The 243,793-nt window shown below is 35.0% G+C and overlaps 5 protein-coding genes and 1 long non-coding RNA gene across 9 annotated transcripts; 4 read left to right on the forward strand and 2 right to left on the reverse strand.

The window, feature by feature from the left end:
* Positions 1-103,094: 103,094 nt before the first annotated feature.
* On the reverse strand, positions 103,095-116,435 carry LOC123681958. Its single transcript, XR_006747738.1, has 3 exons — positions 116,297-116,435; positions 103,333-103,458; positions 103,095-103,256 (listed from the first exon to the last, which is right to left on the reverse strand). It is a non-coding gene; the product is annotated as an uncharacterized LOC123681958 (long non-coding RNA).
* On the forward strand, positions 115,811-120,677 carry LOC123681928 (G protein pathway suppressor 2). 3 transcript variants are annotated; one of them, XM_045620300.1, is made up of 4 exons: positions 115,811-116,272; positions 116,326-116,597; positions 118,553-118,600; positions 119,760-120,677. In XM_045620300.1, the coding sequence occupies exons 1-4, from the start codon at positions 115,920-115,922 to the stop codon at positions 120,140-120,142; spliced, it is 1,056 nt and encodes a 351-aa protein (XP_045476256.1). In that variant the 5' UTR covers positions 115,811-115,919; the 3' UTR covers positions 120,143-120,677. The 3 variants fall into 3 exon arrangements, with proteins under 3 accessions (XP_045476256.1, XP_045476273.1, XP_045476264.1); XM_045620308.1 differs by having other exon boundaries at positions 115,812-116,272; positions 116,326-116,570; XM_045620317.1 differs by lacking the exon at positions 118,553-118,600 and having other exon boundaries at positions 116,326-116,570.
* LOC123681920 (V-type proton ATPase subunit S1-like) lies at positions 116,604-117,987 on the forward strand. The gene has a single exon (XM_045620289.1). It carries the CDS (start codon positions 116,728-116,730, stop codon positions 117,949-117,951), a length of 1,224 nt encoding a protein of 407 aa, XP_045476245.1. The 5' UTR covers positions 116,604-116,727; the 3' UTR covers positions 117,952-117,987.
* A 548-nt stretch (positions 120,678-121,225) lies between the features above and the next one.
* LOC123681943 lies at positions 121,226-221,817 on the reverse strand. 2 transcript variants are annotated; one of them, XM_045620330.1, is made up of 5 exons: positions 221,552-221,816; positions 216,138-216,172; positions 147,227-147,430; positions 140,965-141,064; positions 121,226-123,097 (listed from the first exon to the last, which is right to left on the reverse strand). In XM_045620330.1, exons 1-5 carry the CDS (start codon positions 221,607-221,609, stop codon positions 122,451-122,453), a joined length of 1,044 nt encoding a protein of 347 aa, XP_045476286.1. In that variant the 5' UTR covers positions 221,610-221,816; the 3' UTR covers positions 121,226-122,450. The 2 variants fall into 2 exon arrangements, with proteins under 2 accessions (XP_045476286.1, XP_045476294.1); XM_045620338.1 differs by lacking the exon at positions 147,227-147,430 and having other exon boundaries at positions 221,552-221,817.
* A 923-nt stretch (positions 221,818-222,740) lies between these two features.
* LOC123671384 (dentin sialophosphoprotein-like) lies at positions 222,741-230,059 on the forward strand. Its single transcript, XM_045605212.1, has 3 exons — positions 222,741-222,900; positions 223,160-223,436; positions 224,276-230,059. The coding sequence occupies exons 2-3, from the start codon at positions 223,172-223,174 to the stop codon at positions 229,891-229,893; spliced, it is 5,883 nt and encodes a 1,960-aa protein (XP_045461168.1). The 5' UTR covers positions 222,741-222,900; positions 223,160-223,171; the 3' UTR covers positions 229,894-230,059.
* A 1,087-nt stretch (positions 230,060-231,146) lies between these two features.
* On the forward strand, positions 231,147-242,244 carry LOC123681314 (spatacsin). The gene is made up of 10 exons (XM_045619653.1): positions 231,147-231,515; positions 231,578-231,754; positions 231,813-232,146; positions 232,227-234,082; positions 234,415-234,594; positions 234,766-235,912; positions 236,594-236,892; positions 237,272-238,003; positions 238,058-238,257; positions 241,635-242,244. The coding sequence occupies exons 1-10, from the start codon at positions 231,495-231,497 to the stop codon at positions 241,996-241,998; spliced, it is 5,310 nt and encodes a 1,769-aa protein (XP_045475609.1). The 5' UTR covers positions 231,147-231,494; the 3' UTR covers positions 241,999-242,244.
* Positions 242,245-243,793: the final 1,549 nt, after the last annotated feature.

The following is a 243,793-nucleotide window of genomic DNA, read 5'->3' on the forward strand; positions in this document are numbered from 1 at the left end:
CGGAAACGCTGGCCAAGCTAGGATTGACGGACAGGAAGGTTTTTTTGTGTATTTGTTGGAATGAGCTGCTCCCCTGTTTACTCGATGCTGAACTATCAACAATTGGACCGTCTGAAGGAAGCAATCGCTTAGAAGCGACCAGTTTTAGCCGATGGGAGAATAATCAAGAGTGTTTCAGACTTCTATCTAAACTATCATTTCATGAATCCTCAACCTACAAACCGTCAGGATTAAAAACTAGAGTCCAAGGATTGATGCTGAAGATATATATATTTTTTTTGAGAAAGAGCAATACCAAAAATTATTCAATTCAAGCAATAAACCATGTGTAGGTAAATCTCCCCTTGTAGGATTGCAAGTAGGGGTTCACGTCTTGGCTTTATATTCAAGCTACTTGGCTCTAGCTCAATCTCAAATAGCTTGAGCTTGACTTGAAATCAACTCAGGTTCAAGTCAAGTAGTAGTTTTTCAATGTTAAGTCAAGTACTTGATAAATAAGTAGGTGGCGGATTAGGTAACGCCTTTCAGATGTTGATGATATCGAGGAAATAAAATACTCAGGACTGACCAAAACTAGCACTGGTCGTCCAAAAGTAACTGCATGCTGTCATTAAGAGTGTGAAAATGGCTGCAGTTCAGATGGCACAGGCGTAGTTAAGTCATTATAGATAGCGGAAATGCTAGATCGCATGTCAAATAGATTCAACTAAAGGACTACTACAAGAGATTCTATTGGAAAAAATTCCTGGTAAACGCGGTCTCGGTCGAAGGACAAGGTCCTGTTTTTCTTCAACTACCACATTCCTTCTCAGATCAGCAGTCGATAACATCAAAATAGCAAGGATGATTACCAACATTCAGACTGGATAAACATTGAAAGAAGGAGATTAATCTCAGTATTAGCAGAGGAAATGTGAACGGAGCATTATAGGTTTCAAAGTATGACAAATGTGCACAGATAAAATGATCAGCAAAAATTCTACCACCCAGTATAGGTATAATGATTGGTTTGTGTATGTATTCACAGAATAAGTTCACCTATTTCTATTGAAGAGCTTCTTCATCCAGACAAAATCTTTTCGATCTTTTCGTTCCACCAAAACTTGCCGACTCATATATAATAATTGAATCTTAAAACAAAAAGAAAAGAACCGGAAAGAATTAATGAATTTTCCATTGACTTAATTCAAAACGAACCATTCTAAAAAAGAATCTGAAATTGAAAATCAGCATGAAATTTATAAATTGAACAACGATTCATCAAAGTGGTCAATGGTTTCTTCTACGTCAAACTCACATAGTGGACTTTCAATGGAATGCCATTTAAAGAGCATTGCAATGATTATGACAAGTCCTAAGTCGATTTGAAGTGAGTACACCAAATGTTCCTAGAAAGATTGAAACCTGCAACTTTCTCTGAAGCATCAACGACAAGACTTTTGTTGAAGACTTCACAAGAAATTCATTCCTAACGCCCAATTCCCTTGTCACTTTTTCCAAATTGAAGAAAAGTATTAAACTATAAAGGTTTACGAGACTTTAATATAGCAGTTCTTGTATCTAGGAGGTAGGTTATGATTTGAAATATGTTCGGGTAGGAATGATATTTATCGTAGGATTTTTTGAGTCGGAAGTATATGTGTGATAGCACTGGTCACCAATGTGAAGGTGTGGATCTAATGGTTCATTTGATAATTATCATAGAAACGTTAACCACTTCTTTACCCATTTCTGCTTAACACAACTACCCTTCCCATTTACTCAAAAGTCTTTATTTAGGCTTGCTTTCTTTCGTAGGTACACGAAAAACCCTGAATAGTGGGGTGATAATAAATGTAATATTAAAATAAAGCCAACTATTTCTTCCTTTAAACCTTTCTATACTCTTCATTGTGCCTAAATCCTTCTCATTTGAATTCTTCTCAAAAGTTCCACAAACGGGCAATTCAGAAATCGAAATTAATATTTCGGTCCCTGAAGCTGAGCATATCTAATATCTCTAAAACAGTTGACAGATAATTGAAATGGGACAAACACATTGACGTCCCACATAAGACGTCTTCTTTCAAAGTTCAGATACCTCAGAGGTTAACTCTGGATGAACAAATATGATGATTATATATACTATCCTCTGTCAATGTCATATAAAATATGGAAGACTGGCTTGGGGTGGAGCCTAACAATGTCCCATGAGAAGGCTTGGGGTAGTACAGAAATGGGTATTGCAAGTTATCTATAGAAAATACTTGTTATTTTCATCATACAACTTGTATGCTGTCATATGCTGCCATAAATATTCATAAATTTTTTGTTTAGCGAGTATTAACTGTAACCCGACCAAAAAATATTAAACTGCTACTGAATACAAAAAAAGAACACTAACTTCTGGGTTTCAGAAACAAAAAAAGAACAAATTGGACATAGACTTACCTCGACTCATGCATTTGTAACGAGTCCTCAAGGGACATAAAAATCTTCAAGATTGTTAGAAAAAACTAAAATATAAAATCAGAACCTAGGTAAAGGACAAAGGAAAACGATATGCATAAGAACTTATTAAAATATTGGTTACTCTGAAGGTATATTCGTAGATTGTTATCCCGTACAGGTGATTATGTTTATGCCTAATTAACTTTCATAATAATACTCCCATATAAGAAAGAGTTTGAAGACATTTCAACCCCGAGCTTAACAACTTGAAATATAATTTCCTAATGCTCACAGATATCTTCAACAGAGCGTTGTCCTTCTTCCAGTGATCATCAGACACTTTGTCGATAATTCTCAATAAAAACAGGTGAAGATTTTCTGGAAATAAGGAGCTACACATTCATACCTAACCTATTCTCCCAGTGCCGTCCACTATTCTTCAAACTAGACAAACCCTTGTTGGAAGGAATGCAGATTTCCCGAATCTCAAACATTCCGGCAAACGTTGAACATCCCATTTCAACTCAGTGCAATATTCAAAGTGAAGGGAATGAAAGGCCGTTGTTTCCTCTAAAACATTTCCTCGGACGACGAATTAAATCCACTGAAAGAGTCATGACTATGAAGAAATTTCAATCTCGAGCTTGTCAACTCAAGACTCATGCCGCTGGTGACAAAGGTCAGAACACAGGAGATTGGGACAGAAGGTTCATTCTGTATGTAAGACGGGTCGGTAAAGTGCCAACAACAGCTCTCTCCGTCTAGCACACCGAGATCGTGCTGCATTTATTATATGACCTGTCATTTTTCCGGAATTAAGATATAATGATATTGGAAAACAAACCGGAAGTTCGGGCTATTCTGGACAGGAGATTAAGGGGTGAGATCGATCGAGAAAAATATTAAACTACTGGCCTCATAGGATTGTAATGAATAATGAAGAAGGCGTTGTGTGTTTGGGTTCGGAATTTTTCATGAAGACGGACATGCATTATATTTTCGATGGGTTGTGGTGTCAGCAGGATGATTCAGTCAGTTTTGCTTTATTAAAGTCGGTTACGTTTGGAAGAGTAAGTACAGACAAGAATTCGATATGAAGATACTCAAAAAATATGGATGATATGTAGATATAAAATAAAAATTCGAATGGACCCATCAAGCAAAATAATGTACCTATAAGAGAACATCTCTAATAACTGAAAATTTATATCCCTACCACGTAGTTACTGTCAGTTTATATTTTGTTATGCAACGTTAAAATGTAGTTGATTGTTGCCTTATCTTCTGAAGGTCAACACTAATGAAAAGGTTATTTCCAAGATGATTGAAGCCAATTTCGAAAGCAAAGATGAATATTTATGGAGAAAAGGTATTATGAAGTTGAAAGAGCTTTTGAATATAAGTATCACTCTTGCCAGTATCTATGTTGATGAATAAAGTCGAATTTTCGAGAAAAAAATGTTTTTTAACTTATCAGGCCCTGGACTCCTTAATTGAGTGAAGTGTTTCTGTCTTGCCACAAGACTCCAACAACCAGGTTGAACTATTCAATAATACATACACTCGTATAAGAACTGAGACAATCAAACAAGGACTATAACTTCAAGCCAGTATGTGCTAATGGTCACATACCAGATCCTTTCTCAGATGGATTGAATTCTGCTCGAATAACACAAAGACAAATAATATGTAGAGTCTAGTAGTCTCTCGAATCTGTCCAAAAACATTCGGAATCATATGTGAATCCAACTAAGTTATTTTTTGTTGTCTGGAAGTGAGGATCATTCAACAAAACTGCTGTTGCTGATGATAGGTATATTATATCCAAAATCACTTGAATTAATCCATAAAAACCCTTGGCCACCTTTGAGGTGGATACCGCGATCCGTTAAATACCAGGGTTTATTTGAAAGTATTATCAGGCAATAAATTCACTGGCCCCAAAGGCATTTCTGGAAACTTGGACAACCCTTGTATAATCTAAATATTCTGGCTTCCTCCAAGTGACTTTGGATATACTAAAACTACTGTTGCTCTTACAGAATAGAAAAACAAGATAACAAAAATGATCCTGCTAGTCACTGTTTTCGCCAAACCTGTGGAAAACTGGCACACTCTTGTGAAAGTATGTAAAAGTACAATAACTGTGAGTGAACCTACCACTGGTCAATTGAGCCTGTTTCAAATTTTCTTGTCACTGCAGCTAGGAACTTCTCTAATTCTTTGATCACAGTCAAGATGAACAATTGTACTGCTGATACTCATATACGGTAAAAAACATGTTGCAAATATACATAAATAACAAATCAAGACAATATGAATATAAATTTGAAAACTGTACATCTTTCAAGTTAATTGGAATTGAAATTTTATAAAGTAATTTCATTATGATACACTATATACACTAGACAACACCATACAAATAAACATAAAAATTATATCAAGACAATATAGAAATAAAATAAAAAATTGTACACATTTTCAATTTCCGTTATTTGATTTTGGAATTTCACTCCACATCTTCATGCGATCCAATCGTTTCATCATTGATGTATTCTATAGCACGATCTGGAATTGTATAGCAAAAATAGTGGTGTCTAGGAAGGATCACATTACCATATTTCGGAAAAATTGAAGTTTGAAATACCGAAATATTGGGCAAAAATTGTCTCTACACGATTCAAATACGAAAGCCGGTCGAATTCAAAATTTTTTTGTTTGAACAGAAAAAATGAGAACGCCACTGGATTCTACTTAGAAATATCTATAAAGACCTGCCTAATGGGAACATTAGTGATTCATTACATTTTATGTCAACCTGCCATTAAAGGAAACATTAGTGATTCATTAAATTTATTGTCAACCCGTCATTATCATCCCATTGGAAAGAATTAGTATTGCAAGAATGAGTTTTGTTTTACTTGGTCCACCTAGTTAGTCTAAAAATCCATAAAAAATACTCATAACAAATAGAAATACTTACTTCAGGTAATATAATGTACGTTTTTTTTCTGAGGGGGGATTTTGAAAGAAATTGCTCGAAATAAACATAAAATTAACTTTTTTATCTAATATTCGAATAGAGATTCGATTGGATATTCAGAAGATTTGTGTAAATTTTTTTCAAATATATCGACCATGAAAAAATTTTTCATCATCGGAAAAGCCGGAAATTGAAAAAAAAAATTGAACAGAAATTGTTTGAACACCATTTGATATCAGAAAACACTGAAATTTTGCGAAACAAATCCTAGTCAAGACAGACCAGTGGCGGATCAAAAGGAGGTGGAAGGAATAATTACCCCCTAGCATCGTCGAAATATTCGTAGTTTGTAACCAAATGAGCTTTCAGCCAAGAGTAAATGCTTCAAGTTCATACAAAAAATAAGTTCGCCACTGGGTTCTACATAAAAATATCTATAATTACTTGTATGCAATTATCAGTGATTCATAAAATTCATGTCTACCTGTCATTATCTTCCCATTGTCAAAAATCAGTGTTGCCAGAAAGAGTTTTGCTTTTATGGGACAGCGCAATTAGTCATTTCTCATTTTTTTTTATTTGAAAGCAACGTAGGTTTCAATTTGAATGGAATATCTTGAGGTTAGATGTATAATAAATTCAGGAAAAAACGAATTCTGAAAACATATTTAGTTCAGCAATGAATCCTCATTCTCTCTCTGTGGCCATAGAGAAATAAAGTAGCCAAATACAAGTCTCAAAAAATAAGCATTCGACTGGTTTTTTGGAAGATAATCCTTCACGGCTTTATGGTTTTTTGAAGGAACTTAAATAGAGAAATATATTTTCAGATGCTGAAAGATGATGTATTTCGAAGGAAAATCTTTGATTGTGGCAAAGCCATATTTCGAAAATATCGAAGTTTGAAATACCGAAATATCGGGCAAAAATTGTCTCTGCACGATTCAAATACGAAAGCCGGTAGAATTCAAAAGTTTTTTTTTTTGAACAGAAAAAATGAGAACGCCTCTGGATTCTACTTACAAATATCTATAAATACCTGCCTAATGGAAACATTAGTGATTCATTAAATTTATTGTCAACCCGTCATTATCATCCCATTGGGAAGAATTAGTATTGCAAGAATGGGTTTTGTTTTAATTGGTCCACCTTGTTAGTCATATTTTGAAAAGATATAGGTTTGTATTATCCATTGAAAACTACTCGAGAGATTTTCACAAAAAAATTTATTCAGTGAATGGATTTTTTTTGAGATTATGAAGAAAAAATTTCTAGAGAATAACGAACTCACAAAACATAAAGTTCACTTATGAATTCTCATTTACTCTTATCATAATTCTTAATGATATTTTAATGTTAACTACACAATTTCGGAGAATTTTGAAGTTTTAATGTGCAACTGATTTTTTCGATATTTGAATAAGTTTCATATACAGAATTGTCGAAGATATGTCTCGAAAGAATAAATATCTCATGTAAAGAACAAAGATACAATTTCAATATTCAAATAAAGCTAGCACACGCTTTAATTCGAATGACTCTGCTAACATGCAGAGATTCGATTGAATATTTTGAGATTTTTTGTGTGAATTTTTGTTGAATATATCGACCATGAAAAAATTTTTCATCATCGGAAAAACCGGAAATATATTTTCTGAAATATGATGTATTTCGAAGAAAAATCTCCAATTGTGGCAAAGCCATATTTCGAAAAAATCGAAATTTGAAATACAGAAATTTTGGTCAAAAATTGTCTCTACAGTCTACACGATTCACATTTGAGCCGGTCGAATTCAACAATTTTTTTTTAAAAACAAAAAAATGAGAACGCCTCTGCATTCTACGTACAAATACTTATAAATACCTACTTAATGGGGACATAAGTGACTCATTAAATTTATTGTCAACCCTTCATCACAATCCCATTGGCGAATTAGTATTGCAAAAATGAGTTTTGTTTTTATTGGACCACCTAGTTAGGCATATGTTTCAATGAATATATCAATTGAAAACTACTCAAAAGATATCCACAAAAAAATTTATTCAGGGAATGGATTTTTTTGAGATTATGAGAAAAAAAATTCTAGAGAATAACGAATCCTCGAAACATAAAGTTCACTAATGAATTCTCATTTACTCTTTTTGATCATAGATAAAAAATCAGTGACCAGATACGGGTCTCGACAAAAAAAGCATTTCCCTGGTTTTTGGGTAGAAAATGCTTTAAAACGTAATAAGTAATTGATTGCATCTCAAATGAAGAAATAATTTTGCCAATGCTCAAAAATGTCATTTAACCAGCTGCACCAGCTGTTATTGAAGAAAAAGCGATAATTCTGGCAAACAAATAATCTCAGAGTATAAAATATAGTTTAACACTCTATACACAGAAATTTTTTTCATTAATCGATGAATTGAAGATCAAATATGTCGTTTCATCATAGAAGTGGCTACCATATTTTCATGATTCCTTAACTAATGCGACAAAAAATATGAAAAAACAATGTTTGTGGAGCCAAAGTTATTACAATAATGGAGACATAAAATTAAATCCGTCATAAATAAATGTTAGCTTGATGAACTGATTCTAAACCGCACAATAGGTTTTGCCTAATTTATATCGAGAAAGGAATGATATTTCCATGTTATCCATTTGAATTTTGTCTTTGAAGAGTGTTATGTATGTCTCATAAATTTCACGGTGATATCAATAACAAGGATAATGAAGTTCCTAAATTGAGGAATAAGATTCAAAAGACAATTTTAAAAATAAATAATTTTATTAAATATTTCCTATAAACACTATATACAATTGAAAACATCATGCTATATACAAAGATATTATCAAGAAAACATCGAAATAAAACTGAAAATTGTAAAAAAATTCTCTTAATTTATTTCCCAAATTGTGAAATAAGATTCGAAAGACAATTTAAAAAAAATATAATTTATTGGAAATTTCCTAAAGACACTATATACAATAAAAAACAACATGATATATACATAAATTATCAAAACAACATCAAAATAAATTTACAAATTGCACATATTTTCCTTTTTCGTAAAGTGAAATTGAATCTTTCATTCCACTCACATTTGGTCGAAAAAAAATTTCAGACATTCATCAATCGATTCTGTTGAACCATTATTGACGTTTTCTTCTGCTCGAACAGGCAATGTGTGACAGAAATTACGATGTCTGGGCAGAATATACTCATACTCATACTCATACTCATTTATTTCCCTCAAAACTTTACAGGGTAGGTCAATAAAATATAAGACAATGTATACCTACAAATGTCCTGAACATTAGTACACACATCAATAACATTTAGACACATATATCATAAATATAATAAATATAAATAATAATAAATAAATAAATATAATACATATATAAAATTGACTGGTGAATATAATGACTAGAACTGATGGTTCATGAATTCTTCTATGGAATAGAAGACATTTTCAATAAGCAAATTTTTCACAAGCCTCTTAAAGGTCGCTCCACGAAGTGATGTCATGTGATCGGGAAGTTTATTATACATCTTAACACCATTGAAGATGTACGTGTTTTGAGTTCTATTAATGCGGTGGCTGGGAATCACAATTTTATTTCTGGATCGCGTAAGGTGGTCATGTACATTTGAGTGTTTTGGGAGTTCTTTCTTTCCATGAACGTAGAGGAGACACTCGAGCATGTAGCAGCATGGGACGGTAAGTACTTTGTACTTTTTGAACAGCGATCTGCAACTTGTCATTTGATTAACTCCGGCTATCAATCTTATCGCTTTCTTCTGTTTCAGAAAGACCCTGAGTGCATCCGACGACGCACCCCAGAGGATAATACCATAGGTCATTCGTCCATGGAACTGAGCGTGATAGGTAAGGAGTGCTTCGTTTTCTGTGAGCATATTTTTTATTTGTCTTATGGCGAATAATGATGTGGAAAGCCTTTTACACAATTCAGTAACATGCTCAGTCCAAGTCAAATTTCCACTGATGCACATACCGAGCAAAGAAATACTCTCTTTATTATGGCGTTTGGTTGATATTACTAGCCTTTGTGTTTTCTCAGGATTCACCTTCAAACTATTTCCATTGAACCATTCAACGGCTTCCTGAACAGATTTTTCAGCTTTTTGCTGGAGTTTTCTATCATTTTGTGCTCTATTCAAAAAAGATGTATCATCCGCGAAAATGATCCTCTCATCCGCGGCAACGTTATATACCATATCGTCTATATATATTAAAAACAATATCGGACCCAATATAGATCCCTGGGGCACACCAGTAGCAACGCATCTCTTGGAAGATTTCTTTCCGCCAATATCTACTATCTGGTTTCTATTTAACAGATATGACCGAAAGAGTTCGTATGCTGGGCCTCTGATCCCGATATACTCCAGTTTGGATAGAAGTTTTACATGGTTGACGCAATCAAAAGCCTTCGTCAAGTCCATACATGTTAGTATTGCCTCCTCTGAATCGTCCAACGATTGCAAGACGAATTCAGTTATCTGCACCAGAGCAGATGTAGTAGACCTACTCCCCCTGAATCCATGCTGATGATCACTCAGCAACGAATTATTCTCCAAGAATGAGACCAATCTTGATTTTATGAGAGACTCAAATATCTTTGACATTGCTGGTAATACTGATATTGGTCTATAATTGTGGCACAGTTCTTGGTCTCCTTTTTTATAAATTGGCATGACTCTTGCCAACTTCATCTCATCTGGAAAATAACCCTCTTGAAAGCAGAAATTTATGAGTTCAGATAAAGGATCTGCTAGATAGTCTATCACCTCTTTCAGTATATTTACTGAGAAACCGTATATATCCCTTGATGTTTTCTTCTTCATTTCGGACACGGCTCTTTTGACCTCCTGTGGTGTAGTCGGAGTTAGAAAAAATGATTTGGGATTTCTGATTATTTTTCTCTTCAAAAAGTCATCGCTTGTTTCTGGGGCACAGTCTCGTGTACCCAATTTTTCTGCCATTGTTGAAAAATATATACTGAAATCTTCCTCTGACAGTAATTCGGCGTTGTTTGTTCTTGTTTTGCCTTTTATTTTAGAGTTTATAATTTTCTCGTTTGGAGGTAACTTCATACTGGTTGAATTTTTTAGTTGACAAACCATTTTTCAATTTATAAACCGTTATTTCAAGCATTTGCTTGAACAAGGATGCCCTTGTTAAGCATATATTCAATTCCTGATCTCTTTTCATTTGATCTTCTTCTTGCGGGCATAAGTTGACATCCAAAATATCCAAACTGTTTTCGAGTAGCACATCCAATTCCTGATCTTCTTTCATTTGATCTCCATCTTTAGGGTATGAGTTGACATCCAAAATATCCAAAGTGTTTTCCAGTAGCACATCCAATTCCTCATCTTCTCTCATTTGATTTTCATCTGGAGGGCATGAGTTGACATCCAAAGTGTTTTCCAGTAGCACATTTTCTTTCAGTTGCACATTTTTTTCGAGTTGCACATTATTTTCCATTTGCACTTCTTCCATTTGCACTTTTTCCATATTTCCTGTGAAACTTTCTTCTTTTTCCTGTACAGTTGTAGTTTTATCTTCTTTCCAAATGATATTTGCCATTGCGTTCAATTCTTCATCCATAAGAAGATTTGTCACATGGCTAACAATTTTCTTTATATGCATTGATCTTCTCAAATTCTTGGAGATCAATGTATAATTCTTCAATTTCGCCAATCCAATGTTCAAAATCGCCTTTTTGTCCATTGTATTATTTCCACACATTTTTCAAATTTCAAAAAGATTTCGAAACTGTTTCCTTCGCAAAATACACAACTTACTTATTCAATATAACTGAAGTCAATGTTGAAATACAATTGTTTATATACCTTTTGCTAAAGGGTGTTCAAAGAGAGTCCATTAGGTACCTAATTGTCAATTCTCATTGGTGTTGATGAGAGAAAGTTCTCTCTGAAAAATGATTTGGCTTCAAATAATTATTAATGATATTTTAATGTTAACTACACAATTTCGGAGAATTTTGAAGTTTTAATGTGCAACTGATTTTTTCGATATTTGAATAAGTTTCATATACAGAATTGTCGAAGATATGTCTCGAAAGAATAAATATCTCATGTAAAGAACAAAGATACAATTTAAATATTCAAATAAAGCTAGCACACGCTTTAATTCGAATGACTCTGCTAACATGCAGGGATTCGATTGAATATTTTGAGATTTTTTGTGTGAATTTTTGTTGAATATATCGACCATGAAAAAATTTTTCATCATCGGAAAAACCGGAAATATATTTTCTGAAAGATGATGTATTTCGAAGAAAAATCTTCAATTGTGGCAAAGCCATATTTCGAAAAAATCGAAATTTGAAATACAGAAATTTTGGTCAAAAATTGTCTATACAGTCTACACGATTCACATTTGCGCCGGTCGAATTCAACAATTTTTTTTTAAAAACAAAAAAATGAGTACGCCTCTGCATTCTACGTACAAATACTTATAAATACCTACTTAATGGGAACATAAGTGACTCATTAAATTTATTGTCAACCCTTCATCACAATCCCATTGGCGAATCAGTATTGCAAAAATGAGTTTTGTTTTTATTGGACCACCTAGGTAGGCATATGTTTCAATGAATAAATCAATTGAAAACTACTCAAGGGATATCCACGAAAAAATTTATTCAGGGAATGGATTTTTTTGAGATTATGACAAAAAAAAATTCTAGAGAATAACGAATCTTCGAAACATAAAGTTCACTAATAAATTCTCATTTACTCTTTTTGATCATAGATAAAAAATCAGTGACCAGATGCGGGTCTCGACAAAAAAAGCATTTCCCTGGATTTTGGGTAGAAAATGCTTTAAAACGTAATAAGTAATTGATTGCATCTCAAATGAAGAAATAATTTTGCCAATGCTCAAAAATGTCATTTAACCAGCTGCACCAGTTGCTTTTGAAGAAAAATCGATAATTCTGGCAAACAAATAATCTCAGAGTATAAAATATAGTTTAACACTCTATACACGGAAATTTTTTTCATTAATCGATGAATTGAAGATCAAATATGTCTTTTTATCATAGAAGAGGCTACCATATTTTCATGATTCCTTAACTAATGCGACAAAAAATATGAAAAAACAATGTTTGTGAAGCCAAAGTTATTGCAATAATGGAGGCATAAAATTAAATCCGTCATAAATAAATGTTAGCTTGATGAACTGCTTCTAAACCGCACAATAGGGTTTGCCTAATTTATATCGAGAAAGGAATGATATTTCCATGTTATCTATTTGAATTTTCTCTTTGAAGAGTGTTATGTATGTCTCATAAATTTCACGGTGATATCAATAACAAGAATAATGAAGTTCCCAAATTGAGGAATAAGATTCAAAAGACAATTTTAAAAATAAAATATTTTATTAAATATTTCCTATAAACACTATATACAATTGAAAACATCATGCTATATACAAAGATATTATCAAGAAAACATCGAAATAAAACTGAAAATTGTCAAAAAATTCTCTTAATTTATTTCCCAAATTGTGAAATAAGATTCGAAAGACAGTTTAAAAAAAATATAATTTATTGGAAATTTCCTAAAGACACTATATACAATAAAAAACAACATGCTATATACATAAAAATTTTCAAAACAACATCATAATAAATTTACAAATTGCACATATTTTCCATTTTCGTAAAGTGAAATTGAATCTTTCATTCCACTCACATTTGGTCGAAAAAAAATTTCAGACATTCATCAATCGATTCTGTTGAACCATTATTGACGTTTTCGTTTGCTCGAACAGGCAATGTGTGGCAGAAATTACGATGTCTGGGCAGAATATAATTTTCTCGTTTGGAGGTAACTTCATACTGGTTGAATTTTTTAGTTGACAAACCATTTTTCAATTTATAAACCGTTATTTCAAGCATTTGCTTGAACAAGGATGCCCTTGTTAAGCATATATTCAATTCCTGATCTCTTTTCATTTGATCTTCTTCTTGCGGGCATAAGTTGACATCCAAAATATCCAAACTGTTTTCGAGTAGCACATCCAATTCCTGATCTTCTTTCATTTGATCTCCATCTTTAGGGTATGAGTTGACATCCAAAATATCCAAAGTGTTTTCCAGTAGCACATCCAATTCCTCATCTTCTCTCATTTGATTTTCATCTGGAGGGCATGAGTTGACATCCAAAGTGTTTTCCAGTAGCACATTTTCTTTCAGTTGCACATTTTCTTCGAGTTGCACATTATTTTCCATTTGCACTTCTTCTTCCATTTGCACTTTTTCCATATTTCCTGTGAAACTTTCTTCTTTTTCCTGTACAGTTGTAGTTTTATCTTCTTTCCAAATGATATTTGCCATTGCGTTCAATTCTTCATCCATAAGAAGATTTGTCACATGGCTAACAATTTTCTTTATATGCATTGATCTTCTCAAATTCTTGGAGATCAATGTATAATTCTTCAATATCGCCAATCCAATGTTCAAAATCGCCTTTTTGTCCATTGTATTATTTCCACACATTTTTCAAATTTCAAAAAGATTTCGAAACTGTTTCCTTCGCAAAATACACAACTTACTTATTCAATATAACTGAAGTCAATGTTGAAATACAATTGTTTATATACCTTTTGCTGAAGGGTGTTCAAAGAGGGTCTATTAGGTACCTAATTGTCAATTCTCATTGGTGGTGATAAGAGAAAGTTCTCTCTGAAAAATGATTTGGCTTCAAATAATTCTTAATGATATTTTAATGTTAACTACACAATTTCGGAGAATTTTGAAGTTTTAATGTGCAACTGATTTTTTCGATATTTGAATAAGTTTCATATACAGAATTGTCGAAGATATGTCTCGAAGGAATATATATCTCATGTAAACAACAGAGATACAATTTCAATATTTATTAGATGCTTTAATTTGAATGACTGCTAACATGCATTGGTCAACCCTAAATTTTCAATGAGTTGAAATTCAAGTCAGTCTAAAAATCCATAAAAAATACTCATAAAAAAGCGAAATACTTACTTCAGGTAATATAATGTACGTTTTTTTGTCTTCGGGGGGATTTTGAAAGAAATTGCTCGAAATAAATATAAAACTAACATTTTTATCTGATATTCGAATAGAGATTCGATTGGATATTCAGAAAATTTGTGTAAATTTTTCTCAAATATATCGACCATGAAAAGATTTTCATCATCGGATAAGCCGGAAATTGAAATGAAAAAAAATTGAACGGAAATTGTTTCTACACCATTTGATGTCGGAAACCACTGAAATTTTGCGAAACAAATCCTTGTCAAAACAGACCAGTGGCGGATCAAAAGGAGGTTGAAGGAATAATTACCCCCTAGCATCGTCCAAATATTCGTAGTTTGTAGCCAAATCAGCTTTCAGCCAAGAGTAAATGCTTCAAGTTCATACAAAAAATTTGTTCGCCACTGGGTTCTATATAAAAATATCTATAATTACTTGTATGCAATTATCAGTGATTCATAAAATTCATGTCTACCTGTCATTATCTTTCCATTGTCAAAAATCAGTGTTGCCAGAAAGAGTTTTGCTTTTATGGGACAGCGCAATTAGTCATTTCCCATTTTTTTTTATTTGAAAGCAACGTAGGTTTCAATTTGAATGGAATTTTTTGAGGTTATATAATAAATTCAGAAAAAAAAACGAATTCTGAAAACATATTCAGTTCAGCAATGAATCCTCATTCTCTCTCTTTGTCCATAGAGAAATAAAGTAGCCAAATACAAGTCTCGAAAAAATAAGCATTCGACTGGTTTTTGGAAGATAGTCCTTCACGGCTTTATGGTTTTTTGAAGGAACTTAAATAAAGAAATATATTTTCAGATGCTGAAAGATGATGTATTTCGAAGGAAAATCTTTGATTGTGGCAAAGTCATATTTCGGAAAATCGAAGTTTGAAATACCGAAATATTGGGCAAAAATTGTCTCTACACGATTCAAATACGAAAGCCGGTCGAATTCAAAAGTTTTTTTTTTTTGAACAGAAAAAATCAGAACGCCACTGGATTCTACATACAAATATCTATAAATACCTGCCTAATGGGAACATTAGTGATTCATTAAATTTATTGTCAACCCGTCATTATTATCCCATTGGGAAGAATTAGTATTGCAAGAATGAGTTTTGTTTTAATTGGTCCCCCTTGTTAGTCATATTTTGAAAAGTTATAGGTTTGTATTATACATTGAAAACTACTCAAGAGATTTTCACAGAAAATTTTATTCAGTGAATTGATTTTTTTTGAGATCATGAAAAAAAAATTCTAGAGAATAACGAATTCACAAAACATAAAGTTCACTTATGAATTCTCATTTACTCTTATCATAATTCTTGATGATATTTTAATGTGAACTACACAATTTCGGAGAATTTTGAAGTTTTAATGTGCAACTGATTTTTCCGATATTTTAATAAGTTTCATATACAGAATTGTCGATGATTAGTCTCGAAAGAATAAATATCTCATGTAAAGAACAAAGATACAATTTCAATATTCAAATAAAGCTAGCACACGCTTTAATTCGAATGACTCTGCTAACATGCAGAGATTCGATTGAGTATTTTGAGATTTTCTGTGTGAATTTTTGTTAAATATATCGATCATGAAAAAATTTTTCATCATCGGAAAAACCGGAAATATATTTTCTGAAAGATGATGTATTTCGAAGAAAAATCTCTAATTGTGGCAGAGCCATATTTCGTAAAAATCGAAATTTGAAATACAGAAATTTTGATCAAAAATTGTCTCTAGAGTCTACACGATTCACATTTGAGCCGGTCGAATTCAACATTTTTTTTTTAGAAACAAAAAAAATGAGAACGCCACTGCATTCTACGTACAAATATCTATAAATACCTACTTAATGGGAACATAAGTGACTCATTAAATTTATTGTCAACCCTTCATTACAATCCCATTGGCGAATTAGTATTGCAAAAATGAGTTTTGTTTTTATTGGACCACCTAGTTAGGCATATGTTTCAATATATATATATATATCAATTGAAAACTACTCAAAAGATATTCACAAAAAAAATTATTCAGTCAATGGATTTTTTTGAGATTCTGAGAAAAAAATTCTAGAGAATAACGAATCTTCGAAACATAAAGTTCACTTATGAATTCTCATTCACTCTTTTTGATCATAGATAAATCAGTGACCAGATGCGGGTCTCGACAAAAAAGCATTTCCCTGGTTTTTGGGTAGAAAATGCTTTAAAACGTAATAAGTAATTGATTGCATCTCAAATGAAGAAATAATTTTGCCAATGCTCAAAAATGTCATTTAACCAGCTGCACCAGTTGCTTTTGAAGAAAAATCGATAATTCTGGCAAACAAATAATCTCAGAGTATAAAATATAGTTTAACACTCTATACACGGAAATTTTTTTCATTAATCGATGAATTGAAGATCAAATATGTCGTTTTATCATAGAAGAGGCTACCATATTTTCATGATTCCTTAACTAATGCGACAAAAAATATGAAAAAACAATGTTTGTGAAGCCAAAGTTATTGCAATAATGGAGACATAAAATTAAATCCGTCATAAATAAATGTTAGCTTGATGAACTGCTTCTAAACCGCACAATAGGGTTTGCCTAATTTATATCGAGAAAGGAATGATATTTTCATGTTATCTATTTGAATTTTGTCTTTGAAGAGTGTTATGTATGTCTCATAAATTTCACGGTGATATCAATAACAAGAATAATGAAGTTCCCAAATTGAGGAATAAGATTCAAAAGACAATTTTAAAAATAAAATATTTTATTAAATATTTCCTATAAACACTATATACAATTGAAAACATCATGCTATATACAAAGATATTATCAAGAAAACATCGAAATAAAACTGAAAATTGTCAAAAAATTCTCTTAATTTATTTCCCAAATTGTGAAATAAGATTCGAAAGACAGTTAAAAAAAAAATAATTTATTGGAAATTTCCTAAAGACACTATATACAATAAAAAACAACATGCTATATACATAAAAATTTTCAAAACAACAACAAAATAAATTTACAAATTGCACATATTTTCCATTTTCGTAAAGTGAAATTGAATCTTTCATTCCACTCACATTTGGTCGAAAAAAAATTTCAGACATTCATCAATCGATTCTGTTGAACCATTATTGACGTTTTCGTTTGCTCGAACAGGCAATGTGTGGCAGAAATTACGATGTCTGGGCAGAATATAATTTTCTCGTTTGGAGGTAACTTCATACTGGTTGAATTTTTTAGTTGACAAACCATTTTTCAATTTATAAACCGTTATTTCAAGCATTTGCTTGAACAAGGATGCCCTTGTTAAGCATATATTCAATTCCTGATCTCTTTTCATTTGATCTTCTTCTTGCGGGCATAAGTTGACATCCAAAATATCCAAACTGTTTTCGAGTAGCACATCCAATTCCTGATCTTCTTTCATTTGATCTCCATCTTTAGGGTATGAGTTGACATCCAAAATATCCAAAGTGTTTTCCAGTAGCACATCCAATTCCTCATCTTCTCTCATTTGATTTTCATCTGGAGGGTATGAGTTGACATCCAAAGTGTTTTCCAGTAGCACATTTTCTTCCAGTTGCACATTTTCTTCGAGTTGCACATTATTTTCCATTTGCACTTCTTCTTCCATTTGCACTTTTTCCATATTTCCTGTGAAACTTTCTTCTTTTTCCTGTACAGTTGTAGTTTTATCTTCTTTCCAAATGATATTTGCCATTGCGTTCAATTCTTCATCCATAAGAAGATTTGTCACATGGCTAACAATTTTCTTTATATGCATTGATCTTCTCAAATTCTTGGAGATCAATGTATAATTCTTCAATTTCGCCAATCCAATGTTCAAAATCGCCTTTTTGTCCATTGTATTATTTCCACACATTTTTCAAATTTCAAAAAGATTTCGAAACTGTTTCCTTCGCAAAATACACAACTTAATTATTCAATATAACTGAAGTCAATGTTGAAATACAATTGTTTATATACCTTTTGCTGAAGGGTGTTCAAAGAGGGTCTATTAGGTACCTAATTGTCAATTCTCATTGGTGGTGATAAGAGAAAGTTCTCTCTGAAAAATGATTTGGCTTCAAATAATTCTTAATGATATTTTAATGTTAACTACACAATTTCGGAGAATTTTGAAGTTTTAATGTGCAACTGATTTTTTCGATATTTGAATAAGTTTCATATACAGAATTGTCGAAGATATGTCTCGATGGAATATATATCTCATGTAAACAACAGAGATACAATTTCAATATTTATTAGATGCTTTAATTTGAATGACTGCTAACATGCAGTGGTCAACCCTAAATTTTCAATGAGTTGAAATTCAAGTCAGTCTAAAAATCCATAAAAAATACTCATAAAAAAGCGAAATACTTACTTCAGGTTATATAATGTACGTTTTTTTTGTCTTCGGGGGGATTTTGAAAGAAATTGCTCGAAATAAATATAAAACTAACATTTTTATCTGATATTCGAATAGAGATTCGATTGGATATTCAGAAAATTTGTGTAAATTTTTCTCAAATATATCGACCATGAAAAAATTTTTCATCATCGGAAAAGCCGGAAATTGAAATGAAAAAAAATTGAACGGAAATTGTTTCTACACCATTTGATGTCGGGAACCACTGAAATTTTGCGAAACAAATCCTTGTCAAAACAGACCAGTGGCGGATCAAAAGGAGGTGGAAGGAATAATTCCCCCCTAGCATCGTCCAAATATTCGTAGTTTGTAGCCAAATCAGCTTTCAGCCAAGAGTAAATGCTTCAAGTTCATACAAAAAATTTGTTCGCCACTGGGTTCTATATAAAAATATCTATAATTACTTGTATGCAATTATCAGTGATTCATAAAATTCATGTCTACCTGTCATTATCTTTCCATTGTCAAAAATCAGTGTTGCCAGAAAGAGTTTTGCTTTTATGGGACAGCGCAATTAGTCATTTCCCATTTTTTTTTATTTGAAAGCAACGTAGGTTTCAATTTGAATGGAATTTCTTGAGGTTATATAATAAATTCAGAAAAAAAACGAATTCTGAAAACATATTTAGTTCAGCAATGAATCCTCATTCTCTCTCTTTGTCCATAGAGAAATAAAGTAGCCAAATACAAGTCTCGAAAAAATAAGCATTCGACTGGTTTTTGGAAGATAGTCCTTCACGGCTTTATGGTTTTTTGAAGGAACTTAAATAAAGAAATATATTTTCAGATGCTGAAAGATGATGTATTTCGAAGGAAAATCTTTGATTGTGGCAAAGTCATATTTCGGAAAATCGAAGTTTGAAATACCGAAATATTGGGCAAAAATTGTCTCTACACGATTCAAATACGAAAGCCGGTCGAATTCAAAAGTTTTTTTTTTTTGAACAGAAAAAATCAGAACGCCACTGGATTCTACATACAAATATCTATAAATACCTGCCTAATGGGAACATTAGTGATTCATTAAATTTATTGTCAACCCGTCATTATTATCCCATTGGGAAGAATTAGTATTGCAAGAATGAGTTTTGTTTTAATTGGTCCCCCTTGTTAGTCATATTTTGAAAAGTTATAGGTTTGTATTATACATTGAAAACTACTCAAGAGATTTTCACAGAAAATTTTATTCAGTGAATTGATTTTTTTTGAGATCATGAAAAAAAAATTCTAGAGAATAACGAATTCACAAAACATAAAGTTCACTTATGAATTCTCATTTACTCTTATCATAATTCTTGATGATATTTTAATGTGAACTACACAATTTCGGAGAATTTTGAAGTTTTAATGTGCAACTGATTTTTCCGATATTTTAATAAGTTTCATATACAGAATTGTCGATGATTAGTCTCGAAAGAATAAATATCTCATGTAAAGAACAAAGATACAATTTCAATATTCAAATAAAGCTAGCACACGCTTTAATTCGAATGACTCTGCTAACATGCAGAGATTCGATTGAGTATTTTGAGATTTTCTGTGTGAATTTTTGTTAAATATATCGATCATGAAAAAACTTTTCATCATCGGAAAAACCGGAAATATATTTTCTGAAAGATGATGTATTTCGAAGAAAAATCTCTAATTGTGGCAGAGCCATATTTCGTAAAAATCGAAATTTGAAATACAGAAATTTTGATCAAAAATTGTCTCTAGAGTCTACACGATTCACATTTGAGCCGGTCGAATTCAACATTTTTTTTTAGAAACAAAAAAAATGAGAACGCCACTGCATTCTACGTACAAATATCTATAAATACCTACTTAATGGGAACATAAGTGACTCATTAAATTTATTGTCAACCCTTCATTACAATCCCATTGGCGAATTAGTATTGCAAAAATGAGTTTTGTTTTTATTGGACCTCCTAGTTAGGCATATGTTTCAATATATATATATATCATTTGAAAACTACTCAAAAGATATTCACAAAAAAAATTACTCAGTCAATGGATTTTTTTGAGATTCTGAGAAAAAAATTCTAGAGAATAACGAATCTTCGAAACATAAAGTTCACTTATGAATTCTCATTCACTCTTTTTGATCATAGATAAATCAGTGACCAGATGCGGGTCTCGACAAAAAAGCATTTCCCTGGTTTTTGGGTAGAAAATGCTTTAAAACGTAATAAGTAATTGATTGCATCTCAAATGAAGAAATAATTTTGCCAATGCTCAAAAATGTCATTTAACCAGCTGCACCAGTTGCTTTTGAAGAAAAATCGATAATTCTGGCAAACAAATAATCTCAGAGTATAAAATATAGTTTAACACTCTATACACGGAAATTTTTTTCATTAATCGATGAATTGAAGATCAAATATGTCGTTTTATCATAGAAGAGGCTACCATATTTTCATGATTCCTTAACTAATGCGACAAAAAATATGAAAAAACAATGTTTGTGAAGCCAAAGTTATTGCAATAATGGAGACATAAAATTAAATCCGTCATAAATAAATGTTAGCTTGATGAACTGCTTCTAAACCGCACAATAGGGTTTGCCTAATTTATATCGAGAAAGGAATGATATTTTCATGTTATCTATTTGAATTTTGTCTTTGAAGAGTGTTATGTATGTCTCATAAATTTCACGGTGATATCAATAACAAGAATAATGAAGTTCCCAAATTGAGGAATAAGATTCAAAAGACAATTTTAAAAATAAAATATTTTATTAAATATTTCCTATAAACACTATATACAATTGAAAACATCATGCTATATACAAAGATATTATCAAGAAAACAACGAAATAAAACTGAAAATTGTCAAAAAATTCTCTTAATTTATTTCCCAAATTGTGAAATAAGATTCGAAAGACAGTTAAAAAAAAAATAATTTATTGGAAATTTCCTAAAGACACTATATACAATAAAAAACAACATGCTATATACATAAAAATTTTCAAAACAACATCAAAATAAATTTACAAATTGCACATATTTTCCATTTTCGTAAAGTGAAATTGAATCTTTCATTCCACTCACATTTGGTCGAAAAAAAATTTCAGACATTCATCAATCGATTCTGTTGAACCATTATTGACGTTTTCGTTTGCTCGAACAGGCAATGTGTGGCAGAAATTACGATGTCTGGGCAGAATATAATTTTCTCGTTTGGAGGTAACTTCATACTGGTTGAATTTTTTAGTTGACAAACCATTTTTCAATTTATAAACCGTTATTTCAAGCATTTGCTTGAACAAGGATGCCCTTGTTAAGCATATATTCAATTCCTGATCTCTTTTCATTTGATCTTCTTCTTGCGGGCATAAGTTGACATCCAAAATATCCAAACTGTTTTCGAGTAGCACATCCAATTCCTGATCTTCTTTCATTTGATCTCCATCTTTAGGGTATGAGTTGACATCCAAAATATCCAAAGTGTTTTCCAGTAGCACATCCAATTCCTCATCTTCTCTCATTTGATTTTCATCTGGAGGGCATGAGTTGACATCCAAAGTGTTTTCCAGTAGCACATTTTCTTCCAGTTGCACATTTTCTTCGAGTTGCACATTATTTTCCATTTGCACTTCTTCTTCCATTTGCACTTTTTCCATATTTCCTGTGAAACTTTCTTCTTTTTCCTGTACAGTTGTAGTTTTATCTTCTTTCCAAATGATATTTGCCATTGCGTTCAATTCTTCATCCATAAGAAGATTTGTCACATGGCTAACAATTTTCTTTATATGCATTGATCTTCTCAAATTCTTGGAGATCAATGTATAATTCTTCAATTTCGCCAATCCAATGTTCAAAATCGCCTTTTTGTCCATTGTATTATTTCCACACATTTTTCAAATTTCAAAAAGATTTCGAAACTGTTTCCTTCGCAAAATACACAACTTACTTATTCAATATAACTGAAGTCAATGTTGAAATACAATTGTTTATATACCTTTTGCTGAAGGGTGTTCAAAGAGGGTCTATTAGGTACCTAATTGTCAATTCTCATTGGTGGTGATAAGAGAAAGTTCTCTCTGAAAAATGATTTGGCTTCAAATAATTCTTAATGATATTTTAATGTTAACTACACAATTTCGGGGAATTTTGAAGTTTTAATGTGCATCTGATTTTTTCGATATTTGAATAAGTTTCATATACAGAATTGTCGAAGATATGTCTCGATGGAATATATATCTCATGTAAACAACAGAGATACAATTTCAATATTTATTAGATGCTTTAATTTGAATGACTGCTAACATGCAGTGGTCAACCCTAAATTTTCAATGAGTTGAAATTCAAGTCAGTCTAAAAATCCATAAAAAATACTCATAAAAAAGCGAAATACTTACTTCAGGTAATATAATGTACGTTTTTTTTGTCTTCGAGGGGATTTTGAAAGAAATTGCTCGAAATAAATATAAAACTAACATTTTTATCTGATATTCGAATAGAGATTCGATTGGATATTCAGAAAATTTGTGTAAATTTTTCTCAAATATATCGACCATGAAAAAATTTTTCATCATCGGAAAAGCCGGAAATTGAAATGAAAAAAAATTGAACGGAAATTGTTTCTACACCATTTGATGTCGGAAACCACTGAAATTTTGCGAAACAAATCCTTGTCAAAACAGACCAGTGGCGGATCAAAAGGAGGTGGAAGGAATAATTACCCCCTAGCATCGTCCAAATATTCGTAGTTTGTAGCCAAATCAGCTTTCAGCCAAGAGTAAATGCTTCAAGTTCATACAAAAAATTTGTTCGCCACTGGGTTCTATATAAAAATATCTATAATTACTTGTATGCAATTATCAGTGATTCATAAAATTCATGTCTACCTGTCATTATCTTTCCATTGTCAAAAATCAGTGTTGCCAGAAAGAGTTTTGCTTTTATGGGACAGCGCAATTAGTCATTTCCCATTTTTTTTTTATTTGAAAGCAACGTAGGTTTCAATTTGAATGGAATTTCTTGAGGTTATATAATAAATTCAGAAAAAAAACGAATTCTGAAAACATATTTAGTTCAGCAATGAATCCTCATTCTCTCTCTTTGTTCATAGAGAAATAAAGTAGCCAAATACAAGTCTCGAAAAAATAAGCATTCGACTGGTTTTTGGAAGATAGTCCTTCACGGCTTTATGGTTTTTTGAAGGAACTTAAATAAAGAAATATATTTTCAGATGCTGAAAGATGATGTATTTCGAAGGAAAATCTTTGATTGTGGCAAAGTCATATTTCGGAAAATCGAAGTTTGAAATACCGAAATATTGGGCAAAAATTGTCTCTACACGATTCAAATACGAAAGCCGGTCGAATTCAAAAGTTTTTTTTTTTTTGAACAGAAAAAATCAGAACGCCACTGGATTCTACATACAAATATCTATAAATACCTGCCTAATGGGAACATTAGTGATTCATTAAATTTATTGTCAACCCGTCATTATTATCCCATTGGGAAGAATTAGTATTGCAAGAATGAGTTTTGTTTTAATTGGTCCCCCTTGTTAGTAATATTTTGAAAAGTTATAGGTTTGTATTATACATTGAAAACTACTCAAGAGATTTTCACCGAAAATTTTATTCAGTGATTTGATTTTTTTTGAGATCATGAAAAAAAAATTCTAGAGAATAACGAATTCACAAAACATAAAGTTCACTTATGAATTCTCATTTACTCTTATCATAATTCTTGATGATATTTTAATGTGAACTACACAATTTCGGAGAATTTTGAAGTTTTAATGTGCAACTGATTTTTCCGATATTTTAATAAGTTTCATATACAGAATTGTCGATGATTAGTCTCGAAAGAATAAATATCTCATGTAAAGAACAAAGATACAATTTCAATATTCAAATAAAGCTAGCACACGCTTTAATTCGAATGACTCTGCTAACATGCAGAGATTCGATTGAGTATTTTGAGATTTTCTGTGTGAATTTTTGTTAAATATATCGATCATGAAAAAATTTTTCATCATCGGAAAAACCGGAAATATATTTTCTGAAAGATGATGTATTTCGAAGAAAAATCTCTAATTGTGGCAGAGCCATATTTCGTAAAAATCGAAATTTGAAATACAGAAATTTTGATCAAAAATTGTCTCTAGAGTCTACACGATTCACATTTGAGCCGGTCGAATTCAACATTTTTTTTTTAGAAACAAAAAAAATGAGAACGCCACTGCATTCTACGTACAAATATCTATAAATACCTACTTAATGGGAACATAAGTGACTCATTAAATTTATTGTCAACCCTTCATTACAATCCCATTGGCGAATTAGTATTGCAAAAATGAGTTTTGTTTTTATTGGACCACCTAGTTAGGCATATGTTTCAATATATATATATATCAATTGAAAACTACTCAAAAGATATTCCCAAAAAAAATTATTCAGTCAATGGATTTTTTTGAGATTCTGAGAAAAAAATTCTAGAGAATAACGAATCTTCGAAACATAAAGTTCACTTATGAATTCTCATTCACTCTTTTTGATCATAGATAAATCAGTGACCAGATGCGGGTCTCGACAAAAAGAGCATTTCCCTGGTTTTTGGGTAGAAAATGAGTAGAAATGTTTGTGGAGCCAAAGTTATTACAATAATGGAGACATTAAATTAAATCCGTCATAAATAAATGTTAGCTCAATGAACTGCTTCTAAACCGCACAATAGGTTTTGCGTTGTGTTCTCAAACAGGTTTGGGACACACTGTAAATTAATTTAACTCTTTTTTTCTTATTTTAAAGAAGTACGAGGTAATTAAGTGACATAGGAATGATATTTTCCTATCACCTGTTATTTTTGAAATAAACTGAAAAATTGGATTTGAAATATAATTTCAATTTTTTCGGATTTTTGTAGTACTGGGTAATTTTATCGAGAAAGGAATGATATTTCCATGTTATCTATTTGAATTTTGTCTTTGAAGAGTGTAATGTATGTCTCATAAATTTCACGGTGATATCAATAATAAGGATAATGAAGTTCCTAAATTCCTAAATTGGGGAATAAGATTCAAAAGACAATTTTCAAAATGAAATATTTCCTATAAACACTATTACAATTGAAAACATCCTGCTATATACAAAGATATTATCAAGAAAACATCGAAATAAAACTGAAAATTGTGAAAATTTTCTCTTAATTTATTTTCCAAATTGTGGAATAAGATTCAAAAGACAATTTAAAAAAAATATAATTTATTAGAAATTTCCTAAAGACACTATATACAATAAAAAACAACATGCTACATAAATAAAAATTATCAAAACAACATCAAAATAAATTTACAAATTGCACATATTTTCCTTTTTCGTAAAGTGAAATTGAATCTTTCATTCCACTCACATTTGGTCGAAAAAAAATTTCAGACATTCATCAATCGATTCTGTTGAACCATTATTGAAGTTTTCGTTTGTCTGGGCAGAATATAATTTTCTCGTTTGGAGGTAACTTCATACTGGATGAATTTTTTAGTTGACAAACCATTTTTCAATTTATATACCTTTATTTCAAGCATTTGCTTGAACAAGGATGCCCTTGTTAAGCAAACATTCAATTCCTTATCTCCTCTCATTTGATCTTCATCTTGCGGGCATAAGTTGACATCCAAAATATCCAAAGTGTTTTCCAGTAACACATTCAATTCCTTATCTTCTCTCATTTGATCTTTATCTGGAGGGCATACTTTGACATCCAAAGTGTTTTTCAGTAGCACATTTTCTTCCAGTTGCACATTTTTCATATTTCCTGTGAAACTTTCTTCTTTTCCCTGTACAGTTGAAGTTTTATCTTCTTTCCAAATGATATTTGCCATTGCGTTCAATTCTTAATATTTAAGAAGATTTGTTACATGGCTAACAATTTTCTTTATATGCATCAATGTGTAATTCTTCAATTTTGCCAATCCAGTGTTCAAAATCGCCTTCACTTGATATTCGAGATCACGCTATTTTTGTAGTTTTTTCTAAATTATAATTATTTCTAAAATTATCCATTGTATTCTTTCCGCACATTTCTTGAATTTCAAAACTGTTTTCTTCGCAAAATACACAACTAACTGATTCAATATAACGGAAGTTTTTGTTGAAATACAATTTGTTGATATACCTTTTGCTGAAGGGTGTTCAAAGAAAGTCCATTAAGTACCTAAAAGTCAATTCTAATTGGTGGTGATAACAGAAAATTCTCTCTGAAAAAGATTTGGCATCAAATAATTCTTAATGTATTTTAATGGTAAACTACACAAATTCGGGGAATTTCGAAGTATTGATGTCCAACTGATTTTTCCGATATTTGAATAAGTTTCATATACAGAATTGTGGAAGATATGTCCCGAAGGAATAAATATCTTATGTAAAGAACAAAGATACAATTTCAATATTTAAATAAAGCTTGTAGATGCTGTAATTCGAATGACTCTACTCTCATGCAGTGTTCAACCCTATATTTAAATAATAATAATTGTACATATAATGAAAGAATGTTTACCCATCACAGAAATTCTTCTAATGAAATTAGCTCTTCCCTCATGGATACAACACCTAGGGCAGTTCTGATGAGGAAAATTGTGCCGCAATGTGGATTGGATCCCCTCATTGAAGGAGTTTAGATTCTAGAAACTAATTCTCAGTACATAATAGTGCGTCATGACGATGGATATGAAGCAAGCGTTTCTTTCAAACAATTGACTCACGAGTGTTCACAGGGTCACTGAACAGAAGATGGTCAAAATCACTCAGAGAAGGGAGTTCAAAACCGTCCTGCTTGTAGTCAATATTCACCTGAATATCTTGGAAATTATGTTTCCTGAAGTAAAATTTACGGAAAATCTATATCTATCTATATTTCTATCTATATGTTGATTTCTGAAAAGAAATATCTTCAATTCCGTTTTGGACAGAACAGCCACGTGGTGGTGTTCCCTTTTAAGGGGAGTCCATAACGTTCAGCGGTCTGTTCAAAAATAAATAAGCTCTGTTTTATGCCAGAAACTATATGATATTTTCACTGAGTATTATTCATTTTAAAGAGTTTGTCATTGCGGTCCTCAGTTACTATTTTTTTACCTTTCTTTGATGAATAAATATATGCATGATATAACTTCCTAAACAAACATTTTTTTTTTATGAATTTTAACATCAAATAGTATAAAAAAATTTTGTCAAAAGCTGAAAATCTGGTTTTCATAAAATCAAAAATACAGATATAAAAACGTATTTGAATTCTTGCATGTGATACAAAAGGTCGTTGAATCAAAAAAACGTTCGAGATTTATTCACTCATAATGAAAAGTGTTGGCATCTCAAAAACGCAGAGAGTAGAGGAAGAGTAATTAAACTTTGGCAGATCACGAGGATGTCACGTGGTATAAATCCCTCTTAATAGGCTAAGATATCACGAGGTAGAATCATAACCCAAAATATAAAGTTCGCAAGTTTCCAGAACAGCCAAACCGAACACAAAGAGCATAAGACACTTACAAAGTATTCACACTGAACGCGTCCTCATGATATTTGGTATGTATTGAATTCAGTGCAATAACATGGCAAACCCCGATGCTATCGCTTCCGAGTTTGTATCTTACCTCTTGGGACGAGTTCAGTGTGAATCATGGAGGAATTTAGTGGTCCTCTGATGTGAGGATGTTCATGTTTTCCGACTGTTTGTGTATGCATAGGAAAAGTTCCTAGTAGGTGGAATATAGAAGGATACTGGGAAATTATGGTTTTTCACGGTCATTTTATTTCGTGAGGTAAACGTACAGGAATATCTGTATGATCCTTTATTTTTATTGGTCAACGGATTTACAATGTCTCCTTACTTTTGCAGTCGCAATAAATAGTGTAATTCAGATTACAGCTATCTCAGATGAACGAACGTTCAAAATTCGTCTTATGAACAGATATGGAAGATGTATTTAGGTTGGAGTTTGTTTGTTATGATTGTTATTTTATTTGGACGAGAGATTGAAACTGTTGTATTTTTATTTATTCATTATTATTATTTTTGATATGGTTACAATCTCTTCTTCTTACAGGTCTGTAGGACTGCAATAATCGGGAATTGCAGATTCTTGATGATTCGATGTGAATCCTTTTGAGGTAGGTACCTACCAAATGATTCAAATGGGATCTTAACGATGACGATACGCAGATCAAGTACTTGCCGCACCCTGTATCATAGAGGGTGCGGCAGAGCCAACTGACGAGTTTCGAAGAGCTATTCAAAAAAAACGGTGAAAGTTAGAGAAAAATGATTTCATTTATTCGATGCATTGGAAAATACAGTATGTTTGCTCAAGTTTTGAGAACGATCAGTGCAATGTTCACGACTTTTTCCAATAAAACTGGTTGTCAATGGTGGCTTAAATATTGGCTTCCAATGCTTCATGTGTTGCTGATTTGTCGGCATGAACCAATGACTTAACATTGTCCCATGCAAATTATTCGAGAAGCGTTAAGCTATTCGAACGATGTTGCCAGTTAACAGGAACATTTCTGATGATAGTTAAGCGAGCCGTCTTGTTGAAACCAAATGCCATCGATGTTTAGCTGATTAACTTTTGTGGATAAAAAGTCAGTCAGCATGGCTCGATAGTGTTTGCCATTCACCATAAACGCAGCTTCTGTCTCATTTCGAAAGAAATAAGGATCGATGATGTCATCAGCATGCAAACCGCACCAAACAGTTAATATAAATAGATGTAATGGTGATTTGTTGAAGACTGGAGGATAATCTTTGCTCCATATACGACAACTTTGCTTATTGACAGAGACATTTAACCAGCAATAATAATAAATCAGCTTTATTTAAGAATTGAAGAAAATTACTATGACTAGCTGAACTATTCAAACTCAACCACATCAGAGTAGGAAAAAGGAAAAAAAAAGTATGTTGCACGAGATACCAAAAAAAGTCAATGTAACACAAACACAATCATGAGTAATGACCCTCCGAACATGGAACAGATATGTTGATTCTCTCAAATTACTGCATACAGTTCCGATCATTTAAAAGATACTGTTTGTATCTTACCATGAATCTATTAACGCTCATATTCCTGGGAACTTATGGAAGATAGTTAAGAAGTGATACTGTATCTACAGTAAATGAAAAACCTACAAAACATAGCAGTCCAATGACATGGAACAAGGAACCTGCTTCTCCCAAATTTGACTCTTCCGAGACAAAACCACACAGAAGATGTTGTGGTGAATCTGGAGACTGCAACAACTTCACAGTAAAAGCCGCAAGATGATGTTTTCTTCTACCATCCATGCTCAGTCAACCCGTTGAAACACCGCTTATATGATAGAATTTTCGCAATCCATATACCAAGCGGCAACAGTTGTTCTGAACCCTCTGGAGACGATCCTTTTCCAACCTCCACAAACAAGGTCCATATAAGAAATCATCAATTGGGTTTCATCACTTTACACAATTTATCAGTTTCAAATTAGCCGAATCAGCAAAAAACGATGTGAAATATGGTTGTTCAGCTTTAATTCTTACACAAGCTGAATTTCAGAGACCCATAAGCCAACATCCTCAAAATCTTCCTCGTAGTTAAAGGACAAAGGCCAACAAGTGGAAAACGGAAACGTATCGACATTTCGGCATCTTCTGCAACACGCTTACGCTACAACAGCAATATTCTCTCTGATACGCATATTTCTTTGACTTGTTGATGGCTTTGAATCGAAAAGTGTAAACTATCAATATCTGCACGAAATGCTTGCTGATTAGGCGGACTAAGTTGACCGTTAAAAGAGCTCTTTGAACTTCGCGAACAGATTTATTTTTTTCAATGTAAATTTCCACAATTTGAAAGTGTTATTCTGGAGTCAAACGATTCATGATGAATTGTCATACCTTACTCAACAGAAATGTCCACACAGTTTGACATTCTCAACTGTCAAAAACATAAACAACCATCTCAATCGAAACTTCTCATGGAGCAAAAAAAACACCCGATAGAATGAATTACTTGAATATCCAATGAATTCTAATATCCCCATTATTGCTCAACCCAAAACAAATTGGTTGCCGAATACCGAACACAAATACACCCAAATTCATAAAATGTATTCTTCTGCTTCCCATTTCTTGTCCGAGCAAATTTTCCATGAAAACACGATAAATAAATATCGCTCTCCCTCCGATTTCCCACAACCAACCGGAAGCTGATTCAGGGATTTCCATAAAAATGTTCTTCCGAACGTGGTCTTCATTTCTTGTTACGTTGGGAGACTGGAACAATTTATCAATTCTCCCAATTGAAATATAGGCCTGCAAGATCTTCACACAAAATACCGCTTACCATAAATCTGGAGAGATATGCCAGTATCCTACGTCCTCGTTATGAGCCATCCGTTGTGGGTGTCCCGGTATAAGGGATGACGCTCTTCATGATTTCTGTTGATTTTATCTGGCAATATCGTAAATTTATCGACAGTATCCTGTTATTCTTTTCGACTGTTCGATTTTTCGTTTCGGTCATTGTTGATTGATATTTTTGTGTGTTCAGCTTCCTTCCATTTGTTGCGTTATTTGTCAAATAGTAGTGTATTTTGTACAGAAACTATTATTCTTCTTCATCTTTCAGTTCTTGAAATATTAACTTTTTTGTACTTTCGAATATGGATGGGATATTAAGAACATATGGTCTAGTTGAGAGGTGACAAACTTGGCTAATTTTGTGGAATAAAGGGTAGATAAGCAATACTACACTATCGTTGACAAATATACCAATGTCTTAAGAGGGAACACTATCACGTGGCTGCTCAGTTCAAAACGGAATTAGTCATATTTCTTCTTACGAATCACCGATTTTTACGATTTACACATGATATCCTTGAACAATAATTTACATGGGAGTAGGTGAATATTTTCAATTCGCGAATAAAAAATAAAAAGGAAATTTCGGTAACTTTTTATTTTTCGCAAAAAAATGGATAATATATACTTTGTTAAAAAGCACTGATATATTTTTAAAATATTCCGTGATAAAAAAACTAGGTACCAAAAATCATTATAGAAGAGGTGGAACTATAATTTTGTGGAAGTCGTCGTACGTGGTGTCCTCTACATTGAATTCCACAATGTTTTAATACAGAAACATTGTTATCTGTATCATCTTAGTCCGTTAGGTCAGCAACATCTTACTGAGAACCAATATAACATATCAAGACCTCATTGCTCTGATATGGTACAATCCAAAAGCTCTTCCATAGACTGGAAATCAAAATTCAGATGGATTATTATGACTATAATAATAAAGTACACTAAAATTATATCCAAAATGATGTGTTAAGTTTATGAATTCCACAACTTCTTGAAAGAAGGCAACTGGATCCAACAAATTAACACATCTAAGAATAGGGTGATACTGTGAATGCAAGATACAAGAAATGAGAAAAGTCCAAGGACATTCTCGACAAGTGATTTTTCAAAACGTATACGTACATTCAGTGTTCAGAGCACTAAAAGTACGTATACGTTTTGAAAGATCACTTGTCGAGAATACGGTCCTAGGTGCTTTTCTTCGCTCGTTTATTCATTCCCGAACTGCACTTCTGGAGATCACATATACCCAAAAGTTCCTGACTTCAGCTCAGTTATTTCCAAATTTTTTCAAACCATTATTTCATCTCATTATTATTTATTATTATTTCACTGAATCGGGGTCGTTATGGCTCTGTTAACCTGCCAGGACTGCGGCCAAGTTGATCTTTTGTTCTTAACCCTACCTATTCATACAAACCCAGGGAGACAGTCGATGCTGTTAATGAAACTGACGACATTCTCAAGAGTATTGGCTATCACTTGGTGAGTATCCAGAACTGACTTTTCCATGTGAGTGGTTCTTAAGCCAGTCAGCTCTGCGCATTTGCACACTATGTTGTTGACTGTTTCTACCTTTTTTCCACAGGGTATTCAGATCTCATCTACTGACTTACCCATGTGATACAAAAGGTATGTGCACCCACAGTGTCCTGTCAGTAGTCCCACCATTACCGGAAACTCAGCTCGTGATAGCTTCAGGAGCTTTCTGGTATAGGTTGGAGAAAGCACCACAAATTTCTTTACCTGATCAAGAACCGAAGTATTCCCGCAGAGGGGTTTTCCTAATTCACACCCTATACTACATAGTAGTAATTTCTGCTTGATCAATCAAACGCTCTAATATTTGCTCTAATTTGCTCCAAGATTTACTCCAATATAGTTCAGTGATCATAATTTTTTTCTAAAATTGTTAATTTTTGCTTCAATATATTTTATTCAGCCTTATTTCGCACATTAGAATTCCTCAACAATTATGGAATACATTTGAACAATTAATCTGTCGCAAAGAAATAGAAAAATCTCGAAAAAATATGAAAATACCTCTTTCGTCAGAGAATCAAAGCACCTTCCAGAAGAATCATCTATCTAATCATCATGGCTCATATTTTGTATTTCATCCAAGACAAGGAGATAAACGCTACCTGAGCCAGCAACCGTGACTAACAAACTTTAGTGTTTTACTCATTCTTTTCGATATTCTGCTCGAAATTTCTAAGAGCTGATGCCGCTGTTGATACGTTATTTTGCCTAAAAGTTGGAATTTCTCTTCTTTATATACACACAGAATTTTCACTCTGTTGCATCTGAAATATTACTTTTTTGTTTTTATATGATTCTGGTTACGTTATTCACCCAAAACTTTGCATGGAGTTTGATATAGTTATTCTCTATATACACTCAACTAACATTCAAAATTTCAAGGGGAGTTAAAAATGTTGACCGATTCAAAAGGTTCTTTATCGAAAATGACAAACTAAAATTCCTTGTTCATAAAACGAAAAACGACGAGTATAAAAGATGTCCAAAATTAAAATAATTTCCGATGGACAAACAAAAAACCGAATATTCGTCCAATATTTGATCTTTCATTACGAACATCTATCTTTCTTCGACCACTTCCCGTTCACTGTACGAGACAGCAACTGAACATCATTCTCTCCGATTTTCACACAGGAAATGTAAATAAAACCAGGGGAATTATCCCTATTGGGAACGAAAGAGTTTTCCGGATTCGCTTGTCGATATTTGCTTCGCAATTTCCTTCTATCGCCTCGGCGAATGGCTACGCTTTGTTAAAGGGGAATTTTCGCGATCCAACGTTTGTAGTGATATTGGTTTTCGGTTCGGGGATGATTGGAAATGAGATATTGATAGAAAATGGGCGCAAATTTGTTCTTGTGATCGTGTTTTTTGGGTCGGGGACAATACGGAATACGTGTTTCACTATGATATTTTCATGCACTCGTTCTTTCATATCATTCATTTCGTCACAATTTCTCTAATTTGCAACTTTACAATAGCCCATAAAACTGATTTCCACCCAGGTTTTAACAAATTTAATAAAATTAAAATATCCGAAGATCGATCCTTTTCACTATAAAAAAAATAATATTGAAATAAAAACTTAACTTAAATCGGCTTTTAATGAATCACTGTGCTATTAGGATGGAACCTCTTCTGTAGATTATTTTTCAGCCTTCTTGGAACACCAGATCTTTGCAGGAATCTATAGTACTCCTATTCCCATTCAGTATAGTTGATGTAATAACGCCAGGTATTCTCTCAGTTTCAGGAACTAAAAGTGGTGTAACGTACGTACTATTCCAACTTTTATTTCTCAAGAAAGTATTTCTTGATATTTTTCAATCCTAACAGAGGTTTCTGTTGTTCCAATCCCACGGAAGGTGCGAGAATGCCGACATGATTCTCGCCGATAAATTAAAGTTAATTAAAGTTACGTATCTTTCCTGAAGTCTCGATAATTATTGAAAATCTTTCGGAAAATTCACTCTGTTTCTTTCTCTAGATACGCGCATCCGTATCTCGACCAATGGCATACGATGAATTGACAAATTACCGCGTCTTTGAAAATTCCAGTAGCGTAACATGAATTGAAGCGTGCAAAATCGTTGCAAATTATCAAATTTCGGTCTAGATGGCCGTGAAAATTAAAACTTCCTAACGAAGAGTGGTATAGTTTTTCCAATCTTACTCGAATGACTCTAAAAAATGGCTCGTCAGATTTTCAATTGATGACATGCCGCAACCGTCAGCATACGCTTTTTAAACCTTAGAGTTGAAAATTATATTCAGGAGATTGTATTAAATTCTGATGTCAATTATTTCAGATAATTCGCGACGTGAATAGCTTTTGTTGTCATATCATTAATGCTACTACGTTGTTGTATCGTGTTACAAGTATGTGTTGACTATTCTATATTCTCGGCCTATAATATCTATACTAACAAGGAATATTATCAACTATGATGATATCACAGATTTATAAACATAGATAGAGGGAGCGTACGCAATTTTTTCATGTCCCCAACATGGTTAGATTACGTTGTCGGATTGTGATATATTTTCAAATCCACAATTTTACTATATAATTATAATTGTATATTATATTGAATGTAATATATATTCATTTGAGTGATTTTCAATTAAATATGCAAATTTGAATATTTGGAATCCGATATTTTTCCTTTGTAGAGAAACTCGCGAATTGAGTGAAATATCGTTATCGTATCATTGATATGTTTTCATTTCCTCGCGCTTCATGTCAAATTTGATAGTTCATGTTGAGGACAAAATTTGTTTACCGAAAATGACATATGCTCTCTCTTTCTATGTTTATTACTCTGAGGATGATATGATGATTATAAGCGCACAAAAGAGTTCTGATGAACCTGTAAATATTTTTTCTCTAATTCTGTGGTTATTCCGTTCATTCTTCCACATCTTGTAGAACAAAATCGTGCGAGAATATATCAGAAACGCACAGTTTTCATGGTAATATTTTATTATTCTATGTTGGCACTCCGAACTTTCCGCCACGGCTTTATCTGTCAATTCATCAATTTGCCTTAAAGAAATCAGTTCTGCCAACCAACATTTTTCAATGCAAAAATCACTAAAATATATTTATGGAAATATTTCATTAATTTCAATGAAAATGCAATTAATTTGAGAAAATAATGTATAATACTCGTACAGAAGGCTCATTCTACCACTCGTTCATTCCAAAACTTGCCACTTCGTGGCTCGTTTTTGAATTTTGAACTCGTGGAAGAATATCAATGCCTTCTGCACTTGTATTATAAATAACTATTCTGAAATTGAGGCAAACAAGTAAAAACATTGATAAAATGTAGTAGGAATTTTATAGGTTAATCTCACCTTGTGCTTTTCATATTCCACCAAAAATTTTTTCTTCTGTGGTATGACAGTCCTATGCATAGACAAACTAAAAAAATAGATGAGCCACTCGTATATTCCGCGCCATCTGTCGGAGGAGGACACTAATACACGAAAAAATTATTTTCAATTTGATAGTTAGATGTCGTTGCATTCATGGAGATCACTCGTGAATAGTGGCTCCCATACACGTTACGGTCTATTGGGAGGAAAGTCTCCAGGTTTATATGCAGCTTGTGTGGGGAGATGTATGAAAATCGTAAGTATAATGTATAATCATTATTATCAAAAAACCTTTGAAATGTCAACTGACACAAGGAGTTGTTTGACACGTTCTTTTTGAAATATAATAAATTTCGATATGCCTGCAAGAGTGAAGACGTGCTGTGTTATTGGATGTGAAAATCGGGATGCAAGAAGGTAATTATAAAATATGAATTCAAAACCCAATTGAAAAATTTTTAACGTCAACACAAGATTTGCAGTACCTATAAAAAGAATATATTTATTTTATTTTCGTAGATATGCCATCACTACCGATGAGAAAATTCGAAAAGTGTGGCTTGAGCGCATCGGCAATAGGAAACTTTTGGAATTGGAGAAATATCAAATTAAGCATGTTAGAATATGCCAGTGCCATTTTCATAGTGATTGTTTGGAAAGCAATGGAAAGCTGAAAAAAGGTTCTTTGCCCTCAATTGATTTGCCAGGTAATTAACTGAAGGAGCTTTATACCGCGTAACGCAAAAGTCTATAAAATTCTGCTTTGGTTTTATTGAAGTTTGTAAAAGTAATAGATAATATATTCTAGGGTATACTGCAGATCACGAGGACATTTTCTTTAGAGAGCCGAAAAAAACAATATCTCATGATATAACTCTAAAGATCTTAGACACAAAAATTTCGATGCGGTTTGTAATTTGGCGTTCCAAAAATATTCAAAATGGAAGAAGAAGAAATGAATTGATTATTTTTGGTTCATAAATTTTATATTATATTCTAGAATCTAGATAGTTTATATTATTAATTATTTCCCTATTATAAGTTAATTAGTTCTGTTACCTATAAGAATTTAGGATTTTTCATGTAGGTATTGAATAAGTTTAGTAGGTATAAATACTCATACTTTGTATTATTGAATTCATTATTTTTAGTTTATGAGAATGTTTTCAATGCAATTATTAGTTTATTGATTAGATATTTATGAGATAAATCTGTATTTTCAATTGGTGATATTTCAGTTAATAAATTTTTATTCTATCCAGAATTTGATTATTGATCCTCATTTCTCGATTCCAAAAGAAAATCAGATGAAAGTTCGTTGCAGGTATTATTTTCATGAAAATAAATTTCCTCACTCATCGATAACTTGCACGAATCCATTTCTGATTTCCTTTTGGAATTTGAATTTCAAAAAACTTCTTGCCTCTTGTATATGGGTGTACCTACCTATTCAAAAGGTGCACTACAGAATTCTTTTTGAGGCAGTTTTACGATACAGATTCCTTTTTCAATTGAGCTTTTTTCACGAATTAGTAATGTTCTACAAAAACAGATGGCGTTGAAGCTTGTTCTACTAGTGTCTCATCTATACTCCGTTTAGTTAGTCTATGGTCCTATGCGAACTCATTTTTCTGAACTTGAGGTATCATTACCAACTTTGAAAGTAACTGGAGGAATAGATTTGATCGATGTGTCACAGATGTTTGCCATCATTGCCGAAATCATCAAAAACCCCTCTCATTTTCTCGAAGAGTGTAAAATCCTTCGTGGATGTTTGAATGAATTTTTTTTTACTCACAATCGGTGAGTATTCTATGGATTTCTAACCTTCAGAGCAGTTGGGAAGCGAATCATCATATACTTCATATATTTCGGTTCACTTGTTATTGCCACCATTGTTACCCATTTTATCTATGATCATAAAAATTTTGTCAGATCCAATCTATGGTTGAATCAACTAACTTTTTATGATGCCTAGCAACGAACTCACAAGTTGGTTGAAAATAATTTGAAATATTGACATGAAAATCAATGCAAGTAATAATTGTTATCAAAGCCTTATTATTGATGTGATGGATTATGAGTGAAATTGTATATGGGAAACCTCTGCAGCATACCTTATCCTTCGGCTGTAATAGATAACTTCCCCATTCAGCATCTATAAAGGCTCTCAATGATTCCCTAAACCAATTCTATTGATGATATGTGGAAGATGAGCACAACTCCCATCAATAAGCGCGATCAAATTGCCACGCGGCAGTCAGTGTACTATTTGGGGCAATGAAAGTGACCAAATCGACATATACTATTTCATATTGTTTATTTACCGAAATAAACTCCATTATTATTATTATTATTATATGACGATTAACAAAAGGACTTGTGGAACAAAACATCCTCTTCTGGCCCTGCTTCCTAATAAATTTCTAGTAACTTGGAAAACTCTGAAATATTAGAAATATTCTGACCTATTTAGGCAAGTTTGAATATTATGCTCCATTCAAATGGCTCAAAATTTTAAAATTACATCACGGAGAAAAAACTCAACAGTCATGTTTCCATCATAGAGTTACTATTGTAACAATCTACTTTATGAATAAATATCATTTGTATGTCTATGTATATATTGTGTACTTTAGGTTATTTTTTATTTTATATATTTTTAATATGACTTACCACATGATTATTGTACCAATTTTGTGATTGTGTCTAGACCTATAGTGTCGAATTCACAAGTTTTTATGGAAACAATACGAATTTTCTGGTTACCGAATAAAATAGACCAAACTGACCTCTACATACCGATCAGTTTTTTCTACTCAAGAATCGTTGTCTACACCTCCATTTGCCAAGGTTATTACGGAATTAATAGCTTAATAAATTACACTCGATTCTTTCTGTCCGCTTCTAATTCCCCTTTTATGAACATTGGGATTATTTCGTGCAAAACATAGTGTAGAAATAAGGAATTAAGAGGGGTTGAAGCCTATATTGGTTAATCCATTGTCCAGCACCACCTGCAGTTCGGAATTTACTGGTGGCAAGGGTCTCGTTGGAGTCCTTCTTTCTTGGAGATCCTTCGGTGAGGATATGGCATTAGCTGTAATGAAATACAGGATGAAGGTTGCTTTTGGGTAATCGAATTCGGTACTTCAAAATGCCAAATGTGCACTTATATTTCACGTCTCTTCTATAATAATAATGGTAATTGGAGATTTGCTCTATTATATACGATAAATTCATAGCAAGATGAAGGATGAATATCCTATTGAATAATCAAATTAGAAACATATATTCCTGTCAAATTTATGATATCCTTTGCAATATATATTTTTTCTGTCAATGTTATTAGGTGTACAACTTTGCTTCCGCCATTTTGCAATAGGTGGCTGATAGTGGAAATAAATAAATCGTATATGTCATACAATAAGCTAAGGTATTTTCAAACATAATACCATCAAAATATTAGTCGATTTGTGTATGCATCATAAAGTTATTCTCGATTAAACATGTCAGCTTACGAGCCAAATTCTCATCATTTGCTGAAGGAGTTAATTTTCTGCTTTAATATGAAGGAAATCTGCTGCTGAGGCTCTTCGAATGCTCTCAAATACCTATGGTAAGGCTGCTATCAGTGAAAGAACGTGCCGAGAGTGGTTTCAACGCTTCAAGAATGGTGATCGAAAGCCAGCATGGCGTTGGAAGAGAGAAGATTTTCGAAGGTGCAGAATTGGAGGCATTACTTGATCAAGACTCGTGTCAAATGCAACAAGAATTGGTAGGATCATTGAAAGTAACGCAACAAGCCATTTCAAAACTGCTGAGTGTCATGAGAATGATTCAAAACAAGGAAATTGTCGTATGAGTTGAAGCCGAGATATGTTGAACGACGTTTGTTTCGATAATTCAAAGCGCAAATCTTGGGGATATCCCGACCATGCTTCCACGTTGACGGACAAACCAAATATTAACGGTTCCAAAGTCTGCTCAGTGTCTGGTGGGACTAGCTCGGCGTAGTGTATAATGAGTTGTTAAAACCGACTGAAACAACCATAGACGATCGTTATCGAACGTAATATAATGCGTTTGAGCTGGAATTGAAAGACAAACGTCCGCAATACGAGAGACATGATAAAGTGATTTTACAGCATGATAATGCTCGATGTTGCGTAAATGGTCAAGGCATACTTGGAAAGGTTGAAATGGGAAGTCCTACTCCAGCCGCCGTATTCTCCAGACGTTGCTCACTCGGACTATCACTTGTTTCGACCAATAGCACACGGCCTGACTGACCAGTACTTCAGGTCATATGAAGAAGTAAAAACTTGAATCGATCCATGGATCACTTCAAGAGATGACCAGTTTTTTCAAAGTTGGATACGCTGCCCGAAAGATGAGAGAAAGTAGTAGACAGTGATGGACAATACTTTGAATCATTAATGGATAACCAGTTTTCTACAATAAAGCCTGGAATTTCGGATAAAGTTGTACGCCTATGTAAGTATTTTTGTAATCTATTTAAGGTTCTCTACAAGGTCTGTTTTCTTATCAGTCAAAAATTCAGCGTGGGGAAGCCACAGTGTTGGCGGAACAATTGTCGTAGACGATGAAATATTATTGAGTTCCGAAATTAAGAAAAAAAGTTTTAAAATGCAGAAAAAATCACTTTCACCAAGACAACGCATCTTGTCACAAATTCATAGTCAAATTGAAAGAATTATGCTTTTCAAATGTCTGACCACCCAGCTTATTCTCCAGATCTGCTCCACAGCGATTACTGGCTTTTTGGAGAACTCAAAAAATGCTTCTAGTAGAGAAAGAAGTTGGGCTGTTATGAAGAAGTGATTGCCGAGGTTGACGCCCTTTTCGAATGCAAAAACGAAACTCTGAACTTATTGAGTGAAATGTTAATAACTCCAGAAAGCTTCACACCTTTTGAGGTAGACACCCTGTAGATGTATATAGACAAATGAAATTTATTATAAACAAAAATTGATGAAAAACAGATTCGACTGAGAGTTGAAACAGGCCTAAAAAATCCTCTTCTCTCAGCCCTTCCTAAGAATCTCTAAACATCTTATTTCAAGTCTGTATTGTTCAAGATAATAGACCCAGATGAAAGAATGAATATATCAAGAAGGGTCAGCACCCCATTGTTTTCCAAGTGTCCCATCTCAAAAACTTCCTCCTCCCAAATGCGAGTACCCGATTCCTCATTTGGGAATAATTGCCTGACGGATATTCTAGAATAACAATTAAATCTACGATCCAGTCCTTAGACTATGGCGCTTTGATTCAAGGAAACTGATTGTGTTATCTCCGCTACGTTGGCCATTCCGTCGGCAATTCAATAACTTTCAAACTTCCCTTGTTAGCAGTTGGCAGCCTTGTTCGTACAGCCGTCTTCTCTTCTATTTACTCAGGCCTCATTCTGGAGGAGCCGGACCCAAAAATTTAATTGGTCTCAATGTGCTTACGTTCCCAACTTGCTACTTAACCAAACAGTTAATAGCAGGACCTGAACCAAGTATACATTTTTTCTATGTTTTCTTTGATGGGGGTGTTGTTTCAGGATCTTCTGTGATTACGGTCGTTATGGTCTTGAGAGGAATAAGACGCGGGTGGAATCTATAGATAGGACATGGATTTATCACGGTTTTCTTAATAGTGTTATAGAGGTACGCATTCGCCATTTTGCAACTGCAACAAATATTCCTGAATTGGAGGTACAAATAGAGATGGGAGATTCCTTAGTTCATTCGAAGAAAAAATAATGATATACAGGGTGTTTCTTGTAGTTCTACTTTTTGTGTAATCACTATACGAGTTTATCGAATTTTCATCATTTCTACAGATCAGAAAAATTAGCACCAAAAGTAAAATTTTATTCATTCATCACAGCTGAATTTGGATATTTCTTAGAATTTTGAGAGCATTGACAAAACTTCAAGAGATCAAAAAGTTCAATACTAGATAAAAATTTCTTGTAAATCTTCAAAATAAGCAATGGCCAATTGAAAATTCTGGAAGAAAAAGGCAGGCACTATCCCTGAAAAAATATCTCCCTGTAGATAAGCAATTAAAATTGGCATATTACGTGATTAACACTCTAAATTGGAATATCTATACTAAAACTCAGTCGGATATCTTGTGAAGTACAGACACTATGTTCCTATAGAGGGCGCTAAGTCATAAGTTCATTGTTTTGTTCATTTTTCTTCGAAATTTCAAATGTTATGATAGGATTTTCTTAACAGAAACAGAAGTTCCATCAAATTCGCATGAAAAACCTGAAGGTCGCAAAGCGATAGTTTCAGGCGTTCTGGAGTTATGGCTGAAAGAAGATATTCTTCAACTGATGCACTGCGAAAAACCAAATTGTTTAGGTACTGACAAAAACAGAAATCCCATCAAATTTGTATGAAAAAAACCAGAATGTCGCAAAGCGATAGCTTCAGGCATTTTGGAGTTATGGCCGAAAGAAGACACAATTTAATTTTTCAGTGCATCAGTTGAAGAATATATTTTTAGGCCATAACTCTAGAACGCCTGAAGCTATCGCTTTGCGACCTTTTGGGTTTTTCATACAAATTTGATGGGATCTCTGTTTCTGTCAGAACTTAAAGACACAATTTGGTTTTTTGCCGTGCATCAGTTGAAGAATATTTTCTTTCGGCCATAACTTCAGAACGCCTGAAACTATCGCTTTGTGACCTGCAGGTTTTTTCATGGAAATTTGATGGAATTTCTGTTTCTGTTAAGAAAATGCTATCATTACATTTGAAATTTCGAAGAAAAATCACCAAAACAATGAATTTATGACTTAGCGCCCTCTATCGGAAGCAGCAAAAACAAATTTATCGAGAGTATATTTTGTCCCCAATAAACAAGATATTATATCTTAGAAGAGATCTAATTTCCTCAAAAATGTTGAGCCAAACTGAAGTTACAGGCACTTCAATAAGTCAGATTTCTCCCTTTCCCCTACCCTTATTTGATGTCGTAAAATCGAAAGTGACAATTCAAAAAGATTGAGAATTTTACAAGGATTACAGATGATATTCTTTCTTCAACTTCATATGAAACATTTTCGAGTGAAATTAATTTTCTACTAGACGGTAGCTATTACGCCCCCTAGTTAGAGGTATGAACTTCAAAACAATTTCTAGTGTGTTTTCTTGTACACTTTAGTGGTAAAAATTCTTACCGCTAGTCTCTACAGTGAGTGGATCCTGAAATATAGCCGCTTACCTCGGTTATTTGCCCATCCTGTACATAAGGAGAAGTCGTGGTGGCCATTTGAATGATATCATTTTAGCTTACATGATGGTAAAATGTTATGCTGTGATATGAGAAAAGAATTGAAACAATCACATGTATCTCTAAAAGAAAGCATTCGCGGTCCCACTTTTTTCTTGAAATGATCCGTGGAATCGGTTATTTTCGTTTGTTATTCCAATTAAGGAACATTCCGTAAAGTCAATTCAAAACTCTTCACAATTAAATTGCAATTTGGGTAAGTGTATACCGATGACGAATACAAAAATCACAAATGGCAAAACAAGGGACGGCGTTGACAAAGAGGATTTATAAAGGATAACAGTAAAACTCGGACATAGACGTGCTCATTGTGCAATAAAAGTAATCATCTTGTTAGCGATAATAAACTCATAAACTGATGAAGGGTCCGATTTTCTCAATTACATGTTGATTTCAAAGAAAAGTAAAATGAATATTTCTTTCATTTTATGGAAAAATCGTCGTTCTTCGTCTTTGCGAGAATTCTGAAATTTTATGTATTGAAATTCATGGGGGGTAATTACCCTCAGTACTGCCCATTTATGCACCCTTGCCTTTTGAAAAAAAATAGAAAAATTCACCATAACAACCAAGGACATACCAAACACTCAAATATATTTTAACCACCCAAAATATGACATAACTTGAAAAAAATCATATTAAAATTGTATGTAAAATCAAAATATTAGCATATCCAAAAGTACAAATATAAATCCACATAAATATCAACCCGATAGAATAGCCATCTGCTCATCCTCAAGCTTGCTGAATATTAAGCCAAGAGACGTCTTTGAATTTTGTTTTACCTTTAAATTTTATCATCGCTATTGGAGAAGGCATTTCCTACATATTTATTATTAACCTTCTATTCAAAAAACCCTGCATCGATTTATTTATGCCCAAAATCAGCTATTCCTATCTCTTCACGTACACCGACTAACTTCCTATTCCGCAGGCAGTTAGCAATTCCAGACAACCTCCAGATGATCAGATTATCCATCACAGGGACTTTATTGACACTCACCCGCATCTTTCAGAAAGTCCGACTGGACGTACAGCAATAAATACGTTTTGTTTTCGTATTTTACGACCTTATATCGATGTCTGCGCCTCTTTTTGGAACCGATGCATTTTACGACAGGAACGTAATGGGCCTGATGGAAAGGTAGAACTGACCGGCATCGCAAACAGATCGCCTTTGGAATGGGGAAGTATAGGAAGGGATTTTCGATAGGGGTATAGCGGAGGTCGACTTATCTGAAAGACAATAACACAAGTTCCCTACAATTGTTGCACATAAGCATTGTTAAGTAAAGGGTGTTTTTTTTAGAGCTATAGAACTTTAAATTGAAATAAAACAACGATGGATTATTCAATTGACATGAATTTTATTTATCCGCAAGATAATCTTGTGGCATTACATTTTAAATATGATTTCTGGCATATAACCGCCACGGTTGGCTCGCTTGTAGTCCAATCTGGACGTCCAATTTTCGATGACTTTTCCAACATTTGTGGCCGTATATAGGGTATAACACGGCGAATGTTGTCTTCCAAATGGTCAAGGGTTTGTGGCTTATCCGCAGATACCAATGACTTTACATAGCCCCACAGAAAGTAGTCTAGCGGTGTTGAATCACAAGATCTTGGAGGCCAATTCACAGGTCCAAAACGTGAAATTAGGCGGTCACCAAACGTGTCTTTCAATAAATCGATTGTGGCACGAGCTGTGTGACATGTTGTGCCGTCTTGTTGGAACCACAGCTCCTGGACATCATGGTTGTTCAATTCAGGAATGAAAAAGTTAGTAATCATGGCTCTATACCGATCAACATTGACTGTAATGTTCTGGCCATCATCGTTTTTGAAGAAGTACGGACCAATGATTCCACCAGACCATAAAGCGCACCAAACAGTCAGTTTTTCTGGATGTAACGGTGTTTCGACATACACTTGAGGATTAGCTTCAGTCCAAATGCGGCAGTTTTGTTTGTTGACGTAACCATTCCACCAGAAGTACGCTTCATCGCTAATGGACGTAGTGCGCGATACGTATTCTGCACAGAACCATTATTTTCGAAATAAAATTGCACTATTTGCAAGCGTTGTTCAGGCGTGATTCTATTCATGATGAATTGCCAAACCAAACTGAGAATAAGTCACTTCACGGCTGTTGAATCGGTCGCCATCTTGAACAATAATACCAACTTAAAGTTATATACCTCGAAAAAAACACCCTATATAACGACAAGGAACCTTGATTAATTATATACCATCAGCAAATGTGATGGGATGATAAAGAAAATTAGCATCGAAAAAACATTCATTACGATACTAAGTAGAAAAGAGGTTTGGGAAAAGCAGTCCACTATCCCAGTTCTCAGAAAGAATACCATCAAATGGTATACAGATGGTTCCAAAACCACGACGGGGACTGGCGCTGGATATCACTAGGCCACAATCTAAGTGTCTTTCAGGCAAAGATACTTGCAATAGAAAGATGTGTAGAAATCAACATAGCAAGGAACTATCGGAAACTAACACAAAAAAATCGCTTGCCACAGAGGTAGACTTAAAGAAGAAGAGTTTTGTGAGATCGAAATTGGAAGATAAACATCTAGGGGGTTGTCCATTAATCACGTGAGGCTTGAAAGGGGGGGGAGGGGTTTGATAAAAATCACGAAAATAACACAAGGGGGAGGGGGGGGTTGTAGTAAGATATCTCGTGTATTTATTTTTTCGTCAAACGCGCGATTTTTAAACAAATATTCTCTGCGTTATGCGCGAAAATGCTGAAACCGAGTGGCTTGATGAAACCGATGTTGATTTTCAACAAAGCAACAACTGACCTGCAAGATGCTTATCCAGTTGTTAGTGTTGAAGAATGTCTTGCTAATCCGTGGTCCGAGGACAATATACATTAAATATATTCATGTACTAGTACAACACATGTTTTTTCCTATGATTACACTCTTCGTTTATTATTATTGTTATGGCAATCAAAAAAAACTTGCAACCTGGTGTAGACATTTTTATTATGGTCCTTAATTTCAGAATAAAATAAGATTATAGTTTATACCTGTATTTAAATTAAGATAATATTCAGAAAATTTTAAGATTCGTTGTAGGTACTAAAAATACACGTGATGTTGAGAAGGGGGAGGGGGTGTGGTCTTAAACCTCACTACGTATCACCAATGGGGGAGGAGGGGTTGAAAAATGCTAAAGAAGATCACGTGATTAACGGACAACTCCTAGAGAGATATTGTGGACGACGTAGACAGGAAACAATTGACATGGTTCGAACATACCAAATGAATGGATCAAACAAGATGGCCAAGAAAATTATTGTATTGGGCACTTTCAGAAAGACGGGAAAGAGGGGAAGACTGAGATGGAGATGACGTCCGAGAAACCATGGTAGCAGGAAACTTGGAGAAAGATATGTGTTTTGACTGAAGGATCAGCAGGAGATGTAAATAATTCGATGTATATATAATCATTTCCATATGAAAAAAGATTATTGATGTTAAGTTTTTGAAACAACGATAAGTATTATGGGCATCCCTCAAGGAACAACCACATTTGAGAGGCTAGCTTCTGTTGTTGACTCCGCTTGTATGTTGTTTTTCACCAAGTGTTGCTCATCTCAACACTTTTTCAATGTACTGATGAGAGCTGAAAGCCCGAAACACGTGTCTACGGTTAGCGTTTTTCCTTGAGGGATGTCCATGAATCTTATCTCTGTTTATAATTGTTTCTACAACTTGAATTTTTAAGGGGTTACAGCTCACCGTGACCTTAGAATATATTGATTAGAACTGCTCTAACTACTATCCCATTTATAGCTCGCCTTCAAGTTCCAGAAACCTGATGAATTCTAGTGTCTCGGGAGGCTTCAAGCAGGTTACATCCACTATCCTGCAATTTTTCTGTCCAATACACTTTGAAGACAAATTTATAAATTCCATTATTAATGAAAATTAACGACAATTGGCAATAATGATGATAGTGCCTTTATTTGCATGAGCGAAGGCTAGCTTAACTCTCAAATAATAAAATTATAGTGGAAAGTGCTGTATATTATGCTTCTAGCATAATATATTCAGACCAACAAAAATAAAGAGATTCAAACCAGCCATTTCCATTTAATTACCGATTCAAAAAAATATCGTCCCGGAATGTTCAATTAGTTCGAGATCAGCAGATCCGAGAGGGCCATTGTTTCGACGCATAAAACCGATTCATAAACACCGAAAATCAATTCGGAAACCGTCGCGAAAAAACATACCTGTTTGTTCCCGACTGGTCGTACGATCGATCCGAACGTGGGGCCGGCGAATCCACAAGTTGCGATCGTTTTTCAGCAGATCAATCGGGTCTTCCACCTCGACACATTATTATAAATCGCTTTGTTTTTCTCGTCAGCCAGGAGCCGATTCCACGCTCGAAATGAACTGCAATTTTTTACAGCGCGGGACGCAATAAAAACACAAAGGTAACGTCGGTGTGGTATTGGGATGCTGGAATCCAATTTCGGAGTTGGAAATATCGGAGCGATCTTAGGAATGTTGTTGTGGCTTTTCATACAACGCGCAATTGGTATGAGGGGAGTTGATGGTCTTTCAGTGGTTGTTGATGTGAGTCGTAATGTTGTTTTGGTGGTCGAGGAGATGGAGCAATTTTTGAATAGCTCTTGTCTGAACAGGTCGTCATATAATTTCGTATCGGTGTCTGTAATTTTTGAATTTTGAACAAGATATGGTCTCACTCTCTCATTACGGATCAATTTGTGTCTTTCCGACGGACCGTGATCTCGATAACTCTTGATCGGAAATTTTCAGGGTAGGTTTGGAACTCTAAGTCTGCGGTTAGACTCGTTAATCTGAGTAGGGGTTCCGTAAATATGAATGTTCGCAATTTTGTTTACTTGATCATTTTAAAACTGCAATCGATAATAATAGAATTTTCAATTCAAAGTCAAAATAAAAATTTCAAAATTGACAAGCACATTTATAAGAAAGAAAAAACTCGAAGTCTCAGTGGCGGCAGATCCGAACATGAATTGATTCTACATGTAGATTCAAAATGATAATTGTCGTTATCGATCTGAATTATACATCGAAATTTCTCAAAATAACATATTGTCAAATTCTTTGCCGAATTTTCCACTCTGTTCGAAACTTATCGTGTATCGTGTATCGTTTCCAGCTCAAAATTCAGAAAATACAGACATTTCGACAAAAACAGTTGTGTTGGAGAATGTTTGATCATAGTTGTTATGAAATAGTTTTGATTAGTTATGTCAATTTTGAGAGTTAATTAATTCCACTTCGGACAGGTTGTCATCTTAGTAGATTTCAGCAAATAAAAGTTTTCATTAAAGAGTTCATTTACGTTTCATATAAAGTGTGTTCGTAAAGTATGGAACAAATTCATTCTTAGCTAAACAGACCATTTTAAGAAATAATCCTGAAACATGTCGACTTTTATTTTAATTTACCGTATTTTAAAATATTAATTGAATATACAGGATGAATAACTTTCGAGTAATGACGTCACCGTCATTTTTTTCAAAATGGAACACCCCCATTTTGTCTCAATTTTCGGATTACTCTAGCTGAGCTGATTCCAAAAATGTATCACATGTTGATTCCAATTGGTACAGGTTGGACAAAACTACAATAGTTTTGTGTGTGCTCATAAAGTAATGCGTAACATTCTTTATTAGTTAAATTAACAATATTATCAAAAATACACATTTCACACAAAACTAGACGACTATGTTTTTTTTTAAATTGATGAGAAATAATTTCTTTCATATTCTGTCTGCTAGACCACAAGTACCAATAATGTTTGGAAACAGCTCATTTTTATTTATCTGAAAATGTAACAAACTGCAGGGTGTTACATTCAAACTAATTGCCGCTAGACAATAAGTATTTTTGATAATATTGAGCATATAATATAATAATATATATGAGCACACACAAAACTATTGTATTTTTTTCCACCCTGAACCAATTGGAATCAACATGTATACATTTTTGGAATCAGCTCAGCTAGAGTAATCGGAAAATTGAGACAAAATGGGGGTGCTCCATTTAAAAAAATGACGGTGACGTCATTACTCGAAAGTAATTCAACACGTATATTAGATTATTATTTTAAAATACGGTAAATAAAAATAAAAAATCGACGTGTTTCAGGATTATTTCTTAAAATGGTCTGTTTAGCTAAAAATGAATTTGTGCCATACTTTACGGACACAGTGTATGGTTTCGTATCAATTCACCGGTAGGTGCTTTGTGCGTGATGAGGTGAATGTGTTCAATCACTCCTCGAATATAATAAAAAACATTCCATACGGATTCATTTTTCAGCCTCATATTTCCCCTGTTCTCGTGTAGTACATCTCATTCTTTCGAATAGCCGCCAATTGCCCAATTAGCACCGAATCGACAGGAGTGCATGAGCCCAATTTGTCAGCTAACACAACACCGCAAAAACTGTTTTCTCCAGTTTCAGTTTGACGAGATCGGCCGACAGGATTAATAAACCTGAAACAGTAGTAGACGTCGAGAAACGATAAGCTGGCGCCTCCTTGTTAGTAAACAGGGTGATCAATAACGTCTACCTGCCGAAACATGAATCGACGAAAACACATAAAACATTGTTTTCTGGGAGAAGTCGGAAACGAGCAAAAAGTTTGCAGGATCACCTCGATATGGCCATAACTCAAAGTTGCGAGAGGGGGAGGTTCGGCGAAGGAGGGGTGGATGAGGCAGGATGAGGGAAATAAAGAAAATTGGGCGTCAATAGGATGCAGCGTTGATTTATTCGGCTCATTATGCGGGTGAATGAACTTCTTCGACTGTGTTTCCTGGTAGAATTAAGGGAGTTTTGGTGGAATTGTTGTCACTTAATTCTGGTGGTGGAGTTTGGTGACCCTTTTTGGTTTATTGTTTTCAATAATTATCCCTTGGAGTAGGTCTATAAAAAGTATTCCTTACCCCTCCTGAAAATTTTAGTGTTTTACAGTACAAAAAGTTTTCCAATTTCAAATAGTTGTAAGGACAGTAATGTTGTATTATTCTTTGACATTTTTTTGTGTTATTTGTGTTCACTATGTAATGCCATTTATTCATGACAAAAAAAAACGCTTATATCAGGTTTAGAAGTTGTTTAATTGTTTTATCTATTCCTATTGAATTATATATTCATTATTCAACTACTTTTGAGCCATTAATAGTATCCATCAACAAGTAGCGTGAGTTATAATAATTCACTACTATAACTCACTATAATAAATCCGAAAAGATGGATCTATGTTTTTTGCTTCTGTGCTTCTATTCGATTGGCCGAAATGGCACATTTGATTATTGAGTTATTGTGGGGAGAAATGTCACTTAAATAATTTTGCCATTTTCAAATTGAGTTGATACCTAATTTTTGTGAACGTTTTGTTGAAAATGATTAATTCAGATGGTGAAGATGAATTATCACATACAACTTCAGAGACAGCTCATGGTACCATACAATTTTCTTGCCCGAAATATCCCGAATAAATATGAAGGTGTTTACAAAAATTTTCAAGATTGGTGTAGCATTAAGTCATCGTTTACAAGGTTCTTTTGGCATATTATAGTCAACTTACCAGTAGAGATAAAGGATCGTCCTTATGGTTTTTCTACTCCATGATCAGAATTACACTCAACAGAAATAATGAAATTGATATAGAGAATTATTCAAAATTGAATGCGTTTCTTAAACGTCACTAAGAGAATCTTGCTTAAAAAGCAAAAACTGTTACTGATTGTTCAAACTCACACCTAATTTTACTGATAAACACAATGAGTAATTACAACTAAAATTGTTATAGCTAACTATTAAGAACTTCTTTCTCGTTACTTGTATCTTAGTACTCATTCTTATGGTCTTAGATGAAGTAGTATTCGACTTGCGGTAATGATCATAACTCACTTGATGATATACAAACATGCAAACTTCATCTGCGTGAGCTATGACCTACATTACCTTTCGTTGAATAATATACTATTATCAAACACATTACAGTTATGACTGTCATTTGTCATTTGTCACTTGTCATTTTGGACAAGTAAACTATCAAATAGTACACTAGTGTGTTACAATCCATAACTCACTAATCAGTTATAGATCATAAATCCCGTTCACATAGTAGTATTCTATTTATTTACTACTATTACAAGCAGAATTCCCATTGATATTAACATTAAAAGAAAACGTCAACGATTTATTCGTTGGTTCATTGAAACCAGATGCTTCCAGCTGCTGATATTCCTGGAAGACGCCGATACATTATACACTGATTCTTCCAGGTATCTTTATGAAGAATTCATAAACAGCATTTTTCAGTTGATTGACTCTCTATTAGTCGTATTGTGGACAAATTGTAGAGACTCGTCGATTCCGAATGCTTTTCGGAGCTATTTAAGCAAAATAAACAAAATGTTTGCTTCTATATGCGACGGTGGATGAAACAGAAATTCATCGAGGTACCCTTAAATCAGAGACAACGTCAGCTGAGTGGAAAACGGTCGGTGAAAGCGTCCAAAGTGACCAAAACAACAAACATCTGCTGGCAAAGTATATTGGGAGTTGTATAATATGTATATTGTTCATTGACATCGATTCTTAATTGAATTGAAACCATTAACCGTGAATATAACCTATATTATACATTAAAATATTGATTGATTGCAGAAATCAAAAAAAAAGTACAAACGAAAATGTGTTTCACCAAGAAAATACTCACAAATCGATGAATCTATGTTCAAATCCAACTAATTTCTCTTCCAACTGCTTGCTTCCTTCATCCTTCATCTTCCAGATCTGGCTCATAGTGATTACTGCCTGAAGAACTTAAATAGGAATTAAATTTGGATATAATGAAGTAGTGATTCTCGAGATAGAAGCCTATTTTGAAAGCAAATACCAATTTTTCTACAGAAACGGTATTGTATAATTAGGGAAGCGTTGGAGTATATTATATATCAATCTTGAAGTTGAATAATGAAGTAGAATATTCAAAAAAATATATATTTCTACTGGTTAAGCCAGGAGAGAAATGAAATGTTATCTCAAATTCATACACTGCGCAAAAAAATTAACGCACATTCTCAAAATCTGAATTTTAATGAAAGTTAACTCTACATTGACTTTATAAAGACACATTAAATGGAAGCAAAATTCAGGATTTCACCGAATCTTATATGAAAGAAGAGATATAAACAATTTTCAAATACTGGAATACTGATAAGTGATTTAATACTTGGTATTTCCACCTCTTGCGTTAATTACAGCACGGCAACGACAGTGATCTTAAAATGTTCTGATCTAATCCCTCCCAGATTTCTCTGAGTAAGATTAATAGTCATTAAGAGTAGCTGGATGATTTTCTGAACTTCTCAGCCTTCTATTGAGGTTGTCCCAAACCTGCTCAATCGGATTGAGATCTGGACTTCTTGCTGGCCATTCCATTCGAGAGATTTCAACCTCTTCAAGGTACTCCTGAACGATGCGCGCACGATGGGGTCTGGCATTATCGTCCATAAAAATGAAATTTTCACCAATATATGGGGCAAATGGCACTACATGCTCTTCAACAATGTTCCTTATATACCTATCAGCATTCATGGCTCCATTATCAACGACCACTAGGTCTGTGCCAGCAGTCAAAGATATTCCACCCCATACCATAATCGATCCTCCCCCTAAACCAGTAGTATTCAGGAAATTGCACTAAGCATATCTTTCATGTGGACGTCTGTATACAAGGGAACGTCGATCACAATGGTAGAGGCAGAATCTAGACTAATCTGTGAAGAGAACACTTTCCCAATCAGCCTCTTCCCAATGGATATGCTCTCTCGCAAAATCCAAACGCGCCCTTCGATGGGCTGGGGTAAGAGCTGGGCCTCTTGCCGCGACACGAGGCCTTAAATCATATTCTCTGAGGCGATTTCTTATTGTCTGAGTGCTAATTTGGCCCCATGAGTTTGCTCAAGCTGATTTTGAAGGAGGCGAGTGGTTGCAAACCGTTGTCTCAACGAAGAAACTCTGAAGTAACGTTCTTGAATGGCAGTTGTTACCCGTGGTCTACCATGTCCTGGTCTTCGGACATTCAAACCTGTCTCCCTGAATCACTGCATCATTCTGGACACACTTGTATGGGAAACTCCAAACCTTTCTGCAATTATTGTGTATGTCCACCCTTCTTCTCGCAAAACTACCTCTTGGGCACATTCCTCTTAGGTCAAATTGCGTGTTTCGCGTTGCATAGCGATCGAGTGTAGAAAATCAAACGGAAGAAAAACTATTGATCACTAGAATTAATCGAGAACAACTGATTTCAGATTGGAGCCAATACATTCTAAATCTGATAATCTCATCTTTTTTTATTCCTGCTGGGAAAAAACATCTGTATTGAAGAAAAACATTGAGAGTGGATAACATATGCATGCATAATTCTGATAAAAATAATTATCATTAAGAACACCTTCAGTTGTAGAATAAATTTGAGATTTCCATAATGTTAATTTTTTTGCGCAATGTATTTTCTGATGACTTGATAGTACTCATTCAACCAAACTTCTCGACAATAAGTATTCATCACCTCGGAAATCAACTACACCTCTTCCCCTAAAATACTCCCGGATCAAACAATCTCCCCCACCCCTAATGTTCGGTAAATGCGACTTGCGATTACAAACACCAGAACGACCTCATTGTTCCCTATCAACAACATATATCATTCGACGTTTAGTAACCGGTGCAAATTCTAGAATCCGGTCTTTGCGGCCCACATTCAAGGGACCATAAAATAAGTTCCGGGGCGTCACGCACCAATAGTCACAGAGCCGCAACTGGTTCCGGTGCTCCGTCACTCGCAATGATATAATGAGATGACGCGCACTTTATTAATTCGCAGGTCCGGCCCTGGATTCTCGGCCGGCAATCAAGTAATTGATCTCATAGAAATTTCCGGGACGCTAAAGCCCCTGGATCCTCGGCCAGTTGTGTTGATTCGGTTTCTGAGGCGTATGTACGCAAGGCTTCATCGGATGCAGAATTTTGGTATTGTTAAATTGCCGATATGTTGCAGCCAAAGTAATTAATCTGGTTATTATTTATACCGGCCAACCGTGTGTGCATGATATCTGCATAACAGTAATGAAACACGATTAATTTTAGTTTATATTGAATTGCGGGGGTACATAAAGTTGATTAACATTGAGTAGTTTCGGTATGGAGGCATATAGGAAGAATCATTTTGTTTAGAGCGTAAATAAACTGAAATGTTGAACTAATAATGTGGTTATTGAGGCGGAGGACATCTGACGACGTAATTTCGTAATTGAATGCAGGAATAGATTATGTGTTTTGATGTCCAGGGTCCTAGAAACTATGAACCATGAATATGACCGAAAGCACTCAAAATTCCAAATTATGATTCTGCATTTTACTTCATATCGGACTTTGGTTGAAGAATATTATCAAAACGATATATTGTACATTTTCGTTTGATAGTTTGAATTGCCAACTCAAATATAATTGGGCAGAAATGGCTAATATAATGATTCAAGCTTTCATTGAAAAGAGGTTATCTGCCTAAGTAATGTTTGATTCAGGTCTTTATTGAAACATTCAATTCAACAAAACTGTATAAATATTATATATCTTTCAATGCTTGAATGAGAATTCACCTTTACATGTAACATCGAAATAAATGAGTAAGAAAATTATAATTGAAACATAAAGTAAACATGTTAAACGGAAACCTCAAATTAGAGGATTATCGCACTCATATAATTCAAAAGTCAAATTACATATTCGGTGGATACGGAGATGGAATACATCAACCAAGAATACATAAAACTCAACTGCTTCTCACAATTCGTGAAACGTGTGAGAGCCAACGAGAATGGGAACAGGCACGTATGTAGTTTAGACAATAATTTAAATTGATCACATCTGTCATAACCGAATTCATAAAATATGTCAACCTAGAAACGAGTGAGCAATATCGAAGAGCTACCGTTTATTATTATTTATGCTAACTTGACAGTGCTGAAGAATCTCATATGGTACTACATTGTAAGTGGACATTTTTTTCTTGAAAATTTTAAGAATCTCTTATTTTTAGGTGAATTTTTCCGTCTCTCCAACTCAACTGGTACCTTCAGATCCTGAATTAATGCTCAAAAATTAATCGAATATGTTCTATATGAGACTTATGATACAGTGAGTGTAACCTTATTGTTTAAAATCAATATTGCCACAGTTTTCTCAACATATGAGTCCTAGTCAAATGATAGCGTTTCAATGAAAAAGGCCATTTGTTACAAATTGAAATCAATTATACAAAAAATAATTCCACTTCAATGTACTGTGGAATATTCGCTTTGAATCCATTTTTTTCAAATGATAAGTTATTCAACAATGTAATGCAAAAAGTATATATATATTTTTGTTCGATTTACATACATTTCCTTTTTTTTTCCGATCATATAAGAAAGCTAAGACATACAAAAAAATATTCTCAAGAACAATAAAGTTTCAACTATTTTATTGAATTCACTCAACAATATTTTATATTGTTGTGTAACTCATTCTCTTTATTGCATATATAAAAAGGACTTTTTTTGATGAAGTCAACTTCTGCATTGTATAAATTAGATCATAAGCTCAGGTAGCATCATTATGACCGACCCTTGTGTCGAATTGATTTTTATTTTCAAAACAAAATTGTTCCTATATAACACAACATTCAATTTGAATTGGGACTCTACAAGCGCATTACTAGAATAATTCGATTTTTTACATTGAAATCACTCAATTCTCATATAAATAGAAATTCCAAATAAATTCGAAATACTCTTCGAACTACCCAAATCTTTTCTTCAACTCGGCCCACTACGATAATTCATCACAACCCCTCGCGACATCATCTCTGTAGAAAAAACACACACAAAAAAACATCCATGCTTCGACACTGATTGATCGATTGGAATGTGAAGCAGACGTCAACGGGAAATATGTTTTCAAGTCGAAGTTTTCCTTCTAAATAAAAACCGAGTCATATTTTACATATGCCCATCCATCAGGCGACAACATTACTCTCAGGATATTCAGAAGATGACAGGCCGAATGAATGAATAACATGTTATTCGATTGGCCATGATTTCGATATATTTTCGTCGATGATGATACTTTGCAGGTGATCAATACACTATCAGGCTGGCTTATGAATGTAAAAATAGCTCGATAAGATAAAATGGTTGTCAGTTGCTCAAGAAGGGTAGAAACTCACGGGAATTTGAAATTTAGAGTATCGTTTTATAAAGCATTCTTTCCGAATAGAGGTCAGTTTTATCTCTTGCTATATACACCTTGATTAACGTGCTGATGTATCATATTGGTGAATCGAAGAATATCCATTGAAGCTTCGACTATCATTCCTTATGAGTGCTTCTTATGCTAGACAATTCTAAATATTTACACAGTATGTGTTCAGCAGTTTTTATAGCCATTTGAAGCGTCCCTGTATTTCAGTTGCCAATCTACAATGTGGTACAGAAGATACTGAAGATATTCATTTGCTGGAATAGTACCACCATCTGAATATGGTGAGTAGTTTCAGAATTTTCTGAATTTTTAATTAAATTTTGTCGAGACTTTCTCTAGCCAAATATCAAAGGGATCACGGTGTTTCATCCTGAGATCGCTAGTGAACTCATCAGTTGGGCTATCTAGCGATCTCTGGCCAATACACACGCTCTTACAACATCGTGGAGAGAGGTGACTCTGTACACATTCTTTATGAACCCACCGATGTCTCACTAGAGAGTGACGCGAAGCCAGCAATGCCACCTTTAGGGATCATAAAGATTCACTACAAAATTAATTGAATATTTCCATAATTATTGTTTCGTGATTTTATTATAACAAATGATTTGGCAGAACAGTTTTCTGTATTAAAAACTTGACAGATAATAAATAAAACCGCGACAGAAGAGTATCAACATAATATAATAACAAAAAATAATCATGACATCTGAAACTGTGATATTTCCTCACGATTTTGTTTCTTAAGATGAGGCAGAATGAACGGATTAGCCAAAGAATTAGAAGTAAAATAATTTATCCAATTTGAATTTAATACCATTACATTTCAAGTGTGCTATGTTGAAAATTAGAACGATTCATTCTTGATCAATTTTCGCTTGAACAAAATTTTATTCGGTAGATTTTCGTGGTGCATAAAATTCTTAGTTGAGGTTCCTTCTATCTTTGAGTTCAAGGCATCGAACTCATTACCCAACAGAAGATAAATCAGTTGGCTTCTTCAGATGGCATTATTGATTCGAAAAAAACGAATGAAATCATCAAGAATTTGAGACCAGATTTTATAATAACATTCATGTTTTCACTCTCAGTTTAAATCATTTTTGGTGATCATTGCAATTATTTTTTTCATGAATTTATTTATTGAAGTACAAATTTTCCTTTCATTCAATACTATGTACGACTGTAATTTGTTATTTGGCTTGTTAAGTGCATTGTTTCATGAATAAATAAATGAATAAGTAAAGAAATTAATGATCTCATGAGTGAACAAGTGAAAAAATTAATGAATAATTGAATAAAGTCATTATAACGGGTGTTTTTTTTTCGAGGTATATAACTTTAGGTTGGCATTACTGTTCAAGATGGCGACCGATTTAACAGATGTCAAGTGATTTATTCTCAGTTTGGTTTGGCAATTCATCATGAATAGACTCGCGCCTGAACAACGCTTGCAAATAGTGCAATTTTATTTCGAAAATAATGGTTCTGTGCGGAATACGTATCGCGCACTAGGTCCATTTTATTTTGTTTAGCGATGAAGTGCACTTCTGGTTGAATGGCTACGTCAACAAACAAAACTGCCGCATTTGGAATGAAGCTAATCCTCAAGTGTATGTCGAAACACCGTTACATCCAGAAAAACTGACTGTTTGGTGCGCTTTATGGGCTGGTGGAATCATTGGTCTGTACTTCTTCAAAAACGATGATGGCCAGAACGTTACAGTCAATGGTGATCGGTATAAAACCATGATTACTAACTTTTTCATTCCTGAATTGAACAACCATGATGTCTAGGAGCTGTGGTTCTAACAAGACGGCGCAACATGTCACAAAGCTCGTGCCACAATCGATTTATTGAAAGACACGTTTGGTGACCGCCTACTTTCACGTTTTGGACCTGTGAATTGGCCTCCAAGATCTTGTGATTTAACACCGCTAGACTACTTTCTGTGGGGCTATGTAAAGTCATTGGTCTATGCGGATAAGCCACAAACCCTTGACCATTTGGAAGACAACATTCGCCGAGTAATTGCCGATATACGGCCACAAATGTTAGAAAAAGTCATCGAAAATTGGACGTCCAGATTGGACAACATCCGAGCCAGCCGTGGCGGTCATATGCCAAAAATCATATTCGAAATGTAATGCCACAAGATTATCTTGCGGATAACTAAAATTCATGTCAATCGAATAATCCATCGTTGTTTTATTGCAATTTAAAGTTCTATAGCTCTAAAAAAACACCCTTCATAAGCTTGAAATTGGTATTTGGCCAGTTGGATGCATTGTTCAATGAATGAATGAATTAAAGAATAAAAAATGAATAAACAAATATGAAAAATAATGAATATATGAATGAATAAATTAATGAATAAAATAATGAATAAATGACTGAATATTCAATTGAAAGTAATAACTAAAAACTAGATCATAAAAATATTCCAAATACGAAACTCCCTCCCATCAGCCATTCCTTCACGGAACCCACAGCTCCCTTCATTCTATCCTTCCCGTATCCGAAACCAGCATCCCCCCCACTCCCCCCACTTTCCACCAGCATCGAAAATCTGCGTGTTTGTTTGAGCGCAAATAATAATCCAAGGCCCCCCCGACGGAAATTGAAATTTCATAGTGAATGAGATTCCGAAAAGAGCCATCAATTGCTCCTCAGATATAAAGCGGAGATTGATCTAAATAAGGAGTCCGACAATGAAATGAAAGGCGGCAAACAGACAGAGCTCGGGTCGGGGCAATGCGACAGGAGCGCGCATGCAAAGGAGCATTCGCCAAATTCACTTTGCGCGATCTCGACCGTCCAACTTCTGCTTTCTATGTAAATACGAATTTTCTTTTGTATTGTTTTAATCTGGCTTCGTTTTCTCCGACATTCCCGGTCTTTCTTGGAGGAACGCCGACCATGATTGTTCTCGGCGGCCCACCGCCACGGCAGTGGCGGTACGTCGGGTCGGCAACGAGGAATACTGGAGCTGTTTTTTAGCATTTCCTTTTTGGACACTCTCATTCCAAGTTGAAGTACTGAGTGAGCAGATTAGTGCTCAAACTCCATAAGATCTTCAGGTACTAATTAACAATAAAGAATAATGCAGTGGAGAATACGGTTTATTACTCAAAATCGGCAAAACAAAAATAATAGTAGTGTGGCGGCTTCTCATAAAAAGCTCCACATAGCAACAATCAACACAGCACCCGGTAGCCTAGAGGTTAAGAGTGTAGACTCCCTCATCGAGATGCGACAAGGTGCCGGGTTCGAGTCCCGGCGGCTCCCGATAATAATAAATTCCCCAAGCGTCTATGACACGGCACACACAATTATACCAAAGTCACACTGATGAGTCCGGTGTGTGTGCCAGGGACGAAACGCATAAGTAGGCATATGTGAAATCCTACATTGGTGACCCCGACGTGATGGCGGAAAGCTGCGGCGTTGGAGCGCAGAGGCGACTCACTGCCCCGCTCAACGTTACGGCTACTGGGGTATCCATCGGACACTAGAGCCGATGGCACGCCGAGCCTCGTGTTTCCGTCGTCACAGCACGCAAGCCCGACGTGATGGGAATGGCTGTCTTAGCGATGTGTCCCGGAAAGCAGAAGGTTGATGCGTAGCTCCCATATGTATGAAATTTCCAACGAAACTCTAGACGCCCATTCCCATGACGTGCAATACGTGCTCCTTAGTCTGCCGCGGTATAGCGGACCTGAATAGGCGGCATTCACCGTCCGCACGATGCCGCGAGGTGCAGCTCTGATTAGGCGGCAATCACCCGGCTGCACCGATGACCTCGTAACACGCATAAGTTTCGTTCCTCCGTCACTGGAGAGGGAGTCATGTGGCGGCTTCTCATAAAAAGCTCCACATAGCAACAATCAACACAGCACCCGGTAGCCTAGAGGTTAAGAGTGTAGACTCCCTCATCGAGATGCGACAAGGTGCCGGGTTCGAGTCCCGGCGGCTCCCGATAATAATAAATTCTCCAAGCGTCTGTGACACGGCACACACAATTATACCAAAGTCACACTGATGAGTCCGGTGTGTGTGCCAGGGACGAAACGCATAAGTAGGCATATGTGAAATCCTACAGTAGGTAGTATCTAAATCACAACAAAACTAGTCTGACATGATCGTGCATGGTCAAGAAATTGAGCGTGTGAAAAAGTATGAGTATCTGAGAATTGTTATCAACAAAAAGAACGATAGCTCTGAAGAAATCAGGAATAGAATGGAAAAAACTAGAGCCACATTTCCTAAAATGAAAAAAGTATTCTGTGGACGAGATCTAAGCCTTAATCTTAAAATTCGCCTCGTGAGATATTACGTGCTGTCAATTCTTTTCTACGTAATGGAAGCCTTGACATTGAAGAACATCAATACCAGAAGGATAGAGGCATTTGAGATTTGGATTAACCTTAGAATACTAAAAATGTCGTGTACAGAGAGAGTAACGAATGTGAAAATTTTGCGGAGGATGCATAAACAGAAATAATTAGTACTGACAATTAAAAAGAGCAAACTGCAATATCTGAGACATAGCATGAGAGAAGGTAGATACCAGTTGCTACAGCTTATTATCCAGGGGAAGATAATGAGCAAAAGATCCATAGGAAGAAGAAATAACTCATGGTTGAAGAACTCAAGAAAATGGTACAATTGCAACAACTGTCAATTGTTTAGATCTGCAGTATCGTAAATTGCTCATGATAGCAAAACTTCGAAGACGAACTGAAAAAGAAGAAGAAGGGGGTTTTGATCCAAGCCATCTAATGGTCTATTGTGCCCCCATCATAGCTATTCTCGCCATAGCGTGATCTATAGCTCGGCTTTCAGTTCCTGAGTTCTGATGAACTCCAGTACCTAGGATAGCTTCAAGGAGACTACTTTCTCACTTCTACTAGTTTTTGTCCAAAGCAGATTTTGCGTTGGCTAGTGATGGCGAGGCATTCCGTCACCACAGGATCTGCACTCGTCATTTTCTGCTAGATCTATCTTTATAAGGTGTTTCCTAAGGCGACAATACCCTGTGAGAAATCCAGTGAGTTCTATTTTTGCTAAGATCCAGATAATTCTTGCATCTCGAATTGTCAAAATTTTAAAGAAACTTTTTGGAAGATTCGCCAAAGTGTTTCTCTATCAGTTTTTTGTTCTCCTGAACCTCTGTCTCTTGGGTAAATTTACCTATACCAAACAAAGGTTCCGGACCAATGAAAGCAGTATTGCTCCTTTGTTCCTTTTCTGGCAAATATGTTGGCCTCTTAAACAGACAGAAGCAAATATACGGAATGATTTTTCTCCAATATATTATCCTAATGAAAGAACACTCCTACTCATCTCACAGCCAACCTAAAATGAGCGTTAACGAGCCGCCACTGTTCCCACAGTCCCGTGTCTACCGTTGCTCAGACTGAATTTTCTCCATTCCAGTGAATTTACAACTTTGCGCTCTCTTTAATGATATTGCGGATATTGTGTCGTGGAAAGAAGGAGGGCTTCTTTCCGAGATGGTATAAATGCTGTTTTGGGTTTGAATTTTCGGGATATTTCGGATGTTTGGCGTTAATGGAATGATGATAGCTGACGATATGCGGTCGCTCTTGTATTCATGAGAACCGTCAGGATGTACCGAGGGGTTGTTTGAAGAAGTGTTTCTTATTCGTGTAATTTAAGAGGGTAGGTGCTCGAGCATCATGCTTCAATGACCACGAGTATCTTCAACTCGTTATAGGGATTTTGTTTCGATTTGAGGAATCCGGTGCTTTTCTTTCATAATTCTTTTGAATATTATTGAAGGCTTATCCGAAAATATAGCTAAATATTTCAGAAAGAATTATAACTGTGCTATTTTTTATAGAACTTCAAGTAATTTAGGAAAAATAATAAAAAATAATAAACACAGGATCGAAAAAGATATGAGATCTGGAGTTTATAAGTTAACTTGTAGTGACTGCCCAATGATATATTTTGGACAAACTGGAAGAAACTTCAAGAAAAGGATTCACGAACACCAAATGAGTCACACTAGTGATAACATCTTCTCGTCATATGCAGATCATTTATCAGAAACCGGACATAATTTCAATTCCAATTACAACATACTCCATACCGAAAATAAAAGTCACCGTTTGAATCTACTAGAATCACTAGAGATTAACAGGTACAATTCGAGACATATTTTGCTAAATTCCCAAACAGATGTAAATAAGTCACTGCTTTTGAACATCTTCAAGTAAAAATTTAAAAATTTTTGGAAATTCCAAATGGCATCAAATAAAGCAATATAGTACCCTGAACCGAGAAGACCGTTGACCCATCAAAGAATCCATAAATTAACATTTTATTGCTCCATAGGCACTCTCATTTTTGTGTATATATAGCTGAAATTGTATTTCAAAATTCAACACTTTGCAATGTAACCCTGATGAAGCCGCTTGGACGGCGAAACAATTGTCGTGAATAATTGAAATCTGTGTAAGTGTAAGTGTTTACATTTATTTTTTACCAAATCTTTTGAATCAATACTGTAACAATCATTTTGTTTTAATTTTGAAACTCTCGCTTCCTAAGATCAGATAAAAGATGAGGCCATATAAGAAACAATTCTGATACAGGATTTGGTGCGATTTGGCAGAACGAGGGGAGAACACAAGAACAGATTGGGTGAAAGTAGATCGACAAAAGTCTGAAGACAAAAAACCCAGCTTGAAAAAACCTAGTGTCATATCATCTGAAAGATGTTATGAAAGCTGATCATCCGCTTCAAAGCTGAGACTGCACCCTTAAAGAAAGGCAATAAACAGTTCGAAATAAGACTATGACTTACAAATAAGGGAAAGAAGAGAAGAAGCTCGTTTCCCAACATTTTTTAATTTTCAGCATAGAATTTGACTTCTAGTCGAATTTGCCATCAGTAAATAGCAAATCCGTGGTCTAATCCGTGCTTTTACCTTCATTTCGATTGGCTGAATGGAATCGACTTCTTTTCTTTCAATTCGATTACCCTGTATTTACGCGATGGAGCGAGAAGGGAGGTATGTTGTATTTACATTTTTTCCTAAAGACTACATGTCAATTGAAAACTGACTCGTCTTGAAGATTCATAGAGTATAATGTAAGTATTTTTTTTTCCGAATGTTGAGCTTCAGACGCAGAAATATCCCTATCAAATATCTAAGATTATTCAATTTCGAGGGCTCTTAATCCGAGTATATCGAAATTGTAGCATCATTCATGAAAAAAAGTTAATCCTTTTGATGCCAAACTACACACACACAGAAAAGAGGACACGTAACTAGGGGCAATAATCCTTCAAGAGCTTTATCTTCCCAAAGTACCGAATCACCTGAACTCGAGTAAAATTCCGAGAACTCAACCAAAGGATGTTCCTAACCCCATTTTATCTGGTTTTACTATGTCGTAAAAACAAAAAAACCGCAAAGGGATGCTGCATTATTAGAGACCTTGTGAAAAAAAAATCATCCATCAAGTTCTTCTCATAATGTTCATTAAGATCAAGCTGAAAATGAAGAGTAGTTTCAGAATTATGCTTTAAATTGCGGAAAATAGAATTCTCTGTTGAAAAAAATTGGTATATAAATCATATAAAAACAATTCTGATCATGTAGTTACAAGGGGTCATATTTGTTTGAAACTTCCATCGACCTCCTCCTATACTTTTCGATGAAAAATAAAGAAAAATATCAGAATTTTTCTGCAAATTGCGAAAATACAATTCTATGATAAAATAGTAGTATATGAATCATATAAAAACGATAATATCGATAATATAAACTGCTATCACTGATCATGTACTTACAAGTGGTCACATTTGTTTGTACGTTTCAAATACAATAATTTAAAGTTCTCTTAAAAAAAGGTAATCTGGTTTAATGATTAGGAATAATACAGTCTTAGAAATATTTAGTACAGCATGATGGTAACCATATCGAACTTCATCCAGAATGTGATCATATATTTTTTATTCGAGAGAATATATTGAATATAATCATATCATATTGTATGCTTCATTTTTCAACTTTTTGCTGATCAATTCCAACCCTAAAATCCCCGTTCGAAAAAATCCCTTAATATTCAAGTCTGCGGTATTTCCCCTCAAAATCCCGGAACCGTGGTTGGGATCCACGGTGTCTTTTTTCTTGGTCGATGATAAGAGGATTGAATAAATTTTTTCGATGAATTAGAGCAAACTTCACAACGAGTTTGAACAGGCCAGCTTAGCAAGCGTAGTCACATTCTGTAAATATTGGAACGATATTCCTTTCTCCTTTATACAATATTAATGGACTATCGCCTTAATCTTTCAGCTCGGCGTGACTCGTGAAACTTTTTATCAATTTATGGATTCTCCCTTGGTGTCATTTAATCACGTGGATTGGGGAAAATATAAGATTTTGTCGGTTTGGATTTTTCGGTTTGAAAAGGCCAAGCGTATAAAAACCATAATTTAGAATGTATTGTGGTTGAAGAATTGCTGTCTGTTAATTTCGAATGTTAGTATTGATTTTTAAAGACTTTAATGCTCTTAATCAGAAAGGCTTATCAGAAGATGCTGGTCAACCCTGGTTCCCAAGAAAACATAACTGTTTTCCGCCTAGTCATGTAACTCATAAGTGGAAACGATCAATAACCTTAAAAAATTAAAAAACTTTAGCGATCAATAAACATTTGCCCTTTTAGGGTCAAAGCCACGAATAAACTATTCAAATAAGTTACTGGGTTAAGAAAATTAGGATAATATACTAAGTGACAAAGGACACCCAAAAGGAGCTGTTTAAATTTCAAATGTTTTTTGTTGAAACATAAATAATATAGCAGTAGTAAATAATTGATATTGGAAAAAAAAGTGTTTGCCCACCGCGATTATCTATGACCTCCCTAACAATTCTCGGCATTGATGCAATAAGATGGTCTATTTCTTCTTGAGGGGTACATAAACATTCTAATTTCAAATTCCCTTTTCAATTCCAATTCCAATTCCTTTCAATATCTATATGATTTCTTCTTCAACTCGTAATAACTTATTTCCAACTTCAAATTCTATCGATTTCAAATTCGAATTCTCAAAATTAATCTCCTTCCAATTTCTCCCAATTTCTGCTTGACGTTTCTCTTCAATTATCTCTCCCGCTTTCGTGGATTTTCATTTCATCTCTGTATTCTCCAATCGATGCTCTCATTTTCTATGTACTGTCTATCTATGCCACTGTCTATGATACTGTCATTCTATTGTAAATTTTCTTACTCAACTAAACTTTAATAACAAACATATCAACTATTTTTAAATCTGGATATTATGTATAAAACTAAAGGATATCTTTGGAACCAACTGAGAATTTTGAATTATCTCAATTATACCTGAATTTTTAATGACTCTAAAATTTTTGATTGATAAAACCATATCAGTACTTCATGTCTCAGAACCGCCAAAGTCCGTGGGGGCTGGAGTAAGTTTCCAAGCCTTTTACCCATGATGTCCCAAACATGCTTTATGGGCGAAAGATCGGGGGATCTGGGCGGCCATGGCAAAAGAGAAGAAGTTCAAACTGACTCTGGCAACATGAGGTCGATATCTTGCTGAAATATTGGATTCTTGAGCCGGTTAAGGTAAGGGAGAACATATGGCTCCACTATTTTTCGAAGGTAACGCAGTGCTGTCATGTTACCTCGAATAAAGACCTACAAGGTGACCTACTTGCATGTGCAGCACCCCATACCATAACGCCTACTGTCCGGTGTTTATGACGCTCAAAAGCAAACTGAGGTTCACGTTTTTCTTCCCGACGTCGTCTAATCCTTCTTCGGCCATCATGCACACCCAAGTAGAATTGAAATTCATCAGAAAAGATGACCTGATGTCATGCCACATTCCAATGTTGACGTTCTCTGCACCACTGTTATCGTTTCCGGCGATACTCAAACGTCAGAGGTAACACAAGATGGGGTCGAATTTGCTGCAGTCCAAAAGATCTTATTCGTCGGTAAACCGTTGCCTTGTTCTCTTAAGCACTCATTAGCAAAAGATCGAGTTGTTGCAAATCGCTGTGTTTATTTGTCAGTTAGTATATTATATTTGTAGCTTCTATCGCTATGTCTATACTTTGAACACCCCATAACTTGAGAGCTAGCGTTGATCGTCTTCTGATAAGCTTCTCTTATCAAGGACATCAAGTAATACTAAAATTTTAAATAAATTGGCAACTATTTTTCATATTTTCAGGTGCCTGGTCTTTCTGCAATTATTCCAAATTATCATTATTTATCATTTTAATTATAAAATAATAAATAATATTGTGGAAATCAACGTTGAAATTGGAGGGAATATTTCGAATATTTAATTAATTCGGACGTTAGTATTTGGTGGTTGATCATAATTGAAAACACAAATGTGTGGTATAAGTATTTATTTATCAGCGAAATTTATCCATTTTAGTAGTTATAACGTATTATCGCAGATTCAAATTTTTGTTGATATGTTCATTTTCTGTAATGTCAACATTTACTGGCCTCGAAATACTATTTAGTTGATGACAAATATTATTATATCATACAAAATGTGAAATAAATTCTCGAAACAACCGTTCGAAGAAAAAGCTAACATATCAAACATAAACAAATACGTTTAGGAATGTTTCTATATGTTATTCAACATTTTTTCCTATCTAAATTCATAATTTGGTCCATATACTCACCCTTAAGACTTTGAAAACTGAAGGTGTCAAACTGACTTGAATCCCAGAAATATCAAACTAAGAAAGTAATAGGTATATTACATTTTTCTTTTATTTTCAATGAAGCAATCATACAGATTAACATCTTTTATATTTAATTTGATATTGACTCTAATAAGCGTTAATTATTCACATGATATTGAATAGCATAATTTAAATTCTTCTTAGAGTCATTTTTGAAATGAGAAAGATAGAAAACTTCAAAGGAATTTTGTTAAGGGTTTTCCAACAAGAAGTTTCATTGTGATATTGGAAAAAAGTATATTTTAGAGTAATTCATGAATATAAAGATGAATTGTAAGGAGGAAGGTATTCCAATAACGATATCAGTCAAATGGCCACGATGGCTATGGTTGCATCGTTCGCACTTCCGCAGCTATAAGTCAATATCTTCAAGGTTTTGCTTCGATTGTGGACCATTGGTGGACCTTATTTTTTACCTAGCCCCAAAAAAGTATAAAGGTGTTAAATCACAAGTTCTCGGTGGCACACGGTTTCGATTTTTCACATCACTAACTCTTCCCAATGGCCAACAGCTCGAATTTTTCCACCAGTTTCACCATTGCCGGTGGAGAAGGTGCTTCACGACCCAAAAATGCTTCAGTTTTGCACACTGTGACTCAAAGATTTTGATATATTTCTAAATTTTTCTTCTCATTAAATCCTCATGAGTCTTCAAACAGGAAAAATATATTGTTAGGAATTCTACAGTTGATTTTTGTAATTACTTAAATTCAGATATCATTATATCCTTGTGATTTGGACTGAAATTTTTTGATAGATCATCCCCAACAAAATCTGTATTCCATTTATGTGTACCATTGTTCCCTGAAAATCTATTTCTTTCCCACGTTGAAGCCATCAATAAAAATTCATATTTCATTGGCTTTACATAGCAGATCATGATTATGCATGAGGATAACAGAATTCATCAGAATAACAATGAAAGCAACCTCAGCGGGAAATTCAGTTTTTCATTAATTTTCCCGGTGAAGATGGCTCCAAACAGAATGCAACACTTTCGCAGCAACATTCAAGCTTCATTTTCAACCTGCACTAACTGAAAATATTTCATTCAATAGAAAGAAATTGTTTTTGAAGAAGTGCGTATTGCACTATGAGATTTCAATCAACTGCTACAATACAGAGAAGTTCTTGTAGTGAATTTGTGTTTTGAACTGTATAAAAAAGATATTTCATATTCTGACCAAGTGGATTTTTCATCATTTATTTGAATTATGTAATTTTTGAAGCAAATAATATTGCAATTTGAAGTTTCATTTAGCAGCCATAATACTCAAATCACAATATCGTATAAATGAAATTCGTTCAAATATGAACTCCTCTTGGAGCAATTAAACTTAACATCTGATATAACTCGAATAACCCTAAAAAGTATAAAATTATTGATTTGGTATTCAAAGAAATGGAATATTTATAGTTTATTAAGCAAAATATAAAACCCCAAATGTACATAGGCGTACAACTTTGCTTCCGCCGTTTTTTTCCGAATTTATTGTAAAAAACTGGTTATACATTTATGATTCAAAGTATTGTACATCGCTGGCCACTAATTTTTCCCATTTTTCGGACGTGCGAATCCAGCGTTGAAAAAACTGGTCATCTAAAACTGGTCATCTTTTGAAGCGATTCACGAATCGATCCAACTTTTTACTTCGTAATAAGACCGGAAGTGCTGGCCAGTCAGGCCGTGTGCCATCGATCAAAACAAGTGGTTGTCCAAGGGAGCAACGTCAGGAGAATAGAGCGGATCGGGTAGGACTTCGCATTTCAACGTTTTCAAGTATGTCTTGACGATTTTCGCAACATGGGATCGAGCATTGTCATGCTGTAAAATCACTTTATCATGTCTCTCGTTGTAATTCGGCCGTTTGTCTTTGAATGCTCGACTCATACGCATTAATTACGTTCGATAACGTTTGCCTGTGATTGTTTCAGTCGATTTTAACAACTCATAACACACAACGCTGACCTGATCCTACCAAATACTGAGCATGACCTTGAAACCGTAAATATTCGGTTTGGCCGTCGACGTGGAAGCATGACCGGGATATCCCCATGATTTTCTGCGCTTGGGATTAACGTAATGAACCCGTTTTTCGTCTCCACCCACAATGCGATGCAGAAATCCTTTGCGTCTTCGCCTTGCAAGCAGCTGTTCATAAACAAATGCCGTTCAAGAACTCTCGGCTTCAACTCTTACGAAATCCAATTTCCTTGTTTCTGAATCATTCCCATGACTTTCAGGCGTTTTTAAATGGCTTGTTGCGTCACTCCTGATGATCCTGCCAATTCTTGTTGCATTGGACTCGAGTCTTGATCGAGTAATGGCTCCAATTCTGCATCTCCGAAAACCTTCTCTCTTTCACTACTATTCAGTTTTCGACGTCAAAATCACCGTTTTTGAAGCGTCGAAACCATTCTCGGCACGTTCTATCGCTAATAGCGGCCTCACCATAGTTATTTGATGAGCCTCAGTCCCAGATTTCTTCATATTAATGAAGAAAATTAAAACCTGACGCAAATGACGAGAATTTGGCTCGTATGCTAACATGTTTAATAGAGAATAACTTTATGATGCAGAACAAATAGACTAATATTTCGATGGCGTTATGTGCACAAATACCTTAGCTTATTGCATGACATCTACGATCTATTTATTTCGACTAACACTTACCGCTTACCGCTACAGCCATCTATTTCAAAACGGCTGATGTTGTGCACCGATCGTTCAGATATATTGACCGATTCCATCATTTTAATCATCAAAAATATCAAGCCAAAATCGGGAAGAAATTCTTGTGACATGTTTTTTAGTGTATCTAACACTTCAAGTGTCACTAGATACCTATATGATTCGTATAGATGAATTTCTCAATATCAAGTTAAAGCATCTTCTATGTTTACAATAAAGATTCAAGCCTGTCCATATTGCAGAAAATGTCATGCAGCTTATAGGGCCTTGTTATTACAAAATCGCAAATCAAACAAGCCCCGGAAACGGTAACTTTATATCAGACAGTTCGATATTACGGTAGATTTAGTGGGCTGTGGGCGTCACAAACACAACGATAAAGATCTCGGTTACCTTGTAGATAGAAAGCATAAGACGAAATCACCATACTTTGATAATAAAAACGCGGGCAGAGCAATAAAACCAAACTTTTCAAACTTCCAAACTGGGGTGGATACGTGTGTGTCTTTTTTCTTAGGTCTTCGAGATCGTCGACTTAATCCCAGATATGAAAAGCCGAGGCACAGGTTCGTACCGGGGATTTTTTATATGTCCTTTTACCTCATTCCGATTGGCAGTAGCTTTCAATTGCACGAAATCTATTCAGATTAGGAATCTGACATTTTTGAAAGCTTACGTATAATGAAGATTTTTCATCTGAGCTTTTGATCAATGTCAGATTTCAAATCTGACTGAATTTTGTGCGAAAGCCTAGCGGCAACATTCAAAATTTTCCTGATAGAATGTGACATAGTTTCTGTGAAGTGGTTCATCAGAAATGATCTTGGCTCATTCGTTTAGTTATTGGGTCTTTGGAGCAAAAGTCATTCAAAATCAATTTATTTAATGTATCACCGCGACATGCTCCGGCAACACAAAATATTTATTAGGAGGGAATACAACCACGTGACATTCTCGTGATTTGTCAATTTTTGCCCAGAGAAGGGGCAAAAATAATATGCAGTGATACCAGAACAATTGAATGATAGAATTCAGAAAATACTACACGAGTATTTTCACAAAATTAGAGTTTTGCTCCTTTTGTTTAAGTTTTTTGGAGGATTTTTTGACGAATATTTTCAAAATACAGCAGTGCTTTGTATGTATAACATATGATCAATTTTTTTGTGATAAACGAAAAGTTACCAATATTATTTATTTTATTCGCAAATTAAAAATGTTGAATACTACAATGTTGACTGATTTTCAGATAAAATTTCATCTCTTTTTCTTCACATTAATTTTAAAAATGTTTGTAAGCTTATTCGTATTTTTCTTTGGATTCATTCTCAACAAATTCAAAATGACATTTTCAGCAGCATTTATTAATGCCATAAGAAATATTGTTGATACATTAATCAATATAACACCGAAATAAGAAATGATTAACTTTTGTCCCAACGATAAATGAATCGATTGTCAAGAAAACGATTTCATAGGCAATGATATTGTAATCGAAAATTGTTATTCATTCGAAAAATCCTTAATTTATGATAATGTTGACTGCAATTTCAGGAAATTAGTAGGTGTAGTAAAACTACATCACCGAACTCCAAAGTTTACAATATACTTTTTCATCGTATCGCATTCACAACTAAATACACACTGTATTAATAAAAAAAATTCTTCACTTTTACATACGATAAATCTCTGATACTTATAATTAATAGCCCTTGTCGATTCTAGTCAACACAATATATTATTGCCTATTAAATTTGCGAATACAATATTGACAAATCAACACTGGATCTGTTTTCGAGATCGAATAAGCTTTAATATTTTAACTCAAAAAAACTCAAAAAAGCCAGATTTCATTTTACTATTCAACTCGAACAAACGAGCACTCCAGCTCGAATATTCATAGGTATCTTTGAGATATCCAGTCGACTTATTGAACAAATATGATGTCTAGGAGCTGTGGTTCTAACAAGATGGCGCAACATGTCACACAGCTCGTGCCACAATCGATTTATTGAAAGACACGTTTGGTGACCGCCTTATTTCACGTTTTGGACCTGTGAATTGACCTCCAAGATCTTGTGATTGACCACCGCTAGACTACTTTCTGTGGGGCTATGTAAAGTCATTGGTATATGCGGATAAGCCACAAACCCTTGACCATTTGGAAGACAACATTCGACGTGTTATTGCCGATATACGGCCACATATGTTGGAAAAAGTCATAGAAAATTGGACGTCCAGTTTGGACTACATCCGAGCCAGCCGTGGCGGTCTTATGCCAGAAATCATATTTAAAGTGTAATGCCACAAGATTATCTTGCGGATAAATAAAATTCATGTCAATCGAATAATTCATCGTTGTTTTATTGCAATTTAAAGTTCTATAGCTCTAAAATAAAACACCCTTTACTTATATCAAGCATTTTTGCTGCAACATCTGAACCTCTGTTTCGATGTTTCATTTAAATGCAAAAGTAAGTTGGAAGTTAATTAATTGGAAGTATAAGATTACGTTAAATTAGTTCTAATTCAAAAAATAATTGTTTTATAATTCGACTAAATGCTATCGTTACATATGAAGAAACTTTCTGCTAACCAAATGGACATCTTGCCTGTTGCAACTGAATACGCCCCCAGCTCCGTTTTCGTGTTTTATTAGTCTGGTTTAGTCTCATTAAATTTCTAAGCAATATAATTTTCGAAAAAATAAAAGTTTATCAAAAAAAGAAGCTTTTGCTTTCACGTACGATAAATTCACTCGAATATGAAAACATTCATCATATATTGCGGTTTCTTCACTTCTCACTATAAAGTCCTACTCTTAAAGGGTTTGGAGGTATGGAAGGAATCTTTAAATTGACTTCTGCACGTTTCAATATAGTGGAAAATTCATTTCAGTGAATTCTCTCAATATTCTCGGAAGTAATTTCCTTCAAATCAGTTTCACCCTGTATCTGCTGGCTCACTTTGTCAACAAACCCATAAAATTCGACCCGACTTGACCCCTCCCCAAGATGCAAAACTTTATCATCTAACTTTCGGCCTAATAGGATCATTTCTCAATCTTGGAGAAAGCAACTTGAATTATCGAAGTTAGATGCCTTTTCCCTATTTGAACTCCCGCTTTATTTCCCCGTAGATGAATTAATTTACTGTGATTTGTCGTTCCCGGTAATCTTCGGGGCACCTCGCCCTGTGTTCTGAGGTGAGCTGGAATAACAAGTTGAAGGGAAACAAAGGTATGTTGCTTTTAGGTTTATTAGATTCGATAATTAACTTTTGGATTCGTAGGACGAGAAAACGATTCTACGTCAACTGAAATTTTGACGAATATTTCCCTCCTGTCAAAAATTCTATGTATATGGAGAACAATTATCGAAAATTATAGCGATAATTACATTGTAGGAAGCGAAACAGCACTGCGATAATTGTTCTGTTCATAGATGCATAGTTTCTATGCATCTTACACAGTTCGAATCTATGGCAGTTCCATTCTACATCAGTTTCACAAGTGATGTAACAGTTTATTCGGGAAATATTCCCCCGAATTACACTCGTGCATCAAAATGACCGGATAATTTCGCATTCCAGCGTGTTTTCTTTGAAAAACTGCATTCGGTCATTTTCATTTTTGGAGAAAGAGCCCTCCACCTTCGGTGTCGGGCTCTTCCTCCAAAAATGAAAATGAACTCATGCAGTTTTTATGACAACACGCTGTCATGCAAAATTATTAGTAATTTTGATGCACTTGTGCAATTACTTACGAAAATTGTTACCGAATGCTGTTAGTGTATAGCATTGTTCCTCCTTGACTTCGAACACGTTTTTTAATAAGGCTTATAACTTTGCTGCCACCTGCCAACTAGTAATACATTTATGAATCAAAGTATTGTCCATCGCTGGTCACTACTTTCACCCATCTTTCGTGCAGCGTTCAAATCCCGCGTTGAAAAAACTGGTCATCTTTCGAAGTAATCCACGAATCGATTCAATTTTCTACTTCTTCATAAGAACGAAAGTGCTAGTCAGCCAGGCCGTGTGCCATTGATAAAAACAAACTTTAGTCCGAGGGAGCAACGTCAGGAGAATAGGGCGGATGGGTAGGTCTTTCCATTTCAACGTTTCCAAGTATATTTTGATCAATTTAGCAACATGAGGTCGATCATTGTCATACTGTAAAATTACTTCATCATGTCTCTTATTGTATTGTGGGCATTTGTCTCTCAATACTCGGCTAAAACGCATTAATTTCGTTCGATAACGATCGCCTGTGATTGTTTCAGTCGGTTTCAACAACTCATAATACACTACGCCAAGCTGGTCCCACCAAATACTGAGTATGACCTTGGAACCATGAATATTCGGTTTGGTCGTCGACTTGGAAGCATGGCCGGGATATTCCCATAATTTTCTGCGCTTGGGATTATCCTAATGAACCCAACTTCGTCTCCAGTTACAATGTGATGCAGAAATCCCTTCCGTCCTTGCCTTGCAAGCAGCTGTTCACAAGCAAACAAACGCCGTTCAACATCTCTCGGCTTCATTTCTTACAGCACCCAATTTCCTTGTTTCTGAAACATTCCCATGACTTGTTGCGTCACTTCTATTGATCCTGCCAATTCTTGTTGTGTTTGACACGAGTCTTGATCAAGTAATGGCTCCAATTCTGCATCTTCGAAAACTTTCTCTTTATCACCACCATGTTGGTCTTAGACGTTAAAATCGCCGTTCTGGATACGTTGAGACCACTCTCGGCATGTTCTTTCACTGATAGCAGCCCCATCATTTGAATTTGTGAGCATTCTCTGAGCCTCAGCCGCAGATCTCATCATACTGAAGCAGAAAATTAAAACCTACCGCAAATGACAAGAATTTGGATCTTAAGCTCAATCGAGGATAACTTTATGATGCAGACACAAATCGACTAATATTTCGATGACGTTATATTTACAACTACCTAAGTTTATTGTGGTGTAGGACATCTGTGATCTGGGAACTCGGGGATATGAAAAAACAAGTAAAATTTCGATATCTCACAATCTATCCGACAGCTGTCAATTGAGTTTTGAGTGCATACAAAGATTATCGATAAAGCGAGTAAACATAAAACACAATGTCGAGTTGGTATGACCTCTGAAAAAATTCAAATAAGCGTCGCTTTGACAGGTAGTGGGTGTTATGATCAACTGTCAAATAGTAATAACGGCTGAAACAGTTCAAATATATTTCAAAGAAAACTTGAGTATAGCCAACATGTTTCCGTCTTTGAAATTGTCTGGCGATAGTTTTCCACTGAGCAAAGAGTCTGTCAATCGAGATAACATTTTTTGATAGTTGTCAAAGCAACATATATGAATATCAGGTTTTTTACTCATGTCGTGAATTAAAGCAGAAATTTTTAAATATTGGTGTCTTTCATTTAGAAAAATATCTTGGTGGTTATCCACATCACATATATAAATTTCTTATGACTCAAATGGCATTATGGGTTTCAATTGCACGTACCTTTGACACTAGCTACCTGTCAAAGCCACGATGATCTGAAATTTTTAGTGCCAATTGCAATCTTCCAGCTTTTATACCATGACATATGTCTGTCGAGCTCTTACTCTACAAATAGTGAATGAAACATAAAACTTTAAAACCGATATTTCTGCGGATTCATACCTATCACCAAAACTTTCAAGGGCTACTGAAATATCCAATGAAATTTTCATCGCCCTTTTGCGTAGGTCGAGTATCCGCTGAGCTGCAAATTTTATTGAGGGAACACGATGTTATAATCACTTCTCATTAAGTGACTCAAATAAGATGTCAGTTGGATTGAAGCTTAACAGATTAACAACCGGGGTAGAGAAAGTGCTAGATTAGGGAGGACCTGAAAAGCATGTCACTGAGGTTAATGGAGATTACATTGTGAATTCTGTTTTTCAACAGGGAAATTTGAAATTTTCCGCTCTACTTGATCTTTTTCCTCCTTGATATTTTTTAAGTAATACCTACTCAAAGTCTGACGAAAATATTTTGGTGGTTTTTAATTTCTAAACATTAAATATCTCTTGTTCTGTGTATGTTTTTCCTTTTCAACGCTGGAAATAATGGTTTTTGTAATTTTAAAATCAGACAATCTACCGCAAGGAAACGTATTGCCTCCAATGTTAGTAGCGATAGACCGGTTTCGCTATTTTCTGAGCTCATCAGTAACACGTTCTTATCTCACAACCCAGTATGACAACTTAATGAAAATAAGGCCTATTAGATCAAATATCTCCAAAACAGTGCAAAAATCACTATCGCTACTCACATGCGTGTCAATACATTTTTCGGTGGCTTACTTTCAGTAAACGCCAAACTGACATTGAATGAAATTGACATTTTTTTAATTTTCAAGGAGAAGTAATCGGCTCATAGTTATATGAAATAGAAATGAAGGAAAAGAAAAATGGAATGAGTATATGCTATCAATGTAAAACTAAAACAATTTTATGATATATATTCAGTTATCATATCACAAGAGCATAGACAATATTCGATTATACACCGATTCACGAGAAGTAACCACTCGAGCTGCGCTCTCTGATGTTTCGCGAACTACGTCGAGTGAAGAGATTCGTATAATCGGAATATATTGTCTATGGTATATTTGTGCTACGATTATATAACGAATAATTTCAATAACTATAACCAAAGCACTATATTATACACGATTATACCACGTCGTCAAGTGATATATTCACTTGATTCTACGGATTGCATTGAGTTGTATAATCAGTTATAATATCACAAGAGCATAGACAATATTCGATTATACACCGATTCATAAGTCGTAGTTCGCGAAACATCACGAGAGCGCAGTTGGAGTGGTCTATCGTGAACTACGTCGAGTGAAGAGGTTCGTATAATCTAAATATATTGTCTATGCTCGAGTGGTATTCGTTACAATTATATAACGAATAATTTCAATAACTCTAATCAAAGCACTGCATGTTGATAATTCAATGACATTGCACCGAGCTTGACTTAAATTTTTTGGCGAACGTCCTAGAATGTTACTATGTAAATGATCACAATATGGCAGGAAGCGAAACACCAAAACGATTATACCACGTCGTCAAGTAGTATATTCACTTATCAATACGACGTAACTATGGGAAATTTACTGATTCTATTGGTTCATACAGGAGAATACTCAAGATAAGGTTGATAGACAAGGTACCAAATGCAGAAGTGCTCAAAAGAATGGGTAAAGATAGATAAATACTAAACGGGGTGAAAATTGGAAAGTTGCAGTACCTGGGTCATGTGCTGAGGGGGGAGAAATATACATTATTGCAGATAGTGATACAGGGAAAGATACAGGAAAGAAGGAACATCGGAATAAGGCGAATCTCCTGGTTAAACAACTTGAGACAATGGTGCAAGTGCAGTTCTGTTGAGTTGTTTAGGGCTGCAGTGTCAAAGATGAAAGTAGCCATTTTGATAGCCAACCTTCTGAGAGGAGATGGCATCTGAAGAAGAAGAAGAATTGGTTCATCAGTACCTTAGTTGTATAATGAAAGAAATACTTCATTGAGTCTTTGCACTCAATATCATATACAAATACAATATTGTGAATATACATTCGAACCACATATATCAATCACAAACTGATAAATCAATCCTCATCATTCATATACACAAACTAATTCGAAACATTCAATTCACACAATTCTAATGGAAGAGCTAGCATCTGATCCAAACTATAACAGTTACAGTAAAAATTCCATTTCGATTCGAATAACATGTATTATATCGAATGTCTGACCATTTAATGATTTTTTTTTTGCTGTTCAGCCATGCAGCCAATATTCAATGAATAACAATTCTTGATTTATAAATATTGTGATAATGATTAATGACCGGAACAAAAACATTTCGAAACGTATTTTCAGCACTGGTATCCACATATAGAATAACCCTATTCGAATTATATATTTGCAATGTTCTGTGAATCTATTTGGATAGAGAATTCGAATTTGGATGCTTCTAAAATTTCCATTATTCATTCCAGTAATGCATTCGAGTAACATTGTGCAAAGAATATAAAGAAAATATATAACGACTGCAGAATATACAGTACCTAATACGGCAAAGATACATAAATAAATCACTTAACTGTTAATAGCAAATACGATTTTCTGATCTTGTGTTTCGTACCGAACTACTAAGACAACTAGACCTAATAAAATAACGACAATTTCCGAACTTCCGTCTTTTTCTACAAGATTCAACACAAATTCAAATTAAATACCAAGTGGGCCACATTTTTCCATTCAAGTAAATCATCAAATAGAGCAGAAATAAAACATAAAATTATTCATAATCATTTCAACACCTATGCCATTTTCAATAATAACATAACCTGTGCGAACTCAAAGTTCATATGGTTCAAATGGAACTATCATGCCATTATTTCCAAGATCGATGATGCAATCTGATGAAGCACTCCAGAGCTCGCCAGATTCATTCATAAACACGAGTAGGCTCGATTCATACTCACAAAAATTTCTTCATCAGTTTACTTTGTAAATACGGAGAGTGAAACCTTTGTTCTAGAGACTTTCGCTGAATCTAACATTGAAGCATTCATCGTAGTGTGAGTGGAACGGTAAACAAACTTGGAAACCCGTTGGACGTGATTTTATTCGTAACAACCTTTTTCAGGTTAACTAAACTTATACCTATAACACTTCAATCAATAAAAGTCCTAGGCTTAACCGGTAAAAACACATTTTTTTCTCAAAACTCAGTTAGCCTCAAGGGAACTTCTACCAAATTGATTCTTTTTTCTCAATCCTACCTATTCATACAAACCTAGGCAGGCCGTCGATACTGCTGAAGAAACCACCAAATCCTTAGGAGCCTTGCCTGTTACTTCGTGAGTATCTTGGGGTGACTTTTCCATATGAGTCAAGGCCAGTCAACCCCGGACATTTGCTCACTTTGTGTTAGGCTGTTTCTGCCTCCTTTCCAGAGAGCCTGCAAATCTCATCTGTTGACATACCCATGCTGTACAAAAGGTATTTGAACCGACAGTGTCCTGCAGCAGTCCCACCATCACCCGAAGCTCAGCTCGTGGTAGCTTCAAGAAGTTTCTGGTATAGGTCAGTGAAGCACAACAAATCTCTTTGCTTTAGCAAAACCAGGAGTGTGCCTCCAGAGGGTTATTCTATTGTTCCACTCTCATTGTTGAACCGCTGCTGTATATTGGTCTTTTCTGAGTCTACAAAAAGGCTTAGGACCGACAGGCGTTAGCCTTGATGCCTTTTTCGTCAACATAGTTACCTTCAGGAGGGATACTCCTACGATCCTCTAAATTTTCAACTTTTCAAGCAGTTGGGAGTCCAATTCGTCCAATTTAACCATGGTTTTCATCGATTGGAGACTAGAAGCATTGTCTTTGTGCAAGACAAATTTTTCCTTCGCGTTTGAGACGTTTCTCCTCAATTTCTGCACTCAATCGATCCAATAACGTGTTGTTAATTCAATGTTGATGGTTTTACCTTTGCCAGACATCCTAAAATACGGATTCCATAACCTTGACAACTGATGTTTGGGATTTAGGTCTTTTTGGACGGTTTTTACCAACTGCTTTCTACACTTCTGGCGTTCTCTTTGACTAAGGAGTGTAGTGATTAATCCATGTTCCAACCACTGTCACATAGCAATGCAATTGTTTGATTGTTCTATCGAAATCAGTGCTCATTTGTAAATAGTAAGAGAAATTTAATCAGAATTCATAGAGGACGTTATTCAGTTTACTGACTCGTCGTATTATAGACTAATTTGAAATTGCTACCAAGTTTTGGTACTGGTACTGTTGGGTTGTTTATTGTGTATAAAAAATTCACTTTCAAATTTATTCACAAAACAAAGAATGGCGAGACAAGAAGTGATCAACTGAATAATATTATCCAATAATAATTCTCCTTAAATTTCTCTCAGTACCTTTTCACAAACGAGCACTGATTTCAATAAAATAATTCAAAATTTCTAAACGTTAACAAGCGTATATCCTTCCACTTTTAAATGGTAGAACCTTTACTCAGCGCAAATGACTTACAAATAATTCACAGTGTTGCTATTATGGCCGTTCTGAACTCTATCTTTCATATTGGAAAACCCTTCGTATTTTGTTCTTTGTATTAGTAATTCATTCTTCATTCTTTTATATAAGATCTTTTCTATGATTTGAATTGCAATGAGTAATAAATATTTTCAATTTTATTATTATGAAAGACGAAGTTCTCACAGGATTACGTGTATCAACTCGATTAGTTCTCACAGAAAACGATCTTCCTTCAAGTGTCGATAGAATCAATCAAACATCTCAAATCCTCCATAACGAACAAAGCAAAACCGGCCCACCTCTTCATCTCCAACGGAGAATAATCAGATCAAAAAGGGATAAATTGCATCAAGATTGACTGACGTTAATAGTAAACCGTTTTATGAACTCGTCGCATCGTTGACTGTCTAATGTCATCTGCTGAACGAGTTGCAATGACGATGTAAACGGATTAGGTTGTTTCTGCTCCCTCCTACTTCACTGGTCCTGCTCCAGCTTCCGAGGGAGACTTGGCAACCGAACCAGATAGGGGGTTTGTTCTACAAATATCTTTTAAGAGCTTACGTAGGTTTAAATTAGTGATGAATGGGAGTACAGAGTGTTTCGAAAGAGATTTCGTATTGTGGATCGGATTGAGAGATGGAGGTTTCCTCCACAATAAACTTTTACGGGGATGGCGTTTGTCCCCATCAAAATTTCTGGAGAAGGGAGATTAGTCGCTAAGACCTAGAATATTTATCTGTTGGGTGGGTTCGTCCCTGTAGATTTTGGATGAAGGGTTATTGATGATGGATTTCTGGATTATGTTTCGTTTTCAATTGCATCAATTTGAGTCTGATGAAAGAGTGGAAATAAGATAAACACGACAACTTAGTTTGAGTCATGTTGTTGTGTGTAAAAATGGGAATTATAAATTTAAACATATAATTTGGTCAAGAGAATGGTTTCCTAGCTCAGCAGAGAATGATAACTCTACTCCTAAGTACGGTGAAAATTTGAGGACATGAGGGCGCTAAGTATTGGTGTACAACTTTGCTTCTGACGTTTTGCAATAGATGGCTATAGCGGTAAGTGGTATTCGAAATAGATTGTAGATGCCATACAATAAGTTCGATTATTTATAGACATAACACCATCGAAATATTCGTCGATTTGCGTCTGCATCATAAAGTTATTCCCGATTGAAGATGTCGGCCAACTATCCAAATTCTCGTAATTTGCAGGAGATTTTAATTTTCTGCTTTAATATGAAGAAATCTTTGACTGGGGCTCATCGGATGCCCTCAAATACCTATGATGAAGTCGCTATTAGTGAAAGAACGTGCCGAGAGTGGTTCCAATGCTTCAAGAACGGATTTTGACGTCGAAGACCAGCATGGCGGTGGAAGAGAGAAGGTTGTAGAATTGGGGGCAATACCTGATCAAGAGTCAAGACTCGTGTCAAACGCAACAATAATCAGTAGGATCATTGGGAGTGGCGCAATAAGTCATTTCAAAATTCCTGAAAGTCATGAAAATGATTCAGAAACAAGGAAATTGGGTGCCGTACGAATTGAAGCAGGGAGGTGTTGAACGGCGTTTGTTTGCTTGTTAACAACTGCTTGCATGGCAAAGACGGAAAAGATTTCTGCATCGCATTGAGACTGAAGACGAAAAATGGGTTCATTACAATAATCCCACGTCGACGGACAAACCGAATATTCACGGTTCCAAGGTCTTGCTCAGTATTTGGTAGGACCAGCTCGGCATAGTGTATTATGATTCATTAACACCAACTGAAACAATCACAGGCGATCGTTATCGAACGAAATTAATGCGTTTGAACCAAGAAATGATAGACGAAAGGCCGAAATACAACGAGAGACATGATAAAGTGATTTTACAGCATGACAATGCTTCACCCCATGTTGCGAAAGTGTTAAAGTTGTATGCCTATGAATATATTCGAAATTTCTAAATCGTTTTCATTTTCATTTGGAAAAAGTATATAATGACACATAAAAAACTGAGTTATTAGACAAACCAATCCGAGGCGAAGTTTAGTCTTAGACTACTCTTACACTCAACCCCGTTCAGTTGTTTTCTCATAAGAATTTGACCATATAAAAAACAGTTCTGAAAGGAAACAGAAATAACTTCATTAGCTTTCAATTCCTATCCAACTAAAACTATGTCTCAATTTCTCGGGCACTCGGGAATTAAATAGAATGAACAGGTCAGTACACTTGCCAGAAAAGAAGCACAAACTACCTTTCACTAGCTCAGAATTTTCCTGTTGTATAGGTAAACAAGAAAGAGCTTCAAGAGAAGGAAAAACCGAAAGATGAACACTCTGGCGGAATCTTCCTGGGTTGGATCATACCAAAAAGGTTCTTTGAAAGTTGGATACTGCGAGGTCAAAAAGGTATGTGGATCTCAACAAGAATATGCTTTGACTCCTCACTAGGTTTCTTCCTGGACATTGTTGCCTTAGGAAGCACCTCATGTTTATGAGTCTAGCAGAAAACGACGCAGTTTCTGTAGATCATTTGATGACGAAATACCTCACCATCGCTAGCTAACCCAAAAAATGCTTTGAAGAATTGACTTGTAGAAGTGAAAAAGTAACCTCCTCTGATGATGCTAATGGGACACAGTTGCAAAGGCTACACAGAATAATACCGGTTCCCCTAACTCTTACAACCTTCTGAGAGGACTTAGAGAGTTGGGATAAAAAACATAAAAACATACACATTATTAAATTCCACCTTATTGGAAATTGATAGATCTTGTAATTGTAATGGATTACGGTTGACATTGTGAATGGGTCTAGGGAGTTGAAGCGTCTGTTCTGGGCTGCGAAGGACTCGGGTGACGTAGGCTTGCAGGCTCAATATAAACATGCCCGTAAACAATACAAATCTCTCATTAATGAAACAAAAAAAATGTATTATCAGCGACGTATTGACTATGAAGATGGCAGTCATAAATCTTCACGTCTATGGCGTATTGTAAACGATCGAAGAAATTGTAAATCTAAGTCGGAGTCAAGGAAAATCAATTTAGAGCTGAATGGTAGTAGTATAACGGAAAGCAAGCATATTGCAGATACTTTCGGTAAGCATTTTTCGACCGTGGCAGAGACATCCTTAAAAAAATTCTACAATGACGATAAGCTGCCTGATATCGTGATGACACATATTCCTTTGAACTCTTTTTACTTTGAGGATGTGAGTGAGTCTGAGATATTAAACATTATTGGTGGTCTTAAGAATTCTCAATCGGTCGGCATAGACGATATATCAACGAAGATTATTAAATCCATAGCGGACATCATTGCTCCCCATTTAGTTTACGTTGTGAATATGTCTGTTCGGTTAGGTCGGTTTCCGGACAGCTTGAAGATCGGCAAAGTTATTCCGGTTTTCAAGAAAGGCAGCCCTGTGGATGTCAATAATTACAGGCCCATCACACTTTCATGTATTATGGGAAAAATCATTGAAAAATGTGTTTACAATAGGATGATTAAATTCATTTTGAAACATAATGTAATAACTCCACATCAGTTTGGCTTCTTGCCTGAGCGATCCACTGAGTTAGCAACGGTTAAATTTTTGTCTTATATATATAAGGCTTTGGATGGAGGCAAATATGTGGGAGCACTTTTTTTTGATCAATCGTTGGCGTTTGATGTGGTGGGCATCGATCGGGCACTGGATAAATTGTGGGCCTCCGGCTTTAGAGGCAACTTTCATGAATGGCTTGCTTCTTTTCTTAAGGGGAGGAAAATGATCATTGAATATGAAAAAGCTAAATCCGAGATTTATAACGTAGACTATGGAGTTCCGCAAGGGTCAATTCTTGGGCCTTTAATTTTTATCCTTTTTATTAATGACGTGGTTGCCCATATTGCTGACTCTGAGTGCACGGTTTTGTATGCGGATGACTCGTCGATTGCTGTTAGCGCTTCAACTCAGGAGGAACTAGAACTTAAATTGAATAATATTGCAAACAGTTTCGTGTTATGGTGCAGATGTAATTCGTTGATAGTAAACATCAACAAGACAGTTTTCATGCAATTTTGTACAAAAAATAAATCGTTCAAGGCAATTAACCTCGACATAGACGGCAATGTTGTCAAGATGAGTACCGACACGAAGTTTCTGGGGATATATATCAACGGTAATCTGAGTTGGGAAGATAATATTGATCACATTTCTGCAAAATTGAATGCGAGTTTCTATGCAGTGATGCAATTGAAACAGATACTGGATAGTAAGCAGCTGCTTTCGGTGTATTATGCCTTGTTTTATACACATTTATCTTATAACATTACTTTGTGGGGTAACTCCACCTTTGCATCTCGCATTTTCATTGCTCAGAAACGAGTAATGCGTCTTATTTTCAATGTGGGATCGCGCGATTCATGCAGGCCGTATTTTATAAGGTACCGAGTTCTAACGCTACCCTGTATTTATATATATAGGTGTATAATGTTCTTTAAAAAAAACATAAATGAAGTGCCAAAAATATCTGATTCTCATTCATACCAAACGAGACATGGTGCATTATTTAGGACACCAAAACATAAAACAAAACTTTATGAAAATTGTCCTATGTTTGCTGGAATAAGACTCTTCAACTCTCTGCCTGTATCTATAAAAAATGAGTGCGGTCATAGAAGTTTCAAAAATAAATTAAAAAATCTTTTATGTGAGAAGGCATATTATACAGTGAGGGAATATTTGACTGATAATTTCTGTTGTTAGTATAGCTTGATAAATTGATATTGACGTTCTATTTATTATAATATTAAGTTTATTATTTTTATATGTGATATATTATATTTGTATATAATGTATTTTTGACTTGTCTTATATCATGTAAATGATCGATTGGACTAATAAATTTTATTATTTTATTTATTATTATTTATTTATTAATCTGCTAAAATATTGAGGATATATATTTAATGTCCCCCACCAGTGAGGCATAGCTACATGAATGAAAACACTCCATACTTTCCCAGTAGTACATAAAGAGGCCATACAGTATTTCCTCTTCGAAGCACCACGTGTGTGGGTGGGACCCCGTGAAAATTTGTTGTTTTTTTATTACACCGTCAACTGGGAAAGCCCAGTATTCGTATCTCTTTAGCCATGAAGCTTCCCGAGCTCGGCTCCTTATAATCAAGTTGAGTGCGTTCGTTCCATCACTTCGAATGTTTAACGGCCTCTATCTACGCATTTATATTCCTCCACTCTGTACGAAATTTGCCTCGGATACACCATCCTAACCTACCGAATTTTTGCTGACGTAGGTAAAGTAAAATTTATTGCACGTGTGGAAATATATCAAATGGGCTGAAAGTATTATTCGATTCTGGGTTATGCCCATAAGTTTGAATATTTGTGCCACTTAGGGGTATGTGGAGCTAACTTCAGTTCCTACATTCAGTTGGGAAAATAGAATACCGCTTCAGTTCGTTGATAATGCTACGGTCCGAATATACCGTCTAGTATTTTTATAAAATAAAAAGAAAAAGTAACCAAAGGAACGTTGCTTCACTATTTCAATAAATTCTTCATTTCAACGTGAAAATGATAACGCCTTAAGTCCAGAGCTTAGAGTAATAAACATAGATAGAGAGAGCATATGTCATTTTCGCTTCTGAGAATAGACAAATCCTCAAGTTCCCTAAAGCTTCTGAGGAGAAATCCCAGTGACCTATAAGAAGAGGCACATATCTCATCATAAGGGACTAAACTCAAATCACTGTCAAATAGAACTCCCAGGTCACGAAAACGGTTTCTAGCAGCAATCAGGTGGTCTTCAATATGATAGCTAAAGGTAAGCGGCTTCGTTTTTCCCGTTTTTTTTTTTTTTGTAAGTAACTTTGAAGCACCTTTCGAATTCAAAATGATACAGGGTGCGGCAGAGCCGATTGACGAGTTCTGACAGGTCATTGCTCAGAATGTGCTGAGGACAGGTAGGTGCGGAAGGGGTCTTTGTGATCTTTCGAGTCAGTAGTTTTTCATCAGCACCATGATTTGGACCAGAGTGCATCGAGGCTTTGCCGTTCGCACGTTTTACGAAAATAACCGTTCTGTGATCGCGACCCAGTAGGCATTTCGGCCCCATTTCGGTATTCCTGTCAACGTTTCAGTCCCCTCTGCAAACACATTCGAATCTTGGGCTCGTCAACTTGAGGAAACAGGAATTACACGACAAGAGCTGTGTCTCAATTCGGAGTGATAGGCTCTTTTTTTTCGAGAAGGAGAATGTTACCGTCACAGTAACTTCCAAGCATTATGTTTCAATGTTGGAAACCTTTCTGCAGCCTGAATTGGAAGAACTCGCTGAAAAACACGATCTGGGTGACATCTGGTTTCAGCAGGATGGCGCTACAACCCACACAGCTCGAACTTCATTAGTGATTTTGAGACCGATGTTCCTAGTGAGACTGGTCTCACTGAGAGGGGACTTCTTCCTTTGGGACCACCTTGAATATAAGGTCTTTAAACATCGTCCACACACCCTGCCAGAACTCAAGCAGCGAATAACCGAAGAAATCCGGGCCATAACGCTCGAGATATGCCGAAAAGCGGTCGTAAACTTCCAAAATCGACTACTATCAGTGTGTCGCTACTGACGGCCACCATCTTAGTGATATCGTTTTCAAAACTTGAGCAGAAAAACTATATTTCTTACTGCTTCGAATGAAAAAACCCGTTTTCCTTCAACTTTCACCATTTTTTTTTAACAGCCCTTTGAAACTCGTCAGTCGGCTTTGCCGCACCCTACCATTTCGCAAGCACCATCCGTGGACGAACCCCAGCCTCGATTGAAGACTCAAAACATCGGCACACGAAATGATGGTGCGATCGGTTCAGGAAACGGAAGCACAAAAATCCACAGTGTCAGTTGATCCCTTAAATTCAAATCAATCTCATATCGAACAAAATTCAGTATCGTAGGTATTAAAAACATTACCTACATTCAGGGTGAACAAGTATTCAAATAACGTTTCAGTCGACACTTCAAAAATTGTAAAAGCTCGATGATAAATCTCCACCCATAAAAACACAAACATATCGAATAGTCGCTGTTTAAATAAATTTAATATCCATTATAATATCACCGAGCGCAGTGTAATTCCCAAAAAATTGTTATCAAAAATAACGGTAGCATGTTTTTTATCCCCGCCATTTCCATTGAAACCGCGATCAATTCCGTGAATATAAATGAAGCCCCTCCATGTATGAAATTCGTGTAAAACCGTCATAATGTGCTTTTTATAAAACGAACTATGAATTCATTCCGGTTTGACGAATTCCATTTGTTGAACCGGTATTTATTGCGATATTGCTTCGCGTCGAAAAGCCTCCATATTATGCGTGTAACATACGTCCTTTTATCGTTCTGTTCGCGGCCATAACAGAATGGATTATTTTTCACGAAGCGATCAAAACTATATTCATAAATTCATAACGATTGGACTGGTTGGTGGCAATAACGTTAATGAACTATTTAGCTGGCTTGAATGGGATTCCGGAAATCTGATTTTCCAAATGAAGGCTGTAATATCCTGGGAATATCTCGCAATGAGAAATATCAAGTAGAAATGATAGTAATGAATTTATATTCTTTTGTGGAAGAGCAATAGAAAATATGGTTATTTCCAAACAATATATATGTAGGCTTGGTTAATCGATCGTCTAGAGGTATGATTCGATTACCTGCCTTCGTCTTCTTCTTCGTGACTTTGTCGGATTTGTAATAATTGAACTCTTTTGAATTATTTACATCTATTTACAAAGCCACATTTATACAGTACTCAGTATGGGGAAGATCTTAATTACAAGTTCCTCACTACGGTACTGAATTTCGTCTTTAATTAGAGTGTTAATAACTCGAAACGTCTTTGAATATCACGTCTTCGTCTTTAACTCTAGTTTCGGTCGTCTCGTCTTCAACTCGTTCGCGACTCGTCTTAATCTAGTCCGCGAACCGTCTTTACGTCGTACGTCTTAAGTTGACCGACCGAACTTAGTCTTAACTCGACTTAGACTTAACTTGAACTGTCCACCGGCTGGAATTTACTTTGTCTACTGACCGCAACTCCCCTGAATATCGACTTCCCTTCTTCTGGCTTGACCACACCCTTAGAACCACTCCGATATCGGGGGAAAGTACCAATTACCACCCCTAGTCCAATAAGAGTTTTGCCGTACCGCCCACAAAGCTCTTCGCGGATTCCTGGAAATCGTATATTCTTGAAGGACTAGAACCTGATACACAGATGTGATACATCTGGTACAACCGTCGTGTTTTCGATCTTTCCTAACCCCAGTAAATCTCCTAAGATTTACAATCGAGTAATCTTATTACATCAATGCCGAGACGTGTTGGGAAGTGTATAGATAATCGCTGTGGACAAATACATTATTAACAAATTTATTGAAAAAAAAATTGTGAACCCTTTGTTTTTTACTCCAAATTCCAATCATGTACTCCTTGATATACTGTCTATGTTTTACCAAAAAAAAAATTAAATTTGAAAAGCTCCTTCTAGGTGTTGCAATTTCTTTGTCAGTTAATATACAAAAGCGTATTCTAGAAGGATTTTGAGTAATGTTAATCCTCAAATAGTACCAAGTTTCGTTAATTAGTTTACACACAAGAAAGTTCCCCTCTATTTCGAATTGTTCTCAAGTAAGGGAACTTCTCCAACTAACAAAAAAAAATGCTCCTACAGGTATGTCGATATTGCGCCCCCAGATATTCTATTCAGGGTATTCTGTTAAAATCAGACGTCTTCTCCGTATTGAAAGATGACCTGAATGGCATTTCCCACGTTCATCAGTAATTGCCCGCTTCATTTGTTTGTCCCACTTCTCTCACGTATTCTCTATTCATCTCCCGCTTTGAGAACTCTGATCGCAAATTGACTGTTGATAAATTATGGAGCTTGGAATGGGATCTTGCAAATCCATTAGTTGTTCTCTTCCAAGGCCTCCCTCTTAATTTCGGCCGCTTTTCCACCTCTATGGCGTGAAGAAGAAAGGGTGTAGAATTTGGGAGCTCTTTCAACGCGTCATCGAAATTGGTGAAGGCTGAAATAATTAATATGGGTGTTTTCTTTCAGGTTCACACCATGGAAATGATGTGGATAGTTTTCAATGTTAGAAGAGGACGTGAAAACTCAAGTGATGAGTATTGGAGGACCAAAAATAGAATCTCAACTCTGTTATTACTAAAGAGTGTTTTTTTTTAGAGCTAAAGCACTTTAAATTGCAATCAAACAACGACGGATTATTCCATTGACATCAATTTTATTTATCCGCAAGATAATCTTGTGGCATTACATTTTAAATATGATTTCTGGCATATGACCGCCACGGCTGGCTCAGATGTAGTCCAATCTGGACGTCCAATTTTCGGTGACTTTTTCCAACATTTGTGGCCGTATATCGGCAATAACACGGCGAATGTTGTCTTCCAAATGGTCAAGGGCTTGTAGCTTATCCGCATAGACCAATGACTTTACATAGCCCTACAGGAAGTGGTATAGCGGTGTTAAATCACAAGATCTTGGAGGCCAATTCACAGGTCCAAAACGTGATATTAGGCGGTCACCAAACGTGTCTTTCAATAAATCGATTGTGGCACGAGATGTGTGACATATTGCGCCGTCTTGTTGGAACCACAGCTCTTGAACATCATAGCTGTTCAATTCAGGAATGAAAAAGTTAGTTATCATGGCTCTCTACCGATCACCATTGACTGTAACATTCTGGCCATCATCGTTTTTGAAGAAGTACGGAACCACCAACCCCCCCCCCCCCCGGATTCCACCAGCCCATAAAGCGCACCAAACTGTCAGTTTTATTAGATGTAACGGTGTTTCGACATACACTTGAGGATTAGCTTCACTCCAAATGTGGCAGTTTTGTTTGTTGACGCAGCCATTCAACTAGAAGTGCGCTTCATAGCTGAACAAAATTAGCTTACAAAAATCCATTATTTTCGGAATGAAATTGCACTATTTTCAAGCGTTGTTTAGGCTTGAGTCTATTCATGATGAATTGCCAAACCAAACTGAGAATAAATCATTTAACAACTGTTGAATCGGTCGCCATCTTGAACAGTAATGCCAACTTAAAGTTGTACACCTCGAAAAAAACACCCGTTACATCATTAGATAATATTTTCGCTATTCTGCTTGAATTTTATATGGTTTCAATGAAACCATCAACACAAAATTCTATCTAAAGCTTTCAATTGTTTATCCAAATATGTACCTACACACTCAAAATCTCAACGCGGTTAGATCTTTATTCACAGGAATATTTGGAGTTTTTTTTTCCAATATTTTTCTTTAATTTTGTTTGGTTCTGATAATACGCCAGCTAGGGAATCCAATCCCGCAAATGCTGTATCTCTCTCAAATTCTGCAAAATCAAAATTGCGGGATTTTCCATGCGAGATCTGCGGGATTCAATATTAAAATTGCATGTTAGACAATAAAAGCGCAAACGTCATTTGAAACGTCCCAGAGAGCAATAAAGCAATCATAAGTTGCAGACGAAGATGCAACACTAGTTACTGTTGAAACAACACTACGATTCATGATCAGCATTTTTACTGTACATTTTAAATTCTTTAAATGTTTTCATACAATACTCTGCCTTGAGACATCATTGTGGAGTTAAATTGCTTGCTTGATATCGCCCTTGATGTCAAAATAGCCTGATATATTGTGTATATTTTATTGTGTTATATATCATTCAAACTATTTATTTATATATGACAATATTCCCTAATCATTAATTTCCAGAGTAAATCCCGAAGGATGATCACGAAATACCAATTCACCCAAACACGCCACATCCTCAATCTTCAGCCAACGTGAAAAATTATCAATTCGCATATCCGAAGAAAAGCCATTCCACAAATGGAAATCCCTTGTATCGTTTTTTCTCTCTACTACATAATACATGTAAATTTTAATTGAATGCGAGAAAAGTTTCATTGATATTCTGGGAATAACGGTCGGAAAAAAGTGTTGCAATATTCAGGAGGGGCTTAGAAAGGGTTCTGCTTAGTATCGAACTTGATTTGCATTCCGTAGAAACACAAGGAACTTCCAAGAGAAAGGCTGAATTATTGAAGCGTTCACTGAGGAAGAAGTTGGAATTATTGGCCCTCTCGATTGGGCAGCTAATGGAGATGCAAAATCGGTTTGGAATATATTTTTGAGTTCCGCACAATGGGAAAAGTTGGGGAAATTGTTTTGGGAATTCGACCGAGTATTACCAGAATGAAGAGGCAAGATTACTTCGACTTTGGAAGAGTCATGTACGGGGTTGAGTGTACGCTAGTTGCATTAACTTTCAGATAATGAAAATTTCGGTTTCAATTTCTTTTTCCCAATTATATTATAGAGTTTGGATATTCCGAGGCAGTTGTGATATGGTTTGTAACACCATCTCTGTTAAAATTGAGAAATTATTGAGTTGGATTCAATTATACGCGGAGAACACGCTTAATGTTCGTTCATCTTGATATTGACCAGATGGCATTCGATTTCTTTTCAACTTTTATTTTCTGGAAGGTATATCCAATCCGATATTGGTAGTTGAGAATTATAGACGAAAAACTTTTTTTGAAGGATTTGAAGAAATTCGAAAACCTTTCTTGACATTGATATCAATTCTCGACATTAGAGTGAGACTATTTCTGAATTTAAAAGATTTGAAACCCTTCTCTAGAATAATTTTTTTTATTTTGATTCGGTTATATGAAATTTTGGATTTGAATACGACTGCCGGTCTGAACAACTCAATTCATATCTACGTAGTTCTGTTTTGATGAGTCAAATTTCATCCTCTATACATTCTAATAGAGCCTCCAATGAGAAGCATTTCCCTGAAACCTGTGGATTTCATATTAGTAGAATTCCTGTTCAATGACCTCCGAAAACTGTAAATAAACTGCTCATAACTTCTTTCGTGGATATTCTTATGCCCGCCACTCACGAGGCGTTTTCTCGAGACTTTGGAAGTCAGGCAACCAAAAGATTCCAGTCGGGCAGTCAAGTTCATTCTCTGATTTACAGTCGTGCGGCCGTGTCCCGAGCTGCCCGACTGTAAAATGATCCGAACGCTCGAACATGGGTGCCTCGTGAGTGAGCCTCGTGACCGCCTTTTGTGTTTTGTGAACAATACATTAGAAAATCTTTCACATCCCTATCACTTATTGGTTGGCGATAAGAAAACTCATATTTTCGATAAAAACCTATAGGCACCCTAGAATATCGATCTTGAACATTCTTATTATTTATTTAAGACCTCACTCCCAATCTGCTCACCGGCCAAAAGCTGCTTGTGTAACCTACTTCTACTACTACTAAAATTTGAATTCAATAACTTTGAATTCACTACAAATTTACGTTACAATATGAATTTGTAATTCCTGAAGATTGCTAATTGATTTTATGTTATCGTTTTCATTGTGTAGTCCTGAAAATAAATCTGACCTCAGTGAATCAGTCACTATAACTTTTTTCAGATAAAAATTTGAGGTGATTGGAGCTCTGAAACGAACACCAAATATATGGGTACAGAGTTTCCTAAAGAAGACTGAGACAATTCGATTTTTATTCAGAGGAAGACGACTCTTAAAGCTTAGGGTTTGACCAGGGTCAGGTAGACATGGCCACTAATGGACTATTGCTGAATGGTTGGCGAATTGAACAGGTTTTGAACACCGAAATTAATACAAAACAGATATATTTTAGGTTACTCGGAAATTTACTCTGTGACATAAAAAAATTCAACACCAAGAAGGTTCTGAAGTTTTTGACATAACTTGCTTTCTGCCAGGTTGAGTCAGAGCCTTCTTTTTGTTGGATTTATATGTCACAGAGTATACTTCTGAGTAACCTAAAATATATCTGCTTATCATTCATTTCGGTGTTTAAACCTTGTTTTGTGTTCAACTGTTTCTACCTCATTTCCGCAGAGCCTTCAAATCTCATCTGCTCACTTACCCATGCAGTACAAAAGGTATTTGCACCGTCACTGTCCTATCAGCATTCCCACCAATACCCGAAAGTCAGCTCGTAGTAGCTTCAAGAACTTCCTGGTATAGGTCAGTGAAAGTACCACAAATTTCTTTGGCTTAGCAAGGTCAGAAGTGTTCCTCCAGAGGGTTATTCTATTGCCCCACTCCCATTGTTGGATCGCTGCCTTATATTTCTTTTTTCCAAGCCCACAAAAAGGCTCAGGAGCAACAAGTGTTAACTTTTATGCTCTTTCCGCAAGTTCATCGGCTTTTAGCTTTTCTTCAATACCACAATGCCTTGGTAGCCATATCTATGTAATACTTGTGTTGCATATTTTACTAGTACCTCACTTCCGATACAGTCCTGAATTTTGTATTACATTATCTGAAATTGAATTCATAACTTGAAATACATTTTTCCTTTTCTGAAATTCAATATGCTGTTGCTGAAATTCAATTCAGTATTCTGAATCACAACTTTGTTTTTCTGAATTTCAAGTTCCTAATGGAATTCAATTTCGGTTTTCTGAATAAGGTATACTTTGCTATTCTGAAATGCATGTCCCTTTTCTGAAATTGAACTTTGATTTTCTGAACTACAATTGAAAAAGGTGTAGTTGGAAATTCCTGCCAAGTTTGATAAAAAGTCCAACGCCTTCTTCGTGTTACATAGTACATAATTGCAAAACTATCAAAATAAGTGTGTTCAACCCTTATTGCTGTTTACGATTCTTGAGCGGGTTGTTCCATAGCATGAGGGAATAATCGTACACTTACGAATTTGAAGCATTCATTGAAAAAATTAAAAAAATATTAATCTGAATAATTTCTTGTGCGCTATCCTTCATAAACTAATTCAGAACAATATTCATTCAAAACACTCCACCACAATGCTCCACAAAACATCCACAAACCCCTCAATTTCAAGGATGAATAGCCACCAAAGATAAAATTCCATCAATCTCATCCACCATACAAAACTTCCCAAAGTAGGATTTCAAGGATTTAATAAAAAAAAAATCCCCAAACACCGAATTTTAATGATAATCCGAGAACTTTGCCGGTATTAATCGCAATATTCATTTCGTCCCTTCGACTTTCCCCCCCCCCTCTCCTCGATAACCTATTCCCAAACTCCGGGAAATATATTAAAACTTGTTACTTCGCCGATTTGAAATTCATGGAATATAAATTCCGTTCTCTCAGGTATCAGCCAGATTGAAATTCATTTGAATTCCTGCCATGGCTCTATGTGTTAATTTGTGAAAATATTCCGCCAGCACTTTGATTAACTCTAATTGGATTTCAATGTAGGAATAAGTGGATTGCATATACGTCGTATTGTTCAGTTGTGAGGGCTGTGTAACTCCCTCCGAATATGAAGTGACTCGGAAATCAGATCGAGATACTGTGAAATTGACTTTAATTGGAAGATTGTTGAGGGCCCTCCTCAACCTGAGTTCCCAGGGATGGTTTCCTGATTTGCTGAGTGCTTCGTGAGGCAGTCTCGGAGGAGAAAGTGGTCATACGTTAAGGAAGGGGGTTCGGTTGTTATTCACAATGTTTATTTGGTCAATTTATAATAACAAGGGCGTATAAATAGAAGAGTAAGGGAGAGGGAGGCACATGTGGACATTTTTCATATTATTGGAATTTTATCTGTGGAAAATTGATTCCATTCAATTATTATTTTAACCTTTCATTAAGAAGATGAGTTATGCCATTTATACTGAAATTTAAATATTTTTTCTACATTCATGCAAAAAAAAAACTTCATTGAACTATATTTAGTGGAAAAAGAAGTTCTTGCACTAGTGCAATAAAGTTTTTATTGCACTCTTCTCTCATTCTACTTTAACGTGCTGATGGAAAGCGTCGACAGTAGCGAAGGAATACGTAGAGGAATCACATGCAAACCAACTCAGTGTTGCAAAACAAATATTTCAGCCTGAAGGAAATAACGATGTATAGTTACCAAATACTAGTACGTTTACAGCAGTAACAAATCAAGAAGTGGATTTAAAAAGTACTTCACTACGAAATATTAATATTGAAAATTGCACCAATTGTTCATTCACTTTCAACATTGAGGGTAAAAATAAAGTTTGAGTTAAATTGTTCGTAACGTATTAGTTCCTGTTTCAATGCGAATCGATATTAAAAATAAAGTATTCGAGTTGCGCTTCTCATTTTCCTACACCTAGTGCCGCACCTCAATAAATCATTTTTTGCTTTTTGCATAAACGTAGAAAAAATGTTGTATGCAACTCGTGCAAAAATTGTTTATGGCACTCAACGTGTTGTCCAACTCGGCCTAACGGCCTCGTCGGACAATTTCACGTCGAGTGCAATAAACATTCACTTTTTGCACTTGTTGCATAAATAACTATTATCTTCAAAATTTTTTCTAGCTACAAGAGAAAATAATAACTACTGCTATTTGTCCACATGTGCCTCTTCAGGGGGCACATGTGGACATAGCAACTTATATTACGGGGTAGAAGTGAAAAAGTGAAATAAACGGCTTCAAAGTCCTCTATGAATGTCTTTTCAATAAACGTTTCTTGAATCATGCAGCAATTCAGGAAGAATTATGATCCTATGTTACAATCATCTGCTTGAAAATGCTGGGTAAATATGAAATCACTGATTTCCTTACAAATTTCTACAGAAAACATACAAGTTTCACTAAAAAGAAAACTGCCGCGATTTTTGCTGCCAAAGTCAAGGACGAACTACTATAGGGGTAGAGATTAATTTACCCATATATGCGAGAACTAACAGCAGCGCCAAACGGGCGATAAAATTGAATTGTCCACATCTGCCTCGTGTCCACATGTACCTCCCTCTCCCCTACTGGGGGTAATCCCACCCCAGAGATTTCCAAAATATAAAATTTCAGAATTCTCCTAATAAAGAAAAAGAACGAAAATTTTTCCATAAAATGAACGAATAATCATTTCACTTTTCTTTAAACTCGACACGGCAGGGAAAAATTGGACCCTTTTACGGTTTATGAGTTTATCATTGCTTTTTATTGCTCTACAAGCACTTATATGTCCGAGGTTTATTATTTTCATTCATCTATCCGCTTTGTTGGCATCGCCCCTTGTTTTGTCATCAGTAATTTTTGCATTCGTCATCGAAATACACTTACCCGTTTTTTTTTAATTTTGTATCATTCTTGTCACAGAATTCAATACTGAGTAATCAAAGAATTGAACTTAGTTACACGCATCGAAAAATTTAATGGGTTTCATTCAAATAGCATTTTATTTGTGAAGATATCAATTTTGAATTGACCTTACAGGGTGTTCCTGAGTTGAAGGTACAAACGAAAAACGATTTTAAGAAAAAAGTCCTATAACATGGATGCATAAACGCTTTGTTTTTAAGATATAGGGTGTTAAAATTTGATTTTTTCAAGCTTTATTCTCAGAACGCCTTCCCTTCACAATATATTCAACTCAAATTTGCATTCGATATTCCAATCTTAAGTTTTCATCGTGTGATATGCTAATTTTGAATGCAAATCCTCAGGGTGATATTATTTCTGGAACAATGCCCGTTTCTTTCCTCCACTTTTATCTCTAGACCACTGGTAGTTTAGATAAATGTAAGAAGAAATGTTTTCCAATGTTACACTTTTTGATTTCCTGTTATTTTGTCGAATCTGAGAAATTTCGAGAAAAAACTGTTGAACAATATCTTGTAATCATCAGGAAACTATTATAAGCTATGATAAATATATTAATTTTAAGTTTTGTTACATACTTACCCAAAGAAGATTAATAAATATTCGATAAACTGATATAATTATTAAAAAAAAGTAGGACTACAAGAAACATCTTGCATCTCGAAAACAAAGTGTTTGCGGGCCCATGTTCATGGGACTTTTTTTCTTAAAAGTATCCAAGGAATCTCAAACTTTTCTTCGTACCTTCAATTTAGGAACACCCTGTCCCAATCATAAATGGAAAACACAAATTCCATTGAAATGTTCATTTATCTACAAACTGTGTGTAATAAAATATTACATTACAATAGTTTTAAGAAGCCCATTATACGACTAGAAGCAGTTATTCGTAATTCTAGGAATGCCTAATTGTCTCACATCTCGAGTTGTGTACTATACTTTCTTTACGATCGCAATCATTTCCATAATAATTTAGGCAAGTCCGAAAACTGATGGAAAATAACTACACAATTAAGATACGTCAAAAGGTTATCGTTATTAATTCGTTTCCATGTCAACTATTAAAAGTGTTATCTTATTGGTTATTCGCTGTGCAATTTTCTTCACAGATGCTACCGTATTGGTTGTTGAACGTGCTTTTTTTTACGTTAAAGAAAATCGCACAATCGCAATCGCCATAGTTGGCGTGTTGTACAAATTTCGTCTTTTTCTGTAGAATAAATTATAACCGTTCAATCAAATCTTTTTAGAATGTCGTAACAAAATACCAAAGAAGCAAGACATATTATGCGTTATTAACCTGATCACAACCCGCACCTGATTCAAAAAAGGTCTGAAAAATAACACACCCAACTCACTAAACGGTGAAAATATAGCCCCGAAATCAATGAAAAACGTCCTTAAGCCATAAATCCGTCATTCTAACAATTTCATCCGAGCGAAATAAAAAAATGAGATCCCCAATTGAGATAGTCAAAATCCGTAATATCGTAAATGAAAATCGGCCGATGCGTCTGCTCCTTATAACGCGTCGAAAAATAACGGATAGCCGATAATTCTGATTAATCGCCAGCCAGAGCGGCAATAAAATCGAACGAAATTCGGCAATATTGTTTAGCAGAAAGGGGCAATATTTTAATTTGGGCCGGCATCAGTAATGCCCAACGGTGGTCAGTGGCGTAGCAACGCTACCATGGCCCCTTTTGAATATATATATAATATGCATACTACCACATCTTCGTGGTCCTGGCGCACAGATGGCACTGCCAGTTCCATACTACTTTTTTCTCGTGAAACCAATCTTCAAAAGATGCGTGTCGAATTTTTGAACTGCGGCGGCGCAGTGGCAAAACACAACGTTGTAGCCATAAAATTCAATGATATTGTTTCAAAATTAATTTGTAGTTTTTATGTCTTACGAATATTTTATAATTTGAATGAAGAGATGCAGTCAGAAGCACCAAAATTATATGTCCTGAATAAAAATGTTTGTAGTTGTTTGAGAAATATTTATGATTATTTTTCAAGAGAATAATGCAGATCCAAATAACCATCAACCACTGGGGGAATATTTTTTTGGTAGAAGTATGCACTCAGGTAAATAAAATATTTCTCACATTCTTAAATCTAGCAGTGGTTGACTCTATAAATATTGCTTCCATTGAAGTTACATATTTCCAAAAGTAATTAAAGAATGTGAATTTCAAGAACTGGACACCGTGTGCCGATTATTCAGACATCTACTGGAACTTCAGCAAAATGTACAAGAGTCTTGGAAAGTCGTAAAAAATTACATCTGAAGAATAATTGGAGATATTTGAAACATTAACAAAATTTGCATTCAACATTTTATGCCTTCCACACTAGTCTACGAATGCAGAGCACATATTTTCATCGATAAATTCGATGAAAACCAAACAGCGCAATGCTCTCAATGCAGTGTCAACAAGGGGATTACTATATTGCAAAGATAACTTAAAAAAAGATGTTTATTTCGATACATTTTATATTTTTATTAATCCAATAATATCAATCATTAACAAATAATTAATTGATTTATTAATATTAATCATTAATAAAGTATAATTCTATGGTATCAACTCTTTCAAAACTCTTGAAAATTAAGTAAAAAAAAGAGGATCAGTCCAAGAATTGACCCCTGAGGGACATCAACACAATAATTCGTAGACACTCTCAAAATGAAAGGTAGAATTATCAAAATATTTGTTTGAGTGAAAACACAGATTAAACTTATCCCCTTCATTGAATACAAGCTTATGTCTTCCGATAATTTGGAAATCCCAGGCGGCTTTAAAGTTCATGAGTTCATTTCGCTTTTTTCAGTTTTCAAATTTTGTTACCTATATAAGTTGATCTACAAGATTTGTTTTGTATCAGTTGAAATGTTAAATTAACCTGAAGAAGTCACAGTGTTGGCGAAAACCCAAATTTTTCGTAAGTAATTGCCCAAGTGCATCAAAATTACCGATAATTTCGCATGACAGCGTGCTGTCATGAAAACTGCATGAGCCCTCCACCTTCGGTGTCGGGCTCTTTCTCCAAAAATGAAAATGACCAAATGCAGTTTTTCAAAGAAAACACGCTGGAATGCGAAATTATCCGATCATTTTGATGCACTAGTGTAATTCGGGGGAATATTTCCCGAATAAACTGTTACATCACTTGTCAAACTGATGTAGAATGGAATTGCCATAGATTCGAACTGTGTAAGATGCATAGAAACTACGCGTCTATGAACAGAACAATTATCGCAGTGCTGCTTCGCTTCCTACAATGCAATTATCGTAGGTAATTGCACAAGTGCATCAAAATTACCGATAATTTTGCATGACAGCGTGTTGTCATAAAAACTGCATGAGTTCATTTTCATTTTTGGAGAAAGAGCCCGACACCGAAGGTGGAGGGCTCTTTCTCCAAAAATGAAAATGACCGAATGCAGTTTTTCAAAGAAAACACGCTGGAATGCGAAATTATCCGATCATTTTGATGCACTAGTGTAATTCGGGGGAATATTTCCCGAATAAACTGTTTCATTACTTGTCAAACTGTTGTAGAATGGAATTGCCATAGATTCGAACTGTGTAAGATGCATAGAAACTATGCATCTATGAACAGTGCAATTATCGCAGTGCTGTTTCGCTTCCTACAATGCAATTATCGCTGAAATTTTCGATAATTGTTCTCCATATACATAGAATTTTCGACAGGAGGGAAATATTCGCTGTAATTTTCGATAATTGCATTCCATTTACATAGAATTTTTACAGGAGGGAAATATTCGCTGTAGTTTTCGATAATTGCATTCCATTTACATAGAATTTTTGACACGAGGGAAATATTTGTGAATATTATTTCGTTTCATTTTATTTGACATGGAATTCTCAACTATTAGAAAACTCTCAGCCAATTTCGACTCCTGCTCTTGGACTGTATGGTATAGCTACCTACATGCTACACCACTGGCAGTGTTTCATATGCCGTGCTATCTCTATGGGGATTGTTTTCAGCTGAGGGTTATTTATTGCGACAGTTCCGTTTTATTCGATCAGTTCGATATAATGCATCGTTTTTATTGCGTCTATCGGTTGGAGGAGGACTGGAAGTGTATAACATTTTTTTTTCGGATTTATCCGGCCTCCAAACAATGTCATTTCGGTTGATCTCCCATAATTCCTACGGTAGATAAGCGTCTTCCCCACAAGTCTCTAAACCGTTTAAGATAAAAACAGTTTCCTCATACGTTTGCGAGAAGAGAGAGAGAAGTTCATGTTTCTTTCGGTTCGCCAGGCCTTTTTATTATTTGCGTGGGCTTTTTATGGTTTATTTTCCCGTTGTCGGATGGATTTCCGATTATTTGGCGGGGATGAACGTCTTCACTCAGGAGGGTCGGAGGGGATACTGAGGGTTTTAAAGTTGGGATTGTGGATAGTCTGGGATGACAATATGAATGTTAGGTCAATTGAAATGTCCCCGGTCTGATGCACCTTCACACAATACGTGTCAAAATTTGATAGCAGTCCGACCATTAGTTTGTGAGATATTGCGTTGTGAGTGTAGCTATTTTTTTTATTTGAAAAAAAAAGGAAATCGTGTGCAGATAAAATACAGTTGAAGTAAAATCTTGGCTTGATGAAGAGTTTCCGGAGTCTGCACCAGGAAAATCAACCATCATTAATTGGTATGCTAAGTTTAAACGTCGTGAAATGAACAACGAAGATGGCGAACGCAGAGGACGCCTAAAAGAGGATGTCACCTACGAAAAAATCAAAGAAGTTCACAAAATGATTTTGAATGACCATAAAGTGAAGTTGATCGAGATAGCAGACATCATGAAGATATCATCTGAACGTGTACATCATACCATTCACATTATAAGAAAGCTGTGAGCAAAATGAGTGCCGCGCGAGCTCACAATTGATCAAAAGCAACAACAATTTAAGGCTTATGAGCAGTGTTTGAAGCTGTTTAAGTGCAATTAACCTGAATTTTGCCTTGATATGTGACAATGGATGAAACATGGCTCCATCATTTCACTCCGGAGTCTAATCGACAGTCAAATGAGTGGACTGCACGCAATAAACCGAATCCAAAGCTAGGAGAAACACAACAGTCAACTGGCAAGGTTATGGCATTAGTATTTTGGGATGCGCAAGGTATAATATTCATTGCTTACCACCAAAAAGGCCAGACCATCAACAGCGATTATTATATAGCGTTATTGGATCATTTAAAGGTTGAAATCGTTAAAAAACGGCCTCATTTGAAGAAAAAAGGTGCTGTTTCATCAAGACAATGCGCCGTGTCACAAATCAATGAAAACAATGGCAAAATTTCATGCATTGGGCTTCAGAATGCTTCTGCATCCACCGTATTCGCCATATCTGGCACCAGCGACTTTTTCCTCAGACTTCAAAAAAATGCTCGCTGGAAAGAAATTTAGCACCAATGAAGAAGTAATCGCCAAAACTGAGGCCTATTTTAAAGCGAAAGACAAATCGTACTTACAACATGGTATCGAAAAGTTGGAAGATCGCTATAATCGCCATATCGCCCTCGAAGGCAATGTTGAACAATAAAATCGAATTTTTCCAAAAAATGTGGACTACTATGGTACACAATTGGCTTGTTATAGGACTCATACACACATCATCACGAGTCTTGGTCCCCCTAGGTTTCTCAAGAAATAATATACAATCTATTTTCTGGAAAAAAAATGAATAATTTCTTATATTTCAACTGCAATATATTTGATACAAAAACCTTCGTTTCTCACTCTTTGTTTCATGCAGGATGTGACAAAATAGGAAAAATGAGGAAAAATCTAAATGTATCCATTTTTTATTTTTGAATAATTATATTTATTCCACAACTGAATCTGAATTCAATAGTTCGTATTACCACCTCTTCTTTCAATCTATTGACCAATACGCCTAGGCATTCCACGAATCAATTAACCAATGAAATTTTCGGGCAGATCATCCATTCTTCCTGAAGGTCTTAACTCAATTTCTGAAAAGTTAAATGTGGGTTCAAGTTCTCAAAAAAGAAATTTTTTCAATAGTTCTAGAATTCTCAATGAAAAAATAAAGTTTCGATCTTCATCTTCTTTTCAGATTATTCATGTGAAAATTCTATCAATGTTAGGATACCCAAAGATAAATATAGTAATAAGATCATTTCAACGATCAAGAAATTCGCCTAATAATAAACTCGAGGGAGCATCCGCCAAAGAATAAAGAACTCTGTAATAGATAAACAAAAAATTAATCACGATCAAAAAAGTCTAATGTATTATTGAGACATCTAAACTAAACGAGATTTATTTAAAATTGGTTGTATATTTTTTATTTCATAATTTTCTCATTTTCCAAGCTTGCTTAACCCATAGACAGAATCGATAACATTTAGTTAAACATGCATGAAACTCCTCGATATCTCCTTATTCTTAAACGGCGTCCAAGCTAGAAGTTGTTGCCATGAAAACTCCATCAACTTCGACATCTGACCCTCGCTATAAAAGAGAAATAATGACCGTATAAAATATATTTATGGAAAACTCAATTCTAGAAAGAATCTTCGAAACTTACTACAGTTTTTCATTATATATGTCAAATCTACAAATATACTTCATCCTAATGTTGGTTTTATGGGCATTTATTCACCTCTGGGAGGACTGTGCTAGGATATCGTCGTAATATAAGTTCGCCAACGATCTGGAAGAATGATAAGTGAGATATTTTATGGGTCGCGGGATACGATAAGTCCGTAACTAGAAATTCGATATTGTATGCTGGAAATTTCCTTTTATGTAAAGTAGACACGAGCTAGACGTCCTTAAACGAATTGCTAGCCAGATGTTCCACCATAGGGAAGAAGGATATATTATGAGGGTAATGGAACACGACTATGGGCCATTTTCAATTCATTTTCATTAGTGGCGGACTACAACGAAGCATCGAGCATAGAACATCGCTTATAGACTCAGCATCGCTTCCATTTTAGAAGCAATATTGGTATGTTTTACTTAGCGCGGTGTGAGTCCTAACGGATTCGTCCTAGAGTATTACTTGTACAATATTATAGAAATTAATCAAAATTCGAGAATAGCACTGACTTGATTCTAGGAGTTTCTATACTCTTGTTTATGGAAACTTCAAAATACTTGTTTATAGAAGCTTGTCCACACAAGCTTTTACAGAATTATTTATGGAAGCTTTTTAGACTTGTTTATGGAAGCTTTTACAGAATTGTTGATGAAAGCTTTTTATACTTGTTTATGGAAGCTTTTCACACTTGTTTACGAATGATTTTACACAATTATTGATGTAATCTTCTTCATAATTAGTTATGGAATTTCTTGGACACAGGCTTATAAAAGTTTTTACACAATTGTTGATGGAAGCTTTTACACAATTGTTCATGGAAGCTTTTGAAGTTTGTTTATAGAAGTTTTCACACAACTGTTCATGGAGGCTTTTTACACTTGTTTATGGAAGCTTTTACACAATTGTTTATGCAAGCTTTTTATACTTGTTCATGGAAGCTTTTCACACTTGTTTACGAATGATTTTACACAATTATTGATGGAATCTTTTACATAATTGTTCATGGAATTTCTTGGACACCTTCTTATAGAAGTTTTTACACAATTGTTGATAGAAGCTTTTACACAATTGGTCATGGCAGCTTTTGACGTTTGTTTATAGAAGTTTTCACACAACTGTTCATGGAGGCTTTTTACACTTGTTTATGGAAGCTTTTTATACTTTTTTAGCACTGACTTGATTCTAGAAGCTATTATTCTCTTGTTTATGGAAACTTCAGAATACTTGTTTATAGAAGCTTTTTCACACTGTTCGTGGAAGCTTTTACACAATTATTTATGGAAGCTTTTTACACTTTTTTATGGAGGCTTTTACACAATTGTCGATAAAAGCTTTCACACAATTGTTTATGGAAGCTTTTACACAATTGTTCATGGAAGCTTTTCACGTTTGTTCATAGAAGCTTTTACACAATTGTTTATGGAAGCTATTTACACTTGCTTAGCACTGACTTGATTCTATAAGCTATTATTCTCTTGTTTATGGAAACTTCAAAATACTTGTTTATAGAAGCTTTTTACAGTAGTTTATGGAAGCTTTTACACAATTGTCGATGAAAGCTTTCACACAATTGTTCATGGAAGCTTTTCACGTTTGTTTATAGAAGCTTTTACACGATTGTTTATGGAAGCTGTTCACACTTGTTCATGGATGCTTTTACACTAATTATTGATGGAATCTTTCACACAATTGTTCATGGAAGCTTTCACACAATTCTTAATGATAGCTTTTACATAAAATTGTTTATGGACGCTTTTACACAATTGTTGACGAAAGCTCTTGGACACCTGCTTATAAATCTTTCACACAATTGTTCATGGAAGTTTTTACACAATTAAGTAATTGATACAAATTATCCTTATTTTTGGAAAAACTGAAAGCTTCAATTGGTAATGTCCTCCACGATGCCCTACGATGAATTCATGCTTATATTCAAGAATATCCGGTCAGCCGTAAACACGATAACTCCCGTACGAAATTACTTAGAAAATTTAAAGTGTCATGGAAGGTTCAGATCTATGAGTATCGTTAATGTAACCATTCCAAGTTATGTTCTCTTTTTGATTTCAAAGCTGCAAATTCAATCAAGATGAAAATTTTCGAATATAAATAACAGTATTAGCTAATTTTTTAATGAGTTCAGATCGAAAAAGTTGAGGTTTTGGATAATTATATAAAATGACAATTTGAATTTTCAGCTAATTACATGATCAAAACATTGAAAAATAAATACTGAATATTTGCGTGATAACAGATGTCAAAATTTTGCATGAATATTCAGAAAAACAATTTTAAGCCTCCTGCAAAATTTTGTGTTGAAAGCTTCATCATAACTATAAAAAGATTAATATATTAAGTCGTATATTGAAAAGATAAACCTGTAATTCAGTAACAACAGATCCAACGGAGTTGAAATTTTACAAGTACCTAAATATAAAATGTAACTACACATTTTCCAGCTCTCTTGAAAATTTGGTATCGATGAATCATTGAAAATTCAAGCAAAATATCGGAAAAGGAGGAAAGTCAAGCGATTTCGGTACTCGTTCATTCATTATCCAATTGTACCGCTACAGTTCTATGGTAACCAAGAGCACAATACATCCATTAAACAAAAAAGTGCAAAAAGCTCCTGACGTCAGTGTTTTTTTTATTTTATCTTGACTATTTTGCTCGAATTTTCGATGATTCATTAACACGTCAGTATTTTACTAATTTTCTTCACAACAATCGACTCCCTCAGGAATTTTTCTTCTAGTTAGAGCAAAGCTAAGCGCATTTATGGCCCTCATTGATGCTCTTATCGTAAGTAATTGTACAAGTGCATCAAAATTACCGATAATTTTGCATGACAGCGTGTTTTCATGAATATTTCCCTCCTGTCAAAAATTCTCTGCATATGGAGAACAATTATCGAAAATTACAGCGATAATTGCATTGTAGGAAGCGAAACAGCACTGCGATAATTGTTCTGTTCATAGATGCATAGTTTCTATGCATCTTACACAGTTCGAATCTATGGCAATTCCATTCTACATCAGTTTGACAAGTAATGTTACAGTTTATTCGGAAAATATTCCCCCGAATTACACTCGTGCATCAAAATGACCGGATAATTTCGCATTCCAGCGTGTTTTCTTTGAAAAACTGCATTCGGTGATTTTCAATTTTTGGAGAAAGAGCCCGACACCGAAGGTGGAACAAAACAAACTCATGCAGTTTTTATGACAACACGCTGTCATGCAAAATTATCGGTAATTTTGATGCAATTACTTACAAAAACTTCATTTTCATTTTTGGAGAAAGAGCCCGACATCGAAGGTGGAGGGCTCTTTCTCCAAAAATGAAAATGACCGAATGCAGTTTTTCAAAGAAAACACGCTGGAATGCGAAATTATCCGGTAATTTTGATGCACGAGTGTAATTCGGGGGAATATTTCCCGAATAAACTGTAACATTACCTGTCAAACTGATTTAGAATGGAATTGCCATAGATTCGAACTGTGTAAGATGCATAGAAACTAAGCATCTATGAACAGAACAATTATCGCAGTGCAGTTTCGCTTCCTACAATGCAATTATCGCTGTAATTTTCGATAATTGTTCTCCAGATACATAGAATTTTTGACAGGAGGGAAATATTCGCTGTAATTTTCGATAATTGCATTCCATTTGCATAGAATTTTTGACAGGAGGGAAATATCCGCTAAAAACAGCCTTCAAGTGAAAAATTCAGATCCAAAAATCGACCCTTGACGAACACCATCATTTCGATAGTGTCCAACTGGGCAAAACATGAAAAATAATCACTCCTGAGATTGAACGTAGGTCCAGCATTCGAATTTCCTTAACACAGACCAAAATTACGACATTGTTTGCACTATAAATCATCTCGGGTTGCTCGTCTAAATATTTGATAGTGGAGCCGTTGAGTTAAGAACCCTAATGGGAAAAGCTGACCGAAATCTCTCCGCAGCATATTGGCTAATTCCCCACCCTATTTTAGAATTCTCCTCGGCGGTCGTCTCAACATAACGATGAAGAAAACAGCGTTTCTGGGAGGGCCTAGGTATTTATGACCGTCCTTGAAGGGTAAATTGCGATTTAATTTTTTTTTTCGCGAGGAACGTGGTGCGTGATAAATTGTTGAGATGAAATGGGGGTGTCTAGAGTTTTGGGGTTGTGTGGTTTTAAGGATAGCGCCTTGATTATTGTTTATGTGACATTTCATTCTGTATTCATGTTGTTGATTTCGTATTTCCAATTTTTGGTTTGATATAATAAATCTTCGAGGATGACTTTAAATTCTGACAATAAATTTAGATACACTGTTAAGATTCTGGAAAAAGTGGGAAGCCAAAATTTTGAAAATAAAGACGAAATTATTGAAATTCATACAAGAGACAGCTGCCTCCTTGGAGGCCACAAAACAGTATACCTTTATATCGTCCCCAAGGGTGTTATAGGCAATGAATGAAGGCGTGCTTAAATTTACTCACTTGGAAGTCATGAATTTGATGTCGCCATTAACACGAAATTTTGCACAAAGCTTATAATTTTTATTTTAAAAATACGCACCAAATTCCAACTGCGGATCTGTTGTAGATAAATAACTATATTATTCATCCGGTGAAAGCTTATTTATTATTATAAAATATCCTTGTACAATAACTACAATATGTTTCTCTGTATACTTCTCAATTAAGACTAACTGCTAATACGGTTGATTTTATACAAGTCATATGTTATGACGTCATACCACAACTGTCTTTTTTAATACTTAATACTTAAAATAATAATTTATTTGTGAAAAAAAAATCAGTGACTTCATTCTAAACTGCCATACGAAGGCTCCTACCAAAAATTGAAAGAATTTATCAAACGATTTCTGCAAAGCATGAAAATGAATCTGTCCTGAAGAACCTAATGAGAAATTTGGTGTATTATATATCTCTCTAACCCAACGATTTTGTGGTCACAGAAAAATTGATTCATTTATTTCAATATTTTTCTTGAATTATCGATGGTTCCCCAAATTTTCATCTCGATCGAAACTCTACAGTTTCGAAACTACTTTCGGTAGTAGCAGGAAAACAAAATTTGGAATGGCCCTAGTTACAAAACCTCGTGCCAGATTATCCCTCATTAAGAGGGATTACCTCCACGTGGTTTTTCAAAGTCAAACTTTGGTGTCCATTAATTTTCCCTCTAACTTTGTTCGGTGTACGAAGTTGTACATTCAGTTCATCTTTTTTTTCTTTTCGAAGCAAATATGTTGAGGGCAGCACTGTACGACGACTTTCACGAAATTATAATTTCACCTCTTGTGTAATAATTTTATTAGGTTTTTTTTCAGTGATATTTTAAAAATATATCAGTGCCTTATACAGAGTAAATATCATCAGTTTTTTTTTTTTAACTAAAAGTTTTTTTTCATTCGCAAAGTAAAAATATTCACTTTCTTCCATGTAGAATATTGTTTAAGGAAATGATGTGAAACTCCCATAAAAAAATCGGTGATTGTGGGAAAAAATATCTCTAATTTCATTATGAACTGAGCAACCACGTGGTGGTGTTACCTCTTAACAAACATACATTCTGAATTCTAGATTAGTATATTCCGTGAAATTTTCGATTTTGTATCTATTTTCTTTCGGGGGTTTCGTGTTTACGGTCGGGTGGATGAGCACACTTGAATATGACGACGAATTCTTCATCAACCGTATCTATTGAGAATATTATCAGCCCAAAATCCTGAGAATGCAGACATTGTGAGGAGAAGAAAGAGGGATCTGTTCAACATCAAACTGAGGTTCACGTCTTTCCCACTGACGTCGTCTAACCATTCTTCGGCCATCCTACATGACGCTCAACATCAAACTGAGGTTCACGTCTTTCCCCCTGACGTCGTCTGACTCTTCTTCGGCCATAATGTGCACCCAAGAAGAATCGAGATTCAACAGAAAAGAAGACCTGATGCCATTCCACATTCCAATGTTGACGTTTTCTGCACCACTGTAATCGTTGCCGACGATGCTCAACTGTCAGAGGTAACACCAGATGGGGTCGATAATGCTGCAGTCCAAATGACCTTATCCGGCAGTAAACCGTTCGGACAGTTACAGGATGGCCTTGTTCTCAGCCAAAGATCAAGTTGTCGCAAATCAGTCTCTAATAGTCATAAGTCTTAGGTCTTAGACGTCGATCTTGAACTTCATTTGTGCAACTTCGACGTGTGGTGCCTACTCTACTTCAATTTTGAGCTTTATCAAACCACGCTTGACAACATCTCATAACAATAGTTGGATTTCTGTTCGTACAATTAGCAATTTTTCGAAATAACCACCCCGTCTTCCATAAACCAATAATTTGACCTCTTTCAAATTCACTTAGCTGGCGATAAATTCTGCGTACACGTGCTCTAAGCATTTTAGCAATAACTAAACTTCGACTTTGAATCTCATCGAACAGCTGGTTTGTTATAAAATCAAAAATACTTGCAAAAAACGACTACAATATTTAAGTAACAAAAATTGTTTACATGACAAAACCTCCACAACTGTTTTCTTCAAATTCAATAATGTACTCCTTACTATACTATCTATGTTTTACCAAAAAAAAATATATAAAATTTAATCAGCTTTTTCTGGGTTTTGCAGTTTCTTTGTCAATTAGTACCTTTATTTTCATTTTGAAATTTTGACTATTTTTCTTTGTATCTCTGGCACGATTTTTATCGTGTAGTTTCGGTGTATACCTAAGTCTTTCATAAGAGAGTCTCTTCTTCTTCAACTTCTGTATTCCATTCCAATATTATTGAAACCAATAAACGAACAACAAAACCTAGGGATTAACTGAACAGCAAGAAATTATTTATCAATTCAAAAAGCTTCCTTTCCCTATAAATAACAAAGAATTGGTAGAAATGAACTCCACTTTACCCTCACTAAGCCTAGAGGCAGTGAGCAACCTAATATCCATGATATGGGAACGATTCCCATTGAAAATCTTGGTGCTTTCAACAGCATACATAATGGATTAAGCATTATCGTAAATTCACCTGCCATCTTTTCCTTTCGAGATCGATGCTTGATGTCAAAAGAAGGGATGACTTATAGTCATTTCCTACATATACATTCTCCATTCGTATAGATGTATTTCATAAATTTTTTAAACTCGAAGGTAAAATGACTCGAACCTTGTTCCAGAAATGGACTGGACTAGGGAACTTGAATTTTTATTTGGTGGAAAAACTTACGTGAAGTCAGGAGCTTTTGAGCTCTCGTCATGCACGCTTCATATTATCACCATGCAGTACACAAAACTGTATATTAGGTAAAGGGTTTACCAATAATTGTTTAATTTTTTGAACTAAACATCTTTAGACATTTGAGAAGTAAAAACTACACCATCATTCAAAATGAAACGAGATACGCTTCAATAACGCAAAAAAAGTGTAAAATCCACCACAAAAATGTATAGGTAGACTTTAGTGTGGACGAAAACCTAGGTTTGACGATTCCTTCTCGATCTTGGGACATTACACCGTATTTTTCATATAGACTTAGATCTGAAGGCTTTTAAGTTCTGTTAACATAGAATCTCAAACCAGTAGAACACCAGTAACGTATCTTCGCTACGTTAATAAGCAAAATTGTCGCATTTTGAGATCGAAAAATCCTTGAAAGTGACGTTTTTCATAATCAAATATAAGAATAATAATGAATGAATGATGAAAAGATTATTATTGAAATTGTTGGAATAAAAACATTCAATTATGAAATATAATTATTTAATCGGAACCATTACTGTAGTCGATAATAATTGAATGTTTTTGTATTCCATATTCATAAATTGAAGTGATGATGCGAATGGAAATGTGTAGAATTATAATATAAATATTTAAATACAGTTACTATACTATCGATTTGTATTCGAAGTAATGTAGAGAAACAAAGAAATTAACTTTGGACTTTAATATTCTGTATATTTTATTCATCAGATTGGATCGGTTGTTGTTTCTTCAATTTGAAAATTTCACTCACGATGCCTCTACCCTTATGGACGCCATTGGAAAAATGAATAATATTATTTATCGCATCATCTTTTATTATGTTCTTTTCATATTTCTACTTCATTCATAATTATTGCGAATATGATATCTATTAATATAAAAATGGAGAAATTCTTTAGTTTCTACTAACACATTAGTTATCATTTCATAATGCCATAGATACCAACTTATTAATATGAATTATTCTTTATTAATAATAATAACATGAACGTATTCTTCTCCCATCTTTCGTGCAGCGTACGAATTTCGCGTTGAAAAGACTTTTCAACGAAGCGATCCACGAATCGATCCAATTTTTAGCTTCTTCAGAAGACCAGAAGTGCTGGTCAGCCAGGCCATATGCTATTGATCGAAACAAGTGATAGTCCGAAGAAGTAACGTCTGGAGAATACGGTGGGTGGGGTAGGTCTTCCCATTTCAACGTTTTCAAGTATGTCTCAACGACTTTCGCAACATGGGGTCGAATATAATCACTTTATCATATCTCCCGTTGTATTGCGGCCGTTCGTCTTTCAATTCTCGGCTCAAACGCATCGATTGCGTTCGATAACGATCGCCTGTGATTGTTTCAGTCGGTTTTAACAACTCATAATTCACTACGCCGAGCTAGTCCCACCAAATACTGAGCATAACCTTGGAACCATGAATATTCGGTTTAACCGTCGACGTGGAAGCATGACGGGGATATCACCATGATTTTCTGCGCCTGGGATTATCGTAATGAACCCATTTTTCTCCTCCAGTCACAATGCGATGCAGAAATCCCTTCCGTCTTTGCCGTGCAAGCAACTGTTCAGAAGCAAACAAACGCCGTTCAACATCTTTCGGCTTTAACTCGTAGGGCACCCAATTTCCTTGTTTCTGAAAATTTTCCATGACTTTCAGGCGTTTTGAAATGGCTTGTTTCGTCACTTCCAATGATCCTGCCAATTTTTGTTGCGTTTGACACGAGTCTTGATCAAGTTATGCCTTCAATTCTGCATCTTCGAAAACCTTTTCTATTCCACCACCATACTGGTCTTCGACGTCAAAATCATTGTTCTTGAAGCGTTGAAACCACTCTCGGCACGTTCTTTAACTAATAACGGCCTCACCATAGGTATTTGAACGCATTCGATGATCCTCAGCCGCAGATTTATTCATATTAAAACAGAAAATTAAAAACTCTCGCAAATGACGAGAATTTGGCTCGTAAGCTGACATGTTTAATCGAGAATAGCTTTATGATGACACAAATCGGCTAATATTGCGATGGCATCAAGTTTTCAAATACCTGAACTTATTGTATGACAAAGGATCTATTTATTTCGACTACCACTACAGTGACTCTATGTATATACTACAGTGGCGACAACTTCGGCCATCCGCCATTAAATGTCGGCGGGAAATGATAGATTCAAACGTTAACAGTTGTTTCAAGATTCAGATGGTCGACTGCGCATGCGCGAAGGTTGGTCGACCGCTCATTTTTTTTATAAAATCTTCACCTTTTTGAGGAATTCGAACCCCTTAAACCAGTCACAATCACTAACAAGTCAAACAAGAATGCTTCAAAGCATGTGAAACAGGCCGGCACTCAAATGTAAATAGTGAAAATCAGAGATCTCTGGTGAAAGTTCGACATTAAATGACGGACAGAGCTCCAACCAATCAAAACGCTGACGAGCCTTGTCGCCACTGTAGTATAAACAGTCACTGTAACTACCACTTACCTCTACAGCCATCTATTGCGAAACGGCGGAAGCAAAATTGTTCACCTGATATAAAATCTATTGAGTATGTAACTTATATTATTAGTTAGGGTCGTTTGTTTTTGTAATTTTTGTTCCAGTATTCTTCAATTAGACTCAGCTATTGAATGGTGCGGAATTAAAATGAAATAAAAAAATATAAATAAGAACAACCCCACAAAAAAATGAATTCTTCATCATCGGCTCCGTAAATCACTTCCTTCCCCCTACCCCTCAAGGTATTCCGAAGCCCCGCTCCGAGTCCTACTCTCAAAAATCCACCAGCAGAGACTTTATAGATTTGTTTATTGTGAAAGTTTCATCAAAACGCCCCGAAAGAAGGAAATAAAGTGACGGGCACCCCCGCATTCCTCCCCACTTTATTCAGGTGGTGGAAGTTTCCGGAAGATCGGAACAATGAAAGAAACTGCACCCGGAGGCAATCGCGAGAAAAGTAGGTCTTCGTTGAGGGTGGAGATCGGGGGGGTAAACGTAAACGGGGTCGCAGCGCTTGGTGGCGGTGGTGGTGAATACCCGCAAGTTTTCCTTAAAGAGCGGAATTACTTATGCCTATTTGAATTGTAAATTGACTCCATTCCGCAAAGTTGTTCCCACTTGCTTTTTTTCAGGGGAATTGTTCGTCTCCCTGGGTTAATGATATTTAACACTGGCCGAAGCGACAGAATGACCTGTTGAATCGATGAAATAGTTTTATTTAAGTAGAGGATGTTTTTTTTAAAAGCTATAGAACTTTAAATGCAATAAAACAACGATGGATTATTCGATTGACATGAATTTTATTTATCCGCAAGATAATCTTGTGGCATTACATTTTGAATATGATTTCTGGCATATGACCGCCACGGCTAGCTCGGATGTAGTTCAATCTGGAGGTCCAATTTTCGATGACTTTTTCCAACATTTGTGGCCGTATATCGGCAATAACACGGTGAATGTGGTCTTCCAAATGGTCAAGGGTGTGTGGCTTATCCGCATAGACCAATGACTTCACATAGCCCCACAGAAAGTAGTCTAGCGTTAAATCACAAGATCTTGGAGGCGAATTCACAGGTCCAAAACGTGAAATTAGGCGGTCACCAAACGTGTCTTTCAATAAATCGATTGTGGCAAGATCTGTGTGACATGTTGCGCCGTCTTGTTGGAACCACAGCTCCTGGACATCATGGTTGTTCAATTTAGGAATGAAAAAGTTAGTAGTCATGGGTCTATACCGATCACCATTGACTGTAACGTTCTGGCCATCATCGTTTTTGAAGAAGTACGGACCAATGATTGCACCAGCCCATAAAGCGCACCAAACAGTCAGTTTTTCTGGATGTAACGGTGTTTCGACATACACTTGAAGATTAGCTTCACTCCAAATGCGGCAGTTTTGTTTGATGACGTAGCCATTCAACCAGAAGTGCGCTTCTTCGCTAAACAAAATAAAATGGACGTATTCCGCACAGAACTATTATTTTCGAAATAAAATTGCACTATTGGCAAGCGTTATTCAGGCGTGTGTCTATTCATGATGAATTGCCAAACCAAACTGAGAATAAATCACTTGACAGTTGTTAAAACAGTCGCCATCTTGAACAGTATTGCCAACTTAAAGTTATATACCTCGAAAAAACACCCTATACTAAACATTCCTCTCTTTCGGAATTGGGTAAAAATGTTGGAGGAGACTAGTTCAACACTAGACAAACCAAATTCCATCCGCCTTAGGTTATTTTGATTAGAATTCTTGGCCCCTACTTTTTTGAAGATGGAAGGGAGAGTGCACTCGCTGGGAATTCAGAGCTTTATGCGAGGATCAGATGAGTTTCTGTTGCCTGAACTGTGGTACTACTTTCCTGGCTATAACCAAAAAAAAAAAGGTTCCAGCAGAATGGAGCATCTTCACATTCCTTCATCAAAATGTCTCAGCCAAGAGTTCTTGAAATTTTACAAATTGATCCCCAGGAGATATGACATTCATCACACATCCTCGTCCAAAAAAAAAAAAAATTATATCGAAAAAAAATGCTAAATAGGTATTGCCGTATGTACAAAACTGAAGGTGGATTAGATCATTAGAAATATAGAAAATTCTAGAAAAATACTGATGAAGAACTACCCAATATTGCCTTGACTAGATCGACTAGATTAAATCGATCGGTTTGAAATTTTGCATATATATGTAGAATGACCATTTCAAAAGCCGTTCAAAATTTCGTATGAATAGCGTAATCAGGACCACAGAAATTTCAAGCCCTATATGAAATCATATGGAGAGATTTCCACTTCATTTTTTCAAAAATTCTCAATTTTTCACAAGAATGACATATTTAGAAATCGTAGTCGTTTTCAAATATTATCGCAAACGTATTCTCATATTTGTATAACCAGCGACATCTGTTGTTGAGCTTTTGTAACATTTCTGAAAACACTATAGATTTCTAAAGGAGGTATAGATTAGTGTTACAGTTTTCTTTATACGATACAAAGATCAAATGAGGAAGCAAATTTTTCGTTCGTTCATTATAACTATGAAATAAATTATTTTCGTTGCCTCGTATTTTTTTGCATTCTTTCATCAAAAATTTCATTTGATGAGAATGTGCAGAAAAAAATATTTGTACAATACTCTATACTCTCACAAACTGACAGCAATGTCAGATCTGACATTACAAAACAAGTCAATATCAATAATAACAAAAAAAATTTGCTACATAATTTGGTGAAAATATTACATTATTGGAGTTTTCAGGTGAACAATTATGCCTGCAGCTGTACCAGAAAATTCTAATACAGCTAACGAAGATGACCCTAACAAAGCAGAGCATTCTGAACAAATGTGGAAAATTTTGAAAGCCCATATTCTTAGAGAAAGGGCACGAAAAAAACAAGAAAGGGAAGCTGAAGTTGAAGAGGAAAGATTACGAAAAGAAAGAGAAGCGAGAGAACAGCAAAATGTAATGACTTTGGGTGAGACTAGAGAGCAATTATTACAGCTAGAAGCTAAATTACAACAATTGAGGGACGAGAAACATCAGCTTTTCTTGACGCTGAAAAGGGTATTGAATGCAGATGATAATAATCGAAAAAAGCAGATGGTAAAGGAAACAGCCAGGTAAAGATTAGTTTCGGCACTTACCTACAAAATACTTATGACTCTGATTTCAGTGATATTTTAACTCTACAATCGATACCGCAAGGCTTAGTTCATCAACAGCAAGTTTATATAACTCCGGCATCAGTTCCTAGGGCACCGATGCCTCAACAACAACCACAACAAGGATTCAAACCTTGCACAAAAAGACCTAGAAGTCCAAGTCCACCACCTTCTATACCTGTTTCATTATATCATCAAGGATACAGTAGTTATAAACCTTCTGTAGGATCAACGCCTTATCAATCATCACCTCAAAGTAAGTGGTGTTTGATGAATCCATTAGGTAACTTCTTTGGATCATTACTACTTCATAGAAATATACTTCTAAGTTCTGTGTCTTTTCAAATTTCTGTGATCATTAATATTCACAAATGTCAAAAGGATTATCAAATGTTTGAGGTACTTATACAACAATGTTTAAATATTACTTTCTGGTATTTTTTCTACACATGCAAAGCATAGAACAGGTACCAGTATTGATGTGGGAAACCAATCAAGAACTTAATTCAACTTTAGGAAAATACTCTCCACTTGAAAGCAAAGCGCATGATTTAAGGACAATAATATCTCGAATCTTCAAGAGGAAGATTCCTATTATTGTATACCTTGAAGAAACCTTGAGTTTAGAGGACCTGATTATTCGTAATGAATATGGAAGTACAATTTTTCCTGGTTTATCTAGTTTTATTAATTCTTTCAATTCCTACTTCATGCCATATGCAGAAAATCCAATTGAAACTATTGAAGAAATTGCTAGCCCTGTGAAGAAAATTGATTCAAGTTCTTTTCACGACTATAACAACTGGCATGAATTGGCGACATTGGTTATTAATCTGAAAATGATAAAAACAAATGAAAGCAGAGAGAATATGTTGAAAAAGCACGACTTCACCATCCTCCAAATGCATTCAAAGTTTGCAAATATGCATACTCATATATTCAGTATTTTTACTGCAAGATATCCATCATGGATTATTCCAGAGTACTCTGAACGGCATAATTTCAAAAAACTTTTACAGTCTGAATCAGAATCAGAATCAGAACCTCCTACAGGAACTCCAACAGAGACAAAAGTAGTACCGATCGTAGATGATAAGAATTTATTACTCGTTATCTCAGGGAATGGAGAGTATAGTTCAGATAATGGTGCAAAATTCAGTCCCGTTACATTGAGTAGATCAGATTTCAGCATAAAGGACAATGATATGACTTTATCACTTGATGGAGGTGGTGTCAAAGTAACATTTATAATTGTATTTGGTTCAGATGGCTTTTGGACGATTGAAAATATCACTCTAGATGAAAAACCGATTAGTTTTGATGAAATAGCGGTTCCAATGAATTTTTCCTATCATTGCTCCAACTTGGTTCTATCAAATGAGGCAACCAAACAGATCCTAAAGATTATTGGCTTCCAAATACAACCTTTCAAAGACGAACAGGAACAACAGCAGTTTGGCGATGCCTATGATTGTGTTGGATTTGTGTCCATACCAATTTGCAGTGGTATATTCATAGTTTCGATTCTTCTTCTCATTTTATTCTGTGGTATAGTTTCTATGATGGATATTGAAACGGCAGATAGATACGATGATCCTAATGGAAAAGTTTTCAAAGCTTACGTTGAGTATTCATAATGTAAATTAAGCATTATTTAATAAAGTTCTGTTTTTTAATTTGATGAACTAATTAAAATTTACAATGAACAATAATGAAGGAGGAAATGTCATTCCAGAATATCACGCTATTACAGGATCATCATTAGAAATCAGAATTGATAACATACTGCCCAAAATAAATGAGTAGTAACTATTGATTTAAAAAATTGGTTTATATCACCCAGTGGCGGCCCGTGATCTGCAGAACAGATAACTCGTAAAAAAAATCTGTTTTGGAATGCTAGGATTATTTGATGGTGACACAATGTCATGTTTGTGATTCCAGTTCAATACATTCATATTTATAAACAATGTTTGGTTATTTAAAAAATATTGTGGTGGACGTGTCAATAATAAATAATATTCAAATTCAACGAAAGAAATTTTTGGTGAATCAAATACTCACTTGATGTACACAACGAGCCGCTACTGGTTTCACTCAGTTTTCGAACATACATTTGTGTTCTTGAAATTGAAATGAAATTTTCGAGAACACTGAAATGGTAACATGGATTCATCAGTGTAAAGAATTTTTTTTCTTGTGAAAGTGATCAATATGTAATTATATGTTTGTTTACAGAAGATGACGGAAGACGTCATGAATTAGTACGTGCTGTACTATGGAACAGTGAGTGTTCAATAATTATTTTGCTTCCTTGCTGATATCATCTCGGAATCAAATCGGCTTCTGCTTAACACACTGTTTCATAGATTTATCTAATAGGTTTAGGCACATTCAAGACACCACTAATTTCACATTCATCAAAATATACACAAAAACATAACGGAAAACTAATAACTGGGACATCAAGAAAAAAAATTTGCAATCGGATATCCTATTCGTTATATCATTTTTCAATTCTAAACATGATTCAATATGAAGATTTTTCTTGATAATAATAGTGCATTTTTTCACGCCAAGAAGCGTGGTTATTGAAAGGTTGAGGTACGTCCATATTGCATGTCTTCTTGCTCTATCGCGGAAGATTAGAAGGAAAATTTTACGTGTCTGGCTTGCCAATCTGCTTTTATAGAAAAGAATTTTTATTCTTCTCCCTCTTTTCAGCTCACCCAGTTAAAATTTCATATTCTTCATTCTTTGTTTTCTCTGAACATACATTGGTAAGATGGATGTGGATAAGTTAATTTTAAAATCTCAAAACTTCCCTGTTGATTGAAGTTGCACCACGATTCTTGAAACGATCATAGTTCAAAAATATTCTTGAATTTCTCCCTTCAAGCGTAGTCATAAATTGATAAGACATACAATTGATCCTCTCGGGATAGCTCTATGATGCCAAATAAGATGAGGCGGGTTTTAGAGACTGTACTATAGATGTCCCTCTATATAACTGACCACACATAATTCTTACTGGTCTAATCTCAACCATATACAAGAAAGAAAGGAATGGTCGTCTGGAGAAAGCATAACACTTCTTCCCTAGGTGATGATTTCTGACAATTTACACATACTACAAGCCACTTAAAATAATTTTGTTCCAAAAAATACATCGTTGGAAGTACAAATTAATATAGGGTGGCTGAGCAAAAGCTAGGCTTGTAGCTATCAGTTTATCTGAAGTAGATCATTTTGTAATGAGGAAACTGACAATTCAAAGGTTCCAATTACATGAACGCATTCTTTATTTTTAAGAATTCATTCTAGCAAAAATTTCAAAGCTCCAAAAACAATTACATAGGTGATGGTTAGAATTTTGTTAACATTCATCCTCTAATCAACAGTAAGAAGCAATGTTTTTCATTCGGAATATTCTCTTTTATTTCAGAAACTCAACAACCTTGTTTCTATCCACCTTCGGACCTGTCAATTTTTTATACCCAACCTCAACAAGGACCCATGCCCAGTAGGGAACCTCAAAGGTGTTCCTATGAACCTAGTAGAGCTCAGACTTATCACCTAGAAGCCAAATTGACAGACCATTATGGGCTAAGACCCCCTAATTCCCATAGCCACATCATACATGGTGGTGCTTTGGCTATCAGTTCTCAAGCACCTCCAAAGACAGGAAGCATAGCTACAGGTTATCCTGTAAGAAGTCAGACACAGTATCAACAAGTTCCTACAGCTGCCCCTGCACTTTATACTGCACAAAATAGGCCTTTATATCAGTCTCCTGGAACACCTATGAGCTACAGTCAAAGAGAATAAGTGGATTGATCGTAATTCAATAAGATATTGAATTTTCGATTTTATGAATACATATGTAATAGAATTCAAGAATAAGAATCCGGAAATTTTGGAAATAGAAATACCTTTCTGAATGAATATCATTCAGATTTTCAGCATTTCTTTGTATATCAAATTCAGTATAAAAGACATTTTTGAAAAATTTGGAGAGGGATGGTACAAAAAACGAAAAATATAAATTTTCTGTTTTTGAAGGATCCCAATTTCAATCAATAAGATTTTAAACCAAATGAGACTAGAGAAATAAGGTAAAAAAAATTATAAATACCTATATAATTCTTAAGTTACTTTTCAACTAGTATCGAGAATTTCATCTTCAGAATTAATTGAATTGTTTAACCTTTGAGAAAAAATTGAAGAATACAAATCTTTCTAATATAAAATATACTCTGTAAATATCAATTAACAAAGAGCTGAGGGGGAAGGGTTTTACTTACATCTTGTTTATAATTTCAAAACTGTAAAAAAGATTCTTGAATATACAATATGAATGAAATAGATTTCTCAATTTCTTGGTTTATTTCTGGTAAAGAATCTTTTAAAATGTAACTTAAGATTCCACCACTGATCTCGGGATGAAACACAACAATCCCCAGAGAGAGAGAGAGAGCGCACCTTAAATTTGACTCGAGAAAGACTCGCAAAGTGGTGACCCCGATGTGAGGTGAAAGCTGCCACCACTTTGGAGCGCTGAGGTGACCCACTGCCTTGCTCAATGTTACGGCTTCTAAATTGTTGATCGGACAACACTGTGCAGGGCTTGAATCACCGCTCCTCACATGTTGCGATATCGCAGCGATAGTGCCGATGACACGCTGAGCTTTGCTTTTCCGCCTTCAAAACTTGCTTGCGCCCTCTCTCTCCCCGAGTATTTTTTGCACCTCCTCTGGAATTTTGTTTCACAATACACGAAGAACTTTCCATATCTCTATCCAGACTCAATTGTATGTCCCGAAAAAGAAGAAGAAAAAAAATTGGTATGACACTGGTAGTGCCTACTGCGCGCGTCTGTAAAAAACTTGGGATAGGTATTGAAACATAGAATTTTACTTTGTAGTGTATTTAATTACATATAAATTAAAATCAACATTCAATTTTTCAGCTGTACTATTCCATCTCAAAATTTCGTCTAATTTGAAGAAACTAAGGTGTCTGTTTATTCATGGAGTCATATTGTGCCCTTTATTCTGTTTCGGTAGGTATTTTATTACATGATGAATAATTCATATAGAAGGTTATAAGAATGAAAATAAGCTCAATTCATCCACCTCCTTGAAAAATATGGAGGCGATAATCCCATTTTATAGCCCACTTCGAAAATAAGAGAAAGAAATTGTGAATATTTTCGAATTCAAAATTCTCTGATGATAGTTAATGAACAGGAAATAGTGTTTATTGCGTTTTGCCATACTATTACCGTCTAAGAAATAGTCTAATGTCTATTCGTGGAAACGAAATTCGTGATGCCGAGTCAAAAAATCAATTTTATAACTGTATATTAATTATTGCAAATTTTGATTTTCTGTAAGCCATTTTAGTGACAACACTGTATTAGTTTTTTGATATATCTTATGTCATTTATATTCGATTGGTTATGTCATTTAATCATGGAAAGATACGCATTTCAACAAAGTTAAGAAATTGTAAAATTGTTTCGACAAAATCAGTATACTCAATTATGAATACAGAGATAATTCAAGAAGAATTCATGGAGACCTTATTCAGTTAATCGACTCACTATTCGTCATATTGTAGACAAATTTGAAAGCGAATAGATCAACTGAATAATGTTCTCTATGAATTATTTCTGAAATTTCTTTCAGTATTCACAAATCATCACTGATTTTGATGAAAAAATTCAATAATTTGTGAACGTTGTTGAGGCATGTTTCTATCCATGATAATTTAACCTAGTGAACACAAATGACATAAGAAATGTCAAAAATAATTTACAGTGTTGCCATTATAACCATTTCAAATTGTATAATTCCTATTGCAAAACCCTTTACCAGATTAAATCAAACATTAATTTGATATTCGAATGACAAGGTATTTAAATATTTATACCATAATCATAAACCTCAAAACCCTTCTAATCACGATTGACTAAACCAAATTTGGTTGTCGATGAGATTGCATTTTTCAACTCGGCAAATTTCCTAGAAACCAAGTGAACTTACTCTCCTATAATATACAATTCATAGATAAATATAGATATTTCAGTTTTACCAAGATAAGTACCTAAAATTACATAACATGTTGCAATCATTTACACTTCAGCGTTCTTATCTTCCTTCGAGGTGTCTATGATCCATCTTGATCTAATGGACTCCATATTTTTCAAGTTCTGGGAGTGTGTCCACGGCTTCAACTGTCTGAGCTCGTCCTCCAACTCTAGATCTTCATCCGAGTGAACTTCTGGTGATTTTGGGGCCACAACGGACACAGCAACGTACGCCTTGGGGTTTCTATTGATGAAAATCGGCTTTCCCGTGACCCTATGATATGAAAAATATTTCGGATATGCTTTCGTAGTGCTGGATTCTGAATCCGCTTGCTTGATGCGATCGGTTGGAGCGTTAGAAGATAATTCGTTATTTACAAATGTTACTTTGGACTCTTCGTTCTCGAAGGTTGGCCACTCTTTTGTTGAAGTGGTGGAGATGATGGTGTTCATGAAGAGGCCGGTGTTTATATCTGGTTGGCCGTTGTCACTGATCATCGCTACTTCTTTGTTGATCTCGTCTTGCTTATACTTCTTTTTCGATTTTTCTACCATTGGTGGTGGGGTGGTTGTTGTTTGTTCTTGGTGTGGAGGATTCTCTACCCCTTCGAGTATGGTTTGTATTTTTCTGGTGTTGTTTTGATAGTCTTCTATAAGTTTTTTGGAGGTGAGGATGTCTTGATCGATTTGACCTGGAATGAAAGAAACTGGAGTTAAAATTTGGCTTAATTTTTATATTTTTCGAATATGAGACTTGATTCATAGATTAAGTAATGAAATATAGCATTGAATTCAGAATGAAGCTACACTTTTTTGAGCAAGTCATTGCTGTTAATAGAGGTGCTGAAACTTATTAAAAAAGGATAAGAAAAAAGTCTTTGATATGTGTCTCTTAGCATAATATTGCCAAACTAATGAGAATATAAGTACCAGATAGCTCACAATTCAAACCCTATTTTTTTGTACAGTTTACAGTTGAACTAGAGCTTTTGTCTAGTAATCCTATCGACCACATATTGTGTTTCCACTGAGGGCTTGTCTTCGACAGCAATCATTGGAGCAGTGTACCTTGCGACTAGATTGGAGCGTTGAATGCCTTAAGGTAGTCTTCAATGATGAATCTCGACGATCCTGCTTAGGAATTCCCGATGGTCACATGATAGTCAGAAGGAAACGTAAAGCACGTCACAACTTGCAGCTTTCTGTTGAGTGGCATGTACACCAATGACACTGTAAGGGTTATGCCTCAGTTGGTCTTCATCCTAGGCAATATTAATGCCTTCCGATATATTGATGAAATGGTAGAACCCTAAATCCTTCTATTCCTTAAAGAACTGGAGGATCCGATTCTTCAAGACATTACATGGAACACTATGATGAAGCTATCGTCAATATACTACCATTGGTACCAAGGTGGGACTTTATAGGTAGAAGAGTGAAACAATTAGCCAATCCTCCACAAACACTAGAAGCTCTCCGGCATGTTTTACAGAATTCCTGGGATGCAATACCTCATGAGGAAATCGATCACTAGGTGGAATGCCAAGAAGGTTCCGGGAGTGTCAAAATGCCTTTATCCTTTATTTAAGTTCTTAGGCGTTTTGATCAAACTTCGAAACATTTCTGCCAAGTATGGTCTTCTTGATATGTCACATAGTATGTTCAAACTTGATGAAAATAAAAATAAGTACAATTTCCAATAGAGTAATAATATCATACGATATTAATTATTTCATCTGGTCAATGTATCAGCAATAGAAAACTGCCATCAACACAACCATTGTCAGACAGAAGGTCTCCACGCCATTACGAAGGATTCATAATCGAAAGTAACCCAAGGAGAATGCATGTCATCAAGGGAGGATAGCGATATACCGGTTTCACCCTTATTAGGGATCATCAGTACCGCATAACCCTACCCAACCAACCAATATCGTATGATATTATTACTCTATTGGAAATTGTACTTATTTTTATTTTCATCAATTATTTCCAAATATTAGCCGTTTTATTTGTTATGTTCAAACTTCTTCATGTGTCTTCAAATCGAATTTTGTCTTCCCAAAATGACTTTACAGATCAAGATACTTTAACATGTTTTGAATATACCTATTAGGGATTCCTCAAGCCAAGTAGTTTGACATTTCAACCAATTACTCGACTTGAAAATCAAGCTCGTAAAAAGTTAAATACTTGTGCTTGACTCGACTTGATTTTGGATATTTATTGTTCGACATGATATCAAGCTACTTGACATTACTTGAGTTTGATATGCACGCGTCGCGTTGCAAGGCATATATTTCTGCAATCTCGTGCACGCTTAGAGTGAATAAGGGGATTCCTCGAGCGCCGAGAGACTGAAGTATTCGCCAGTGTGACTTTATTATTAGTTTTCTCACATTTATATGAAATCTATTGATAGATTTTGGTAATTTCAGAAATATCTTTCCAAACTTGGCTTAAATGGCCAAGGATTTGTTATCAACGCCAGCATCTTCAGCTACTGTTGAAAGACAATTTTCCAGAGCTGCTCTTACAGTTAAAAAAACCCGCAATAGGTTAGGCGGCAAATATATAAAATGCCTCATGTGTCTTAGATCCTGGATGGAAAATAATGAAATCAAACCTGAAGGTTTCTCATTATTAAGAAACTTTATTTTTTATTTCGTTTTATAGTGATTCAATTTATGTTTCTATTTCAAAAAGTTGATATTTTCGGTTTTTTTGTACAATAAGTTCAATAAAAGAAGTGTTTTTTTTGCAAGTTTCAAGTACTTGATAAATGAATACTTGACTTGAGATTGAGAAACTTCTACTTGACTTGAGCTTGACTTGAAATCATATAAATCTCAAGCCAAGTAGCTTGAAAATCAAGCCAAGCCGTGAATCCCTAATACCTATTGCAAAAAAAGAACAATTCAAGAAAATTATACATATTCAGTATATTTTGTATTTCACTCAATTTCAAGAACTCCTCAAATATAGCTCATCATCTATAAACAAACCAATTATCATAACTGCTCTTCAGATCGAAAATCCTAGATGTTGAAACAATTTTTTGTTCACCCGATAAGGACCAAAGTTTTTTTCCATTCAGCAAAAGCGATAACTTTTCCTTCCGTATATTCCCTTTAAAAGTACTGAAGACCTCTCTACTAACTGTTATCTTTTCCGCTAGAGAAAACAATAATTCTTCAACTTTCCTGAATGGGCTCTTCAGATAATGATGCTAATAATTTCCTCAACAAACAACCTGAAAGAGGCTGATATTCCTGTCGGTCCATTATTTTATTCTCGAACTTCATCCATGCCTGTATCAAAGCCTTCGCCTTTGGAAAAGAGAAACATACTTAATCTCCCATTTTCTTTCGGCCCCGAATATGTTTTGATATCCTATACAATATCCTCTCTTACCATATGTAATGTCATCATGTATCCACTCTTAAGCTTGGGAGAAAAGGCTTTTTACGTAGAGATAGAATCCCTAGTTGAAAGCACCTTATGGTCAAAGAGGAGAATATAAATATGCTAATGCTTCACGCGACCTCTCAGGGCACCACCTTTGATCTTTGGAAGCAGTTGATTCGATTATTCCATAGGAGACAGTGGCGTTCGTTGAAATTTCGATATGCGAGCTTTTCCTGATATTGAGTTAGATATTCCTGACAGATGATTAAGAGCTGTAATGTAGCCAAAGACTTTACGGTGCAATTGAAGTATGAAATCACTAGCGCAGCTAAAGGGGGGTCCAAAAATTCAACAGTTCAAAGAAAGTTTGTCGACATTATGTCTCTAATGCATTTTTGTTTATTATTCATAAATCAGCATCATTTATTGCTCCGACGCGTCGCCAACTTTTGGCGACGAAACACCATTCAAAACGGGTGTTTTTTTTTCGAGGTATAAACTTTAAGTTGGCATTACTGTTCAAGGTGGCGACCGATTTAACAGCTGTCGAGTGATTTATTCTCAGTTTGGTTTGGCAATTCATCATGAATAGACTCACCCCTGAACATCACTTGCAAATAGTGCAATTTTATTTCGAAAATAATGGTTCTGTGCGGAATACGTATCGCGCACTACGTCCATTCTATTTTGTTTAGCGATGAAGCACACTTCTGGTTGAATGGCTACGTCAACAAACAAAACTGTCACATTTGGAGTGAAGTTAATCCTCAAGTGTATGTCGAAACACCACAAACCCTTGACCATTTAGAAGACAACATTCGCCGTGTTATTGCCGATATACGGCCACAAATGTTGAAAAAAGTTATCGAAAATTGGACGTCCAGATTGGACTATATCCGAGCCAGCCGTGGTGGTCATATGCCAGAAATCATATTTAAAATGTAATGTCACAAGATTATCTTGCGGATAAATAAAATTCATGTCAATCGAATAATCCATCGTTGTTTTATTGCAATTTAAAGTTCTATAGCTCTAAAAAAAACACCCTTTATACACTGAATTAAAACGTGGACGTAGTTCGCTCACCAACGAAGTTAAAGAAGGTCATCCAAAATCAGTCGTTGTGCCGGTAAATATTGAAGCTGTGCGAAAACTAATTGGAGAAGATCGTTATGTGACATATCAAGAAATTGAGAGATGTTTAAGCATTAGTATGACTAGCATACATAAGATTTGCATGAACATTTGTGTAGCTCTGTGCAAGTTGGACTCCACATTTGTTGAATGATGCTCAAAAAATTGCTAGTGTCGATTGATGGCGTAAAATGATTTCGAAATACAACTGTGGTGCATCCAAAGCAGTATACAACATTATCACTGGTGACGAGTTGTGTTTTTATTCATACAAGCCAGAAAGGAAAGACCAGTTGACAATTTGGGTGTTTCGATGTGAAGCAAAGCCCACTAAAGTTCTTGGTTCTCGAAGCATTAAGAAGCAAATGGTGGTGTCTTTCTTCATAAAACTGATCCTGTGGAAATTGTGGCTCTTGAGAATCAAAAGACTGTTAATTCAGAGTGGTATGATACCATTTGTTTGCGCAAAGTCTTCCATAAATTGAGAAAAACAAACCCAAACGACGAATGATTTTGCATCATGATAATGCAAGCTCACGCACATCAAATGCAGCGAATGAGTATTTAGACACACAAAAAATCAAATTAATGGGTCCTCCACCTTACAGCCCCTACTTGGCACCGAATGAATTCTTCTTCTTCCCAGAAATTAAAGATAAACTTCGTGGATAACGATTTTCATCGCTCGAAGATGCGGTTGAGGCCTTCAAAACACATATTTTGGAACTACCATCTTCTGACTGGAAAAAATATTTCGAATGATGGTTCAATCGCATGTAAAATAGTATGGATCTTAAAGGCGATTATTTTGAAAAGAAGTAAAAATATTTCCCATCAAAATCGCTTGTTTTTTTTGTATTCTCAATACATAAATAGTAACCCTCGCTGTTCGGGAACCGAGCTCTCAAAGAGGTCATTCCAATCCCATTCAGAAATCGAAAAAGAAAGTTCTATCGAGGATCTAAGAGGATCACACCATCGTAAATAGATGCATAAAACGCCACTCTATTTCAACAAGGGTATAGCTGTTATTTTGGCATAGTGTCTCTTTTGTCCGCTTGTCGAAGAATTGAATTATGAAGGACATCGAAAATGCATTAAACCAAATGGGGGTTTCTTTCAAATTCCACGGGCACACCGATATTTTCGATATTATCCAATCCGAGGTCCATATATTCATCAAGCGCTGAAATGTATTAAATTATCGGGACAACTGAAAGGACCCTCTGTCGTGAAATATTGAGGATAGGGGAATCCCCCAGTTGGATTGCCACGAATGGCGACATGCAAGGTGGCCGTAATAATATATGGACTGAAATATTGCCGAGAAAAAAATTGCCCTTTCGTAGGTTTTTCCTGCATTCTTTGCTAACGAAGAGATTAGGGTGACATATTACGGAATTTGTTCCCTAGATTTTCGTTTCAGTTGCTGAATAATCGTATGGAATTTCCTTTTATTATGTTGCCTAATCTTGGATTTGCTCGTTAAGCGGTCAAGGTTAGCCAGTGGCGCGGTTGTCACTTTAGAATATTTATTGTTGTGGGGCGGAGATTTTCACAACACTGTTGAATATTGATTCAGGCCAGTTGACATTTGTGATCTAAATGTGGCGATAAAAAAGCAGGAATTAGACATAATGTCTGTGTCTAGCCAAAATTGTAGTCAAATACTTGACATAAATGTACCTGCATTAGTGTAACAATGGTCTTTCGTGGTACTTGTGCATACAACTTTCTCATTCATTAGGTTCTCAGAAAAATGCAATAGAGAATATCTTTACCCTACTAGTGCAGAACCATGTTACCATTGAGCAGGCATACAACTTAGAGAATAAGAAAAGGAAGAAGAAATTCACGGTATGCAATATGATTTTATGTTTGTAACCCAGGTATAATACTGGGATAAGCAGAGTTGAGTGAAGTAAGTTATGAGGTGATGACCAGTTGAGTAAGTAGAGTGTTTAAGGATGTTTTCATGTGCTGTACCACAATAAGATTCTCGTCTGTTGTCCATCAGTATTTTAATAATCCCCATGAAAACGCGATACCCAATATGAACATAACAGAAATAAATGCGTATCTTGACTTATATTTTAAATAATGCTCCAATGCTACCACAATATACACGGTGTCATACATTGCAAAATAAATAGAGGTCTTTTCCGTTATTATTGAAGAAGTGCGAAAAAATTTGAAAATGTCCGATTGCAATTTTTAAAAGACAACACACTCTCATATCAAATTATCTGATAATTTTTTCACAAGTGTAGTTCATTGGAATATTTCATCTATAAAAAAACTAATTTTTGGAAAAAACAAGAATTTCGTGTGCTGATGAAATATTGCTTTTTGAAGGGAAAAAATACAGTTGAAGCAAAATCTTGGCTTGATGAAGAGTTTCCGGGGTCTGCACCAGGAAAATCAACCATCACTGATTGGTATGCTAAGTTTAAACGTGGTGAAATGAGCACCGAAGCCGGCGAACGCAGTGGACGCCCAAAAGAGGCTGTCACCGACGAAAAAAATCGAAAAAGTTCACAAAATAATTTTGAATGACCGTAAAGTGAAGTTGATCGAGATAACATAAATTGTAAAGATATCATCTGAACGTGTACATCATATTATTCACGAATATTTGTACATGAGAAAGCTGTGTGCAAAGTATGTGCAGCGCAAGCTCATAATCGATCAAAAGCAACAACGTGTTAATGATTCTGAGAAGTGGTTGAAGCTGTTTAAGTGCAATAAGCCTGAGTTTTTGCGTCGATATGACAATGGATGAAATATTTTTCATTCCATTCTCCATTCCATAATTTTTCTTCGGTGTCCAATCGACAGCCAGCTGAGTGGACTGCACACGATGAGCCGAATCCAAAGCGAGGAAAACACAACAGTCAGCTGGCAAGGTTATGGAATCGGTATTCTGGGATGCGCAAGGTATAATATTCATTGATTACCTCCAAAAGGGCCAGACCATCAACAGCGATCATTATATAGCGTTATAAGATAGTTTAAAGGATGAAATCGTTAAAAAACGGCCCAATTTGAAGATAAAAAGATGCTATTTCATCAAGACAATGCGCCGTGTCACAAATCAATGAAAACAATAGCAAAATTGCATGAATTGGGCTTCGAATTGCTTCTGCATCCACCGTATTCGCCAGATATGGCCCCAGGCGACTTTTTCCTGCTCTCAGACCTCGAAAGAATGCTCGCTGGAAAGAAATTTAGCGCCAGTGAAGAAGTACTCGCCGAAAATATGGCCTATTCAGAAGCGAAAGACAAATCGTACTACAAAAATGGTATCGAAAAGTTGGAAGATCGCTATAATCGCTGTATCGCCCTCGAAGGCAACTATGTCGAATAATTAAATCGAATTTTGCAAGAAAAATTTGTTTTACTATGGTAGACCGGGGACTTTTCCATAGGCCTGGAACATATGACAATATTAGCGAATGCAATGCTTCCATGCACCGCACGCCACTGACCTACCCACTACCCAATCGAATACCCCCCGCCCTATTATACCCCGCACAACCAGACACGAACCAGTCCCGATATTTCGCGAAAATGTCGGTCATAAATCCCTAGCAACATCGAATTACAGGTGAGCACACGCGGTCATACCTACCGTACAACATATCCGAACGGGACAAATATATCAGTTGCTTGGTATGCGGGTGTGATGAATCGTACACGTCAATTTGTAAACGCCATTACGCTGGGGGCCCCCAATAACTCCTGTTTAGCATACGTGCGTGAAATCGGGAATTTCTGGATGCCGAGAAAAAGCTACGTGGCCCGGAAATCGTGTATATTTAATAATCGTAGACGACGGATATGTTTGTTCGTTGCGGAGCGGTAAAATGATTTCGGTTAGGGGAAATTGGGGGATTTTTTTTGAGGGCTTTGGTACCTATCGGAAAAACATGTTTCTTCGTGTTGGGTGTTCTTCCTTCTAGATGTGAAACCGAGGGGTTTGTTATTGAGAAATAAGGGTGGGGAAATATTTGAACATTACAAAAATCTTCAACACATATTGTTGCAGTTGTTTGCCTCAGGGGGAAGAATATTATCATTCACAAAGGTTATTTCATTCTAGAACCATTTTTTCAATAAAATTATCCCGTGTTAAGGATAACACGGAATAAAACTCAAAAAGAATTGTATAACTAGGAAGTTATACAATTCTTTTTGAGTTTTATTTTATTATAAATGAATTTATTAGTTGTACAACTTTGCTTCCGCCGTTTTGCAATAGATGGCTGTAGCGGTATGTGATAGTCGAAATAAATAGATCGTAGACAAACTTAGATATTTGTAAACAAAAGCCTTGGAAATAATAAATAAAGTTATTCTCGATCAAACATTTCAGCTTACGATTCGCCAAATTCTCGTTATTTGCGGGAGGTTTTCATTTCCTGCTTTAATTGATGAAATCTGCAGCTAAGGCTCAACGAATGCTCTCAAATACCTATGGTGAGGACGTTATTAGTGAAAGAACGTTCCGAGAGTGGTTCCAACGCTTCAAGAACGGTGATTTTTACGTCGAAGACTAGCAGGGCGGTGGATGAAAGGAGGTTTTTGTAGATGCAGAATTAGAGGCATTAATTGATCAAGACTCGTGTCAAACGCAACAAGAATTGGCAGGATCATTGGGAGTGAAGCAACAAGCCATTTCAAAATGCCCGGAAGTCATGGGAATGCTTCAGAAACAAGGAAATTGGGTGCCAGACGAGTTTAAGCCGAGAGATGGTAAACTGCGTTTGTTTGCTTGTGAACAGCTGCTTACAAGGCAGAGATGGAAGGGATTTCTGAATCTCATTGTGACTGGAGACAAAAATGGGTTCATTACGATAATACCAAGCAAATAAAATCATGAAGATATCCCGGCCATGCTTCCACGTCGACGGCCAAACCGGATATTCAAGGTTCCAAGATCATGCTCAATATTTGGTGGGATTAGCTCGGCGTAGTGTATCAAGAGTTTTTAAAACTGACTGAAACAATCATAGGCGATTGTTATCGAAAGCAATTAATGCGTTTGAGTCGAGCATGAGAAGACAAAGTGTCGCAATGCAATGAGAGACATGACAAAGTTATTTTACAGCATGACAATGCTAGACCCCATGTTGCGAAATTGGTCAAGACATACTTGGAAACGTTGAAATGGGAAGTCCTACCCCACCCGCTATATTATCCAGAAGTTGGACTATCACTTATCTGACCGACCAGCACTTCCGGTCTCATGAAGAAGTAAAAAATTGGATCGATTCTCGGATCGCTTCAAAAGATGACTAGGTTTTTTTAACGCGAGATTCGTACGCTGCCCGAAAGATGGGAAAAAGTAGTTGTCAGCGATGAACAATACCTTGAACCATAAATGTATAACAAGTTTTTTACAATAACTCCCCGAATTTCGAAAAAAAGGCGAAAGCAAAGTTGTATGCCAATGGCACGTGAACTAGATGGACAGTCTGGCAGATTTTACACAAGTTTTTGAATATCATGCACCTATTAGTAGATATGGTTTCAAGAAGAGTGCACACGAATGTCTCGAAATTTTAATAAATGTAAAAAATATTGAAATGAGCACGAAAGAGTTCAAAATAACGAAACTAATTTTCTTGTGCCACCAACCTGGCTTATTGTCATCGTAACACTTAACTTTTCTCAAAAACTCTTCGATTGAAAAATGTTTGGATATTAATTTTTCTTTTCTTTTTTTGGTAGTTTGCAGTTTTTTGCACCTTAAATCCTAAGCCAAACGAGGTGATTTGAAAATCATGATCGATCATTCCAACATATAATTTAAAATACTCTTCTTAAATCATCTGTTGAGAGGTGTTTCACGAAGTTTACATACTGAATTCTTCATAACCTTCATCGTTTTTGCTTAATATTAAACTCTTTTAGGATTTCTGCAAGATTTTCTCGATCTAAGGAGTAGTTTCTATTCAGCAGGAATTCAGAAAACTGATTCCACATAAACCGTATTGTTTTGTTTGTGGTATTTAAGAGGTACCAAATTGGAATTTCATTCAGAATTTCTTTCAAGGAAATAATTGCGATTTTATCCCCTTATATATTATTAGAAGCTAATTTTTCCAATGAACGAACGACGAATACCTTCTACAATTGACCATATGACAAATATTCTCATTGAATTTTCGTCACAAAATCAAGCTGAAGAAATGTTCTCTTCAGCTAATAACAGTTTCAACGTAACTGGAGTTATTTAAGTTATTTCACAAGAATTATTTAGGAATTTTCCGGAACCCACATCACAAATCAAAACAAACACCTATCCAAACTGATAAAACTTAATTAAATTCCCCCCAGAATCTCCATTTGATTGAACCCGTAAAGATGTCAGGTATAATCCTAAAAGATCCCTGTTTCCCTTTTCAATTTGACACCTCTCCACTAAGAAACGTCACGAAAGAATTTCCACTCGGCCAAAGAAAAAAATTCGTCCAGAGCAGCTATAAAGATAACAATTCCCCCAAAACGAAAAGTGGAGGAAGTCATTAAATCGTGGACCCGTGTCACTCATTTGGACCAGATATAAAGTAGGGTTTCGTGACAGGCTTTCAAAAGTGAACGTTTCTTTGAACTGTCCCGACAGCGGTATGGGACAAAGCAGTCGGACGAAGTGATTCTCCGCTTCTTGTTATTCGCAGAAAATAACGCATTCGGACGATGTGGAGAATGTTATCGACATGGGAATACCGTTGTCTTTGAGGTCTGACGGAAACCTCAGGGAAATATTGAAAAATATACTAACTGACGAAGAAACTGCAACACCCAGAAGGAGCTGTTTAAATTTTAATTTTTTTGTTGGTAAAACATAGATAGTATAGCAAAGAGTAAATTATTCTATTATTGTTCTATTCTATTCTATTATATTCTATTCCATGTGAACAATTTTTTTTACTTAAATATTATTTTTTGCAAGTTTTTTAAATTTAAAACAAACAAGCTGTCCGAGGAGATCCAAAATCGATGTTTAGTTATTGTTGAAACGCTTAGAGCACATGTGCGTGGAATTTATCGCCAGCTAAGTGAATTTGAAAGATGTTGAATTATTGGTCATTTCGAGAAATCGCTAACCGTATGAACAGAAATCCAACTACTGTTATGAGATGTTGTCCAATGTGATTTGATAATGCTCAAAATCGAAGAAGAGTAGGCACCGGACGTCAAAGGGGCACAAATGAAGTTCAAGATCGACGTCTAAGACTTATGGCCATTAAAGACCGATTTGCGACAACTCGATATTTGGCTGATGAGTGGTTAGGAGAACACGGCCATACCGTCTTTTGGTCTTTTGGAAAGAAGCATTATCGACCCCATCTTGTGTTAGTCCTTACAGTTGAGCATAACCGGCAACGATTACAATGGTGCAGAGAACGTCAACATTGGAATGTGGAATGGCATCAGGTCGTCTTTTCTGATTAGCCTCGATTCTGCTTTGGTGCACATGATGGGGGAAGAAGGGTTAGACGACGTCGGGGAGAAAGACGTGAATCTCAGTTTGATGTTGAGCGTCATGTACACCGGACAGTAGGCTTTATGGTATGGGGTGCTATTGCACATGCAAGTAGGTTACCTTTAGTCTTTATTCGAGGTTCCATGACAGCGCTGCATTACCTTCAAGAAATAGTGAAGCAATATGTTCTCCCTTACCTTAGCCGGTTCGAGAATCCAATATTTCAGCAAAATAATGGCCGATCCATGTTGCCAGAGTTAGTTTAAACTTTTTCGAAGCAACCCATATGAAACTTTTGCCATGGCCACCCAGATCCCCCAGATCTTTCACCCATTGAGCATGTTTGGGACATCATGGGTAGAATGCTTGGAAATTTACCCTAGCCCCGACAGAGTTTGGCGGCTCTGAGTCATGAAGTACATGTAGCTTGGGATATACCTCAAGAAGAAATAGATCATCTAATTGCATCAATGCCGAGACGTGTTGAGGAGTGTATAGATAATCGTGGTGGACAAACACATTATTAACAAATTTATTGAAAATAAATTGTAAACCCTCCGTCTTTTTCTCCAAATTTCAAACATTTACTTCTTGCTATACTAAATATGTTTAACCAAAAAACCAAGCAGCTCCTTCTGGGTGTTGCAGTTTCTTTGTCGGTTAGTATATATACATGAGGCAAGAGGTCCAGAACTCACTCGAAGTTAACCAAGAAGTTTTATCGGAAAATTTATTTAAAAGTTAGGAAAGGATTCATTTTTGAGGCTTCGCTCGACGTAGTTGTGACAGATAATTGATTGGACGTCTGGAGTTTATCAGATTATTGGAAATTTCGGAAACTTTTTGGGTAACAAATTGGCGAATGCGATGCAGTCGGTGTAAAGATCTTGATGGTGTTCTATTATTAACTATCTCTTACGAAATTCCATTGAATTTTACTCTTTTCAGATGGAACCACCACATGAGCCAAAAGAATCTGCCTGAAATATTCAAAAAATGTGAATCCACCTTTTTTTCATGAGATCCCATTAACAGAAACTTCAAGTGCTTAACCAGGGTATGACATTTTCCTTGTCCTTAAAAAAGCTATCTAATGATGCAAGTTATATACTAGGTGTGCCATTTGAAATGAGGAAGTAGTAGTCTGTTTCCGGTATAAACGGAAGTTGTATAGATCTGAAAATATAATTTTTCACGTTCAGGTTTTATTCAGAATACCCTCAATGAAGAAACTGGTGAAGAATCCTGAGCTATTGGGATAAATTAGTTATGTGAAGAATCGAAACCATGTGCTCTGCTCAGGAAAATAAAGAAAGTCATAAGGCTTTTAAAGTTCAGGTTAACACAAGAACTCAATACGATCAATTACCAGCATCGTTGTATCTTCGCTGATGAATCAAAATGATCCAGATTTTCATCGAAAAATCATCTTCAGGGACGACCTTTTCTTTGCAAACCAAATAAGCATACATTTATTTCTCTCAGAATACACTCAGTTTTTTTATATCAAAATGAAACCTCTTACTGAAAAAGTCTATAATATATGTTAAAAAAGTTCAGCTTGGCGTGCAAAATTTCGTGTTGATAGTGATATCATAACCATAAAACACAAGCTTATATCGAGAATTTGGGAAAGGTTTCTTCAAAGGTGCAATTGGCGAATGAATCAATGAGTGCTCAAAAGCTCTCGACTACACATCAATGCTCCTTTCGTTTTTATGTTACGAAAATATTTGATTCATGCAAAAAGATACAAGAAAATAATGCGACTGGCAGTTATCATAAATATATAGTTCGTCCTTGATAACCTCCGACTTCATTCTCCAAATTCCAGTTGACCTTCCATCCGGAACAGCAAATGGTCCCGACACCGTTAAAATATGGGAAAATATATTAATTTCAACATCCACAACAGACTGCTCCTCCCGATGATATATAATTCATTTGTCTGGTTTTTGTACGACAGTTTCGAATATCCCGTACGATATTTCATATAATATTTATTGTACAATGCGGCAAACCGACGAGCGGCGTTCATTAAATTCTGGGACAAAACAAACAAAAACGGATTGAAATAGTTAGTCGCTAGTGTGTTCAAGTTTTATGGCGAGAGTGTGTGTTGGAATCGGAGAGGAACAAGGGCGTGAAGCAGAGAGATTCGCGCGCTTGTTCGTCTAGGCCTTGGCTTTAAAAATCTAGCCCGAAATTCGTCGAGAAAAGACAGCGTTCATCCATCCAAATATTGAGCTTTTGCATTTTTAGCCAAAGATCGTTTTAACTTTTACTTGCCCATATCCTGCGATGCTAGGTTGGTATATAGGCCCTGCCAATGCCTAGTTTTCCTTTACTACTTTTTATTCAATTCAAACGAGACTTGTAAAATGCTTTTCTATCCACTTCAAACCCGAACCGCGACCTGCGAGCTGAATCTACTTATATAATAAATAAAAACCAAAACTTTATTATAACACCTTTTTAACTTACTTCTGACCTAACTCTTTCTTCCTTAAACTCAGAAAAATTCCATTATTTTGTGTCTTCTACTACTTGAAATTTCATTAGCTCAAATAAGGATTTTTATTTTATTGACACCTTGACCGTATTCTCTGTTACTCAAATATTCAAAGAAATTGTTCAATTCCGGTTCCAAAATCCTCTCTACATGAGTCCCTAAGCGATACTACTTTTCATCCTTAATCTCGTCAAAAACGTAACTTCGTACTCACACCAAGTCCGAGAAATTGCCTAAAATATCCACTTCCTGTTTAATCATTCGTTAAATTTTTGTCATTCTCCATTTTCAATCTCCGAGTCTCCGCCTTCAAATTGGTTCAAGTCGGATTTTTCCGCTGTCTCAGCTGGGAAACAAACTGTGCAATTTGCATACTGACACTTGTAAACCTACGGGCTTTTCTGCTGTTTCATCTGGGAATCATATGCTACGTGCTTACTGACCAAATAGGCTTGAATTACCAGAATAACTAATAGTTTGTGTCATCTCGAGATTATAACTGCGAAAAATCGAAGATACACATCCGTTCAGATTACCGTGTCGCTTGGATCGTCTGAATACGATGTATCTCATTTTAACTTTGCATTAATTTGAATAATTTCTTATTTATCACATTACTCCCTCCTCCGAAAAAGTTGTGGCATCGATTGCCGCAACTTTTTCCTTACTTTTCAGCTTGAATATACTGGTTACTCAAATTGAAGCTGAAAAGCCTTATTCTGACCTGAAGATAAGGCCATTCCCTATAACCAATTGAATATCACCTCCGTAAAAATCTCATGCAGATAGGTTTGTTCAATTCTAACAAAAGTAACTGTCTGCGTCGAACATTAGCAACTCTTTCGACAGGAGCTGGAGCCACTATGACTATGCTGAAACGTCATTGTTGTTGGAAGAGTTCGTCTGATCCTGAAGAATATATAGAGGACACTATATCTTCAAAAACTGAGGTTTCAAAAATACTTGCAGGCATTCGAAGGTGACTCAACATTTGAAATTTTTTCATAAAATTAGTGCCATAACTCACGAGACGTACCTACGTTAGCTGAATTTTTGTACAACTGTAAACATTATTCACCGATTATGAGATATCGAAATATCACAAAAAGAAAAATGTCAATCTTCCAATGACTTCATTTTTCGACGACTTCCGGTAGAACGGAAGCAATACGCTATACCTACTCCGATCCCACTCATCTAAAGCTCCTATCAGAACGTTCGAGTCGACAAACAATCAGCCGTATTGCTCCCTCCCGATGCATGACATTCCCAAAGTCGACGCTAGCACAAATCTACGTTATAAAAGCACCTATTCAGACGTCCGTCGAGGCGCGTCGAAATCGACGACGACGACTCATTCAAACGGAGTGAAATATGTGCATTTGGGACTGATGACGTCTTCCAAAACCCTCCCGTAACCGTGCAGTGGATATCCGGCAGAGGTACCCTGGCAACATTTAAATAAAGATAAAGCCTCATTCAATTCCTCCCGGACGGCGGATCCGTTCGTGTGTGGGAGGAGCAGACAGCATAAATATTTGTTAGAGATCGACACATCGGGCCCTGGGGATTTGGAGATATTCGGGAAGGATGGCGAGAAGCTCTATTGAATATTCTGTTGGTTTTTGTCGTTGGGATGGAGTAGGATTCGTTTCCTACACGGTGGGGTTGACCTCTGTAGTTTTCTGGATAGAAGGTGATAAGAGGGGAATGTAAATCGAAGGGAACGATAGTTGGCCATGGATATTTTCCGAGGAACGGCCCTTCTAAGGCGCGGGACTTTTGAGTGACTTGTCAAATATAATTGTAATTCTGCAAGCTCTTGTCTTGACTCTTGTATACAGCATTTTTGAGCGGCCGAACAGATAACAGGCCAATTAAAAAGTCCCTGGTCTACCATAGTAAAGTAAACATTTTTTTGGAAAATTCGATTTTATTATTCAACATAGTTGCCTTCGAGGGCGATACAATAATTATAACTATCATCCAACTTTTCGATACCATTTTTGTAGTACGATTTGTTTTTCGCTGGACAATAGGCCTCAGTTTCGGCGATTATTTCTTCATTGGCGCTAAATTTCTTTCCAGCGGGTATTAATTTGAGGGCTGAGAACAGAAAATAATCACTGGGTGCCAAATCTGTTGGATACTGTATATGCAGAAGCAATTCATGAAATTTTTCCATTATTTTCATTGGTTTATGACACGACGCATTGTCTTGATGAAACAGCACCTTTTTTTTCTTCAAATGTGACCGTTTTTTAACGATTTCATCCTTTGAATGATCCAATAACGATATACATATAATAATTGCTGTTGATGGTCTGGCACTTTTGGAGGTAATCAATGAATATTATACCTTGCACATCCCAGAATACTGATGTCATAACCTTGCCAGCTGACTGTTGTGTTTTTCCTCGCTTTGGATTCAGTTCATCGCGTGCAGTCCACTCAGCTGACTGTCGATTGGAGTCCGGAGTGAAATGATGGAACCATGTTTCATCCATTGTCACAATATCGACGCAAAAATTCAGGTTGATTGCACTTGAACAGCTTCGAACACTGCTCAGATTAATGAATCTGAGCAGTGTTGCTTTTGATCGAGTATAAGCTCGTGCAGCACCCAGTTTGCACACAGCTTTCTCATGACAAATATTCTTCACAATGTCTGCTATCTTGATCAACTTCACTTTACGGTCCTTCAAAATCATTTCGTGTACTTTTTTATTTTTTCGTCGGTGACAGCTTCTTTTGGGTGTCCACTGCGTTCGCCGTCTTAGGTGCTCATTTCACCACGTTTAAACTTACCATACCAATCAATGATGGTTGATTTTCCTGGTGCAGACCTCGGAAACTCTTCATCAAGCCAAGATTTTGCTTCAACTGTATTTTTTTCTTCAAAAAGCAATATTTTATCAGCACACGAAATTGTTTTTCATCTTTTTTCAAATAACAAAAGTAGCTACACTCACAATGCAATATCTCACAATCTAATGGTCGGACTGCTATCAAATTTCGACACGTATCGTTTGAAGGTTGGTACTAACTGAAAATCATATGGATTTAATACTAGCACCACCATCAGTGCATCAGACCGGGGACTTTTAAATTGGCCTAATATGTACTCGAATTCAATTCTGTCCGATAACTCTTGAACGGAAATATTTAAAAACTCTGAATTTCCACAGTAAGTTCCGATCTCGAATCCATCAGTTGAGTTTTTTATGAGTGAAATTTGAATAGGGGTTCCGTTTGACCTCTCTGAAACGTCATTGTGATTGGAAAAGTACGTCTGCTGCTGCAAAAAATCCAGCTTCAAGAATACTCTTAGGCATACCTTCTGAGTCTGATTTTTCTCTACAGAAAGTTGATAACCAGACGACGAAACAAGAACTTTGCTCATAGGATCCTTCCAGAAATACCACTTTCTTAATCCTTTCAGGAAAAATGTCGATTGTGTTCATAATTCTCTATAATTTTGTTAACTAGGCTATATACTCAAAATAACATAAAAAATAATATGACATAAAATTTTTATGGTGCCTATTCTATATTTCTACATCAGATGAAAATCCATACTAAAAAGAGGAAAGTCCAATTTAGCCTAACTGAATATTAATATAGTAGGTAACAAACCTGCCTAAGTACCCACAATTGAAAGCACTAGCATATTCCAGACCTCTATGCGCATATTTAACAGGGGTGGCACAGTGAAAATATATAATTTTATGTTTGTTATACATGAAAAGTTTATATTATAGAAGATTAAAAACGTATCAGGTCACAAGCAGCCGAAAATTTGAATAACTAAGAACGTAACAACAACCTTTTTCATTTTTCTTTTGAATTGCTCTTACAATTTTCTAGGGAAGCTCACACAGAATTATTGATTTCTATTTTCATAATTTGTGGTCATTCTAACTATGTTTTAGCTCGAAATAAAGATCCATCGATTTTTCTCATCAATAAGGAAATCATGTACCCAAATCCAAAAATTAAAAACATCTACTCACGTAATAATTTATGTACCCTGCTCCATTGATCAGGATTAGCGGTTATCTTGACCAGTAGTTCCAGCAACAATTCACCTGCCCCTAGATCGTTTGTGGTTTCCTGAAAAAAAAAAAGATTTTGGATCTCAAAAAGAAAGAAAAATGGAGTAGAAAACAATTACTTGTTCAATACATTCCACGAATTAATGCAAGAAAACTATTCATTCGACCTGTAAATTTTCTTGGCGTAGTTGAGACTCAACGGAGTCCTCTAATTTATTTCCACTAGCTCATCGATTTTCAATTACAGTTTGAAATTCAGAGAATTATTCATTAGGTTTCTTGTTTAACAAATTCCTTGTCAATGTCTTCATTGGACGGTATCTAATAGCTCCCCTTTCAAAATAACCGATAATCGATGAGTTCAATTTATTCTTTTCTTATACCGACGGAAACAACTTTGGTCTGCTACTTCTTGAAAATTAATGGTAATTCTTCTATTTCGCTGATATCAGACATTTTGATAATATGATAATAGAAGTTCAGCTATATTCTATGAAGATTCAATACAGTACAATTGCAACGATTTTGCACGCTTCATTCATTTGTCAATTAATCGTATCATATCGTGTACTATCGGTCGGAACGCAGATGCGCGTTTCTGGAGAGAATCTTCTGAAAGATTTTCAATGATTATTGAGACTTCAGCAAGAATACGTACCTAAGATTTAGATTTCAGTCATTAATAATTTAATTTGAGACTCGGAATCTTATTTATCGGCGAGAATTGTGTCGGGATTCTCGGTAAGTGTTGACATGAATATTTGTATTCAACAAGTAATAATCTCACCAGAATGAATCAATTTAATTTGAAACAGTAGTTTTTTTTTAGGGTCATCCATCTTGTCGAAACGTATTTCAGGTTTGGTAGAATTCTTTTTGTGTCAAATAATGTCAGCAAAACTCCTTCTCAGGTTTATTTGATAATAAATGTAATGATTTCTTTGTAATTTCTTGGTTAGAAATCCGAGAAGGAGTTGTAAATTCAGTTAACATATTCTGATATCATTTTTGTTCATTTTCTCAAAGCACCTCCCGTGGGATTAGAACGAAGAAACCTCCCGTGGAATTAGAACAAAGAAAACCTTTCTTGGGATTGATAGATATCAAGAACTACTTCCTTGAGATACAGAATTTGGAATAGTACGTATGTTAGACCACTTTAGTTCCTGAATCTGAGAGAATACCTGCGCAATACCTGGCATTATCACATCAACTTCGTTGAATGGGGATTGGAGTACTATAGCTTCCTGATAAGAATTGGTGTTCAGAAGGCTGAAGATAATTTACAGAAGAGGTTCCATCCTAGTAGCAGAGTAACTCATTTAAAATCGTTTTAAGTTAAGTTTTTATTTTAATATTTGTTTGGAGTGAAAAGGATCGATCATTGTATATTTTAATTTTATTAAATTTGTAAAAACCTGGGTAGGAGTTTTGTTGCCAAATAAGCCAAACCACCCCTAGAAATTAGTCCTTAAAGTCTCATGGGCAATTGTAACGTTACACAATGGCGTAGCGTGGGGGTAATTACCCCCAAGATTTTCAAAATATAAAATGTCAGAAATCTCGCAAAGACGAAGAACGAAAATTTCTCCATGAAATGAACCAATAATAATAATCATTTTACTTTACAGAAATCGACACATCAGCCAAAAATTGGACCACTTCACGGTTTATGACTTTATTATCGTTTTCCAGATGTGTACTTCTATTGCACTACGAGTTCGTGTTTGTCAGAGGTTTATTATTTTCCTTTATCTATCCGCTTTCTCGCCCAATTTTGTCATCTATGATTTTTGCATTCGTCATCGCTATACACTTACTCGTTGTTTTTGGTTTTTTGTATCATTCTCGTCACAAAATTTCAATACTGCAGTATTTATCAAAGAACCGAACTGAGTAATTCGCATCGAAAAATTGTCTGAGCTGTGTTGAACAATTTATTGTGTTTCATTCAAATTTTAATTTAGTTGTGAAAACATACGTTTTGAATTGACTATATCTGCAGAGTGTTCCTAAATTGGAGGTACAAATGAAAATGATTATTTCAAGAAAAAAGTCCTATAACATGCATTCGCAAACGCTTTGTTTTTGGGATACAGGTGTTAACGTTCAAGTTTTTCTCTAATGGTACCTTTCCTTCACAAGATATTCAACTTGAATTGACATATTATATATTTCAATTTAACGTTTTCATCATGTGATATCCTAATTTTGAATGCAAATCTGCAGGGTGAATTTCTTCAAAAAGGGTACCCGCTTCTTTCATCCACAATTATTTTTTTGTGGACCACTGGTAGTTAAGAAAAATTAAAAAAAAAAACTCTGGTTCAGTACTACACTTTTTGGTTTGTTGTAGTTTTGTCGTATCTGCAATCGATTTCGAGAAGAGAAACCAAACAGCTCTCTATAGTAATTCTCAGGAAAATCCAAGTTATTATGAAGATCCAGTTATGAAACTGATAAATAAATTAATGATAAGTTTTGGTACTTATTCACCAACTCTGGAGCGAGGAATAATAAAGATTCGATAAACTGGTCAAGCATCACAAAGAAGTAATACTACAAGAAACAACCTGTATCTCGGAAACAAAGCGTTTGCGGTCTCATTTTTATGGGAAATATTATTTTAAAAATTATCCAAGAAATTTCTCATTTTCCTTTGTAACTCCAATTCAGGAAAACCCATTTTAAGATGAGAACAATCGAATTGGTAATAAAAAAAATTCTCACATTATAGATATGAGTAAACAATGTCATAAAAAATTTTGTATTCGATTACCCCCCAATCACGAAGATGAAGTTTGCAGCACGAGCCGCAGGCGAGTGCTGTAATTCATCAAGTGAGTTATGACCATTACCGCAAATTGAATACCATACTTTATCTACGACTATATCAATAAATACTAAGAAAAAAATACAGACTTAGAATATAGACAGAAGGAATAGGAAATAAACATATGTGCTCGATCCTGAGTACAAGAGAGATGGAAACTTAGTATCATCAATTACAATCGAACTAGCTTCGGCTAGCTCGAATCCAGTGCAGAGTACAGTACTTCATTGAAAAACCTTAATAGTTGCCTATAAAAATGCATTAAAACATACCAAAAAACATTCCCTGTAAACGATGACTGTAAACTATAAAAGAAAGATTCGTGCAGCAGTGAGATCATTAAGTCATCATCTTACTGCTACACCAATCTCTCTTATATAGTTTTTTCGGGCAAGTAATTCTGTATGGTAACATTAGCTGTTTGTCTTGTGGAAATGTATACCTATAAAATATTTCATCTTCACTATCTGAATTAATCGTTTTCAGCAAAACATTCATAATAATTAGATATCAACTTAATTTGAAAACGTCAAAATTATTAAAGTGACATTCCCTCGGACATTCCTCCCCTCAATAAGAATAATGGAATGTTCCCTTTCGGCCAATGGAATAGAAGCAGAGAAGTATAGAAACGCAGATATTATAGTGAGTTATTATAACTCACGCTGTTTGTTAATAGATACTATTAATTGCTCAAAAGCAGTTGAATAATGAATATATAATTCAATAGGAGTAGTTAAAATATATTATATCATCGCTATATCAATGAATATTTCAGAAAATTTTAAAAACGACTGGAACATCCATTTCCTGCTCTTAAAGCCATCAGCTCATCAAGACTTCCTGCAGAATATTCCTCCCAAACTTCCACAGTTATTTCATTCCATCGTCCTCGAACAAACCACCTAAAATATTGACCCCCAACATCAACATTCCATCCTGATGTTGTTTGTTCCAAACTTCTGAACAGTGCTTCCAATATCCCCCTCATTTTCCACATAAACCAACTATTCGGTTGGTATTAATGATATCACCAAGCCGCAGCAACCACTATTTCAAACACGTTCAATTGACCAATAAAACTAGCCCGTTGATGTTACCACAGTGATAACCACCAGTAATGGGTTTCTGCATTGATTAAACATTACAGGAAAATATACACCTATAGTTATTCCAGTAATGGCGTTATGTCAATGTTGATTTACGTCCAGACTGATAGGCGACCATGTGATCGGTTGATTGTGGTTGGAGTATTATTGGCACTGATGGACCGATGGAAAAATGACGTGGAGAGGGTTTTGGATGATAGGAGCCTGAAGGGCCACCGGAAACCGGCCTATTGTACCTACGAGTAATTTCACGCAGCTGTTCGATGAGTTTTTTTAGTCTGCTACCGGAATAATTACAGAACACGCACCAGACAACTTCAACAATATGCATCTTTTTCATGTATTTGTACATTCGGAGATATCAATATGAATGTTTAGTCAGTGACATCACAAGAGTTACAACTAGAAGTCGGAGTTACTCAAAGAATTTTCAGGCTAGTATCTTGATACCAACATGTAAAGCATGATGAATCAAAAATATTAAAAAAGGATTTCACATGGGCAGGAATTCGATAGAATTCTATTTCAAATTACAATGTACTACCGAGAAACCTCTGAGGTGCACTCAGTCGAGCATTTCTTAGTGGAAGAGAGTTCTCCATCAGATTTGGTTTCTTCCTCTAGAACTGTATCTAGTGGAGTACCGCAGAGATCCGTTTTGTGGGCATTGTTGTTTTTTCTATAGACGTCTGACATGCCTTTTTGCTGCTGCCTCTGAAATTTTCGAAAAAAGACTTATAATTTTCCCGAGACTGTATGCAACTCCTGGACGTAGGCTACGCTCTTGAAACCTCACTATGTCCTAGATCAGAACATGATGTTTGAAAAACGTTTTTATATGAGGGGTCTGTGACGAATAATTCAGAAGATATAACGATTTTTGGAGCGAAATTCAATTTTTCCGAAATTTCGAGTTCAAATTTCCTCAAAACCGTGAGCTCTATGAAAAATCGGTGAGCGGTGCCAGATCTCTGATTAGACGAATTTCGATCTCACCTGAAAAATGTTTTGTCGAAAAATTTTCGTAAAATTTTCCATTTCATTTTTCCTTAGAAAATTGAAAAAAAATGAAAGTTCCATCATGGGAATATTTAGTGATTGATTCGACTTCGTAGATTTCGAAAATACTTGCAGTTACGCGATCAGAACATTATATCAGAAATTATAGGTAAAAATCTGAAATTTTCGAGAAAAAAATTGATGATATTCCTGAAACTGTAACTTCTCCTGGACATACGCTTCGCCCTTGAAACCTCACTATGTTTTGGATCAGAACAAGATGTTTGAAAAACATTTTTATTTAAGGGGTCTGTGAATGATTCAGCAGATATAACGATTTTTGGAGGGAAATTCAATTTTTTCCCAAATTTCGAGTTCAAATTTCCTCAATACCGTGAGCTCTACTAAGAATCGGTGAGCGTTGCCAGATTTTTCGATCTCTGATTAGCCGAATATCGATCTCACCTGAAAAATTTTCGTAAAATTTTCCATATTTTTTCCCTTAGAAAATTGAAAAAAATAAAAAGTACTCCATGGGAATATTGTATCATTTAATTGGTGGATTCGACTATTTAGATCATAAAAATGCCTGCAGTTGGGCGATTAGTACATCACTTCATAAATTATAGGTAAAAATCTTAAACTATCGAAAAAAACTTGATAATATTCCCGAGACTGCAACTTCTCCTGGACGTAAGCTACGCCTTTGAAACATCACCATGTTTTAGATCAGAACTTAATGTTTGAAAAACGTCTGTATTCGAGGGGTCTGTGACGAAAACTTCAGGAGGTCTAACGATTTTTGGAGGGAAAGTCAATTTTTTCCCAAATCCATGTATATTCAGAAAAGTAATACAGAAACAAAATATCAGAAAACACCCTGTATATCGGAAACTAGGCGACTTAGTATACCCATATCAAAATATTTTGGAATTAGCTCGATATCCTCTACTCAAAGTTTTCATTTGATCCGATTACTCGTGAACCACCCTGTATATCAGTGACTCCCCATCACTCCCTAATCCCAATTTTCGACTTCCAGTTCGCAAAACTAACCTTATAACACGCTCCCATATCTCCCCTATCCCCCTCGCCATAAGGCCCAAACATCGATAAAACACATCGCGTCATCAATCCCCCTCGAAGGACCAAAAACGGTAAAACGCGCCAGACGGCTGTTGTTAATCGCGGACTTCATCGGAATTTGATCCGAAACCCATTACTACCCCGGATCCCGGAGTAAATAAGGCGGAAAAACGGAAAAGGGACCCATCCTTACCGCTTGTTTCTCGGCGGGATTCACCGCCTGTTCCTGCTTGGTCACTTGGTATCTGGAATTGTTATTGATTAGGCCCATCAAGAATTCATAGCTTCGCTTCTGGCGCGTCTTCGTAATTGGATTGATCTCGCGATTGTTCATGGCCTCGTGCGAATCTGGAGGTCCCTCGGCCACTTCAGGGCTGTCCTGATGGAGCTCGGCCGTCTGAAATTCAGCAAGACATTCATTAGGCTCTGTTTATCGATATTGCCGGTTTGTTGGGTTTTCGACTTTCGTCCGCGCGCTCTATTGGAGAGTGGCTGGCGATTAATTTTATTGGAGGGAGGATTGATTGGGGTGGGGGAGGGGATTGTAAAAGTTTTTTGGGTGGATGAAGTCATTAGATTGATTGAAAGGACTAGGCTGAAGCCTAATGGAAAAATTGTTAACGGTTAATTTGTCTGAATTTTCTTATGTTGTAGAATATTAGGCCAATTGAAAAGTCCTCGGTCTGATGCACAGATGGCGGTGCTAGTATTAAATATATGTTTTTAGTTAGTACCAACCCTCAAACGATACGTGTCAAAATTTGACAGCAGTCCGACCATTAGTTTGTGAGAAATTGCTGTGTAGCTACTTTTGTTATATGAAAAATGATGGCGAAAAAAGGATTTCGTGTGCTGATAAAATATTGCTCTTTGAAGAGAAAAAATACAGTTTATGCAAAATTTTGGCTTGATGAAGAGTTTTCGTGGTCTGCACTTGGAAAATCAACCATCATTGATTGGTATGCTAAGTTTAAACGTGGTGAAATGAGCACCAAAGACGGCGAACGCAGTGGACGCCCAAAAGAAGCTGTCACCGACGTAAAAAATAAAAAAAGTTCACAAAGTATTTTGAATGACCGTAAATTGAAGTTGATCGAGATAGCAGACATTGTGAAGATATCATATGAACGTGTACATCATATCATTCACGAATATTTCTACATGAGAAAGCTGTGTGTAAAATGGGAGCCGCGCGAGCTCACAATCGTTCATTTCACTCTGGAGTCCAATCGATAGTCAGTTGAGTGGATTGCTGGAGCTGGTAAGGTGATGGCATCAGTATTCTGGGATGCGCAAGGTATAATATTCATTGATTCCCTCCAAAAGGGCAGTCCATCAACAGCGATTATTATATAGCGTTTTAAATCGTTTAAAGGGTGCAATCGTTAAAAAACGGCCCCATTTGAAGAAAAAAACGGTGCTGTTTCATCAAGACAATGCGCCGTGTCACAAATCAATGAAAACAATGGCAAAATTGCGTGAATTGGGCTTCGAATTGCTTCTGCATCCACCGTATTCGCCAGATCTGGCCCCCAACAACTTTTTCCTGTTCTCCAACCTCAAAAAAATGCTCGCTGGAGAGAAATTTAGTTCCAATGAAGAAGTAATCGCCCAAACTGAGGCCTTTTTTGAAGCGAAAGACATTTCGTACTAGAAAAATGGTATCAAAAAGTTGAAGGATCGCTATAATCGCTGTATCGCCCACGAAGGCGACTTTGTTGAATAATAAAATCGAATTTTGCCAAAAAAAATGTGTTTTACTATGGTAGACCGGGGACTTTTCAATTGGCCTGTTATAATAGTGTACTCGAACTGAGAGTAAAGACAAAAAATTGGAAGATTCCACGGACGAATTCCACGGACAACTTTTTCAATTACAGGGTGAATTATGAACTAAACGAATTTTATTTCGAATAATGTTTGACTCACCCCGTATCTAAAAATAATTTTCATTGAATTGACAATCATCTTCGAAAACTCTAATTTCGATAGAATATGGACATTCATTAGGTTGTTTGGTATGCTTGGCATATTGGGTTTCCGTCTACGCGCTCGGAGAGTGTTGGACATTAATTTGAGGCGAGGTTTGATTAGGGTGGCCCTGTAGAGTAAGTTTGTGTGGATGATTCATGGATGAAGTTAGTTGATTGATTGGGAGTTCGAATTGTTGATGATCTGGTGAAAGTTTTGGGGTGCAGTAGATCAAAGCAGCATTTCTGGTAATGGAAATAACCTTAGAGTAATAAGCATAAATAGAGGCAAAAACCCAGTTTTTAAATGTCCCCAACATGGTTATCAATTATGTGAACGTTGTCTTATTTAAGTATATTTTCAAATGCAAGACGATATTATACTATCGAAAAATTGGAAAAGCCTTGATGTGAATTCGGGAGCCTTAAGACGGTAGTTCAGTCATGCCCTTGAAGGTCATATAGATCTATATACAGTTCGGTAATATTCAATGGCGCAATTGACTTATGAATGACTAGCTCTCGAAAGCTATTGATTCCTTGGTATCCTTATAGTTCTTTCGATTTTTTATATGAATGAGCACGCAAAAATGGCCAATTTCATTATTAATAAAACGCCATCAAAGAATGTTATTGGCAATGCGATCTTTGACAATATTCAAATCGGGATTTCATCTAAGATCAGCTTGGCAAAAAGAAACATATTCGGATAGCTTGTACTTTCTTCTTTCGAAATATACTTGGTTTAATCTGCAAAAATAGACACCCGAAAGAAAACAGCAGCAAAGTATTGGATCGTTCTAGGTGACAAAATAAGATAAGACGCACATAACGTTATCAAACATTTCTTTCAATATTATCATGGATTAAATTATAAAAATACCGGTAGACAGAAAGGTTATAGGATGAAAAACAAATAGATTCAAACCTCTTGGCGAAATCCTCGGATGTGGTGCCAACTATATTCGTTGAAAACCTTTGAAACTCTATCTCTCTCTCTCTCTCTCTCTCTCATTACAATGAACTTCGTAAATCGCTTGGACAAAAGTCCTCCGTATGGTATACAGATGGATCAAAATTAGAAAGAGCACAGGTATTGGGGTATATGGGCCTAAAACGAGGATCTCTAGATCCTTGGGAAGAGAGTCCTCTATCATGCAAACTGAGACACTACTTGCGCCCAAGAGTGTTCCAAATGAAACCTCAAAGGGGCGCGTATTTACATCAATACGGACGCCAGACCACGCTGAGATCCTTGGTATCATATAGCCAGAACGGGCTAACAGTTTAACACCTGTTAGTCCTGAGCCCTTCTGTAGGCTTGGAAAAAACCAATACAAGGCAGAGGTATAACAATGGGAGGAGATCAATAGAAAAACTCTCTGGAAGAACACTCCTGGTCTTGCTCAGGCAAAGACATTTTTGATAATTTCACCGACCTATATCAGGAAGCTACCACGAGCTGAGCTTCGGTTAATGAAGGGACTGCAGACAGGACACTGTCGGTGCAAATACCTTTTGTACCTCATAAATACATAGTGTGCAAATGTCCGGACATTTGCTGACTAACCTAAGAACCCTCATATGGCAAAGCCAGTTCTGGATACTCACTTGTATCGATAGGTAGGGTTAAGAACAAAAGATCAATTTGGTCGCAGTTCCCCAAAGGCTTACAGAGCCGAAAAGACCCCGATTCAGTTAATAATAATAATGGGAAATAAGTGAATAAAGGTTATATGCTATGTTGATGATGAAATTCTCGTAGCAGAAAGTGAAGATGATTTGGAGAGGCTACTATATATGTTCAACCTCAATCTTTTAGGATGATAATATCTACATCCAAGACTAATAGGAGCATCACACAACAAGTGACTAAGTTCAATTACTTGAGCCTAGTAATACCCAGTTTTGGTGGTAATGATACAAATCAACTCAATCTGCACATTCAACCATAAAAAAACTTATTCCAAAACTTCAGCTCTCCACGTCCCATCTTTCGTACGTTATCACACCAACGACAAACCGGACGCAAGCACAGAATCAAATCAATCCATGATACCCGTTAAACAACTCCAGTACCGACCTTTATTCCATCCCATGAACTTAATGGAGTCAGAAAAGCGAGAAAAATTGAAAACAATAACAATCTGATTGATCGCACGCTGAAAACCGAATTTTCTCATTCGGCCGTTGTTAGCATGCGAATGACCAATTATCGTTCGATGCATAACGTATAATTCCCAACGGCCGACGGTATTGTTTTGCCCACGAATTTGAAATGACCGAATGGCGAAATTGTATCGAAAACACAACCCCCCCACCCCTTAATAAAAGGACGTGGGACGTGTTTTACCGTTTTTATCGTTTGACAGAAATTTATTCATTGACAGATGCCCAATTTGTCATTGCGCTTCACGCTACGGTGGGTCATTTCAATTGTGTCAAAAACTGTTTATGTAAGGTGATTGGAAATGATATTTTCGATCACTCTATTAGTGTGTTCGTTTGTTTTGGGTGTTTCATGAATAACATAGTTTAATCTGATTGGAAAAATTATATTCGTTTAAAACTTCACTCTATAAGTCTCAGATATAACCTCGCTCTTGCTGTAATACGCGTTTGAAATTAGATATTACTGAATCTTGTGAATGTGATTATGAATTGTGAATCATGATATTGTGATTGTTACTACAACAAACTAGTGACCAGATATGTACTCAGTTTTTCATCAAGATGCTGTGTTTTTGGAATTTTGAATAGGCGCAAAACTAGCGAACTTTGGTCGTTCTTCGCACAGGTCGATGCAAATTATGCGACCTGTAATTTATGCAAGATTAAATCATCCTTTGCAACATTAGAACTATTATATCGAATTCGAAGAAATTTATGAATTGGTGCTTATTTTATTTATGGTTGGTATTTTATTTATTTTTTATGTTTTGTTATATTCTCAGATAAATTTTCGCTTATTCATCATTCGAATATTAGTTCGACAAGTTTTAAATTCATTCATTCATACTTAAATATACATAATTGTTACAAAGATAAGCAAACCAAAAATTTCCTCGATTTTCATCAATTCCTGAAACCAAAACCATAGGTTGGTGTATCAAAAATTATTTCGAAACCGTGATTACATCACGCTTTGAAATCACTGATATTAAAACATCATCGTCACGATTCATAACGTGATTTAAAAATCACAATATCGCTATTCAAGAGTTATACATGAACTCTAACCTTTCTATACCTTTCTTGTAAAAAATTCATCTTTGCTTTCGAAATGATTCCCTCCAGTTTTAGAGTTTTAATCAACTCCAGTATCTGGGATGGCTTCAAGGAGGTTACTTCCTCCTTACTACAACTAGTACTTCCGTTACCAGATGATCTGGAGTTTCTTCCTCCTCCACACAGAATCTACATTCGTCGTTTTCTGCTAGACTCATTGTCATAAGATGCTGCCTGCGGCAACAATGCTCTATAAGGAGTCCAGTGATGAGGTGTTACATATTCTTTCTAAGATCCACATACTACTTAGATCTCGCAGTATCAAAGTTTTGAAGAAAATTTTTGGAATGATCCAACCAAGAAAGATTCAGTTTTTCCTTCTCCTGCAACTCTGTAGGTACATTTACCAAAATCACAAAAAGGTTCTGGGTCAATAAAAGGAGTGTGAGCTCCTTTTCTGGTAGAGTACTCTGTGGATAGTCTTCTATATAGTCGTGTATTGCAATAGTATATTCTAAAACAAGTAGTATATTCTAAAACAAGTTGCAGAATGGACTCGTTGCCTTCTGCAACGAGTATTAGACGATATTTTCTCTATTGCAGTTAAGTTTTCAGAAATATTGTAGAAATTGAATGAAAAATTCAGATTATAAATTCTAGTAACATTTTTATTGTATCTTGATGGCAGTTGGTGTGACTGTTACTAAAATTGACAGATTACGGAATATGAATTTGAATCGTACGTTTTGAATTAGGAAATAATTTATAACTACGCATTAAATTCGTGAATTATGTCTGCCAAAATCGATTTAACACCAACAGAATTAAGAGAAATAGCGAAAAATATCGCAATTCATTTCACTTCATCCAAATTATATTATATCATTGACAATTTAATGTTGTTGAATTTTGATAGGATTGGAAGTCAGTGTAGGCAACCACAAAACGAAAAACGAGTACATTACAGCAGTAGAACTGTATTGAACTCATTACGATACTGAAATAGAGAAAATAAATTATTGTATTTAAAATTAGTCAATTCAAATGACCGAAAACTTAACAATATTTATAAGGTAGCTTCTTAAGTTGCTGCATTTCTTTATTTTCCTTCTAAATTAATGTGATTATCTTGTATTTCGTCAGAGTTACACATGTTCGAATGTTCTGCAGGATGAATGAAGATTATCATTATTCTGTCTGTACAGCAGGCGGAATGCAACAGCGTTGCTAGGGGTGGCCTCTAATCCATCGAAACCGAGTATGCAGTAATGCTGATGATGCCTAGTTGGAGGTTCGAGTTCCAATTCGTAATTGAGCCAGGAATTCGAACATCTAATAGTTCCAACTGTTATGATTGAGGCGGGGTAAACATATAACTGATATCGCATCCTTGTTTGAGTGATTTCGTTAGATAAACGAGATCTAGCATGTTATAATTGATGATTTGAGGTGGATATTATGTTCAAGTTTGGTTTAACGTTGTTAGAGATGCATAGGTACGTATTTAGAATATGTCACATCATGAAATGTCTTCGTTTTGTTTGTCTTTGTATCTGGATGTTTAATTGAAAAAAGAATGAGGAAAAGAATAATGTGAAGTTAGAAGCATATGAGCTCTAGATCATATTGAGCCAATTGCACCCTTGAGGACATATAACTATATATAGGTATAATTGTGGTATTCGATTGTGATAATGCAATCAACATAAAATTCTTTATGGATTTTGAAATGTTAATCATTATCTGAATGCAAAATTTCATCTACAACCAATTTTCAGTTTTCAAATTTTTAAAAATACATCATTCTCATCTATCATATTTACAGAACCCATTTTGCAAGTTCATAGTTTTGAAATTAACGAAAAAAACAAAATTTCGACTGTATTTACGCAACTTCTACTCGGATTTTGCCCAGTAATGAGCTCAATTGTGGCAAATAAGATTCAAATCTGAGAATTTCCAGTTTCTATGTCTTTTCGTTCGAAATTTGTTGTATTTGAGGATGGATTCTTGATCAGTGTGTCGAACTTTATCGTTTGTGACCAATTCTAGATCAAAATTTGAAAAATACAGAAAACGTAACGGAAAGATATGTTCGGAAAGCCCTGCTCAAAAATACAGGGTGATTCACCTAGGTGGCCTATTAATCGTTTATGTAAAACTAATGTACGTAAAATCGACTGAAACAAAAAAAAAATAGGTTCTTATTTGAAAATTGTGAGTTTTGATGAATTCGAGTTCATGATCTTATGAACACTTTTGTATGTATGTACATTTTTGTTCAAAACCTTAAACGGTCTTATAATACTACGTATTCGCAGAATTGAGAAAAAAAGGAATTTTTTTGAAAAATGCTTTTTCTGCCGAAATATTCAAACAGATGTGAGTCATCATCGCCACCATTTTTTTATAGGAATCCCATTAACTCATGAATCGTATATTGCCAAAATTGTCATCAAAAAAGCTATCTAATGATGCAATAATATACTGGGTGTACCATTTGAAATAAGGAAGTAGTAGTCTGTTTCCGGTATAACCGGAAGTTGTAGAGATCTGAAATAATTTAAGGAAGAAAAATCATAAACTCAAAACCCAATATGCAAATTTTCAGCTCAAAATTATGATTAGTTTTCCATAAACGTCTAATAGGCCATTCCGGTGAATCACCCTGTACATTTATCATTATCATCAGGTTGGAAACTATAAAAATCGATTTCAAATTTCAAGTATTGTGCTTGAACAAAACTCCATAGATTTTAATATGAAATTTTGAAACTAATCTACCAGTTAGCAGCTGTTTAATGAATAAACATTTCAGTTCACTTTGAATCCCATAATTGGTACCTTCGCCATTTCGCAACAATAAAGAAAACTTTGTTGGCATACAAACATTTCAAAGATAATAGAGAAAATTTGGTAATATTCACAAATCACATAAATTCCAACTATTAGTATGGGTTTCCAGAAGCTCCTTTTCTAGAAACTCCGGATTTTCGGTATTAATTTCAACATTTCTTTCATAACCAGCACCTTCACCATTTTGCAACAATTTCAAAACGCTTTCCACTACTCAGAAACAATTCCCTATTCAATGTTATGTTGACTCTTCAACATCAAAGAGGAACAAAAAAGACATCATTAAAAATGCATCTCACTCCGAATTCAGGCAGAACAATTATGAATATTTATCTTCATGATAAAAATGGTTACCTAAACATAGCTGAAAAAGTTCCATTATGTTGGTATTTTTCTATATGTATACTTCGCAGACATACCACGCGAGTTTGAATGCCGTATATACAAGAAGATACGTGGATATATAACATGCACTGTAAATTTGAGTTGGGAATTCACGGCTCAGAATAAAAAGAAATATTCATAGTTGCGTCAATTAAAATTGTAACTGAGTTATTTTATTGCATCATACACAGCTCTGAATAAATTTGGAATCTGCTTTCATGTTTATGTTATGCAGTTTTAGGTGAGGATGTTGGGAGAAGTATGCTATAAAACGCAGGCATTTATATTTCGTGATGTGAATGTATGCCATTTATTCTTTCACTGTTCACTTTTGCGCGAATAAAATTTGATACTAAAAGTTTATATTTCTAGTTTTTTTTTGAGTTCCAACTCTATTCTGAATGACCGTAATCAATCTTAGTCATCTCTGGCTAGAAGCAGTTTCAGTCTATAAAATATTAATGTAAAAAATGTATTAGGTGTAAAAACTTGGCTTCCGCCATTTTGCAATAGATGGCTGTAGAGCTCGAAATCAATAGATTGTGAATGTTATACAATTAACTTAAGTGAACATAACGCCATCGAAATATTAGTCAATTTGTCAGCAACATGTCAGCTTACGAGTCAAATTCTAGTCATTTGAGGTTTTAATTTTCTGCTATAATATGAAGAAATCTGCGGCTGAGACTCATCGAATGTTCGCAAATAACTACTTTTGGTGAGGTAACTATTAGTAAAAGAACGTGTGAGAGTGGTTGCACGAAATGGTTTTCGAAGATACAGAATTGGAGGCATTACTTGATCAAGAATGTCATTGATCATAAATGTAAAACCAGTTTTTCATAATAAAACCTCGAATTTTGAAAAAAAACGGCGGAGGCAAAGTTTAGTATGTATAATAAAATATTTTGCATTTTTTGTAGTCTTCAAAGTTAGCTATTTATTAATATTCAATGGTTTTGTTCATGAAGGACTCAAGCATTACCAGCAAAAGTTATATTTCTCTTATCAAGAAAGTTTGAAACTGAGATATTCGTGGACCTATTTCAACAGGAAATTAAATCAACAACTGTTCCATTAGGAAAGCCTATCCGATAAACGCGAAATAGTAATTATATCCGATAGAAATCACTAACCTCTAATGAACAAAGTGTTTAATCTGTAATTAGGAAGCCATAAAATCCCCTTTCCAAAGCTTCATTTATAACAAACGTTAACAACAGACTATAGGATTACTTTTTCCTATGATTACCAAAATTACACATGATTTAATCTCTATATTGCATGGCTTCAAAATAAAGGTCAAGCAATCGTGAATCTCTCAAATAAGATTTCTGGGTAAATTCTATTTTAGGTTTGATATAATAACTTTAGTCTTGATATTAGCTTTTTAAATATGATACTTCACTCAATAATTTCCGAGCCTAACTATTAAAATCATAAAAATTCGACTCTATTCCTCAACATAGTCACCTTCAAGAATTCATAACCGCTGTTTTGGTTTCGAGGTTTTTTGAGCTGATCCTATATCAATTTGATGTGCTGAATTCAAATAACGTATTAATTTTACCTAGGAGCTCAAATTTTTAAGAGAATGTAAGTTATTATTTTAGCTCTAATCCGTAAGTGTAGTAAACGAAATTTTCATTTTAGTTATTGTGACATATAAACAATAATCGCAGAGGCTGAAGCCTGTACGCGATATACAATTAACATATAAATAATATAACAGTAGCCACAAAATATATAAAATCTTACAAAATACAATATTATATCGTACTTACAAACAAAAAAAAAACATTGAAGAAATCAAATAGTCACTCAACACTTCGAAAGCTTCTTTTCCGCGACATTCTTGAATGTTTTTTCAAACAGCTTTTTTTTAATCTCCAGTAGTAATTTGCCATCATGTGCATGTCCCATCTCTACCCCATTTGGTAGAGGTTCTCCATAACTTTAATATCTTGGTGAAATCTTTCACCTTGTTCCCCACCCATATCTACTGAATATTGATTTGAAACTATTGTCTCACTGGCACGGCGACATCACACAACGAATATGTAGACCCAAATTTTTGCACTAAACCGGTTACTGCCTGTCTACTAGGGCGAGAATTACTACCGAAAATCGGGGTTAACGCTCTTAAAGTAGCGATCACCGACTCCGAATTTCTGTAGTAAATTTTCAAAATTTGCAGACGTTGTTCGTTCGTGTACTTTACCATGATGAAAATGTTAAGTTTACTGAATAAATTGGTAGTAACAGTTCGATGATTAGTGAAAGGGTGCGTTTACGAATTGAATTCAAAGTTGTCAAGTCCCTATAGGAAAACCCGATATAATAATTTTAGTACTCTCAAAAATGAATATACTGAATAAAACCCACATTGATAGATAAGTTGGTGTATCTAAAAAAGTGGAGCTGATAGAGAAAATGGATCGCATGTACAGATTGAGCGTCCCAAATATAGTTAAAATCAGCTCTAAAATCCCAGGCTCAAAAACGCAACAAAATCTGTCGGTTACCTGACACGTTCAATGAATTGGGAAGGACGATACTATAATAAAGCATTCAACCTCATGTATACCTTCAAAGGAGTGCCTAACCAAACTCATACAATATCGACGGTATTTTTTCATTAATAGTAATAAAAGCATCAACATTTTGTGAAGTATGAATTGCAACCAGAATACCTATTATACAATTCAAAAAACGAAGAAACATTCAAAACTTTTTGTTATAAAAATCATCGGTTTTTTGTTTTTGTTCTTATTACTGAAAAAATATCAATTATGTGCTATCGGTGTATTTCAAATAGAATGACACGCACTGACAATATGCTTTTTCAAAATAAAAAGTGAGGGATAGCTACTACAGGGAAATCAAATGTAAGAACTTTTTCATACATCATTGGAAAGGTACTTTAATGTTATTGAAAGTAATTTGTTTATTATCTTGTCAAATAAGCTAGAAATTGCCTGTATACGATAACTTGGTAAACCCGGTATATTGGCATGACAGATAATTTTTAATTCCCGAAAAAGTACCTCCTCGAGTGGGAATCGAAACCTCAACCTCCGAATTACTAGTCTAGCGCTCTCACCAATGAGCTACCGAGAAGGCTGAAAGTTCCAACCGCATACGAGGAACTGCTTCTCCTACAATCAAATGCTAGTAGGAAGTTAATGTATGGTATTATATTCTTCTTTCAGTTTCGTTGGGTGAGCTAGTGGTATTATATCATATTTATTCCCATTGTACCTAACGGGTGTTTTTTTTCGAGGTATATAACTTTGAGTTAGCATTACTGTTCAAGATGGCGACCGATTTAACAGCTGTCAAGTGATTTATTCTCAGTTTGGTTTGGCAATTCATCATGAATAGACTCACGCCTGAACAACGCTTGCAAATAGTGCAATTTTCATTTCGAAAATAATGGTTCTGCGCGGAATACGTATCGCGCACTACGTCCATTTTATTTTGTTTAGCGATGAAGCGCACTTCTGGTTGAATGGCTACGTCAACAAACAAAACTGCCGCATTTGGAGTGAAGCTAATCCTCAAGTGTATGCCAAAACACCGTTACATCCAGAAAAACTGACTGTTTGGTGCGCTTTATGGGCTGGTGGAATCATTGGTCCGTACTTCTTCAAAAACGATGATGGCCAGAACGTTACAGTTAATGGTGATCGGTATAGAGCCATGATGTCCAGGCGTTATGGTTCCAAAAACACGGCGCAACATGTCACACAGCTCGTGCCACAATCGATTTATTGAAAGACACGATTGGTGACCACCTAATTTCACGTTTTGGACCTGTGAATTGGCCTCCAAGATCTTGTGATTTAACACCGCTAGACTACTTTCTGTGGGGCTATGTAAAGTCATTGGTCAATGCGGATAAGCCACAAACCCTTGACCATTTGGAAGACAACATTCGCCGTGTTATTGCCGATATACGGCCACAAATGTTGGAAAAAGTCATCGAACATTGGACGTTCAGATTGGACTAGATCCGAGCCAGCCTTGGCGGTCATATGCCAGAAATCATATTTAAAATGTAATGCCACAAGATTATCTTGCAGATAAATAAAATTCATGTCAATCGAATAATCCATCGTTGTTTAATTGCAATTTGAAGTTCTATAGCTCTGAAAAAACACCCTTTACATTAATGAAAATATAATTATTTTAGAACTCCCATAAATGAATATACTGAATAAAACCCAGATTGGTAGATAAGTTGTTGTATTTAAAAAAGTAGAGCTTATAGAGAAAAACGTATTGCATGTACAGCTGTAGCGTCCCAAAAATAGTTAAACGTCACGAAATCTTTCGGTTACCTGACACGTTCAATGAACTGGGAAGGACGACACTATAATAAAGCATTCAACCTCATGTATACCTTCAAAGGAGTGCCTTAGCAAACTTATTCAATATCGACGGCACATGTTACGACGACGTTGGAAACGAAACCCCAACACATCTTTTCTCCCTACATCAAATGCAAATTATTTCTACCTTCAGTTCGCACCCTTTGTGGAAGACCGTTGCCGTCTGGCGTGAGAAAACTTCCAAAGACATCCAAGAATAATAGGAGTGGAAACTATTCCGACAAAGTTTCAACCTGCAGGAGTTCACGGTGATATTGAAAACGTTAAGTTTAGGTGGAGTTCTTGAGGAAGGCGTCGAGAATAAACAATGTTGCGGAGTTTCTGTTGACAAATTTTGCGAGAGAATGTCGAATAACCGAATTTCGCCGACGGCTTTGTTAACAAACTTTGCAGTATTTGACTGCATTGATGTTAGTTTCGCTCGAGTTGACGCAGTTATGGGTTTAGAACGAATGATGGGATGTATAGCGTTTAAGGGATGTATGATGTTTCAGAAAATTGAAGTAATTTTCAATGATTCCGTCTAGAATCATAATTATACTCCCAAATATCTCAGAGTTAAACTTGATACTTTCTTGAAATTGAAGTCGAGGAATAATATCCTTCAAAAATTAGCTGATTCTGCTAATGCTGATGCCAGTACTCTTCTTTCGGGAGCTTTGGCCTTGGTTTTTCTGCTGATGATGTTGTTCTGTTTGGTTCAATAATGCTCATGTTTATAAAATTCATGCACAGCTTAACGCTTCTATGAAAATTATCAGTGGAACTATTAGATCTATACCTTGACATTGGTTACCAGCACTATTACATATACTTCCGCCTCATATTCATAGACACCTCTCAGTCAAGAATACTTGAGAAAATTTTCATTTCTACCCGAATTAATTTTAAATTATATCTTACCTCCCAGATACTAGAACAGTCAGATTTAAGTCACGCAAACCTTTATGGTTTAATACCTTCCTTCAATCTAATGAAAGTGACAAGGAAATTTGGCGTTCGGAATGGAGTTCTTGTAATGTCTTCAACAAAAGTCTAATCGTTGATCTGAGAAAGTTCTAGGTTTAAATCTTCCTAGGAAAATTTGGTGTATTTTAAATCGACTTAGGGGTGGTAATGGTCGTTGCAATGGTATGCTGTTCTAATGGTATTCTATTGATGAAGGCTTGGTTAATCGATCGTCTAGAGGTATGATTCGGCTTTCTCCGTGACTTTGTTGGATTTGTAATAATTAAACTCTTTTCAATTATTTACATCTATTTACAAAGCCACACTTATACAGTACAAACTCAGTATTGAGAAGATCCTAATTACGTCTTAATTACAAGTTTCTCACTACGGTACTGAATTTCGTCTTTAACTCGTTTGTTGATTACTCGAAACGTCTTCGTTTATCACGTCTTCGTCGTACTTCAAGTTTTCGGTCGTCTCGTCTCTAACTCGTCTTAATTTAGTCCGCGAATCGTCTTTTCGTCTTACGTCTTGAGTTGACCGACCGAACTTGACTCGTCTTCGGCTTAAGTTAAACTTTACCCGTCTTCGGCTTAATTTGAACTGTACCCGTCTACGGCTTAATTTTGAACTGTCCTCTCTACCGATTGGAACTACCCTGTCTCGAATATCGACCTCCCTTCTCTCGGTTTGACCAAACCCTTAGGGAAAGTACCATCCCCTAGTCCAATAAGAGCTTTGCCGTACCGCCCACAAAGATCTTCGCGGATTCCTGGAAATCGAATATTCTAGAAGGACTGGAACCTGATACACAGATGTAACACATCTGGTACAACCGTCTTGTTCTCGAACTTTCCCAACCCCAGTAAGTCTCTTAAGATTTACAACCGACATGACACATCTTCGACACCCCGAAGAATTACACATCCTTTCAACATTATGTACAATAACAATTCGTTCCCTGTAAATTCATTGAAAATATCATGCTTTTGACACTTGAAGAAACTAATAGGTCTCCAAGCATCCGATTGACCATCGCAATTATTTACAGGGAACAATAATTGGATCCTACATTGATAGCCCACTATGTGAGTGTGATGTGACCGCTTGGTATATACTTGCCCAATTTATAAATTTTATGGTGGTTTCCTAGGTATCCAATCAATTTCAGATTCTTTTTTGAAATGGGTCGCTAACTTCAAATCTATATAATGGAAACTGAAATTTATTTTTCCTTTATGCTCCTTTTCTTTTTGTTTTCAGTTTTAATTATAGAGTCGTCAACCGTTGATTTTGTTGACAACAACATTTTGTTTGAATGAAAAGGAAGCCCTAACATCAATTACTCGTATATCAAAAACAAGAGCTAATAAAAAAATTAAAAATCAGTTTTTCGATTTCCGGCACAATATTTTTTCATTTTGTTGGCCCGTATAATCGATTTGAAAGGATTGCAGAACTCTCCCATGCATAAACACTGAAACTCTCTCTATGGAAAGCAGACCTTCAGCATTCTCCAATCCACTCAATCATAAGTATTAAAATTTGGTACAGAATTAAAATCGAGCAAAGTTGACTCGACTCTGGCTCTTTGAACGACTTCCTGGAATTTTCAACAGAATTAAGACTTTTTTCATCCCTTATTGCTCATTCCAGTCCCCCAATCTGCATTAATAAGCTTCGGCACCTTCACTGTCAGAGGGCGCCCAAAGAACTCCAATTTTAGTTTTTTCAAAGCCGAATTAACTCCTCTCTCTCGTTCATTCATTAAGATTCCTCTATAAATCCTCAGTTCGGAACATTCCAATTTCCCAATTTCAACATTTTCTTTGTTTGAGGATGGTTCCAATTCCATTTGCTTGTAACAGGGGTAGAAGTTATAAAGCTTCCTTTGTATATTCCTTATATCCTTTCTGATTATATATAGAATGTGAAATGGTTCAGCCTCATTGCCTCTAAATATACTGCTTGCTTCATACTGAGTGATATTGAAATAACATAAAATACAATACTACATATACAATTTTTTTTTCCTACTAGTGTTTCGAAAGTATTACTTTCCACTCGCATTGACGTTTGGAAAGTAGTACTTTTTCAAATTCGTGCGAAAAAAAGCCCTGCTACTCACTTTCCTTCGAAATATTAGTCGATGCTCTATTCGTGTCTGCATCATAAAGTTACTCGTATTTTCGATTGAACATGTCAACTTAGGAGCCAAATTCTCGTCATTTGCTGGAGGTATTAATCTGCTATAATATGAGGGACTCTGCGGCTGAGCCTCATCGAATGCTCTCAAATACTTATAGTGAGGACGCTATTAGTGAAAGAACGTACGTACGTATATATGTATAGCCTATTCGTAACATGAATAACTATTGTGTAACTAGTGTCCAAACGAAAATTCTCACATCGTATCAAGGCCCCCCTTTCCATGTTCTATATTGATCATCTTCAAAAGCTCCTTGAGAAATATATCTGTAGGATCCAGTTATTGTTCCCTGTAAATAATTGAGATGGTCAACAGGGTACTTGGAAACCTATTAGCTTCTTCAAGCGTCGAGGACATGACAGTTTCAATGAATTTACAGGGAACGAATTGCTTATGTATATAACATAGAAAGGAAGTGTTAATTCTTCGGGGTGTCGAAGATGTGTCATGTCGGTTGTTAATCTTCGGAGATTTACTGGAGTTTGGAAAGCTTAAAAACGAGACGTTGGTATCGGATGTGTCACATCTGCGTATCATCTACAGGTCCTTCGAGAATATTCCATGATCCATGGCTGATGAGATTTCCAGGAATCCGCGAAGAGCTTTGTGTGGGCGGAACGGCAAAACTCTTATTGGACAAGGGGTGGTACTTGGTACTTTCCTTCGATATCGGAGTGGTGCTAAGAATGTGGCGAAGCCGGAAGAAGTGAAGTCGATAGCCAGGGAAGGTCAGTAAGTCGCGAACAAGTTCGAGTCGAGAGACAGTTCAAGTTCGGTCTAAGTCGAAGGAAGTCATGTCTTAACACTCGGGTTAAAGACGAACTTCAGTACCGTAGTGAGAAACTTGTAATTAAGACGTAATTAAGATCTTCTCAATACTGAGTTTGTACTGTAAGTGTGGCTTTGTAAATATATGTCAATAATTAAAAAAGTTCAATTATTACAAACCCGAACAAAGTCACTAAGAAGAAGACGAAAGGCCGGTAATCGAATCATACCTCTAGACGATCCATTAACCAAGCCTACATATCATCCCGTGAAAAGTTTTCAAATTTACGCAATATCCTAGTATCTGCAAGATTTTACGCCCGAAAGCTTGGAACTACTAGCCTTCTTCCACATGAATAATTAAATTTTAACTCTCGGTGGCGTTTACCCTAATATTGCCCTAGGGTCACTGTTCTGTTCTTCCCTTAAGTTTAGGAATTGAATTAGGATCCAAGTTAGTTTTGTTTGTTAATGAAACGGATAAGATGTGGTCGGTCTAGAGTGCTAAGGTACAACCCATAAACTTCATTGCACAAGGAAACTTTGAAACAACAGTAATCCGATAGTTTTTCCGTAATTCTGTGCTTATTTCTAGAATTTAATCAACATAAATTAGATCTTGTTGCACTACAACTTTTCTCGAATGAAAAAACAAGCAAAACATCAAACCCTATCCATTTCTATGAAGGTTGAAGATGAAGCTTTAATTCTAATATTGACAAGATATTACAACAAAAAAAAAAGCACCTGATGAAACTTCTTACGAAAACATTCATCCGAACAAGCAATAAAAAAATTGCATCAATAAATAATACATCCTACATTTGATTCATGGCCAATATCGAACGGTGACATGTTGAGTTGTTCCTCATTCAAAAACATAAAGCAGGATGAGATGATTGATTCGATCCCTAAAGAACCCCATGGCTGTTGGGATTGATTGTATGATATATCTACAAGAATAAAAAAAGCAATTCCGAAAAATATATCGGATCCCTTAGCATTCATCATAAATGAATGTTATGAAGCTGAATCGTCCCCTAAAGGTTTAAAGGTTGCATCCATCATCCTTTTATACAAGAGAGGTATTTCTACGGATATTACACATTTCCCATATGCCTGGTTTATTATTTTCGATAATAAATATAGGGAATAATAAATTGATGAAAATGATTCCTGAATCAGTTCGTAGTTATAGAATAGCTGAAATTAAAAAATTCCGCTATCTACCTTGGGCTTTCTTTCGTTCTTTTTATCTCTGTCCAGAAAGTAGATCCTGGTATGAACCAGTAAAATATTTTCTAAAAGAACAAGGAGCTCTTAAAAATAAAGTCATTAAATCGATAGTTTTCTCATAGTACTTTTAGCAATTGTATACCTGTAAGTTCAGAATGTATAGGTTGAGTCTTAAAAGTATACATTCAATTTGACCACATATTGCCTGCATAAGTGCACAGACAGTACTGGAGTATTTGGTGCTGGCACCAAATGCTCACTAATGTTAGATCGCTGTTGAAGTGTCTTTCATGCAGATATACTTGCAATCTATAGATGTGTGGAACTGAACCTAATAAGAAACTATCAGAAATGTGATATAGCAATACATTCTAACGGCCAGGCCGCAAAAAAAGCATTGTGCACATCATCGGTTCTTGAGAAAACTCAGCGAAATAGGCAAGAAGAACAAGGTCTGTTTATTCTGGGTTCCCAGCCTCTCAAGAATTAAACGAAATGAAGAGGCCAGCACACTTGCCAGAAAAGGAGCACAAACTCTTTTAATTGGCCCAGTACTTTTCTGTAGTAAAGTTAAATAAATGTATCTACAAAAAAGAGTTTCAGGAGAAGGCAAAACCGAAAGAGAAACACTCTGGAGGAATCTTCGATACTGCGAGATCTAAGAAGTATCTGAATCTTAGCAAGAATATGCTACACATCCTCACTGGATTCCTTACAGGGCCATTGACACCTCAGTAAGCATCTTATGAGAATGAGTCTATCAAAAAAGAACGAGTAAAGATTCTATGTGGTGGAGTAAGAAACTCCAGATCGCCTGGTAACGGAATGCCTCGCTATCGCTAGCCAATGCAAAAAGATTTGGAAAAGAGACTTGTAGTAAGGAGGACGTAACCTTCTTAAAGACACCCCAGATAATTGGAGTTCATTAGAACTCTGAAACTGGAGGGACAGTTGTTGACTACGACGACTTATAGAGAAAACAGCTTTGAGCTTGGAGGGTACAATAGACCATGAGGTCACTGTGCAATGAAAACCCTTTAAATCTACAGTCTTTACCATTTTTCCAGATTCAGCTCAGAAAAGATAAAGGATGTTAAATTCCAAAAAAAAAAGTTTTCCTTGTAGCTTTGTAACATTATTATTAATAATTATATGAATTTTAGGGTTAAATTTTATATGACTAATGGCGAGTCTTTCTCGAGCGAATTTACGAGGTGAGCCATCTCCCAGGGGTTTGATGTTTCGTCCCGAGATCCCTGGTGGACTCTTCAGTTAGGCTATCCAGCGATCTCTGCCTAAGACACACCCTCTCATTCCTTCATGGAGAGGTAACTATGCTGCAACGCCGCGACCCCTATGAATCCGCCAGGGCCAAAGTAAAGAGTGGCGCGAAACCCGAAACGCCACCTGTTGAGCAGACAGAGTCACTAAAATTTCTATTTTTTTTTTACTTCTGATGATTTCCAGGTTTCAGCTTCGTCGATCCTTATGATTGTATGAAATAAGCATAACGAAAGCATTTAGAATTGATTCAAAGTCACGAATATTTTATTCGCGACAATCATTTCAAAAAATGAAAACGCAGATACTCAAGGTTGAATACCATAAAATCAATGAACGAATCGACAAATTGCACCTTAATTATGCATCCACCCCTCCAGAAGGATATGCAATGAACTGAGCTATGGCATAGTTGCCGCACTTTTTTCTTGTATGATCAAAGTTATGGATAATTCACTTTCTTAGTCGGAAATCTTGATTCTTTTAAACGAAAATCTTGATCCTTTTGACGAATCATTTCCCGAATATAAGCGAATTCATATTATTGTCTCCTGGATTTTCCGTCTCATAAACTGGACCACCCTCTATATCAATGAAAATAATATAGCCGTTACATGGAATCAACACTATTCAAAATTCAAATTATCATTTCTTTATCATCATAGCAAATACACGTTTTCAGTTCTATGATATTCATGCTTCAAAAGCTCAGAAAACATACAAAACCTGCCTTTGAAATTTCAGCTTTGGCTATTCCAGCGCGGCTCCAAAGAAGCCTCCCACGTACAGCACTCCAAAAGCCTCTCATTACCGTACAAAATAAACCTAAAGCTATCCACTCACTCATCTGCAGGATAACTCATTCATCTATCTCCCATAAAATCCCATCTACCCCATTAGAGGCCAGTAGAACATTCCGCCCTCTATATCTCATCAGTGGAACCATCATCCGTTCCATATTTTATTTACCCGCTCACTTCTAGCCGGTCAAGTGGGTGGATACCCTTAGAAGTCGGATATGACGGTGATATCGCCGTATTCCCACATTTCTAGCCTTGGTCAGCCAAATTCAAGTATCGCAAGTTGTTTGTCAGTTATTTGCCTCGATAAATCGAATATTGAGTTAGGGACGCCTGACTTGGAATTTTTTTGGACGCCATCCTTTTGGAGGGCATCGTTGCGAAAATATTGAATTGGGGTCTTCCATCGTCCTCTTGAAGTGGATGATGTTGGGGAAAACCTTATGGAATTGATGCGAGAAGAAATTTATGTGGACCTTCCCACATTTCGGTGAATTTTTTGGGATGTTTCTGAACCTACCTTATGCACCTAATGAAAAATTCCTTTGTATTGTTTTTATGATGTTACTGTGTACTGTCACTTTTAACATTTGACAGGTATAAACTACGTCATAACTAAAAATCGAACGATATACGTTTCAACAACGCACAGAAATTGTTAATATTCACTACAAAATTGGGTGAAATTTTGCAGTCACCGTAAGCAAAACTAAAGCTAAAGTGAAACTGGTAGAATAATTTGAGATGTTAAGACACATTAGTGACGTAAAAAGAGTCTTCATCCTCACCATGCCACTGTTTGGTACGGTTTTCGGGCTGGTGATATGATTGGACCTTACTCATTCGAAAATAAGGCTAGTGCAACTGTTACGTTGAATAGATTACGCTACCGAACTATGATTAATGATTCTTATGACCGGAAGACCGGAATTGTAAAATACTGATGTTGACGACGTTTATTTTCAACAAGATGGTGCTACGTGCCACAAAGGAAATGGAGCAATCGCAATTTGGAATGAAAATTACCCTGGCCGTGTTATTTCTCGAAAAGGTTATCACAATTGGCCATCGAGATCTTGTGATTTAGCACCTTTGGACTCTTTTCTTTGGAGCCACGTGGAAGATAAGGTCTATACCAATGGTCCACAATCGGTTCAAGGCCTTAAATATGGAATAAAGGATATGGTGCTTCAACCGAAACTCTGGTAACCATAATGCTGATATTATTTTCCATAGTTAATGGCATACCTCCTTTTTACAATGAAATAAACAAATGTGCACTGTTTTCGATATCAAAACGAAACCTTTTATTGAAAAACCCTATAGGATCTACTTCTGATACCTATCTTATCATCAAAAAAGTAAAAGAAAACAATCGGAGTAACTGAACATTTTTTCTTTAACTCTTATAGTGCTCGAGATACTTTCAGTTATCGTCGAATTTGGAACACCATGTATTGTTTTTCCCACATTCTTTCGATATGTAAATTCGGTGTAAGCTCTGTTACTGTTTTTTTTTTCAAGTTACTTTAGAAATGGCACTGTTAATGTTAACATAACAGTTAATAGTTAAACGTATGCAGAAATGATAGACCTAATACGTCTCTGGCCTTGCACACAGATAGCACAAGCAGTGCCATACCATTTTTTTTTGCTGGTTAGTTCCAAGCTTTAAAAAATGCATGTCAAAATGTCGAAACATAGAGTTAAGTCTGTATCAAGTTATTGACAGTTAAGTGGCACTACATTTGTTGTTGTTTTCAAATTGGATAATAACGAGTTTCGTGTATTGATAAAACATTTTTTATGGAATGAATACTGTGCAAGCACAGCAATGACTAAATACGTGTTACTCAGACTCTGCTTCATCGACAACTACGGTTTAAAAAGGTGGTATGCTGACTTTGACTTTAGTTCTAATGAAGAAGTGATTTCCGAGGTTGAAGCAAGATAAATCTTTGTACAGAAAAGGCATTGAAAAATTTGAAAATTATCATTCTTGAGAATGAATGAAAATTTAAGAATAGAATGTGTGTAGTATCAAAAATATGTTATGTCAGCTTCACAAAATATTTTTCAAAAAACTTATATCGCTATATTAATCCAGAGTTGGACCGAATTGTGGTTTGGAGTTGATGAAGAGAATTTTCCTGATGAATATTCGGATCATATGGCATGTGGCAACTTACCTAAGGTGTTTCATTAGGTTATGAAACAGTATCAATTAAGTTAATAGAGAATCGTAAGTGCTTTCCGTTAGAAGATGAATATCTCTCTTAGAAATACAACCGCCAACTAACTTCCACTAAGAGCTTTCAAGATCAGTAGATACATTTGTTCCTGAAAGGTTTTCGAGGGGAACAAACATAAGATGAAATTTCTCCAGAACTCTCAAGTGGTCTTTATATGAGAGAGGGTGGTTGAACTTTAGAATGTTACATATTGGAAACAGGTATTTGTTGTGAAATCACTTTGGATGAATAAATTCCATCCAGGACATTCCAGGAGGACATTATGATGCTCATTTTTTGCTCCTATACAGTGAAAATCTCAACTCATAATTTTAATTTAATTCATCGCAGATTTATGAAAAAATGGAGTATACAGTTGACGTCAGGTCAAGAGTTTTTTGGCACTGGTTCATTCGTTCACCCTTGGACACCACATAGATACCTATATAAAGTTATGTGGTCTCCAAGAGTGCAATTGGCGAATGAATGAACGAGCGCTCAAAATTTATGGACTTCACATCACTGCTTTCTTCATTTCCATCATTCTGATGATGTTGTTAGACCAATTTAGACATAATGCTTAAAATTGATATTTTATATTCAACATCTTGGTCGGATCTATAACAACAAAAATGTTGGTTATTTCTTTTCCAATATCCCACTTTCAAAAAACGAGTTTAGTATAATGATAAACTATGTTTTTTAATGCAAGCAAAGCAATGGCTTGATAAGTTTTACGGTGACTTTGTCCGACAACAAAGGTTCAAAGGTGGTACTTTTGACTTTAAATTTGACTTTAAAGAAGAAGTGATTTAGACATGGTCCAAAAAATCATCAAACTCTGGTTGAATTAGGCAGTGGTTTCAAAAAACTTAAAAAAAGTCCATTTGGAAAAGCAAAGACGAATCTTTGTACAGAAAAGTTATTGAAAGGTAAGATGAGCGTTGGAGTACATGGATGTTTCTTGAATGTGACAATGTTTCCGTATTTAAGTCCAATTTTTAAGAAAAAATTGACTGAAGTGTTAGTGATTCTTCCCCATAATACATCCAACAGTTCAGAGAAGAGATCAAATATATGTCTGAATAGTAACAAAGAATAGGCAGATTAAACTCAAAGACCACAACATATTCACAAATGCTAATATTCCCAATGAATTTCCATATTATCGATTGGATCTCATCCTAATGAATCCCCATAGTATAAATAACAGGGTTAAACACACTCGTGAGATTATCTGAATCTGTATTCTGTAGAACGGGCCTCAGTATTCAATTTGAACGGTAAACAAAGGATCTAATGACCGAGTCCTTTCTCTCTAAAGGATGAAATTCTATTATCAAAGGACGAAAAGTTAGATACTACCGTGTGTGAATCTTCCAGATGTATTTGAATTTCAGGGTAGTGGTAATTAGAGAACTAATAGGCTTGCCTTTTCTTATGAGGGTTAATTTGCATTGTAGGGTAGATAGGAGAAATCTGTGGACACAGAAAAGTAATTTATTCAATGTGAATTGACTTATAAGCTTTACCGGAAGGATTTTTTGCGATAAAGCTAGCAGTATAAATACATTTGTCTTCATTAGGTAAGTCTGGCTGTTGGTTGGGTACACAAAAACACTGCGTATTTCATATAAAGATTTATGGTTTTCACGTCATTTCCTCTCTTTTATTTTCAGTGGAAAGAAAATAACAACACGTGGCGTTTGAATCGAAAGGAAGGACAAGATACATATGAAAACCTTATCACAAAAACAAGCCATTGTGGGATTATTAATCCGAATCAGAAACATAGACAAATAGCTTTGATAAAGATAAACGCGTTCGTGTTGTTTTTTGCATGTTTTGTTATGTTCAGATTGAGAAAGGGTTCTGTTGAATTCATTCGAAGAAAATTCTTCTTACCAAAGGAAAATTATTCATTCATCTGTATGTATATTTTCATAAAAAAAAAACATTTTGACTGATAATAATGATTCAGAGGCTTTAGATTATGCAAATCTGATTTAGTTCTGAATAACTTCTGACAGTATAGTTTTTTGTTCCAATGTGTACAAAATCAAAACGCGAATTTTCAATCTAGGAATCTTATCAATGATTCAGCATCTAATGAATCTATTCAATTATAAGTAATTCAGCATATTCTGCAGATCTGGCCTCTAGTGTTTACCGGATTTCTCAGACCTCAGGAAAAGAAAATTATCTCTAATGAAGAACTGATTGCCGAAGATGAAGCTCATTTTGGAAACAAAAACGAACGAATCTTTCTACAGAAAAGGTATTGAAAGTATTGAAAATTATCATTGGAGTGCATTACTGGAGTGCATTTTACTCTTGTGGTGGTCGATGTTCTGCCTATGTTGAGTATTAAAGTAGAATTTTCAAGAAAAAATATGCTTTCAATGGCTGAGGTTAAGATTAAGATTAATTTGAAGAGTTCTCATTTTACTGGGACCTAATGTTCTATTGTGCCTTCCATTAGAGCAATTTTCTCCATAACATGATCTACAGCTCGCCTTCCAGTTCCAGGGATCTAATGAACTCCAGTATATGGAATGGCTTCAAGGAGGCTAATTCCTCACTTCTACAAGTTTCTTGTCCAAAGCAGATTTTGCGTTGGCTAGTGATGGCAAGGCATTCTGTCACCAGGTGATCCGGACTTTCTTTCTCCTTCCACAGAACCTGCATTCATCATCTTCTGCTAGACCCATTCTCATGAGGTGTTTCCTAAAGCGACAATGACCTGTGTTGAATCCAGTGAGAATGTGTAGTATATTCTTGTTAAGATCCAGATACTTTTTGGATCTCGAAGTGACAAAGTTTCGAAGAAACTTTCTTGAATCATCCAAACCAGGAAGATTCCGCCAGAGTGTTTCTCTTTCAGTTTTTGTCTTCTCCTCTTTATTGTAGGTACATTTGTCTATTGCTTTCAATGGTTAGGCCCGGGGGTGATTGAGTGAAGTTTTAGGTTTTGGTATATTTTTTCTTTCCTTGAAACTTTTTAATTCTGCACTCATTTTTTCAACGTTTTTTTTTATCAGGCGGAAATGAATTATCGTTTACATTCTATCCTAGTCTATTCCCGTTATACATCAGCTTTATAACGACATAACAACCCTCATCACAAAAAATCATTCCTTCTTTTCTGTCCATAAGTCCTGAGTAAACGTTAGCAGCAGTATTCAGTATTTATTCACCTTTGTCTGGTATGTGATCAATTAAATTTTCGGTGGATCAATTCCTTTCCTAATTTTCTCTGGACTTTACCACTGAGAAAGAGAACAATAGTTACCTACTGGTTTCATAAGACTCGAGCTAATTCATGAACTTTTGAAGCTAACCATATTTCAAATCAGCGACCCTAACTTATATCACAGGTTTCTGAGCATATTCCTTAACGAAATATCAATGGAGTGTAAATTTCGTCGAATCAAATGTAGCGTTCAAATCAAATGTAGATTTCCAACCTTCAGATCGGCCAATTTTATTACACGAGCACTGTTCCGTTGCTGATATATTAACGCAGAGGAGTTCTGGGTATTGATCGATGAAGGTCATGCAGTCTGTGTAAGAAGAGAGCTAGGAGTTTTTATCAAATAAATATAGTTAGGTATGTTTGTTCGTTATGTTTATTTAAATATTTAATTTTCGATATTGATTGTCATTTTGTTGAAATTGGAGGCGTTGAAAACTTCGTTTTATCTGTACATCAATATTAAGCTTTTGCATGAGCTCAAGCGACGTTATCGAATCATGGATATATGATGATTCAGGATTCAAAAAACAACCTTATAGATGCCTATAGATAATAGGGGTTAGTACGGCGCAGATGTGTGATTGGTGTCTTGACTGTTTGTCTACACATTCTTTTATTCAAATCAAATCAAATTTATTTCACAAATAGTTACGAAGCCAAAGGTAACAATTAATGGTCAAAAAAAAAACACCAAAAACATTTGAAACAGAAAAAAGTAACCAGTATGAATACATTGAGTATTGAGAATTCTACTGAAGTACATCGGACAGAAACTTTTCAATGGAATAATAGGCCTTCAAATCATCAAATTTCGGACGCGTCTTTTGAATCCATCTTGAGTTTTAAACCTCTCAGGAAGATTATATAACTTTATGCCCAAATAGTTAGTGTCTTTTTGTGCATTGTCAATCTTATGATCTTTGTATTCTATAAAATAACAAAGATAATTCTTTTTGCAATAAATTAAATTCTTGAAATATTCCCTGCAGGAAGGGCTGTTATTAATACCCACAAGTGTCCACAGTTATTTCAGGAAATCTAGATCTGCCTCCGATGCATAGCACAAGATCAGTATGGCATAAGCTATGGAGCTATGAAATAGAGCGAAATATATGTTGATCAAGATGTTCTCTTTGGTAATTTTCTCAACCTGCAGAGCATAAATATTGTAGACGATAACTTGTTCACCACCTTTTCCATGTGGCAACTGAATTTGAAGTTTTCTCGAATTTCTATTCCAAGAAATTTCGCGCTTGCAACACTCTGAGTAGTTCTCAGTCTCATGTATATTTCCAATATTTTAGTTTTTCCTAGATTCAGGAGGAGCCCGTTAAAATTGAACCAAAACTTAGCTTCTTGAAGAGCTATATATGTGTCTTTGCTCTGACTGAATTTTTACATGCGTTCAAGTATGAGGTGTCATCCGCATAATTCATTAATTTTCACATATAATATTTCAACCCCCGAAAATAAAACCTTAGGCCTCACCCTTACTGACCTTCATACAAGTTGTTGATTTATTATTTACGAGAACATATTGTTGTCTATTCTCCATAAATGAAGCAATCAATTTGAGAGTCAGGCCTTGTACTCCATAATATTCCACTCCAAATTTCTGTAGCTCAAATTGACCTTCTAGAATATAATATTTTATTCGAAGTACTTCGTTCAAGACTTCAATTCAGAATGATAATGAGCACCCTTCAATAGCCACTCTAAAGGATATCAGCTGTCGGATTAGGTTTGGGTTTAGACCCCGATGTTGAAAGAACTACTTAAAACCTTTCCTCTATAATAAGACACAATCCCCATTTTCCCGTGAAGTTTTTCACTCGGATTTCCACTCCGCGAGGATTTTTGCCTTCCTCCTCATCCTCCAATTTCTAATTTTGGAGCCCTAATGGATCCCTAATCGAAATTGAGAACATTGTGGACTTTCCTGCCGTCATTCAATCCAGCCTCGATTGTTCTGTATATGGGTATATCATAAAGACGTATTGCCTTCCTGCAGGGCTTTCTCCTTTTTATTTTGATCTCTCCACTCTTCCCGTTCCAATGCTCGCATTCTTTTCCTGGCAAACTTAATTACTTACGTTACGAAACTTTGTCATTTTAGAGTTGCGGAACATTTTAGAAGCTGTTATGCTGGAAGTCGTTATCGGCCAGATGTTTTTGCCGACAATGGGAAGATAAGGTTTCGGGGTTTGAAGGCGTTCCGTCTTCCTTCTGGTATTTTATGTTTTAACGCAACTGGAGTGGTTTATCAGTTGACCTTTGAAGGATTTTGCTGTTTCCTTGATTGATTTTGTGGTGAAGTTTGGAGCTGATTTGGTGAAATCGAAGTTCATAATCTGTGTAATGATAAAAGGAAAAGTTCTGTTGGAATTAGTGTCAGTTTATACAGGTTGTTCCAAGGCGAGTGGGACATGCTTGGTATGAGGTTAGGCGAGTCTGAATATGCTTCATGTTAGAGTCTTAACACTTTCCTTTGGGATATAATGGGCGTTTTTTTCGAGGTATCTAACTTTAAGTTGGCATTACTGTTCAAGATGGCGACCGATTTAACAGCTGTGAAGTGATTTATTTTCAGTTTGGTTTGGCAATTCATCGCGAATAGAGTCACGCCTGAAAAACGCTTGCAAATAGTACAATTTAATTTCGAAAATAATGGTTCTGTGCGGAATACGTATCGCGCACTACGTTCATTTTATTTTGTTTAGCGATGAAGCGCACTTCTGGTTGAACGGCTACGTCAACAAACAAAACTGCCGCATTTGGAGTGAAGCTAATCCTCAAGTGTATGTCGAAACAGCGTTACATCCAGAAAAACTGACTGTTTGGTGCGCTTTATGGGCTGGTGGAATCATTGGTCCGTACTTCTTCAAAAACGATGATGGCCAGAACGTTACAGTCGATGGTGATCGGTATAGAGCTATTGTAATAATCGGGAATCCTGTCCCTAGTGCGACAGGCCTTACCCACACTTTCTCCCTTAATAAAGGAGAAATTTTAATTAACATCTTTATAACACTACCACAACCTTGATCAGAGGAAAGCCGCTCTTCCAATGATCACAAGAGGCGGTGGATTAGTACACCATGATTACTAACTTTTTCATTCCTGAATTGAACAACCATGATATCCAGGAGCTGTAGTTCCAACAAGACGGCGCAACATGTCACACAGCTCGTGCCACAATCTATTTATTGAAAGACACGTTTGGTGACCGCCTAATTTCACGTTTTGGACCTGTGAATTGGCCTCCAAGATCTTGTGATTTAACACCGCTAGACTACTTTCTGTGGGGCTATGTAAAGTCATTGGTCTATGCGGATAAGCCACAAACCCTCGACCATTTGGAAGACAACATTCAATTTCATTTCAAGTTTGTGAACTTTATTTGAAATAAAGATTATTATTATTATTATTGCTGATATACGGCTACAAATGTTGGAAAAAGTCATCGAAAATTGGACGTCCAGATTGGACTATATCCGAGCCAGCCGTGGCGGTCATATGCCAGAAATCATATTTAAAATATAATGCCACAAGATTTTCTTGCGGATAAATAAAATTCATGTCAATCGAATAATCCATCGTTGTTTTATTGCAATTTAAAGTTCTATAGCTCTAAAAAAAACATCCTTTAGAAGCATATTCAATATAGATGTCAGTTTGACATCTGACATTAATAGAGTGAATCAAATTTAGGTGGTTATCGTATTCCTCAATCTGATTATTGAAATTCACTCAACTGATACTGAACGAGATAGCAAAAGCCTTCCAGAAATTCAGTATGCGTCAGCTATAAATTTTGTCAGACGACTTCAACTCATCCAATAAGCATACCACGAAACATTCGCCAGTGTAAATCAACCAATGTGACCTTTAGCGTTTGCAATAGTTAGCATTCGTGGCCACTGAAAGAGGTTATCGATTTCCCAGTTTCAAGTTTCAACTCTGTCACGTGCCCGTATGGGAGTCACCATACAGTTTCCCTATACAATCAAATTTGCTCGGAGCTTTGCACGTCATGTGTATTCATAAACTTCTATTCAATTACGTTCAACCTAGCCCGAAAACGCTTCTGCCAATTCATCTTCGAGGGCCTTGGGAAGGCGAGTTTTCTATGCTTAATTGCGTTTTTCTCGCGATGACATGCGGGTTGATATATGGAGCACTTTCATTGTATGCAACGTTTTTGATATATCACGCCAGTTTTTTTTATTTCTCTCGCCAATTTACGGCGTTACATCTTCTAGCGGCGTATCTCTGCGTTATTACGTAGAAAGGAATGTGGATGATCTGTACAGGGTGGTTTGAAAAGAACCTTAAAAATATTCGGGTTGAAAGTCTTTCGTTTTTAAAAACTAAAAAGTTGTTCGAGATTGTCGTGATTCGCACTGGTTCCAGAAGTGAATGTGTCAGTGCTTTGATCAGCTGGAAACTCTAAACTTCTTACTGTCCATACTATGGCCATTTTCTGCTTCAACTCTTAATAATTCATTCAATCCTTCTTCAATTTCAATGTTCTTGGGATTCAGGATTGTCCATTTTGATACTATAAAATTTTGCTAGAAATATTCTATACTTAATCAATCTCAGTTTATTTCATGTATTCTTGTTATCTTCTTGGGTATAGAATTATGTAGTCAGAATAATTTTCCGGAACCTTCTACTTGTAGTTAAGAAATAGTTGTATAACGAAACGGAAGAATAGAAGAATGAGAATTTTAATCAACAGAATGTCAAAAAATTACATTTTGTAGCCTTTGAAAGTCTTCAGTATCAATAATTTATTAATTATTTAATGTGATCTCAGAGTCAAGTTTGTTGAGTTTGTAACTGTTATATTTTGCTAGAACTCTTCATTTCAGTATCCTCAGCATTTCTAGTGTAGGTACTTAATTTCCCGTCCCTGGCGTACCGATGGTAGGTACCCCTATTTTTTTCTATTAGTACCAAGCTTCAAAAGACGCGTATCCAAATTTCGGAACATACAAAGAGTTGAGTCTGCCTCGAGATATGGAGTAGTTAGAGGCGGTACATTTATTGTTTTTTGAAATATGGATAAAAACGAATTTCGTGTACTCATACACTGTTTTTTATGAGAACAAAAACTGTGCAAGCAAAGAAATGGCTTGATAAGTGATATTCGAAATCTGTTCCATCGACAAGAACGCTTCAAAGATGATATTCTGGTTTTGAAGGTTATCGAAGAACCACTGACGTTGATGAACGTTCTGGTCGCCCAAATTGTTGAAAAAATTATCAAAAAGTATGTGGCGACAAAAATCAATAAGATTTAATGTATGTGTGTGGCCGAAATTGTCGTCACAGTACTTAAAATAAATGTACTTGAATTAGTGTAACAATGGCCTTTCATGGTACTTGTGCATACAACTCTCTCATTAGTTTGCAGGCACCATGATACCATAGGGCAGGCATACAACTTAGAGAATAAGAAAAGGAAGAAGAAATTCGCGGTTTACAATATAATTTTATGTTTGTAACCCAGATATGAAACTGGAAAAAGGAGAATTCAGTGGATTAAGTTACGAGGTGATGACCAGTTGAGTTAGTAGAGTATTCAAGGATGTTTCCAAGTTCTGTACCACAATAAAGTTCTCTCTGTCGTCCATCAGTGTTTCAATAATCCCCACGAAAACGTGATACCCTAAAAGTACAAGAAATTGTTTTGAGTGATCTCAAATTGAATTTGCATGTAATAGTATATAGTAAATGTATTCACTACTTCGAAATGGGTGTCGCGCTTGCTCACCGCTGCAACAAAGCATCGTCGATTCCGAACACTAATATATGACAGTAAATGAAACATGAATTCATCACTACACTCTGAGGCAAAGAAAGCATCAGCTGATTAGAAAGCAGTTGGTTAAAGCCGTTCAAAACAAACCTCAAACATCAGCTGACAAGGTTATTCCATTCCTATTTAGGGACGTTCATGATATATTATTTTGACATTGACTCCCTTGACAAAGGAAAAACCATCAACAGTAAATATTATATAACGTTATATAACACGTCCTCAAATGCAAAAGAAAAAATTATCTTTCACCAATGCAATATGCTCCTTATCAAAATTCGATGAGAATCATGGTCAAATTGAACGAATTGTGTTTCCAACTGCTTGAACAACGAGCTGATTTTCCAGATCTGGCTACCAGTGATTACTGACCCACTCTATCACCAGTTTTGGTATCCTACTCTTGTATTATTCAGTGTTACGTTAATTATCGGTACCTTCCCTTAACCTAACCATAACAACTATGGTGGGAACTATGATGATATGAAGTAAAGAGAGGGGTACCTATTATTAACGTATGAATCGATAATAAATTAGTAGGATCCCACCGCAGATTGAAATGTGTTAGTGATAAAATTAGCAAACAACTCTAAATTCTATTGCTGTCTCTACCATTACGAATTTCAAACAGTTACGTGGTTGCAATTGATCGGTTGAGCCCACTTATGAATAATTAATGATAAAATTAAATTATATCTGTCCGATCATAATCACTATAACATTCGCAAGGAATCATTTCAAGAATTTGTTGGCTAGAACTTAAAGATTGAGATATATAGGAATTTCTTGGAGTTTGTCCTCTCAACATATTTAAATCCAATTTTCCGATCATAGTATGTTGACTCGCACAAAAAAAATATGGCTGCAATGATGAGCAAACATATATCGACCCTCACGCTCAACTCGGTTTCTCTAAAAAAAAAAAGCCAGACAGAATTTTATAGGCTATATGGAGAAATAAAAGTTTATGAAATCGTTCCCAACCTTCGTGAGTGAAATTGAATAGATGGCCATAAAAGTCGATACTAAATCTTATGATCGCAAAGTTTAGTTCCAAGCTAGTGAGTCAGTAAATAATTCGATGTGAATAGATCTCGATACACTGTCCGTTTATCATTATAAGAATCTATGGGAATTATGAGCGGGAAAAACCTTTATTCTTGATGATATCACATAAAATACTGGCAATTTCTCTTGCAAACCTGTTTCGATTGAAAGTTTATATAAAATGAAGGAAGCAGTGAAGTGGAGTCAGAAGCTCATTCATGTATCAATCGAGCTCCTAGGGACCACATGTACCTATGTTCAGCTATGTGTTCTCCAAGGGAGCAATTGACGCATGAATCAATGATCGCTCAAAAAGTAATTTCACGACAATGCTTTTTTGATATTCAACACAAAATTTCACAAAAAGATTAAAATTATTATATTATATTTATCTAAAGCTCAGTGGGAACTGTTGTGAATGAAATATGAATTTTTCTTTCATATTCCGCTTGATTTGCAATGGTTCTGATGATACTTTCAACAGGAAATTTGGCAAAAAATTGAAATATGCTGAATATAGACGCAAACTTTCATTCCAATGGTTCTGTCATCACGTAAATACATATTGGGTTTTTTGTTTTAATATTTGCACTTCTTGAGTATTTTATGGTTCTGATTATGTAATCAAAATTGAAACTTGAAAGTTGGAAATTGTTGACTTTTTCAACATTCAAAATCTCAAAATATTGGGTAATACGGATTTACGCATGAAATTTTTCAAAAAAAACATCGAATGCTCTCAAATACCTATATGGAGGCCGCTATTAGTGAATGAACGTGCTGAGAGTGGTTTCAACGCTTCAAGAACGGTGATTTTGACGTCGAAGACCAGCATGGCGGTGGAAGAGAGGAGGTTTTTGAAGATGCAGAATTGGAGGCATTGATTGATCAAGACTTGGCAACAAGAATTGGCAGGATTATTGGGAGAGACGCAACAAACAATTTTAAAACGCCTGAAAGCCATGGGAATGATTCAGAAACAAGGAAATTGCGTGCCGTACGAGTTGAAGCTGAGATATGTTGAACGTCGTTAATTTGCTTGTGGACAGCTGCTTGCAAAGCAAAGACGGAAGGGATTTCTGAATCGCATTGTGACTGGAGGCGAAAATGGGTTCATAACCATAATTCCATGCTCCTAAATCCCGGCCAAGCTTCCATGTCGACTGTCAAACCGAATATTCACGGTTCCAAGGTCATGCTCAGTATTTGGTGGGATCATCTCGACGTAGGGTATTTTGAGTTGTTAAAACCGACTTAAACAATCACAGGCAATCGTTATCGAATGCAATTAATGCATTTGAGCTCAGCATTGGAAGTCAAACAACCGCAATACAACAAGAGACATGATAAAGTGATTTTACAGCATGACAATGCTCGACCCCATGTTGCGATATTGGTCAAGACATACTTGGAAAGTTGAAATGGAAAGTCCTACCTCACCCGCCGTGTTCTCCAGATGTTGAACCCTCGGACTATCACTTGTTTCGATCGCTTCAAAAGATGACCAGTTTTTCAACGCGGGTTTCGTACGCTGCCGAAAGACGAGACTAAGTAGTGTTCAGCTATAGACAATACATTGAATCATTAATGTATAACTAATTCTTTCCAATAAAGCCTCGAATTTCGGAAAAAAACGGCAGAAGCAAAGTTATACGCTCATGTACCTTTTTTATATATTAAACATTAGTTTGTTTATTTGTATATTCGCATATTTATTAACTTTTCTGAGTAAATAAATTTGAAGATGCATCTTTTTATTTCATAAAAAGGGAAGAAATATTTCATGTTTGAATTTGTAATGTCTTGTAAGTGTCAATAATATTCATTTCGTTACCCTGAAGCGGGCTAATAAAATTAACGAAACGTGGGTAATTCATTTAATTTGTTTTCACTACCTTATTCGACTAATGAACTATCAACAGTGTGTCCTTTCACCAAACAATTATTCGACATTTTATTTTGTTTTTGGCAGTAATAATGAAAAACCTTATAAATTACAACATAAAAACCACTATGGGAGATAAACAAAATAAAATAAAAGTCTTAGTCAATTATCATCAAATCAGAAGTTGTTAGAAAAATGGAAGTCGATTCAACAAAGAAGCACATAATCAGCATCAGATAAACCTGAGACTCCTAAGACTCAACTCTTTATCTTTCAAGAAAGAAATTTCCAGTGTAAACCTTCAGGCAAAATATTTTCCTTTTAACAAGCACGCAAAAAGGAGAAACTCCAATGCGAAACAGACGAGCGGAAAACCACCCACCAACCGCAGCCCCACTACGAATCAATTTTCTACCGCTATAAATCGCGGAATCAAAAGCGAATGAAAAGATAAGAACTGTATAAGGGAAATATTTGCATAAACTTGTCCCGCCATAAATTTGCCGCGTCTCCCGGATCCTAGATATCCGGGGACGATTCTCACCGGGAGCGGCGAAGGCCCCCTCAGACTCTCTCTGTCATCTTCGGAATTATTGTGATGCCCGATTTTAATGCCTCGGTCAGCTGAGCGCTGATATCGAATTCTGGGAATACTCGCCTGGCCCCAATCATACCGGTATCGCAATTCCCGGAGGTATCGGTTCCGGACACGGCTCCGGAATATATATAACCTGTTATGGTGTTTCCGGATTTCGTAACGTTCGGAAATACGAGCTGTGTGATGTTTCGTCTGTAGTGGAACTGGACGTGGGGATTTTGGGTTGTGTTACGCTACATGTTTGGGGTGTTTCATTATGTTATGTTTATTGATTTATTAAAAGCATGGTGAAATTTCTCACTGATAATTTCATTGAATACATAGTGGGATTTGGAATGGTTAACCCTAAGATTGTCAAACTTGTAGAACTGTCATCAGTAATGAATGTGTTAGGTCGAGTTGTACGAAACAACGTTCATCTGTAGATCAACAGAACTGTTAGTTATTGGTGATCTCAGTTCAAAAGAACGGGCGTTGTTCCAACTCATATTGACTGTGGTTCAACTGTACGGCGATTTCTAGTGACATTACTTGGCAGCATTTTGGCAGTAGGTGTGACTGTTACGAAAATTGACAGATTACGAAATATGAATTGGAATCATACGTTTCGAATTTTGAAATAATTTATAATTACGCATTAAATTCGTGAATTATGTCTGCCAAAATTGATTAACAACAGAATTAAGGGAAAATGCGAATAATGCTGCAAAACATTTCACTTAATCCAAATCATATTATATTGATAATTGATGTGTTGAATTTTGATAGGATTATAAGTCTGTGACAACAACAAAACGAAAAATATAACTGAAAACAATGCTGTAATGAGTTCATTACAGCACTGTTTTTAGAACTGTAATGAACTCATTACGATACTGAAATAGAAAAAAAAATGACTTCTTTGCTTGTCATATAAAACTTGGTTAGGTTAGAATAATATAAACGTTGTCATGAACATATGGTGGATTTTAAAAAAATTGCAAGAACCACAAATTTCACTGCAAGAGAATAAAATGTGTTGTTAAGTTTGGTGAAGAAATATAAGGAATTAATCGAAACTAAGAAAACAGATAAAAACACTAACAAAATACAAGTTGATTCCACTTTGTAAAATGATTTGAGCGTTCTCTATACGTCTGTATCAATCTAGAATTTTGTATGTTATCAATTTGCTCCAAAAATCTTCATCATCAGTTAATTCTCCCGAAAAATCCATTTTATATAATATATAAATATGAATAACTTATGATTAATATACTAATAATGTCAAAAAAATATATAAATGTGAAGCATCAAGCTTAGAACAGTCAACATAGATATGTAGACAGTAGTAGACAATCAACTGAACTGGCTTTGAACCAACAAGGTATCAGCGTTCAACTGATCTTGGTTTTGAACTGTCGATCATTGTTTTCATTAAATCATTATTTCATTATCTCCTTTTTTTTCTCTCATTCAATGTTTCTGTAATTCAATTTTTCCCAATGCATCATCGCTATATTTTCCTAAAAGTCTATAATATTTGAATATTCACCTTATTATTCGTAGACCTAGGGTTTCATCAAGCCAACTAGCTTGACATTTTAACCAACTACTCGACTTGAAAATCAAGCTCGTGAAAAATTACATACTTGAGCTTGACTTGACTTGATTTTAGATATTTGTTGCTTGACTTGATATCAAGCTACTTGATATTACTTGAGCTTGATATGTACGCGTCGCATGGCATATAGTTCTGCAATCCCGTGCACGTTTAGACGAAATAGGGGGATTCCTTCAGCGCCGAGAGACTGAAACATTTGCCAGTGTATCTTTATTAGTAGTTTTCTTAGATTTTTATGAAATCTATTGGTAGATTTTGGTAGTTTCAGAAAAATCTTTCCAAACTTGGCCAAAATGGCCGAGGATTCTTTATCAACGCCAGCATCTACAGCTTCTGTTGAAAGACGATTTTCCAGAGCTTCTCTTGCAGTTACAAAAACCTGCAATAGGTTAGGCGACAAATCTATAAGATACCTCAAGTGTCTCAGATCGTGGATAGAAAATTATGAAATCAAACAAAGCCTGGAGGTTTCTTAATATCAAGAAACTTAATTTTTTTATTATTTTCATTTTGTTTTAATTTATAGTTATTATTTATGTTTCTATTTTAAAGAAGTTGATATTTGCGGTTCTTTTATACAATAAATTTAATAAATAAAAGTGTTTTTTTGATGTTCCTTCTCATTTCATCATTTTATATTGAATTGTCACTACTCAATAGAACTGCTAAAAATCAAGTAGTTTGATATGATTCAAGTACTTGATAAGCCAAGTAGCTCGAAAATCAAGCTAAGCCGTGAATCCCTACTGCAGACCCTGCTGACTTCAAGCGAATGCTTTACAAAACGTTGGCAACAACTTATCGGACAGATAATAGATATAACTCAAATAAATATCTAGCACATTATTATTCATTTCATAAAAATTTTTGGGTTCTTGTTGAATACCAAAAATATTTATTGAGAAATTTTTTCTTTGATTTTATTCACCGTGAATAAGAATTAAATGACTCAATTTACAATAGAGCTTCAAAACAAAATATAAGCTTAGACCAAATACATCGAGTCGATTCAGGGCTTTCAGCTAACCCAAACACTGACACATTGATTCCTGGTAGGAATGAGAAGTAAGATAATCTTGAGGACTTCTAAAAACGTTCATCATTATTTAATTTCGTAGATAATATAGGAATGAAATCAAATTCTACCATTAGTCCAGGGCAAATTTGGTTAATTATTTCTTCTCGAGTGATAATTGGTGAGATGCTTCAGAGAATAGTATTATAAAATCTCATGAACGAAGAAAAAAAATACATTCAATCATTTCCTCCAAACTTAAATGTTCGAGGCACCAGCTGACGTATAATACACTATGCTATAACCAGCTGATTGTTTTTTTTTTCGTCGAGATATTGGATTAGTTACAATTTGACACATTTTCAATTGGGATGAAATGATTAATTTTTTTTACGGGCGTGGAAGGCTGCCACCGCTTACCCCTTCCCCCCCAGTCGAGTCGTAGCTAACGTTCACGAGGCTTTTTATTACTTTATTATATTTTCTGATGCATTCTACTAATTACCGTTGGAGAGGAACTCGGTCTTTTAAATCTGTTACTGGATCCCGGACTATATGTTGTTGGCAAAATTATCAAAAAAAAACACTTTTTACATCAATTATCGCTTCAGAATTAAGTCAATCGAAACGTGTCGATAAAAGAATCTGACTGAAACGTGTAACAAAGCAGTTTCGAAAAAGTTCCATTTCAATTATGATATGTTTTTTTTTAATAAACATGCCATCAAAGATGTTAAAATTATGATGGTCTGATGAAAAAGGAAAATCGCAATTTTCGTTCATATTTCGAAAACTAGAAGGAATAGTGACATGCGGTTTTCAATTTCTGTCGTTTCTCGAAAAAAAAGCTGCAATGCATTTATCTGCAGTTGACATTCTTCCTTTGTTCCCATAATTGAAGATTTTAGAGAATTGGAACCTCCTGTACCTATCAAAAATAATCACAAAATCTCTTAATTCAATGGATTTCCTCGTGTCTAATCAGGTCGTTTATTTATAATAATTATTCCCTAATAGAATTGAAGCCTCTAAAAAATAATTGGAACCAATTCACTCAGTCGTTCATTACCTCCAACGAATTTCCATGACCTCTTTCTAATTCTGTGGCAACTCCCCTAGTCTGGGAGTTCGTTGACACGAATTGGTAACGGTGGAAAAGTTTCCGAAAACGAAATTTATGCATATTGGTCTACTTAGCTCCGTCGAGAATTCAGGAACCAGAAATACTTCTTTATCTATTCACTGGTCATTTAACTTTGAGTTCGCCAAATTACTCCCGCTTTCAAACTCTAGAAAATGTCTAGTATTCCACTAGGATATCAGAAGTTTCGGTGGTTTGGATGCATACTTCTTTGAAATTTGAATTTATGTCCCCCCCAAGACAATTTTATGAATTAATTTGAAATATAAAGCTTTCCCGAGAAGAACAGAAACTTCACTTACCTATTGGTGCGCAATACCAAAAATACTGTAAATTAAATGCTATGGTATATTATTTCCACTCTCAACGCAAAATACGTCGACATATAGGGAAAAAAATATTAAATTATCAATGTAAAAAGTTTTTATAAATATCCGCCACTGAAATTTGAACCCGGAGTCATTCATAACTTCGAATCTGAAGGTTTTTCGAATGAGAGGTTTTATTTTTATATTTAAAAAAGGAGTATATTCAAAGTAAAATAAATGAATGTTTATTTCATTGTAAAGGGAAAGGTATGCCATTAACGATGAAAAATATCATCCAAATGCCCGCCACGGCTACGATTGCTGCAACATATCCTTTCCATGAAATTTTCCATGACCAATTCGCACATTTGCTGCTGAATTTCCTAGATAACTATTCGTATTCCATTCTTGGCCCCAAAGAAAGAAGTTTAAAGGTATCAAATAACAAGATATCGGTGGCCAATTGTGATCACCCCGAGAAATAACATGGCCAGAAAATTTTTCTGCAAAATTGGGATTGTTTCGTTGTTTATGTGGCACGTTGCACCGTCTTGTTGGAAATAAATATCGTCCACAACAATACCTTCTAATTTGGACCATAAAAAATCATTAATCATAGCTCAATGACGCAATCTATTCACTGTAACAGTTGCACCAGCCTCTTTTTCGAATAAGTAAGTCCACTCCCATCACCTAACCAAAAACTGCTCCAAACAATGACACGTTCAGGATGGAGAGGCTTTTCTACAATCATTCTTGGATTTTCCGAGTACCAAAAGCAACATTTCTGCTTATTAATATAGCCCCCACGTGAAAATTGGTATCATCACTGAAGATTCATTTCAAGAACGTTGCTGGTGATCGACAGGCTTGAGTTCTTATGTTAACCGAAGAATAAAAGCCTAAAGACCTAAGTGTTTATGCAAAATACCGTGTATTGGCTGAGGAAGAAGAAGAAGAAGAAGAAGACCGTGTATTGTCATTTGTGAAATGCCTAAATTCCAAGATCGACGAAGAATCGACATACCTGGATTCTCGTCAACACTTTGGGCTACACCAGCAATATTCGCAATTATTCTTGAGCGGCACCTACGGTTTCTATTCTTCGCATCACTGACTTATCCCAATTGCTCAAATTTTTCCAACAATTTCACTATTTCCGACCCAAAAGTGCTTCAGTTTTGAAAACTGTGAATTTTAACACTTTAATTGCATTGTTGAAGCATATATCGTTCCATTTTTAGTAATGGCGTAGTTTTTACTTGTCGAATATAAAATTTGAGAACTTCAAAATAACAGCTGCCCAGAAAGCAGGCTATTCAAAATGAAACCTCCTATTGGAAAACTCTTTATGTGGTCTCCGATGTGGACGATGTGGTACAACTGATCGAGCGCTCAAAAGATCCCGACTTCACGTCGGTGCTTTTCTTATTTTTGGCTCCTGATCCACTTAATCCCAAATTAATCTAGTGGGGTCATCATAAATTTCAACATCCAAATTGTCTCATTAATCCAGAAGAATTTAATTGGAAATTCTTCTCCTATAGATTCTCCATTAAATATGAAATTATTACGTTCGCGCAGTAAAGCAGAATTCCTGAAATAGCAGCTTCATTTCCCTAGCAGAATAATTCTTAATTATATCCACTCTAATTAGTAAACTGAAAATTTAAGTTCTGTCTTTTTTTTGCTTTTTGTTTATCCCCACTAGATTTCCAGAAAAACTAGTTCTTCTAGACACGACCGAAGTCACTTAGAAAGTACACATTACAAATATTTCTTTAACCCTGACCATCGGGCAGTAACTATTGACGTCTGGCCTTGTCGAGCAAAATCCTGACATTACAGACAATATTTCATATTCACTGGCCATAGTTTCGAGTATTCTAGAGATTGATAAAAAAATTTGTCAACGTTTTTCACATTCACCCAAGAATCATACCAACCGCACAAACCGAGAAATAGGTCAATTTTGTGGTATCTAAAACTCCCAACTATACCTCGCTTTTCCACCACATGAAGAAGAAAAATGTCCCATCGGCCGGAAAATGAGATTTGCGACGGGATCACATTTCTGGTAATTGATCCAATTAGTTTTAGGGACCGAAAGATCCCTTCCCTTCGCTTCCCTTAACAGCACAGAGGTTGGCCCTTTTTGTTCCTCCTACTCTCCCCCCTCCTTCCGTCCAGGGAAATGGGAGCCTGGGAAAAGAACCTACGATGCAATATTTGAATACGACAGGACGAAATAGATTTGCTCCAGGAAAAATGTTATATTCAAGAGATTGCTGAATCGAATCAATTCCAATTGACGGGATGGGACTTACTTTCCTTGTCGTTGCTAAGAAGTGAGACGTCTTCAGGATCATTGTCGATTTGGTTTTCGAGTATTATGTGTAGAGTTTCGGATCTTATAAGGAAGTTTATTATATTACATTTTTTCTATTGCTTTTCTCTCATATCAATGAGAAATACAAGGTTTTCCAATAGGAGATTTCATCTTGGGTATCTGGGTAGCTGGGGATATTGAATCAATTGGATTCAAACCTCTTGGATGTGATGCCAACTAAAGGATGTTTTTTTTAGAGCTATAGAACTTTAAATTGCGATAAAACAACGATGGATTTTTCGATTGACATGAATTTTTTTATCGGCAAGATAATCTTGTGGCATTTCATTTTAAATATGATTTCTCTAATTCTGTGGTTATTCCGTTCATTCTTCCACATCTTGTAGAACAAAGTCGTGCGAGAATATATCAGAAACGCACAGTTTTCATGGTTATATGTTATTATTCTATGTTGGCACTCCGAACTTTCCGCTACGGCTTTATCTGTCAATTCATCAATTTGCCTTGAAGAAATCAGTTCTGCCAACCAACATTTTTCAAGCCAAAAATCACTAAATGATATTTATGGAAATATTTCATTAATTTCAATGAAAATGCAATGAATTAGAGAAAATAATGTATAATACTCGTACAGAAGGCTCATTCTACCACTCGTTCATTCCAAAACTCGCCACTTCGTGGCTCGTTTTTGAATTTTGAACTCGTGGAAGAATATCAATGCCTTCTGCACTTGTATTATAAATAACTATTCTGGCATATGACCACCATGGCTGGCTCGGATGTAGTCCAATGTGGACGTCCAATTTTCGATGACTTTTTCCAACATTTGTGGCCGTATATCGGCAATAACACGGCGAATGTTGTCTTCCAAATGGTCAAGGGTTTGTGGCTTATCCGCATAGACTAATGATTTTACATAGCCCCACAGAAATTAGTCTAGCGGTGTTAAATCACAAGATCTTAGAGGCCAATTCACAGGTCCAAAACGTGAAATTAGGCTGTCATCAAACATGTCTTTCAATAAATCGATTGTGGCACGAGCTGTGTGACATGTTGCGTCGTCTTGTTGGAACCACAGCTCCTGGACATCATGGTTATTCAATTCAGGAATGAAAAAGTTAGTAATCATGGCTCTATACCGATCACCATTGACTGTAACGTTCTGGCCATCATCGTTTTTGAAGAAGTACGGACCAATGATTCCACCAGCCCATAAAGCGCACCAAACGGTCAGTTTTTCTGGATGTAACGGTGTTTCGACATACCCTTGAGGATTAGCTCCACTCCAAATGCGGCAGTTTTGTTTGTTACGTAGCCATTCAACCAGAAGTGCGCTTCATCGCTAATGGACGTAGTGCGCGATACGTATTCCACACAGAACCATTATTTTCGAAATAAAATTGTACTATTTGCAAGCATTGTTCAGGCGTGAGTCTGTTCATGATGAATTGCCAAACCAAACTGAGAATGAATCACTGTCAGCTGTTAAATCGGTCGCCATCTTGCACAGTAATGCCAACTTAAAGCTGGCCTCGAAAAAAAACACCCTATAGAACCACTAAATCGATATAATCTTTGCTACGACGATTCTCTGATATAAATAAACGAACCATTTCATTCTGAAAATTCGGTGAATTCAGCGTTCTCATAGTCTCATTTACCGTTTGTCCCTAATAACACAGGTTTTATCAGCGGGATTCATAACGCTTATCAGATCGAAATTAATCACATTAATTTAACCGGCTGATAAAAAGTATAGAAGTGCACGAACTGTAGAAGTGCGTTGCGAGAATGATATCTGATGCTCCGTGGAAAAAAAATTATGTTTTGGGATTTCGGTCTCTGATGAATCACCCGGTTTTTCTCTGGAAATAAATGAATTGATGTCGGTCCCAAAAAAGATAAAACAGAGTTTTCATTTAATTACGTTTAATCGACCCTTATACGCAGCATGAGTCTAATCCTACTTCCACCTTTGAAATCCTTTCATTCCATTCGAAGAGATGAAAATGGATTTGGTACTTTAATGGAATTGATTTTGTTTGGAGATTTGAAAAAAATAAAATTTTCGTTTTATTCGATTATAGAGATAATTGGGAGATATACGTTCGTCAATTGATGAGTCTCTAGACTCTTCTAACTGTAATTTTGTTTGAATTTATTAGTTTTCTTTTAGGCATAGGCTATTAGACTAATTTTTCGAACTTTCTCGTAAATTTAAAAAAAATGTTTTGAGGGGGATGAATCGCCAACATGAGTTTCTTCCGGAAAAATCAACCCCCAACATTTTTGGATATGAAAAATATTTTGAGTGTTGGTAAGTTCGAAAGTTATTGTTCTGTGCACAACCCAGTTAAAGTTTATTTAAGTTACCGTCAAAATGTGATGTTGAACAGATGGTTGAACCGCTCAAACTCAAAAATCTAAGAGTTTTGAAGTATACAAATATAATTTTCAAGTTCTGTATTAGAGAGAAGAAATCCTAAAACGACATTGTTCCGAGAAAAATACCTGAGGGGGCAACATCCCCCAATATCTTTTGAATGAGGAGGAGATATTGGATTAGTTTAGTTCAGAAATTTTCGTTGGGACACCCTGTATATTTAAAAAAAAAAGTACATTGATATTATGAACGTCAAGTTTGTAAACTAATTCATTGTAGAACAAAGGTGGGTTTCTCTTTGAAATGATTCTATGAAAGATGTAGAGATAGAAACAAATCCTCATCGGATATCTCTTTGACATTGACATCAGACATGTAGCATCGAATTTAGTGAATACTAAAAAACACTAGAATTCTTTGAACAAATACATGACATTTGCTCGAAATAAGTAAAACCAAAAATAGAGAAGACGCTAGCTGGTAATCAAAATTTAACATCTCGTTGACTTCTACAGTAAATAACGAATAAGTTGCTTCATTAGTACTTGAAGGTATCGTAATGCTTTTGCTAGCATCATTAAGATCACGTCTGTTTTCCTTCATTAATCGAAGCGATATACTCAAACTTCGGTAATTAGTGTTCTAGTGCCAATCAATTCACAAAGTTAATTCAAATGAGCACTTACTACTGCAGTATCGGATTTATATCGAAATCATTGGAATATTATGGCAGCAATGATTCAACTTCATAAACCTCAGAAAAACCTATTTGCAAATATAAATTTAAGCTATCAACTTAAATCAAAATTGGTAATCACTAATATCAGGTAAAATATTATGGTATAGTAATTATTTCATTATTTCAAAGTTCACACTGATTGAGTTATGTGGTATCTTGGTGGTGTAAATATCGAAAAGACAGGAGAGAATTCACCCATTATGAAATGATTAAATACTTATAACTCGCAATCTAGAAAAGTGGGAAATGAAGAAAGTGTTTTATTGATTTAGAGGAATCTGTGGTTGAATTTAATGTAACTTCAAGAACTTCAAGTTTTCTCATCAAAGCCATAGAATATTCAAGAAGAATTGAAAAGAAACTCCAATATTTCCAACTAGGTTGAAATTTAGTTTACATATGAAAAATTTAATTCCTCAATTGTATGTACTCTTCTATCCACGCCAAAAGCACAATATGCATAAAAATAAATGCACGCTCAAATAAGACGCCAAATTGGTGCCAAATTAACATGTATAGATAGTATTTCTTTCAGATTTGCATTCCAATTTCTTCATTATTAGAAACAATACTACTCCTGTTCATATGTAAAGAGTATTTTTTCGGATCTGCATTCCAAGTTCTTCATTATTGAAAACAAAATTACTTCTATCCCGCGCCTGGCCCACAAATGGCACCGCCAATGATAGGTATATCAGTTTTTTCAAGTCAGTACCAAGCTTCAAAAGATGAGTGTCAAAACTTCAAAACATATAGTCGAGCCTGGATCAAGATATTGGAGATTAAATGATGTTATATTTGATGATGTTTGAAAAATGGATAAAAACGAGATTTGTGACTTGATAACACACTCTTCTTTGATGATACAAAATACTGTCCAAGCTGAGCTTGGTGAATATTATATTCAGACACTGACTGCTCCATCAATAACAATGGTTAAAAGCATTTGTTTCACAAAACATCATAAAAGTTCACGAAATGGTTTTGAACGATCGTAAATTGAAGTTGCGTGAGATAGCAGTGGAGTTGAAGATATCAAAAGGCTGTGTATTCAATATTTTACGTGATCATTTGTCCATGAGAAAGCTTTGCTCGAAGTGAGTATCGCGCTTGCTTACTCTTGATCAAAAGCAACAAGGCATAGTTGATTCCGAAAGCTATTTGGAGATGTTTAATAATAACAGAATGAAAACGATTTACAAGAAGATTCATCATCGACCTCCTGAGTCAAAGAAAGTGTTAGCTGAGTGAAAAGCAGTCAGGGAAAGCAGCCCTAAGCGACCAAAATCTCAAACATCAGGTGGCAATCTTATGGCTTCTGTATTTTGAGATGTGCATGGTGTATTGTTCATTGACAAAGGTGAAACAATCAACAGTGCATATTACATGACGTATTTGGATCGATTATGTGCAGAAATAAAAAAAAAACTTCCTCAAATGCAAGAGAAAAAAATTATCTTTCACCAAGACAATGCTTTGAGTCACAAATCGATGAAAACCATGGGAAAATTGCTTTCTGGATCTTCCTGGGTTCATATGAATAGGTAGAATAAAGAATAAAAGATCAATTCGGTCACAGTTCCTGGAAGGCTAACAGAGCCGAAATTATGAAATAATAATGGTGATATAAACATCAAAAGACAGCAATACTCATCAACGTAGCAATACCAAATAATAACAACATGCGTCAAAAGGAGGCCGAAAACATTTCCAAACATAAGGACCTTGAATTTCAGATAAAGCACCAGTGAGAAATTATATCAACGAGAATTCCAATTATCATTTCACCAACTGGAATCTTCTTCTTCTTTTTCAACAGCCTGTCTGCATCCACTCCTGGACATAGGCGTCCCCTTTAATTTTCCAATTTTCTCTATCTTTAGCCAACTGGTGCCAACATCGTCTTACCTTTGATTTAATGTCATCTAACCAGCATTTTGGTGGTTTTCCTACACTTCGCTTATGTTCTCGTGGTCTCCAATGTAAAACTCTCTTAGTCCATCGATCGTATTCCTGTCGAGCCACATGTCCCACCCAGGCCCATTTCAATTCCGTTATCATACCCATTACATCTTCTACCTTCGTTCTTCTCCTGATCTCTTCATTCCGAATATGGTCTCTCAAGGATATCCCTAACTTAGCCCTTTCAATAGCTCTCTGTGTCGTTCTCATTCGATTCGCTGAGTGGACTGTGAGTGTCTTCGTTTCTACGCCGTAGGTCAGAACAGGGAGTATACAGGTATTGAATACCTTTATCTTCAAATTTATAGGGATTTCTGTTATTGTCCAAGGTATACATATTCGCTAACTTTCCTGATCTCATTACCTTCCATTTCGACTTTAATATACTCCTCAGTCAATAACTTTGTTTTGCTTAGGTTCATCTTCAAGCCGTCCTGCTCTGACGCCCTTTTCAACTCCTTCAACATCTCTTGAAGCTCTTCCACCTTGCTGCTTATGAGTATAATATCGTCGGCAAATCTTAGATGGGTGAGATGTTGTCCGTCGATTTTTATACTGGAATAGTACCCAAAATATCAAGCAACAAGGATATAGTGGGTATATATGTAATGTAATGCAAAAAGCAGTTCTTTTAGATGCTATGAGGATGGTGATAAAATTCCTAGGAGGCGACGAACAGGTCCAAGGATCGGCGAGATCGCGTGTAAGAGGACCATAAGTTCGACGAGAATCAGGGGAACCACAAGGACCGGACACGACCTAGATATTTAAAAAATCTGGGATTGAGTGAATTTTCCTCTTAACGGGAGGTGAGAAAACCTACTGCGAGGGGAGTGAATACTGACTCTTTGTAGACCTCTAAAGAATGTCCCAGGGAAAGAGAGTTGTCTCTAATGAAGAAGTGATTGCCGAGGTTGAAGTATATTTCGAAGGCAAAGATTAATCTTTCTACAGAAAACTTATTGGAAAGTAAGAGAACGTTGGAGTAGATATCACTCTTGTATTGACCAATGAAGTCAAGTTCTTAAGAGAAAATGTGCTTTTACTGATCATACCCTAGACTTATTCAGTAAAGGGTTAAATTAACATCGTTATTCCCCCTAAATCGACAGTGCCTCAATCCTCTTTAATAAGGACTTCTCAAGATCCAATTAGAACCGTTTCATTAATCAATCCCGATTCACTAACGACATCTATCAGTACGGATCGCAAGACAATAAAAACCAGTAAGGCGTATTAAGAGCCAGATATCAGATAAATTTCAGCAGCAGTTACTAAGTTCAACTGTGAGAAATTTCCCATTCGGAGGAGAAATAACTCCACCTCGAAATGAGTCCTGAGGAACAATATTGAGATTATTACTCCATCCTTCACTTTGTTTTCTGGGCCCGTTTGTCGCTTCACGAAGTTGTCGAGTTTTTTTTTTCGTTCGGTATTTATTTCGCGAATTCGTTGTGCCATTTCCATCGAGGGACTTTGTTTGGAGACATTCTGAAGTGAAGGGAGGGTGAGAAGGGTATTATCGCAAAGTTAACGTTCATTTCGTTCCTCATAAACAAAAGTGTTTTTTTTTATTTGGGAAGTCGTTTTACACCGCATCAAATTATTCAAGTCGTGGAATGAGTTTTCGGGACAAAGGATATTAATAAACTTGAAAGCTGAAGTTACCACCCTACGACATACTACAGATCACTTCTAATACAGTTACCTGTAGTTTATGATGATGGATGCTTAGTTGTCGAAATGTGTGGTAAACACTAATTAGAGAAACCCGTGGACTAAAGCTTGGTTATTTCAGCTTTCGAGTTTCATATTTTCTTATATCAATAAGATATTTGACAGAATATAATTAATGTAACCCTCTATTAATTACTGCTCAAACTGACTAGATCTTCAAGAACGATGTGACATAAAAAATTCGATACCAATAAGGCGTTGAAATTTTTTGACCAATCTTGGCACAAATGTTAAAGTTGAAGATTCAATTAATATTGTTCAAGATTTCATTCAAAATAATCTAGTAGCTATCCAAAGTTTGATTGATGTTGCCGTTCCTAGCAGACTAGGAAATTTTTTCAGCTTTCTTCTTTGGAAATCAATAATTTCTGGGTTTTTCCAAAAATTGAGATGGCTTTTTTTTACCTGAAACCACGTGATCATCTCTTCACACGAAGTCCTCTTCCTCGGCAGTAACTCTCTAGATATCTACTTATTGATTAATCTAGTATCATCTACGTAAGTGCAGGTATCATTGGTGTTGGTGTGGAAATAAATGAAATAAATAAATAAATATGGAATACATTATTGGTATATAGTATAAATAGGATCGGTCCTAGAATAGAACCCTGTAGGACTCCGACATTAAATTATTTGGGTTTAGAGACATAGTGGTTCCATATGACCGGTTGCCTCTTAATATCATATCTCACTTATAGGAAGTGAGATATGATATTAAGAGGTTATGAGCCCTTCCTCTCATTTCTTAATAATCTAATGTATCCAGCAAGTTATCGTGTTTTACGCTGTCTAAAGCTTTGCTTCGATCGATGCACATGAAATCAGCTTCCTCATTTCTTTCATAGGCATCGACTTAAATTTCAGCTGGCAAAGTGATGGCTTTAGTATTTTGTTTATTGACTATCTTGACAAAGATGAAACCATCAACAGTGAATTTTACACCACGTTATGGGACCGATTGAGTGCAGATTGAGAGGGGGAAAAACGTCCTCAAATGCAAACGAAAAAAACTCTCTTGCACCAAGTTGAACTCATTCTTTAGATCAGTGATTACTGACATTTTGCAAGACCTTTGAAGAATGCACCAGGGAAAGAAGTTTGGCTCTAATGAAGAAGTGAATGCCAAGGTTAAAGTCTATTTTGAAGGCAAAGACAAATCTTTCAACAGAAAAGATATTGAAAGGTTAAAAGTGCCTTGCTGTACATGAATCACTCTCGAGGGTTACTATGTTGACAAATAATGTCGAATTTTCAAGAAAAAAAACTGTTTTTAGTGGTTAGGCCTGGGAGTTGTCTAGTGAAATATCGCTACACGAGCGAAGCTTCAAGTAAATGTTAGTAAGCAATATGTAAGATGATACAATGCTAATGTCATCATAAAATTAAATCCATTAGAATTGAGTTTAGTTAGAGATGATTGCATAGCAATTTTATTTGAGAAGGTTTTTTTTCGATGACAAATTTCTAGTGGGAACAATCCTCTAGTAAGTTTATCTACTCCAAATGGACCACCATCACGTAAAATAGATACTCATGATCTGTCAATATTTGCACATAAGAATAGGGACAATAATAATGTGCGGTAATGTCAGAATGACTCAATGATCAGTAGAAGTTAGGAATATTATAATAGTTTCAACTTTCGTCAGTAGGAAGTACATACTTTGTCTATTCAAAAATTCTCACAAAATTAGTTTCTCCTCTTTTATAATGATTTTTTTTGAAGGATTTTTTAGGAATATTTTAAATATATGTCAGTACTCTGTAGGGATACTTTATCATCAATGATTTCTCGAAAAACGCAATGTAGATTATTGTTTAAAGAAATTGTGTATGAGAAACCCCCATTAGGTGATTTATGAGAAGAAATACCCCTAATTTCGTTTTGAACAGCAGTCGCGTGGTGGTGTTCCCTCTCAATTCAATTTGATATAGAAAACTAAGAACAACTATGTCAGTTTTGCTGCATCTTTCACTCAAAAGCAAGCTAAATCCAAAACAGAATCAATTAGAGACCCAACACCTCCCTTAGACAACAAAAAACCAACAATCCTGAAACGCTCGAGCCCACGTACAGAACCATCAATAATCCCCGTGATTAAACTAATGAAAAGGAAAATTATCGCATCATTACCCACAGCCAACCACCGTGCTTCGATAAATCCAGATCGTCGAAGTTCCTAACACCAATCCAAATAATTAATAGCCTCCTCAAAACTAAGTTCGGAGTGGTTATGAAATATTCATCCTTTTTAATTTTTAAATGCGCCTTGGCAATCCTTGCCCTGTCGCTTTTTCTCCATTATTCAAGGCGGCGGGCCGCCTTGGAAGCAGTGGCGGGTCGTACAGAGTGGCATGGTTAATAATTAATCTAACACCAAGAAAAATTAAGACGGCAGAGGTAATGTTAAGTTCTTTTGATTCTGGAGGTCTGAAATGATTAGGATTTTATCACTTTTTTCCTTTGAAGGTAAATGTTGGATGGAGTATTCCGTTACTTTGTGATAGTTTACATCGAAGTGAATAAGAAAAATTACTTCTTTTTCTATAGCTTATTCATTAAACTGGGACCAGAAGCAGAGTTACCAGCAGGCTGAGTAGGCTGAAGCATATTTTCAAGGGTCAGCAAATTGGGTTTTTCAGTTTGATTCACAGAATTTAACAAAAATTATTATGCACACACAAAGAACGAATTTCGAAAATTGGAGAATAATTAAAATATTTAATAAAAATGATGGAGCACAAATAAATAAATAAAGTTAGAACTTTGATGATGGAAATTGTATTTGAAATGATTGTGAACTAAGGTATCCAGTTCTTACAACATTTTCAAACTGATTTATTACATTTTAAGATGTCTAGTTTGCTTCCAGATGATTTGCCAATTCTGGTAAAACATGATTCGTATCGAATTTTCTTTTTCAATATTAGAATTGACTTCACGTATACAGGACACCTGATATTTTTCGGACATTCTAGGGAGGGTTTTTTCTATTCGACCTTTGAATATGATAAGATTAGTCCCGGGCCTAACCAGTAAAAGCACATTTTAAAAAAAAATTGACTTCATTGCTCAACACCAGAGTGATACATATACTTCGAGGCTGCTATAGCTCTTCTATATCTTTTTGTAGAAAGATTCGTCTCTTCTTTCGAAATAGACATCAACCTAGCCAATCACTTCTTCATTATAGACAAATGGCTTTTCCTGGAGCATTCTTTTGAGGTCTGAATAAGACCATTAATCATTGAGCTCCAGATCTGGAGAACACTAATTTTACTCTTCTCGATTGAAAACCATCACCAAGGCAAAGAAAAAAACCGAAGAGAATATTGCTGCTGTAAGCGCTGTAAGTGTTGAAGAAGACGCTGAAATGTCGAAACGTCGCCGTTCTCAACTTGTTGCCTTTTTTTCTTCGACCACATGGGAAGTTTTACGTTAGGATCTTGATTACGTTCCCATAAAATACAGCTCGTGCAAGAACTAAAGCCAAATGACTAATGTTTATGTCGCATTTTTGCTAATTGGGCTAATTTGAAACTGCCCGAAGATCAGCATTTTTTCCGAAGAATTGTGTTTAGTGTTGAACCTCATTTCTACTTTAATGGCTTCGCCAGTAAGCAATATTACTATAAAAGATCAAAGACAATCCACAATCTTTTAATGAATCACCATGAGATTAATTCAAATTGACTGTTTGGTGTGGTTTACACACTGGTGGCATCATCGACCCTTATTTTCTTAATTAATTAATGAGGAAGTAGCAACTTGCCGATCCGGTGACAATTTTATTTTCAGATTTGGTCCTGTTAACTAACCCCCTCGTTCTTAACGCCCTTCGATTACTTTTATGGAGCTGCGTTAAGTCATTAGTTTATGCCAACAAATCAGCAACTTTTGAAACATTGGAAGTTTATATTCAAGCCACCATTGACGCCATACGGCCAGATTGATTGGAAAAAGTAGTTAAAAATTGGAATAAATGCCATGAAATGATCTATCAGATTATCGTCTTCTTCTTCTTTTTCAGTGTTCAAATAGACACAATACACAATGCTTGTTCCACATCGTTTTCGGGACTTTCTGATCTTTATTTTCCAAGTGGGGATTCATCTCTAGCGATCTTCACGATTCCGTCCTTTGCCATTTGGATGATATGGTCTTCCCAATTAACTTTCCTCTTCAGTATCCAATCGTTGATGTTGACTATCTGGTATGTTCTCCTTAGGCTTTGTTGCCCTGTCAATACCATAGAGTATTTCCAGTTATTCTTAGGACTATTTGCATTTCTGCTGTCTCCATTATCTGGATTGTTTGAGATGTTTCTGCTGCATATGTTAGAAAAGGTATTATAGTGCTTTTGTTTGTTGCGGAATATGGTATCATTGAGCTGGGAAGCTGTTCTTGTTGCCTTAACCACTTGTGTTATTACTTTTGGTTCTATGTCACCATAACTAGATATTTTCAGGCCCAAGTAATTGAACATCATCACTATTAGTATGATGGTGCCATTTACGATTACATAAAATCATATTGTACACCGTGAATTTCTTCTTCCTTTTGTTATTCTCTAAGTTGTATGCCTGCGCAATGGTATCAAGGTACCTGCACACTAATTAGTATAGGGGAAAGATATCCTCTTTTGTATCTTGCTGAGAACCCTATGAATGAGAAAGTTGTATGCACAAGTACCACGAAAGACCATTGTTACACTAATGCTGGTACATTTATACCAGATCTAATTGCTTTTTGTCGCCACATGTACTGTTATGGAATGGTATTATCAACTTATAAAATCGATGAGAATACATTACCAGACTCTATCTTTCGGAAACTACAGCAAATCCATCAAATAGATAATAAATTTTAACTTGATATGATCCAATAATTTTAAAGAAAAGTAGAGTAACTTTATTCATTTATTCCATTCACTTGCACATTATAAAAGTAGCATAAATCCAATATTTCTAAAGTACTATATCAATATTCATTCAAAACATCTCAGGATCTGAAACAAAATGAAAATATTAATAAAATTCAAGTTCAATTTGATAAAATCAACAAAAGATATTCAACTCAAGTATCAGGAACCATTTATATATCATGTAAATAATGTTAAAAGAGTCAAAAGACTGAATATTCAATTTTCATTTAAAATGATAAAAAATAATCATTTATTTTATATTTCCTATGTTAATTTTCATGAAATAGCTTGTGATCTAGTGAATTACATCTAGATGCAATCTCAAAAATGTAATACTAGCCAAAATTCCTAATAAAATTGTAAATAATAGATAGGGATAGGATATCGAATGATAAATCAGGGATTCCAAAGTAATTAATGTCTCAAACATACAAAAATGTATATATTTCATTAGATTATAGTATAATTTAAAAATATGTAGTAGATTTTAGGAGTTATAGATAGAAATCTTTGAATATTAGGTCAAAGAAAGTGAATATTAGAAAAATTTCAAAATTGTATATAGAATATTTGAAAATTTTGTAACTTCGAATCGACCGAATGCAATATATGTGGTACCAAAAGATGCGGAAAAAAATGAAGAAATTAACTAGATCAAGATTGAAGAAGGAAAACTTACCTCAAAAGAGAAAATTGCGAAAGCATCATATTTGGAAAATTTTTTGACATCCAAGGCAATCTTGATTTCAAGAAAAAATTGAAAATCTATATAAAGCCCAGCTGAATGACAGCTAATCAGTCAGTAAAAAACCATTGTAGAGAGCACATCACCTGACTCAAGAAATATACCTGAAACAATTGAAAAACGAAAGAATTTATTTACGAAAATTTGCAAGATATTAAAATTGTTAAATACGTACCTGAATATCATTGTGAGAAGAAGTGGAAAATTATTTAATCAATTTCAAGAAGAAATTTCCCTGGATTCAAGCAAGTTGAAGCAATATTAAATGGAAAATGGATTCAAAACAATGCAACTGAATTAATACGAATTAAGGTTATAATCCATTCGAGGTTAGGAGCATAGAAGACGATACCATACCATAACATAGAACACTGATGAGGTCGATGAAGATTTAAATACGTAAATATAAGATTAGATTAATATAAATTTAGTTATTAGATAAGAATTTCTTTATAGTTAGTGAATTTCGAAAATATTAATTAAATAAAAAAAAAAAATATAATTGAATTTGAATGAACCCTCCTGAGAAATATAGTCGGCGCAAAATTATAAAAGATATAGTATCAAATTTAGTTATTGGATCGAATCAATTTAAATCAAATCAACAACAACATAATATCAACTTGAATATATATACGATCCATAACAATTGTCGCCCAACGCGGGGCTTATATTAATTCAATTACAGCATTATTATATTAATTCAATTACAGCATTATTATATTAATTCAATTACAGCATTATTTTAAAAAAAATTTCAAATTAATACATAATTGTTGGAATCATATCATCGATTATTCAATAAAAAAAAATGGAAACAAGAAGTAAAACGAAAATTGGAGAAAAAGGGGATGAAGAAGAAAATGCAAGAGGAAATATGGAAATAGATGAAGAAAATAGAAAAGAACTGAATTTCTTGGATATAATGAATGCAATGAAAAATTTTGAAGAAAATATAAAAAAAAAATTGGAAGATCAGTCAAAAAAATTGGAAGATCAGTCAAAAAAATTGGATGAAAATTTTAAAGAATTTAAAGAAGAATTGACAGATAATATAACTGAAATGGATAAAAAACTTGTGAATAGTTTAATGGCAGTCAATGATATGTTTAATGCCAGAATAAATCAAGTTGAAGAAGAATTTACTTCAAAATTACAAGAGAAAAGCAAAATATGTAAAAAGAATTTAGAAATTAGTGAAAATAGAATCAAGACAGAATGTCACAATATTATAGAAAGGAACCTAAGTATTATGCAGAATGATATGGAAAAACAACTAGAGCAACTAGAAAACAATAAAATTGAGATGTATAAAATTGCAAGAATTCAAAATGAGAAGTCGAATGAAAAATTGAAAATTTTAGGAGAGATTAACATGAATTTCAATGAAAAATTAATAAATCAATATACAGCACCTTTGATAGAATTTTCAGAAAATAAAAACAAGATTGACCAAAATATATATGAGCTAGGAAATCCACAAAATTCAATAGAAGACAAATATTATGAAAATAAAGAGATAATTCTGAATTATAACAGTATAAGTGATACTCAAGCAAACCCATCAGAACGATACATTCAAGAAGTAGTGAAATATTCAAGAAAACTTGTCAATAGAGAACAAAACAAATGGGATATACAATTAAACAGAGTGGAATTTTTGTTGAATACAATGCATAATACAGTTAGAGAAGAAACAAATTTATATTCAATGAAACAAGAAAGAAATTGTTGCAAAACAAGTCATATAAATAATGAAGACATCATGAAGAAGGTAAAAGTAAGATTGAAAAAGAATAGAAAAAGATACAGAAAGAAAATGGAGAGAAGGAATAGAAGGAAATATGTGAAGTTTAAAAAAAAAAAAAAAAGAGATTTGGTTATTGTACAATTCCACAGGGTAACAGACAAGCGGAATAAGATTTGTGCGAAATTAAAAACTCCATTCGAGGGACCATATATAATAGATAATGAGAATGGTTTGAATAGTTATGTATTAAAAGAATTAGAAACAGAAAGAATAAGAGGAATTTTTCATATTAATGATTTATATGAATTCATCCAGACAACTAATGAAAGTTAATTTAAATTTCAATCAAATTTCAAAATTTTGGAGAAATTTTAATATTTTAAATTTTATATTGAAAATAAAAAATTTCAAATATTAAATTTGGGGAATTGTTATGGAATGGTATTATCAACTTATAAAATCGATGAGAATACATTACCAGACTCTATCTTTCGGAAACTACAGCAAATCCATCAAATAGATAATAAATTTTAACTTGATATGATCCAATAATTTTAAAGAAAAGTAGAGTAACTTTATTCATTTATTCCATTCACTTGCACATTATAAAAGTAGCATAAATCCAATATTTCTAAAGTACTATATCAATATTCATTCAAAACATCTCAGGATCTGAAACAAAATGAAAATATTAATAAAATTCAAGTTCAATTTGATAAAATCAACAAAAGATATTCAACTCAAGTATCAGGAACCATTTATATATCATGTAAATAATGTTAAAAGAGTCAAAAGACTGAATATTCAATTTTCATTTAAAATGATAAAAAATAATCATTTATTTTATATTTCCTATGTTAATTTTCATGAAATAGCTTGTGATCTAGTGAATTACATCTAGATGCAATCTCAAAAATGTAATACTAGCCAAAATTCCTAATAAAATTGTAAATAATAGATAGGGATAGGATATCGAATGATAAATCAGGGATTCCAAAGTAATTAATGTCTCAAACATACAAAAATGTATATATTTCATTAGATTATAGTATAATTTAAAAATATGTAGTAGATTTTAGGAGTTATAGATAGAAATCTTTGAATATTAGGTCAAAGAAAGTGAATATTAGAAAAATTTCAAAATTGTATATAGAATATTTGAAAATTTTGTAACTTCGAATCGACCGAATGCAATATATGTGGTACCAAAAGATGCGGAAAAAAATGAAGAAATTAACTAGATCAAGATTGAAGAAGGAAAACTTACCTCAAAAGAGAAAATTGCGAAAGCATCATATTTGGAAAATTTTTTGACATCCAAGGCAATCTTGATTTCAAGAAAAAATTGAAAATCTATATAAAGCCCAGCTGAATGACAGCTAATCAGTCAGTAAAAAACCATTGTAGAGAGCACATCACCTGACTCAAGAAATATACCTGAAACAATTGAAAAACGAAAGAATTTATTTACGAAAATTTGCAAGATATTAAAATTGTTAAATACGTACCTGAATATCATTGTGAGAAGAAGTGGAAAATTATTTAATCAATTTCAAGAAGAAATTTCCCTGGATTCAAGCAAGTTGAAGCAATATTAAATGGAAAATGGATTCAAAACAATGCAACTGAATTAATACGAATTAAGGTTATAATCCATTCGAGGTTAGGAGCATAGAAGACGATACCATACCATAACATAGAACACTGATGAGGTCGATGAAGATTTAAATACGTAAATATAAGATTAGATTAATATAAATTTAGTTATTAGATAAGAATTTCTTTATAGTTAGTGAATTTCGAAAATATTAATTAAATAAAAAAAAAAAATATAATTGAATTTGAATGAACCCTCCTGAGAAATATAGTCGGCGCAAAATTATAAAAGATATAGTATCAAATTTAGTTATTGGATCGAATCAATTTAAATCAAATCAACAACAACATAATATCAACTTGAATATATATACGATCCATAACAGTACATAGCTATCCAGCGGACATTGTTTTACTTCTAGATCTAGAGGACACAAAATCCTACATATACTGAATATCAACGAGCCGCCACTGCCGGAAACGATGAGGAGGAAAATTCCGCCACAATGTGAGATGGGACTTCCTGACTGGATAAGACGTGCCGCAGAAAATATGGAGGAGAGAAATATTCACGCAATTTCCATCCTGGATGGATGAAATGAGGCTGCGAATCTCATCTGTCGGAGTGTGTTTCGCAGTCGCTCCTCACTGGCAGGGGAAAGGGGGCTCTTACTGATGTAATATCTCGTTCAATCTAGGCTTTTCGTTCCGATTTTCCAGCGTACGTTCCGGCGAAGGCGCTACTCTGATAGACAGAGAAATAGGCCGTTTTCAATAATTCGCGATTTTGAGGTTAGGTCTTGCGGTTTATCGGGGGGGTGTTTCGGCCTAAGTAGGTCGTAAGTTTACGTGGAAAATACGAAAAATTTGGCAGTTTGGTTCTTTCTTTTTTCATATCGTTTTTCGTGAACCTTCAAAACAGTTATGCTATTATCAAATTGTACATTGCTGATTTTGATTATACACTGCGCAAAAAAATTAACGCACATTATGGAAATCTCAAATTTATTCTTCAACTGAAGGTGTTCTCAATGATAATTATTTTTATCAGAATTATGCAGGCATATGTCATCCACTTTCAACGTTTTTCTTCAATACATATGTTTTTTCCCAGCAGGAATAAAAAAAGATGAGATTAACAGATTTTGAATGTATTGGCTCCATTCTGAAATCAGTTGTTCTCGATCAATTCTAGTGATCAATAGTTTTTCTTTCGTTTGATTTTCTACACTCGATCGCTATGCAACGCGAAACACGCAATTTGATCCAAGATGAATGTGCCCAAGCGGTAGTTTTGCGAGAAGAAGGGTGGACATATACAAGAATTGCAGAAAGGTTTGGAGTTTCCCATACAAGTGTGTCCAGAATATTGCAGCGATTCAGGGAGACAGGTATGAATGTCTGAAGACCAGGACAGGGTAGACCACGGGTAACAACTGCCATTTAAAAACGTTACTTGAGAATTTCTTCGTTGAGACAACGGTTTGCAACCGCTCGCCTCCTTCACAATCAGCTTGAGCAAACTCATGGGGTGCAAATTAGCACTCAGACAATAAGAAATCGCCTCAGAGAATAAGATTTAAGGCCTCGTGTCGCGGAAAGAGGCCCAGCTCTTACCCCAGCCCATCGAAGGGCGCGTTTTAATTTTGCGAGAGAGCATATCCATTGGGAAGAGGCTGATTGGGAAAGAGTTCTCTTCACAGATGAGTCTAAATTCTGCCTCTACCATTGTGATCGACGTTCCCTTGTATACAGACGTCCACATGAAAGATATGCTCAGTGCAATTTCCTGAATAATACTGGTTTCGGGGGAGGATCGATTATGGTTTGGGATGGAATATCTTTGACTGCTCGCACAGACCTACTGGTGGTTGATAATGGAGCTATGAATGCTGATAGGTATATAAGCAACATTCTTGAAGAGCATGTAGTGCCATTTGACCCATACATTGGTGAAAAATTCATTTTTATGGGCGATAATGCCAGACCCCATCGTGCGCGCATCGTTCAGGAGTACCTTGAAGAGGTTGAAGTCTCTCGAATGGAATGTCCAGCAAGAAGTCCAGATCTCAATACATCAGTTCACACATACTTTACTCATGCACCTAGGGAGGACACCTGTGTGTGCAATTTCGACAGAAATTTACTCTACATACAAAAAATAAGAAATAATCAATTTTATCACCAACTATTCTTTATATCCAGAAAAAAAAAAATTTCCAAAAAAAAGTTTTGGGCCAATGAAAGGAATTTCTTTTTCTTTCCTGGCAAGTGTGTTGGCCTCTTCATTTCTTTTAATTCCCTAGTGACTGAGAATCCAGACTTAACATCTAGACCTTGTTACTCTTGCCTATTTGAGGTTAGAATTCATAGTTATTTTAAATTCTCATTGATATTTCTATTGCTCGCATATTTTTCTGAACAAAACGTTAATATTCGCACAGATAGACGTCATCGTTATTTCGTTTATCGTTTTTTTGTAAAATCACTTTTAAAAGTCCCATTTATTAATAGTTATTTATAATACAAGTGCAGAAGGCATTGGTATTCTTCCACGAGTTCAAAATTCAAAAACGAGCCACGAAGTGGCGAGTTTTGGAATGAACGAGTGGTAGAATGAGCCTTCTGTACGAGTATTATACATTATTTTCTCTAATTCATTGCATTCTCATTGAAATTAATGAAATATTTCCATAAATATAATTTAGTGATTTTTGCATTGAAAAATGTTGATTGGCAGAACTGATTTCTTTAAGGCAAATTGATGAATTGACAGATAAAGCCGTGGCGGAAAGTTCGGAGTACCAACATAGAATAATAAAATATAACCATGAAAACTGTGCGTTTCTGATATATTCTCGCACGATTTTGTTCTACAAGATGTGAAAGAATGAACGGAATAACCACAGAATTGGAGAAAAAATATTCTTTTTACTGTCGAATCGTCTGTTGACCGGTATTATAGTGGATCACGTGGTACTACAAATAAAAACGCACAGCACTCTTAAATAAAACATACCTTCTTTGATAATTTCAGAACAAGAATTTTTCTTTCAAGACGTATAGAGAACACAAGGAAAAATCTGCCTCGAAAGAATTCATCTTTTTTAACGAAGTCAAAATAAGGCCGAAGAGGCACTAATGACGTCGTACATTTGCATATCAGACCTCCTTAGTTAATTTTTTAATTACTTTTCTAGACACGGGAAACTCGAGTGCATGTTAATTTGAGATTTTGTAGTGTTCTGGGGTGTGGATTTTCAGGTCACCGCTTTCCTTCTTGCTACGGGGTTTCCTGCGTATAAAAATGAATTATTCCACCTACTTTCGTTACGCCTCGGGTAATCTTGAGGGGAAACCCCTGGTACGAAGCACGTGCAGCAACATATTCGGTTTTAAAATGAAAATGTTCCTGTCGCGAGGTATTGTTTTATGAAAGGGAATAAAAAAAATTAACTTCTATATGCTGGCTGCTGAATATTGTACACCTCGTGAAAATATAGTTAGTTTGGGTGCATTGTGGGTAGAAATTTATTTCGTTCGTATATATCTGAACTCAGTAAGGTGGAAAAAGCAATACAAAAAAAGGATGAATATTTTTTGAAGAAACATTCGAATCCAAATCTAATAATGTCATTATAAAGAAGCACTGAATTTCAAGAATATTGATGTTATTTTTTTTTTCTCATATCTTATGAATCAAGATAGTATAACCATGAAACATTTCAACAATTTCTCATTCATAGGGTTCTCAGAAAGATAAAATAGAGAATATATTTCCCGTACCCTAATTATTATGCAGGCACCATGATACCATTGCGCAGGGCCACAACTTAGAGAATAAGAAAAGGAAGAAGAAATCACGGTGTACAATACGATTTTATGTTTGTAACCCAGGTATAAAACCGAGTATGAAACTGGGGAAAGGAGAGTTGAGGGAGTAAGTTGCGAGGTGATGACTAGTTGAGTTAGTAGAGTGTGCAAAGATGTTTCCAACTGTTGTACAACAATAAAGTTCTTGTCTGTCGTCCATCAGTGTTTTAATAATCCCTATACGAAAACGCGACACCCCAAATATCTATGTATCAAAGTTTCGAAGAAACTCTTTGGAGTTATCATACCCAGAAATATACCGTCAAAGTAATTCTTTTTCCTGAAACTATTTCTTGTATTTTATTACAATACATCAGTTCACACATACTTTACTCATGCACCTAGGGAGGACACCTGTGTTTGCAATTTCGACAGAAATTTACTCTACATACAAAAAATAAGAAATAATCAATTTTATCACTGACTATTCTTTATATCCAGAATTTTTTTTCTTGCTACGGGGTTTCCTGCGTATAAAAATGAATTATTCCACCTACTTTCGTTATGCCTCGGGTAATCTTGAGGGGAAACCCCTGGTACGAAGCACGTGCAGCAACATATTCGGTTTTAAAATGAAAATGTTCCTGTCGCGCGGTATTGTTTTATGAAAGGGAATAAAAAAAATTAACTTCTATATGCTGGCTGCTGAATATTGTACACCTCGTGAAAATATAGTTAGTTTGGGTGCATTGTGGGTAGAAATTTATTTCGTTCGTGTATATCTGAACTCAGTAAGGTGGAAAAATCAATACAAAAAACGGATGAATATTTTTTGAAGAAACATTCGAATCCAAATCTAATAATGTCATTATAAAGAAGCACTGAATTTCAAGAATATTGATGTTATTTTTTTTTCTCATATCTTATGAATCAAGATAGTATAACCATGAAACATTTCAACAATTTCTCATTCATAGGGTTCTCAGAAAGATAAAATAGAGAATATCTTTCCCGTACCCTAATTATTAAGCAGACACCATGATACCATTGCGCAGAACTTAGAGAATAAGAAAAGGAAGAAGAAATCACGGTGTACAATACGATTTTATGTTTGTAACCCAGGTATAAAACTGGGGAAAGGAGAGTTGAGGGAGTAAGTTGCGAGGTGATGACTAGTTGAGTTAGTAGAGTGTGCAAAGATGTTTCCAACTGTTGTACAACAATAAAGTTCTCGTCTGTCGTCCATCAGTGTTTTAATAATCCCTAAACGAAAACGCGATACCCCAAATATCTATGTATCAAAGTTTCGAAGAAACTCTTTGGAGTTATCATACCCAGAAATATACCGTCAAAGTAATTCTTTTTCCTGAAACTATTTCTTGTATTTTATTACAATACATCAGTTCACACATACTTTACTCATGCACCTAGGTGAGGACACCTGTGTTTGCAATTTCGACAGAAATTTACTCTACATTGAAAAAATAAGAAATAATCAATTTTATCACTGACTATTCTTTATATCCAGAATTTTTTTTCTTGCTACGGGGTTTTCTTAGTATAAAAATTAATTATTCCACCTACTTTCGTTATGCCTCGGGTAATCTTGAGGGGAAACCCCTGGTATGAAGCACGTGCAGCAACATATTCGGTTTTAAAATGAAAATGTTCCTGTCGCGCGGTATTGTTTTATGAAAGGGAATAAAAAAAATTAACTTCTATATGCTGGCTGCTGAATATTGTACACCTCGTGAAAATATAGTTAGGTTGGGTGCATTGTGGGTAGAAATTTATTTCGTTCGTATATATCTGAACTCAGTGAGGTGGAAAAAGCAATACAAAAAACGGATGAATATTTTTTGAAGAAACATTCGAATCCAAATGGATCTAATAATGCCATTATGAACAAGCATAGAAATTCAAGAATATCGATGTTATTTTTTTATTCTCATATCTTATGAATCAAGATAGTATAACCATGAAATATTTCAACAATTTCGAGTGATTTTTTTTCTCCTGTAAACATGTTATATTTATAACACAGTTGTGTGTGATTCTTGAAATATTTTGCCACGGAAATCTAGAATTTCGATTACATTCAAATAATGAAATTCTATCATATTTATCAAAGATTTTTTACTATATGACTGGTTTTTTTACATGCTCACACTTCCAGGACTATACTTTTTAGAAAGTTCACTAATCATGGAAAAAATCCCCAATATGTTGAGGACCAAGGCTAAGGACTGGGAAGAACTGGGTAAAACGAGGTCACAGTCACAGTCTTCGGGGAGTGTTAGGAGGAAGCAGAGAGTGATCAACCCCGGAAATAAGATCAAGAAAGGTGACTAAGACGATAAGTTGAGTTTTAAGTTTTTTATTTCTTTCTACCTATTAACTTAACTATTTTTGCATTCGATTGATTGATTTTGGGTTTTTTTTCTTTTTTTGCTAGTTCCTTGTTGTGAATTGCTAACCTATTTTTTGTTGTTTCAATATGGATCAATTTTTAAGAGATTTTGATGTGGAAGTATACCGGTCTGGGTATCTAGATCAGTTGGTTGATTTAAACAAATTTGGTGTATCAAAAAAGTTCAAAATAATGCATAACAATATAAGAAGTATAGAGAAAAATATTGATGAGTTTAAATTATTGCTTAGAACATACCCTGAGGACTTTCATGTAATTGTATTGACGGAAACGTTCACAATTTCAGACCTGAATTTTTATAAGATCAGAGGATATACTTGTTTATATAACAATGGAAATTACAACAGAAATGACGGTGTTGTCATGTATGTTCGAGAAGATCTACAGTTCAGTAAAAAAATTGTATCTATTGGAGGGATAAAAGTTTTAGAAGTAGATATAGAGATGATGGGGAAGACAGTTAAAGTAACTGGAGTTTATCGTTCGCCACATTTGTGTCAGAGAATATTTAATAGGGATTTATTGGAGTATATCGAGAATTCGGGAAGATGGGATTACCATGTTGTTGTGGGAGACATGAACGTTAACTTGTTATCAACCGGTGAACTTGTTGAAGAATATAAGAGTTTATTCAGTTCATTCGGATATGGTTCTTATATAAATGATGTGACCAGACCTTCTAGTGGCAGTTGTTTAGATCATATCTTTCTTGGACGTCGTGATCCCACTGAAGATAAAAATAATGCATTCATCCTTCGTTCAGATGTTACCGATCACTATGCGGTATTGTTGTGCCTGGATATTGAAAAAATACAAAGGGAAAAGGCTCATAAATGTAAGAGCTATGTTGATTATGGCAAATTGAAGAAAGATCTTGGAAAGATAAATTGGGGTAATATGATTAAAAATAAAAGTGTAAGCTCTTTTGCAGAAGAATTCCTCCACTCATTAACTTATTATATAGAAAAGAACACAACAACTGTTAGATTATCATGTAAAAAATCAGGTAAGAAGGACTGGATTACACCAGGCCTTTTGAAAGCCATAAATGTCAAGAATAGCTTATACAAGAAAACTATTAATGACCCACTTAATGGAAGATTGAAGATGCAATATGCAAGATATCGAAATGTATTACAAAAGTTAATTAAAACTGCAAAAAAAGATCATATGAATAGCTTTGTAACAGAGAACACTTCAAAGACAAGATCTCTCTGGTTGTATGTCGATGAACTCTGCGGAAGAACTAGGCCTAAAACAGAAATAAATTCGGTTATAAGTTCTGATGGACAGTTACTAACATCAAAAAAAGAAATGGTGGAGGAATTCGGGAATTTTTTCAGTGAAATAGGAAAACGACTGGCGGAAAACATAGATGAAGTTCCAGAAAAAGAGGAGGGAGAACGTTGTTGTGATAATACACTTTTTCTGTTTCCAACTTCTGAAGATGAAGTGAGAGGAATGATAAGGGAATTAAAAAATGGTGGAGCTCCGGGAAATGACGGTATCAGAAATGAACTTATAAAAAATATTCAAGATGAAATAATAGAACCAATAATGTTGCTTGCAAATCTGTGTTTTGAGACGGCTGAATTTCCGAACATTTTCAAGGTGGGTGTGATCAAGCCATTGTTCAAGTCGGGAGATAAAACCTCTTTATCAAATTATAGACCAATCTGCTTAACATCTAATTTGTCTAAAATAGTGGAAAAATTATTAAAGGTGCGTATTGTTAATTTTTTGGAGAAGAATAAAATTTTATCTGATAATCAATACGGCTTCAGGAAGGGCAAATCTACACAGGATGCAATAAAAAATGTAGTGGAGAAAATTTACCAATGGTTGGATGGAAACAAGGTAGGTCTGTGCGTATTTATCGACCTTGCAAAGGCCTTCGACACCGTATCGCACAAAAAACTATTGCGAAAACTTTACCTCAATGGCTTTCGGGGCAAAGCACTCAAATTAATGGAAAGCTATTTATCAGATAGGACCCAATTTGTGAAGATAGATGAACATACGAGTAAAGGGAAAGCTGTTGAATATGGGGTTCCACAGGGGACAGTATTGGGACCAATTTTGTTCATTATATACATGAACAGCTTATTACTAATGAAAAGAAAAGGAGAAATTATCAGTTTCGCAGATGACACTGTCATAATGTACGAGGATAGTACTTGGAAAAAACTGAAAAAAGAAGCAGAGGGAGATCTTTCAATTATAAAGCAATGGTTCAGAGAGAATAAATTAACAATAAATTTGCAGAAAACAAAATATTTACCATTTGTTGCTTATCAATCAGGACTTCCACATATGGGCAATTTGGACGTTGACAACGAAACATCAATTCCCGAAACTGAATATATAAAATATCTAGGAGTTACAATTGATCGACATCTAAAATGGGACAAGCATATAGATATCTTGGTGATCAAACTGAGATGTTTACTTACCAAGTTTAGATATCTTAGGAAGTACTTGGATACAAAAAGCTTGATGATGGTATACTCAGCTTTATGTCAATCCCAAATGGCATATGGGATAATAGGTTGGGGTGGAGCGTATAGTTGTCATATGAGGAGGGTTGAGGTGATCCAGAAATGGTTGCTACGAATTATCTACGGAAAGCCTCTTCTGTATCCATCAGATGAATTGTTTACTGTTTCCAGGGTCATGAATCCCCACCAATTATTTGTACAGCAGATTTTAAATGGTATAAGTGAAAAGAAGATTCAACTCCAATTAACTAAGTGTGAATATGAAACACGGAACAAGACGAATCAATACCTTACTCCAAGAGCAGGAAAACGTATAGGCCAAAGATGCTTTGCCTATCTGGCCCCAAGAATATATGCCGCTGTTCCAAAAGAATTGAAGAACATCACAACACTCATTAAGAAGAGAAAAAGATTGAAAAATTGGGTAATTGACAAGGGCAGAAGATATTTTAATTCAATAATAAATCCCCAATAATGCTCACCATTTTTCACTGATTTTTGCTAGAAGAGAAATGAATAAATTACTTACTGGATTCAACCTTCCTCCATATAAGTATATTGATGTAACTTGAAATAGAGAATGAGCTTTTTGATGCAGTGTTGTTTGATGACCGAGTAGCTGATAGTGGACATGACCGAATGAGTGCGCCCCTGAGTTTATGATATAATATATGTAGATACGAGTATATGTATATAATTGTATGTATAGAATGGGCACTTATCTATGATCATTACTGTGATATTGAGTTTTTGTTGATTTTTATATTTTTATTGAAATATGTTAAAAGAATTTGATCTTGATTTGTGAATTTATTTGAATACTGGCTACTGCATTATATTTTGTTTATTTAGAAGTCACGTACAGGCTCACGCCTCTGTGACTAAATGTTTATACCCTGTAGCTTACAGAATAAACCATTTTATTATTATTATTATTATTAATTGAATTGAATATATATAGTACAAGACGTAGAGTTCCATACCACTTTTGCACACATTCCTGAACACTCATTACAAAACACAAAGTATATGTGCATAAGATTGTATAATATACTACCTAAGTATTTAAACGATTTATCTGATATAAAGAAATTAAAATTGAAATCATTTATTGTAGATACTGAACCATTTTCTATCAAGGAATTCATGGAATATTCTTTCAGGTATTGATTATTGATTGATTCGTTCCATTTGTGAATATTTTTTCTTTTCTTTTGTGTGTATTACATTGATCATGGAAATAAAGTTTTTGTTATGTTATGTTATTTCTTCAAAGAAATTGAAATAAATAAAAGAGGGAAACCTGTGGTTTCCTTCCTTTTTGAAAACAACAATAATTCAAATTTATTTAAAAATAACAAAGTATGAAGAATTTCATCAAATGAGGTGTTCTGTAAGTGTCTACTATTTCCGTTCAATTTTCATATGCTTGATTGAAAGATATAATTTATAAGCCGATCAACTCTGGGCAAAAGTGGAGATGGCGGTAATCCATGGTTTCGCTTTTCTCACTTCCATTGAACACATCATCAATTCAGCAAATATTCAGAAAAGTGTTCTTAAACGAAAATAGTCGACACTTAGAAAACCTGATTTTATTATTATTATTAAATACTTCGTGTCTTGTATTTTCTAAATAAATTCGAATTTTTATGGTTTTCATAAAGACTACCCCTCTAAAAGTGCCCAACATGTATAGCCGTGCAAATCTATGGGCTCTGAATTTTCCTCAAATTTTCAAAATTCTCCTAAATTTTATCAAAATTGAATAAGAATTGAATAATTCAGTACTGTCACAGCTGATATCAGACAGATCGAAAATCAGATGAAAAATCAAAAGTTTTCAGAATACTTCAAGGTTCATTTTGCAAGTGGAAATTTTGAATCCAGAGACCAAAAAATGAGGAAAGCACTGAATGGTGTAGGCCTCTCCTATTGGCCAAGGCTGACCGCTTCTGGGTCATTGCTTCTTTCAGAAAGTCCAGTACAGTTCTGAGTTAACAGTTGTGCCTTAGGGGAGCTGCTCATAACAGATAATTTCCTGCCAATTCCACCAAACACACAGCAGAACCTTCCTGGCCGTCAATCCTAGCTTGGCCATCGTTTCCGCCGCCTCATTACGTTTGGACCACGACCGTTTTTGCTTGACGTTGTCGTAAGTGATCCACTTTTCATCACCAGTCACCAACCGCTTCAAAAATGGGTCGATTTTGTTGGGATTCAACAGCGATTAGCAGCTGGAAATTCTGTCCATGAGTTTTTTTGCGTTATCTCGTGTGGTACCCATACATCGAGCTTCTTCTTGAGACTAGCCTTATTCAAATGGTTTCAAACGGTTTTTTTATAATCTTTAATTCTTGGGCAATCGACACAGTTCTTACATGACAGTCGGACACGACAATGTCCAAGATTTTATCGACAATTGTCCTTCCACTGCGTGGTGCATCTTAAATATTATTTACATTTTAAACCGCCTGGCTTGCAGTTTTTATAGTATTCTTTAGTTATTCTTCGATAAAGGCGAAAACGCCTTTATCGAAGATAAAGGCGATAAACGCCTTTATCGAAGAATAACTATAAAATATACAGTATTTTGTCTTTGCTAGTGTCCATCTTTGACGCGCGCTCAAACTGAGTCAACTAATCACATAACTTTCAGGAAAGTTTTTGTAGTACGAAATCTTGTGAAACCCGATCGGACTTATACAGATAACTAAAGCCATCTATTGAAAAAATAATGGATTTCTTTTCACGACACGTAATATGTGGTATCCGATATGATGGAATTGGTGCATGAATTAACGAGAGCTCAAAAACTCCTGATTTCACGTCGGTGCATTTCTCATTTTTGGCTTTTGGATCCAGTAAATCCCGAAATAATTTTGTTGGGTCATCATAAATTTCAATAGCCGGCGTTATGAATTTTACTGTACTCGTAACCTCCAAATTGTCTCATTAATCCGAGAGAATTTAATTGAAAATTCTTCTCCTAGATTCTCCATTAAATATGAAAATATTACGTTCGCGCTGTAAAGCAGAATTCCAGAAATAGCAGCCTTATTTCCGTAGTAGAACAATTCATAATTATATCCACTCTAATTAGTAAACTAAGGAATTCCATGGAAAAAGATAAAAATTTGAGTTCTGACTTTTGTTCGCTTTTTGTTTGTCCCCACTCCAAACTTACCTCATCGCTTTTGTCCTCTTTGTCTGCTTGGGCAACTGGAAAGAAGAAAATCTGCGTTAAGAAAAATAATCTTAATCCAGCTGAATTCAAATGAAAATTAGTAATGAATAAATGAGTTAACTCTTGTATTTGTCTTCGAAGGAAATTTTTAATTACTCAACTTTATAAGTATTGTTCTAGAAAGGGCGATACCTTTTCGACTTTTTCCTGATAAATATCTGTTCTTTTTTGAGCGACCATTCCTCAAGTAGAGCATTAAATCATTTTGACACAATATCTGTATTTTTCGAGTTTTTACCGAGGATCATCTCAATTCTCTCGATAAGATTGGTAGCAAGAAAATCAAAAATCTATGATTTATGTTCCTATGAAACAAAGGGACTACCAAATTCTTACTAGTGTTATCTTTAGAACAGTAACCGTGGGTTAGGGTCGGAAAAATCCCCTCTACTTTCAAGAAGAATATCAAAGAGCAAAAGCAATACAAGTTGCGCAAGTTCATCAATCGGTTACACTCATATAGTTCTTTAGTTGGGAAAAGTGTTTACTGAGAAGAATTTTCGAAACCGCATTCTGTGTGACCTTTAATAGTTAATATTTAATTTGTCGAATGCTGGTTGGTCCGAAATTGTTATAGAAAATGTAACAAAGTATGTTTTTGAAGTATTCAGATCCGAAAGGCTTCTGTTCAGCCATACAATCATGAGTTCTATTTCCGAACTAGCATTCCTAAGAACATCCAACCAGCTCCTAGCCTGAAAAATTAAAACGGTATCATCGGCGTAAGAGAGAACTCGACAATCTTTTGTTGCAGTATGAATTTCATTTATATACACTAGAAAAAGGGCCAGGCCAAGAACTGTGCCCTGCAGCACCCCGGTATCAAGTGCCGAATAGAAACTATAAGATATATTAGTTTTTCTTCTTTAGTTAGTTAGGTAATGTGCTTTAATATTGCCACATTTTGAATGTGTTGTTGAAACGTTTATCGTTCCAGTAATGGCGTAGTTTTTACTTGCCAAATGTCAAAAGATGACAGCTTCAAAAGTGATGACGGCCTAGATAGCGAGCTCTTCAAAAGGAAAGCTCTTACAGAGCCTTCTAAATCTAGAGCAGATTTAGAAGGCTATGGCTCTTATCGGAACACTATAGATATTCACAGAACTATATATGAATACACAGAAATTAATAACGAACGTGCAAAAGTTTTGGATTTGGTGGTCATGTTTTTCAGTAAATTTATTTCATGCGATTTCCAAGCATCTCGTCGCAGCATCGGTGAATTCCAACTCGGCAAGTTCATTACATTTCAAATTAACCGGCTAATAACCAATTTTCCGAAACTTAATTGGGATAGAGAACTCCGATTGATGAGTTTCGTATCCTGGATTGCCAAATTTCGTCGATATTATCGTTGTGCGCTTTCGAAGCGGTTATTTGTGTTGCATAGCCTAGATGGGATTTCCGATGGAACATGTTTACAATCGTAATATTTCTTTTGCTGTTGAGAATACTGCAAAATTGGCAATTCAGGAACTGGAACGACGCTTTCATCATATTTCCAATGATAAGGCTATAGATTTGTTAAAGGAGAAACCTCATCCCCTAAAATTTTTACAATTCTCGTTATTGAGTGAGTATAAAGTGGAAAACCTCCGAGTTCTGAATATAGGTTTATGATTTTCGCTTATTCAAAATTTCTAAGTAAGGCGAGGATGCTAGATAGGAATTGATAAGAGAGTTTTTGAAGTTATTGAAAACTTTTTTGAATTTTTTGACATATGACAAGTAGAACTACGCCATCACTAAAAATAGAATGATAAACGCTTTAACAACGCATTGAAATTGTTAAAATTTACTACAAAAGTAGTTAAAGTTTTGCAAAACTAAAGCACTTTCTCGCTGATTTGATCCTTGAAATTCGTCAAAATGATCCGGATTTTCATCGAAAAATCATCTTCGGTGTCAGGCCCATTTTTATCTCGGAGGCTACATTAATAAGCATTTGGGGCTCCGAAAATCCAATAATGATTGTTGAAAAGCCTCTCCATCCTCAAAGTGTAACAATTTCTAAACGTTATTGAAACGTGTATCTTACCATAATTGAATGATATAACCTAGTGAACACAGTGTTGCCATTATAATCATTTTGTATTGTATCATTCCTATACGCTCTATTAGTGATGACGTCATACACCGCCATTTTAGTTCTCCTGTCAGTGTTCGGAATCCAAACAAACAAATTGTCATTCAAATTAGTACGTTGTCGTTGAAGAAATTGGCTTATTTTGATAAATAAGACTATTTAAGGAACGATTTTACTATTAATTTACACACAGAAGGAACGAGATTAATGCCAGTAAGTTTGAACTTGAAGTTCAACTAATAAACACGGCTTTTTACAAAATCTGGGGAATGATACAGGATTCAAACTTACTGGTAATAACCTCGTTCTTTCTGTCTATCAATTAATACTGAAATCGTTTCTCAAATACTCTTATTTATGAAAATAAGCCAATTCCTTCAACGACACCCTACTAATTTGAATGACAATTTATTTGTTTGGATTCCGAACACTGACAGGAGAACTAAAATGGCGGTGTGTGATGTCACACTAATAGAGCGTATTGGAAAACCCTTTCCATCTATACGCAGAATATCAAATCGGTCGAATATGAATGCTTTTCAAAATCGAGTAAAAAAGATGGGTCCAAGAAAGATCCCCTCTGGGACTCCAAACCTTCGTATTTTGTACTTTCTTGGATAAGTAGTCTTCTCTATTGCCTTTTCAATATGAATAAACCACGAAAATAATACGTATGTATCGTATAATGATAGAAACTCGAAATGATTTCAACGGCAGTGGGAACGATGCCATCTCTTAGTTGAAATAGTAATTAATTTTTTTCGTTGGTCTGGAATTCATTATAAGTAGTTCTTGTTCGCGAAAACCAATCTTTCGTTCCTAATTGAATCGGTCAGAAAATTGCTGTGTGTCGGGAAAACCGAGAATAGTCCGGGAAATGGGAGACCAAGATTGATTGGTAGGGAAATAATTGGAGGTTTTATGCGGGACTCGAATTTTCGTTGAATCCTTCGGGGAAAATTGAAAGAATTAAGTTGCTTTCGTTCTGTATGCAGCGGAAATCGGAAAATCATTGGAATTCGTTTTTATCGGCTTTGAACTACGGCAAAAAAAATTGAAAATTCAACTTTCAACCGATTTTTCAGACTTGAGAAAAAAATCTCTAAAATAATCAAAGAATTATAAATAATCCTCAATAATATTGAATCGCAACACCAATGAAGATAAAAATCATTGAAATTCACTCCAGATTCATAAAGAAACCCTGCAAATTTCATACTGTGGTTAATATTTTCTTCTTATCATCAAAGAATATCCCAAATTATTGGAAGGGAAGCTCACTGCATAAAAATTAGAAAAGTACTGACGTAAAATATGAGGTATCAAATTATGATTTTTTGCATAATTCTTTATTGATAAAAATACTATCCTCAAAAAGGAACACTTCGATATACTTAGGTAATGTTTATTTTTAAAGTGCTTCATAACTTCATTGATTTTGAATATTTACTACCTAAAATAAAATTGAATGCAGATAACTCTGATGAGACGTAAAGTTGGATGTAGATTTTATTCCAACTAACTACGCGATAAAAGAGTCAAACTTGGCAAAGTTTGATTTATTCCAGACGTTAATTTTCAATATCAAAAGATATTCTGAGGCAATTCAAATTAATTTATTGTCAATTGGTTTCATTTCCATAATTTTGTTAGATTTCGATTCAGAATGCTTTTTTGTGGAATTGTTATGCCGTCTTTATTCTCCGTATACATGGCGGACGGACTGAATCGATTATCACACAAAAGTTTTTGAGTCCAGTCTCGGCTCAAAATTTGAAAATTACAGTTATGATATTTTGCAAAATGATAGCCAATATGGGACAAGCGCGCAAAAAAGTTATAAAATAGACAGTCCATGTAAAATGTTCAATCAGCAATTTTTTTTTCTATCCATTCTGGTCATTCAAGAAATCATTCCATTCAATATTATCGAAAATAACAATTATTGTTAATCGCATCCGCCATTTTGTAGTTTTAGTTTTGGATTACGGTTTTTCGTTTAGATTTTATCAACGAGGCATGAAGTTTGTTCTATTCGTATTCTTTTCCCAATTGAATATCATTAAACCAGTAGTCTTAGTATTTGAGTATAAATTACTCATACGTTTGCACTGCAAATATTCATAAATCATTTTAGAAATGCTCGTTTTCCAAACAGATCGCTCTACCAGTTCATCATGATGTGTCAAATTGTGAACTTCGACTAATCCGTACTCAAATTCAATTCTGTCCGTTCGTAAACATGATAAATAACCCAAGCTACTGAAAGCTTGAAATTTTTAGCAATGCCTTCAAAATGAATCGCATATAATTTAATATGTTAAAATAGTTCCGTGGTCTCCAAGGGGCGCATAAATAAATGAGCACTCAAAAGCTCATGTCATTCCCTATTCTTTTCGTTCAAATCAAACTGCATTAAAGCTCAATTCATTCAACGAAAATGAAAAAAATTTAAATATTCTATCAAACTGAAAAATCAATGAAATCATAAAAATTTATATTCGCATATTCAATAACAGCCGTATTCATTATTTCACATTTAATTTGTTGTAGGTACTTCACTGATATAAAATCATGATGATGAGTACCTACCTAATTCAAACTGCAACAGAATCAAATATTAATTCTAATAGAGAAACAAAAATTAATATAAAGTCATTTCAGAAATGATTATTGATTCGGACTTCAAATCCAATATTATTTTCGGAAAAATTTAATATTTTTTAGAATCAAATACCATCCATTAATAAAAAAAAATGTTGAAAATATATGAATGAATAAAATACTTATATGTTGATAAAATAACCGGAATTATGTGAATAACTTGAATAATATTCATTAATAAAAAAAAACAATTAGCAAAAAAACTATGAATGAATAAGATTCCTACCTATATGTTAATAAAATAACCGGAATTGTGTAAATGACTTAAATAATATGAGCTCGAAACATGAATACTTTCTGAACAATCGAATTTCTCACAGAACTGTAATTTCATACATTATTATTGACATAAATATACATGCTCCTAACAAGTGTCACGTGGATTTTCAAACTAATGATACAAAAAATATATCGCTCCATAGAAATTATTCAATCATTCATTTATACTCTTCTCCTAACATAACATTGAGTTAAATATACAAACAACTGATTCCAGTCACTAATACAACTCTTGAGACTGAAGAATTATCGATTAAATATTCCTGAAGGAATTCTAACGAAACCGAACATAAATTCAGAAGCCAACAATCAGAAATCAGATTACCTTCTTGTACAGCGGCTAGCAAAGCACAACAAAAGAACACTTTGTACATATATCGCATTGTAAGATCGTTCTCGATTATTAAAGATTCATTTGTAAGATTTTTTACATCTTAAAAACGAATAACCGTTCTTTCCGAGCGATTTGAATAGAAGAGATCGTGAAAATGTTGAGAGCTTTCATTGATTTCGGCTGATATTATAAAAGCCCGGTGGTTGGAGATATACTACACATATTACAATGCATCTTGAACGTCTAGTCGCTATTGCCAACACGCAACCCATAAAACAGGCGTACTGTGCGGACAACGTTGCCACTTTTTCACAGGATTCCTTGGCATGAAGTAATTTTGCTGCATTTCATTTTTTAAATGGACAGATTAAGTGACAGTTCAGTTTCTTTTGAATACGAAGATTCATATTAAAATTATTAACTTAAATAATCAGTTAAATATTTTACAAAAAATTCAACTCAAACAAGAGTATTATCTTGTAATTCATCTGCTCAAAGCACTTTCTCAACTATTTCTTATTCAATAAAAATTAATCTTCACAGAAAACTGTCAAAATATAGAGATATAATTCACGAATATCTTGATATAAAACAAAAATACCAGGCCAAATAAAATAGCACCCGAAATAACTTACAGCTGAGGATAGTTACAATTCAGTAAATTGTGGATCAGGCCACCAATTGGAGATTCGAATTTTTGGATTCGTCGATATTCAGTTATTATCTACAGCTCAGTTCAATAAATAATAATAATAAATATTCTAAATACTAGTATCTGTACTTCTTAGTGCCCTGTCATTTCATTCTAACATGTTATTTATATTCTTCTTTTTTTTTAATTCAAACTTTTCTCGAAGGTTGCGTTTTTATTGCCACCAAAAAGTAATCGATTAGTCGTAAATCCGTAGGAGTGTTTTATTTTCACCAAGGGTATGTCATTTCTTACCAAACATTATTATCATTATTGTAATACTTTGTGTTAAATTAATTTTTTGAAATCAATGCACACAATAATGATAATTGCATTTCAGACGGATTTGATTATGTCAACCGTAAATTGATTCTACCGATAAAATCCATCGGTAAATGTGGTTAAAATAAAAAACGCTTCTCAACTTTATTCGAAATGTCATTTATTCAAATGCATTTCTATGGATCGCGGTAAAATGAACCAACAGCTGAAAATAAGACATATAAATGCGTCTGCGTCAAGAATATTCAAAGTGACAAAAGTCATAGTTAACCGCTTTTTCCAGGAAGACATTCGCGAAAGTGCACGTGTATCAGTTTCATTTTTTTATTAAATGTTTTAATTATTTTTTATTTTATTTTGAAATCAGGTGAGTTAAGTTGACATATATTCTTCTCATTAGATTTTTTGAAGAAATCCTTTGAATCAACCGGTTATCTGCGCCATCATGCATGGACCACCACGGTTTCTGTTCAAAAAAATTCTCTTATGATATATTTCCCTCCAAATTCTGCTTGATTGAAAACTACAGATAAATAATGTTTTGATTCTAATCACTAAACTAACCTACACGCTATTTAAATGCGCAATATGTCGTCATAATATGAATTATTACCTATTTTTTTTAGTACAGTCGAAAAATGTCTAGAAGAAGTCAAGTAGATCTAACTGTTGACGAAAAAGCAGATTCCCCTTTTCCTGTGAGAAGATCTAGTCGTATCTCATCGGGCCAGAATGTGATCAGTTCTCCAGCACCCAAAGCTATTAAGTCTAGAAGAAGCTCAGCCAGTAGTATAACTGAGAAAAATAGTGTGGAAGATAATGCCTCCCCCAAAGAAAAAAGGAAAACAAGAAGGACCTCCACTGAAGAAGATCCTAAGCCTTCGACAACTAGAAGTAGAAGAAGTAAGTTTTAGCTTCAAATTGAGCAAATTGTTCGATATTCAATCCAAAAATTATAAACTTCTCTTCAATGATTTGAAACTGCGAAAATAATTCTTATAAGAACTGAAAGTTTCTTATAAGAAATTTATTTTCTGATTCTTAAGAAATTACACAATTTTATCAGAAAAACATTTTCTGTCTTGCAGTTCTTTATATTTCTTGAAATACCTCAAAACCCTTAGGTTCTATTAGGTATTTCGATTCTAATGTAATACCTTCTTTTTTTTATTGCTGTCCTTTCCATGATATCACAGACATATCACATTTATTATCAGAAAAACAAGTCATTTCCTTTATTCTACATTTAAATTTATTTAGGAATATTTCAAACTTTTGAAGGAATGAAAAGTGTAAACATTGAATTTAAATTAACTCTGGTATCTTAAGAGATGTTATCATCTTTGATAAGAGTGATCAATATGCAATTTTAAATTTTCATGTATTCATATTTTCTGTTATTTCTTCAAAATTTTTTAGTAAATATGAAATTGAAAAAACAAAACCAAAGTCTGGAATTAAAGCAAACAAAATATACTTTGTGGATTATTTGATACTGTCACTACTGACTGTATTGACAATCTTGGTTTCATTTCTAACCTTCATCTCCTAAATAATGGAAATGAACATTTAGCTAGTGACAAATTTTAGTACTTAAAAGGTCTGAATAAAATAAATGAAACTTATAATAATAATAGATATATTCTTCAGAATATGGCTCTAATTGATGAAATATTTTCTATATTTCTGTATTGATAAATCTAATTACTATTATTTAAGCCAGTCTTTTTCATTCTCCACAGGTTCCATTTCTAGGGTTATTGAAGAAGAAAAACCTACTCCAAATTCCCCAAGCCGTAGAAGTACAAGACAGTCTTCCTCGTCGCCTTCCTTAGACGTTCCAGCTAGAAGAACAAGAAGATCATCACAAGACACAGAAACGGTTGATGTTCCGGCCAGACGAACTACCAGAAGATCTTCAACTGGTATTCAAGAAAGCACCATTGAAGAAATAATAGAACAAGCAAAACCTATCACTAGAAGACGCAGGTCAACTTCAATCGATGAACAAGAAGAAACTTCAAAAACTGATATCAGGCCTAAAACAAAAAGATTATTCAATGAGGACAATCATTTAGAACCAATTAAGGAACAAGATCAAGAAGTTAAGGAAAAAGAAGTTTCTGAAAAAAGCTCACATAAATTGGAAGTATTGCATGAAATTTCAGATGAAGAAACAGAAAAAATAATTGGAGATTTAAAGGATGCATTAGAGGAATCCAGTCCTGAGAAAATTTCTCCTGAAAAATCTATAACTGAAGTGAAGGTCGCCATAGAAAAAGATACATCAGATGAAACTGCTGAAAAGGATGAAACAGTGAAGGAAAAATCTTCTGTACTTCAAAACTCAAATGAAATGGAGAAATCTATAGAGAAGAAAAGTAACTTAGACATAGAAACTCTTGAAAGAGCTGGGAAAAATGAAGAAAAGACATTTGCCTCTCCTGGAAGCGATAAGGAAAATACATCAGTAAACATTCCTAAAAAGAGATTATCTACAAATGTAATCGAAGAAAACTCAAGTGGAATTATGTCAGAATCAAATGTCTTCAGTGTTAAAACAACCTCAAGAAACAGTTTCTATGAACCTATGGAAGTAGATGAGGATGAGGATGATGTATTTGCAGCACAAAGTCAAGCTGGTGAAAGTTCAGTTGAAAAATCTACAGAAGATAAAGCAACTGATGAAAAAGATATATTATCTTCCAAGACCCCAACACAAAAAATATTAATTATTAATGGAAAATCATATGAAGATGAGGAAATCGGAACAGAAGTCATTGTTCCTGCTAAGAGAGCAAGTATTAACAAGAAATCTGAAGAAACAGATGACAAAATTGAAGTAGTGACACCTTCCAAAAATCTTACTCCAAAACGAACAAGTATGAATGCTAAAGAAGATAATGAAATCAAAGATAAAGTTGAATCTCCTGGAATCTTAGCGCCGAAAAGCTCTAATATGAGTGAAGATGAAAGTGAAGAAATTTCAGCTACTCTTAAAATTCAAACCCCAAAAAAAGGAAATTTGAAGACTAATGAAGAAGATAAAGAAAGAAAAAATGAAACTACACCACCATCTCAAATCTTTAGTCCTAAGAGAATTAGTATTGGTGAAAAATCAAAGGAAGAAAGTAAGGAGACTGAAGATGAAATAGCAGCTACTTCCAAACCTCAAACTCCCAAAAGAATTAGCATGAGTGGAAAACCAAGTGAAGATGAGCAAGATGCGACTCTTTCAAAAATCGCCACTCCCAAAAGAATTAGCATGAGTGGAAAACCAAGTGAAGAAGAGGAAGATGTGACTCTTTCAAAAATCGCCACTCCCAAAAGAATTAGCATGAGTGGAAAACCAAGTGAAGAAGAGGAAGATGCGACTCTTTCAAAAATCGCCACTCCCAAAAGAATTAGCATGAGTGGAAAACCAAGTGAAGAAGAGGAAGATGTGACTCTTTCAAAAATCGCCACTCCCAAAAGAATTAGCATGAGTGGAAAAACAAGTGAAGAAAAAGAAGAAATTGAAACGGAAGATGCCACCCTTTCTAAAATCGCAACTACCAAAAGAATTAGCATGGGTGAAAAACCAATTGAAGAAAAAGAAGAAAATGAAACAGAAGATGCTACCCTTTCTAAAATCGCAACTCCCAAAAGAACGAGTATAAATTTAAAACCAAGTGAAGAAGATGAAGTTATGGCACTTTCTAAAAGTAAAAGTCCCAAAAGAACCAGTTTGAATAAAAAACATAGTGAAGAAGATGAGGAAATGGAAGATTCTGACCCCAAAAATTTGAGTGTGAATGGAAATTGTAATGAACAAAATGAAAAAGAAATTGTAAACCTGAATGATTCAATTTCTAATAAAGATGCTAGTATGAACAGTACCATAAAAGATGATTACACAATGGAAGGATCATTTTCAAAGTTAAATTCCTCAGATTCAGATTATCCAGTATTAGAAAAAGCAATTAGTCCTACACCAGAACATTCTGCGTCCTTGAGAGAAAATAAAACTTTATCATCAGATGATCTTAATGAAACAAAAAATGATGATGACGCTGCTAGTGATACATCAATTAAACTAGTCGATACTGATGATGAAGATGAAGTAGCCACTAAACCAGATTCTGCGAAAGATTTGGTAGAAATTGAAAAAATCAATGTCTCAGTATTGGATGAAAGTTTTAATAGTGAGGAACCTTCTGTTATTGAAGACACTAGTTGTAAAATAGTTATCGAGGATTCTGGAGATGAAGTAATATGTACTAGCAAAAATTATTATTCTGAGGAAAAAATAGAAACTATGGTAGTGGAACTAAATGATGAAAAGGAAGAAGAAATAAAAAAATCAAAAGATAATTATGAAAAAAGACAATCATTAACAAAAAGAAAATCAGTACTTGAAGAAGAATATGATTCTACTACAAATATTCCATCTATTGATGATGACAATCAAATAACTAGTACAACAAATGCAGAATCCAATATGACATCTTCAAAGCTGGAGGGAAGCAAAGACTCTGAATGTCAGATTTCTCCAAATAAAAGGCAAAGTATGGATATGTGTGCAGAAACTCTTGATGATGAGGATAAAAGTGTTTCAGAAAAATCTGTAGAAAATAGAGAAATAAGAAGTAATCAAACAATGGATAAAATTGAATTTATTTTGGATACAGAATCGTCTTCTGATGATATACTGGATACAAATGATTCTTGTTCTCCACTTTCTTCTGTAAAACATGAGAAAGAAGCAGGTGACTTAGAAAGTGCCACAATTGCTCTGAATGATACCAATGAATCGACAAACTCAATAAAAGTCGAAAATAGAAAAGTTAATGAAAAGTCAGACACTGAATTTGAAGATATGGAGATGAGCTATTCGAAAAATATACCAAACACTAATCGCAACTCTTTAGATAGAAAAAAAAATATATCTCATGGTTCAGACAGAATTGAAAAACAAGAAACAAACCAAACAATTGTATTTCAGAGTGTCGAAGTTGTTCAAAAAAATTATAGGCAAGAACTTGAAGATGTTAGTACATCAGAGGATCAAAAACATACACCTAAAGTTGAGAAATCGAAATCAAGAAAAAGAAAAAATCGACATTCCATGCCCAGTAGTCTGGATAATAATGATCAGGAATCTGATAATGAGCAAGTGGAAGAAGTTATAAATGCCAGGTTGTCTTTACCAAGTCGTCAACGTTATCATATAAATATTTCGATCAAGGATAAAACTAATGAGAGAAAAAAAAGCATTCATGAAGAAGAAAATCTAATAAACTCAAGAATGTCAAATACACGCTCATCTCTATCAAAATCTATTAGTGAAACAGAAAGTGCATCTGAAGGAAAATCAAACTTAATACCTGATAATGAAAACGATGCAATAGACAATGATAAATTGCATCCTTTCAGCGAATCTGAAGAAGTAGAGGAAAAAACAATTGCAACTGAGTCGAATAAACAGAAAACAAAAAGTGTATCTCCCACAAAAGAATCTGAAGAAAAAGGAAAAAGATTGAGGTTATCTACAGAACTTGCATCTAATGTTCAAGAACAAAAGGCATCTGAAAAGAAGAAACTAAAGTTCAAGAAAGACCAGTTGGAAATAATGGCCAGAAGCGGCATAGAGGTGGAAGATGATGACCTTTTTGACGATTTGGCCGAAGCGAAAGATGCACTAAGCGATGAAGAAAGTGATGAAAATGAAATCATAGTTAAAGGAGAATCAGTTATGAGTTCTTGTTCAGACAGATGTAGTTCTACAGATGATTATGACTTAAATGACTCGTTCATAAATGATGAGGAACAGGAACAAGAACTGTTGAGTGGCGAGGAAGATTTCCTTGAAGTCAATAAAAAAGGAGCAAAGAAATACAAAAGGATTATAAAAACATCAACCAGTGATTCAGATCAAGAAGTTGACATAGAAGAGTTTTCCAATCCTTCCCAAATCCCTGAAATTAAAGTTGTGTTGGTCGAAGAAGAAAAGAATGAAGAATCCATTCAAAATCTTGACAAAGATAAAGCGTTTGAAGAAAAACTAGATTCTATTCTTAAAACTAACCCTGTGGATATTAGCACTCCAAACCAAACTATAAATGAGGCAATGAATACTTCTGTTATCTCTGAATCTTCAGTAATTTTACAAGAAACTTGCAGTATTGGTGCTGCAAAAAATAAAGTAATTGTCAATAGAATTAATAGTATGGTAGATGTCTTTTGCAAAAGTATAAATGAACCAGAAGGTAATATTTCTTTGAATGTATCATTAAACTATATACCACCTCCTACAGTGACATCTGTTGAAACTATAAATTCTTTGAATATACCTCGAGAGGAATCTTCAAATAATGGACAAGCGAATACAGTAGTTTCACCAAAAAAACCTGAGGATAAAAAATACTGTGAAAAAATTAGTGAAAATACAGAGATATCCAGTATATTCAAGAAGGAAATTTCAAAAAAAACTAAGAAATCCAAGAAAAAGTCTAAAAAAGAGCTTGATGCTCCAACAAAAGAAATCGCAGCTGCAGTCAGTGAACAGAAAAAGAAAAAACATAAGCGTACTGCAGATTGTGTAACATCTGTTACAAATGAAATAACACCTGTATCCAGTGAACAGAAAAAGAAATCACACAAGCGTCTCAAAGAATGTATATCATCTGTTTCAAACGATATAACAGCTGTAGACAGTGAACTGAAAAAGAAAACACTCAAGCGTCCTGCAGATTGTGTTACAAAGGACAGTGATGTAAAATCTCATATCAAGAAGAATAAAAAATTAAAGGTTTCTGAAGAATCAACTCAAAAGGCATCGCTTGACAAAGGTAAAGTGAAGAAAGTTGCATTTGAGACAATTGTTCCTGATTCAAAAGACAAATCAAAAAAATCCAAGAATGTTGCAGAACCAATCATTGCAAAGAAAAAAGACAAATATGATGAATCTGTCGAAGCTAAAAAATCAAGTTCTTCAGACATTAAAAAGAAAGTGAAAACTGTTAAATTAGTTCAAGAAGATACTCAACAGAAGAAAAAAGAAAAACGAAAACACCCAGAAACGATTGAACAAGATACTGTCACTAAAAAATTACGTATATCAAAAACTGAAGATAAAAAACAATATCATACTAAGAACCAACATGTGAAAGAAATAAGACCAACAATACCTTCAAGCCGTTCAGTTGGGCAGACTGAATGGGATGAAGAACTTGTTTTAATTCAACCATCAGCCGCTACATCTTCTAAAAGTGGTTTTAATTTGGAGAAACTAATAGATAGGGATTTTAAGAATAGAATGATATATGATACCTCAAGAAATAAGAGAGAGCCAGTTTCCAAGTCTAGGAAACATCACTAATGAAAAATTTTATGAAGGATACAAGAATCTACGAGATCTTTATTTTTTCAAAAATTTTGTTTATATGTTAACTTTATATTTTATTGTTTTTATCTCTTATCAAGTCTGATAACTTTGTAAGTAAGAATCATGTTATGTAATTGATTAAATATTTTTTTCAAGGAAAGTTGATTTTTAATTGTTGCAAAGGAAGATGAGGAAGTTATTTCGTTTAGTTTATTTAGCAATGCAGTATCAACATTTAAGGTCATTAGCTGAAAGTTTTTAAAGATTCATCATTTATATTATGCCTTTGTATCAAAGTTCTTACTATTGAATCTGCAAGGTGAACTGTTCAAATCTAAAGGTATTCCTTTAGATTGGGGATGCTTAAAAATGACACTTGAGAATAAATCATTTTCTCTATTTCAGTATCGTAATGAGTTCATTACAGTTCTAAAAACAGTGCTCTAATGAACTCATTACAGCATTGTTTTCAGTTATATTTTTCGACTTCCAATCATATATCCTATCAAAATTCAACACTTGTCAATGTAATATAATTCGGATTTCATTAAATGAATTGCAACATTATTCGCAATTCATCTTAACTCTGTTGATGTTAAATCGATTTCCTCAGACATAATTCGCGAATTGAATGCGTTATTATCAAAAATTTCGAAATTCTAAAAGTACGATTCAAATCCCGTAATCTGTCAATTTTCGTAACAGACACACCAACTGCCAAGATACAATACAAATGTCCCTAGGATGTTCAATCTGAATTTTTCATTGAATTTCGAAAAATATTTCATAAAACTTGACTGAAATAGAGAAAATATCGTCTAATACTCGTTGCAGAAGGCAATTTCAACACTCATGCGTTCGAAAACTCGCTCGTTTTCGAATTTCGCATTCGTGTTGTAATAGGAGCCCATTCTGCAACTTGTTTTAGAATATACTATTGAAGTTTATCTTTCATCTCATTTAAATACATCAAAAAAAACAAATTTTACGTTATGGTTTGTTATACCCTCTTTAGTCACTAAATGCGATAAATAGGAAATAAATCCAGTTTACCGAAAAGTCAACACCCCTTCTTTTTTTAAACTGCAACGCACAATAAAAATTCAAATAATCATTATTAACATACTTTTTTAATTCATAATGTGGCAAAATTTTCGAAATATCGTCTGCACATCTTCATAAAAAGGTGATAGAAATGGATGTGTATTAATATTAAATACTATTCTGTAATTCCCCTGTCAACATATAACCTAATAATTTAAATACCAATTTTTGACATGTGTTCCAATATTTTTGTTATTGAAAAACAAAGGAAGGGAATGATCGAATGTTCAGGATATACTATTTAAGAACAAAGGCATACATTATCGCTATTTCAAACAAATAATATAAATTCTCACAAGCATGATAACAAATAGGAACTATTTATAAGATAACAACTCAATACAATAAGTAAATTTCTGGTGTATTCTATTTATTGATTCAATCACAACTATCTAAAGTACAGTTGTGATTTAAGGATGAGAAATGAAAGTGGAAATTGGTTTTGAAGAAATAAATATTTTTTTGATAGAGGAATATAGAAAATAAAAGTCATGGAAAACAAACTAAAGAGAGTATGTAGTTCATAGTTTTTTTTCAATTTTAAATAGGTAATTAAAGTATAATTCTTCCACAGACACAAAGTTTTACTAAAGAGACCAATGCTATATGGGCTGCATGGTTACGAATGGGTAATCGAGAGGTTTCAAGAGAGGCTGTTGCAAAAGGAACTCATGTAGATCTTGCTATAAAGTTTTTATCAACTAGAAATGAAATAACACAAGTTGATGCTGAGACCTGGTTCAAAAATGAAGTGAGTGTAACTTGAAAATTGAATGAAATGTAAGTTTTCCAACTATGTAAATTTGTAGGTTGTTATTTGGGTTCAGGAACTTCTAAGAAGAAAACAAATTCATAAATCAAAACATATCCTAAATAATGCTGGATTCGACCCATTAAAGGAACTACATAATATATTTTTTTTAACTAACTCTGTGGAATTAAGGAAATATATTGGTGATCACTTGATAGAACAGAAATATATGGAAGAAATTACAAAAAATCTCTGGACTTTTCTTGAAATAATACTTGTTAATCGAAATAGTGTTGCTGGTTCTTCAATCTGTGAATCTGTTGCTGATCTATACAAAAAGAGTCCAGAGTGGCAGTCAAAAATTGCATCTACTCTATTTCTTCTAGTGTATGGTGAGTAATTTTTGTTAGATATGATTCTATTTTTTATTAGTTTCAATACTTTTCTATTTATTCAAATGCTATATTTGCAGATAATCATTTGGTTCCTTTTATTAAACCTTTGGATCTTTTTAAATATTTGATTGCTACAAGCGATGAACTCATGAAATGTTGGATAGCTCTAAGTTTTGGGAATCTAGAATGTGTGGAAATCAATTGTAATTCAAATTTAATGGATTTCTTCATGAAGAATACCATTACTGAGGAAATGTTGTTAGTTTTAAACTGTCAACATCTAGGGTTGTCTAAAAATTTGAAGGAGGATATATTCAATGAACTATGTAAATATGGAGTCTTTATGAAGGATGAAAAATTAGATTTGATCAAGCTTCTGAAACGGTTTTTAAAATTTGATATTTCGACCATTTATGATGTATTACAATCGGAAAAGTCTTCTGTGGACATAAAGGATTTTATTAAAATGTTGAATGATTATTGTGTTGAAAATCGAATTTTCAGCATTTTAGGTGAATGTTCCAAATACTTACCTCTGGAAAATTATAAAAGTTTGATATCATCCCATGTAGACTTATTAATTAAGTACAAACAATTTAAGTGGGATTCTGAAGATAGCTTAAGGACAAATATAATGGCGACAATTGATTTTATAAGAAAATGTGATTATAAAGAATACTTTGAAAGGAATCCACTTGTTTTGTGTAGCTTGATTATTTTCAATAACGACATCAAATTTTTGGATGCCTTTCATGAAAAAATTAATGTAGAGGGAGTTGAAATCTCAAAGTATTACAATACTATACTTTCCAAATTTGGAATAATAAGGAAATTAGTTGATAAAAATGAAGAAAACGAAGTGTATAGCAATAAGAGTTATTATGCTCTACTGGAGAAACATTTGAAAATAAATACAAGAAAACTGTTTGAATACAGATATACAAATGTAGAGTTACCTCATTTCAACTGTGATAGATTAGTACAAAAGTATGGATATAAAAAAGATTTAGATTATGTGTTTTACTTAAGAGAGTTAAGACCAAGTATAGCTTCTAAGTTAGTAATATTAGAACAAGTTCAAATAAAAGATAATAGCAATAAAGATGAAATAACAAACAAGCAAGTGAAGAAGGTGTTCAAAATTGCTTTAAATTCCTTTGAAGTGAAGGAATTAGCTTGCAGCTGTATTTGTTTCCTAGAAATGATTAACGTACCATCGGATAAACTAAAAATTTATTTGAATGTTGTTGAAATTCTTCATGAATCTGGATATGATTCTGAGCAATGCAAGGAGATGTTTCAATATCATTTAGAACAAAATTATTTCGAAAATATTGAGGAACTATTGGAAACTACAGTTTTGTTTGGAATTGATTTCAATTTTCAAAGTGGACAAGATTTCATTACTGCCAAGGAAAAATATGATATCGTTATCAAATTTGGCAGAGTTAATAACTCAAAACTACCTGAAGGTTTCCTCAAAAATTGTGCAATGGCGAACGATTGGTTATCGTTCATGTTATTCGCTCAGATCTATTGTTACCCAGCTGACCAAATCAAAGAAGTATGTCAGTGCTTCAAAAACCCTTTTTATTTGGAACATATTTTACACTGTGTTACCTACGATATACAAGTAGAGGAAGAGAATGCACTGATGAAGGGAAGGGACTCACGAAAGGCATTCCTCTCGAGAATTGGTGTAAGATTGAGCAGTGATCCTTCCGGTCCCTACGATATATATTCACTGAAGACCCAATCGGTTACCAGGAGTGATTCGTTAGATGTTTTGGAGATCGATATTTTGAATACCAAAGCGACGTTGTTGCAGACTCTTATTAGGTGCCATAATAGTGTCGATCCTCCCAAGGCTCTCCTTCAAGCTTGTCATATGTACAGACATCCCATCTTAGCTATACTTGCTACATGCTACGAGGTAAGTCATGTGGTTTGTTTCGCCAAAATATAATATTGGTGTACAAATAGAAAACTACATTTCCCAATAAATTGTGTTTGAAAAAGTTGGAGTAGTAAGATGATTTTTCAGAGTATTTCTTCAAAAGTTATAGCCCTAAAATCTGGAGCTCCCTGTATATAGACGAAACATTAGCTTAGTACAAATTGGTCTCCTAATTTCACCTTACAATTTGTACTACTCCTTAGAACAGACTTATTTGATTTTTCTAAAGAAAATATAAGTTTTCAATTTGTACACCGAATGGTATAAAAGTTTATGCCAGGTAATTTAATTTCTGTTTCACCATGTAGCCGGACTCGGTGCATACTAACTGGTTGACGTGGTTGGTGGTTTCCTGTGATCTACATAGGACCTATATGAATGTTGAGCACATTGTTACATTGGCAGGCACCACCATGGAAGTTCTGAATAAAGCTATGGAGAATAGATTTCCAGCTACATTATTACAAAGTTTTCAAATATTCTTTCCTGTGAGTAAAACATTTTTGTAGTTAATAACATCATTGAGTGATTTTAGAGGATCATAAAACTTTGTCAAATAACCTATTCCAGTGATATTCGCCTTGAACACTGGCATTGGCTCTTGGTGAAAATCACATATGAGTCGTACAGCAACAATATAAGTGAATTATACTTTGCAGAATAATGGTTTGAAGCATTTCCTCAAGTTTCTACATCTGGGTATTCAGCATATATTCGACCTAGACTTGATGTCCAACGAATTAACAGCCTTCAAAAAATCCCTGAAAATTTGCAGAAAGTCAAGCATCCTCCCGGAATTCGACAGAGAAATCACATACCTGAGAAACAGATTCTGGATAGAAGAGACCGCTCTTACCCTGATGGCTTCAGCTCTAGAATACAACTTTAGGTCTACATACGACCAGATAGCTTTCCTCAAAGTAATAAAGGCACTCGAAGTCCAAGAAATGTTCTGTATCGAAGTACCCTCGTTCTACTCCATTTTGAACATACTGACAGCCTTGTATGAGGATGGCAGTAACATTCGCCTGGATTTGAGCAGGGCCCTCAGCCTCGTCCACCATAGGGAAGCTGTGATAAAGTGCCAAAACGACCTTCTTCACCAGAAAAACTTCAGCACTGCTTTGAAAGTGGCCCAGATAGGGAATTTGCCTTGCGATTTGGTGATCTTGATGGAATGGGAGGATAAACTTGATAACAGGGTGGAAGATAAGAGTTTCTGGTCAGATTGTAACGAGTCTTTCAAATTTCATGGAGTTACAGCCGATAGGGTCGTTGAGTTTTACTCCAACTCGACGGATAAGATAACCGACGAACTAGTAAAGTTTGAGGTGTCCAAATTGGCATATCAGTGGGCTAGGGAGTTCCAGTTGTCCTTCCAGTACGATCTGGAGAAAGCTATGGTCTTAAATTATATCAAACTGGAAGAGAAACATAAGAACCCCGATTTGTTGGACGTTCACGCTGAAACTCACCTTTACAAGGATATCTTGAGCAAAATGGAACAACTTCCAGCGAAGGACAGCTTTGCAGACAAGGATTCTGAGTATAAAGTTTCCGATCTGGTTTCGCTGGCATTGGAGAAAGGTAACTTTTTCTTCGCTCTGAGACTGGAAAGGATGTTTCCCTGCAAATGCGTCGATTTGGATGTTTTGAAGTTGTGCTTCAGTCTGGCGGAAGGTTTGCTGACGCCCAGTCAGCTAAGTATGAAGGATAAGACGTTGCTCAATAAGAATTCGAATTTTAAGAGTTACAGTTCAAGCAGAAGGACGTTGTTTTCCAGTAGGCTTTCTGGATTGAACACGAGTGAGTATGCAGAATTGCAGAATTTTTACTTTTTTTTGTTCAATGGTAATTTCCGCTTGGTTGAATTCAATGAATCAAGAGCTGGCTTGAAATTTTTGGATAGATTCAAGGTCTAAATATGCCAACTGGGTTTTTTAATGAAAGAAATTTGCTCAGTTTGAAACTCAATAGTCCAATGATGTTTATAAGTTTAATGAAAAGTTTTGTATATGATGAGGAATCATTATTTCTCTAATTCTGTGGCAAATCCATTCATTCTGCGGGAATATTTCAAACAGATTTCATGGTTATATTTCACTATTATGTTGGTACTCACTGGAACTCTCCTGTCATGGATTTATTTATTATCTGTCAAATTTGTGATACAGAAAACAGTTCTGCCAACCAACAATTTTCAATGCAGAAAGCACTAAACGATATTCATGGGAATATTTCACTAATTTCAATCAAATTTCGGTAAATTAGAGAAAATGATACATAATACTCGTACAGAAGGCTGATTCTAACATTCGTTCATCCAAGAACTCGCCACTTCAAGGCTCTTTTTTAAGTTTTGAACTTATGGAAGAATATCAATAGCTTTTCACTTGTATTATAAATAACTTTTACCTAATTTTTTGTCAATAATTTATATTAAATAAAACGTCCATACTAAATTTCAGACTTTATTTTTCGTTTCAGTTGTCCCTTATCAGTATTCATCGTCACCTGTCATCAATACGGATTCAAATCTAGAAGGAGGAAGGGAAGAAATTCTGAGTATACTCAGAACTCTTTCTGAGAAATTAGTAAGTGGATCGCAAATAGGTTCGAAAATAATACAAACATATCAAGTGAGTCTAATGCTCCAAGTACCATATTACACGGTTCTTAGCAACCCCGATGCGGGTTTCTTGAAAAAATCACTGGAAAAAGATTGTTCGACCAAACTGGAATTAGTTCACGATTTCGTTTCAATTCACAAATGGAGCAAAGTACAGGTAAGTTAATAATTATTTATCAATTAAATACGGTTGGAATGTTCAGTCTTAAGCTTTTTTCACTTTATTTAATGACAATATTGAAAGGATTTGTTGAGATTAACTCCAGAACTCAATTGCTCGAAATCATTTCCTGAACTTGGTCGTGCTTGCTGCTTGAATCTAGATTTTTACAGTCTCACACGTAGAAAGAAGGAGGCATAACGCTTTTTTTTTACGTTATTATTTCTGAGAGTTTACTCATACCACAAGCCGTATTGAATAAAAACAGATACAGTTAGAGAGTGTTGCAGTGTTATACTCGGTGTTGTATATAGCAAAAATTAAAATAGAACAGTCGCGAAAGTATGTAATTATAATTTATTTTTTCTCCTTTCAGGTATCTGATTTGATCTGCGAACAACTGGTAAACCATTTACAGAACTATGTTGAAACAAAGGCCGATAAGCCTATGATGTGGGACTTGAACCTTAACACCCACTTCCACTACATTTTACGCCTCTTCCAACGGGACTGTTCCATACTGGGTCGAAAGATATTCAACTACGCACAAGTCCTTTTCAGATCTCACATGACTTCCACCCACGAAATCAGAATGAACGAATTGACCTTCATAGTCGAGCTTATAATAAAGGCCAACGACTGCTTCACTTCGGACTGCAACATGCAAGGGATATCCAACGTTTTGAACCAATGCAAGACGATGGTCATGCATTTGGTGACTTTGAGAAGTTGGAAGTTGATAGTAAGGTTGCTGACAGGCATCGCTAGGTATACTGAGATGAACTACATCTTCCAAATTCTGAAGGACAACGATCAGTTTGAGTATTTACTGATGAAGGGCTCGAATCGGGAAAACTCCCTGAAAATAGCCTTGTTGGCTTATTTGAAGAAGAATTGCCCCATGGAGAAGGACCTGTACAAAATGGTCGCCCTGCACTTTGCCATGTTCTCTGAAGTCGCCCTCTTGTGGGAGAACGATGCAATAGGCGTGATCAAGAACCTAATCGGTATTTCTAAGCTGGAAATGCAGAATAATAAGATAAATCCAGATACCGAGCCTTATGTTTTATTTACAAATACTGAGGGAACAAGATTGTGTTTGTCAAAGGTAAGGTCGGATTTATTTAGTAAAATCATAGTGATTTTGCATGTTTGTTTGCAGGCTATGGAAAATTATACGTACGCTACTGAGTTTTACCTTCAAGGTGAAAAATTGATGAAGGCTATGCATACCGCAAAACAGGCCGAACTTATAGCTATGCAGTTGTCGTTGTTCAAAGGTTTGTCTTCGTCTGATACTGCAGTATGCGTTCTTGATCTGGAGGAAAGTCAAATTGTCAATCTGATTTCTTCTCAATTGGGGTGAGTAAAAATATAATGTATTAATCTATATTTATTATTGAGGGAAATTACCTAATAATAATCTTAGGTGTGAATATATGCAAACAAATGGAAAGTAACAATTATCAAGTAAGAAATAGCCAACCTACATTCATGCAGAATCAAATAACAATAATAACGTAAGAATTGTCATGTAACAAATAGCTAAAATGTTGCCATTTAGCGTAAATATTTTCATTTTAACCACTGCCTTATACTTTAGAATTTATATCTACAAATCCGTTCATTCTGTCATAACCTTGTAGAAAAAAAATCGTACGGGAATATATCCGTTTGACAAAGAGTTCATTGGTTATATTTCATTATTATATATTGGTACTTGAACGCCCCTGTCACGGATTTATCTATCATCTGTCAAATTTGTGATGCAGAAAGCTGTCCTGCCAACCAAAATTTTTCAATGCAAAAATCACTAAATGATATTTATGGAAATATTTCATTAATTTCATTAATAATTCAGTGAATTAGGGAAAATAATGTATAATACTCGTACAGAAGACTCATACTAAAACTCGTTCATTCGATTTTGGAGAAATTTAATTCTATCTGAAGTCCTTTTCTCTTTCTTATCCATCAGTTACTTTTGTATTTAAATACGTTGGTTGGTAATACTGTCACCCGAGAGTTGACGGAGTATAAACGGTAGTGCCAACGTCTAAGATGAAAATGTAACGTGAAATCTGTTGAAGAATTTAATATTCTTCCACGATTTGACGTTATGAGACGTTGGAAATTTATAATATAAATGCAAAAACATTGATATTCTTCCACGAATTCAAAATTCCAAAACAGGCCACGAAGTGACGAATTTCTTTATGAACTAGTATCAGAATGAGCCTTCTGTAACAGTATTATACATTATTTTCTCTAGTTCACTGAATTTTTATTGAAAGTAAAAATATTTCCATAAATATCGTTTAGTGATTTTTGCATTGAAAAATATTGGTTGGCAGAACTGTTTTCTCTGTCACAAATTTGACAGATGAATCTGTGACATGAGAGTTCCGAGTACCAACGTAAATAATGAAATATAACCATGATTCTGTGTGAAACTGAGATATTCCCGCACGATTTTGTTCCACAAGGTTCGGCAGAATGAACGGATTCATCACAGAATTAGATAAACATAATATAATAATAATAATATAGTTTATTGAATCATAAACAATAATCGCAGAGGTTAAGAGCCTGTACGCGATATACAATTGAATACATTCATGTATACATTATTTCTTAAGCCATTACCATTATGAAAATACTATTTAATAGAATAAAAAATTACCCGCTGAACGTCCAAAGAGAACAAATCAAATATATCTAATTTAACTTAAACGTATTCAGATTATCCCAAATTTTTACCCAAACCATTTACACTATACCCACACCCAAATCAATATCCTTGAGAGTTGGAACTGTAACATGACCATCCTGTGAATTCCCACATCAGTTTGTAAGTGTCCGCTATAAATTAATCAATAATTAGAAACATCTACTTCCTCTATGTATAATCCATTCTTTGATAAGTCTTTTCCTCTTCCCAATGTTCTTCTCATTTCTTAATTCCCTGGGGATTGTTCTGTAGATTCTCGGTGCTAGGTATGAGAAGCATCTCTGGCCGATACGTTTTTCAGCTCTGGGTGTAAATATGCAATTCTTATTCCTGGTTTCATACAAACACTCTATTGGCTGCAGATCAATTTTCCCAGAAAAAACAGCACTCAAAATTTGAGTAATTTATAGCTGGTGAGGATTCATTACCCTTGACATAGCGTATAATTCGTCTGATGGAAATAAAAGAGGTTTACTATAGATGACAGGAAGTAACCATTTCTGAATTATCTCCACTCTTTTCATATGACATTCGTATGCACCACCCCAACCTATTATACCATATCTTATCAGAGTTTGACAGAGGGAACTATATATCTCCATCAGCTCTTCTACATTTAGGTACTTTTTAAAATGTCTAAATCTTGGCAAAAGGCATCTGAGTTTTTTGACTAATGTGTCTATATGCTTCTCCCATTTCAAATGCCTGTCTATTGTAATTCCTTAATATTTTATGGCGTCACCTTCAAGTATTGACGTTTCACTGTTGATATTCAGTGAGCCCATTTGTGGTAATCCAGATTCGTAGAAGGCGAACGGTAAGTATTCAGTCTTTTTTAAGTTAATAGTCAGTTTATTGGATTCGAGCCTTTGTTTTATCTTTGAAATATCCTCTTCAGCTTTAGATTTTAAATTCGGCCATGTCTCATCCTCGTATAGTATAGCAGCGTCGTCTGCGAAGCTAATGACCTCACCCTTCTTTTTCATCAACAGTAAGCTGTTCACGTATATTGTGAACAGAATCGGTCCTAGCACTGTCCCTTGGGGTATTCCATATTCTAAAAATCTTTTTTTGCTTGTATGGTTGTTGGTCTGTACAAATTGAGGCCTGTCTGTCAAATAATTTTTCAACAAATCCCATGCTCTTCCCTGGAATCCATATCGATAGAGTTTGTCTAAAAGCTTTCCATGTGAAATGGTGTCGAAAGCCTTTTCTAGATCTATGAAAACACACAAACCCGTTTTCCCACTGTCCAACCAACTGTATACTCTCTCGACTAGTCTTCTAATTGCGTCTTCTGTAGACTTTCCTTCCTTAAAGCCATACTGATGTTCAGATAAAATCTTCTTTTTCTCTAGGAATTTCACGATATGAGTCTTTAGTATTTTCTTCAATATTTTGGCCATATGAGGCAAATAGGTCTATAGTTGGATATAATGTTCTTTTCTCCCGATTTATGGCTTGGTCTGATGATTCCTACCTTGAATTGTCTGGGAAATCTTCCAGATTCAAAGCATTTATTCACCAATATCATAATGGGTTCCGCTATTTCTTCCTTGATGTTCTTGAGGAGTTCTATTTTAATGCCGTCATCGCCTGGCGATCCACCATTCTTCAGATTCTGGATCATTTCCTTTACTTCATTTGAACATGTTGAAAACAGAAAACATTGTCTCATCACATTACACCTCACTTTCATTTATTTCCAGTGTATGGGGTATGGTTTCAGCTAGATTTTTTCCTATCTCATTTAAGTATTTTCCGAATTCTTCCACAATCTCCTCCTTCTTTACTTTTTCCTGTCTGAAGGACAGGAAAAAGTTTTCATGAGACAAAGATAAATTCTATCTTTAATATTGAAGATATTAAAGATAGAATTTATCTTTGTCTCATGAAAACTTTTTCAGAAAATAACCTCATTGCTGAATAAAATCTTTATTTTACTACTTTTACGTAGTACAACAGATTAAGTAAAATTTATTTCTGAGTATTTCCTTGTATGTTACAGTTTTGAACAGTCGTTAATTGTGGCCGAAGCTTATGAATATTCACCAGATTGGGCAGCGGTATTGTTGAAGCAGTGCGTTCTCCAAAACAATACCAATTATCTGGAACAATTTCTGAATCATCTCCCTTTGACGGAAACCCTCATCAGGGAGATATCACGTCGTTTCATCTCTATTTATGCCACCATCACGCCAGAGGGCGTGCAGAACATGAAGGAGATTTTGAATAAACTGCCCTCGGTGCATGCCAAATATCAAATAGCTAGCGAATTGAGTTTCCACGATGTAGTAGAGGATTTGTTGAACACCGGACAGCTATGTTACTTGAAAGATACAGTTTGGAAAAGAGGTTATAGAAATTCATAGCATTACGGTTTTAATTTTGTTGATTTTATTATTTAGTTTATGCAGTTGTTTTTTTTTATATTTTTGTTACCACTGATGAGATTTTAGTTTACTTGACATTCACTTCCTTTTATTTCGACTTTTAAAAAATTTTATACTGTATGAATGAGGACTAATAAAATTAGATGAATTGTATAATATTGTGATATATAAAAAATTGTAATAAGTAATATTGAAGTTTTCAGAGAGAATATATAAAATTTCAGACCAATTGCTTTTCATTTCTTCGAGAATAATATACAGGGTGATTCCTTACTACGTTACGAAACTTGAGAGGGTGATTCGTTAGGTCATTTTAAGGAAATAGGTCCTACGAACATCAGTCCAGAGTTACTTCGTTTTCGAGATCCAGGGCGTTGAAGTTTAAAAACAACGGTAGGTATTTATCAAAGATTAGGGATCCTTAATCTTTGGTATTTATGAATTATCGTAAAAGTCCCTGTTTAAATTAGCAGGTTTCTTCTTATAATAGTTTTCTATTGCCAATTCTGTAATCATTCTTTTTGTTGGGCTAGTCGAGCACAGATGGCACTGTATAGAAGTTACAGTTTTCTTGTTCATCGAATGACGTCATTATGAGTTTTTAAAAATTGATCGAAGCTTCTGTGTGGTCTCTGCACTATTAAATGAAATGAATAATACGACCTTATATTATTATTTCCCTCAGGAGAGAAATTTCAATACCAAATCTTAGTCAGTGGTTAAGCTAGAAGGCGCTCGGTCCCCCCTAAATTTTTGCTGCTAATCCCTGGGCGCGTCCCTGATTTCTTGTTTTAAGTTTCGTTTCTTGTTTTGTCACCATCTACTTTGTATTAACTAATTTTGTAAGAGCTATCCTTCAAGGCGCTGTTGTCAATTTGTGCAGTTCTAATGAAGCCTCTGTTGAAGCGAGTTTTTTACTAGCAAAATTGTTCGCCATGGACAGGAACAGCTGGTAATCACTTGGTGTCAAGTCCGAACTATAAGGTGGATGTATAAGAACCCCTAATCAAGCTCCCGTAGCTTCTGGCGAGTCACTATCAATATGTGTGGCCTGACATTGTCCTGTTGGAACACAATTTCTCTCTTATTCATTGCGATTGCTTCCTTTAGGCGGTCCAATTGGTGGCAGTACAGTTCCGAGTTATCAGTTGTACCCTAGGGGATCAGCTCAGAGTAGATAATTCCCTGCCAATTCCACCAAACACACAGCAGAACCTTCCTGGCCGTCAATCCAAGCTTGGCCACCGGTTCACCACGTTTCGATCACGACCGTTTTTGCTTGACGTTGTCGTTAGTGATCCAATTTTCATCACCAAGCATCAAAAATTGGTCGAATTTGTCGCGATTCGCAGATGGAAATCCGATCCATGAGGTTTTTTAGCGTTAACTCTTGTGATACCCATACATCGAGCTTCTTCTTTGAGACCAGCCTTATGCAAAGGGTTCCAAACGGTTTTTGTGCAATCTTTAGCTCTTGGGCAATAAAAACAGTGCTTACATGATGGTCGGACTGTACGATGTCTATGATTTCTATCGACATTTTCGTCTTCCAGTGCGTGGCGCATCTTTGACATCGAAATTAACGGAACGGAATCGACGACACCAAAATTGAGCGTGATTGACTGTTACAGCATCAGAATCATAAGCACTGTTTACATTTCCATACGGCTGGATTGCATTTTCTACTTTATCGAAGAAAAACTGTAAAATATAGCGTATTTTCTCTTTGCTAGTACCATCTTTGAGGAGAGTTCAAACTAAACTGAGTCAACTA

The sequence above is a fragment of the Harmonia axyridis genome, chromosome 1, assembly GCF_914767665.1.
Source record: "Harmonia axyridis chromosome 1, icHarAxyr1.1, whole genome shotgun sequence".
Classification (NCBI taxonomy): Eukaryota; Metazoa; Arthropoda; class Insecta; order Coleoptera; family Coccinellidae; genus Harmonia; species Harmonia axyridis.

What these genes read in the sequence shown, in the direction of transcription:
- LOC123681314 (XM_045619653.1), top strand. Translation starts at nt 231,495, where the DNA reads ATGGAAAACAAACTAAAGAGA. An exon ending in TGGAAAACAAACTAAAGAGA is followed by an intron (nt 231,516 to 231,577) that starts GTATGTAGTTCA and finishes ATTCTTCCACAG; the next exon opens with ACACAAAGTTTTACTAAAGA. An exon ending in TCTATTTCTTCTAGTGTATG is followed by an intron (nt 232,147 to 232,226) that starts GTGAGTAATTTT and finishes CTATATTTGCAG; the next exon opens with ATAATCATTTGGTTCCTTTT.
- LOC123681928 (XM_045620300.1), top strand. Translation starts at nt 115,920, where the DNA reads ATGCCTGCAGCTGTACCAGAAAATTCTAATACAGCTAACGAAGATGAC. An exon ending in ATGGTAAAGGAAACAGCCAG is followed by an intron (nt 116,273 to 116,325) that starts GTAAAGATTAGT and finishes CTCTGATTTCAG; the next exon opens with TGATATTTTAACTCTACAAT. An exon ending in ACGTGCTGTACTATGGAACA is followed by an intron (nt 118,601 to 119,759) that starts GTGAGTGTTCAA and finishes CTTTTATTTCAG; the next exon opens with AAACTCAACAACCTTGTTTC.
- LOC123681943 (XM_045620330.1), bottom strand. Translation starts at nt 221,609, where the DNA reads ATGCGATATATGTACAAAGTGTTCTTTTGTTGTGCTTTGCTAGCCGCT. An exon ending in AAGAGGACAAAAGCGATGAG is followed by an intron (nt 147,431 to 216,137) that starts GTAAGTTTGGAG and finishes GCTGAATTTCAG; the next exon opens with ACGGCCGAGCTCCATCAGGA. An exon ending in CAGGGTACATAAATTATTAC is followed by an intron (nt 123,098 to 140,964) that starts GTGAGTAGATGT and finishes CTTTCATTCCAG; the next exon opens with GTCAAATCGATCAAGACATC.
- LOC123671384 (XM_045605212.1), top strand. Translation starts at nt 223,172, where the DNA reads ATGTCTAGAAGAAGTCAAGTAGATCTAACTGTTGACGAAAAAGCAGAT. An exon ending in GACAACTAGAAGTAGAAGAA is followed by an intron (nt 223,437 to 224,275) that starts GTAAGTTTTAGC and finishes CATTCTCCACAG; the next exon opens with GTTCCATTTCTAGGGTTATT.
- LOC123681920 (XM_045620289.1), top strand. Translation starts at nt 116,728, where the DNA reads ATGTTTAAATATTACTTTCTGGTATTTTTTCTACACATGCAAAGCATA.